We start from the raw sequence: 228169 nt of genomic DNA, 5'->3' as shown, positions 1-228169 counted from the left end.
GGCAAAACAAAGTGCAAAATCCCAACAAAGCACAAACAGCACAAATTACAAGGATGGGTTAGTAATACATATTACTTTTTGTAAAGGGATTGGTATATTCCTTATTCCACCTGAAAACCAAAAAGTTGGGTCACCCATCTCCCTCCCTCCCCATCTGATATTTGAGAATTGGACCCAAGAGACTCTGTAGCCTGTAGCTAGGGCTAGGGTCGGTACCACACTAAGGTGCTTTTAATTTCTTCATGCTGAGAACCAGCAGCAGAAAAAGCACATGAGCTTTACAGCCATTCATGCTTCCAAGTTTTCTCAGGCACTGAGGAACCCGAGGAGTTACTGATTCCTGAATGAATGAGACGGCTCTTTCACCCATTCGGCTCTTGGAGTACAGTGTGCATAGCAGTAGAGCACCGCTCAGACCAGAGAGGACAGACTACATATGACAGACAACAGTGCCCAGAATCAATTACCTACTTTGCAGGTCTATTCCTAATAAATCATTCATTTGTGCTCCTTTTTGGGTATTCATGGGGCCTTAGTGTGTTGAGGACTAGAGGGTTGAACTGCAGTTCTTGTTATGGTTCATTTATAGATTATTCTGGAATCAGATTAGTGTAAATAGACCAACCACTTAATTGATCCTTGCCAATCTGAAGCAAACAATTGAGTGTTGGGCTCATAGGATTCAGGATGATTTTTGCACAGATTTCCTCTGAATCAAAATTAGAATTGGGGAAGCACCATACTATCATTTTGTATTTCAACATAATTGAACCTTGGACCCAAACCCCCAAGAATTGTTCTAAGAGGATGAGATAATTTTGTCTTGCAGAAGGAGACATGGAAGAAACAAGGGACATCCTGATTGCAGGATTCCTGGGTGATTAGTAGGTAATAACTCAAAATCCTAACAATAAAACAAGTCCAGGAGTGCACGGCACTTAGATTGCAGTGAATTAAGGGGACGCTATCATCAAAAGTTTAGTCAAACAAGGTGATGCAGTCAGGAAAAAAAATGAATTTACTATTTTTAAGCTTCAATCTTTCCCTCCTCTGAATGCCCAAAAAGTCCCAACCTCCCCCAACCCTCGATGAAAATTATCCATATCTGGTTTCTCATCAAAGACACGCAATACTGACGTGTTGCTTCTATCTGCTTCCTTCAAGCGCTATGTCACGAAAAGGACAATTTCCCTTTCTTAATCATAGACTTCAAAACGATTGGACTCGAAGAACCCCAATAATAGCTGCAACACCAATAATTTTCATGAATACCTAAGCTTGGTATTTTAAGGTTTTTCTTCTTTGGTTGGGGTATTAATCAAATTATCTTCAACATTATACAAAAATCACCATAATTTCCCAACCATACAATGCCTGCATATCTAGAAGCTTTATAAACTGCAGAAGAAAAAATTGGAATCCAGCTAGAAGCAATTACATAGCCTTCTGATTTCTCTACATCTTGTTTCCTCGGAACTCAGTTCTCTTTACAAGGGCTGAAACAGATCAGCAAAAAGTGGGGGAAAATGGTGTAAAGCTGCTAAAGCTAAAGCTTAAATTAACCAAATTTGACACTTGGCAATGAACTGGAAAGATTCATTCTCTAATGACAATTTCCACTGCCTCCTTTCACTCCACAGTCCAACCTAGTACTCTTTTCGGGCTTACTGCTACCAACTGAAATACAATCAAAGCACAATCCCGTTATCAAATTCCCAATTCAAAACCTCAAACCTACCGAAAAGAATGTAAGCATGGACTTAACATTGAGTTACAACTTACGCTGTAATGTGGGGAGCTCAGAGCTCTTCAGCACACGAAGCCTCTTCACTGTTGATACGAACATGCTGCAACAAAATGTAACCCCAGCAAATTATCAATTTCTGTAATTGCCACTAGAATTTTGGATCTACCACATATAGAAAGTTAAGACTTAAAAGAAATTGGTTTTGAAATTGTGGTAGAGTGAGTTTTAATTATTTTGGCTTAGCATGCGTAGATAAAACTATAATGATGATCCCCACAGAACTAACAGATTCAGGGTGAGAAACCTACTGCCATGGTACATCCCCCACAAGCATCCTGTCTCCCTCATTATCCTCATAGACAAGAGTGTATTCTCCTTTTCCATCTAATAAACCCGTAATTGGCTTATGATCTGCGTTGTTGTTCTGATCTCCCGCAGCTGACAAATCTCCTTGGCTTTGAGCTGCAAAAAGAAAGATCACACACAAAGCAAATTCAGAAAACCCATCATGAAAGCCTTAAGCAAAAAGAAAAAGTTTGCCTGAACATTTCAAGTATTGAATTGAAATAACCTGCAAGAAGGCCTCTGAAGAGTTCATCCACTGCAGAGGAGAGTTTTTCATAGCTGTCGTAAGCCTTGAGATCCACTTTCCTTCCAATAGGAACTCCATCCATGTTAATCTTTACGAACAAACCCTTCTTACAAGATTCAGTTTTCTCCCCATTCACCTCAGCCGGAGGTGCATCACGTATCTCTGATGCCGGCTTGGATGAGCTACCGCTTGCAAGATTCTTCCTGAATGAGCGAACCGGAGGCCAACCCACTACAGGAGCAGGAGAAGTTCTGATTTTTCCGCAACAAAAAACCAAAAAATCCCAAGTCACAAGGCGAACTTCTAAATTTTGTTTAGCAGACTTGACATTTCATAACATAAAGCAGGAATCCATCAACAGTGAAAAGCTGAGATTTTCAGAAATATAAAATCAGAGAAACAAAAGAATCCAAAATCTCGCACAAAAACTTATTCTAGTCTCTCAGACTATTGCATAGTGAACTCATTTATTTTCGAACAATCACAATTTTCTATCAAATAAACAAAGGAAGGGTGGAAATGGAAGAAAAGCTGAAGTACCTTTTGTGGGAGTTATTGAGCACAGATGTATTTGCAGGAACTGAACCATAGGCTGGAGAACATGCCTTCTTTTCAGGGTTCTGCAACTCAGCTAGTTTTGTGTCATTACATGTCTGTGGTGGTTCCTTCGACATAACAGATAGCTTCTGGGGAATCGAAGGGAACTGAAGAAACTGAGGCTTTGACTGTTGTTGCTGCTGATGTGTCTTCACATGGAAAGGTGAAGGAGATGGAGATGTTGAAGAACACCATGGAGAAGAGAGAATAGTTGCACCTGGTTTTTCTGAAAATGAGAGTTTCTGGTGCTGGTTTGCGTTGGTGGTCAACAACCATGTCTGCTCTCCCGCTTTGGCTTCAACCGTATCAGAGAATCCTCTCTTTGCTCCGGCAGAAATACTATTGTTGTGATTGTTATTGGATTTAGAAGCCGAAGAAGAGAAGCACCCAAGAGATAGAAGAGATGACTCATCTCTTTCTCTGCCATCCTTTTCTCTGTTCTCTTTGTCAACCCAATCCTCTCCCGGCGGTCCCAACCTTAACTCCAACTTTTTATCCTCTGAAACTCCGAATCTGGCTTCATCTCTTCTCGCAAGCCACTCCCTTTCGTTAGGAATTAAGTCAAACAATTGTGAATACAATTCTCGGTCCCTAGAAGAACCCTCCATTTCTAAGGAAAAAGTAAACAACTTGGAAGAAACCCAGATAGGAAAAAGCTTATTTCACTTCCAAAATTTAACCCAGAGAAATTGAGTGATGACACTGAAAAAGAAAAAAGAAATCAAAATCACCAATTAGCTATAATCGTTCAGAGAGCAACACATCTATAACCAAATGAAAGCAGAAGAAGATGGGTATCACGCCATCAGCCATCACCAAATACTTTCTTCCCCAAACCTCTTGAACATCAGAACCCACCTCCTCTTGTTCTGACCTCTAAAACGAAGACAGAGAAACAAAAAACCCAAGACAAAACTAATCCAGACAAAAGAAACAGGAAGCAACAAGCCACGAACAGATAAAGCAGGATGTATTTATAAATACATAATTAAAGACAATTGTTGGGCTCTATAATTTCTTTCTTGCTTTCCAAAACTTGGACTATAGAATGAATTTTTTCCCCACTTTTTAGTCCCTGTTTTCTAGGCTTGGTAGAAGACTTAAAAGTAGAGAAGGTGAGGCAGCCATGATAGAGAGAGGCCAAGAAAAGGAAATTAGGAGAAACACAAAGATTCCTTCACCCAAGACCAAACAACAAACCCGAATTAGAGGATTGCTCACGTAACTAAGTCCATGACAAGCACAGAACCAAAACTACCATCCATTGTTGTCTGTTGATGTCGATGTGGTGTTGTAATTTTGTTTCTGCTGCTGTTGCTGAATTTGGATTCGCAGGTTCACACTATTCAGGACGCAAAGCATGCTCATATCCCCATGGTACTATCCCAGAACCAACCTTGCAGTTGCTACCACACAGATGACAGGCCTAAGGTCCTGAACACTCTTTCTTTCTCTGTATTTATATCGTTTTACAGATTATACTCTGTGGTTTCAAGGGTCTTGATCAAAACAGTAAAACTAACTCCAGTTTTAAAACTTTTCACCAAAAGTGACTGAGTTGAAGCTAACTAAGATTATAGAAACCCGACTCACATGTCTTAATCCCTAATCAAATGGTATCTTTCTGAAAAAGGAAGAAACGATGTGACACACAGTGCCGGAATGAGTTTGCATCATGGGCCAGGGGGTTCTGGTCTACTTCTACTCCACACTCATGCTCAAGATATTCCCTATTTATTTTCTTTTCATTCTTGTGGGAAAAGATAAGAGATAAATCAAAAGGGTGATTTACATGATCCATATTGCTGAACTGGACTGGTTTGTTGCGTCCTGAATTGAGTGTCTTTCAGATTCTTCAGAGACCCCATGCCCCCCTGCCCAGTTAGGTTGACATGTTAGTACATTGAACACAGCCTTGTTTTTGACCCAAAAAAAAAGAACACAGCCTTGTTACTGGCATTTGCAGAATATGATGATGAATATCTGCCAAGGAGATTTTCTATAGTTTTTAACCAAAAAAAAAAAAAAAAAAAAAAAAAGGAAGGAGATTTTATAGCTATTCTATCCAGTGTTCCACCTCGTTTCTTAGTCTCCGACAGACCCACCACTTCCTTCGATTACCCAACAGGAAAAAGAAAAAAACCCACTTCAATTTTTTTCTCCTCTCCCACAAAACCAACCCCTCAATTTGATCCCTTCTTTCTTTTTGCAGTATCTCACCATATCTGCCTTACTGCTGCTAGTCTTAACGTGGGAGTTGAACATCATTTTCGTAAGATACCCGAGTTATTGACTAATTAATCTTATAATAAAAATGGCATTTCTCAGACTCACTCCTGTTACTGTCTCAAAACAGTGAAGGTCTGCAAGGTTTTTAGGTACTCATAATTGGTACAAGATTGGTCTCTATCGATTCTGATCAGAATTGTTTTGGGGTTTGTCCGATTCAACCTGATTTACTCTGCCTTGGCCTAACTAAGTCATACTCACACGTTTAGATTCAGAATAAATCCAAGTCTATAACAATCAATTCTGAGTTGAATAAAATCAAGTCTATCAATTCTGGTCCAAAGGCTGAAATCCTGCTCCTGACAGTAATGAGACAAGGGGACTCTTTGCTTGCAGCTTTGTTCATCCCAAACATGTCAAAGACAAAATGCTAAGGTTTTACCCAAAAAAAAAAAAGATGGCTAATATGGTTCTGCAATGCCATAAGAAATTTTTACTGATTCGAATCTTATAATCTCTAGCAAAATCAATATGATTTAGTTTTTAATGTTTTCACATATAAAGAGGCTCCTCAGGTTTGATTCTTTTGGCTGAAAAAAAAAATTCTTATCTCAAACATTTAGTATATTAAAATTTACTTCCAACACCTCTAAATAGAAGGTTAAAGTTCGAATTTTCTTATGGTATGGGGCAAAGTCTTGCTTTATATTGTATAATACTCTCATTTTCAATATATAAAAAAACATTGTATTTTCATTAAAAAAATACCTCCTTCGCCTTTTAATTTGGGGTTTTCTAATACTAAATAGCAAGAGATCATAAAAAAAAGTCACCCCATGTAATTATATATAGTTATTGCCACCTTCAATTGCTTATTGTTCTCTATTATTTTTCATTTAATGGGAGTGTCTAGGTTTTCACATCTATTATACAGGGGTATTTAGGTTTTGACATCTTTATTTAATTACCATTGATTTCATTGTCAAATGATTTTAATGATCGACCATATAAAAGCAGTTTTCAAATAAATTTGAAGTTATAAATCATTTGTCCTTATTAAAATTATATTTATCATGCATATTTTCTCTCAATATATATATGAAATGACACCAAACTTTCAATAAATAATAAAAAAAGATTGCATATTTTTTTATTATGATCTTTTGAAAAATGCGTGTCATCAAAATAGCAAAAAAATAAAATAAAATTACATACTAGTTGACAGCTTTTAAGTGTTTTTTTTAATTTTTTATTCTTAATATTACTCTCTTTTTTTCTTTATGAATTCTTATTTTATGTGGCCGGCTTTCTTATATAAGAAATTTGTTATTTAGTAGGGGTATATGTAAGAATATCTTGTTCTCACTAATTTGTACCTCATGGTTTGACATTATTATAGATATATCAATCTTATGTGGATATTATTATTACTATTTTGTCTTACCAATGTGGGTGCATCTAGGGTTTTGAGCAATAACAATTTTAGTGATTGTAAGTTGTAACACAAAATCTGTCGGAGATGGAAGAAGGATGTAAGAAAAGATGAGGATGATAAAGAAAAAAGATATTAAACAACATTACTAGATGGGTTCCATTTGATGATTATGGTTTAGGAAGAATAGTATCTTCTGATGAAGGTTATTTTTATCTTTTAAAAATATAAGTGGGTGAGTTAGGGTGTTATCGCTAACAGTGGAATAATAAGGTGGATTTAACTGATATTAATAGTAACTCAGGGGATGACATTGATATTACAAGGTAACTTCCAACGACAAATTTTCGAAAATAAAATTTTCAATCTCTATGATTGGGGAAGAGAACTTGTTGCAACAAAAGGTGGCCAATGGGGTGGGTCACCCCATTTATTAATATAAAATTTAGAGAGTGGAAAGCCCATTGGCCTTTATGGCTTTATGAGGGTTTTGCACGCGCTCTTGTTCTACCATGATTTCCACCACCATTGATACTTATCTTCCTAATGGGCCACGTGGTCCAAAATCCAAACCACCGAAGCAGGTAGGACCAGGTTCCAGTTCAATATGGGCCCGGGCTTCCACAGAAAAAAACACCAATAAAAATCTTGGCTTTTGGACGACTTTAAGGCCCATTCCAGCATTGTAGACACCAACATGATTGGGGATACTAAGTTCTAAATTTCTGGCTTGGGTAATTATTGGGATTAATGAGGAATTAAGCACGCTTAGATCAAGAAAAATAACACTAGTAAATGATTAACTTGGGCCGGGCTTGATTTGAGGCTATAATGGAGCCCACCAGATAGAGAGAGAAGGGAGAAATGATTGATGTGATATGCTACAAGGATTCTTAGGTACTATAATTAAGGACAAAAGAATGTTACCTGGCTAAGTGGTCCTTAGGGCTTAGGTTAGTTGTTTGGTGGTCCTTAAGTTAGTTGTTTGGGGATAAGATCAAAGCAGATTGAGAACTGTGCTTCTTCTACATTCCTGCATCACATATTTAAGAAAAAATCATCTCTTAAATATACCAAAGGATGTAAAGAAAATACAATTTTCTACCTCACAAATAGAAAATCCTAACTTGAATATGACAATGATTTTATGATCACCATCATGTAAACACAAAAGCTATGCAATCAGATATTATTTTCTTTTTCTAATTAGAAGAATTCCTAAAATTTTTTCTTTCTTTGTTCCAAAAGGAATTCATGCATTACCTTTCAGTGAACAGTGAACAGTGAATTTCCCAGTAACAACAAAAACTCCCATCAGGAGAGTAACAAGAGGACCTGAAAGTTCCATTATTTCACTTTTTTTGCATTGTGGAGTCTCTTTAGTTTTAATTGGTTTGGGGTCTGGAGATCTTTATCTTTGGGTAGTGGAGGCAGAAATTTCCTTCCCCATCCAAATCATATGATTTCGGAGTTGATTTATTCACACACAAACACACAGATACACACCATCTTCCATATTATCTTCCACTTTTTCTAGTTCTCCTCACAATTTGTGCCACATGAAATGTATCTGTAAGAGATAAGACCCACCCATCTCTTGTCTTCTCAGCCCTTTTCATTTCTTTCTCTAGCCTTCTAAGCTGCTATTATTACAACCATGACTCTCCATGTCCTTCCCCTCATCTTTTCCCTTTGTGTCTTTGATAATCTTCCTTGCTATACTGATTGCTGCTTAGTGCTCTCTCTCTCTCTCTCTCTCTCTCTCTCTCTTACCCTGTTTTCTCTTTTCCTCATAAAAATCCGAAACAGCTTTATAACACAACAAAACATGTGATTCAACACATTCTTTGCATATAGACCACCTAATGACTTTTTTGGGCCTTCCTTACCCAGGCTACCAACCTCTCCACCCCCAAAGAAAAGGAATAAGAGAGAAGGGTCTGCAATCCCTATTCACTACTTTGGTTATGGATCCCTGTCTTCTGACCATGTCAATTTTTTAGTAGAAAGGGGTGTTTATGATAGTGATATCCATTTTTTTTAGCAGAAAAAATGGTCATTATGATAGTGATAAATCATTGAAGCATGGGATGTTTGTTGAAAAGTTACTTGATGACAATTTTAATCCATATTTAACTTAAGATTTCAGATAGTGAGGTTCCTTGTGGTTCGGCCAAGTGGAAAACTACATGAGTCAAAAGAAGAGAGAATATGTCAATGCAAGACTCAAAATTGTAATAATGTGAGAAGGCATAAAAGAGCATTCCCACCTTTTAAGCATAGAAAACTACTTTTACAAAATTTATTCAATAATTTCTTCCTTTTCATCTTTCACTCCAACACCTCTTGCTCTTTCTCTAATCAACTACTGATTTAAGCTCCAGGGCAACCTATTATTGATGCAAAACATTCTTTTTTCTTCTACTATATATTTTACCACAGATTGTTTTTTGGTAATTATATTTGTGCTTTGTGTGTGGGCCAGGTTGAAGTTGTTCCTATATTTGAACCCAAAAAAAATATTATGCCTTCAAGAAACAAGTGCTTTTGTCTATACTTTTATAATTATCTTAATTAATTAATTAAGCTCAAGATATCCCTAATCTATCTAGAGGTAGGGCCAATCTAAAGACTAACTTATTGTTTTGTTATTATCCAAAAATAAAGAAGTTGTTTTGTTGATTTAAAGGTAATTCTTTACCGTTTGTACTCTTCACTTTTAATTAGGGTTGGAAGTGTTCTAGCAACTTCACTTGATAATGATGATTATCTCTATTAAGGTTCTTGATTTTTTTAATATCTTTCAAACATTAGCTTAATAGGGAATGATTCACCAAATAGGACCATCCAATGAACCATATTGGTGAATCCCTACCAACTTTGATTACTGTTAATAAATCCTTTTTTTTTTAGGGGGGGGAGAAGAGTGTTTGTCTAGGGTTTTATGAGCTGATAGCTTCAATCTTGTTGTATCTCACAAGTCACAAGGTAGCGAGGCCTTAGCGTTCAGATTTTGAAGGGAAATATTTTGAGGCAAGTGTTTGTTTATTTATTTTTAGGGGGTTGGGTGAGGAAGTGTTGTCTTCTTGAATTGCAACAAGGTGTTTACTTAAAATGGGTCATTAGTTCTTACTGGAGTTGTTCTCTGTTTGGGAGCTGAACTTCTATTCAATGGCTGTTCATGACAGAACTAGTCTTGTTACTTAAACAAGTTCAACCATGATAGAAGCACAGACTATAAAGCATGAAAGCAACTGTTCCCAAACAAGCACCAAAACCTGTCAGTTCTTTGACCTTGCCACGATACCCACATATACCATACCTACCATTGAAATCCACGCCTTACCTACCCAAAAAAAAGAAAGAGATATTTCCATTGCTGTTTTTAGGGTTGTCCCCTAATATTAATGTCACCTCTAAAATTACTCAATTTATCGTTCAAATCCTCCTATTAGCAACAGTTTAGTTTTAAAAAATAAAACAGTTTAGTTTTAATTAATTTTTAATTATGTATTTATAATATTATCTTCACATCTTAAGTTTTAAAAGATTGTTTCATGAACCATATCTCCCAAATTTTGTGAAGATTTATGATTGTGAGAGGAAGAAGTCACAGATGATAAAGGAAGATGAAAAAATAAATCAAGTTTAAGGTTTTTCATTCAAGGTTATTCTTGTCTTTTTGAAAAGCTTAAATTGCTTACTGTAGCATTTAAGTGTGATTTTCTAACAACAAAGGTGTCATTGATATATTTTCATCTACTGAATGTGTGACTGATAAATGGAATAACTTAGGGGGGTGGCCTGGATAATTTTCGCAAAAAGGTCGATATCATATATGGCAAGCCAGACGTGATGGGTTTTACATTTAATGGGCCTAAGCCCATAATGCCCATACTATTCTAGCTCGCCCAAGTTTGATGGGTGCAGGAAAACTCTTGGTTCGAGCTGGTCCTTCTCTTTCTAACCTATGTATATCCAGATTGATCAGTTTTTTTTTTTGATCTGTTCTTACCGACTTCAAAATTGGTCCCAAAACCTTCAGAATTGATCCCACGGATTAACAGGAAAAAAACCCTTATCTGTCTCAGAAACCTAGAATCAGCCACTTTGTAACATCAAAATGAGATATAAAGAAAGGGGAAGCAGAACCTCTACCACTTCATTTCATTTAGAAATTTTTTATATTTTATTTTTAAAGAAAGAAATCCTGGGAACTAATGAGGATGAAGGCAGATTTAATTTGATCCTGAATCCTGAATACAAACACCAAGAAATTTTACCAGTTGAAGTAGCCAACGCCATAAATGTGAAATACTACAAAGTCAACAGTAAATCGATGTCTCGGACCGTCGTTAATCTCTGATAGTTTATAGAAAGAAAAAAATTGGAAGCAGAAATCAGTTTCACATAGCCATTTCAGCTTGCTCTCAAAATGGGTTATCAGTGCTAGTATTAGTATTGCCAAGATACAAAAGTCTGAGGCAAGCAAAAATAAGTTCTCGTATGAAAAATAAGGGATTCAAAAGTTCTGATTGAATGAGATAGGGTCTAGTTCTATTTCTTCAAACACTAATGGGCTTTTATATTTGGCACCCTGATCCTAAATACCAAACCTCATAACGGTCATTCTTCTCTTTCCTAACTGACCAACAAAATTAATTCCCAATCTTCAGTCAACTAGGTTGCTAGATTAAAGTTTATGGAACAATAACCCACATTTGTATCTCAGCCTGTTCCAAAACCTAGCGAGACTCCAAGAATCCACTGACAGAAACCTCAAAAAGCAAGCCCCAACTTTTTTTTTTTTTTTTGGGGGATTAAGAGCTTCTTATATACCGGGATGGGAATGAGAATATTAATGCCGTCGAATGGGTGCAAACCCAAGACTTCCCCGTGGGAGGTCATGCCTTTAACCGCTTTACTAACCCACCATTGGCAAGCAAGCCCCAACTTGGTATAATGCACATCACTGCTGCTACTACAAGAAAGTCAATTCAACTAATGGCAATGTCGATGATATCATTAACCTATTCAGGGAGATTTGTTAACCACAACCACATGGAAAGGGAAATATCCCTTGTACTCTTTCCTAACATTCAAAATGAGGTTGTATGCAGAATGCATTGAGTGATGATTCTGACTCGAATTATCAAGCTTGTTTCTTCAAATGCAATGGAGGAAAGAGCCAAAAGATCAAATTCAATATGAGATGCTCTCCAACTCTTTGTTAGATGGTCAAAATATCCTACTTACAGTTAACACAAAGAAAAGGGTAAAGCAAAAGGCAGGAAGCTTTTGCTAGTATAACCTAATGGATGAGCATCCCAAGAAAACAGACCTATGTGCTAAGTAAGGAGAAAATACCCACTCAGAGGAACCTGTCATCCAGATACAGATGGTAACCCATGAAATCTCATTAGAAATTCGTTGCTGGTTGAATATACTTCACCAAAAATCCCAGCAACTGCAACACCTAGCAAAATCTTCAACACCTGCGATCATTCAGAGTCAGAAGATTCTAAACTGGATATCTCAGTCAAGGACTATAATGTCTACAAGAAATGTATTTTAGCACAAGATGAAGCTCTATGGAAATTGTTGATTTCAAACTCCAAGCGACTCATATCTTGATATTCAGGATTTGCCATGCTCAAGATTCTTTCATCAGGGCAAATGACAACATTCTCCAAAACCACTGAATTCTTGAGCAGAAACTTCATCATATCCATCACGAATCTTGAACCAGAAAAGTCATGTATCTCAATCTTCTTGAGGCAATTGAAACTCCATACTTGTGATTCCCAGTAGAGCTGCTCATCAAAGTCATTCAGAACCTCAATGTCAATGTGATATTCCTGGAGAATCAAACATGAAAATTACTACCAATTCAGTTTTCACCACTAACAACTGTAAACTATTGTAATTGAGATGGAAAATATTATAGATCTTATACATTACCCAAATGGACTTGAATTTGCCCATGGTCAATGTCAAACTCTCCAAAATTGGCGAACTCCTTAATAAGCATGCTATTCCCAAAAACTCTAATGTGGCCAAGCCCACATTCAATTTTAAATGCTTTAGGTTACTGAGTGGAGTTTCCAAACTTTGTTGGTATACTTCTAGCGGCAGAACCTTTACAAAACAAGAGACAACCCACAAGATCAAGTAAATGGTTTCAACCTAAGACAAGGACAGTGACAAAAACCAAGGATACCTGAATGAACCAGCTACACAGGGTTAGAACCTGGGCATGGTCCAGCTCCTTCAGAAGTTTATGGAGAATCTGACTCTGACCTGGGACTACACTTTTCTGATCATTACTAATTTTAGCATCAACTAGACAAAACATTCTTTTAAGAGACATTTCCCAAATATGTTCACCACGGAATTTGAAAGATAGCAGGTTTGGCGCAGATATATGAATTGGTTTAATAGGTAACTCAGAAAAATCCTCAGTCCACCTTGCAGCTTCTGTCTGAGTGTCCATCTCCTCATTGGTTCTGCAATTTTCCATAGTCAGTGTCTTGAGTTTCAAATCCAGAGGATGATTCATGAATTGATCAGGAACGAAACAGCTTTTGAGATTCAAGTCTTGTAAGAGTGGACAATTAGTGATTAGAATTCCAATAGAGCCATCCAACACTTTCACAAATCTGAGAAACAAACTTCGAAGTGAGCTCAATGCCTCAAAACTAGACAAATTGAACTTGCAGAGATGCAGTTTCAACACTGTCAACCTGGTAGGTGCAATGAGATGATGAGGCATCTGATAGAGTGCGACTTTATGGAGGAATGACAGAAGATAACCCATAGAGAAATCTAAGGTGATCTCATGAGCTTTGCTTTTCATCCCGAATTGAACCCAGCTGTCAATCCTCTTGGTGTGCCTAATATGTCCACGGTAACAGAACGATAGCCTAAATTTGCTAATGGTTTGACCATCAAGAAATAAGAGCATCCGGTCTAAGAACTCCACGAACTTTGCCATATTAATTTCTTGGCATCGACATTGACTCCAATTACAATTCACAAACAGAGACTGATCAAAATCTAAATTCGGGGCTTGAGTCCAGAGGTACCTCCATCCCTTGGATATGATGCTCGTCCTGACCAAGTCTTTCATAGGCAACAAGGAAAATATTTTTAAGAGAAGGCATTCCGGTAGGTTGCTAATCATATCAGCATTGCCTTCATTGTTAACCCTTAAACGTTTTCTTGGTTCCAAGACTTCCTCGGGTGACATTTCTGACATCGTACAATTGTACAAATACAAATCCCTTCCTCTTTGCTTTAACTCTATCTGTAACTAGTTTATGCGCATTATATCAGAGAAGTTTCACATAGCATGAATTAAGCAATTCCAACTAAAACAATTGAAGCAGAAGTATCCTTGAGTATGCTCTTAGGTTTAATTTATCGAAATTCAAAAGAGATTTAAAATTTGATGAATAGCCAACAGGTTAAGCATTTCTCAAGCAGGTTAAAGAAAAGTGAAAATGAGTTTTACTTGTTTTTAGGTTTCAAGAACTCACCACTTTAAGGAGCCCAAATCACTCTAAGTTGCAGATTTGCATCATAATCGCTTCCAGTTATCGTAGCCCGTGAGACACACTCATGGATGATGAATGAGCTCTTTGACTGGTTCTCACCTCTAATGAGCTTCCGCATTTTCGTCTTCCTTGGCTGCCATTAAACCTCAGTTCACTGTTACCCGTAGCACTTACTAGCAGTAAACCCTTATTTTTATGGGACAAATAGGCAAATAGTCTTCCTTTACACGTTGCAGGTAAAAGACAAATAGACAAATAGACAATCAACTATTTATAGAATTACCAAAAAGGACAATTCACTGGTGAAGGATTATGACAGAACCCGAATGCTAAAATAAGCACAAATTACATGTATTACCCCATCTCTATAAAGTGTTACTGGTTTTTTTTTTCATTCTTTTAAACAAAAGAGGGGATGCAGTAGCAGCAACCTAGCGGCTAGCGCCCCCTGCTACGCAATGTTTGGAGTTTTTATCCAGTGCAATCTATGCAACATTAACCCTATTACACTACTAACGCAAGCACTGGCTCCGTCATCGGAGCCCTACTATAATCCACAGAAACTGGTAGTGTTCAGGCCCAAGATCAAAGAACACACAACTGTTCAATGCAAGAAACAAAGGAGTAGAGAGGATTTGAATATGGGACATGAGGTTTACCAAACGACTTGGGTGTTACGTTTTACCCCCACGTAATTCATTCTATTTATGTTCACACCTTCCATGTTTTTTTCGCTCTCTCAAATTATATATTTAATGCATCTGTTTTGTTGAAGTAATCAGGTTAAATGATGTTTAGACCCAAAAAATAATAATAATAATAAGATTAAATGATGATTCAGCATCTGTGATATTTAAAAAAAATTAAATTAAATTGCCTTCTTTTAAGTTTTAACCATGATTGATTTTTAAATATTGGCGGGGCTAGCTGGAGCTTTGCAATTGTCAATAGCCCATCCAATAAGAACCAGCAGTTGCGTCATCTAACAGGTCAGCCCATTTTGGAATGATAATGGTTTTCTCTATGGTCCAGTTTCAATTCTGTAAAGTGGGTTATGTTGCTAGAATGGCTAATTTTGTAGCGGGTAGTTTAGCTTGGAGGGTTTTGTCCATAAAGAATATGACAAAATGTCACCAATTTTACTCATGATTATCCGATCTTTGTAATCAGGTTTTCCAAGAGTTTCCTTTCATTAAATTTAGAGCAAATTGCATTGGCACCCCAAAATAGAGGTCTTAAGACATTGACACCCCGCTTTATGTTTAAAAATCACAGAGACCCCAAAATTGAATTTTCATTGAATATATTTGTCAAATTTATCATGAAAACAATTAAATCACTTGTTTATTTTAAAAAATATCTCTAATATAATAAACAGTGTCTGAAAAGGTTTTCAATGACAAATTGGACAAACATATCCAATGAAAATCTAATTTTAGGATTTTTGTGCTTTTTAAACATAAAGTGGGGTATCAGTGCTTTAAAGCCTCTATTTTGTAGTGCCAGTGCAAATTTACTCTTAAATTTATTGTTGAACATTATTTGGACTGACAAATAGTAAAAGCCTACCTAATGGTGTCGGACTATTAGGGAGTTCGAGGATTGTTATATCCCACTTATGCTACCAATATTTCTGGTGAATGAGGTGTTTGGGTAGCTTTAACGTGATGAAACCATAATTCATGCACTTGATTCACCCTCATCTGAACCAAGTTGGAAGTTTAGATTTTTCATTCGAGATATCCACCTTTCATTAGAACTCCCGGAATCTCCTTTAATCATATACTCAAAAAGAAGCTGACTTCACAGCAGATGCATTATGGAAAACAGCAGCAAAACAGAAATCCTAGTTTTTATGTGTTCATTCTCCTCCCTCTTTTATTCTCTTCGGTAGACTTTGATGTTAGACGGAGTAAGTTGCAAGTTCCCCATTCTTTTTAAGTTTATACAAAGATTTCAAAATTATAACAGAAAAAAAAAAAAAAAAAAAAAAAGGCAGCATTTACCTAATAGTAGGAACCAACATTTACCATCATTGGATAATATTCCAACGCTGATTGATTAACTTTACAACATTTCTGGTTGGTGGACATTTTTCAAGGGTAAACCTCTACACAATGATTAATTAGTTCTATTGTGATCTTTAGTGTTTGTGGGTTCAAATTAGGAAGAAAAAAAAAAAAAAAAAAACCCTCTCTACAAGACTTGTCCCTTTGCATTCCTTTGACGTGTCTTTTTTGTATTATATGCTTCTTTTCATGCTTCAAATCAATTAATCATGATGGTTATTGATTTAACTTTCTCTTTGTTGTACCCCATTTCACTAATTGACCTAGTTTGGTCTCAAGTCGTTGGAAAAATTTATTTTCATCCAACTCAACTCGACTTGTCACAACCTTAGCACATGAGACAGTGTTCTTCATGGTCCATTTGGTGAATGACAAATTTATATATAGATGTCAATGCAATTAAAACTCGGAATCAGAACTTGGTGAATGACAAATTAAACCTTAGCACATGAGCTCCCCTTGTACGATTGTCACAAATTTGAAGAGTCATCAGATCAATATGCTGATGCTGGGGTCAATGCCCATGTGATCGGCGGTGTTTTTTTTTAAATTAAATATTTCTTGGAAGTGTGAGAGGTTGGAAAAGAAAAAAAAAATTCTGATAAGTTGTAAAGTGTTTTATTTTTCTCTTTCTCTTTTTCTTTTTCTTTTTGTTAATTATAAGTTATAACTGGCCCCAAGGGGATTCCAGACAAGGTGTAAAATTCCAAGGATACGAACGACTTGATTAATAAGGGACGGTACCGGACCACTCAGTTCTCTTCTATGTATATTCGATCTGTTCCATCCATAATTATTCCTAGTCCAGTCCGGATAATTGATCAATGCACATTAAATAAAGAATAATCATCATATGATACTTTTGGAGATTTGGCGTTGCATTAATGGTAGTGATCTCCAAGCTGGATCCTCTTCATCCGGGCCTCCCAACTCCAAGTCCTTCATTACACAATTTAAAAGAGAAAGAAAAAAAGAAATTACGTTGTCAACCTGCTTTGGCAAACGTTCCTTGCAATAAATGTAAATTTCAGGAAACCATCCCTTATTAAGGTAAAATATAATGTTCTTATGGCATATGTTGGGTTCATAATTTTATGCTACTAATTAATTAAGAGGATCATATAACCAACTGTACGTGACGGTTGTTGCCATCCTTTGGTTGAGTAGGGCCAGTAGGCAAAGTGTGTGAGGGCGCCCAATGATGAAAATCCAACTAAGCTCGAGATTCTTTGAGTTGGTTGATGTCCTCCTGAATTCTCTTCATGTGTGTAGACCCAACATGAGGTTTTGAAGTTATGGTCATTGGTGGAGGTGTTTGGGAGGTCATCTGTTTCCAAACACCAATTTAAGGTCCAAGGTCAAACCCTCCAGACCTGTGATCATCTTTATGGCTTGGATATTTCCCAACTCCCAAGCTTGCCCATGGATTCAAGGTTGAACCCCTCAATCTACTTTACAAATTGTTGCGTCTAGAACTTCTTCGAGAGTCGGATATTGAGAAGACCACCTTAAGAGCTCTCCAACCAGTTGGAATAACCGATGCCCGCACACCAAACACGGTCCGCCTGTTTTGGCTGGGAGCCGCCTCCGCGCTCAATCGCCTGGTCTGTTCTTGAGAGGTTCTCACGTTGGTGTACTCGATGTTCTCTTACCTTTCTCCATGTTGGAGGTGGGTTTATTGGTTCTGGAGGCGGCGTTCCTTAGTTCGGATCGATAGTTGAGGGTGGTGGGTGTGATACGCTCCTTCTTTGTCCCGATCGCCGTTATTTGACTCACCTCCCCATTCTCGGAATAGATTCTGAGTGTTTATGCGTAACTACTCTTCTTGACTTAGTCAGAGAGTCTTCGAATGCTAGAGTTGGATATTTTTCCCAAGTGTGGCACTTCTCCCAACGAGCCTGCCCAGGGAGGTATCTCTCCCGAATGAGGCCCTCGGAACCTTCTCCACAACGAGCCGCCAGGGGGTTCTCTCGTGGGCCCTCGGGATCTTCTCCACGGCGGCCGCCGGTGAGGTTCTCTCCCGATGGGCCCTCGGACCTTCTTCAGGATGGTGCCCCGCCCGGGGTGCCTTTCTCTCCGGTGGACTCGCTCTGCTCCCCACCGCCCCCATTCCGTGCGTCGGTTTCTCGAGTGTTGGTGCTTTTCTCATACCTCTTTGGGTTTTTTTTTTGAGAATTCCAATGCGTCGTCTTGATGTGCCATCATTTCTCTAGTCTCGTCGAGTCGAGGCCCCCAACCTGGTTCTCCGGTGCCATTGCCTTTATTGGGTGACTCCCGAGTGGGTCCCGTGTGATGCCTTAGAAATTCCATCTCATGAGAGTCTCACTTGGATTTTCATGAGGTGGGAAACTCCCGGTGGCTCCCGCGAGGTCCGGTGTCGCCATTGAATATTCCATCTCATGAGAGTCTCACTTGGACTTTCTAGGGTGGGAACTCCAGTGGCTACCCGGCGGGTCCCGGTGTCGCCATTGAATAATTCCATCTCATGAGAGTCTCACTTGGACTTTCATAGAGGTGGGAAAACTCCGTGGCTCCCGGCGGGTCCCGGTGTCGCCATTGATATTCCATCTCTGAGGTCTCACTTGGACTTTCATGAGAGGTGGGAAACTCCCGGTGGCTCCCGGCGAGGTCCCGGTGTCGCCATTGATAATTCCATCTCATGAGAGTCTCCTTGGACTTTCATAAGAGGTGGGAAAACTCCCGTGGCTACCCGTGGGTCCCGGTGTCGCCATTGATTTTCATCTCATGAGAGTCTCACTTGGACTTTCATGAGAGGTGGGAAAACTCCCGTGTGGCTACCCGAGTGAGGTCCCGGTGTAACGCCATTGAATAATTCCATCTCATGAGAGTCTCACTTGGACTTTCATGAGAGGTGGGGAAAACTCCCTGTGGCTACCCGAGTGAGGTCCCGAGTGTAACGCCATTGAATAATTCCATCTCATGAGAGTCTCACTTGGACTTTCATGAGAGGTGGGGAAACTCCCGTGTGGCTACCCGTGAGGTCCCGAGTGTACGCCATTGAATAATTCCATCTCATGAGAGTCTCACTTGGACTTTCATGAGAGGTGGGAAAACTCCCGTGTGGCTACCCGAGTGAGGTCCCGAGTGTAACGCCATTGAATAATTCCATCTCATGAGAGTCTCACTTGGAATTTCATGAGAGGTGGGAAAACTCCCTGTGGCTACCCGGCGAGGTCCCGAGTGTACGCCATTGAATAATTCCATCTCATGAGAGTCTCACTTGGAATTTCATGAGAGGTGGGGAAAACTCCCTGTGGCTACCCGCGAGGTCCCAGTGTAATGCCATTGAATAATTCCATCTCATGAGAGTCTCACTTGGACTTTCATGAGAGGTGGGAAAACTCCGGTGGCTCCCGCGGGTCCCGTGTGCGCCATTATAATTCCATCTCATGAGAGTCTCACTTGGACTTTCTGAGAGGTGGAAACTCCCGTGGCTACCCGCGGTCCCAGTGTCGCCATTGAATAATTCCATCTCATGAGAGTCTCACTTGACTTTCATGAGAGGTGGGAAAACTCCTGTGGCTACCCGTGAGGTCCCGAGTGTAACGCCATTGATAATTCCATCTCATGAGAGTCTCCTTGAATTTCATGAGAGGTGGGGAAACTCCCTGTGGCTACCCGCAGGTCCCGAGTGTAACGCCATTGAATAATTCCATCTCATGAGAGTCTCACTTGGACTTTCATGAGAGGTGGGAACTCCCGTGGCTCCCGCGGGTCCAGTGTAGCGCCATTGATAATTCCATCTCTGAGAGTCTCACTTGGACTTTCATGAGGGTGGAACTCCGTGGCTACCCCGGTCCCGTGTCGCCATCGAATAATTCCATCTCTGAGAGTCTCACTTGGACTTTCATAAGAGGTGGGGAAAACTCCCTGTGCTCCCGTGGTCCCGTGTCGCCATTATAATTCCATCTCATAATCTCCTTGGACTTTCATGAGGTGGGAAACTCCTGCTCCGCTCCCTTCCCTTTGAACTCTCTTGGTTCTTCGTTGTTTGCCTCCTGGTTCTTGCTTGTTAGAACTCTCCCGCTCTTCTTCGCTCTTGGTTCTTGAACTTGTCAAACTCTCTTTTCTTCTTTTTCGCTCCTTCTTACTTTTAACTCTCCCCTCTTTGTAGATCTTTTCTTCTTCCTTCTTTCTTTTCAAGGATGTCATGGAGCGTACTTTATTGAAATCAAGTGGTCTTTCCTTCTTCTTTTCCATTCCCCATCTTTCTAGTCCCATGGCCTTGCGTATTATTTTGTCTGCCGACCTCCCATTGCGCTCCCATTTCCTTCGTTCTTCCTCTTTCTTCCCCCTTTAACTTCCATCTTTTATAAATTGTTCTTCTATGTACTTCCTCTTGTTTTCTGCCTTCCTCCTTGACGTCTTCCGGGGATTCGTTCTTCTATTATTTTGTTCATCCAACTGCTCTTCTTCATATCCATCCCTCGCCTCCCGATGCTAGATTTCTACTTTCAATTGCGCTCCTTCATTTTGGATGCCAACTTGGATAACTCTCTCTACTTCATTTTCCTTTCTCAATTTGCTTTATCTCAGATATCATAATGCCATCATCTTTTGCTAGTATTTCCATTCTTTTTCCTTTCCTCTCCCCCCTTATTCCATCCTCAGTCCTCACTTCCTTCTCACTCTTGGGCTCCTCTTTCCCTGGGCTTCTCTCCCTCTTTTGCTTTAAGTTAATCTTAGCATAATATAGTGATCCATCCCTGATAAGCATTAGTCCCGCTCCACTCCCAGTTCTCCCTCCTGTTCCATACTCCCTGTTTTGTACTCCCAACTGGCATGCTATTCTCAGATAGTCCCTAACTTTCCCTTTTGGCTGGACGTTCTATACTCTTTGATACTCGCTCAACTCATGCCCTGTGACCTTCTTCCCTTCTTTCTGTTCTTCTTCCGTTGGTCGACTCTTGTGGCTTTTTCTTTCCTCTTCGTGCTAGGCTTGTTTATCCCTCCTATCTGTCTCCATCTATTCTGACTTTGTGTGGTTTTTGTACCTTCTTCTTTTACTGCCCCTTTCCTGTGGCTTTGTATAATCGTTCTCCCTTAGGTCCTTGAGTCCCGCTTCTCCTTCTTTCTCCCTTCCTTCTCGTCCATGGTATCCTTTGCCTTCCCGCTCTTTAGAGCTTTGCCTTTCTCCCCTCTATTCCTTTCTCTCTCTTCCTTCTTGGATGTCTCCCTCCTTCCTCCATCTCCCTTTTTTTCTCCTTTGCCTCTTCCTCTTCGGATACCTCCCAATTTTCCAACTCCCCTTTCTCCTTTCCTCTCTTTTCTCGTTCAACTTCTTCAGATCTTCCTGCTTCTTCCTACTCTTTATAGCATATCATCCACTTCTTCCATATTTCTTCCTATTTGTCTTTACTTTGTTTCCATTCTCCTTCCCCTTCTTCCCCTGGCATTACTTTATAAAGTAACTTTCTCTCCTCTGTCTTCCTTCTCGTCCTTGGGATTCATCATAATTTGATTATATCCCAATCTCCATGAGCTCAATACTTCTGTCCCCTGTCTCTCGTCTCCGGTGGTAGCATCCTTTGGCATGCTTTATTCAAGTCCGTTATCTGTCACATTCTCCATTTCCTTGGCTTTCTTCCCTGACTCTTCCCACCGTTGGGCATTCTATGGGTTTTATAAAACCCTTGCTCTAGTTTCTCCACTTTGTCCTCCTGTTTCTCCTTCCTTCTTTTTGGATCTTGTTCATCTCCCTTATCCTGCTTTTCTCTTCTTCATCTTTCCCTGTCTTCGCCTCTCTCTTTGTTTTGAGCTCTAGCTTTTCCTTTTCCTCTTTCCCCTCTTCCCTCTTTCAGTCCTGTTTTCCTCCTTTTCCTTTCCTCTCTCTTCTTCTCCCTCTCCCTTTCTCTCTTTTTCCCTCTCTCCTTTTTGCTTTCTTGTATTCCTACTTTCCGTCCTTCCCCTCCCCTCCCCTTTCTTCCTTCTTTTGGCCCCCCCCTGCTTGTTCCTCCTCTTTCTTCCCCCCCTTTTCTTCCCTCCCGGGGAGGTCCCTCCTTGTCCTTGGTAGTCCCTTCTTGGCCCCCCCCCTTTTCCCCTGTCTCTCTCTCCTCCTTTTTTCTTATGCTTCTAGATGTTCCGTCCCTGTCCCCTCTCTTCTCTTTCCTTTCCTTTGTACTTGCTCTCTGGTCCCCTTGTCTTCTCTTTTTTCCTTCTTTCTTCTTTTCTTCTTCTCTCCCCCTCCTTTTCTTCCCTTCTTTGGATTCTTCCTCTTTCCCTTTGGAACTCCCTTCTTTCTTCTCTTCTTTCCCCTCTCCTTTTTTTTCTTTTTTTCTTGGCTTCTCTCATCTTGTCCTTCTTCGGTCTTTTCTGCCCTCCTTGTGGTTTCTTCTCTCTTTTTTCTCCTCTCCTTTCCTTCTTTTCCTCTTTTCTTTCCTATCTTCGGGTCGGGCTCTTATCTTGCCCGGCCACTTCAAATTTTCGTTATCTCCGATCGTAATAGAATTTCTGACCTCTTAGTATTAAGAGGTGTAAAGTCTCCATTGGCAGTCTTTCTTTCCAAACTCCCTTTTTGTCATCTCTTGCCCGAGCATTTGAATTCTAACCTCTTTCTCCATAATTCTTCTTTTCCTTTACGCCTCTCGTAGACTCTTCTCGGGCTCGATAACTTCGCAACCGTTGCTTGCTTTTGGCATTTCTTAAGAAGTGCTCCATAAGTCCTCGGCTTATCTTGAAGCAATACCTCGAGCAAACGTCTTTGGGTTATTCCGCTCCATAGTGCATTGTACGCCACCGTGTCATCCAACTCTTCTACCTCAATAGCCACTTTATCGAATCTTAGAAGGTAGTCCCGAACGGACTCATTTGGTTTCTGCCTAATGGCAAAAAGGCTATCTGCTGTCTTCTTACTCCCGATGCAACTTCGGAATCGGGCAATAAATTTTCTCCCGAGTTCTCGAAAGTTTTGGATGGATCTTGGCGGTAGGCTAGAAAACCATTTTATCGCCGGGCCTTTGAGAGATGCCGGAAAGTTCGGCATAATAGCTCATCTTCTCGGCCAATAACTCGCCATGACCGATTTAAAATAACTAATATGTTCTCGAGGATTGGACTTACCTTCATAGGGTGTGAATGTCGGCATGATAAAGTTCGGTGGAAGAGGTGCTCTCATGACTTCTTCTAAGAAGGGTTCTCTATCAACCACATCATAGTCGTCATCGAGGTCCCGATCATCAGCCGTCTCTCCATGGCATCTAATCTTCTCCCGAGACCATGCGCCTCTTGACGCTCTTGCGGAGACCGAACACTTCCGAGATCGGATATTGGGAAGTTGGTCCATGAGAAGATCCATATTGACTAACCGACCCTCTCGGGTTATTAGATCTAGAATGGCCTCTTCCGTGACTTTCTCCTTCTTGCTCCCGAACTCCTTCCTTTCTCGCGCCCTTTTCTAGGTAAATCTTGAGTTTGTCTAAGCCTAGCCAACGGTGGAATACACTTCCCCTCGACCGATCCTCTCGGGGACGTGGCTCTTCAATATGCACTCCTTGAGATCTTTCTCCAACTCGTTCGGCTGGCCTTCTTGGTATTCCGGGATTTCTCCTTTCTTCATTCACCGGACGTTGCCTATCCCGGAGTCCGACGGCGGCTTCCGCCTTCGTCCCTCTTGGGAATTTCCGGGGTCCGGATGGTACCCCGATCCGAAGGACTAAGCCTCGAACAACTCCTTGGAGTTCCAACATTTGTTGTTGGACTTCTCTTTGCATATTCTCGCAAATCGGCCACCGTCGCTGGAATAGGAGGTTGACTCGAACCGCCTTCTCCAAATGGAGTTGGAATAGTTACGGGGATTCTCCGAACTCCTTCTTGACCTTCCTCCGGAATAGGAATTTGTCGATCTAGAGAAGGGAGAGTTTGTTCTTCAACCGTCCGTTTCTGTCTCCCTTTCTCTCGCTCGAGTGAGAATTTGAGAACTTGTCACCCGAGGTGTGGTCGTCTCGTCATGACTTTTCGTGATGTTTCCCACGCGGCGCCATTGTTGCGTCTGAACTTCTTCGAGAGTCGGATATTGAGAGCCACCTTAAGAGCTCTCCAACCAGTTGGAATACCGAGATGCCCGCACACACAAGAAAGCAAGACGGTCCAGCCTGTTTTGGCGGGACCGCCTCCCGCTCAAATCGCCTGGTAACAATAGGTTCTTGAGAGAGTTCTCGCGTAATGGTGTACTCGGATGAAAGTTCTCGTTCCTTTCTCCTGTTGGAGGTGGGTTTATATAGAGTTACCCGGAGGCGGCGATTCCTTAGATTCCGGATCGATAGTTGAGGAGTGGTGGAGTAGTGGAATAACGGCTCCTTCTTTGTCGCCCCGATACGCCGTTATGCCGACTCACCTCCCCAATTCTCGGAATAGATATCTGAGTGTTTATGCGTACTACTCTTCTTGACTTAGTCAAGAGAGTCTTCCGGAAATGCTGGTTGGATATTTTCCCAGTGTGGCACTTCTCCACGAGACGAGCCTGCCCAGAGGGAGGTATCTCTCCCGAATGAGGCCCTCGGCCTTCTCCACGAAGACGAGCCTGCCCGAGGGAGGTATCTCTCCCGTGAGGCCCTCGGATCTTCTCCCGAGACGGCCCCAGGTGAGGTATCTCTCCCGTGAGGCCCTCGGGCCTTCTTCAGGATGGTGCCCCCCCCGGGGGTGCCTTTCTCTCCCGGATGGGGACTCGGGACTCTAGCTCCCCACAACACAAAGGGATAGTCGAATGAGGCTTGCTTGATCTGCCCACCAATTAAGACTTAGCTTGGGGACTTGGCACAAGGGACTTGGCACAACGCCATAACAAATACAACAAATAATTAATTTGGATGGACAAAACATATCCGACATATCCAAAGATAGGATTGAAAACCATTAGCTACGCACTAAATGACCCCAAAAGTCGATGTCAAATCAATCCATTGTTGTTTTCTGAGGATGGGATTGATGAATAATGACTTCCCTGTAATCAAATTTTAAGTGAGCGAGCATACACCTACTCTCGTCAAGATAAAGGATCCAAACTCCGAAAGAGAGTGGTTTCGTGAATGCCAGCTGGTCAGTTTTTCTTAGTTGCTCAATGAATCCTAAAACCAATTCCAGACTGTCAAGTAGGTGCCCAATGGTATAACATTTAAGAGTGAAACGAGAGAAGAAAAACAGAAAAGTATTTTCCTTTTAAGCAGTAGAAACCATTACCAAAGGGGGACAGGGCAATCAATAAGCTTTGGCCGTTATTGCTGGGCTGGTGAGATACTGACTCCGTGTTTGCTCCAGGTTCTGATCTGGCCCTCCGGCTTTATTTATAGTTTATATATTCTTTTTTATTTTTCCTTTATTAATTTACAAATTATTTTGAGATGGGTGTTGACAGTTGTTTCCATCTCACGTGCGGGCCTACCTTTGTCTTCGGTCAAACCAAATCTAGGATCGTCTACTCAAAGTCGCCGATTAATCGAAAACGTTACATACATGTAGCGTAATTAGATTAACCATTAATTTTGTCAGAAAATATAAATAACTCGATTTCCTAATAGAAATCGAAGATCAGAAACCCAAAAAAAAAAAAAAGAAGAGAAAATCAACAATGGAATCATTTATCACATATTTAATAAAATAATGGATTTGAATAGGCAATTAGAATTGAATAATTTATCACATATTTTATAGAGTTCTGGATTCGAATTTAGTATTTTCCGTGAATTTTAGCTGAATATCAAAGCGAATTTGGAGAACGATTTTGTTTATCGGATACAGAAAAATGGTATATCCCAGCCAAATCCTAGCCGTTTACGGGTCCAACGACTCAAGGCCATCTAAGGGTATCTCGTTGTCTGCACGTGAGATCGTTGCCTTCAAATCAGTGTTATGAGTTATGACTCTCTGTCTCTTTGTCTCTTTGGTTGGGAAGTGGGAAGTACAATTTAATGGGGTCCTCCGTGAACCGGGGCCCACCCTGATCCGTTGAATCTGGTATTTGGTAATAATGTTGGGTTGTGGACTTGTGGTAGTGATGGTAGGGACCAAACGTAGTTGTAGTCTGTACTCTGTAGTGCTGTAATATTCGAGTTGTGGTAGTGATGGTAATTAACGGTGATAAGGAAGGCCTTTATAAAATGACTTAGACCGACACCCCGAAAAATCTCCCGAGTTTCTTGTTCTTGGGTTTTCTGCTCGTCGCTTTCAATTTTACTGTTTTCCAGTTTGGTGTTATCGTTTCAGAGAAGAACAGAGTTAAGAGGTGGGGCTAAAGCAAAAACCGCAAAAACCAAAAATGGAGAATTTACAGTTCTCTTTCCTCTCTCCTGTCCCTCAATCCTCCTTAGTTGTTATTTGTTTTCATTTAATGTTTTTCTTTACCTTCTTGTTTCTACTCAAATCTCCGCCTAGTGCAGCGGAGCTCTCTTCTTCTCTTCCCCTTCTCCGACCTTCTTCATCTCTTTCCAGCTCCACAAATCAATTAACTTGTCTCCTCTAATTTTCCTTTGTTTTCGTTTTCGCTAATTCTTGCTTTGCGAAGCAATTGCGTTACTTGTTTCTTCTTATTTCTCTGCAATTAGTTGAAGTTGTTAAATTTTCATTGAAAGCCATTAAAGCGCTTACCGTCCAGTTTGAGTGAGCTCCATATCTGGACTTCAACCCCAATTCTCCATCAGTAGTTCTATTTCGTTTTTAGTCATATTTCGTCTTCTTTGGTGGTTTCATCCTGATTGAACCTTCAATGAAGGTGGTACAGATCTGTCTGTTGGTTACTATCTTGGTGGTTAACCTGCAAAGCTCGTTTTCGGATAATACACTCATGAATTGCTCTGATAGCACTCGCCTCTGTACGTCTTTTATGGCCTTCAAGCCAAACCCAGACCAGACCTTTGCTGTAATTCAGAGCATGTTCGATGTTTTGCCACAAGATATAACGGTCGAAGGAAATCATTTTGGCTATTTATTCATCAGGAAAAACTGTTCGTGTAGTGCTTCGAACAACAAGTACTTGAGCAACACAACTTTTACGGTCAGGCAAAATGATGGGTTGGTTTCTGAAATGGTGGTGAAGGCGTACGGCGGTCTCGCCCTCACGCCTAATTCAACACGAGAAGTGCATTATGGTACCGTGATCTCCTTGCGTCTCTTGTGTGGATGTTCAAACAGGTTGTGGAATTACTTGATGAGCTATGTGATGCAAGATGGGGACTCGATAGAATCATTGGCCAGCAGGTTTGGCGTGAGCATGGACAACATCGAGTCTGTAAATGGAATCGCGAATCCAGATAATGTCTCTGTTGGGGCCGTTTATTACATTCCACTGAATTCAGGTTAGTTTGTTCTTCGTCTATTGATTTTGTTGTCCTGTTATGGGATTTCTACTGAATTGGCTCTACTTGAGAAGTAACCATTATTAGAATGCTAGGCAATGTCATACTGCGTTAGTATTACTGGAGCAGTTCTGCAAAGTTCTGCAAGTTGGGATCGATTTGAACTAAGCTGTTTTCGTTCCTTTTCATTTCAACGTTACGGTTGCGAACGGAATTCGATTGCCCTAGAGCACACAATTTTTGCATACAAATAAACTTTACAAGAAACATGCTAACGCTATTTCTTAATCGTGGACCACTTTTGGAGGATTCATATTTGATCAAAGTGAAGTCCACTAAGTTGAATGGTGCAAACGTCAAATAAGGCCCTGTCTTGTACGCATGATGCAAAATTCGTTTGGAAAAAATTGACTTCCTTACTCCTTAGGATTCTCCAAAACTGTGGTACCAAACATCCTGATCTTCACCATAATTCATTCATTCTTTGTTCCCGTTAACCCTGTCAATAGGGTGTTTTTTTTTTCTTTCAAAAGAAGAAGAAAACTGTCATCAGAGATTTGTTCAATTTCATTTGGGTACCATCACTTGGTTATTTTCAGTTGGAAAGTGCAAAATGTACAGAAAAACTCCATGATTTTCGGGTGGATTTTGTTCTGCGTGACTTCAGTCCCTTGGATTGATAGAGTTGTTGGCAATCATGTAAAATTCTTGTGGGATGTCAGGGAATCAAAATTTCTTTGAGGCTTCTTAAATACTGTTTAGGTGGGACTTGCCTTCATCTTTTGTTGACCTAGTCTTGAATACCCTAAATCACCTGCTGATATATGGTTACCATGACTTTAGTATGCCTGCTTTCTTGTTCTTTTCTGTGTGACACCAATAAAAATGCTGTGGAAATTGAAATTAAGGTAAATTTGCAAGAGCATATTGACTGATTACAAAATGAAAACAACAAAATGGAGCATTTTCTGTATGAAGGTCATTGGGTTTGATGGTGGATGCAGAAGAGTATCTGGTCTCAAAAATGTTCAGTCGACCTAGTCTTCCGGTCAACCAACCCAAAAGAAAAAGGAAAAAAAAAAGATACTCACTTGATGAAAGATGTCTTACCAAAGTAGATGTCTCAGTGAAAACTTGAAAACCTCCTCATCAGAGGGAAGCCAGGGTTGGTTGCAGAAAATATATCTGCGGAGTCACTTAGGAATGATGTATCAAAAAGGATATGAAGCCCTTCCTGTCTATTAGATGTTAATCCATTTGTAACTCCTAGATTGTCTTGGTATAGCGTTATAAAGAAGAGTCTGTAAAAAGACAAAATTAGGTTAAGTTTTAATACCTAGGACCTTGTTCTAGGATCCTACCTGTCTTTTACCCATATACCTTTGGCTATTTAAAAGAAAAAAAGAAGGGTCTAGCTGAAACCATCATCTCTTGTGGCTCTCCAGTATGTACTCTTACAGCTAATTCTGCTGGATGATGAGAAAGTGAGCCTAAATTTAATTTCAAGGGATGAAAATAAATTCACTTGTGGGCCTTTGGCAGGTTTGAGTGCCTTCTTTTGCCTTTCCCGAGCATTACGTTAAAATGAGGGGATGCGTTTTTTTCTTTCTTTCTTCCAGATAACGTACTTTTCTTTGATCTTTGAGTGCTTATAAGAGCCTCTTCCCAGCATGAAATGATTCACAATCCTTCCCAATTTGGCTGCCTCTTTTCACAATGCCAAATGCAATGCTAATTTGTAATCTTTGTATCTTCTTAAGTTGCTTCAAGTTACATTTTTCCGATCCCACTTCAACCAGATCAACAGATTTTATTCAATCTGGTATGATTTCTCTTTAATTTTTGAATGTTTACCCTTATTATGTGTCAGAAAAGGAAAATTCGAACTCTGGTACCTGAAAGTTCATGAGAAACTTACTGGATATATGGCATAGTTTCATATTTCCAAATTGTGTATTATATGGGAATTTTTCATTCAGTTGTTTCCCTTTTCTAAAATTGCTTTCACATTTTTTAAGCCAAAGGTATGACGCTGGAGAGGAGGGGCTTTGCTTTCACAAAATCTTGTGCTCATGCTGTAATCTTTTTCTGCTAAACAGCCATTCGTCGCTTTAGGAGCAACTGTGAAAAGCTTTTCACTTGATCAGTTGTAGGTGTTGGTGTTGGTTTAGTAGGTGGTGATAGCTGGTACCTTGGAAGGCAGAAATGACTGACAATAATGATTCTATGACTGTATCTCTATGTATACTGATGAAAATATACACAGATCATGTACCTTCCACAATTTAGTTTGCTTTGCTTTGTGTAATTCTTTTGACTTGTGAATTGTAAGTTGTCGGGGTATCCCCTTTGGCTGTCCTTTTTTTTTTGCTTCCCCTGAATACTGTAATAATGTTATCCTTTGCAGTTCCTGGTGAGCCTTATCCTCTAGACAAGGTTATTTCTCCTGCTCCAGTTCCACCGCCTTCTGTCTACACTGTCTCAGGTATTTTATGATAATATATATATATATATTTTTTTTGGGTGGAAAATGTACCTATCTTGATTGTATGTGATGCATTCTGAGATATGTTACCAGAAAAGGAAAGAATATCAAGAAGACATTGACATATTGAGAAAGAAAAGCATAGAATAGAGCTGCTTGGGTAATCTATAAAATGGTCAGAAGGAACACACTACCCCTACCAATGTCACGGCACAAGGGGAAATGTGATAAATCCATTGGTTTTCCTAGGTTGCATCTTTGATATTATTTATGCTCAATATTTATTTTACAAATCATTATTTTTCATGGCCTAACTTGATTGCAGTCTGAATCTCTCTAATTAATCTGCAGTCCAGTTAGATGTGTTGCATGAGAAGTGAATGAAGAACTTAGAGAAAAAGGGGGTAAAACGGGGAATAAATACCACAATCTAACAGCAGGGGTGACAATATGATAAGCCTTAAAACATGCAATCGCTGCCCCTCTCCCTCCCCAAAAGTAAGGAAGAGCCTCCACTTCCCTGCCCTTGACAACCTAAAAAGAAGCTTATAAATCAGCAAAATACAACAACTGAGAAAAAAGCAAAATGAGGACCCAAAACTGAGACATAACCCCCTTTTGGAAATAAATTTTGTCCCCCTTCTCTCCACATTATAATTGCTAGTCAGCTGCTTGTCCATCATAGGAGATTGTTATAGGTTCTCTAGTGGTAAAATTCGTCAAGAGGTTGTACCCACATCATCCGAAGAGCTGGTGATCCGTGTCATAAAAGATATTCATGACAGCATGCTCATAAGCTTTTTATCCTACTTTAATTTTCTGTTGTAGTTTTCTTTTTACTCATTTTGGTGCTAATTGGAAATGTAATAACTTAGATGCTACTTTTTTTGCAGCTAATGAAGCAAATCACAAAACTCGTCTGCCATATGCATGGATCATAGGGATCCTGGGAGTTGGTCTTGTTTTGATTCTTGCAACCATACTTATCTGTGTCTCATACAAGTCATCCATCTGCCCGGCTTTCACCCCAGGAACTCGTGCGAAAGATCCTGATGGAAATGCCTCACATAAATTTCAAATCCTGCGGACAACAAGTTTCTGTTGCGCTTCAGGACAGTCTACCAGCTGCGCGTCAGAGAACTTGAAGCCCACTGATGGAGAATCTAACAATCGCCAGATAAATATTCCTAAAGGTCTAACTAGCTAATAACAGTACTATATATTGTTAGGTTGCATGTGTGCTTTCTATAATGTTCTTGGAGTCTTCAGCTTAAACTTTATTCATTTCATCTCAAATCTAGTTTTTTTTCTTTCTAAAAGGGTAAGGCTGTGTACATCATGACTCTCCCCAGACACTGAGATGGTGATAGCCTTGAACACTCTGCATGCCCTTTTTTGATTGTGTTTCTATGACCCTCATTTGTTTTACAATAATTAATGAACACTCTGCATGCCCCTTTTTGAATTGTATTTCTATAACCCTCATTTATTTTCACACAAAGTAATAAATAATTTTTGGAGTATGGGACTGGGGATGAAATGTGTATATATATATATATATATATAAATGTATGTTTGGATGAACACTACAATATTTGGTTTCATCTATGCTCCCAAAGTAGAACAGGTCTGCTGGATTCACACATTTGAACTTTGGGTCTCTGCTTGCTCCTTCTTTGAAGGAGTTCCATTTTTTCCTTGCTACTTACAAGTGCTTTTGGCTTAGGATTGATCTCATTTTACAGTTCTATTTTGATTCTTAAAACCCCTCTAAATAATTGAACCATACATATCCTGAACCTAATGTTCTCTTCTAATTTCTTGCAGAAATGGAGACAGATGTGTTTGACATGGAGAAACCTATTGTTTTCACATATGAAGAAATTCATTCTTCAACTGCTGGTTTCTCTGATTCAAACTTACTTGGGCATGGGACATATGGTTCTGTCTACTATGGAGTTCTTCAGGACCAAGTATACATCCTTTTGCTCTTAGATCTTGCTATTATGATAGTCACAATTATGTATAGAGATGTCCCTCATCAGGAAAATTACCAATAGAGACTCTGAAATCTTTTCAGACGGTTGCAATCAAACGAATGACAGCCACTAAGACTAAAGAATTCATGGCAGAGATGAAAATTTTATGCAAAGTGCATCATGCAAATTTGGTAATGCTTCTTGTGCTGATCAGACTTTCTTAATTCTTTTTGGATTTTTGCAAATATTTTTGTCAGTGGCATCTCAATAAACTTTGACTCTGAGATTTACTTGATTTTGTCAAGGTAGAGTTGATTGGATTTGCAGCTACTAAGGACGAGCTCTTCCTCGTTCATGAATATGCGCAAAAGGGTTCTCTTAGAAGCCATCTACATGATCCTCAGAACAAGGGTAATATTTACTTTTACACATTGGTGCTAAATGGTTCATTAATTAGATTAAGAATTCAATTATCCTCAATTCTTTTTAGTTTGAAAACTCTTTGTAGTATAATATCTGATTTCTCTTTGCTTTCGAAATGTGAAGCAAGGTTTATTAGTTGTTATACCTGATTGCATCTCTCTTGTAGCCCTTAAACTTCTTTTCAGGGAGATAAAATCTACTAGACTGCATCCCCTTCAAAAATAGATGTCCTGAATGCGTCAATTATATCCTCTAGGAATCCCACAAAAGATAAGTACAGAGATCTGGTTATGTTGATGATCCTGCTCTTATAGTCATTGGAATTTAGTATTTGTCCTTGGAAGCCTTATTATGGTGCTTCCTTGCAAGTTCATGTGATTGTTAAAGTGTAGCTTTTAAACTTCCCTTCAAATATAGATGTGCTGAATGTTTCACGAAAGTCCTCCAGGAATTTCAGGACTGATAACTAACAAATCAATACTCTTGGGGCCACACTAATTTTGAACCCCTAAATTCAGGGGTGCTTGTGGGATTGGGATTATTATAAATGCCTTGACCTTATGGTATAAGTTAGTTATAAGCTTAAGTTGATATGAGTTTATGTTTGTGAAGAGCGTGATTGAGCAGTACCATCTTTGATTGTATCTGTTCTTTTCAATGTGGTTGCTACACCTAGATGATATTTTCTGGGATAAATGAATACTATATTAAAACAAACAAGAAACAATGTACAAGGCAAGAGGGAGGGGAGCAGGGGAACACAATATCTCAGGTCGCTGTGGGAACTACCAAATTATAAATGTCAATGCTTCATGTATCAATAATGAAGTTGTTCCTTGGGGTATCAACAAGGGGTTTGGGGGAAGGGAGATCCTGTAGCTAACATCCCTATAGATTGCTTTCCAAATCTGATCATTAAAGCAGGATTTGGGGGACCACTTATGAAGATTACGCTCAAACCAAGTATGAGATATAGTGGCACTGTACACCAAATGATCTATAGTGACACAAACAGTGGAGCCTCCAAAGGTGTCTAAGAGCCAATGGCATTCTTTCTCTAGGGAAGAGTGCATCTGCAATGAGGCCAGGTGGAGGCAAAGGCGCAGGACCAAATGGGCTTGGAGAAGGGTAGGAGAAGAAGAAAGGGAGGGTATTTCCTCAGGGTGGCTGCAAAAGGTACAAAGGGTGTTAACAGGGATATGATGGCTACGAAAGAAGATGAGGGTAGGGGGCAGTGGGAAAGGATTCTCCAGACAGTAAGGGAGTGTCTAGGGATGCAAGCCTTGAACCAAATGAGATTGAACTGAGGGATGGAGGAGGAGGGCTTTTGATGGAATGCCAATCTGAAGTAGTGGAGAAGATATGGTTGGAGGAGGGAAGCTAGATTGAATTTATCAAGAGTGGGGGGGGGGGAAGAGAGGACCAAAAAGGTGAAAGAATAGGAAGGACAGTGGAGGGGCTAATCCAAGAGCCATTGGAGATCAAATGAAATAGGGCGGTGTTCTTGGGGATATCAGCAGAATAGACTGCTCTATTCCCTAACAGTGGTATAGGATACTATGGGGGTTTCAGGGGGGTTCTAAGCAGAAGGAAATGGAGGAACTAGACCCATATGCTAGTGGAGATGGACCTGAAGGAAATAGGGCGAAGCTCAAGAAGCTTTCTTCAGACCTAAGAGGGGTTGGAAGGGAGAGGAGCAATCTTGAAGTCAGATTTAAGAATATAAGAGTAGACCTAGTCGACCGAAATGGAATTATGCTTGGAGGAGGTCTTCCAAATCAACTTTAGGTGACCGGCTTTGTTAAAATCGTCAATCCAGTGTGGACTTAGGCCGCCTTCCTTCTTGGGCTTGTATATAGCATCCAATGAAGGGGGCTAAGGAGCTGCGTGAGTGCATGGAATCATTCCCTTTCCAGAGAAATGGGGGTAGTTTTTTAGAGTTTAAAGTGGCGAGTTGAGGTTGACTGGAGCATCAATCTCATCTGCGCACAAGTATTTAGCTTCACCCCATGGTCGAAATGGTAAACACGACAGACTCCATAAGGTTGATCCTCCCTAAAAAGGAAGGAAGTGTACCTTTCCACAATTGGAGGCGCTTCCTGATAAGCTCCAGCATGGAGGTACAGTGGTAGCTTGAGAGGCCAGCAGGAATGAGGGGAAGACCAATATGTATGACTGCAAGGGAACCAAAGGAGAAGCCAGTGGCAATGAGAAGAGAGTTGATGAGGGGAGCAGGAGAGCCAGAAAGGAAGAGCTTGGACTTGAGAAGATTGACTCTTAACCAGAGATAGCTTCAAAGAGACGGAGGGACTCCATGATGGCAGAGATGGAGGGGAGGTTGGCTTTGCAGAAGATTCATATGGTACTCGTAACCCATTGTTTCCTTCTTTTTTTTTTTTTTTTTTTGAAAAGAAGGGGTGGGGGTGGGGGTGGCGGAAGGGGTCGTAAATTCATGTTTTTAATGCATGCTTGGTTGCACAGCAGTTAATAATGTGTATTTGGTTCTAACATGAGCCATTACTTTGTTCTTTAGGTCAGACATCCCTTTCATGGATCTTGCGTGTTCAAATTGCACTTGATGCTGCTAGAGGTCTGGAATATATTCATGAACACACTAAAACTCATTATGTCCATCGCGACATCAAGACAAGCAACATCTTACTTGATGGTGGCTTCAGGGCAAAGGTGTCAACCTATTTGGGATCCATTGCTTCCATGCTGATATTCATTAGTGCATCTCATTTACTTTGATTTCACATGTAGATTTCAGATTTTGGACTAGCAAAACTTGTTGGAAGAGCTGGTGAAGGAGAAGCTTCTGCAACGAGAGTTGTAGGAACCTTTGGTTACTTAGCTCCAGAGTAAGCAAATCTTATCTTTTTGGGTATAAGTAATGGAAATTGGCAACAGGTCTTGGAACTGATCTTCCATTCACTACTTCACTGTTGTGTTTCTTCATCAGATACTTGAGCGATGGCCTTGCTACAACCAAAAGTGATGTTTATGCATTTGGTATTGTTCTTTTTGAGTTAATTTCTGGAAAAGCTGCAGTTACACGAACTGAAGGCTTGTTGGTGACAAAAAATGCTGAAAGACGTCCATTGGTGTCCATTGTAAGCTTCTGATGTTGCACCACTAATGCCCACAACTGTATATTCAAATGATATAGATAGTTTCGTTGGTATTTGTTGGCTAAAAACTTAAATCAATTTGTTTACTTCAATTAGATTTATAATTTTCTGGAAACATTCTTTAGGTGAAAGCAGGGGTAAGGCTGTGTACATTGCAGGGGCGGAGCTACCACAGGGCCCGGGGGGCATCTCCCCTCCTTCCCCAAATTTTTTGAAATTTGCCAGAAGATACCCCTTTGGCCTTCTTTCAATGCATGTTATACCAGTACTTGCCCCCCCCTGCTGCCCTTTTTTTTTGAAATTTCCCTAGAGATCCATCTGACCCTCTATCCACGTGTGAATTTCCATGCGGTTTCATTTTATGGTCGTCCCCCATCCCCCGATGTTATATCCTGGCTCCCACCCCAGGGACATTTTGTCGTCCCAAGACCACGGTGGCGGGAGTCTTGTGCACTGGATACACCATTTTTGTTAGATTTATAATTTTGTGAAGGGGTTGTCTGAATGATACCTTTATTGGTGTCTTTGTGACTCGTCGACCTTCTCTTCATTGCCCTTTGTTTTGTATACCAAAACTTTTGTTTGTGTCTAGAGTAAGAAAGGGGTATTCAAAATTATTTTATAGTAAGGTACCATTATGTTATTGTTTAGCCCACATACGTGTGTAATAGGTGTTAAATTACAGGTTTTATTTTCACCAAAAGAAAAAAAAAAGTGTCTTGCTAAAAGAAGAAGAAGAAAGGTTTTGGGGATGGGTGGGGGGGGGGTTGAAGGTTACCAATTTCTTTTAGGGAAAATATCAGACATACCCTAATGTCTTTCCCATAATGAACAGACAGCCCAGAAATACACAAAGGCAAAGATGCCCCAAGTGTTACCAATGAATTTGTTCACTCCGTGCCTTCGTCGTAATCCCCAAAATACCCTTGTTCTCATTTAAGTTTACCTTCTTGCCCATAGTAATGATTAAAAAGAAAAATAAAAAAATCTGGGCCAACGTCATTGCCAGAGGACTAGAAGTTTGCTGTGATCTCTTCTGTTCCTTCCTATTACAGCTTTGACCATGCAAATCATCCCTTTGCCATCTCACTCTCGTTTATTGAATTCTCTCTTCAGCATTTGATTAGCTTCCCATTTTTTGTTTTTTATTTATTTCTTCACTGAAATCCAGGTAGAGATTCTCATGGAGTTTGAACAATCTTACACGTTCCACTTTTTTCTTCTGCTTCCTGCAATCAGCTTCTTATCCAAGTTTTTTCTTCCTTTGTTTTTATTCCCTTTTGGGATTTTTTTTTTGGGGGGGGGGGTGTTCTGAGTGAACTTTAGAAAAGATAACAAAGGCATTGGGTTTTACTTGCTATCAACTTGCTCTTTGTTTCTTAGCTATATTTAGCCGTGGTTTCCTATAGGCTGTCACCTGTTTTTGTTCCATCTAGTTTGGTTAATATGATGCCTTTAGTGAGAAGAAGTTGGGAGCATTCTACAGATTCTATTTGGTCTAGTTTTTGCAACTCGTAGCTGCATTTAGTTGGGGAAGTTAAAGTTCATCGCAATTCTAGATTCTGCTTATATAGGTACAGCAGGTAAGTAGTTTTAGTATTGAAACATCTAGTTTCTTTCCCAATGTTGATCTCAGGTGCTCTTTTACATCTGAAGATCTACCCATATCAACTTTCCCTGTGAGATTGAGTGTCTATTTTTTGTTGTTGTTGTCTTCTTTTCAGCTTTTATTCTCCTTTACTTTTCTATTGCTGTCAAGATTCATGTTTCAGCTTCTGCTCAATTTGGCTATGAACTGGTTTCTGTCCTCTTATCTTACTTTACTACTTATTTGAAGATAATTGCTTGCATCTGGTTTTACACTCAAGTTCTTCCTGGTTCTGGTCTATTGGATTCCTGAAGCTTTTGTTATGTTTTTACCGGTTTCCTGCTTTGGAAAACTATGAGCATTTAGAGCTTTGCTAGAGAAGATGCAGCCTGAACAGAGACAAAGGTAATATATATGAGTTACTGATTTGTTTTCTTAGATTTCTGGAAGCATCAGAGTCTTGTTTGGGGATTCGGAAGAAAAGACAGTGGTGGGGGGGATTGATTGATGGAGTAAAGATTGCGATGATGAGGACGACGACAGACGGGACTGTTTATGTTGGTTTTTGGGTTGGGTTAGATGACAAAAGGAGTGGAGGAGAGTGTGTGATGGATCGATGGAGTAGAGATTGCGATGATGAGGAGAGGAGAATGGAAGGGACTGTTTATGTTGGTTTTCGGTTTGGGGAAGATAACGGAAGGAGTGGGGAGTGTGTGATGAAAAGGCTATAATGTTCTTTGACTGTGTCCAACTCACGGTTTTAACAGAAAGGGGGAGTTTGCCTTTGGCTTTTACGCCCCCCCCCCCACACACACCAAAAAAAAAAAAAAAAAAATTCAACTGTGGCTCAGAGATTATAGTCTGCTAGTTACTAAAAACCATCTAGTGAACAAGGAAGATTAGGGAATGGAAAGAAATATCAAAGGTCCACATAAGAGCATAAAGCAAATTAAGACAAACCTAAAACATGAAGACGCCCTGATTTAATTGCAATTCAGAAATCAATCAGACGAACAAATTAGGACAGACCAGAGAACATGAAGAGGCCCTAATTTAATTGCAATGTGAAAATCATCCGAGCAAACAAATTAAACAAACCCAAAAACAAGAAAAACCCCAAATTTAATTGCAATCCAAAATTCAATGAAACAAATTAAGCAATAATTTAAAAGAAACGGTAAGGGTGGTAAATGTATGGATACCTTTCTGTTAGTAGGTGGGGTTATTCTGACATCATCAGAGTCAATTATGATGAGCTTCCCGAGAAGTGCTTGCACAAATTGACTTCCTTTTCTTCAAGCCTTTCTTTGGCTTTTCCCTAAGGAAGCCTTCTGTAGATTGTTGGACTCAGAGACCATGAGGCTTTGGAAGAGTATTGTAAAATCAAGGGGAATTGAGTTTTTTTAGCCCCTGATCCAAGTTGGAAGAGGTTGAAGGTTATGAGACCCCTTTTCTTTTTTCCTGACTTTAAAATGTAAGAGTAATTACCAAATTAGGTCATCTAGAATGCAACCTTTTCATAACAATTAGGAGTTGCTTCCCCCCCCCCCCCCCCCCCCCTAAATGAAGAAGTCCAAATTGAATTAGAAGAGTTCCAAAGTAGAAGCTAGTTTCCAGGAAAGTTGATTGGCACTTGTACCAACCAATCTCCTGTTCAGGTGAAGCGAATGACATTTCACATGTGAGTTTGATATCTTAATCATACATGTGGTATTCATACTTAATTGAAAGTGATCTCCAAGGCACTACAAGTTGTAGGCTTAATTTCCAAGAGGAGTACTGTGAGAAACATAATTAAAAATCTGACTTCAGCTTGAGTAATTGAAAAATGGGTTTATGCAAAATATGGGAATTTTTATAAAGATAAAATGAAGTATTTACTGATATCTAAGGCCTTGAAAAGGTCAATCACAGTATCACTACTATCATACTCTAATGCTGTTTGGAACATGATTAATGCCAGTATTTGAAGTGTAGCTAGCCTAAATCGGTTGATTTATCAGGTTAGAGGGGGTGTCTATGAATTAATTGGAGATTTTTTTTTTGGTTTTCTCAATAAACTATTCCTAGAATCGGTGATATGACAATTCCTATTTTGCTCTTCGGTCCATCAAGGTAGTTCAGAACATTTGTATGCTTTCAAGTTTTAACTATATAATTCTAGGAACAGTCATATCTTTTTGTTCTTTTGTGTGCTTCGAGTTTTAATATCGCTGATCCTTCCAAAGATTCTGGTTTTCTGAAGGCAGTATTGTTCAACTTCAAAACTTTCTTACAGACAACCTGGTTTGATTCTGATTTCTGCAACTAATTTTTCAGTAGTGAGCAACTGATCTATTATTAATTCTTTCTTTTCTAACTTAAGCAAGTTTTCAGATGCTGGCAGCTCTTAGAAACTCCCCCAACTCAATGAGCATGTCAAGCTTGAAGGACTGCGTTGACCCTAATTTGATGGATTTGTATCCCCATGATTGTGTATACAAGGTAACTGTCACCCTCAACAAATCCAAATTGACTTGGAACCAGGTTTACTGATTGCATTCAACTGGTCTGGTAATGATGCATAAATTGTTTTCAAGGTTAAGCTTTCAGTTCATTTTACGAAATAGAACTAGTGTAAAAGGAAGCACTTAAACTTCTGCAAAACAACCAGAACTGCATGATAGTGATCCATAGCTGATGGGAGTCAAAACCTGTCTTTTGAGAATGGTTTAAGAGTTTGGTTACCATGATTATTAGGTAGTGGGAGGAACATAATCCATGACAAAAAAGGAAAATAAATTACAAACTATGGATTAGTCTGTCTTTAACCAGATAGCATCAACTGTAGATACTACAGAAAATCATAATGTCTCTCGATTCTACATGCTAAAGGATGCTAACTCTCTGGTTCTCGAGCTTAGAAGGCTCAAGTCAAGGCTGACCTGCATGCATGAGAAACAATGTTCTGCTACTATTGCTGTTCCTACTTTCAGAATAAGCAATGAAGTGTTTGTTTCTGTTCAATAGTTCATGAACTAACCTTTTATCTCATGATGTGGCGTGTCCGTTTGCCTAGTTGGCCATGCTGGCAAGGCAATGTGTGGATGACGATCCCATTTTAAGGCCAGACATGAAGCAGGTGGTGATTTCTCTGTCACAGATACTTCTATCCTCTGTTGAGTGGGAAGCAACTCTTGCTGGGGAGAGCCAAGTTTTCAGTGGCCTTGTGCAAGGGAGATGATGGGGTTGGTTCCTTCCCACACGCCACTATGTAGAGACAAGTTTTGTCATCCCCATGTGAACTTTTATAATCTTTTTCATGTGTGTATATTCGCAGAGATGATCCTGTTGAGAGCAATAGAATTCAACCTGTCACTTGTTTTCTTCACCTTTCTGTCTATTGAAATTGAAAATGCTGGTTAGTCTTTTGATGTTTCACCTCCTGGGAAAATTTTGTAGTATGATACTTGATAAAGGAAGAATTTGGTTACCCATCCAAAATAAACCATGTAAATAGCTTGTTTCTGCAATTACTGTTCAATTTTTTTCAATACTTTACCAATATTTTGACGGGACTTGCAGGCAGATTAGCTTTCAGGAGTATAGGTTTAACTAAAGGCTTAAGCCAGATATAACAGAATGTCACCGTGAACGACGGAAATTGGCAGAATACGTAGCATTACATGGCTTTAGTTAAAAAATATCAAACTTGATCAAGGTTCAGTGATACTACAGTAGGCATTAGAGAGTGTTGCAATACCCAAATCTACCTGATACGATGATCATGATTGTAGGCTGTGCTTTGGATCTTTATGCATTAATTCGGTGTTACTTGGATTTGCATTCTCTCTTCTCGGTTTTCTGGGTGTGGATTTGCTTTTATCGTTATAAATCTGTAGAGTCAGGCACACCCATATCAAGAGCTCTTAAGTCCAGGAGTGCCTACTTTCCCGCAATTACTGGCAACTTTCATTCAGTATGCGTGAGTGCTATTTTCCCTTTTGTTGATTCGTTCTTGTGAACTTTCTTTGTCTGATACTTTAATAAACTAGACCCACAAGTGCAAGCAAAGTCCATTATTTCGGTGCAATAATGGTTAGTACTAGAGGCAATTTCAACATGAATTTGACGCGATCAATCATAGTAGTTTGTATGGGACTCATTGCCAATTTGCCACCACCTTCTGTTCTTACATTTTTCTACTTCATCAGATATCTCATTTGTTATTTAGTGAGTGTTCAATGTAAGGTCAAGAAAGAGTTTAGGGTTGGTATCAAAAGTCAAAAAGAGAAAGCAAACGCTTTGCTACTCCAAATCATGGAGTCCTTTTGAGCTTGAAATGTGGTTCTACGGCTAACAAATGTGGTTCTAGCTGGACGCGCACTGAGTAGTTAAATGGAAGAGGAAAGAAGAAACAGATAATCTGAATGTGACGCAAACTTTCTGGGCAAGGGCGCCTTGGGGACTTTAGATCCTGATTTCAACTTTACCAATTCAAAGTCATGAACAATGCAAGCAGTGGGGCTCGCTACACCATTTGCTCATCCCCAGATACTAACCAAATTCTATTTCACCGAAAGCACCTGACCCCTTTTGGGTGGAATTGTCCTCAAGGATGGAATAAAGTAACTAAGTAATCAATTCATTATGGTAAAACTTTCTGCTGCTCTTACATACTTTACACCCATTTCCTGTATTTTTCCATCTCATAACAGCCTCCTCCTACACGTTCAGCTTTGCAACACTTGCTCCTCTGCAAGACACAAACACAGAAACATAACAGTGTAGGAAATGAATTGCTTTAGATCCCGTGGTTCCAAATACAGCTCCCCTACCCATGATGACAACTCTTCTGACATTGCCTTTCCATCAAACCCAGAAACCAGAAAACCCAGAGAAGAAGTGCTATTGCATGTCTCAGGATGCACAGTTCATCTCATGGATGAAGGAGAGACAGCTGAAATTGCAAAAGGAGATTTCATTCTTGTCAGGCTTATTGAAGAGAACATTTCCCTTGCCACAATTGTCAAAGTTGGTGATGATCTACTGTGGCCTCTCACAAAAGATGAGCCGGTTGTGAAGCTTGATACTCTTCAGTATCTCTTCTCATTGCCCATCAAAGATGGTGATCCCTTGAGCTATGGCGTGTCTTTCTCTGAAAAATCTCATGCTGAATTGGTTTCATTAGATACATTTCTGAAGGAGCATTCATGCTTTTCTTGCTCTGCTACTACTCAGAATGGGCATGTTGACTGGAGGGATTTCGCCCCAAAGGTTGAAGATTACAATGGAATCTTAGCAAAGGCAATTGCAGGAGGGACTGGTGGAATCGTTAAGGGAATTTTCAAATGTAGCAATGCTTACACTAAAAAGGTTCAACTGCAACTTTGTCTTTTTCCATAGATATGGCATTTTTGCATACAAGCAGCATTTCAAGTGTCTGCAACATAAAAATAGGTTCTACCATGAGGGTCTGTGTACAAATAACAGCATTACAAACGCAGGTCCAAAAGGGTGGAGAGATGATTCTGAGTCAAGTTGAGGAGAAAAGAAGTGTACCTGCAATGGAAAACAAGAGCACCAAAAAAACTCGAAGGACAAAAAATGGTGGAGTGAAGAAGAGTCTTAAACGGTATTAAAGAATACGACCTGCGAAGTTATATAACTGCTTCTTGGTGTCATGTTGCAACTGATTAAGATGTCTGCAATTCTGCATCATCATGTTCCTTTTCCTTTTGGCCGATAAAATGGGATCACCAGTAAATTCAGCTGCTGCATATTCTTTTTCCTATCACCACATTACAACTAGGCCAATTCCCAAATATAATTATTGATGAACATTGTTTTTGTCTTCTTTACAGGGCAAGGAAGATATCAAAGATGACTGAAAAGATGAGTAAATCTCTGCTAGATGGGATCGGGGTTGCCACCGGATCCATCATGAAGCCTTTGGCTAAGTCCCAGGCTGGAAAGGCATTCCTAGCTATGGTTCCTGGAGAGGTCCTCTTGGCTTCACTTGATGCTCTCAGTAAGTGAAGACCAAATGGTATATGGTTTCAGAAATGCATAGGATGTTTGCCTCATGCATGTACGATTGTTTTGACAATTCTGAATATATTTCTGGTAACTTCATTGGTTCTATCATACAAGAAAGACAGAGTAACCAGTTTTAATCTTTGACCTACAGACAAGGTTTTGGATGCAGTCGAAGTTGCTGAAAGGCAAGCTTGCTCTGCCACATCTGGTGCAGCAACCAGAATGGTCACCCAGAGGTAAAGAACTGAAGAACTTCTCCTACCACTGAACCTTGAAAATGCAGAAGCATGTGATACTTATATAACCACTGTATTCCTCTGAATCAGTCACAGATGGGAGCAATCCCAGAAGAGCTGTAGCTGTCAGCCTTGGAATTACTCTCACAAAGGAGATTCTAAATCTCAACCTAGACCAAATTAATAAAATGTCTCAGCAAACCTTGCCTTACCCATTCCAAATTTGTGTAGTATCTTAAATTTAGATATCATTTGAGAATTGTCTATTAACTGATCTTTGAGACAGAACTTTTTTCTTTGTTACTTGACTTGCCTCACCATGACTATTGTTTCTGCTGTAACTTGGTTACTTCTGGGGTTACAGGTTTGGGGAAGGTGCAGGAGAGGTGACTGGAGATGTCTTTGCAACTGCGGGGCACTGTGCTTGTACGGCTTGGAATATCTTTAGGATACGAAAGGCTATCGATCCTACCTCCTCTATCCCTTCAGCAGTACTGAAAAATTCAGTGAAAAAGAGAAAGAAGTGATATTCATGCTGTTCGACTTGAACAGACCCATCTGATCAGACAGACTGAGAATCCGGAATCACCAAACAAGTGATTCATGACTGAAAATGCTATATAATCAGAATTTTGTATGACATCAATCTTAAGTCTACTGTATGTCATGGATCTTAAATTCTGGGTGTTTCACTGGTTTGACATATGTTGATCCTGATAATAGAGGGTAATGTTCTTTGAATTGTGCACTGACTTTTAAATAATAATGATAAATCCTTAACAAATCATATTTATTTATTTTTTCAACTGAGGTGTTTGAGCCAGCTCGCGTGCCTCACAACTAGTCTTCAAGGGGTGCATAATTTATATATATATGTAGGGAAGAAACCTTGGTCCCCAGATTCAAAATCTTGACCTCTCACTTTATGAGGTGTTGATCTTAACAAACTATATTCATTTTAAACTGAAAATCTTCAATGAGTTGAAGAACATGAATAAAAATGAATTCGAATCATGAAAATGACTTTGGTTTCAAATCAATTTCAAAAGAATTTTTCAACAAATGACCAGTGGGATATCTTCTAGGATATTTTCAGTGCCATCCCTTGAGTTACCACTTACCCCTAAGATTTATGTCACCCTTGAATTTATCCATTATATGAAATCAATCTCTAGAGGATGAAATATATCAAAAGCATTCCCTGCTATAGAAAATCACAATTAAGTGCTGATGTAAGTAAATTATATATTTTTAATTGAAAAGAATAACATTGAACGAAAAACTCTATGCTCGACTCTACTGTTTATGATTTTTTCCTCTCCTCCCTCACAAAATTTTGGTGATATATAACTCATGGATAGTGTTTTTAAACTTAGAATGTGAGGGTAATATTGTAAATAGATAAATAAAAACTAACCAAGACTACCCCACTGATGAGTCCAGATCTTCACCCCGTCGGGGGAGCACAGACTGCTCCCCGACGGCTTCTCAACCACACAAACACGTGGGACCCACAGGTGAAAATTTGAATTTTTTTTTATTTTAAAAAAAAAAGTGTTTTTCACCTGTGGGCCCCACGTATTTATGTGGTTGGAAAGTCATATAAGAGATGACATTAATATTAGGGGCTAACTTTGGGTGAGATCGAAAAGTTTCACTTCTGTTTTTTTCCGTCTTTGTTAGTAGAAATCACCAGATGGGATGGTTCACTGGGTTGAGTGACCTGACCTGGGGTCACGAGCCAAGACCAATTGGTCCGACCCGCCGTGGATGCGCAACGTAGTCACCGAATTTATACTCCACGAATCAGCGGTACCGGACCGAATCATTTTGTGGAGAACAAAGGAAAAACAAACTTTTGACCGTATCGGGGAACTGTTCCGCTACTGACCTCTATTTCAAATTCTGTGGCTTCTGGGGGGAAGATCTGATTTATTGTTGGTTTCCAGTAAGCTCCATTTGCTCTGGGTCCTCTTCAGCCTTCAACGTTCCACATCGCTTCAGTGTCTTCTTAGTTTCTGGTTCTATTGGAAAGAACGATTGGTGTGAGAAGGAAGAGAAACCTACAAAGAAATGCCAAAGAACAATAGCAAGGTGAAATCGTCAAGGAAGCCATTGGCCGAGATATCAAATGGGAGAAAATTATCAAGAGCAGTCAAGAAGATCTCCTCTGATCACCAAGTTCAAGTAGTCGAAGATAACCCTCTTGATCGCCTCCATTTCGTTTACTCCCGTCTTTCGAATCTCATAAAGGAGGTAACATTTTCTTACTTGTATAGACTTTAGTTCGGAAGAAACAACTTATCCGTATCTGGTTTAGAAACCCTTGATTTTCCTGCCTCTCAAACACATTGCAAATAGATGTCCTGATGTCCTGCTACTTTTCCAAATTATATGGGGGGAGAGATTCTATAGTCCTTGCATTTCTCGTTATGTACAAAATATGATTGCTTGGAGTAGACTTCTGAACCCGTTATACATTAGGAGCAAAAGAGCTTCTTCTATTTCCAGGTTTTTTCTTTTCTCTATATTGTGAAATGTGATTCAATGGAACATTTCTCGATCGTGAAAATTGGTGGCTTTTATGATTTTTACTTCTGGATTTTAGGGTTTAGTGTTTATGTGTATAGGAAATGAACATCTATGGTAAATCATTGCATGTGTTTCTCAATCGAGGAAACATGGGATTGTTTGGCCTTTTAAATTCCTATAAATTGACAATGTTGGTACTCTGTTAGAATTATCGATGGGCTTTATAAGTGTACTTCAGTAGCCACATGGATGTAATTATTTTCATGCTGCAGCACATAACTTGGTTGGTGAAAATGGTATCATCTGGATTCTGGGGTCACTGGAAGAATACTTATTCAATATAGAAATAATTCCATATTACTATTTCTTGAAATTAATGCATTTTTCCCTTATTGTTCTATCTACGTTACTTCATTTTGAGAATCATTGTTGTGAAAATGTCTTAGCAGTGATAGGTGATCGGCTTTCTTATTAGTTTTTTTTTTTTTTTTTTTTTTGGGGGGGGGGGGGGGAAGGAAATTAAGGTTATGGCAACAATACACAGCGGTGATGCCTTGGTTGTCTAGAAAAGGGCGCTTGAATGCCTCAGTAATGTCCTCAACAAATACAACAAATATTTCACAATACTCACCAAAACTCAAATAGATTGTGATTCTATCATGATGTGGTTCACAGTAAATTTTGTATGGATGAAATGAACAAATTGATCTTGTATTACCTTGCTTCAATTTTATGCTTCTCTATATGCATGGATTATACATAATATATTTTGATAAGCAGGCATTCATTGTCTGACTATATTGTACCTAAGAGATCAGCACCCTTATTCAATAGTTGTTGCTTTTCTCATTATTCACAAAATTCCAATTGCATAAATTAAGTAGGCTTCTGATTCCCTTTTACAAACTAGTAACAGAAAGGCTTTGTTTTCTCCCAAGTATTTTACCTTTCTGTGTCTTGAATAATGTGAAATCAACTTTTTAGTGGGGGATTCATGATCATATAGTCTGGCAGCTTTTATGATTCTTATTACTGGATTTTAGAGTTTGGGGCTTCACAGACTTTTGTTTTTAAATCATGGAAACATGGGATTGATCAACAAAAACAGCTCAGTCCCAGGTTGGCTGCTATGATCCTTCAAAGACAAATTATTAGTAAATAAAAATTAACATGCCAAATAAAAATCAGTCTTTGTACAAATTAATCGGGGTTGGCTGCACAGATCCTTCCCCTCTAATCAGCTCTATTTGACGTCATACTTTGAATCAAGACCTAAACTATGCATAGTCTTTCCTCATCCTTTGACTAGGATCATTTTTGGCATGCCTCTAGCTCTTTGAGTATTAAAAAGGGCGAACCTGGTGACTAAGGTTTCCGGACAAGCAAAGCCCTTGGGGGGAGGGGTGTAATTTTCCTATGCAACCTACCTCAACAGTTTTTGTGGATAGGCTGTTTTGATCTAAATCAAGTCATTCCCACGAACTTAAGCATTGGAAGGCCTTTCTTGAACATGGCCATGCTGCCTGGTGACTTTCTTGTAGCCTATGTTGAACCAAGGTTACTCCCAACTCAACTCTAAAATGGTCATTCTTTATTTGATCTTTCTTGTTTTTACACTTATCCATCTCAGCATCCTCATCCCACTGTACTTATCTATATTAGATTCTTATCTGCCAATATTCTGTAACATACATTATGGCCGGTCTTAAGATTGCACCATAGAATATTTCTTTAGGAATCTGTGGATCATATATCTCTCCGAATGCATTCTCCATGTCTTCCATCCTACTGGACAACTTTGTGAGGTGGACGTTGGAGTATTCCATTGACCGATCATGTCATATAGGCCCCAGTCCAATGTCCAACTGCTTTGATTTGAAATATGCGGAGGATGCCTTATTAAACACACCCCTGCTTCTGAGCTCATGTTACCCCTCCCAAGAGACATGCCAGATTCTGGGCTCCCCACACCCTAATAGGGGTTATGCCCATTGGCTCCTAATAAAGGGTTATTATGTATGGAGCCTTACCCTGCTTTGTGGAGTGGCTGTTTCCTAACTCAAACGCATGACCACTAGGTCACACTAGAGCACCCTTACTGTTGTCTGTAGGTCCTGCCGTAGGTCAACACCCTAATACTTGGTAGAATATATGATTGCAAAATCTTGTCTGTCTGAAGTTCTACAATGTGATCAATATACTTTTCTTTTTTGCAGCTTGATCCACTGGTTGTGCAGGCATTCGAATGTAAAGTTGGAAGCAAGAAGGAAAGGGAAGAAATTGAATCTTTCACCGAAGTCCTATCTGATATGAATTCATCTATAGAGGTTCACAAACTAGTTAGCTTTGTTCAATAATGTGGTAGTCATATGTGTATGGTACACTAAAAATTCTTTTCTCTTCTTTTTGTCCTCTCTAGTTATGGATTCCACGATTCCAGAAGGTTATCTCCAGCCTGTCCATGGAGTTAGACAACCAGTTGGGACAATCAAGAGAAGCTTCTCTAGACAATCAGTTGGGACAATCAAGTGAATCTTCTCCAACTTCAAATGCAGAATTGGGCAATGTTGTTAAACAAGATGAACTTGATTTCCATGTCTCTCCTTCACCGCTTGTTTCTTGGCGTGCTGACTGTACCATTGAGAATGGCAGGCAACTGTTTTTGCTCACACCATTGCCAAGATCTAAAGCACAACCATCCAAAAATCGAGGCCCTTCTAAGTTGGCACATGAAAGAAATCTTGGTGCAGATTCCCTTTCTGATGCTAATCTTACATTGTCTACATCATTAATTACTCTTGGAGATACTAATGCTGACTTGATGGAAGGAATTGAGTTCAAGCCAAAGCCAAATGAAGTTTCCAATTCAACTTTTGCTCAAATAGAAAATACTCCTGTTTCTGGTTTTCTTTCTCCGCCGAGGTTTTCATACAGAGACCGACCTGTATTTCTTATGACCCCATGTTTAAAAATGTCACCTCCCAAGTCTTGTGTGTTGTTAGAACCAATATCTGAGTCATTGCACCCAGAGAATAATGCAATCCATAAGGTGACTCCATTTGTGGTTGGAAATGAAGATGATACTTCTGACTCCTCAAGTGGTGAAATTACTCATAGTTTGGCAATGAAGTACCCAGAGCTGTTTGGGACAAAGTTGACTCATAAGCAAGAAATTGGAAGGCAAGTGGAAGCATCTCCAGGTTGGTTTGTATCACCTCCCAAAACATGTGTATTGATGGAGCCACCAGATAAGAGGCTCTCAATCAATTCAGCTACTAAAGGGGACCTATCCAAAAGTATGTTTGAATACAATACACAGCAGATATCTGAGAACGACCAAGATGTGCAATGGGAGCATCAAATAACCCAAACATCAGGTTATAAAGGTATAAAAGATTTGCACCAAATAGCTGAAAGTTCTTTTTCCTGATTGCACTTCTGACTATAACTTCTCACAGGACTTAAATGCACCAACATTGGGCTTCTGGAAAGCACCCCCGTGTGGCAATCAGAATGCAAAAAACAAACTGGTAACCGTCCGGGTGAGAACACACTGAAGAGGGAGTTGTGGACAAGATTTGAAGCAGCATCATCAAGTCAACTACATTTTGATGTATCCAGATTCCAAAACACAACTCGAAAAGGATTTCTTGATATGCTTGAAGAAGTCTCTGGTGGGAGTGCAAGTTCATTGGCCAATGGTTTGTAACAACTAGAAAGGGCATAATGTTCGCATTTCTATCTGTAACAAAGCTGTTTTACAAATTTCTGTGTTAGCAATTGACAAGTTATTCTACACTGTACTGCTTGTTCTTCAGGCATCTTCAAATGTAATTTGTTCCTAAGAAGGAAGATATCTTGCGTAAGTTTCAGTAGGAAAGATAGTTGATACCATTATGCTACACAATCTCGTGCAGCATGAAGAGTGTATGATGATGATCAAGAAGCAAGTTTGACTTTGAAGAAGGGAAGAATAAAAATCCGTTGAGAGTGGATATGGTTCCAGTAAGGCTAAATTCCATCAGAATACTCCGAGCATTTATGCCATGTGGAACGTGAGATGGGATCAAATTTGGTGACATTTAGGAGACCCTGCAAGGAAAAATGTGTAAATGATGATCCGTATGAATTAAAGTTATCAATTTTGACATTTATCGAACACGAACACATGATGTCCTCATTCCTTCCAATAGTCTGAATTCACCTACTCAAGATGTTCTGTGGCAGAATCAAGGTGTGGGAGCTATTTCTCCATCTAAAATTTCTGAAAGGCTGATTTGCTAACCAAATTTGTGGAGGAATGTAAATGTATGTGCAAATATAATGACTTATTGTAACCAAATAATGTGATGTAAATTTTATGGTGCCAGCTTGTGCTTTCAGACCTTACTAGAGGAATGAATTCATAATCTCTTCCAATGGAGAGGAAAATTTTCAACTCATATAGTTGGATTCTTGATAAGTGACCGTAGCGGTTGTAAAGGACCTGGCTATGAAGTCGCACATCAGGCGTGCGGTTATGAACAAGTAAATGTTTCATACCTAGTGTTAAATGTTAAATTGTTAATTTGTTGTTTTCGTAATTACATTTTTACCCTTCCGCGGTGTGAAGGATCAAAAGCTGAAGACTAGTTTGAGGATCGAGTTCCAAGTTCCAACACTGAGACGAAACCCTGCAAACTGAAGCTGCTGCAGCCATGGCAGCAGACGAGAGGTTAAGCATCTATAAAGCGTCGAGATGTATAAAAAGGAAAGATAACTCACTGTTCAATGCTCTTCGATCTATCTACGAGGATTCAATCTTCGTCGGAGAGATCAAACAACTCTGGCCTGACCTTCCTGTCTTAGCCAACCTTCGCTGTGGTCTCTGGTACTCTTCCCATTTCGACTCCACTTGTTATTTCAAATCCACCGATGGACACTGCAATAACTGGTCTTTCAACACCTCTCGCCTCAATCTTCATGTCGTTCGCCTCGCTGGTACCATTAATTTCCCTCACTAGATGGAAATTTCGTACTATTTTTTATTTTTTCCCATTGATATCTTCCTCTGATAGTGATATTAGATTGAGAATTGAGCGAATTGTCACATGTTTTTTATGGGTAGGTCAGAACGGAGGGTGCATTATAGTTGATTCTACGCGCAAAGGTAAACGGTTTCCGGACAGTATGTCAAAGACTATACCTATATGGACTTGTGTCCTGAATCGGGCTATAGGCAACTATATTAGGGAAACAAGGGGAAAAGATGAAAATTCTCAGAGGCAGGAGATGACAGTAAGTATTGAGAATGTTTTTGCAATCATGCATTTGTTATCATATATTATGTGCAAATTATGTGTGTTTATGATGCTGTATAGCTGCAATAATTATGCTGAATTCAGAAATTCTATTACGAGTATGCTTTTATGATTGTACAGCATCAAGATGCCCCCCCCCCCTCTCTCCTTTGCGTTTCGTGCTTGTTGTTCAAATATTCTAAAATATCCCTGTTTCATTCCTATCCATTGGTTATAAAAGTGCCATAAGTACTAAGAAGATGACACTGTAGGTTGCTTTTTGATCAAAGGATGATTCAGATTATAGGGCAATCCGAGCAGGTTTTAGGAGATTAGTGTTTAGATAATAATTAATAAATCAGAATTGGAGAACAGAAGAATGATATGAAGTAATGAATAAAGCAGGTTTCATATCAGTATATCAATGAAGGAAACTAAGCAGCGACCTATAGATAAAATAATAATTTGCAATGTTGAAACCGAATAATATTACTTGATACTTAATTCTGTATATGATGGGTTCAGAAACAACTAACATGTATATGGTGAACATAGAAACTCAATAATGCTTAAAGGGATGGGGACAGAATAAATATCTATATTTATTCAGAATCAGCAGGTCAGAATTTGCTGAAATTCAAACTGAACTTACAATTAGGGTTTACGAACATATGGTGAAACCTTAACTTAATCAAAATGGCTGAGTTAATTAATCTCAAAAAACATGTAACATGTATTTTTCCAGCTTAATTAGTGTTGATTGAAAGAGAATCAAGGCAAATGAAGGGGCAATAATAAGGAATGCCAGAAAACAGAGAACAGAAAGGTGCCTTGATACATAGGTGATGCCTTGACAATTATGATTAATACAACCGATTGAATGTCCCCAGCACAAGGACAGAACCAACCAATAGATTGATCCACCTGGGCTCCTCACCAAAATATGTCAATTGGATCAAACACCTATACTTTCCTTAACACACAAGAAGTCTCCAGTGAAGAAGAAGAGCAGAAAAGCAATAAACTTGTTAACCAAATTCTTGTACAATGCTAATCTTCCTTTCAAACTTATTTACAAGCCTCACAATTAGACTCTATCACCAAAAAGGAAAGGTCTTATCTAATCCCTAACTAAAAGTAACCTAAAGGACTAGGAAAGGGAAATAATGAAGGAAAGAGACTCAAAAGAGGACTGAATCCTGCCCAACTAAGACACTTGGTAGCAATTAATGAACCACATAAAACTGGTTTAATTGAATTAACTCAAAACAACTGGTCATTGTACAGGCTTATTCCTTGTATCCTTCTTGTACAATCTTTTTCAATAGAACTGATCATTTACCGGCAAAAAGAATTAACCCAAAACAAATTAAAAATAAACCAGGTATAAAAATCTTAATCCTAGTTAATAACAGCCTGTAATGTGGCTGCCCATGGTTTAGTCCATTAAGGTGGCCTATTACATTAAAAAACCAGTAGACCTAAGGCTCACCACGTATAGAACCCAACCATAGAATTATTTCTAAGGACAGTTCACCCACCACCATCCTGGGGTTCACAAATCCCAATGTGGCTTTAGTATCATCTCAAAACACCCTTGTGCCCCTTTCCCCCCATCTGACACCTCAGTGAATGAATTCCTGTTTACCTCCAATGGAGGAAAACTTCATTCCTCTTCCTAATAAAAGAAGCCCATTTTGGTAATGAATCTGCATCACCTTCTTAGTATTCTGCTATGCAACTTTGCTTAGGTTCACAGAAGTACTTCTATTTTCTTCACTTATCTGTGTGTCTGGCAACCTTTTGTTTTAACAGTTGAGAGTTAGTGAGGCTGGAAGTATAGAACACGTTCCCTCTGATTGGGATTGCTCTTTGCATCTTCCGCTTTGGGTTTCTGGTACTGAGAAAGCGGCTATTGAGGGTCGCTTAGAGGATTGGACGAGGCAGTTGGAATCTAGTGGTGCCGATGTTGGTTCTCTTGCATCGTTGTTGAGAAAGCCCTTACGCCCTCTATGGATTTCACAAAAAACTGTCATCTGGTTAAATGAAGTACCTGATTATGATTCCTGGAATTTTACACCTATCATTCTTGTCTCAGCATCCACTTCAAGCGGTGTCATTCAGCGGAGTATGTCAGAATACAGTTGGCAGTATATACCAGGTGCTGGGGATGATGAGGAAAGCTGGGCTAGAGGTTTATCACCTAGTCTTTTCTGGAAGCATGTGTATGATCTCCTAAACTCAGGGCCTGATTTGTGTAATCAAAAGGTGGCTGATATTGTTGAACGTGACCGAGTTTATCGTGCTCAAAGGGGAGAGATCGCTCCTCAGGTCACAATCAGGTCTCAGAAGTCGCGACCAAGTAATGGTCATATCTCTGATGAAGATCCATCATTGAACTCTGGGATTTCAAACGATCAAATTTATATAAGGTCCGATGAGAATTCTTCTATTTATTGGGTGGGTTCAACTAATCTTGCAGTTGCTGCTACACAGTTTGGTATGTCACTGTGCAGATTCCGAGAAGTTGTGTTAATTTTTTTATTTTTTTTGGTCAAAAAGAAGTTATATTAGTTACCTGTCAAAGCGGGTCAACTGCCAAGTTTTTTTTTAAGGACTTTTCATTTGTTTGATTACTTATTCACCTGTTCCGTATTTGAAATGTTACTTTCAAATATTACTGTATAATTTTTTTTTTTTCATATTTCAAAATATTTAACCTCTTAGTGGCATTTCTCTCTTTATCCATTTGGCTTATCCTCCTTTCATCTCTGCTGCAGCTGCTAGTGTTTCCAATGTTGATTGCATATTGAATTGTGATGATGAGCTGCTTCCTCTCAGTCTAAATGGAGATATGTATCTACATCTACCCATTGTGGTGCGTCTCATAATTACTATTTGGGGATTCAATTGTTGTTTTTCCACAGTTTTTTCTTATTTTAGATGTATTCTCACTTTCTTTGGCTGTTTTGCACAGGGCTGGAAATTTGAACGGTTTTCCTTGCTGAGAAATCTTCCTTCTGCACTTGAGTTTGCAAAGTCAAACTTAAGCAAAGGAAGGACACTTCTGGTTTGCTGTTCTAATGGTAAGAAACATGTTCTCAATTTTTCTATGACTACTTCATATGGTAAATTGATGTCGAGTTGCCAATATTTATGCTGATGTTCATTGGTATCTCTGGTGTTTTCTGTTTGCAGGGGAAGATATTAGTATGTGTGTGTGCTTGGCAATCCTGATCTCCTTATTTGATGATAAAGGTGAGTTTCTGTATCAGGCATACAATAAAATGCTTTATTTGAGACTTGAATGATTTCCATTTGGCTGAACGAGTTGGTAGATTCATTTAAAGCATTAATTGATGCAGTTAGGTGTAGGAATAACTAGTATCATGTATTTTGTTTTCTTCTTTTCTGTATCTTCTATTTTAGTTTTAGAGTGGTTAGGACACCACAGTTTCTTTACATAATTGCATGTACCCAATAATGAGACAGATCACAATGAATAAAGTTTCTATTGGGATTTAACGCCGTTGGAGGCTGCTCCAGTGAACCACTACCTTTGTTATTTCTTGACTACTCTTCCTGGTGTGTACTTTCCAGACTCTGCATCCCATATTTTTTCTTCTCTTATCCTCTCATCTCTTTTTCACTGCTATAGGCAGTACCATGCTTTTGCAACTAATTTCCATACTCTGGTTTTGTTCTTAACTCCATCATTGCTTGTTGATTAGCACTGAAATTTGATATTTAAGCTGTTGCCATCATTCTTTTTTAACTGTCATTATATGGAATGAGGTGATCGAGATTCCAAGACATCTCGGTTTTTGAAGAGTCTGAGATGAGACACATCAACTCAAGATCTCGTAGTATCTTTGGTATAATGTTGGTATTATGCGTCAATTGTATGATTCCCAACAAAACAAGGCTTTGACTTTTTATAAAAAAAATGCACCTACGCATCAAGATCTCAGCCCAAATTAGTTCTCTTCCTTGCCAAAATTGAATCTGAAACCAATGCCCTGATCCAGTTTATAGGCTGTTGCTGCAACCTACTCTGTAATCCTAAATTTCTGCTACTTTTCCCTTGCAGCATGATAGCATCATAAACCCTGTTATGTTTTCTGGATGGTAACTGGTCACTAAGGCATGTGATTCTAATAATCTCAACAGAGAACATAATATTTGGATCAGTCCTTTTTTCACCTCCCCCCACCCCTCTTTTTCATTAGTTCACTGCTGGACTGTTCTAATGCAAGATTGAAGAATTCTTTTTCCTATTACTATTAAGGTCTTGACTTATGTTTAATTGTTTATTACATATTTATTATAAGTAAGTCCATCTATTCTCATTAAGTTAAACGTGAAAATGGTGCCTACGACTGTAGGAACTCACCCTACACATCGCTATTCTTTGCTACCTAGACAGTTGGTGTGCCTATCCTGACCGTTGGGTAGAGGATTTATGGTCTAGATTAGCTACATGTCAAATTTCAAGTTTTAACTCAATCAAAAACCTTCTTATGTATTGGCATGCCTCCCATTTATGCCTATAATAATCTGACCACTAACATAGCACTAGATTTTTGAAGCTTTGTGTTGTCATGTTGCTTACATAGCTTAAATTGGAGGGTAACTGGAGTTCTACTTTCTAATCAAACACTGTCCTGTGCATTGAAATGTTACCCATCTTTGCCTATGCTAATCTGACCACCAGAATGCTCTCCCACAGCACTAGATTTTCGAAGGTGTAGGGTACTTCTGATAGGTTAAATTTGACATGTGACGAGGGTGGGTTCTACATTTCCACATATTTGGCCCACCTATCTGCCACATGGCAGTTATTGGAATTTTGATGGGAGTGTAAGAGAAGAACCCCTATTGTGGGAATGTAAAAACTGGGTTCCCTTAATTTATTAGTTAAAAACTTCTAGTCTGAATTATTGTATGTTTATTGAGAAGTGAGAAACATATTTTGATTTATTGAGAGAGATTTTTGAATAAAACTATAGCTTCTTGGGCATAAACATAAATTAGCATACTGGAAGTGATTATAGATTGTGCTAATGAGCATATTCAAGGGAAAAAGAATGGAAATTTGTGAAGATTTTTCCCCAGTTTCAGAATGTATTGAGAACTATATTGCTGACTGGTCAAATATTTAATATTAAATTGGAAGTTCCATCATTTTATTCAGGCTTGTAGAAGAATTTCTAAAGACTGCACGGTCTGCCAGTTTAACTTGCTCATTTTTGTGTAATACCTTCATATTTCCAGCTAATGTTTCTTATTCAGTTGTACTTATTTCTAGATGTGTCCTGACTCCCACTCTCAATGCTGAATAGGAAACTAATAAAATATACAATTTGTCTAATAACATATAAAGTTGTTGTTGGTTTCTGTTTCTTTTCTTTCTTTCTTTCTTCTTCTTCTTCTTCTTTTTTATTTTTATTTTTTATTCTTTAAATCCCTTAATACCTATGTATATCTGAGTATTTGCCTTTTCAGGGTCTTTTGATGGTGGAAAGTTCTTCAATGAGACATGCATTACGAAGCCATATATGAAGCGACGACTAGTATTTATGTGTAAATTTGCAATTACAGCGCGGCCATCTCGAGGAAACTTGAGGCAGGTTTTCAACTTTCTTTTGAGAGATGGAATAGGCTTGGTTTCATGACACCGTTCTTATTCTGCTGCACAAGAAAACCAAGTGTGCAGAACATTATTTAGAACACTATTGGTACATCTCTAGATCATGTCTTCTTTTTGGTACATCTCCAGATCATATCAAGGCTGCATCATTGTAAAATCAGCATGGAAGGGCTAATGATACATATGTATTCATTTCTCTAGCCGATGTGGATCTTCACTACAAAGAATTCAGTGGATGTGTGTACGTTGTACACTAGGTCAATGACCCCAGGTAGGACTGAGGTGAACACTGTGCAAGATGGTTTCCTCTTCTATGCACATTGTCACAGATTAGACATTTTTGTAGGGATCTTACAATTTTTGTAGATAACTGATGTTGTATCTTTTTTAGTCCTCATGAAAATGTAAAGACATATGTCAACATTACATTGTATATTTATTTTGGTAATATATTGGCTCGCTTAATTTTATTAGTAAGGCACGAAGATTTGAAAGCATCATTAGGACCAAAAGAAACCAAAATACTGAAATATTACAAGTGACATAGTAACGTATATAATAGGGAACTAAGACTCAAGAAAGAACTCTGTGAAGCCCTTCTAAATCTGATACAAGTTGCAGCAGTACACATAAGAAGAAAAATGTCGCCATAGTGAAGTCATAAGCTTGATTTGTCATCCCTGCTCGTTAGTTCCTAGTCGAGCAACATGCTGTCTCCGCTGGTCCAGCTTGCCTAGCTAGCTGAAATATTGAGACCACAAAAGGAATAAATCAACAATGGTGTCCTTGTCAGAATGGTTCTTAAAATCTAATGAAGCACCATGTTCTATAGTTTCTGTGGTTAGGATTGGGTTCACCGGAAAAGGGGAAAAAAAAGAAAAGAACAGAAAGTGGTTGGGAATGAGATATTTAGTCCCAGATGGGTTGGGTAGTGGCTTCTACGAATCTGAATCTCTGACTTTTCGTTTGGATAGATACCTGAAAATAACGCTCAAGCTTCTTTCTCAAAGCTGCATATTCTTTCTTCACTTGTTGGAATGACATCAAGCATCTGCAAACAATAACATGCATACCCTTGAATTAGAAGAATGTAACTGCCAAGACCACTTATCTTCCTCTTCGATGGATAGAGGAGTAAGGGGGATGGTACTCTGTTTGAGAGAGTCTTGAGTAGTCTGGACCAGAAAACAAAACAACCCAGAAGTGTTTTCTCAAAAAGAAGCAAGAATTTTAGAATGAGGGAAAACACACCCCTCTGCATTTCCTGCAGTGCAGTATTCCATGAACTGTGTGCACTCATTCTTCACCCTTGCAGCTCCGATGCTGCAACAAAAGTACCATGTTTTAATTGTAATGTTGCACATATCATCTTCAATTTGTGAATATCAAACTGCAATGATTGATCAGCATCTTTAGTGTGTCAAGTATTTACTTGATTATCCATAAGAGAAATCACCAAGGTAGAAAACATTTTCCCACCTCGGGAATAGTAAGTTAGCACCTTTTACGTCTCTCCTCTTCACATGAAATGATCATGTTGTTTCCCTTCATGTAAGGTATCATTTTTATTTTTTCACTTCTCTTTGGCTTGTTCAAGAACCCTCTTCCAATATAAATTTTAACGCATGGAGAATCTTCACAACTAACACCATAGATAAAGCCATGAAGAGAGATGAATGATATATGTATCATCAACTTCTTTTCTACCCCCATATCATCATTACTCTTATAGACTATGGTATTGATTCCTTTCTCAAATAATAGACGCATTCTTTTCATGCTTGTCTAGTTCTCATCCAACCATGAACATTCGATGATAGGTCCCAAACTCTTTTCATGCTTGTCCAGTTCTCATCCAACCAGGAATCATTCCATGACTTGGATTCATGTATGATTTGTTAGGGTTTTACGTGAAAGCTAGCAATGAATTCACATCGAATGTGAATAAGGTCAATTCAATCTGAAGACTATTAAGAACCTGGGCACCTTCTCCTTAATAATTAGTTCTTAAGAACGAGTTCTACCTAAGTGTCAACATGATTTGTGTATCATGTGTGTGTGTGGAAATCCTTATATACCTTGAGCTACTACCCTTGAATTGGTGCATGTAATTGTCGAGCCCATTGAAGTCGAGGTTACTATATTCCCTGCATAAACCATACTGATATTAAATTTTCATATATAGTATTATTCCAAGAATTTAATAGAGTAGAAGGAATTTTTTATTTTTTATTTTGAGCTAGCTAAAGTGACTTACAATGCCTGCTCTATGTTAACAAGCAGCCTAGCAGAATCTCTGAAAAACAATGTAACAACTTCCTCCACGAAATTAGGGTTATCCCTATCTTGTAATTCCTCTAACTGGGTAAATTGTTCATCAAGATATCCCTGAAACATTCCATTTATAATTGTTCAAAGATCAACCTAAGTCAGTCATATCACTTAGCAAATTCATAAAAACATTAACATATCAGGATCAATGTGCATGCATGACCTTTGACAACTAGTACTATTGGACAAGGAGGGTTTTACTTCTTCTAGATAGACCTGACAAGAAAATGATGAAACCCACTTCTTCTATAAGCAACTGGAGAGGAAATTAAGGTGAAGGAAGTGAATTGAACCTGATCAAACAGAGATTGCCTCATAACAGAAACCTGGCGCCTTAGCTGATTCCTTTCCATGGAAGAGGATTAATGGTGGTATGGTGGTGGTAGATAGGAAGGGGGAAGAGTGCTGAAGATAAAATAGTGAGTCGGAGCAGAACTGAAAGCAGGGGAAGACTAGTGGGCTTCAAGCCTTAGGTGGGAGAGAAGCAGGTAACCAGAATACCATACCAACCCTCTGTCTGAGAATGGGTATATATAGTGGGTAGAAAGAGGAGAGGGAGAGATTTGCATGCATGTATATTTGCAGGCATAGTCCATGATACAGAAGAACGAAGATTCAATGTGAACATCATGAATGTGGTCCCAGTATCAGAAAAGCTGAAATTAATGTTTGAGGAAGAATCTCTGTTGAGTCTTTTAGTGGTTCCATACAAAGAAAGAAACGTTTCTACAGGTAGAATAGTAGCTGTCCTACTCAAACGCCTCCACCGGTCCAGCCTACCACTGCTCTCTCCCTCCCCCACCAAGTCCTGTTTCCAGTTTCTACAGACTTTTACAAGCTTTGTATTTGACATGGATTTTCAGTTTTCATCTATGACTCAAAAAGATATTTTACGTGTGTATTAAATAATTTTTGGGTATAAGACAAGGAGAATATATCCCTTGATTCTCTACAGTGAAATGATTAATCTCTTCAAAAGTTAATTGGATAGAATTCCCTCTTCTAATTCTCATTGTTATCATGATGTAAGTGTGAGGCAAATAGGCTTGCAAAATATGCTGCAACTATAGCGATTTGTTTCACTTTGGAATTAGAATCATCAGCCTCCACTTTAGAAAACATCAGTTGGGATGTTTATATGAGACCTAGATTAGCTAACATTTTTTATTTATTGTCAAGGTGCTAACGGCTATGCTGGCAATGTTGAAGGTGAATAGGCGGTAGCCTAGTTGCCAGTGGGAAATTTTTTTTTTGGCCCAGTCTCTATGTTCTTTCTCTCTTTTTATGAAAATAGTTCTTCATTGATTCCAGGCGGGGAGCAATCTTCTGGAGTAAGAGTAGAATCTGAAAGGTCATTATTACAGATAAAGATCAGATCCAACCTGTCTTAAGGTCAGTGTTTCAAATTCAAATTGTTGAAAGAAACGAAAGCAGTGGGATCAGAATATGATTGTGTTTTTCTTGAACAGATTATGATTCTTTCTTTCAATCACAATCGCTCATATAGATAAGAATACCTTCCCCAGACATGACAAACCCTAATAATGGTCCATCTGTTTGTCTCATCAAAGAAAAAGAAAATGGATGCAATGCATTAGACTGTTTGGAGTTCTTTTCTCTCCTTTTGTCTTGACAAGCAATAATCTTACTCATGCAGAGTTACGTTCTGTTATTCGCATGTTGAGTTCATGGAATTTGAATGAATTTTTGTTAGTTCAAGTCTGATGTATTAGACAGTGCATGCACCTTCAAATGTTTTTGTTCAAAACCCCCAAATTATATGCGCATTGCCTTCTGGAACTGAATATATGTGGCACTGTTCAATGCACTGCACGCCAAAATTGGGAGGATAAAGGTCCATATCGCTTTAAATCATGGATGGTGGAAATACTTTTTTCCTGATGAAAAGATAAATAATTGAACTTTCTATCAATTATGAGCAATCAAAGCTGATAATTGGACTAGAAAGTTGAGAGAATAAGCTACTAGAATCAATCAAAGAATATAGGAACAAATAATGCATCTGTAAGCGTGTTGAGATTGCCATACGCCAAAGAATTAGCTCCCTTGGGGACCTTGAAAGTGATCTTTGTCATCCCAATAGTGTCTTCGGGCGAAGAAATTTGTAGGGACCTGTGGATAATCCATGGGATTCTTCAAAAGCTAAATCAAAGCTTGCATTCTAGCTGATCTTACAGAGAAATTCTTCCTGCAGTATTGGTTCTTCTCATCTCAGCGAGAATCCCATTGTTTAATTGATAGCTATTATTGGAAGAAGCATCTGCTAATAACGGCATGCTTTTGCGGCACCCTGTGCCAAAACTCTATCATGATAAGCTGAAAACAGACATGATTCCTCGTAGCGAACCTCTAAAAGTTTGAGAGGAAAAATAAAGAAGAATGGTGATAGAGACACTAAAACTTGTGATGATATACAACAGCAAAGAATGATCTCCAAGTGTTTTGGGTGACCACGTATCGCACATTTGATATATGAGTTGTAGAAGCGAAAAAGAATTATTCAAACATGGAAAATCCCATTTCGTTTGGAAGTAGTATCAAAGAGAGAACTTATGAGCTTGGACCTCTCATGTTTTTCCACCACTGATCTCAACCGCCAATGACTGAATATTGTCTGCCAGTACATGAGCTACTGAAATATGGAAGACGGCCTCACTTCTTTATTCTGGAGCTCACTCTTTAACTTCATAGCTCTGGTAAAGATAAGCTTTGAATGCATATAGATGAGAAGAGAATTTCTTAATTTGATTGTAAGTTTTATTTTACATTCAATAAAAAAATAATCAGAGACCAGCAGGTCTTCCATCTTTCCTGGGATCACTTACTGCAGTAAGAATTCCATGGAAAACTTGGCCACTGTTAAGCTGTGCCCCCAACTTTCTTGGGGTATCAATGAGGGGGTTTGTGAGGGTATGCACAACAAGCTGGCATATGGCTCCACTAGCTTGAGCCTTCAATTCATGTCTCCTCTCCTTTAAGAAGAGCTTCTTTTCATTGGAGAGCTCAATATGTTCACCGTCGAGCACAGTCCAATTCTCGTACAAGACCTCATTAGGTACTAGCTGCAACAGAGATCGATGCTATCAGACATCAAGTGTGAAATTTATTGTGAACTTAATTACACAAATAAACAAGTGAATCAAACCCTAAGCTTGAAGCCAGAAAAAGAACCTCGTGATAGACTCTTGGGTACTGAACGGCAGACAGAGGTTCCATTCCCAACACAAAATGGTTGAGAAACACCTGAATCACTGCTGGAATGATGAAGAGACCACCGCTCCCACCTATGACCCCAGCCAGTTGATTATCCTGCAAGTAAATAGACTTAGTTCCACTGATGAGCTTGGTCTGTATTCTTGAGCATCAACTAATATTAAAATACAAAAGCAATTTCTCAAAGCAAACAGATGAAAGCAAGTATTCGCATTCAATACTACCTTGAGAATGATGATGGGTGTCATGGATGATAAAGGTCTCTTTCCTGGTGCAACAAAATTTGCAGGAGCTGGAGGGAGTTTATCTACAGAAATCTCTGTTGGTGCAGAGAAGTCACCCATTTCATTGTTTAGTACAATACCAGTTGAAGGAGAGAGTACCCCTGCCCCGAAATAATAATTCACAGTTGTCGTCATTGATACTGCATTCCTATCTGAGTCAACAATGCAGAAGTGGCTGGTTCCATGGTCTCTAAGCTGACTATATCTGAAAATTTTAATGCCAAACAGTCAAACTCAAAACTTATCACCAACAACAGAAGCAGCATCAGGAAAAGCAAAGCAGAAAGAAATATTTGCAGCGGACATGTCTCAATTGGTGTTTGTTGAGAAATGCTTTTCAACTAATTACTACCTCAGCTGTACTAACTAGCTGACACAACATTGTATTCCCTTTGTGTAGTTCACACAATTTTCATTAGTTAACTTGTACCTGGTCATATAGTATTCAGGAGGAAATGTTGTGTTGTCAAATATCTTCTGCTGAAGACTCTTGGCAAGGGATGGAGACAACATTTCAGTCATCCAATTAGTTACATTGACAAAATCAGGGTCACCCAAGTTCATTCGGAGGGCAAACATGTGCTTCATTGCCTCAATCAACCGATGCAGTCCCAATGGTCCCTTTACAGCATCTGATGATACATAGCTATCTAAAATGTCCAGAACCTGGTCCAAAAAATCACAAAATAAGAAGAGAATAAATGCCCACATCTACTGAAAATCATACAGGGTTCGTTAAATGGTAACGATTGAGTTAGAACCAGGATTTACAGCACTAAACCTCGTAGACTTGCCAACTAAGAAGAGGCTACCATCTTGACAAGATATATCTATTTTTTCTTTTTTTAAAAAGCATCTTGACTAGCAAACAGATGCATAGATAAGACATTTGGGAGTTGAGACCATAAAGCAAGGTAAATCTAGCCATTAGATCTCTTGTAGAGCACCAATGAACCATCCGTGTGAATGCAGATAATCATGGTTTCTTCAGAGAACAAAAACCCTAGGCTGTAAATCAAATATGCACCCAGTCTGATGCTGCTACCCATGGGCCAAAAGCTCAGCTGGGGGAGGAATTTGTATCTAGTAAGCAGTTGATATAGATGGAAGTTGATTCATGTTTGATAATACAAGCAGGAATCCAGAATGAGGGCACAGCCATTGATTTTTGCTACTAAAAGTGATTTAATTTGCTAGAATTTGCTCCCTAAGATTGGCGTGGCCATGACTTTAAGAAAGAGGGCACATTTTTATTGCAACAAACAATGGAACAAGAAAGAAAATGAGGAGAAAGAAATACCCACAAGAGCCAGCCCAACAGTTCCGCTTGAAGGAGGAGGCATCCCCAGTATTGTATAACCCATCGCATTGACAGTCATTGCATCTGTTTTCTTCACCTTGTAATGCTTCAAGTCTTCCATTGTCAAAATCCCCCCAACTTGTCTCACATCCCTCACAAAATTCTCCCCAATTGTCCCATTGTAGAATACTTGCGGCCCATGTTCTGCAACAGCCTCTAAAGTGTTGCCAAGCTCAATGTTATAGCAAGTATCCCCAGGTTTCAACAATTTCCCATTTGGAGCAAACACTTGTCGTAAGCCAGGGTCAGCCATGATCAACTCCTCAGACTTTTCAATAGCTAAACCAAGATAGGGAGCAACTACAAACCCATCTCTGGCAAGCCGTATGGCAGGTTGGAAAAGAGCCTTCCAGGCCAGCCGTCCATATTTTGACCATGATTCATAGAGACCCGCAATCTCCCCTGGCACGCCCATGGAAAGTGGACCAACGTACTTCGATACAATATCATTTTCATACATGTCCTGTGCAAAGTGAGTGATGCAAAATTCATTATTCTTTCAAAATGTTGGAAAAAAACTTGATTTTAGTAATTGGAAACCGGAGAAATACATACCTTTGAAGCCGCTGAAGGAGCTGTCTCTCTCATATCAAAAGCTTCAGCTTGCGAGGTTGATGAAGATCGAACAACCATGAAAGCACCACCTCCAATCCCACTGGACATTGGATTGACAACGCCCAAACATAAAGCTGTTGCCACTGCAGCATCAACCGCATGCCCTCCGATTCCAAGCACTGAAACACCAATGTCGGAACAACGGCCGTCGTCTGCAGCAACGACGCCATGCTCGGATTCAGCAACGTCGTTGGCTTCTCTCCTCTGTTCGAACTTACCCCTCTGGCCCCAATTGTCTGAACCATAGTAAACCACGAGGAGGCCCAAACCTACAAATGCACCACCCAAGCCTGGCCGGATCAATTATCAATCAAACAACCACAATCTAAACAATCGAACAGAACCCGGTCCATTCATCAGGGTACGTATCCATATTGGATTGCATATAGATACATCTCTCTATTGAATTGTACTAAAATATATCTGTATAGATCTATATTGTGAGGCATTGGTCTTTTTATCAACTGAACAATCCCTTGAGGTTAAGTGTACAAACAACGAGACATACACCACCAAACCTAGCTAGGTCAATTATCAATCAAAGAAAGACAATCTAAACAATTTTGTTTTTACCCCAATCAATCAAGATTCGAACTCATTTAAATACGGGACCTTACCTTTCGGTGAATAAAACCATGTGTCCTTTCCTACAGGTGTGGATGTTCATTTCAACGTGATGTTGGAGGTTGAGGAATTTGGATTAGGATAGAGGATATAGATCCTCTACCCCCACTATCCCCTTGCCCTCAGAATTTCTTCTCACAATCCACCTAATACAAATCACTCTGGCCCACCTATGTCAAGTGAGTTGTGAAAAAGAAATATTAGAGGCATAGAAATAGTGGGAGTAAAGGATCTGAATACTAGAATATAGGTTTTGTGCTTTTCTTACACACTTTTTCATTATCATCGAAACTAATTTTTTTATCAAAATTTAAAAGCCTCAAGGCCCTCAACTAACAAATCTTTTTTTTTTTTTTGGGAAGGAAAGGAGAGGGGGCGCCGGCGAGACGGGGGGGGGGGGGGGCGCGCGGCGCGGCGGGGGGGGGGGGGGGCGGGCCGCGGCCGGGGGGGGGGGGCGGGCCCCCCCCCCCGGGCGCCCCCCCCGCGGCCCGCCCCGACCACACAGGGAGGGGGCGGGGGGGGGGGGGGGCCCCCCCCCCCCCGGCCCCCTCAATCATATCATGAAAAAGAGGAATACAGCTCTCCAACGAGTCCCACTTCGTCACGGACCTACATATAACCTACTAAAGTGTATAAAATTTGTTGTTTTGCTATTAGTCTATCCTTCATAAACATTTCGAAAAGTAACACCCATTAGTCACATGAGCTATTCCATTTCCATATTTAAGTAATTTGGTATCTTATTGGACGATATCAACACGTGTGGTAAATAAGCCTCAGAAGTCAGAACCAATGAGGTCAGGGAGCGAGGCATAAAAAGAAGGAAAATAAAAAAGGGTGAAGAAGGGTAATGGCGTCCTTTCACTATAGGGGGAATAAAATTATAAAAAGACAGAAAGGCGCCGATTGGGTGAAAGCTTCGAGGTGAGACTTCCACAGCGAATTACTGTTGTAATTTTTCCTTTCTGTTTTTTTTTTTTGGGTTGAATTACACACCTACTGTTGTTGTTGTTGTTTCTGTTTTAGGAGGTTGAAACTTGAAACTGAAACAAAAGCTTTCAAGGAGAGGAAGAGAGGGAGTTGAAAAGGAAATAAAATTTTCAACGAAAAGGGAGGTTTGATGGATCCATGAACTGTTGATCCTCAAGGACTAGTTGAAAATTAAGAAAATTATTCAAAAACAAGTGAAACAGTGGCAATCAAAAGAATGTCTTCATAAATCATGAATAAATTGGGAATATAGAGTTCCTGGCAGCTAGAATTTATAGATAATCAGAGCAACACAACCAAAGGAAAAGCTAATTCATTAACACAGAGAGAGAGAGAGAGAGAGAGAGAGAGAGAGAGAGGGAAATTAATCAGCAATTCCATTAAGAAAATAAAGGAAAACCAGGAAGCAAAAATAGAAACAAAACAAACTTACAAATAAATAAGAGAAATGAAATAAAGACCCAAGCTGTTCTTCTCAAACTCTTCTTATTCGCCGTAGAATGATCGCCCAGAAGCGGTTCTTCCGTTCTCTGCTGCTGCCCCATCATCAGACTATCTATCAGAGGTTCAGAGCATGCAACCCAGAGAGAGAGAGAGAGAAAGAAAGAGATATGGGGGGAGAGATTCCAATTTCCAAGCTCTCTGGGCTCGGATAAACCAATAGGAATTATTAAAATAACGGGTGGTTTTGGACGGCTGAAGAATCAACCTGGATTCTGGAGCAGAAGAATCTATACCTACACTACACCGGCAGTGTGGTTTTCCACCAACAACTATTTTTTTATCTTTTCAGGAGGTAGGGAGGAGGACATGCATGATGCATCACAAGTTAATATATAATAAGAGAGTCCCAGCTTTTCACGCAACCTGAAACATTAGGAAATCAATGACGGAATTGCCTTAGAATTTGGGTTTTATCATAATATTGTGATTCACCCAAATTCTAACTCTTTCAAATGCAATATATATATATATATAATGCATTGTAATTTCAAACCCAAGAAAAAATATAGTGCATTGTCATTCCGTTCCGGTTGTAAATATCAATATTGTATGTATTGATTATATACTTTCCTATCGATGTTAACATTTCATAAATTGTATGGCATTAACGAAAAATAATAGAATTTAGAAGTCATTTTCTTCATCTTCTTTCTTCCTTTCTAAAGTGGATACCAATTCGATTAGATTAGAGTATCGTTTTTTCAAATTGACCAACATCCTTTCCAATACCATGGGCATTGTTGAAACTTTAGAGAGTTGTACAATTGACAAACATGAAAATAGATTTACTGAGTTTGATTGGTATATTCTATTTTCGTTTTTTCCTTCTTCATGAATTCTAATCCCCAATGGGACCTACAAGGAGGAAAAATCCATGCTAGCATTCTGTTGCGTACACGAACTAATGGCTGAAATTATTATTAGACTTTTTAAGGGGATTGTTGTCAAAAATGTTCTTCTCCATCTCTGGCGGTACAGATTCCACATATTCAATGTGGATGAAAAGGTTGACAAAATGATTAAGTGATATGAGTTATTATTAATTTTTGAGTTTTTGAGTTTTTGGCATGGCATCCTTTAAGTGGGGCAAATTCGTTACTGCTCCCTTAAGGAGGAGGATATATTTTATGGTATTCTTTCTAAAAAAAGTTTAAAATTTCAAGTTGTCCCCTTAATGGTCATCCGTTAAATTGGAGTTGTAAAATGATCATTATACCCTACTTTTATGTAAGAATATTAAAATATGATTTTTGTGGTAAGGAGTTGAACTTAGGTGGCATTAGCAGGTTTAAGGCTCACATCATTTTCCGTTCAAAGGATGTGGCCACATGCACTAAGGTGCATGTTGTTATAGCGAAGGCAGTAAGAGAGTTGAAGAAAGAAAAGGGGAAGAAGACACAAGAGGATGAGGGTGAATGTTGCATTGGACGAAGTGGTGCGAACACTGTCATCTTATAGAATTGATTTAGATTTTGATCGAGATATTGATCTCACTGATATCAAAGAGCATGAGGATAGGGATATCATATGGCCGATGGCTGAAAACATGGAAATGCAATACCATGAGCAGGAGAGGGCTAGATTTACAGGAGCTTATCAAAAACATCAATTTATGTGAGGTTTTACACAAAACCAACAATTCCTTTGTGTTTACCGGCATTAATTAGGGTATACACCAATTTGGCCCAAAATAACCACATATACCCCTTGAAATGGGGGGTCAAAATATGACCATATATTGCTGAAATTTTGCACCTTGAGAGAGAAAAAAAATTTGTTTTTTTGGTATTAAAAGAGAAATAGATTCACTAGATTTTTGAGTGGCACTTCCACAAACATTTTGTTAAAACTTTAATTAATAAATAAAAAACACGCATGCCTTAGGAGAGTGCATCAATATGAGTTAGATCCAAAATAGTTTATGGTGTTTTTTGTTTCGAAAAGCAGAAAAATATACTAAAAACCATTTGATAAAATCATTTTGTTTTGCATAGTTTTTGTAACATAAATTGAAATTTATGAAAAATTTTGTTCGAGAAACACTTTCAAGTTTCAACACAACCAACTATCTGTTGTTGCATCATTTTCATGAAGCAAATTGAGTGCTGATTGGGTTATAAGCAAGACAATTTTAAAAGGGATATTTTTAGAGTGGCTTTAATTTAATAATGACAAATTTTATAAATTTTATTACAATTTTTAAATTTTCTATTTTCCAAAAGCAAGTTTTATTAAATACTTGAAAAGTGTTTCTAAACATTCATAACATTTTCTGTCTTGGTGAGTTATCAAACAAGTCCTTTTTAGTATTCTCAAAAATGAAATGATTCACTTTCCTTCCATGGATGGTTAAAAAAAATCTCCTAAAATTGAATATAAATGAATTTTATTGAAAAATGCATCAAGAGAAAATTTACCTCCTAGACAACACAAATAAAACGTGGTGGATTTAATCACCAATTCTTGAAATAACATTAAACTTCAAGAGTCAAATTCTAATAAGTAGGGAGATTAGAATATATCTTTATGTGCCTAACCCGAATCATGGAGGATGATGAAGAGAGTTTGAGAATCTCTTTGATCACAATTGATATAGCCGAATCTCTGATTGAATGTTAAGATGATGTCCATAATAGCATAAATCTTATTTTAGTAAAGAGAACTAGAAGTTTAGAACTAAATAATGACACTAAAAGCCTAAAACGTCCTCTCCACTATTAATGATGATGAAAGCTTCATCTTAAAATAAAAATAAATTAAATTAAAAATTAAAAAAAAAAAAAAACCACCACTATAGAAGAATATATAAAAGATATACATAATTTTATGGTTACTTTCCATTACATGCCATTTAATACATATATATTTTTGTTAGAATGTATATATGAATTTTAAATAATCATTTATCTGTGCTAGTTTATATTTACAATATATTATTGATATTATTTATAACAAAAACATCACCTTGACAGTATGAATGACACAGAAATATTAACATACTTAGTGTGATTAGCTTAAATAATCAATCTTAATTTGTCTAAGATGTTCTTAAAACTTAAAGCAAAAAGTTACGTTTGTTTTTGTATATCCACAAACAAATGAGAGCGACCTTACTTGGATCCTGCGCAATAAATACACAAGACCATCAAGCCATATACTTTTGGTGGTGGGATCAAAATTTCAGATCCTACGACCGAAATTTCGACTTGATGATCCTGCGCATTTATTGTGCAGGATCCAAGCATTTAAAATGAGAATGGGCCTTTTGGGGGGTGACATCAACTTTAAATTCTGGAATACTAAGGAATGGAACTCCTTGGAAATCCTTTTAAAACCATAGAAATGAAAAAGGATTAAATGAAGGAGACAAAATCTTAAAACCTGTTCATAAGCTTTTTTTAGATTCGTAGATGGAAAAATGGAAGGTGTGCATCACCCAGTGTGTCATGCCGCCTGAAAAAATAAGATAAAAACAAGCAATAGAGTTTTCAACATATTCGTGGTGGATCCCACTTTATTCTTTAATTTGCAACTACCATTGAAATTTAGACGGTTGATAATACAAATTTGACCAAATAAAAAGATACTCCATGGTGCTTTGCCCTAATTGCCAAATATACTAAATTAATGCTTCTCATCCAAAAATACATGAAGGGTATTTGCAAAACTTCACAAATTTTCTCTTTTGGCTTGATTTGAGGTTCATTCGGATCAGCTTTTCTACACCTGACTACATATTCAAGAGAATTTTAATAATTAATATAAACAAGACTTTGCACTTAGTCCCAAAGGATTTGAACTCTGATTTCCTATGTGACAAGGAAGGAAATGGAATTGATATAGATATATTTTTTGGTGACAAATGGGATTGACATATGGTGGAATATGAAAACTTGACCATCGCTTAGGTCATTGATGTATTATGAGTGTACGAGAATCGTGTATTCCTTTCCAACAGGTTAATTGTAAACTTTGTCATACTAAGAGGGATGATGAATGAAATATTTGTGGCTCACTTAAGAATGATCAATACATTCTTACCAAATAAAAAAAGAAAGATCAATACCCCATTATTAAGAGGTCAATAGTTTGAATCTCCTGAGGATTAGTCGAGATACATACAAAATAGTTTCAATATTTTAATACCAAGAAGAGGGTGGGGGGGGATTATGATGATTGAAAGCTATATTTTACCAACACATTACTACAATTCTAATACATGACCACCTTCAATTCTCATACAAACTTCCAACCAAGACATTGTGGAATAAGACTATAAGACAACACTTATGTAGAGGGTAGACTTGTGAGAATCTAAAAAAATTTGAAATTTTAATTGAATGCAATTTCATTATTCTTTTTAATGCTAGAGTTAGTCAAGGTTAATGTGGTTAATCACGATTAATTAGAGCTAACCTGGCCCAGCCCAACCTAATCAATGTCAATCAAGGCAGGCTTTTGACTGTGCTGACAAAATAAGGAATGCAAACAAAAGATCAAAACTCAGAGAGTATGGTAGAGCTAGTTAGAGAGAGCCGATTTAAATGGGAACAAACAAACCCATTGTCCATATAATCCATTAATGGAAACATAAACACAAGCAGGTAATGGTAATGAACAATATGGAACTAACCTTTCTCATTTATTATACTAATTTCATTTCCACTCTTTTAATTTTGTTTCTTTACTCGTAACAATATTCTCTTCAATCTCTCCAGTTATTTTCTTCTTTTTATGGTTCGAGATTTGTTATAAGTTAAAACCATTAATTAGGCATTTTTAAATATTCCTTCTTCATCGTTACCTACTTCTCACGCAACAGTATCTTCTGGTTCTTCGGCACTTGCATGGGACACCAGAAGCGAACTGAGTCTGAGAGAGATACAAACAGAAACCTCTTTAAGAGAATAGAAAAGAAAGAGATTCTATAAATGGGTTGGAACGTCTACTCGCATATTCGTTTTTTCATCTCTGTGATACCATTCCATCCTTCTCACAGTTACGGGAATTGAGAAACTTGTTAATGGATGAATGTGGCGATCATGGTGATGATAATGGAAGAAAATAGAGATTTGAGATCTCAGCTATTGAAAATTGGGGTTGCTCTGGGTCTTTCCTTTGCAGGGTTTCTCTATTCACAATTTCTAACTAGAAGAATCCGCTCCACCATTTCTCCTCCGCCCTTGCCCCAACCACCGTCTCCATCTTCTCCTACTTCGGTTGATTTCAATAACCACAATATGGATGGAAGAGCACACCTCAGCGACGAACTGTGTTATACAGAGGGGCCCTCTGTTTCCTGCAACGATGCTTTCTTCACCACCCATACGTCTGTAAGCTTGTTCATCGCTCATGTCGATTAATTTATTTATTTTTACTCTTACAGGTATAAAGTTCTAATTGGGTTTCTGTTTTCCTCTGTTTTTATTGAGTTCTTTGTTGGTTCTACTCTAAGATTGTTCATTTTCCTGTTAAATTCCAATTGGGTTTGCAGGAGGCATCATCATCATCCCATCACAGGTTCAACGATGATGGTAACGTTGGACTTCTCCTGATCAGTAAAGATTCTGGGGAAGAAGTGGAGTTGCTGTTACCAGAATTTAACCAACTCGTTGTCAAGGATTTCGAATTGAATTCCAACAACGCCCGAATTAGGAAAGAAGAAGATATGGAGGTGGCAATAAAAATAGCTGTAGAGAGACACAAGACAGAGCAGGAGATCATAAACCTGAGGAACAAGGTCAAAGTAATGCAAGAGAGGGAGCAGAATCTTCAGATTAAATTGCTCGAGTATTATGGTCTTAAGGAGCAAGAGGCTGCAATGATGGAGCTCCAGAATCGACTCAAAATTAACAACATGGAGGCTAAGGTTTTCACTCTAAAGATTGATACTTTGCAGGCTGAAAACCAGAGACTGGAAGCACAAGTGGCTGATCATGCAATAGTCCTCCAAGAGCTTGAAACTGCTAGGGCAAAGATAAAGATGTTGAAGAAAGTCTTGAATTCCGCTGAAGAGAGGATTATGGAACTGGAGTCTGCCCTTAAGCATAGCCTTGCCAGGATACAAGAACAGGAACAGATGGCCATTTTGAATGATGCTGATGTCCAAAATAAGCTGCAGAGGATGAAGGAATTGATGGATGAATCCGCAGAACTCAAAAAGGCTAATTCAGTATTGCAGCAAGAGAACTCTGAATTAGCTAGGAGATTAGAATCCACCCAGATTCTTGCCTGTTCCATTTTGGAAGATACAAAGGTAATAATTCGCATTCATCACTTATGCCTATCATTAATTTTTTCTTATGATCATTTCTTCATTGCTTCTCGAGCAGACTGAAGCGCTCCAGGAAGCTAACAACCAATTCAGACGAGAAAATGAAGAATTAATGAAGGAACTCGATAGTGTTCGATCCTATTGTTGTGCTAATATTGAGGAGCTAGTCTACCTCAGGTGGGTCAATGCCTGCTTACGATATGAACTAAGGAACTACCAGCCTCCACCCGGTAAAACAGTGGCAAGGGACATTGGTAAGACCCTGAGCCCCAAATCAGAGGAGAAAGTCAAGCAGCTCATACTTGAGTATGCAAATTCAGAAGGATTCAGCAACAAGGGTGTCGGTATTTTGGATTTTGATTCTGATCAGTGGTCACCATCCCAAGTTTCCAACCTCACTGATTCAGGTGAATATGATGATGCTTTGTCTGATCTTTCATCTGCCTCAAAAACGCACACTTCATCCAAATCAAAATTTTTCAGCAAGCTTAAAAGACTTGTACTAGGGAAGGTTAACCATAACAAGACTTCGTCGGTCGACACAAACAATACAAGTCTATCTGGGTTAGAGAGGAATGGATCTCCTTCCACCAATTCATCTGAGGATGTGGAGGGAAATTCAGCTGATAACCTTTTTCCCCACAACAATTCAAGTCTCATGGCAACACCTCTAGGGGGGACTGGAACCAGCACTGGTGGACAATCAACTCAGACAACTCCTTATGGGGTTTCCTCTAGGCGTTCATTGGATATCCAAGGACTACGGAGCCTGCACTTAGAAGAGATCAGATATGAGGAAAACAATAGGAGAAACAGTGACGTGGGATCATCAATTGGGTACAAGCAAATGATTTTGGGTAAGAATGGTGATTCGTCCGCTGACAGTCAGCTTGATCAGGATAATCCTGCTACCCATGACAAGTTAGAGTTGATAAATTTTGCAGAGGTTTTGAGGAGCTCTCACGAAACTACAAAGTCCAAGAAGTCAACACTCTAATTCTCAAGTCTGCAGTAGCAGCTCTTAGGCCTTCCCATTTCTGCATCATGGGCTGACTGGAAAGCTTTCAGATATACATACTTTGGACGAAATACTACTGTAAATACTACTTTTTCCATATATAATACAGTGTCAGACACCAACCAAAAAGAAGTTAGCAGCACATAGCAGCTTGTACAACCAGTGATGATATGGCTAAAAGGACAAATCAGATGCTAAACATTCCTTTGACTTTTTGTTTTTTTCCAAACTGAAAGTGAAGATGTCAGAACAGATGGTAATACTGACCCTTGCATGACTCTCAGTTTTACTTGTAAGAATCAAAGTGTCTTATCATCTAACATTTCTCATAGTTGAAGCTTCCCGTGTAATGAAGCTGAAGATGAAGATGAAGATACCATTATGTATGCCCAAAGCACCATATCCAAGGCCTAGTTTTGGAAACCAACATCCACTGCTTGATCTGAAAACCAGGGGGACGAGGTTCTCACTGATACCTGTGGCCTGCTTGTTAGTATGGATGTGGAGAAGCACTCTCTAACTGTATTAGATTTAGAAGCTCACTCGTGGCTCCAACTAATACTCATGAATCATTACTTAACTCTGAATCTGTGATTCTCATGTCCTCAGTTTCCCCTTTCTTTATTTGTTTTAGGTTTAAAGTAATACAGGATGGAGACTGAAGTAGATTAGTATCCAGCATATCTGTTATAAGTAGACAGGTTCACACACACACACACACACACACACACACACACACACACACACACAGAGAGACCATCAAATATTTGAATCTGTTACCACTAGACAGGTGATCAGAACTTATTTCAGAGAGATACACATTAAACTAGTCGACAATAGCATATATTTCTGATCCGTGATACGAATAAGCTAGAGAGGTATCAACATAAAATCATGGTATATGAATAGTTAAGTTTTCCACCAGTAGAAGTGATCAGCCGATGAGGGCGATGCCTTGGGTGATGACGGCATCAGCAATAACCTGATTTGCAGCTTGAGATGGGTGAACGCTGTCCCAGAATACATATTGGCTGGCATTGCTACATGTCCCTGGCGATTTCGGATTACACAAGAATATTGTTGTTTCCACTGTCCCAGTCCCACAGCAACCCCTGTTTGCCTCAGTGAAACCTAATTCAGAACCAGACCACTTCCTCATTAGTGTGGTTGCATATAAGCCAATCATCCTGATTAACATAGAGTTTCCATCTGAATGCCAATATAAATTTGGGCATGTGAAGCCCCTGGGGATAAAGTGGTGAGCCAAGGGAAGGTGCAGGGGCAATTACATGAACAGGCCATGTTCATGTTTGGCTAATTGGGATTTGAATAACTTAATTGGGACAATAAGTTAATGAAATGAAGTTGTTCTACCACATACCATATTTAGAAGGAGATTTGATGGCATCCAATAAAGGTGTGTAGATATCCAAAACGGCAATTTTAAGGTCAGGGAGTTGCTTCTGGAGGGTTGAAGCAGCTGAGTTTATCTTCTTGTTGAACCCTTGTGCGTCTGCGTTAATCCTTGACACACATCCACTTTTGTGATGTCCAAACAAAGTCTTTGCTGCTGGCAGGCAACCCAATGGTGGCAGCGATGTTGCCCCAATTCTTCTAGCTCCTAAACCGTACAATTCCTGTTCAACAATTCATCAACTTAATTAGCAACTTTTTCATTTCTTGCTTGCAGTTTCAAATTCTCGAAATGGGTTCTGATCTAAAACGCATCCTGAAGCAAATGACAGAGAAGAACAGAAATTCGTTCTAGACCCAGAATCTATTCCTAGAATGCTTGTTAAACATGGCCTTCTCTGGCTATTGACAGAAAATCAAGAAGCTAAGAAGAAAGAAATTTACTAAACAAAGTAGAAGAAAATTTAGACCTTAACAAAGCTTGAGAAGATGCCAACGATGAAGGTAGAGTACTGTTCAGGAGTATAGACTTTGTAGAGCAGAGGATTAACATAATAGTTCTGTAGAAAATCACTATTACCAGCACCCACTAGGTAGAGGGCATCTTTCAAGATGGATTCTGCTTTCTTACTCCCTGCTACCTTTGTTAGCTTTCCTTGGTATTCTTTGAAATTCTCCAACTGCTGTGACAATGAAATTGTGTGCTGCATACACGTGTATACAAAGTACTTAGTTAAAACAAACTCATGTCATCGTTATGAGATGGATTTCTTATTTAAATTTATCCTTACACTTAAAGCTGCTGTTTTTTCATAGTACCCAGATCCAGCAGAAGCAAAGTTGGCTCCAATTAGAAGGTTCTTCCCTGATGCTTGAGGGCTAAGATAAGCTGGTGGGTAAGTTGTGAAGCCCAGGGTTTCAGCTGCAGATGAATCAAAATGGTTTATGAATTAATGAGTTGATCAAATGGAGAAATGGAAAGAAAGCATATAAATGGTGAGCCAAGTAATTACCAGTAATATCAGTGGCTAGTTTTCCATTGCAGAACCTTCCAGTAGGTTTATGGTTGACGAAATCCCTGCCATAAGGTGGGAAATCAGCCTTGAAGAAGGTGATCAGATAGTCATTGTTTCCAACATCCACAGAGGAGTCACCAAAGGTTATGATAGCCGGAACAAGAGCACTGGATTCTTGTGCAAACCCATTGATTACAAATGAAGACAGCAGCAAGATCAGCAAGCCTGTAGTTGAAGAAAATCGAGCCCATCTTCGGGTATGGTCGAAGAAGAAACAGTACTCACAGACCATCTTCTAAGCTGAAGAGTGAAAATGCTGCTTATGGGCTTTGAGGGCTTGAGCTTAGATTTCAGATCTTATAAGAGAAGAAGTCATCAATGGAGTTGTCAGTGAAGCAATGTGGAAGATGAGCTTGGCCATCATTAAGTTGGGCCTGGGAAGTTGTTAAGGAGCATTAATACATCTTTAATTGGAATAGATGTAGATCTTTTCCTTTTACCTTCTCCTTTTTCCTGTGTCCCAGTATACAAAAGAGATGGTTTCATGTTAAGATTGACTCGCTTAGGGTAGTCGTTAGATTGGAATGAACAGTTGCTGATTGCACCGAAATGCTAACAAGGAGAGAATCCCTAGTATGAGTTTTCCAACACTTGGGTCTATTTCGAAGCATTAGGTATTGCATTATTAAGTACAGTATACAGAAGAGCTTAGAAGTGGTAGTTGGGAAGGTGTTGGATGGTTTAATGGAGTTGATGGCTTTAAATGGTTGAAGCCCGCGAGAAGCTGCATGTGATCTTGCATGCCTCTCACTCTCACTCTCACTCTTTCACTGACACCGTTTCCCCCCACCATTGCTGATGTTTTAAGTGTGCTTTAACACACACAGAGAGACACCGTGTGGACCCAAAGCCAACGCCAAACCTTTGAAGTAGGAAATTGTTCAAAGAAAAATTAATGAAGATCATCAATGACACTACCTAGCATCTGTAATCTGGGAAACCGTTCGCCAAACATTTGAAGTAGGAAACTGTTCAAATCCAAATTAATGAAGATCATCAATGACACTACCTAGCATCTGTAAACTGGGAAACCGTTTTAGAGAAAATTAATGAAAATCTCATGAATGATTCTACTCAGCATGTTAATAAGCAGCAAGATCATATCTACAGAGTCAACACCGTTCTGAGAAAATGCAAAGGTAGGTATTACAACTTTTTTTTTTTTTTTTGGGTAAAGGTGTTACAACTTACTACTTGTATATTTTGGCTTTGACTATCAAGGCAAAATGTTTTTCTAAGAATCCCTCTGTTTGAGGGAATGATTCAAAGATTTGTTGGAGATGGAGATGATACATCATTTTGATTTGATCCCTGGCTTAATGATGATGCATCTATAGTGAACAAATATAAGGATGTCCATCGGAAACTACGGTTGCACAAACGATGAGGAACTTGGAGCTCAACAAGGAGTATCTCTCAACTCTTAATTTTCCTTCTTCTGTCTTGTCTAATTTTTCACTAACTTCATCCAATGATAGGTGGATATCAAAAGTCTCTTCCAATGGCAAGTTCTCTGCTAAGTTGCCGGATGAGCATTGCAGAGACACAAATACCCAATTAGTTGCAATTCCTTCACTCATTGGTGGAAATCTGGAAGCTACCCCTTCACCTGATGTTTAAATCTTTTTTTTGCGTCTATTATGTAGGATTTTCAGTTAAGTCTATTCTTGTCCGATAGTCAGAAATTGACCCTGTGTGTGAACTGTGTGGAGATAAGGCAAAGACTATGGCATTTGTTCCTATCTTGCAAATGAACCAAGAGGATTTGGGCGACATGACCCTTGGGACTCAGAACTCAACACTTAACCAACAGTGATTCGATATTACACCTCTGTGTTTCTTTTCTAGCTAACACACTGCTAGACAAAGAAACCTCTCATTGGTTCTTTTATTAATTTAGTATTACTAGTTATTATTTATGGGTAGAAAAGAATAATGTGATGTTTAAAAAATAAAAACGCAATCTAATTTGACTTTTGAATAATATTTGTTTTTGGATAACGAAGTTTTAATCAGAATCTTCAACTATGCACCCACCTGAAAAACTGCACCACCCTTTATTGATAATATTATTTTGGACCAACAATTACATTATGTTTCTCATGAATTATCTATGTCTCACTCACTAGTGTTATTTTGCGCAGGGGTACCTCATGCATCTTTAAGAAAGCAAGACGGAGTGCAAGTATAGGTCCAAATGGCAAGCTTATGATAGTGGAGGCAGGTGATGTGAATGAGACTAATAAGATTGGTGTTATCCTTTTTGCAATCACTATGGGACTAGACCTAGAAAAAAAGGAAAATATTCCAATCACTCATATTTGGTGCATTAGGGGTGCTAGTTTGTCCCTGACGGCCTTGACCCTCCCTAAGCCTACCCTAAGCTTGAATAGTGCTTGGGCTCAAGATTTTGGCCCTGAGGATGGGTTAGGGCCAAATCTAGGGCCAAGGGCAGGTCTGGGATTACTCTTTGGCCCGTCGGGGCCTGTCTCGACTCATCGTTGATTTTTTGCCCTGACCCTAGTCCTGATTTTGGCCCTGATCCTGACCTTAATTTTGACTTTGATGTTTGATCTCAATGAATTAGGAACAGGGAACAAGGATAGCGCCAGGGCTAGAGATAAGGCCAAGTATAGGGCCAATCAGGGCTAGGGCCAAGTATAGGGCCAATTAGGGCCAGAGACAGTGCCAATTAGGGCGGAAATGGACTTGGCCTTGTAGGACTTAAGGTCAAGGACAATAATCCTTGGCTCTGAATTAGGGTCAAGGCAGAATGGGCTTAGATTAGAATACATAGGGCTGGCTTGGGATTGCAAAAGCCCGGCCTAGCCCGACCCTGTTGCAGCCCTATGGTGCAATGATGATAGAATCAAATCTCTACAACCAAAGTCTCCAAAGACACTGTGACTACTACAACATTTGACAAGTCTTCTTGATATAGTGGTTAAAACGAAAACCTAGAAGTGACTCCTTACTTTTACTCTTCAATCCCCCACTCTTTTCAAATTTTTTGTTAAACCAAGGAAGTAACTAGAGCTAATGGACATGCTAGGACTAATCTAGGACGTATGATAGATATGATGTCTCGACCAGGTTCAACACGATGTAATCCTCATCATGCTTAATATAATTTTTTTCCTCAAATAAAAAAAAAACACTTACTACTTGTATATATATCTTTCGTCTACTTATCTCTTAAAGGAAAATAAACGACAATCCTACACCTGCGTAGCCCCAAGAGTGAACCCAAGTCAAATACAAGATTCATAGGTGATTAAGAATCGTAATACTTTTTTTTTGGTAAAAGAAGAATCGTAATATTAGTGTCAAAAGAAAATTATCATTTTCAACTTATGCATGGACCATGGAGGGCATGCTACTAACTTTGGTCATAAACACTTCCCAAGTAATACACGACGAGTCCGAGTCCGAGTCCGGTTCCGGTTCAAAGGATAACTTTATGCCGAACCGTTACCATCATACATTTAAAGGAGTCTGCCTAATCACTCTTTAGAGGTCTGGCCCTCTTCATGAATGTGTGTGATGGAGAATATCGATCCCAATTAAATCAAGTTCAAATTTCATGGATTCAAGATTCTTCAAATTTCATGACAAGTAGCTGCCTTATTAATCTCCACATTAACCAACTACCAAACACTATAAACCTAATATGATGTCAAGCATCAAACTTGTGTAACTGAAGACTTCTAAAGTCAAGGGGACTATTACAAAGACTTCTCTATTTTTAATTTCCATTTTCAGAACTAACATAATATACCAACCTTATAAACAAAATGCCAAATTAACTTATAAGTATTTTCAGATCGTATCTCTGGACATACATTTACCAGAATAAAATTAAAGATAAATTAACAATGGAATTAGCAAGAAAGCATATAATTGGACCTGATTGATTGATGGTTATCAACAAGGACAAGGAGAAAACCACACGATTATTCAATTCAAATTTTGGAGAACCGTTTTTCCTCTTGCAGAGCTTCTGAATTAAAGAGAGGGAGGGCCAAAGAAACAAACATGACTTTTGCATCGACTTTGCAATTTGTGGTCGTCAGGCTCAAGATCTCTATCGATATTTTGATTTCAACCGAGATCTCAATCTGAGGACTGCACTTTCGAACAGAACGGCCCAGTGCATAAACTGAAGCAAAGTCCATTCATGCGTATATATAAACAAAACGCAGGTATTTATACCATTTACAGGGTTTCAGTTTAGGCGGGTGACACTTCACTTCCAACTCAACTTCTTTATGGCACTGAAATGGTCCTTCCTTTCTTATTACCCAAAAAAGTACAAAAAACAGGAATGGCCTGTACAAGTTTTCCTTCATAAATGCATTTTCCGTTTCTGTAAATAAAATATTGTGTGAAATTGCATCTCATGCAGCAAGGTGTGGCTAAAGAGATTGATGTTTCCACTTCAGGAAATATCTATAATATTCAATGGCTAGAGCCTAGAGGGCAAAAAAAAAGAAACGGAAACTAATTCCGAAAGATGATAATTATGTAAGTGCCTTTTGTAGCACGTCACTGATTTAGTTGGGAAATGCTCCTGCATAACATTTATCATCAAAGATTCCAAAGTCATCTAGAAGGTTAGGTAATTCATGTGAGAGGATCATAGGACAACAAATCTTAAAAAATGGGGCAGACGCATTTTATATTTACATTAAAAATTGTTGGTTGCACATAATTCACAAGGATTACAGTTATCTCTCTCCTGTGTGTCTCTCTGTATGTGTGTGTGTGTATCACTCACCTACTCTGACAATATAAAGAATAAGGCACGTTAAAAAGGCCCAAAAAATGGATTTGATCCAAGTGATACCTGTTTGATGAGTGTCATGATCATGACTGCCAGAAAATATTTGGGTCATTACTATAAAGTGAGCGGTCCTGAATCTCTAGATTAGATATATGCCAATCAATGAGCTGTGCCTGGAGAACTTTACAAAGCAGCAGGGCAGTAGGAAACATCCACCATCCACTTTCATCCCTGCACTCAACAAACAACCAATAAGAGGGGGACCATTGCAGCTATTGCAATTATCAATTCTTTAAGGGTAGGAATACTCTCACATGCTAAAATTCCAATGTTGAAAGTATGCATGTCTTCTGCTCGATGATGAGTGGGTTTTGTATCGAATAAATCCACAAGTGAAGGCAACCACCTGTTGTAAGAATAGATCGGCTTAGAAAAGCTAAAGCTATGTAATAGTTTAGTATTGAAATTGCAGGACGGTTACAGGAAACTGGCAATAGGAAATCCTCATGATTGAGAAAATTTTAGAGAAACTGGCATTCAAGAGAAGAAATATGAACATAGTAAAAAAGGAGATTCTTCACACCATTTCACGGGATACAAGTATGTATTTTATTTCTCTGAAGAGAAAAAGGGGAAAGGAGGGAGGGGGGGTTATTAAAGATCTCAGAAAATCTTAAATTGAGAATTAAACATTCTACAGGAATATGCAGAAGATTTACTAGCTAAATGCCTGAAGTGCTATTTTTCTTTCTTCTAGTTCCTCCTTTTTCTTCCCATGTTTTTGCAACAATATGAGCCTTGTGCATTTTTGGCATGATACGTGGTGTTCTAGTAGAGTATTTCTCAGCTACAGAAAAAAGGGAGGACATGACATGATACAAAATACATAAAAGGCATGGGTTGAGTGCAACTTACAGCATTAACTAAGGACGTCATGTTCCACAAAGCATATGCACGCGAAAGACTTGCTGACCGCCTAGGCCCATGGCTAAATAGTGCATTAATTCCAGCAGGGAATGGGCATAGTATCCCAAGAGGGAGAACAAACAAAACCAGAAAGAACTCCGCCAATGAAATAGAATACAACTGGAGCAGCATAAGCAACACTAAGCTAATATCTCCTAGAAGTAGAATTGAAATAACCAAACCAACAAGATCCTGCAAAGAAATAAAGCATGTTAGGGCATAAAATGCATAAGGGTGGAAGAATAAATGTTTCAGGAGATTGGAAAATGATTTTGATTAAAGATGATAAATTGGTCAACAAAAAGAAAGAAATACCTGATGGCCAACAGGCTTACTATTACGCACTATAAATGAGAAGGGATAAGATATATCTTTCTTCTCTTTAAACATCTGCAGACTACGAGTGTCCAAAATCCCACCGCATATCTTTCCTTTAATCATTATATCCTCAGTGTTTCTCAAATATCCAGGTACAATGTCTTTATGAAGCAAACTGCATCATTCAGTTAAAAGGAAGTTGAGAAAATTGCTACAACTGGACCCACATAAATTTATGGTTAAAAGATCCAGATGACACCATTTACCATGACTGTTGTTCAGCTCGCATTCCATCTACACCTTCAATAGATGCATGCTCACATTCTTCAACAGAATATACTATAAGCCCAAATTGGCAATAGTCAGAAGATGTAGCCGGAAACCAGGCTAGATCAACACGCACCCTGTGAATGCTCAAAGCAGGATTTGCATGTGTTTCAAGCCAATTGATGATAGGTTGGAATTTCACTTTCAGACGCCCGCGACGAACTAAACGCAATTGTGCATTAAGGCCAGCCACAAGTCGATACCAGATGGTTGGTGGCACAGACTGCAGGATAAGTCCAAAACATAATCAGCACGAAATTTAGTGATAGATAACATCCCAAGAGGATGAAAACACAATATCAGCAGGGAGACAGTCACACAATTGGACGTCAACAGGAAATTCCACAGCCAGGATTGGGTAGCAAACCTGACTCATTAGACTAGTGAGAACATTATCACTTTGAAGAGAAAAAGGAGCCATGTAACTTCCATCACCCCCAAACAGCAAAGTCATGGGAAATCTTTGATGCAGACGAGGAGGAAGATCAGTTCTCTTCTCATCTCCACCAAGAAAAAAGTCTACATAAGCTAGCATTAAATCATTTGTTGCAGCCACCTATAATAATACACACCCAAAAAGGTTAATTTTAGGTGGAAGGCAAATTGATATACATTTGAACCAACCAGGTGAACCCATAAACAAGCCGGACAGAAAAGAGAACTGATAGTAGTATGTAAATGAACACAAAAACTTGGTACATTAAGAGTTTCTGAAAATGATGAGGTACCAATGCAAGAAAATCTAATGAGTCATACTTCTGATGTTGGTTTCAACTCTTGTGTAGTTAGATGCAGTAATGAGAACGTTCATGTCCCTCTCCAGTTTCATCTTAGCATAGGTTTTCTGTGTGGAAAACATGACCAGTCTTCCAAGCATTTCTTGCTATGTGATTGCGATAAAAAACTTAAAAACATTCATACCCAAGAAAAGAAAACATGATTCACCATCTTGACTCACTGTGCACAATCCAGGGGATGAAATTAAGGGTGGAAAGAATTGTAGAATATTCAACTCAAAGGTTTTAAGTACTCTCATGTCTCTTCAAGAAGCAATTTGAAGGATTATTTCGACAGAAAATATAAGCCATTATGGACAGTAGAAACAGTCGGTATAAGCTCATTAATTACAATAAGGATTCTAGGGCATCAAAAACTATCAAATCTTCTTCATAGAATGAAAATCATCTTAAATTGGATCAGCCAAAGTGCCATTTGGAAAGTCAATTAACATCAAGAACATAGGACACCTCATTTCATCACACCCATCTCTCAATGTTGTTTGGGATATTGGACTATTAGATAAACCAGCAATGGCTCTAACTGTATCGTGGACAGCTCCTTGGTCCATCAATTTGACATGTGGCCTATCCAAGGGTTCCCCATATCCAAAATTCAATGGCCAAAAAACCAAAACTACCAGTGACTGTTTATGTCAAAATGTTTTCTCAAACTTGTTGTATAGGAAACTAATTCTGTTTCTGTCAAAATGTTTTCTCAAACTTGTTATATAGGAAACTAATTGCAAATGGGGGGGGGAGGCCCTCCAGCCCTCAAGGCCAGTTCTCATCTTGGTCATGCAAAGAATCCTGGAACAACTTAAGAAAAACATAAGAGTGAAATGAGCAAGAAAAAAGATAAAAGAGTTAAACATCATGCACACAGCAAAATCAAGGTAACAATGAAGGCTAAGAGGACAAAAGCCACGGGACAGCTCAAAATATGCTTCTAAATTATTTGATGATGCAAATATGAAACAAGATCCAGATCTGGAGTGTCACTACAGCCCATCAGTGCAGGACCATGAGTTTTACATCACATCTGGCCCACAAAAAACAGCGGCGACAAGAAATTTTGAGAAACCACTTAAAATCCGGTACCACATAACCGTTTAATACTAGAACAAAGGCACCAGATATGTGTGCCCTAAAGAAGTAAAAGAGCATTCAACAAAGTTCTGTAACAAAAAATAGCTCTTTTTGAAGTGCACTAGAACGCCGTGACTCATTTCTCTCCCTGGTTAGCACTCTGTTTTCACTTTGTTCTATTTGGATTCATGTAGCTGACCCCATTTAAGTTAGGATAATGCTGACTTTGTTGCCGCTGCACACCGTGACAGCCAAAGAATAATTTCTTAATTAGATTTCACAAAATTGTGCGTCCACTTCAGAGTAAAATGACTCCTAGAAGATGAAAGAAGTAGACAAGATTAAAGAACAGAAGAATGGAATTAAACTCTGTATAAAGCCATAAAATACAACGACTAATGATCTTTCCTCCACTTGCATCAGATTTCAGCTTGCATGAACTAAAATAATTTGAAGAAAATAGGCATTTCAAACCTATAGCTGGTTGTACATTCTAATTAAAAAAAAAAAAAAAGGTGTTTGCTATATCATATGCATAGTAAATCTGTGTCCCATACAAATTTCCTATCAAATTTCAATCAATTAAACCACACAAAGACATTCATCTACTATTGTAGATCAACCATATTGAAATCCATGCTAATAGCCTAGTAGAAGAACAAAGCTAAACTTCAGCGTGTAATATAAGATCAAATTTAAGAAGGGGAAAAAGAAAAAAAGGTTCAAGCCCAGGGACAAATTTCCTTTAGTGCAAAGTCAAGAGGGAAGTACGTGATCACATTCTTAATAAAATATAAGCTTTAGCATGATATTTGTATTTTGAAATTTTAAAGTCGTTTATTTCAAACCTTATGAAATCACAAAGATAGTGTGGTAAGGTATTGTAAGAAAAAGTGATACACTGCAGAGGTTCTACAAAAGTGTTCACTTCTTTATCCTCCTTAATAGGTCAATAAGGCAAAGCTATTTCATGGATATCAATTGCTAAAGCTATCAATTACTCTACATATATCTTTACAAAACTGACATACAATGGAGTCAACTTTTACTCTTTTGTGTCTATGACAATTCTGACAATATAGCAACTAATAAACTAGAGATTAGATGCAAAGATGAGGTAGAGAGAGAAAAAGAAACTAGATGCAGCAGTGTTGTGAGAGCTCGAAGTCACCCCCAGGTTCCAATATATAATAAGGTGATCACAAAATACCAAAAAAAGAAGTACCCTAAATGATTAATAAGAAAATGAAACTAAATAATAACGGTATTAGAAACACCTAGTAGAAAAGGAAATATAACATTACTGTTCACAGAAGAAGAAGAAGAGAGAGAAACTGCTTAAAGTAACAGTGCCGTGAGAGCTCAAAGTCATAACAAAAAGAACAAATACTAGAATTGCCTAACAATAGAAAAGGAAAAATAACACTCATAATAAACTATTGTTTACGAGTTATTATTCACATAAACAACATTTGTGAACACTGTTTACATTAATAGTGTTGTGTATAGATATCAAAAGTCTCCCAACTTGGAATAGCAAGAACATATATTAAAAGATTCACCAATCTTGAACCACAAGTAGCAATAGCAGAAGTCGGAAGACATCGACAAAACTTCATCCAAGAGATAATCAACAGCAACTTCAACAAATAATCTTCATGTTGAGTGAACCATCCAACAATGAGAAAAACAGGCCGAAGTTAACATAAACCACATCCACAAGCATGGCATCAACAATAATATCAAAGGCACTATCCAAATAATGTAAGTAGTAGTAAGTAGCCATTGTCCCAAAAATGTAGCATCTTCAATACAAACGTCATGAGGCCGTAATAAGTAGGAATCTCCAAAAGAGAAGATGAAAGTGCAGCTCAAATGTCCACACAAGCTCTTCACAAGGTATATAGGTATCATATAGTAATTTCTACAAGGAAAGATACAAGTGGAGCTCCAATGTCCACACATAAGGTCTTCGCAAGGAAGACAAGTAATAGGTAGTAATTCTCCCCAATCATAGGTGAAGATAGAGCCTCAAACAAAAGTCCCTAACGATGAATAGGCAGTATAGGTTATTACAAACCAAATAGACAGCATGGGTTACTGAAGCCAAGCAGATAGTTGTTGTTGTAGCCAAATAGATAGTATAGGTTACTACGGAGGATGAGCATCTCAAAAGATCCGATAATCTGGGGTAGTGCTGCAACACAATCCCATACTCATAAGACCTTCTGAGATGGACCATAAAACAGCAATAATATAGTATGCCAAACAAGGGCTGAAGCAATAAATAATCCATAGAGAAGACAGCACAACAGAATGTGCAGCAGGCGGCAACAAAGCCCAAAAAAACTAGTACACCAAGATCCAGATCAAAAGACCTTGAAATTTCAATATATAACAACCCAAGGGTTAGATTGCTCCCTAATGAAGATTAAATGGATACTACAACTTGCCCCCAAAATTAGAAACTGTTTCAATCACATCATGTCTAGGTCAGAAAACAGTCAACATAACACCAACAGCAGGTGCTGTGTACAACAATTAGGCCCTTAAAAAAACTAGGTCAAATTTGACGTCCTAAACTAAAACAGTAGACCAAAATTCAAAATAGGTAATAAAGATCATAAATGTGCCCCAAAGTTCCCACCAATCAGAGGATTTACGGTACTCAATACCACTTCAGAACCCAGTAACATAAAGCCGTAAATAAAAGGTAAGGGTCCTAAGTATAATGTTCAAGTTCCAATAAAATCAGTATAAAACATCAGGCATTAAATCATATTAGAATCAAGTTTAGAAAATAGAAGGATGATTGTAGCCAAACCAGACTGTAGAACTCGCTCAAGTTGGAAGTGAAAGCTGATAGGCTGTAGTCAAAACACTGAAAGCTTCTCAACATCTGGTGGTGCAATCAAAAGACATGGAAGTAGTTCCCAAAATAGAAACTAAGATTCTGCAGGCCTAACCAGCCATCTGTTGGAATTAAAACTTGGATCAGATGGAGGTCTAACAGAAGTGACAACAGGTTGGAAATGTGGTGTAATTCTGATGGGTGAATGGAAGATACGCTGGTGGAATGGAATTAAAAAGTAGGGTCCAGAAATAGAAGGCAATGTTTGTAAAGCAATCTAGCCAATGAAACAAGCTAGGATTGGGATAAAGTTTCCCTTTAATATGCACATGCATCCTTCAAAAAAGCAGCAACAACAAATGGTGAAGTGGTAGATAATTTGGTTTTCAAGAAAAAAACAAAAACTTTCCAGCAACGGCAACCGTAGGCATATTCTTCATAATACAGGGTAGTAAAACTTCAATCTAACTCTCCCCTTCTCGGGGTTTTGCCAATGATAATTTATTCATTCCCCCCCCCCCCCCCCAAAAGAATATAATTCAATATTTCATAAGCCTTCTACGTTTGATAAGAGAAAGGTCTAATTCACAGTTTGAATAGCAAGTAGTAATAGTAACAGTTTGCTATAGGCAGAATCAAAATCTCCTAGACTTTCAGAACAGAAAGTTTGATCGGTATTTGGTTTTAATCACTCTGATACCATGCCAAAAAAATATATATATAGCAACTAAATAAACCTGAGATTAGATGCAAAGAAGAAGAAGGACTAAGAGTGAAGAATATATGGTAAATCAGTTCACGAGAGCAGCAAAGTCATGGGAGCTCGAAGCCCCCACAGTTCCAATTCATAGGTGATTGATGAACACATTTATGTGTGAAATCTTAGGGCATAAAGCATGCATTTTACAGACTTAGAGCAAAGCTACCTTTGGTTTTATGTTGTTTTTGCAGATTTAAAATTTTTCAGGACTTCAACAAATATTTGGAGTTTTGAGTATGAAACATGCAATTTTACACGTCAAGAGGTCGAATTTAAATTCTCAAGAGCAAAAAGGGCCTGATTTAGAACATGATGGGCTAGAGACGCACTCCAAGAATATCTTAGAAATAAATAAGCCAATTTTGATCTATGGCTAAAATTAATTAGGATTTTTATTTTATTTTACTTTATTGTGATTGAAAAAGGCAAAAAAATATTGGTGTATGTATGGCCCCACAAGTAGTCAAAGATTAGGATTTTCAAATTTTTACATAGATTTTCTAGAATATTTTATTTTATTAGATTCTATTTATTTCCTTGATTATTTTTCTCTCTCCCCACTTTCTATTTCTTTTACTTAACTATTTTATTTTTCTTTAATTAACTCACATTGCTTTTCTTAAATATATATATATATATATATATATATATATCCCTCCTCTCTCTCTCCCTACTTATATTCTCAAATGAATAAGGTCTTTCTTTATTTGTTATTTTTTTTTCTTCTTTTCCTATTTCACTCTTTATTTAATTATTATCATTATTATTGTTATTTATTTTTTATTTCTTTATTTGTAAACCCTTCATCAACTCCTATAAATATCCTTCTCCTCTTAGACTTAGGCTACACTTCTTTTCTCTTTAGTTTGTTTAGGTTTTCTCTAGTTCTTTAATTGCTTTGTAGGATTCTAGTTTTTTTAGATTCAATGTTTAGGTTTAATTTTTCTATGTAATGCAATAAGTTACAAAAGTTATTTTAGTTTCTTTTATGCAAGTGTTTTTTTTTTTTTCTTTCAATCAATGCAATTTTAATTTCAATTTCAAGCTTAAGCTTCAAGTTTCAATTTCCAAGAGGATTCGTTTTTCATTAGATCTAGCAATTGCAAATTTAGATAATTCTAGATCTGGTTGTTAGGGTTGGTTGAGATTCAAATTGATTGTTCAAGGTTATTTTTGTTATTCAAGATTGAAGGATACAAAAAGCTTTCATCAGTAATCTTCTCTCCCCACTCCATTCCCGATTCTGTCTACCCCTCCATATTCTTAACTTAGGATTTACTTTTCAGCATTTATTTATTGTTTCCCTTTCCCCCTGGGTCCTTATCAAAGATGCCTACAGTCTTGCCTCCTTTTGGTTAAGGTTTCCCTTTTTCATTTATTCCTTTGTTATTTGTTTTGCTATTTACTTTATGCATTTTTTTCTTTAATATATGTTCCCCCAATCAGTGGACTGTAAGCTACGGCAAAGGGTCCATGATCAAAGTCATATTAGTTATACTCCCTTCCCTCGATCCAGAGCTAACATCGGATCACTTTCCTTTTATTTGTTTATTTTTTTATTATTCGCATCTTTTATTCTTGCCTTTATTTATTTATGCATTTTTGTTATTATATGATGAATGGTTAGGTTATGTCCATTTTATTTTTATTCTTAATTCAATCGCATTAGATGTATGTGTTAGGACCACTTATTTAGATCTGCTAATTTAGTTTAATTAATTAGTTAAAAAAATTTGAATCCTCGCACTCTCACCTTACCATTAAGAGGTTAAATTCTAAAGTTGTAAATCTCCCCGATATTGACCCGTTAACTACACGAAACCATGCGTTTGCGATTACTTTCATTTCATGAACAATGATCACTATATACCAAGGATGGAAGTACCCAATCTAATTAGATATGAAAAGAAAACTAATATTAGCAATATTAGAAAAACCTAAGAATAGAAAAGGAAATATAAAATTACTTTTCACGTGAATAGTGTCATGAAAACTAAGATGAAATATAACATTTATAATAATATTCTGGTTCATGAGTTACTGTTTAACTGAACAGCACTCATGAACATTGTTCATGATATTGTTCACGTGAAAAATCTGTGAAGAATTAATCATACTTCTAATAACACTCAATTGTCATTCCTCACACAATGAGATTAAAAATTGAACCATGGTTAGTTCCTTTGGCATACTTTTCATTTTCCTTTGTTATATACATTTCCATATAAGTTTAGAAGTACAATTAGTGGTGCAGATCAAGACAGGCCAAACAAGGGCATGTGGTTCCTTATGAGATAAGTTCTCTACTTCAAGGCATACAGTATTTCCTGGTTCACTAAAAACTAGAACACTGTTCATGACACTATTCACGCGGACAATCTCTGTGAACACTTAATCAATAATTCTAACACCATCCATTGTCATTCCCCATGCAACAAGATTAAAAATTAAACCATGGTTTGCTCCATTTACCTTTCGTTACATACATCTCCATATAAGTTTAGAAGTACAATTAGTGTGCAGATCCAGACAGGCCAAAAGAAGGGCATGTGGTTCCTTAACAGAAAAGTTTTCTGCTTCAAGGCAACCCTTGCTACAGTATTTTCCTGGTTCACTAAAAACTAGAATGATAGAACTGATTTACTCATTTTTATTTTCCCCCTTTGCTATCTCAGATTCTCAAGTAAGCTACTTGGAACTGTTTACGTGGTAGACATCCTTTCCATTTTAAACTCCTATTATGTCTTGAAGTTACTTGTCCAATTAGGATATGCCAACCTTGTCTATGATTTGGAGGTTTCAAGGACTTCTGCATGGTGGGAGATCTCACAAGATCTCAGCGAGATCTCACGAGATATCTCGCTATTTTGACATAGTGAGACGAGAGGAAAGGCGAGGCGAGATCTGCGAGATGGAAGATCTCACCACATCTCGCCAAGATCTCGCCATATCTCGCCGAGATCTCGCCATATCTCGCCGAGATCTCGCCTCTCTCTCGTTGCAACCATAAAAAATTGCCAGAAACTTGATTTTTTGTCGGAATTTGTTGGGGATTCAACTTCTAAACATCTTTAAGACATCTACAACATCAAATTATCATCATTCAAGCATATTTCAACTAGATACACAACAAAGGTAATATTTTCCCCCAAATTTGAATTTTTTATTTTTTCAAATAGAATATTCTACAATGGGTGTGTGAGTTTAGTGTAAACATATGTTGATCCACAAGCTTTGATCTAACTTTCATGGAAACCAATTTAATGTGACATTTAAACCTATATGTGACATACTATAGTGATGAGTTGACTTGGGAGTCATATGAGGCCACCGTTCAGAATCAGTTGATGCAGAATGTTGAGTGATACTTTTGCTGTCTTGTAGTCTTGTAATCTTATTACTCACATATTCTTGTGATTGTGATTGTAAACTTATGGATTATGATTTATGACTTACTAAAAGTCTAAAACTTCTTATGGTTGTAAAATTTGAAGCCATTTAAGTTCTTTGATAGTTTGATGTGTAATGTATTTAATACTTTATCGTTGATAACATGAATTACTTGATATCTCTACATTTCGGTTTTATACATAGGGTTGACTTAGAAGATGTAGTTAGGGTTACTTTCTCACAATTCTAAGGCCACCAATGTGTTCAAAAGGCCTTAAATAGACTAAATACCAAATTTCAGCCCAACCGGGGCCCTAAAACCCACCGAGATGGGTCACCGAGATTACGCCAAAATTTTGGTAGATCTCGACCGAGATCTCGCCATCTCAGTCAAGATCTCTCTATTTTGGAGTGGCGAGATCTCGCTCGAGAGCAAGATCTCCCACCATGGACTTCTGTTTTCGGCTTTGTACTTGGTACATGACAGGGTTACTGTTTATTTCCTGGTTTCTATACATTGATGTAAAAGCCTGTAGCCTATATATGTGAATGAAGTTTGCTTGTTACCTTCCAACTCCTATGGTTCTTCATTGCATTTCACTGCAGCAATTCAGAGCATCTAAATGGGACTGTTCAGTAACTTGAAATCTGGTCGTTCAATTGAACCCATCTTTTTATACTAAGGAGAATAGAATCGTCCATTTAATTCTGAAGCATATCTAATATTTACTTTTATTTTTTTGAACCTCAGTTATCAGAATTTTCTTTGGATCTGGAGTTTATTCCTTCAGTGTGATTATAGTTTTTCAAAGTAGCAGAGTTCATTTGCTATTTGCTAGACAAGAATTAGTAATTCCATCAAAACAATGATACATAATTCCAATTCAAAGAGAGATTCATCAGAAATGAACCTTTAACCCTTCATATAGGGCACGTGAACGGCATGATCGTAAACAGGCATGATCATATTCTGATCGAACAAATTCACGCAATAGTTGCAGTTTCTTCCCACGTCGCCATTGCTGCCAGGACCACGCAAGGGGGTATGCAAGAAGAGAGAGAATACTGAACACAGACCCCTCCCACCATTGATAAGCAGCCAAAGCATTGATATCATCAACGAATCTGTTGAAGGCATCTTCATATCTGCCATGAAGTTGAAGGGCATACAAACAAACAAGCACACAAGTCACTTCCGATACCCTAAATCAAAGAGATGAGAGAAAAGCAGATACATGACACAGGAAAAACAACACTCAATTAATCAGCCGGAAAAATACAATTCATTCACCAAAAAAGTACAGAAGACAGAACATGACAGAATACTGATTTCTTTATGAAATGACACACAAAAATTGCAAGACAGCAAACAATCTTTGGGCCAAATTACATCTACAAGCTTGGAGTAGCAACCAATGTATCTACTAGACCTTGAATCTTTTTATCACAAATATCCCCTTTGTGTTTCAAATTTTATACCAACTATACCCCTACCGTTTGACAGATGGGGCTAGCCTGCACTGTCCAGCTTAATTGGCAACATAAATCTGCACAGAAAATTGTAGATCCAGATACGCTGAGGTACAGTTGGTATAAAAATTTGTAACATCCAGTGGAAATTTGTAATTAAAAAAGTTAAGGGGTAGTAGACGTAATAGTTTGCAACTCCAGGGGGTCCATACGCAATTTTCTCTAAGCTTTATCCACCATCCACAAAAGAGGACTTACACAATATCTGTCACTTGTTCTGGAGGAGTGTGTGGTAGATGCCAGGGTTCACTGAAAGTGTTTGGCCCCATAAAGTACAATCTGTGCACATGACTCTGGGATTCCTCAGCTCTATTAGTTTCCATAACCTTAGGAAGAAACAAATGAAATGTATCACCTCCAAAGCAATAAATACAGCAATAGTCAAGGGGGATATGGGCATGATAAGTTGACTTCAAACTGTAAATCAAATCCCCCCACCACCCAACCAACAACAACAAAAATAAGGATAGATAATTAATTGTGCAAGGACATAAAACTGGAGTTAATGAAAACCTCATTCAGTGACTCCAGGAAAGGGAAGGAGTGATCTATTTGAGAACCCTGCTGAGTTGGAGCAGGACCTGGTAATTCATCAGCGCCAACAAATTTCATGCGAGCAACACTAAGCACTAGCGCTAAAATGATGAGGAGACCAAGAAGAAGAAGACCAAATAACCAGGGCCCACCAAAAGTATAAATCAACTCTTCAAGAGTCGTGTAACAGTGGGGCATGTGATATCTGTCGGAGATGCATTTGTATGGACAAGGAGTTTCAGCAACACCACCTGTCAAAAAAAAAGTCACAAGTCAATCAATAACCGCCAAAATGGGGGAAAACACCCACCATATAGTGAGACATGATGGAACCCATAAAAAATGTGGATACAAAATCAAAACAAAAACCTCAAACTAATACCTCGAACATTAATGTAGACAGCACGATGTGGAAGCTCAGAAGGTGGGCATTGACGGCATAGAGCTCTATCAGATCCACTTACATTCTTAAAAGTGCCAGCAGGGCATTCCTGCAGAAATGAAGTCCTCTAATTTGATTGAAAACAAAATTTCAACTATGGCAAGATCTTCCCTCGGCTAAATTCAAACATGGAAATTATGGAGGAGGAAAGAAATACAAACAAAACCCTAAGCCCAATTACAAATTCAAAATTTCCTGTATCTCAAAGCACAATCTAAAGGTAAGACTCTCGAGATTTAAGCAGCGTCGCCACATTCAATATCTGGAGTTAGACATTGATGCAGAACTGAAGATTTAACAACACGGAAGTTCAAAAAGAACCAAGCCTAAATGTGGCCCAGTTCTAATCTAAATATGCTTAATGCGACTGGAAAGGGGTTAGGATTTGTTTTGGGTAGTGGTTTTAGGGTATATTAGGGGAAAGAGGGTAGAATAGAAGGGGGGAATGAATTGAGTAGTGTTGAAGCAAGCTTGCTTGCAGGTAGACCTATAAATGGATAGCCGAAATCCGCCTCCGAATTCGCATTCGTATTCGTTTAAGGGTATCCGTATCCGAAAATTTTCTTACCGGAAAATATCCGTATCCATCTGTTAAGCAACCAGATTCGGATTCGGATAATTGCTTATCGGATCGGATAATATCCGGATAAATTTTTATCCGGATAGAGTAAAGTATTTAACATTTTTTCTTTAAAAGTAGATGATAATCGGATTCGGATACCGTTAATCGGATTCGGATAGTGGTATTCGGTAATCGGAAATTAGATATTTATAATAAAAAAATGTAAAAAAGTGACAATTATCAATCAATAATCGGATATTTTATCGGATCGGATTATTATCGGATATCCGATAAAGTTTCGGATTCGGATGCCTTCTCTAAATTTTTGCCAGATTCGGATTCGGATACTGGCGTATCCAAACCGAATCCGGTCCATTTACAGGCCTACTTGCAGGAACAGGAAGAGCCTCGGTTGCCACAATTAGAGTTGGGGTTCAGGCTGAGGGATATCTTATACTGCATTCATGTAATTCAATTTTAGTGTTGGATCAATGCAATGAATTCTTTCCAGTTGCTCCAGACTTTGATTTACCATTTGAATTGCAAAGTTTGTAACATGGTGAGAGATCTCACGAGATATCTCGTTTTCAGCTTGGCGAGACGAGATGGAGGGTGAGAGCAGCGAGTTGGGATATCTCGCTCGAGTTCTCGCCATATCTTGCCCTGAATCTCGCTGGAACTCTCAATTTTTACCTTTTTTTGTGGATTTTGGCTGAATTTTCACTATCAACTACTCTTAGGCCTTAGCACATCTACAACAAGGAAGATCAATCATTCTCTACTTGTCTTATGAATTTATGGTTTAATGACTTATATAGAACTTCTAATGGTTGTATAATTATTTTATTCTTGAAAATTGAGATTGTGATACTCATATGGATGGAATTTTGATAACATTTAAGTTAGTTGATGCATTTGATATACTTGCTTTTCATTTATATGCCTTAAAGGTTCTATATTACATGTTGTATAACATTGCATTCCCTAATCCTACTACATTTCGGTTTCACACTATGGATAGACTTAGAAATCATACATAGGGTTGTTTCTAACAAATCCAAGGCCACCAACGTGTTCAAAAGGCCTTAAATAAACTAAATACCAAGTTTCAACCCAATTGGGACCCTAAAACCCACCGAGATGGGCCACCGAGTTGACGCCAAAAAGTTGTATATCTCGACCGAGATCTCACCGAGATGGTCGAGATCTCTCTTTTTCAAGGTGGCGAGATCTCTCTCGAAAGCGAGATCTTCTACCATGGTTTGTAAGTGTGGTGTGTGGACTTTGTAGGTTGCTAACTGCAGAGGTTTCAACCATTTAATCTAGGGATTGGTTGGAGTTTCCTATTAACTGGTATCAGAGCCATTACAGTCTAAGGATTCGTGAGATGGCCAACAGATTGTCTCTATTCTTTGGAGAAGGGGGACTGGAGAGATGGCAGACAGAGGTCCTGCTTTTCTGTTGGGAACACCAGATTGAGCACGAGAAACTGTTGGGTGTGGCTCTCTGTCACTTGGAAGGAGAGGCCTTGGAGTGGCACTACAGGAAGAACTGGCGGGGCTTGACTGGGCGGGCTTCAAGAAGGCCCTACAAATCTATTTTGGTATTGGGAGGGAGACAAATCAGAGTTCAGGATCAGATACCCACCATATTGAAAGTAGAAACTGCGATCATCGTCAATGAGATGGATCACAAAACCAAGACTTAAAATCAATGGGAAGTGAAATGCACTAGGAGATGTCACCGAAGGTGAATGACTGGCTGCCAGGGATGTTTCCCACTGCCCCTTGGGAAGAAGATGAGAGCGAGACATCAAAGCTCACATCGGGAACCCTAAGATAGTATTTGAGTTAGGCCCAAGCTGTGGAACCTGTAGACCACAACATGCGGGCACAAGTAAGGCCCATTGGGGCTCAAACACCAAGCCCAAGTATGGCATGGCCTAGAAGGTTGCTGCTAGTGGACCATTTCAAGGACCCAATTCTAGCCACAGGCCTGGTCTAGATAACCCAAACCAGCTATTTGACTTTGGCCCGAACTCATACCAAGCCAATTTATTAGACCTTGCAACTAGGCTCTAAAGAGAGACACTAGGGCCAGCCCAGTGCATAGGCCAAGTATGACGCAAGCCAGGGTCCAGGAACCAAACAGTCAATCCATTAAGACCTGTGAATAGGGGCAATTTCAGAAATCCCCTATTCCTCCTTCCATGTGTCACTTAGTTCAGCAAACTAGGTCAAGTCTGACTGCAGTGGCATTGCTTTCCGCTATCGTCTCAGCGCCTGGTTCATGTTATCTGTTCCACATTGTTTGTGGTAGGGGTAAAACATGGGGGGAAAAGCTTTGGAAGTCTTGATACAAGGGTTCCAGAGTGCCAGAAGCTAGGGGGAATGAATTTATACCGGTTTCTTTATACTTAGGGGGCAGTTGGACTCACTATTTTGTACAGTGTGGCTGCTACATCCACTCGAAGGTCTTATTAAGAGGTTCAGTGAGGGTCGGGCAAGATCTAGAGTTGTTGCCTTACCCTGTAGGGTTGGAAAATCTATTGTTGGGGTTTTGACAGCCTGTCAAATCCTTACAATCCCCTGAAGTACGATTGCAGCGCGATGATCAGATTCTGAATTCCCATGACTCAGTACTCTACATATGCCCACCTGCATGATATGCCACTGTTTACAGGTACTCTGATGCAACTTTAGTTCTTGGAGCCATTGGTAATGTGGTAAAAGTGGAGCACTATGAATGTCTCCAAGTGATTGCAGCAGCTAAACATATCTGCTAAACATATCTGCATTGCCAACTGTCTCAAGTGTGCATTCCTTTTGCCACTTATTCTTGGGGATGATCATCGACTGCAGGTGGCTTCATATAACATTTTTTATTCACAATTGGAAGGGCACATGAATCATGTCCATGTTGATCCAATGACCAACAGCTGGGAATGAACCCTTGGTGCTAGAGATGGTTAACCCTCATAATTCATTACGTCATCCTGCCGAGGAAATTGTTTTTCTAATGTTACTGGAAGGTTTAATTTCACCTTAAGGGCAAGGTGAAACTGAAGGGGAAACTCTTTGTTAGGACACTAATGTGGAGGGGCACCATGGGGACAGGCGAGTTGTAGGGGCACCATAGGGACAGGCGAGTTGTAGGGGATCATTTGAACCCACCCATGTGAGGGACAGAATTGGAGGAAGGAGACATGGCAAAGATCCATAGGGTAGCATCTATTCAGAGGGTATAGCTAGAAGGTGATGCAGATCCAGCACTCAATGGCCTATTTTCCTTTGAAATCAACCTATGGTTGATAACTATAGTTGTTGGGCCTTCGTTTAACAGGTTTATGTGGTGATGGGCCTACTATATGGGCCTAAAAGTTTAGCACCTAGGCTAAGTACGAAAATATTTTGATTAATTGCTTTAGTTAATGTGAATTCTGCCTAACTTTAGGGCAGAATAGTCTTTTTATGATTTTTACTTCAGTTATAAGTTTCCGAGTCTACTTTAGTTAGTGTCTAATTTGAGTTAGTTTGTAATTTCAAGTTGGAGTCCAAATCAGATTAGAACTCCAACATACCATGTATAAATAGACCCCCTCCACTCGCTTCTTTCAAACACTTCTGTGAACAGTTCTGGCATTTTGGTACTTCCTAAAACCCCTAAAACAAGAACCTTAATATCTTCTAAATTTCATCCTTCAAACCCGGTCAAACTTGTGGTATCTTATCATTATATTATTACCTACATTCCCCCCAAGTTTCAACCCATTGACACCTATAGACCCGAGTTTGCCATATCAAGGAATTTACCCCACATTGTCCATAGGATGGGCTAAGTATCCTTTACCCTAAAGATAATTTAAGAATGTATGATCTCAAAACACAAAACCCTAGCTTAACCTTTTTCACTAAAATCATCCCATCACATCCATATCCCATAACCAAAATTTCAAGGAACCCTTTCTTGGTTCCATATGAGTTAGTTCTCTAAAAAGACCTTGAAAAAAGTGGCCCCCATTAAATTGGGGCTACATCAGAAGGTCTCAAGTTTCGAACATGTCTTGGACAGTGCTGGTTTTATAAATTAGAACTACCTCACTTGTGCATTTGGTCGTTGAGTACAAAGACTACAATGATTTTTTTCTCTTTTCAGGTGTTAATAAATACAAGAGTGAGATTCTTAAATTCACCTTGCAAAACACCCCATGAAGGCCCTTTGGGCAAGCTTTTCCAGTAACAGTTCCATTTTCTCCAGGTTGGCCTCGATGCCTCCCTAATCCTCCCCTGTCAAAAAACCATGCACCATGACTCCTAACTAATCAAAAAGACAATCAAATATGCTGAGAAAAAATCCAATGTGAAAAGATTTAGTTATGAAAGGCTAAAAAATAAGTCTAGTCAATCTAAAAGTATAACACTCCTCTGCTAAGCATGTTTAGGAATTGCAAGTGGACAAGAAGCAAAGAGGTACAAGATGGCAATCATGTAGGATGCAAGTTTTGTGGCATTGTCCTATATTAATGTTACTTTCAGCAGCTATCTGAGAGAAATGGCAAAATTTTACCCCGAAAAGAAACAAGGAGAAGGAGAGAAAACATGACCAAAATTGAATTCTATGCTTTGGCTTCCAATACCATGGCAAATATTGTGATACCAGTATTTTACAGTACAATGCTTGTGGCAACTTTCAAGTTATTCAAGAGTTCTTCCAAATAATGATAAGGCCAAACCACTGCAGCATTGGTTGCAGATCATCACTCTTGTTCTCTCTGTCTATAGAGGAAGAGTTCAAATGGAAATGGTGGTTTACAACCAACCAAACCACCTTGAACATGCTAGACCACAAAACATAGTCACATTATGGATTGTGAGGATGAGGTGGGTCACCAGAAGGTAAAATAGCAGGAAAAACTGAAAGCTGGGGAATAGTGGGTCGACCTTTTCATTGGGTTAAAACTCGCAACTTTCCTAGGATTTCAGGAGCAAGACTGAGAATTTTTACTCATCATGAAAAATGTAAAATATACCAGTAGGAAAAGCTATCTTAGACACTTTGGCGGCATTAACTAATCTTCCATGCTCAATCAAGAATCATATAATAGACACTTCAACCAACACCACTGGAGGGGTTGCTGAAGCTCTGAATAGAGCTTCCCCAAATCTGCCTGCAGGTGGAATAGGTACCCATGGCTCCACAGTTGGGGAGGGGAGGGATGAGACAGCATGGGTGAAAGCTTTGAAGAGTTCTCAACACTAGCTCCTCAAAGCTCACACCTAATCTTTCCCAGATGGATTAAATGTAACCCCTTGGGTTTGTTCTCTAGCTTTTTTTCCAGTTTGAAGATGCTTAGGACCTAAGGGAAGCTAGAAGTGGCAACATGGAGTAAGCTGTGTTGGAAGACGAAACACAGCTAAATGGCTAATATGTTCCATGGTGTAGCCAGTGGATAAAAGAGGTGTGAATAGATTGAAGGCATATTTATCGAGGCAACAAGGCGAGGCGATTGAGGACAACGAAATCCCAGGCGACACCAAGCAAGGTGACACCATGTCGCCTTGACCTAAAAAAGGGCCAGTACACCTATCGTCACCTAGGCGAAGCTTAGGTGATGCCTAAGCGACAACCATGATTGCAGGCGGAAAGGTCAGGAGAGAAAGCACATATTACAGACCATATATAATCAATAAATAACACCACCTGCTCCCTCTCCCCCCTCCATTCCCACTCTCCCCCCCCCCCCCCAAAAAACAAAAATTTTTAAAATAAAATAGAGTTTTCCAATCACAATGCTGTGGAAAAAGAATTCAAAAAGCACAAACACCTTCAAAAAACATCTTTTAGTAGATATATATGACATTAGATACAGACCTTGTATGAATGCTGCCTTTCACAGTTGCTAGGGGTTGATACTCGTCACCTGTGGGAAAATCGGACCAGTGGAAATGAATCCTTCCGCCACCACCACCACCACTGTCATTGTAAGCACTGTGTCCTCCAGCAGTTGAAAGAACAGCTGTATCACTAACAGTCAATGAAATCAAAAACAAAAGGACAGTTCCACCAGAACCACCCCCAGGGATTCCATTTGAACTATCTATGACCCCATCAAATTCCATTCCAATATTTTGTCCAAAATTTTTTCCATCTGCTCTAAGCGAACCATAAACAGTCAAACTTGACAATGAATGCTCCAATGAACCCATCACTGCACATTTTTGACAGGAAGAAACAGTAATTATCAATTTGAAATACAAACACCTGTTTTATATAAAGATACAACTTCACACAAAATAAAAAATAAAAAGAAAGAAAGCAACAAAAGAATCACCAAATCCTACTAAAATTACAGTGCCAATATAAGTAGCCAAAAATCTTTCTGCATCGTGCATGCAAAAAGAAGAATATTAATGCTCATGAAAATGCATTTTATCCATCCATTACCAACTACAGTTAGCCACATGGAATCAAAATATGGTTCAAAGTGTGAATGTGGCTGGATGTAGAAGATAAATCAGAATAAGGGGAAAGAAGAAGAAATACTTTTGCTAGATTAGAGAAACTATAAAAATCATCAATTCTGGTTTGGGGCTTTAGCTTATTTCCCCAGAGGAGATTTTCAGCCTTCTCAATAAGGCCCGCCCTTTGATCCTCAAAAGGGGAAATAAGCACGCACGCATCCGTTTTTCAGCTAGGGTAGGGGAGACAGAGTATAAGAGAGTTGTACAATTCAAAGGTAACACAATGGTGCAAAAAAGTGTGACCTAGAGAATATCATAAGAGTATACCCCATGAACTGGAGATGCTAACTCACAATATCTTCAAAAAAAGAAGGTCCACTCCAAATAATGCCTCCTCCTTTTCCCAGGAAAAAGGCAAAAGAACAAGTTACTGATAGAATCATGCCAGTCAAACTGAGGTTAACTTAAACTGAGCAATAGAAACAATGGAACATACACAGAGAATATCAGTTCAAGGATCACTGAAGTAAAAAATGAATGAATGCTCACATTTGTAGTAACTAATTAGTTATAAGCACAAGGCTTGGGATTCACGAATTTCCATTAGGGGGGGGGGGGGGGGGGAATGAGACGTTCCAGGTATAGCCACGGAATGGGGGAACAAATGTGATCTCACACAGTTGAACACATATGCAAGGGTATAAAATATCCCACTTGACACATCCTATAGCTTACCTATGATACCACCACCAGCCGTTGAACCACCAAGGCTATCATTTCCACTTCCACTACCCAGTTCACAAGGCAAATCAGCATTTCCATATGCAACACCACCATCAATATAACTACCTCCGTAATACCCATTGCCACCATTACCACCATGCCCACCACCACTGGCAATACCATTGCTTAGAACTTTACCTCTACCAATGCCACCTGAGCAGCCTGCATTATGCAGGATGTAAATATAGAAAATTAGTTTCCCAATAATATATTTTCAATTGTTTCCAAATTCAATGTATTTACAAACAACAACCTGCTTCCCTCAATAGTAAACACAAACAAATAATATATCAACATAATTGATGAATAAATTTTTGCATTATAAGTAATCAAAGAGCTACTATGTACCCAGCCCAGATGCACTTATTATTCCAGAAGACTGAACAACCACAGTTCTTGCCATATGGAAATGAACAACAGATCCTTGTATGATGCCTCCGACAGTAATGTCTTCCACTCGGCAGATCTGCATGTAAACTATGAATCCATTATTTAAAGTACACAAGGATATTAAAACAAACATGTGAACCTATTCAACCAATAGGATTAATTCTCAATTAAAGTTTCAGTCTTTTCAGCATTTAATCTAACAAAAGTTAACACCTGGAGAGTGAAAACTAGAGAAGAGTTCACATTGCAGTCCTCAGGAGGATGAAGAAGTTCCATCGGGCAACCTTGTGATTCACAGTAAAGCCTTGGTGTCCTAACCATATAGAAAAAAAGGGACAATAAATAAATAAGTAGCCAAGAAGTAAATCCATGAGCAAAAAATTCCATACATTTTTCCAAACTTACATGTCACTCGTAGTTGCATTTTCTAAAGGGCCCCGTAAAACAGATCCATGCGCAACCTTCACGAGAGTAGAACAAATTCACTGAGAATCATAAGCATGCATACACAGAAGAGAAACTGAAATGATGAATATAGACAAGTTAAAGCAGTATGATGTTCACAAATCTCAGCAACAGAGCAGGAGTAGGAAATTGAGAAAGCAAACAAGTGGGCAATATACTTCCCCACATTTTTTAAGAACAGATCCTGTTCGGTCAGCAAATTAACAGATGAACGCACAAGAAATCCATACAACGAGTACCATAAAGAATTTTTACACGTTGAATTAAAAATGGATATTTAAAAAATGTACTGAGATAATTCTTTCAGAAACAAGAATGATATTGCTTTTGGATGAATGGAAACTCAATATCAAAGGATACAAAAAGGTGGGAGAGAGAGAGAGAAGCTGGAGCAACAAATTAAAGACACTAGTTCTCAACTAAGATTTATGCCTTACCTTCTCCCATCCCAGCACATTTACCACCCAAGGCCAACTGATGCCATTTGTTGGTTACTTGGTAATTGTGATGTGGCAATTCATGTCACCTAGAGCTGACAACATGTTGCATGGCAATGTTCTCTATCTCTGCAATTTTAATCTCTACCCATTTATGCATGACAATGAACATGTGCTTACTAGATCTTTTATTTCTCTATGTTGGGCATTCAGGATAATCTTTTACTCGTTGAAAAGGAGCATCATAAAGTTGATGGGATGAACTGTGCTCTCCCTGATCTTTATTTTTCTTATCTACAATTGTTATTTGGATATAGAGATGGCAAGTAAACTTTCTGCATTCAATGCTTACAATCAGCTTTTGATACAGACCTCCAATTCCTTCAGGGATTATGGGAAATGCCTCATGATTGGATGTTACTTATTCATGGAGGCTGAGGATTGCTGGATGCAACCCCTGTTGGCGGTCGTTCACTTTTTCTTTTAACCGAACCTTCAAAGGTTATGTTTTTGATGGGCGAGAGGTTAGGGATGGAGACTTCCCCATCATTATGAATTTCAATTTACTACTGTCCCAGGATAGTTTGGCGATTTAGTGAAATCTAATCTGATGACATCATCACATAACAGGAATCAGCCAATGGAGTGGACTAAACTGATTGCATTGCACACACATGGGGATCGTCCATGTAGTGTTTCCAAATTGTGGGGTGACAGGATATTAGGTCACGTACCAGAAGGGGTACACGAAATTTACCCAAGGGCTTTTCATGTAACTCATATAACATGGACTTATTCTTATCATAAGAATAGCCATCTTTAAGATCATTCCACAAATGGTCACCAAAGGCTCCATACCATTCCACAAATACCAATTATAGTGAAATTTCCATCTCTAGGACTTTAGACTTGATCTGGGAAGCCAGTTGTTTTGAGGAAAGTAATGCGCATTCAGTTGTTACTCACCCCCACACCAACATCCCAAGGACCAGGCATACTGTTGTCACTTAGAGTATTAGTTAGGCTATTTTGACCCCACCCCCCTCTTTTCTTTTTCTCCCCCTCCTTGGGTTGGATTATTTATTAATCCAAAAAAAAAAAATGTACAGAGGAAATCTGACCAAAGACAACAATTAGCAGAAGTCTAGGAAACCTTTCACTTCTGGGCCCCGAAACCTAGTCGGATCTTAGTTAAATAACTGCACCAACTTCTTGACTTGGGTCATCTTTGGAGGTGACAGCAGGAGATAATTGGGATGCTGTTGGCTAGCACTAATTTGTCAAGAAATTTGGGGGATGTGATGATTTAAAGGGTGGGACATTTAGTTTTAGGATGGATTAGGAGATGAGTTATTGGAGAAGGGAAAAAACAAAAACCCTTGTATATATGTAGAAACTTGAATAGAATAAGAGTCAGTGCCAAAATGTTTACTCAGAACCAACTCAAATTGGATGAAAAATTAGGATTTGTTGAAATTTCAGATAGGGGGGGGTGTAGGGAAAAAAATGAGGCACAAATAGGGTCTCCGAGTTTTGGTTTTGGTTTCAGCTTTTGGGCTATGAAGGGTGAGGCCAAAGGGATGGGGAGTTAAGTTTGATTTTCAACTAACAATAACGAAAAAGGTTATCAGAATATGGGTGCTCTTTGGCCAAGTTGTCAAGGCGACACCTAGGCATCCTAGCCCTTCTTTGGGTTAAGGCGTCCTAGTGTCGCCTTGTCACCTTGCTTGGTGTCCCCTTGATTTTGGTTGCCCTCTATCGCCTCGCCTTGCCTTGTTGCCTTGAAAACTATGCTCTTTGGAGTTCTTGAGATGGGGTATCTCTTCTTTGGATCTAAAATGGCCAGATCACAATAATGAGATTTGTGCAAGAGATGCAATCAAGACTGTTTTCCACTTGAAACATATCGGATGGGCAAATGATGGTTTCTTGAACGCCATGCCATTTTCAGGTGTCAAGGGGTAGGGCAATTTGTTGGAGTGCACAAGAATCCACTCTACAGTGGTTAGATGTTGTATCAAGCAAGGGGTAAGTACAAGGTGTATGTAGTTCCAATCATGGAGGGTTCTAATCGTTGAATTGCACTAGATCAAAGTTAGATATTAGGATTTCTAGGGTAGTCTGGAAATTCAAGAAAGGGGATGGATCTAGGATTTTAATAAGCTGACATGGCTGGAAATTGGACCAATCACTAGGTTAATGACAGTGAAGATATGTTCCAAAGATAGAGGTGATATGATGGTCGGATTAGGCTGGGAAAACTCATGAAGAACACAAGTGTTTCTTCTAGATGCTTCGGTTGTGGAGTTGCAGTGCTTCAATGACAGCAGCTGTAGAGACGAATAAAGATCGACATTATCCACCTACCACACCTCTCTTCTTAGACTTCAAGCATCAAGAGCAGTACTTACTATTTAGACTTGAAGCACCAAACACAATCAGCTATACCAGCAGCTCAATAATCTGGACTCTGAACTCCAGAATACAATCTCTCACAGAGGAGGAAAGCAGCGCCGCAGCAGCAAAGTTTGCTGAATGCAGAACCTATTTTCTAAAGTCATATTTCTTTCTTCCATGATGGGGATATAACTATTAACTAGAGCTGTAATCAGCCAACTACAAAGTCTTAATCCAAAAAGGAAAACTAACTCTATTTAAAACAAAACACAACTCCAGCTATTTCGTGGGGGTGTGAACAGGGCCTAATTAGAATCTAAAAAGAGTCCTAAATTAAACTGACCCAATAACTTATTTGAACCAATACTGATTGGTTCACACTCTAAATTCATGTACCACTTATATACATTACCTTGGGCCCTTTAAAGAGGCCAATTACCACTAGAACACGTGAACCAAAGACCCACAATTAGTAAATCCCAACCCCAGCTCATTCCATGGAAAATAAGGTCAAATAGGTGCTGGATCAGTGGATCTGCATCAACCAGGAACTTTTCCACCTCAAAAGCCAATTGGTTCAACACGAATACCACAATTTGAACCTTCCAGGCTTTTTATCATCAAGGAGACCTATTAATGGGACACAATGCATTATGGACAAAAGATCATTACTCTTCAACCGGGTTATCTTATTCCACCTCTAAGAGAGAAAAGAACTGACATCAAAATACTTAATGACATGGCAATTACATCAATCCCACTTGCATTTAGATCACATACTTTCTGAGACCCAACCTTGAAGGGAAGTGCAAACAAATCACGAATAAGGTGATATCCATAATAACTCCTTCAGGTCATATAAAAAGTAGTGCCTCAATGGAACTAATGGTTTGCATATATCTTTAAGGAAGGTAACAAACCATGTAGGAAGAAAACAATCTTTGTGCTCAGGATGTAGTGAGAACTCATTAAAAGAGAGAGAGAGGGGGGGGAGAGGGGGAAGAGTTCAGCTTTTAAAGAATATCATAATTTGAATGGGAGAGATTTAAGAAAAAAACATCACTTAATTAACAGAATTGAAAACATAAACTTTTTTTTTTTTTTTTTTTTTTGGGGGGGGGGGGGGGGGGCTCCCAACTTCAACAACCCCCCCCCCCCCCCAAAAAAAAAAAAAGGGTAGCTAAACAGCCAGCAAAGCATGAGGCCTTCAGCTTACATGAATCTCATAAAATAGTGATAGGATGAGGCGTTGAGCTTCAATCAGATTTCCTTGTCCAGATAAATTCAGCAAGCCTTGCCCATGAACTCCCAGATTTGCATTAGAATGTATGACAGATGATTCCTGACAAGAAAATATGATATGGTATCTCATATTAATGACCATCAACCAAAGTTATGCAAGAAAATCCAAATAAACTGCCATTTAGATACCTTCAGAACAACTAAATTGCTAGCCTCAAGCATGGATGTTGCAACTATTGCATCAGTACCACCATCAATAAGCATTTGGGATTTCCACATCAGAAGCATTTTGACAGTCATACGAAGTGCCCCATAAACCTAAATTTGAATAGAAAATAGTGACAAAAAGTTAAAATAGGAGAACTAGAGCAATATACATAGACATTCAAACAGAGATTAAGGTGGAAATGCATTAGCATAGGGGAAAAGGCTATGAAGCTGAATAGAACAAGAGACAATAAATAGCACAACGGCATAAGCTTTGATCAGTACACACCTGTAAGAATAAAGAAATGAATCTGTCCACCCCCACCCCACAAAAGAGAAAGGGAAAAAAAAAAAAAAAAAAGGAGAAAGAAATGTCTGTACATGAACCCTTTTTAAAAATTTAAATAAAGCTTGGAATTATAGAAACTTTATTAGCAGAGATTAAACATCATTCTCAATCCATGAGAGGACAAGATTCATAATTGTACTTTGCTGGTGAAGATTAGCAGATATTTATCAGTATTCACATCACCATATCCTAAATTTTCAAACGTTTCGAAGTTTCAACTATTACTCTAGTTTCAGTCTTCTATTCTCATCTGTAGTTCTGCCAATTTTATTATAATGAACCAGTGCTCAGACTTAAAAAAATGTAGATTATAATCATGCAAAGTGTTGATTTGTTAGGTATGGCATACTTAGCCCATTCCTGCATATTTTAGCACACACAGTCCACCAATGAACACACGGCAAATAAACATGCGATAAGTGCACAATTAAATTAATTCAGACATAAGTCTATACATCATGTGAAATTCAAAGCAACAAAATCAACATCCCTGTCTTACCCTCAGTGTTGAGTCACTCATCAGGAGCTCTTCTGCCATGAGTTCAAACTCCGAGGATGAATAATGTAGAAGTCCAAAGGTCAAAATGCCACCACACAATACACTAAGTTGTCCTCGTACCTATATAATGCATGCCAATTTAGAAAGCACTCACACAATACAAATTGCAGAAAATTATACAATAATATAGTTAATTTAAAACCCCAAAAACAAACCTAGTGCAGAAACACCTAGGAAAGAAAATATGTTGAAAAAGAAAATACGAGGATGGAAGGTAGACAAAACACATCCATGGTAGAAAAAGAACATTTGAGCTCAGAAATATTCAAAGCCATTGTACAAAAAAACTCAATAGGATTCCCAAAATCCAATGTAAGCAAACTCCATTCTTAATCTTAACAAACAGTTCTATTAAAATTAATCTTTCCAGCCAATAGGTGAAAATTGTGCTCTAATACATACTTAATGTTGCACAGAAAAAATACTTATTTTGGTATTATATCAACTAGCAACCAAGAGATGGAGGACTGCAGAATGTAAAAAAAAGGTAAGGTGAAACAGGACATCAGTGAAATAACAACCTAGTCATCAATAAATATCCATAGTTCAAAATCTCAGTTGGAACCATTGGTACTTTTGAAAATATTCCAATTTTGACAAACATCAAAACAAGATTCAGTACGACTCAGTAGGAACACTGGGTTCCAAACAAAATTTTGTCACTTCAGCCAAGATTTCAGTTAATAACTTGGTTTTGCTACAAAATAGAGACTGTTTCTACTGAAATAGGACCCACATTTTCTGATTTTAGAGTTGCTTCAAACCCTAAAGAAAAAGACCCAGATATGGTAATTTTGGCCATATCACCTGTGTTTCTTGGTTTAACAAACTGTTGGCGACTACAAACCCGTTTACATTGATAATTTGCTGGATTTAAGCAAGTCGTGTAAGATTCCCACTTGAAGGTGTACTGATGTAATCATGATGAAGAACTTATTCCATGCACTCTTTCTGAAGCATTTTTAATGGCTACATTCCAACAGCTCTTTCCAAAAGCTACATTCTAATGGCTCTATTCCATTGCTATATTTCAATGGCTAGTTCTTGCTTTACCGGTATATATCGGTGTTGTGAAGTAAAGGAATAAAAATAATTAAAAAGACCAACCAAAAAAAAAAAAAATTTAGGTCCAACATAATCTCTTGCCATAAGCAGAGTGTGAAGGACCTCCTGTGATTTGAGTCCCAAAGTTGGGCTGAGCAAGTCTCTAGGTGATCACAACATTAAGTGGTCCTCTCTGACCCTCTATATTCATGAGTTTACTCATTGAACTGCATCATATACCCTTTTTCCTCAAAAGTTTACTAACCTTTGTGAAACTCCATCTAGCACTCTCATATAGTTTGAGGAACAGTCTTGTAAGGGAGTTTCTAACTCTAGTACTAGGCCACTTACAAAGTTGTAATGATTGTACAGTATACTTGATGAACCACTTTTTAACACTGCATGATATCAAATGCTTTTATTCATTCCTAATCCATATTATAGCTGTTTTTAATGATTTTTGAGTGTTCAGACCCTAAATCATGTGTAGGATAGAAAATTGTGCTGTACATGGCAGAATATGTCATAGTATACCAACCTATAATACGAAAAGGAACTACCAATTATACAGCAGAGTATGGTTGCACTACCAACTTAAGAGTACAAAACCAAAGTTCCAATTTGGGGGAACTTTAGTACAGAATAATGTTTATTATGTTTAGAAATGCTTGATTAGATTTTCCTTGAAGTTAGAGGCCAGATTATGGCCATTTTACCACCAAAATGGCCAGGCAAAACACGTAGAGTCTAGGTTGAAATTTGGTTGAAAACCAAAATCTTGAACCTTGCAAATAAGTAGTTTTCCTGTGAACACTCGTAACTGCCAAATTCAACTCCAAAAATTATAAACAACAGAAATCTATGCAAATAGATATGTTAGATGTTTGCTTAGTTCAATCATAGCTAAATTTTAGAGACGACAAACTATAACAACTTGTCGGTGATGTACCCTCAAGTGAATGAGGGCCAGTTCTTCCGAGATTTTTTAAAGAGAACCAACTCATATGAGACCAAGAAAGTGTTTCTTGAAATTTTGGTTATCGGATATGGGGTGGATTATGGGTATGACCTCAGTTGGATTTAAACTAGTGGCTATATTTCCCTGGCTGGATTAATTGGCATGGAAGAATATCAGGGGGACGTTTGCAATGGAATAAATTCAAAGGGATGTAAACATAATAGTTACAAACTCAGGGGATGCATATGTAATTTTCTTTTTGTTTTATGTTTCAAATTGAACCAGCTTGGCTAGCTTGAACCAATTAATCAACTAAGATTATTTTAGAACATTCTCTTTTTCAAGGGGGCTGGCCTTGACACAATGATCGGTGGACCACAATTATAGCCTGGCGTAAGACTATGTAGGAAAATTCCCACCCCCTAGGACTCTACTTGCTTATAAGCCTTCAGCACCAGGTTCAACTTTTCTTTAATACCATGGAATACTCTTTTCAAGTTGTAAATTAATCTGTTTTGAGTCTATGTTAGTGTGTTTGTCTGTTGAAGTTACCTATAAGGATTAATGTTAGACATTAGCTTTTTGGTATATGATTCTGTTGTTCCATTGGCTGAGATTGCATATGTTGTCATTGTTGGCAACTAAAATACAGTGTGTTCTAAGAGTACATGACTTGTACTGAAGTGAAGGTCTCTTTGTTATATTTTTTAGAGGGTGATTAACACTATTACAATAGTTTTGAGTGTTTGTCAGAAGATTTAAGTGTTTTGGGTGAAGCGAAGATTCCTTAGAATGGTGGATTTCACAGGTCACTGCACAAGGGTCACGTTGGATGAATATTTGAGTAGTCCTCCAGTTGTTTTCTGGCTTCGACTTAAACTAGAAAAACATAGTTCATGAAGTCTTCTTTCCAACGCACTTTTTGGATGGTGATTCCGACATCAAACAAGGAAGTTATGAGGTTTCTCATGAGAGTGTGCGGTATGGAAGCAAATCAGGGCATTGTAGAAAAAATATGAAATTTGACTACTATGATGTAATCTACTTTCAGGGGTTCGAAAATAATTTTTAAGATTTTGGGGTCTTTGTAAAAGTTTTATATCTCAAGGAGGAAAGTGTAATTTTGAAAAACTGAATGATACAATCTAATGGTCATTAGAAGAGCGTGGATGAAGATCCAATTTTGAGGGTCGAGATTGATGCGCTTGGTTTTCATGTGTCCAAGACGGAAAAGATTCCATTGCTTGCCTTTTGGTTGGTCAGGAGCATGAAAATGTGGTGCACTACAAAGTATAATGATCAACATGATCCTGTGTATCGCAGATTAAAGGTAAAATTAGAAAAGATTCCTTTTGAAATAATCTGGTAAAGGGTACTCTAATCTTACATCACCTAAAGGATCTAGGCCCAGATCTCACCCGTCTTTTTAAAGTGGATACCCAACGGTTGTATGATTAGATTCTCTTTGGGACGCATCTAAAATATGAAATCCAACAGTTCCTGTGCAGCGTGCATCAATGTTCATTCTCTTTAAAAGCTCGAATTTGAGCGAAACAAAATAGGGTTTTTTAGGTTTTTGGCTTGTGAAGACTAAGAAAAACAAGGAGGAGAAGCCAAGAAGCAAGATGGGTATGGAGAACAAGCTCGGATGTGTATTTTGGTGAAAACGTTGAGGAAGAAGGTGAGTAATCTATTGTAATCTCCCTCAATTTGAAAAGTTTCACCTTTCAAGTAGTTGCTTGTTAGGGTTGAGTTGTTTAAGGTTGTGGCCTTATACTTTTGTGGATGCAAGAGTTAATATTGGAGTGGGTGCTCCATGTTTTGAATTAATTGAGAGTGGGTGCTCTCTGATCATTGTAGTGATCAAAATTTTAATTGGAAAGTATTGAGTAAATACGAAGCTCTATTTAGGGCATTACTCCGTGGATGTAGGCAATTTGGCTGAACCACGTAAATTTGGTGTCTTGCTTTTCTAGTTTATTTTTCATTGCAGATATTGGAATGCTTTGATTGCAGAATGGTAGTGCATTGTCTGATAGACCCAGCCATATTGTGGTGTGTGGTGGACATGCCCTTGTGTAATTGATAACTACAGGATTATCTTGACCAACCTTGTCTTGAGCTTAAAGAAGCGTCACATAAAAGAGAATTTAGAAGACACTGATTCACCCCCACCCCTCAGTGTCAACCTGGGAATAACAGATTCTATTTTTGAAGCTTTTATATAAGGTTGTAACCTATAATAAGGCAGTATTCAAACTTCAGTGATGAATAGGTTTTTGAGTTTTGTTCATTGTTGGCAACATGGTTGTGTGAACAACTTCTTCTCTTTTGCTCTATTATTTCCTTTTCTTCCTCCCAAAAACATATTCAGCCATTCAAGTTGGTGCCTAAGAAACCTACACCATAGTAAGTTTGTATCCCATCAATACTCATTCTTCTCCTAATCATCCAACCCACCCAAAACTAATACCCTATTCCCTCCTCTGAAGAGATCCTCATAGTTGTCCGTTCCCACAAGCCTAATAGAGCCCCCGGTCCTGATGGATTCAATATGGGCTTCTTCTCCTCTGCTTGGGATCTTATTGAGGAGGATCTAGTCCCACCATTCGCAATTTCTTCCTTAACCCTTTCCAGCTCCCCTCTATCAACCAAACCTTCCTTTGCCTTATCCCAAAGAAGCCAGGAGCTTCCTCCCTCTCAAATTTCCGTCCAATCTCCGTCTATAACCTCCTCTACAAATTCATCTTGAAAATTCCTGCGAACCATCTTAAGAAAGTCATGCCCAGCCTGGTTAGCGTTAACCAAACTGCTTTCATTTCGGGTCGTAGTATTTCAGACAACATCCTCCTTTGTGCGGAGATTGTTCGTGGTTTTGACAAGACCGCCCATTCCCCGGTCACGCTCCTAAAAGTGGACCTCCACAAAGCCTTTGATTCTATTTGTTGGGATTTTATCAGTGACGTCCTCACTGATATGGGATTCCCTCCTTCCTTTATCCATTGGATCGAGATTTGTATTTCCTCCCCCTATTTCTCCATTATCACTAATGGATCCCCCGTTGGGTTCTTCCCTTCCCATGTTGGCATCCGCCAAGGCTGCCCTCCTTCTCCCTACCTCTTATCCTTAGCTTTAAAGGTCCTCTCCTGTATCCTCCAGTTCAAAACCGATAAGTTCTTGATCTCCCCCATCCTTAATTGTAAATCCCCGAAGTTCACCCATCTTGCTTTTGCCGATAAGCTGACCACTCTTCCATCTCCTCCATTCTTTCAGCTCTCACCCTTTTTGAGACCCTCTTTGGTCTCAAGGTCAATATCAACAAATCCACTATTTTCCTCTCCAGAGTCTCCGAGCCTCTTCGCTCAAATCTCTTGCATCTCTAGGACTTCAAACCTGGCTCCTTCCCTATAGTCTATCTAGGTCTCCCCCTCATCCCTGGTACGCTTTCCCACCACCATTGCTCCCCTATACTTGATCATATCTGTAAGAATCTCCATCTCTGGAAAAGCAAGCTTCAGTCTTTCGCGGGTAGAGTGGAGCTCATCCGTTTGGTTCTCCAATCCTCCTAACTCTACTGGTGTGACATCTTCCCTATCCTCAAGTCTATCACTTCGGCTATGGAATCCCTTTTTTGTGCCTCTCTCTGGAAAAGTCAGGAAACCTCGCGGTTCCTTCGCCCCATTAGTTGGTCCAATATCTGTCGACCAAAATCTGAAGGTGGTCTTGGTATTCGCCGCATCCAAGAGGTCAATTCTGCTTGCCTCCTTAAGCTCATATAGAAAATTGTTTCCAAACAATATTCTATTTGGGTTAATTGGGTGCAATCTTCTATCCTCAAGTCCGACTCCTTCTGGACGGACCCCACACCTTCCAACTCTTCCTAGACCTAGAGGAAGCTTCTCCTGTTGAGGCATGTGCTCTCCACGCCATTTCCACCCATATATCATCTGGATATTCTACCTCTTTCTAGTTTGACTCGTGGCATCCGATGGATATCCTCCTCTCTCCTTGGCCCCCATGCAGCCTATGAAACCTATATCCCCAAAGCTACCCCCCTGTCCACTTTTATCACCAATGGATCCTAGGCCCCCCTCCCTCATCACAGTCTCACACAAGTCTGGAATTCTCTCCCCCCTATTTTGTCTTCCCCCTGTGACCTTTTAGTTTGGCTCCCCTCCCCCACAAATTCCTTCACCACGTCCTCAACTTGGAACTTTCTCCAATCTCATTCCCCCCTGCCCCCTTACCCCCCCCCCTAGTTTGGTTTAAAGGTCATATCCCCCACCACTCCCTCACCCTCTAAAGAGCCCTTAACCTAGCCCTTCCCACCCAAGCTTTCCTTATTAGTCACCATATCCCAGCTAACCCCAATTGTACCCTTTGTTGGAACAGTTTGGAGGATCTTGAGCACCTATTCTTTACTTGCCCTCTCTACAGTTCTCTTTGGAGAAAAGCCCTTGCAACCATATGGCCCCGTTCTTGGGTTTTGAGGAATTTTTCGGGTACCACAGATAGTGGTCGCATCGGTAAGCTAGTTTTTTATGCCACGATTCACCATCTTTGGTGGGAGTGTAATCTTAGGCAATGGACTTCCAAATTCCGTTCTCTAGATACAATTTGGAATGCCATCCAGTTTGATGTTTCTGTTAGGCTCCTCTCTATTCCCCATCCTCCAGTTGCCAACACCCCAAGGAACAAGCTCATTGTTGTCTCCTAGGGTCTTAGCTCCGCTTTCCAGCCCCCTATTTAGGGGTTGTTTCTCCCCCCCTTCTCTTGTACCATTTGTTTCTTTCTTCGAGCTTTGCTTTAATATATTATTTAATCATCCAAAAAAAAAAACTAATATCTCACCCATCTCCAAATCAATACCCAACCATCTCTTGCTATCATCTCCAAATCAACATACAACCATCTACATCCAGGAGAACCCAATCAAGAAATGTGAAATTTCAAAACCTTTAGAAATCCATCCACCCATATCAATCTTATTTCCCAATTACCTCAAGGAAATGACCATAACCTCAGTTTTGACCTACTTAAATTTTGCTGGTTCATAGAAGACCCTGGTTAACTAGCTTCTAGTTGGTCTCGTATCAATTTAAATCTACATCACATTGACTCATCAACATGATCATACGCATTATTTTTAAAATGCACATCTTAAAAGAATGAAAAATGATAACCAAATTACTTTTACTAAACAAAGATTAAGATGGATGATAAAGAAAAAATAACTAGACTTTATTAAGCATACAGAAGTCAGGTCTTCTTGTTCACCTGGACACGACTCCAGAGCAAGGGAACAGCTGCCTTTGCATGATTTCGAACAAAGATGTTTGTCCAAAGCGGACGGTTGGGAAATTCTAGAAGAAGTGTATCTGTATCTGTTGACATGTTGTGATTACTGACGGTGAGGCTTCTGGGAACAGAATCAAAAAGAGTCCCAGCAGCACCAGAGTTCTGTGGACAGCCAAAGCTTCTTCCTCCTGAAACAACAAGGCAGAATTTCCAATTACATTGAAGATACAAAAATCAAGAAAGAGATTTCCTTCAGACCTTTTTTTTTTTTTTTTTTTTTTTTTGAGGGGGAGCAAGGGAAGGGGGAGGGAAGTGATGTGGACCACTCCAAACACATTTGTCAGTAATAAAGAACACAACATTTTAGATTGTGCAGCTGAAACAATTTATTCGCAGCCCTGATGGTCAGGGAGCTCCTCAGAATAATCCTTCTCAGGACTAAAAGGAGGAAATTGTGTAATTCCAGATTTCTCTGACTGGTCCAAAGTACCGGTTAATAGGTGTTTAAGTTAATGTCATCATTATAATAAAATAAAAAAAAAACTCTCTCATCAATATAAAATCATTTTCACATTGGTCCTAGTTAAGCTTGTTTCTCTGAAATTTTAGCAGTTCATCATTTTGGCATCAAGCATCTGAAACCCAGAATTACTTGGGAATGAACCCACTATCTTGTTTAAGCACATCAGCAACTCTGTACAGAACCTTTCATTACAAGACCAACAGCCATATGAAGTCAAGATATTGTCCAACACCAAAACTCGTTTCCCTGTGTTACAGCTTTGAGATACTAGAGAAGTTCCCTCATTTTTTGGTTTTTCTTTTGATAGTAAAGTTAGTGGTAACTGGTTAAGCATCAGATAGATCTCCTTGAACTTTTGGATTCAGAGAGTAATACCTTTATTCTTCTTATGGTCACCACAGCCCTCCCCCTCCACCCCACCCCCCAAAAGGGGGGGTTGGTGGAAAACCCGCTTCTTCACACAGACATGTTCACAAACTTTGGTTGTAGTTCCCAATTTTCCATACTTGAAAGAAGTCCAAGAAACCAAAGAAGGCAAATCAGATGACCCTTCAAGCACCAGTTTCTTCATTATATGAGGATATAAAGGCTCCCTGATTAGCAGTGACAACCAAAGATGAAAATTACAGCAATCAAGTTAATGAGGCAAACATCCTAGCGAAGAGCTCCTATGTCTTGATAAACCATTGATTCAGTCTTGTTTTTGTAGGAAACTGGATTATTTCTGCCATCAATCTCGGAAGATACTTTCGGAAGGTCAAAGCATCTTTGTTCAATATTTGTAGTGCTTAACAGATTATTGATTAACCTATCCAATTTGACCAAGATATTCCAATCTCAAGATGTATCAATAAGGTGATCAAGAATTTACTGGTAAAGTGATGACTTGAGATGGAATAGCTTCTTCCTGTAAGCCAAGGATGCTGGATTGTTATGTTAGTTTTTCACTTTTTTGTTCCTGGTCCCTAAGCATGAAAACTAGAGTTCGTATGTAATGAGAGTTAAGATAGGTTTGGTGTTTAGTTTACTTCTGTACAAGTTTGAAAGAAATAAGAAAGAAAACAAAATAACATAGAATAAAAATATCAATTATTGCTCAAGTAATCGCACCAACGGTGTATTCTTGTAATTCCTAGTTTCCAACAAGGTGGAGCTCAGTCAATGAATTTCCATTTTGCTCAAAGGGTTGAAGAGAGACGCATGAAGCTGTCTGCAAGGACCAACTTAATCCTTTTTCCCAGAGGTCCCAAATAACAAAAGGGAGAAATTGGAGAGCTGTGACTCCAACCACCACACATGTGACCCACTAGATCTGAGCAAACTGCCCATCCTACCTGCTCAACATTCTTGATGGCTCATCTTTTTCTCAATACAACATTATTCTTTCTGAAAGGGAAAGAAGGGGGAAGATATAGGTATAGAACCACTATACCCATCATTTATACCGATTATATTATCATATAACACGCATTACTTCAACATGGATAGCGGGGAACCAGTGTCTTCTCCTTAGCAAACAGAATTTTTACCATTTAAAGATAGTCCTTAGTATAGATTGCTCTGAATGGGTAAATCAATCATTTTTAATTAGGGATCAAACCTTCCATCCCTACTAATTTGTGCACTTGAGATCAATTTCCTCTAGCTCCCAAAAAGAGACATTATATGGACTGGAATAGAAGGCAAATTAGTGCTTCTGGTCGGTAGCACTAGTAAACAACACCTAGGAATACGATCCAAGAAGTATTCAGTACCTGAGCATGAACTCATGAACTTGGGAACTTCCTACTTTCCAATATAAATGTTGGCCAACTTCCACAACCAGGTATATAACAAGGAACAAAACATAATGTAAAATTTTCAACGCGATTCCACAGGTTATCCACCACATCACTATTTGTTGTACAGGATTCTTGAAAAAGTACAAGTGGGAAGAGGACACCAGACCAAAAGAGTAGGAACAAATTGTTAGAATAGTTCTATTTCAAGTTCATTTCTCTAAGTAGGAGCTTTATTTAATGAGGAAACGGATTGAACACTCATGGACATAGCTATAATGCAATTAGATCCTTTTATTAGGAGCCCTTTTTATCAAGGAATAGAGTATCCCATAGTTGTTTTAAGAATTAGCCTCAGGGTTTCAATTCAAACTTGTACCTGGACCTCGAAAACAAAATCATATGTGAAATAGAAGATACAATATTTGGTCGAAATACTTGAAATGTACATCATAAATCTTGTAGAAATGACCAAAGTGTATGTACCAAAAATAAATAAATAAATGACCAAAGTGTTAAACTACTGCAATAGATTTAAATTCTAGTCTTCACACTCCCTCACACACAACTCCACAGATAGAGAGGGAGGAGGACAGAGATATCTCACCATGAGCTAAAATTGTTTGCTCATCATGCCTGCTTCTGACATCAATAGAAATTCTACCGCCGCCACCTCCTGCCCAACCATCGCCCCCTGAAGCACTTATCCAACCATATCCAATCCTGCCCGACAAAAAGGAATACTTAGAGAAGAAAACACTGCTAGCAAGCTAAAGTTGAATATATGCAGATCTGTCTACATGAATGAGATATATTAACAGCAAGATGAAGTACTTCAAGGTGCTTATGAAATAAAACGACAGTAGTGATACTCAAAGCAGGCGTATCAACACCTACGTTTGCATCATGATACGGATAGCTATAACCTTTACTACTGGCTAACCACACAAGCACGTGTCAGGTAGGATCTCTGCCAAGCAGAATCCTGAAAAGCTCCAACATTTGCATGCTCAAGGGGGATGCAGACCTAAAAAATATCACATTTGTTCAAGAACAAAAGCATCTATAACTGATGAAAGCAAAGAAATGGGTAATAAGTCATTGTCTCTGTTACTCAAGTGCAAGCTTTCACTTTGGCTACATCAGGTAAAGGGGGATAGAAGTACAGGAGTTCATTTAAAAGGAAAATGAACACTTTACACATGCATGATTGTGTGACACAACTTTTTCTTTTCTTTTCTTTTTTCATTGGATAACCAATTTAGGAGTTTACAGAAACCTATAATTGAACACTTCAAATCGATTCATCATCTTCCAAAATCAACCATAGAATTAGGTTTCAGAGTAATAAAAAAATTATTAATAAATATAAAAAGTTTCAAGACTGTGCTTGGTAAAGTTTACATAAGTTCACGTTTCACTTTTCAATTTCCTTTCCCTTCCTAGTCATTTCATAATCCCAATCAAGGGTGATCAAAACTCCTTTTCTGCATCAGGAGACTCTTCATAACAATGACAAGTGGAAGAAGGAGAGGCATAAAAGATGGGAGCCTGAAACATTGTAGACAATAAAAAGATCTATTTCTTGCAGTTTATGGTAAACAGATCCAATCCAATAACAACAACAGAAGCCCTATCCCAACTAAATGGGGTTCATTACATGGATCTTTGCTTTCCAATCAGATCTATTTAAGGCCATACTGGATACGAGGCCTAAGTCACACATATTTTTTATCACCACTTCTTCTAAGGTTATGTTAAGTCTGCCCCTAGCTCTGTTAGTTCCTTCAATCTTGATTAAATCTCTCCTCCACATGGGGGCAATTTAAGGCCTCTATTGAAAATGGTCGTGCCACATCAGACGACCTTCTCATAGCATATAATTTTCGGAACAACTCCTAAACCAACTCTAATGTGATCATTCCTTACTATATCCTTCCTAGTTTTGCCATAGATGTTTCGCCATAGATGTTTCGCATTTTCCATTTCATTTACTTAAATTGTTATTAAATAAGCACATATCCCCCCGACTTGAATCCAATAAAAATAATTATAAATAAAATTCCAACAAGATAAAAAGTCAACTCCCTAAGTTCAAGAACAAAAGCTGGACTTTTTGGGATATGTGAAACTTTCAACTTTTGAACATTGGGTTTTGTCAAATCTTAATTTGGAAAACCATTACCACAAAATAAAATATGTGGTAAAGTATTCATCTATTTTTATATTTAAGAATGCATATTCATTCAGAGCAATTTTGACAACATTTATTTGCACATATAATAGATGAATTAGCCAAAGATATTCAAGATGAGGCTCCTTGGTGTATGCTTTTTTATAATGATAATATTCTATCATGTTAGATGAGACAAAAGTAGGGACTAACATCAAGTTAGAAACATGGAGAGCAACTAAGTAGAACGAAGACGAAATATCTAGTGTGTAACTTTGGTCATGATCGGGTGGATGATACAGTGGTAAAACTTGATGAGAAGGAGATCCCACAAAGCGATTATTTTAAATACCTTCATTCAATCATCATAAACAAAAGGGTTGATATAGAGGATGATGTTTCCTCAAAGAATTAGATAAGGTGGAAGAAGGGGAGAGGTGCATCCAGGGGTCTTGTGTGATCAACAAACTCCTTTAGCTCAAAGGAAAATTCTATAGGACCGTCGAACAACTAGCTATGATGTATGACGCAAAGTATTGGGTTGTTAAGAAGCATTATATAGATAAATTCTGTGTAGCATAAATGAAGATGCTATGATGAATGAATGGCAAAACTAAGAAGGATAAGATAAGGAATGATCATATTAAACCCTATATGGGAGTAGCTCAAATAAATGATCAGTTATAATAAAGTCATTCAAGGTGACACGGCCACGTTCAACGGATATTGAAAGTGCCCTTATATGAAGAAGCGATTTAATCCAAATTGAAGGAATTAATAAAAACTAGTTGCAAATCTAAGATAACCTTAAAAGAAGTGGAGAGAAAGGATATGAATAGCTTAGACCTTGTATCTAGTATGGCCTCAAAGAGAGCTGATTGGAAGGCAAGAATTCATGTAGCCGACCCCATTTAATTGGGAGAAGGCTTGTTGCTCTTGTTGTTGTTGTTTGCACACACCAAATAAAGTTGACTAGGATATAACTCCTTCAATCTAGATCAGATTTAAGGAATTTGGATTTGTTGGAAAAATGGTTTTATGCTCTACCTAACACAAACAGTTTCATGTAAAAATAATAATAATAACAATAATAATAATAATAAATTAATAACAAAAGAACACTTGGCCAGTCAAACTTCTAAGAAAACCAAAAAAATCTCTAAACTGAGAGCATTTCAATTATTGATAGATCATATCATCTAAGAATAGTATAAACAAAATGCATGATTAGATATTTAGATATATCATGACAATGACCAATTCCGAGATCAGTATAAACCAACTGTCAGTTTTAATCAGTTCAAAATCACAGACGGCTTACTTGTTCAGTTATGTTGTTTCCTATTTCAGGACATACTATAGATAGTCTAGGTAGCTCAGTCCATAATCTACATTTTATGGAACCCTTTGCTAATCCAAAGGAGTCAATCATGTTGATCAATGTCCATGTAGTGGGTTTATGATAACAATGGCGCAATTGTAAACAAAATGAACTTCTAAAGGTTGGCATAATCAGAATACAAAAATCAAATAGAATCAGCAAAGTAGTGATTAGTAGTACAGAAGGGGAGGGGCAAACTTGGTAACAAGTAGAAGGAAGGGAAAGAAAAGAAAAAGAAAAAAAAAAAAGGGGAACACGATTTAAATTGGGATAGATGAAGCAGAGAAAAACTTCAGGTAGGATTCCAGTAGCCACCAAACTTTCCAGCCACATGAAAGGAAAACTATAATTTAAGCTAACATTCCATCAAATGCTTTGTTAAGCAACACAATTAATAAAAAGAGGGAAGATGGTAGGAAAAATTGGAAGTAATATTCCCAGAGAAAGCACATTTGTTGATGAAGCCAAAGAAAATAATCTGAATCTATCCAGATAATTGAGGAGTAGAATTGAAGTTCTTCAATTATCATGTAATTCGTGTAGCAGCGTCCACAGCAACCATCAGAAGGATATGAAACACACGTAAAATAACCATACTAATTTCTACAACCAACTCGCAGCAGGCAAAAAAGATTAAGTTTAACCGGAAGAGGGATGCAAGAAGTTAGCATGGCTATAACAAGGGCTTTGCATGCACAAGTAATTTCGTGCTTGTAACGAAAGTATGCCACAAAAGAAGCATTACATTTTGGGAGAAATAATGTGGATGCTCCCGCCAGATCCTCCTCCACCCCTGAGACCACCATTACCTCCATCGGCCACAGCAGTTCCATTAACCTCAAGCAATTCTCTTATATCCAACTTAATCCGTCCACCACCACCACCACCAAAGTCCTCTTCATTGCTAGTTGTACCGCCCTTGCTGCCATAGCTCCAAGGCCTCGAAAGAGATGACCAAGAGTAGGCATCACCACCCCACACATCGTCAGGTAACTTAGACTTAGTAGTCAAACAGGCAGCACCTCTGCCCCCATGGCCGCCACCTGCACCATCGACGCCTTGCGGAGTACCACTGGTCTGAGACGGAGGAGAGCCAGCCAAAGCTGTAGTATTGACTATAGAACCATGAAGCAATCTCGCGTTGTTCGCTGCCAAAATAAATGTCCCTGCCAAGATCGATGCATTCTGACCCAAACTAAAGTCTCCAGAAATGTTGATAGCAATTGAACACCCAGCAACGGGACAACTCACAGAAACGCCAGGAAGGATAAATAAACTGCCTTTCCCCTTTATGAATACATCATCCTCGAGCGTCAAACTGGTATAAAGCTTACAAGAGGAATTCAGCGAACCGATTCCGTGGAGATCTTCCTCACAAGAAACGGACGGAAGGTTTGGAGGTGGAGGCGATGGAGGCGGTGACGAAGGGGGCGAATAATCATGGTCAAACAAATCTAAATCGGAACGAACAATTGAGAAATCCTCCTTCAAAGCCGAAATCAAGCGAAATTGGGAGAAAAAGCAAGTGCCAATGAAGAAGATGAATCCATTGACGACGAACAGATGAAGAAGCCAGAAAGAAGCGCTTGCCATTCACGAGGATGGAGAATCATTACAGACGACACCCTTAAATTTGAAATTGAACCACAAACCCTCCCAACCACCAAATCAGAGCCCTAAATTCACATAGGTTGAAACAAACGCTCTGGCGAATCTCTCTCTCTCCTCAGTTTCCCTCCATTTCTCACAGTTATTCTGACATCGCTTCTCGAACCAAAAAACCGTACTATCGAATTGGCATACACCTATAAACCCGCGAAACAAAGATTTTCTCCTGCGGCTGGTTTTTTCTCTCTCTCTCTCTCTCTCCCCTGTGCTTGTCTACATGGGATGGGTCAAAATAACGGTTTTGGTTGAGGCTGGGGCATGGGATCGGACGCAGGCATGACGCGCACAGTGGGCTAAACTAAAGAGCTGATTTTTGTGGAATCCGAATCACCTCCCGTTTGAAGTTTTTTTACGACATATTTTGTGTGGAGGACAAAATGTGAAACTCACTGAGGTCCTGTTTCACATTTATTTTATTTTTTATAACCGTTTTGAAATCATTTTATTGAGTATAAATATAAACCTCAGTACAAAATGTGTGTTAAAAACAGAGCACAAGCATCTTGGGTTGAAATATGAGATGGTCAATCTCTCCTCATTCATAGGAAAAACCTGAAATGATGGCTTGAATTTGGCTTTCATCTTCCGACAAACATTTTGTTTGGTATAACAAAGTCAAGAAAGGTGTGTTTTATTTGGAAGGTTGTACCTGTTGGGAGTAAGCATGTTTAATGGTTGTATCTATTGGAGGCAAGTAAGGATATTTTGTTTTGCTGGAGGAGCATACCAAAACAAGGCAACGAACTTTGGAAATGTATGATTTGTTTGGAAAGAAGTAGGTAACTCTTGCAAGATACCACTATGAAGGGTTGCGTTATGTGTGTGTCGGAGGTAAGAGTATTATAGTCTAGTGAAAAAACATACCATAATTGTTTTGTATTTCACTTTTATATGGTAGTATGATATGATATGATCTGATGATGATATGATTGGCCAACTAACTCTTATGAAGAGTTGGTTGTATGTTTTAACATTCAAAAACAACTAATAATTTCAATCTATCCGAAGACATCCAATAAATTTACAACGAACCTTTTGTAAGGATGATATGGACAAGTAAATAAATTATCCAAAAAAAAGTAAAGAGCAACAATTCTTCTTTTTTTTTCGTGTATTTTTCATGATGTCCCCTTAAGTGGGGGCTAAATTCCTGATTGCCCCCTTATATGCCAAATATCTCACAGCACATCTTCTCTAAACATATCCCAATATTCCGAGTTACTCTTTTTAGACCTTTGAGTATGAGTTGTAAATTGTCTAAAATGCCGTTGTTTTTGTCTAAATACCAAATTACACTCTAACTCACTTGAGTGATCCAAGCCTTTGGTGAACCTTTGAGTACTCACCCTTGTTCATTCCCTAAAATGCCCCCGGTTGTCCCACATCGCGGGCAACCACCACACCTTACCCGATCTAACTCACTTGACGGTTCTGACCCAACACTAGGGTGAAAAACACTTTTGGAAAAACCCAAAAAAAAATCATTCTAATCTTACCCGTGGGTCCCACGTATCGTGGCAGACAGTCGGGGAATATCTCTACCCCAACGGGGTGAGGATCCAAATTCCCCACCTTCCCCCTGCCGGCAATCAATCCATAAGTTTCTTCTCCAGTCTCTGTCTCTCTATGCCCCATGATGGGTTTAAAGCCGCAAGCAATGGTGGATTGCCAAAGCAGAGAGGGTGTGTCTGGATGGTGGGAGTCCCAAATTACTTGATACCCTAAGACCAACAAATCGTCCCATTTAATCTGAGAGTTTTGTTTTTTAATCTCAAATTTTACATCAGATTGAGCTGAGATTGGGATTGGGTTTGAGTTAGGGTTTTGAGAGGAAGCGAATAATCATATATGGAGCAATTTTTTCTATGGTTGAATTTTCAAAGGACAGACGAATAGAAACCCTAACAAATGATCGGAAACAACAGGCAGCGATGGATGAATTTTTCTTTTCTTATAGAGCTTCTTCATCTCTCCCCTATTCTGCTTCTTTGAAATTGAAACAAATTTACACTTTTTGATGAGGAACTGGCATTTCTAGCAAACTACCTCAACAACAAATTGGCAATCACATAAGAAGTAGAAGAGGAAGAAATATATCGCCTTCCTGACCCGGCTGACAAATCTATCTATGTAGCTGAAAGCTTCATTTTCAGGAAGGAAAAATAAGATTCTCAAGATTTAGCAGAAGTGACTTGAAGACATTGAAAACTTAATCTTCTTCCCAAGCTCGTTCAACTATACATGGATGATTCTTGCGAAACTACTCTTTGCCTTCAAATCCTCAATCCAAAGTAATAGGCTTCATTTATTTTCATAAACCATACAGCATCCATCATATCCATTATCCGATAACAAGATAAATTTTGAACTTTTCCAGTAGAAGACTCCTGTGAGTGAATCCAAAGCTTAGATAATATCCATAACTTTCCCGACTAAATACAAAATATCAAACTCATATTTCCATTTTCAAGTCTCTTTTTAATCGCTCTCAAAGCATCCCGGTTGAAGATCCCAAACACGCACAAGACATTTGTTTATGGGAGAGGACAGATTCGCGGTGAAGATCAATTTCAAGAAGGGGGTGAAGCTACTCAGGATTGATTAAACTGACTGATCACTCGGTGTGGTTCCCAGCAAGGGAAGGTGGGGGTGGTTGTCGGGTGATGTGGGTTTCCGGACGGGTATGGGAAAAAGATGGGTGAAGGGATTCTCCTTTCACCTACCTATGGTTGGGTACCTTAAATTAACTGAGAGTATTCTTGTTTTTACACACAAATGAGGGTATTTTAGACAATTTGCAATCCACATTTAAGGGTCAAAAGGCTTGATCATTAAGAGGGATAACCTGCAATATTCGTGTTTGACTAAAAGAGGCATTGTGCAATAAAATGCACATAAGGGGATAGTCACGAATTTAACCCTCACTTAAGGGGCCGCGGTGTAAAAAGCTCTTTATTTATTTATTTGTAAAGAAGGATGAACTGTTTTGAGTGCTTCATTTTTAGAGGAATGATCAGCAGAGGCAGAGGCTTAACATCTTGGAATGCAATGCTTAGTGGGCATGCGATCAATGTGTGTATGATTGAAGTAATCAATTTTGTTAATGAGATGATCGGAATGGGCTTCAAAACGGATGGGGTCACCTTCATTGCGTTGCTTTGGGATGTAGCCATGTTGGTCTCATGGTTAAGAGACGTAAGTTATTTGACAGAATGGGGAGAGATTGTGGAGGAGTTTCATCACCAATTGTACAACATTATGCTTGTTTGGTGGATCAGTCAAACAAAGAAGAGAGACACACTTGGTCAAACAAACCTCATATTGGAGAGATGGAGTGTAAATGGATTGGATAGTGGTAATATCATATCTGTATTCTATTATTTTAGGAAGGATTCGGATAATATCTTATTGGTTTTCAGACATATTCGAATGATAGTCAAACAATTGTTTTTTTTTAAGTAAGTTATTATAAATTGATATGAATATAAATTAAATACACTTGTTGACATTTTACTATTTTATTTGTGATGGTTAGATTTGAAATTTAAGAATTTAGTAAGTTAGGATTTTCTTGGTTACTTGAGTCTGGAGATTTCAAATCTATAGAGTGGTTCATAAAATTAACTGTTTAGTTAACTTGAATATGTGGAATGAAATCTATAAATTCATCTTAATTTTGTAAATAAGCAAATGTTTAGTGGTTTTATAGTAGGGGTGAAATCTATATATTCACATTTTTAGTGTAAAAATGTGAATCCCTAGATTTCGTGAATCCAAGGAATCACACAACCATATGGGTATAACTTCTCATTTATGAATATAGAAATTTGAAATCTTTGGATTCATGTAATCAAATAGGCCCTCAATTATTTTAGTAGAAAACTTAGAAAGACAGTCACATATCTCAAGTGAAAAACTTATAAAAATAAGTAAAACAAATCCAAGTAAGTAGTGAATTGGATAATTTTATCGGATGGATAATAATAGGTAGGAGAGGGGTATGCTATATCCACATCCTATTCGGACAGATTCGAATACCCCTTAAAGGACGTGGAAGAGAATTCAAAAACGGATTTTGGTTATCTATTTACACCCTTAGAGAGAGACTAAGTGAAGCAAAGAAGATTTGACAATTGGAAAGTAATTCAATTTGATTAATTGTTAATATCTTGATTAATAGAGATTTTTAAGTATCAATTTCCATTATCGTTTTCTAATAATTTTTCATTTTGATATACCAAATTTATTTTTCATTTTATAATTTATTATAGACAAAAGTCACCAAATTATTTTTTATTTTTGACCAAAAATAAATTGTTGTAACCATTTCTTTTGAATAAGTATAATAGAGAATGAGAATTGGTAAAAAAAAAACCCAAATAATGAGTTCTATTAATAAGAAGAAAGAGAAACGCTCCTAAATTTGAAGCCTAACATAACCCTGACCCTAATCCTTGAAGCTGATGGATGAGGAGCCTATATAGTTTCCCCAAAAATTTCCAGGTGAAGATTTCAGGTTGTCAATCTACTGGAGCGATTTCAGGTTGTCAATCTACTGAAGAAACTGTTTGAATTTGACAATCTGTTTTTCTTCTTGCATGACAAGATCTTCAGTTCTACCAAAAAAAAAAAAAGAGACAAGATCTTCAGTAGCTGGCTGGTTTTCAGATCAAATGCTTCCAATTTACCATAGTTAGCTACTTTTAGAGAAATTAGATCTGCTAGCAGTCTAGAATAGTTAGCTTTTGAGCAAATATATGAACTCATCTTTTGTTCACCAACTTCTTAGTCAGATCTAACTTACATGTCACATCAGCGTTATTTTATTTCTCCTTTTTTCAAGTTGAAATTTGGGATATTTGACAAAGTGCTTTTGCTTAAGCATCAAATCTTTGAAATTTAACATTCGTAGTTAATTAAAGATGAAAAAATGGAACAGTAAATAAATTACTTTTTTTAATTATTATTTAACTTTCATAGAGAAATACATTACCTTTTTTACAGAGAAAAACTATAGATATATAGGATAGCTTATTGAGAATACATTTCAGGGAGCAGGAAGGGGGCAGGAGAGATGACAACAACTCAAACTCTGCATCAAGGTCTGCTCAAGTTCTAGTAATTTCTCCTCCAATTTGCATGTATAGAGCTCACCATCTTAGCTTTGCGGGAAAATACTGCAACAAATTGATATAATTAGAAAAAACACAAAGCAAGAAAAATGGCAGAGAAAAGTCATTTCTACGAATAAAGGTTGCTTACCTTCTCAATGAGGGACATATAGTAAGGTTTGACCTTCTCAACATCAATTCTAACCTTACTTTTGCTGTAAAGATCATATTTGCTGTATATGTATATAATATAAAAGTGAGGTAAAGGGCTGTAAAAAATGCTCAATCGAAAATGGTCATTTTGGGTCTGGACTCCGGAGGAGAGGGGATCTTACTTGAAGATTTGAAGCCACTTCAAATTCTCAAAATCCTCTTCATTCATCAAGTGTGTATATGCTCCACATCTATGCAAAGCTGCAAAATTACAGTTTGAAGATTAGTTTTTAGATTATTAGAATACCAAAGAACATTAATGTATTATTAACACACTTAGAATCTTACGGTAAAAGGAATGGTATCGAATGATGAACAGTGCAGCTGAAGGTAGAGTTGTGTTGTTCTCCTTTGCCACCTGCATTGATAATCCATAGTTAGATTTAACTAATTACTTTTTTTTTTGAAAAAAGTAATTACTTTTCTTAATTGTAAACAAAAATCCAAATCTGGGTTCAAGAGGAATACCATGCACATGTAGTCATCATGGCCCCAAGACATCATGACATTGTTAAGGCCACATCCTTCCGAGTAAAGTCCAGACTTCGTATTGTATTTTGGATTGTAGTAATCGGAGTTTTCCTTGAAATACTGTAACAAAAACAACGAAATGATAAGAAATGAATTCAACCAAGTGATGTGCTTGTAAAAAAAGTTCAAATCGAGTTAACAAAATATGAAGTTTGTGAGATTTTAACCTTATAATGAACACATGATTCATCAAAAGCACATCCAACTGGGTGTGTATCACCTGTTGTAATAAGAAAACAGTGAGAAAATTAAAACAAAAAAAGCAGAAGAGTGCTTAAATTTCCTCATGAATAGGTTTGATTCTCACCCACTACAGCCCATTGAGGGAGTGCTCCAAAGCTCGGGTGAAGAAGGACCTTCCCAAGATCTGAAAGCCAATTAAGAATGATTCACATTAATTGTTGCTTAATTACATTATTAGTTCGTTAATTATGCATCATTAGAAAGAAAAAAAAAAGGGTTGGTATGTGTAAATACCATGGATAAGACCAGTGAGATGAAGCCAATCTTCATTAGGATAATCTTTCCTGATTGCTTCAGCTGTCTGAAGCAGGTGTTCAATTTGAGGCTCATCCAGATCAGGGTCGCTTTCATCGACGAACTCGTTAAGAAGCTCACAGCATTCCCAAATGCTCATCTCTACTCTGTTGAGTTTTCCATACTCCTCTCTCATTTTCTTGACCTGATGAATTAATGAAAATTAGCTCATGAGAATCTAACCTCAGCTTCAAATTTCAAAGTCAGTTTTCAATGTCTTACAAAATCAAATGTTTGGTTGATGTGATTCTGCTTGTAAAATTCCTCGACTGTCTTTTTTCTTTCACTCTCTGCATCGTAATCCCTGTTACAACAGATTTCAGTTAGCTTTTCTCAGCAGCTAAATTTTTTTGAAACAAACTCAAATTTAGTCACGTGTATGCATTTTTTAGGGCACAAAATCGGATATGTATCTGCCAACTCGGCGAATTACTAATTTACTAGAGGAATAGAGGATATGATATCAGCATGGGATCTACATCAATTATTCAATTACATTCAAAATAAAAAAAATGAGCACAGTTTTGGTGTCTGTATCGGCTGACGCAGTCAAACAATGAGCTTTTCTGAAATTTCCTGGCGTCCCCTCGGTAAGAGGAACTGAAGATCACTTGCAGAAGAAACGACGATTCCATGCAATCGGAGAAATGAAATCTGCTTATAAAATACAAAGTGCAGGCACACATTGGTCGGAAAATGGATCAAGTTAAAGAATTGAATAAAAATACCTGAATGTTTGGCCAAATGAGTTGGATTCAGGCACCACAAATCCACCATCAAGAACTAGCTCGTTGGTCTCTTCATGGACATTCTTATCCTGTTCTTGATTTTCTGCTAAAATATAACCAGTGTCACGATTAAAAGATTCAAACACAGAGAGAATTTGTTCTAATTTAAGAACGATCAGAAAAACTTACCAAGCACAGGCTGATCGACGATGACTGTCATTTTCACAGGAAAATGGATCGAAATGCAAACGAAAAGCAACAGGGAATACCCAAATCGAAAAGAAACAAGAGAAACGCCGAAAACTATATGGAACAACTTGAGTGGAAAGTGTTGAGGAGGGGTATTTATAGGTTGAACGATCCGTAGTCCTTCCTTGATATTTGGAAAGGTATGTGTCCTTCATGAGAAAATCGAAGCTTCCCTTTTAGATTTTTCATCTTATTACAAGTTACAACAAAAGGATATGGGCAGCGCGATATCAGGAAAGGATTTGGTAATAAACAGACTTGCATGTTAAAGGCTTCAAGGTTACCTCAAAAAGAAAAAATGTTAAAAGGCTTAAAGGTGGTAACAGATAATTTCCAGAATAGACAACCAATCATGATCCCGATTTCTATGTCTACGTTTCAACCGTTTCGAGCCGGACCTAGTCAGAATGACGTGGAATTCTCATCGTAATTCTAAACCCTTCGAACAGATCAAAACCGGTCGGACCAGTCAAAACCTATAAATAAAACCTGTCTGTTAGACAGCCTATTGAAAAGCAAAAGACAAGGTCAGCCTTATCGGTTCACTATGGCATGAACCGGCCCAGACCCGTAAAGAACCACGCATGGATTGGCTGCCTTCATTGTCACATGGCTTTCATGAGTTGGTAAGGTCAGCGGTCAGCTAGCAGCTACGATACGGTGAATGTGGGACCCGTATGACGTGGAATCCAGTCAATGCCGACGACTTGATCTGCAAAGTAAGTAAGTAACTTTTGTTTTATTTGGGGATAATAAATTAAATTTATTAATTCAATAAATTAATTAATTACAGCTGTGAGACCTGACATGGTACTTCTGTTATTCTGTAAGCCGTGAGTGTCACTGTCCTTTTACTTTTTGGTAAATGACCGTAAGTGTCCTTGAAAGTAAGAAGGGTTAAGAGCAGGTAGAATCATGGAAAATGTGGGAAAATATCGACGACGCGTATGTGGAAACGACAGAAAGGGATAGTGGAACGGTCATCCGCGTGCCACGTCTTTGATGACACATCCAAAAGACAACAGTGGGGTCCAGTCTTAATATCTTCTTCTGTTGGGCCAGGGCTGCTGACTGTGCAGGAGCGGAGAACTGGGGGAGGTCACTTGGTATGTGGCGGGCTTGATTTGGGATTGTACCAGTGGGAAATGTGATCTGATTACTTTATATTCTAATCCGGCAATTGTAGTTGGTGGGTTGCACATTCTTATTGTGAGTTGAAGAGTAGATGAATCGAGGTAGGTGGATCTGAACCGTACAAAAATAATATACGGGACCACCTAGTTGATTTGCATGCACGACATCTGGTCGATTGAGCGTTGCCACAAGAAGCAGCCAAACCCTACCAGCTGGCCTGGTCTGAACTGCATTGAACGAACTTGTCTGCCTGTATACCACGTTGACGGTGGAGTTCGGATCTTCTACTTGATAAGAATAATAGTAGATTGTGCTACTTCTCACCTTTATCTAACACACATTTAAAAAAAAAAACCCAATTCAGAGACCATCAAAGGTGTTGTAGAGGGAGTCTAGATTCTTTATTCTATCAAGGTTAGTTGTGTGTTCCTCATATACTTCTTTATTATATATTAGGACAGAGATACACTGTGGTCCACTTCTAATTCATTTTGTACACTAAAATGTAAGTTTTGCCTTTAATATATGGTGAAAAAGTATGAAAGTATTGGGTTTAGATGTCTTGTATTCTATGAGTTTATGTAATTATAGTTTTTGTTGTATTTATAATTGAAATTAAGTTAGTATTATTTAAAATTATAATTAGTCCCGAGATAACATAGGGAATAAAAGCAAGCGTAAGGTATCACCATGTAGATGTGAAATTTCTTGGAAATAATAGACTCTCTTTTTTATCTTGGTAGATATAAGCAATGTTTTGATGAACCGCATTAAATCATTTTTGTGTATTTTCCTTCTATTTCTTCTTCGTTTGTGTTTGTGCATGTGTATCCCAAAGAAAGAATAAAAATTCCTAAAGAATTCAGAGTTAAGTAAAGTAAGACCTCTTTTTCAATTTAGGTGCTGGAAAAACATAATAAAAGCACAATCTTCTAGAAAATAGAAAGATGAGGACGTAGGCAGCTCCACTTGTTTACTTCATTGAACAATATATTGTTCAGCTCTTGAAATCGGTACCTCTCTTCCTCCGTCATCAATTCCCTATCTAGGCGATAAAATCCTCCATTTGATCTCTCATCCCTCGATTCGAAGGCAGCCCTTGGGCTGTATTCTCTTATTCCCAAAGCCCTATTTAGTGCGTGAGTGGAGCCAGCCTCAACTCTCTCCCCCTATTGCACCTCATATCTCTTTCTCCTATGCCTATCTTCGTGGGCGAGCAAGATGTCCCAATCACGCGCTCGGCTCCCTTCTCGGCTGCTTTTTCGTATTTGAAAACATGGCTAAAGGATAAGGTTCGTGCTATTTGATTCATTAGTGCGAAATGGCCACTGAGCTTGCCGTTCTTACTACATTATTGGCTGGCCTATTTGATCTGGATCCTATTGACTCATATGGAGAAGGACTAGCACTTTCCGGAGAGCTTACCTAGGCCCCCTAGTTTTCTTCGCTGTCTCCGGCGTTCTTTTTCTCTCAAAACCCCCATCCACTCTCGCCGCCCCCGGTCTCGTGCATGTTGAGCCTATATTGGTACTAGCCCGGACCAACCTCACTCTCTCTTTCTGCGTGCACTGAGAAGGTTCTACAAAATAGGCGCAATGCATAGAAATTTCAAGACCTATCTAAGAAAGTCGGTAAACATAGGTCGCAAACTAATGTATAAGAAGGATGATCGGGCCAATATGCTTGTGAAGATGTACTTGTCATGGTTTTCGCTAAGTAAATGATCAATCCATACAAGAATTTTCTTTGAGTATATCTCGATTTAGATCAAAAGTCCGATCAGGAAAGGGAAGATATTTGGGGAGGAAGAATTAAGAAACTTATCAACTACGTTTTTCCCATTGACACTTGTGTCAAATAATTTGTGACTTTATTATTACTTTTCAATGATGATAATATTATCATTTTAGATGTGTATTTAAAAAAATATGATAATACCATGATGAGTCAAAGAAAAAAGTGTATTTTATAAATTTAGTTTAGAAAAGAATAATGTCACCATACGAGACAAAGATAATAGATGAATATAGAGACTAAAACATAAAAAAGGTATAAAGAAGTGCAATGATGAGCGTGTTTTGATATAGATTGATAAGCCAGATTGTGTTGTGTCACATTCAAAATGTTTAATATTGATATCTATTAAAAGTGCTCCCAATTGTAGGAGTTTAGTTGTTGCAGTTATGGGTTATCTTGTCTTGGCTATTAGGAATTTATAGTTGATCCAAATGGTTGTGAGTTTTGTGACATGTATTCCTTTTTATTGTGCTATCCTCATGCCCTCTAATAATCTGGCAATGATTCCCTTGGTTGCATCTTCCTCATAGATGAAGATTTCGATCGCCCCTTCTCAGTGCATATTTGTATTGATTAGGCCCCAACTGCACCTATTCTAGTTTGTCGCCGATGAAAAAAATCCTACACACATAAAAATTGTATCATGTTTGATTTTCAAGTTTTTAGCTATCTTACAAATACAATCCAAATGAGTATGATATTTACAGTCTAGACTCAAGATATCATTGGTGCTGTGAGGATGAAAATGTAAATCTTGCATCCATTTATTAATGTAGTTAAGGACTAACATAGGATTGAATTGCATTTTTCTAAAGACCACCTCGTTATTAACCAAATAGACATAAACTAGTTTATTTGAGGTTTATCAAGTTATAATTTGTAAATAAAAATAAATGCAAATATCAATCAAATTGTGATGGGATAGTCTATCCACTCGCAGGCCAAAATGTCTTGTGGCCCAAATTAGCCGAGCCCAATCACAATCAACAAATAAAAGCCAAACAGATTCATTGCGTCAGCCACATAGAATAGACAAAGAGTTAGCCCTGTCCAATGGGCCAATTTCTCCTTAACGGGAACCTTGCATGCACAAGACCCTTAAAATACATTTGAATTTTGAGGTGACAACTATATAAAAAGACAAGAGTAAATACTACAAATTTTGAACAAGTTGAAGCAAAATATTTTCTGGGGTATTCACTGCCAACTCATCATTGATTAAAAAACAAATTATATATGAAAAAACTATAATGATTGAACTAGATTGTCTTTCAAATTTTCACTCTAAAATGTTTTCAAATCAATTAGTTGAAGACAAATTTATTTTAAATTTTAATGAAATTGAAAAAAATAATTGAAAACAACAGGAAGAGAGAGACCATTCAATGGCCCTGATCGTAAATATCATTGCGTGTGATTCTTTTGGGTTATTCTGGTATCACTTCTCATTCTCTATTTTTCCTATTTAGTTGATTTGCATGCACAATAGTTGGTCAACAGAACGTTCCAGTTGTGGCATAAGAAGTAGCCAAACCTTACCAACCAGTTTAGCCTAGTCTAATCTTCATCGAACAAATTTATCTACCTGTATACAAAGGTGAGGGTGGAGTTTGGATCTTTTACTCAACAAGAATAATAGTGGATTTTGCTCTTCTCACCGGGTTCAACTTTAGTTAATGCGCAACACTATGCTACCAACGGCCAAGAGCCAAATCTCGATGCTCCATCTAACTTTTGACCACTTGTGAAATGGATGGTCGAGATCAAAATTCAACTTCAACCGTTTGCAGCAAATGCTGCGCATTAAATGCACAACATTCAGGTCACCCCTTCTCACCTCTCTCTAATACACATTTAAAAGAAGAACCCAATTCAAATAACCATCAAGGTGGAGTAGTGGGAGTTTGGATTCTTTATCTTATCAAGGTTTTGTGTTTCTTTTATACCTTTCTAGTCTATATTTAAAAGGAGACTCACGTGAAGCTCACTGGGAGGTCCATTTTTAATTCATTTTGTCAACATTCAGGGAGATAGGTTCTATCTCTAATATATGGTGGAGAAGTATGAAATAATATAAATCTTTATCTTGATGGATAAAAAAAACAAAAGAGTTAAAGTAAAAGTGAGACTTCTTTTTTAATATGGTGATAAAAAATATAACAAAAACACAATCTTTCACAGAATAGAAAGATGAAGATGAAGATGAAGATAGTAGAAATATGACCTCAGTGATGTCTCAATTGGCAGTAGTAAAACCTACAAATTTGTAATCAATGATCAATCCATACAACAATTTGCTCAAGTATATCTCGATATAGATCAGAAGTCCGACCAGGAAAAGAAAGATATTTGGGGAGGAAGAAAAATAAACATATAACTAGGTTTTTTTTCTATTGACACTTGTGTCAAATAATTTGTGGCTCTATTAGTTACTTTTCAATGATGATAACATCATAATTTTATATGTGTATTTAAAAAATGATGATAATAAGGTGATGAGTCAAAGAAAAAAAAAAGTATTTTATTAATATTGTTTGGTAAATAATAATGTCACTCTATATAGGGGACAAAGAAAATGGATGAATATAGAGACCAAATATAAAAAAATGCATAATTAATATACTTTGAAGGCAAGTTCAACCTCAATACCTTTCTTGGGACCCATAACCAACTCTCGGCAGTCTCTCCCTATCAAAAAAATAGTCTTTTGGAATACCATCTCTATCTTTATATTGAAAAACACATTTAAATTTTATTTATTTATTGAAACAAAGTAAATTAACAATTACATATGTTCGAACTAGTGAGATGCATTCAGTAGTATGTGCAATGATGAGCGTGTTTTGACATAGATTGCTAAGCCAGGATTGTGTTGAATGACATTCAAAAGGTTTAATATTGATATCTCCTAAGAGCTCTCCCAATTGTAGGAGTTCAATTGCTTCAGATATGGACCATCTTGTCTTGGCTATTGGGATCCAGTTCTCCCGTTATTGGCAGTTGCGCTAAATGGTTGTGACCTGTATTCCCTTTTACTGTGTTGTCCTCATACCCCCTAATAATCCGGCAATGATTCCTTTAGTTGCAGCCTCCTCATGGTTGAAGATTGCGATCACCCCTTCCCAGTGCATACTTGTATTGATTAAGCCCCAACCACACCTAGTCTGGATTTGTTGTCGATGAAAAGAATCCTACACACATAAGAATCGTATCATGCTTGATTCTCAAGTGTTTTGCTATCATGCAAATACAATCCAAACGAGTATGATGTTTATAGTCCAAACTCAAGATATCCTTGGTGCTATGAGGATGAATATATAAATCTTGCATCTATTTATTAACATAGTCAAAGACTAATATAGGATTGGGTTGCATTTTTCTTAAGACCACATTATTCCTAACCTTCCAAATACCATAACAAGTTATTAAACAAATGGACATAAACTAGTTTACAGAGGTTTTCAAGTTGTAAATGAAATTAAATGCAAATATCAATCAAATTGCAGGGTAATGCATCCACTCGTATGCCTAAATGTCATGTGGCCCAAACTCGCCGAATCCAATCACAATCAACAAGCAAATGCCAAACAATTCGCTGCCTTGGCCACATTGAGTACACAATGAGTCAGCCCGTGTCCAGTGGGCCAATTTCTCCTTAACAAGGACCCCTACATGCAATAGACACTAAAATACATTTGAATTTTGAAGTGATAACTATAGAAAAAAAAAATACTACAAATTTTGAACATGTTGAAGCAAATTATTTTTTGGGTATTCACTGCCAACTCATCAAAAAACAAATTATATATGAAAAAACTATAATGATTGAACTTAAGATCGTCATCCAAATTTTAGTCTGAAAGTTTTCAAATCAAATTAGTTGAAGATAAATTTATTTTAAATTTTAATGAGATTGAAAAAATTAGAAAACAACTGGAAGAGAGAGAGAGACCATTCAACGACCTTGATCGTGATTGTCATTGTGTGTAATACTTTTCGGTTATTTTGAAATCACTTCTCATTCTCTATTTTGTCTATTTAAAAGAAATGAAGACAAGAATTTATTTTTAGTCAAAATCAAAAAATAATTTGATAAATTTTATTCATAATAAATTAAATTTTATATGCCAAAATATATAACTGATAGAAGACTAAAAATTGAAAATAAATCATCAAGATTTGGGGGTGAGAGAAAGAAGAAAGAACAAGGTTTTCAGACAAAAAATGTATGTATACTATTATACCATCAAATTATAGTTAGATTTTAAATGGCTTGTAAAAAATGAATATAATAAAATTTTGATCTTTGAATTCATAATAAACAAAAAGTCTTATTATGGATTTTGGAAGTTTTTTTTCTTTTAAACAAAAATAAGATTTAAAATGAATATCAAACACAGCAATTAAAAATATTCAAAAAAAAAGTCAAAAACGAGAATGAGAATTAATACCAAAAAAGCCCTTTGTGTATATAACCCTTTTACACAAACCCTTGACTGTAAAAATGAAATCCTTAAAGCTAGAACAATTATCTTGTCAAAAGTCATGATTCTAATTACAAGAAAGTGAACCAAAAACAAAATTTCACAAAACTAACTCTTTAACTCTTGTAAAGAGGATTTGAACACTTCCATGGTTTCTGTCCGATAAAGAAAGAGGTTGACTGGAACTTCCCTAGTTTTGGGAAGCTACAAATCCAAATACTGGCTTAAACTATTCAGAACGTCCTCCTTCCTTAATTTTGTAAAGGCAGTTTTCTCTATCTTCCTAATCCACTCCTTGGTTACACGGAAAACTCTCCCTATCTCCTCAAGTGACTTGCATTGGCCATCCCAAAATCCATATCTTAACATGAGAACTTGTTTTTCTCTGGGATGCAAACCTTGAAGAAGCTCATGAATTTCTTGCCTCATGTGCTGCCTCATAAAAATTTCTCCAGGAGTCTTTGCTGAGGTATCTGCAGTAAATTCCTGCATTAAACAACAGAACACAGGTTACACCAGAAGGAACATTATATACATTTCCAGCATACAAGATCTAATACCAATGTAAGAAATGGCTAATGCCTTCAAAATAACATAAGCTGGTTTAAAAGCTTCTCATCTGAGATTGGATGTATAAGAAACTGATATTTGTAAACATTGTATGATCTTGAGAAATTGTAATGACAACTTATACTATATCTATATTAATATATAACTGGAGTATTTGAGGTTTATTTCTTTCAAAATTCCTTGCAATTACAACAACACAATTGTTGATCCACAAATTCATTTGGATTAATATATACATATTAATTCAAATTACATGAAGAAGCAAGACAGAAAATATAAATTATGTTGTATCCTATATTAGTCATATGTCTCTTTTATAATTCTTGAACCCACATGATATATTTACCAATCTTTGATTCTTTGGAACTTGATTAAATTCCTCTAGTTCATTTGATCAGAAATAGAAATGAAATAGAACCTGGTTTACCGTAAAGTTAGGATTCAAGCTATCTGCCACTTGCTTATTGATTGAACCAACATCTCTCAGGTATGTGCCAACCCGGATAATTTTAGCCACTGATAGACCAGTGATAGATGCAACTTCTTCATCACCTGGGTATCGTCCTCGGATTCTGTAAAGAGCCTTACGAGTTCTTTTTATCTGATTCATTTGCCTCTTTACTGATGTCTGTGAACACATAGGAAACAAAACACAGGCTAAATGCACACTGGTTTACATTGATGCTTAAGACAAAGAAGCCAATTTCTTAAAATTGAGAAGAATAGTATATACCGGCATTTGAATTCCTCCAGAACACTGTGAAACCAGGATTGACATTGATTTCCTGATCCAGTACTGAACATAGGTTGAAAATTTATATCCCCTTGCATGGTCAAACCTTTCTGCACCTTGAAGGACACCAATATTCCCTGCCTGTGAAATACACGTATACATACAAGGATATCTCAGTCAATAAGAAATAAATTCCTTGAGGAAGAAGTATGATATCCATCAACATTCCATAAACATCATCCCTCATGTTAACACCGATGGCACTTTGGTTCGTTAACAGGACTTTTCAATCAGTGGGCTATGCTTGAAAAGGATTACTCCCTTGAATGATGTTCAGCAAAGTCTTACTCCAAATACATGGAGTTGGCTAGATTACTCCTTTGCTACTATTCCATCCCAGCAAGGGATAAAACCTCCACCAAGTCATCAAACATTGAGAAGGGAATAGATTAGATATATAAACCAGTAGCTAGAAACACCATATGTATAAGCTTCTCTGCTGATTTTTTTCTTCTTCATCAGTTATCTGTTACACAATAAAGTGACAATCTTAAACTATCTTGGGGTCTCACTCCAAGATGACCATTGAGTTTTGAATACTCAGGATCTAGACATGGACTAAGCAGTAGCACTATTGCCCCTTGGGCTAGAAAACCTTCCATCAAACAAAAATGAAATCAAGACACATCTGACAAACCTGAATTAAATCTTTATAAGCCACCCCCATTCCTCGGTAGCTTCTAGCAATGTAGGAAACTAATGAGTGAGTACTCCTTATAAGCTTATCCCGGCAAAGCCAACCAAATTGTAAACGCTGCCGTAGCACTTTCTCATCAATCCCAAGGGCATCTGCCCAGCAGCTATAGCTGATAACTTGCCCTGTTTCCTTTTCCAAACTTGCTCTGACTCTTTCTAAGATGACTAACTCCTACAGAGATAGAATATGCTAATTAGGTTCTACAGCAACAAATACATTGATTAGCTTCTTTTTCAAGGCTGAAAAAAGAGAACACATGACATTGTACAAAAGCAGAATATTATACCTTAACACTCCTTGCCATTTCGGATTCATCCCTAGTGATTGATAGTTTTTTAACTCTTGAGCAATGAGGACGTTTTACGGTGGGAATAGAAGACTGTTGCTGACCATTCCAAATAGTTTTTGAGGATGATGATAGCATGGAATTCTTAGAGGCCAACTTCTCTCTACTCGAATTTCTTTCTTCCTTTTTTCTTGAGAGAACAACTGTATTACTCACAAAACCATCAATTTTTTCACCCACAAAATGGCCTTTGGAAATCTTTGTAGATGTATCAGGCACGTCAAGAACAATCGATGTCTTAATTGTCCTGGACAGACACATATGGAATACTTTTAGAGCTCCAAGCTTTTCTAGTAGCACCAGAATCTCTCTGTCCAGTCTTGCTAACTCTGAATTAACAAAGATATCTTCTATCTGCTCAATATTTTCCATTAATAGACTAAAACTTGATGTGCTACTCCCTTTTGAACTTGAAAGGTATGAATCTGCAGGCTCTGAGCATGGAATGCTGATATCTTCACTAGTATCAGAAAAGGTACTCTGAGCCTTGCCACCAACATTCATCTGAAACATAAAATGTCAGAATAAGAACTAAACGTTTCATTGTGTTTGTGTGTGTGTATGTGAGCAAGAAACGGATAGAGAGTGGACCTAACTGAGAAGCAACAAGTATATGCTTTCTGAGCATCTTTGTATGGTATCCCACTACCCTCAGGAGTGACAGACAGTGCAGGTACACTTGCTGATTCAAAAGAAGGATCTCTGCCCCCAACTGTGTTATTTAAAAGGTAGCAGTCAGTACGAAGAAAGATTAGAGGGATTTAAATAAATAATGCCTCTTGTAGCACACAGCAAGGCACTCCTGAGAATGCAATTTGGCAGTGATTTTAGACCAAAGGTTGCCACAAAAAAGAAGGTTGAGGTAGTGAAACATGTAGAGAGATCAAGCCAGACACTTCAACTCATAAAGCAACAATGCCCAATAAAGTAACATATGATGTATTTGAATCTTTGTTCATCATAAACATAAGGAATTAAGCTACTAGTGTGCAGACAAATCACATTGCACGAACTTACTCTAAATATAACTCAATTTGGAAAGGACTTATTCAATAATAATCTCTGTTCTTTTTTATAATGGTAATAAGTGTTTTCATGGGCAAATCAAAGTGGGAGGGTTGAAACTCCATTTAGAAAAACATTCATACATGTAGGAGAAAACAGTATGGCCAAAATCCAAGGCAATATATTTTGTGCAACTTGGATCCTCCACTGTACTTTTGCAGACTAAGGCTTTCAACTAGTAATTACTGTCCTTCAGAAGCTTGATCTTATTAGACTCTGAGCTTGAAATGACATGTACACTGATAAAACTTTACTAGCAAAGCTCAGCTATGTGCACCACCTGTCATATAAATGATCATGGCCCAATAAGGCACAGGAAAACGCACTATACATTGTTCACACATAGGCCATGGAGAAGAAGTGAGTAACTAATTGTCTAATTCTGTATCGGTTAAAGGAGTACTCTAGGATAAATAAAAGAAGTTTCAAAATGTGATTTGGAGGCATTCTAAGGAAGTGCCTTTCATCTCGCACCACCCAATGCAACTACTACCAATAAGTCTGACCACAGTAATTGTCCAATGAAAGCATAAATATAGAATCACCAATGTTATTCATTCTGCCTTAAGAATAAACCCACCCAAGACACCATTAACACAGATCAATGATCACTACAAGAAATGCCTCCTTATTTTCAGCCCCACAGGTATCCATTTCAGACATGCCGGACATGGTGACTTCTCTAACTAGTGTATAGTGTCTCCACTTCCAATGCAGTCTTCTCCTGCAGCGTGTAATTATAGGCGCCCAGGCCACAACTCCCATGGCAGTGACCACCACCCCAACTACTTCAGCACAGAAGGAAATTGTAAAATTAATAGTTAAGGTGCCAGACCCCTAATCAAGTAATCATCCTTAAACATGAGAATGTTTTGCCCAAAAAGGAAAAAACTATTCTTAATCACTGTCCAAACCCTGTTTGGCAGACCCTAATTCTATCTCTAATTCTACCTTCACCTCATTCTGATGCAGTTTATTCATTCTAAGTTTATATAATATGGAATGATAGATTGGTTAATGATTTTACTAATTCATCCAAAAATATATATGGAAAGCTACGTCTTAAGAAACCTATTTTACTTAATTCTTTGGCAGCATAGGGTAACATGAAACTCTGAGCTAAAAATGATCTAAATAAAGAATTTGCTGACACATTCATTGGGTATCTGAAATATATTCTCTGTTTTCTCGAGCAAACATTGACTATCCAAGGCATGACCATGATTCCGTGACAGAATTATAGAAGTCTGGAACGACAGAATGCTAGTACAATTTGCACAAACCCAAAGTTGTCAATTTATTTATTTATTGTTTATAGGAAGGGGTATCTGAGAGGAACTTACATGAACAAGAATGATTCCTAGTTGATCCACTGGTAAGGAGAGGAGACTTTGCTGGAAAAGCCCATTTCCAGTCCAGCCTGAAACCAATCCCCATCGTTTTTGCTTAAGCTGAGAAACGAAGCAATCATATCTAAGCAGGAAAAAGCTCAGCAGGAACAGAGCGTCTGGTAGTGGAAGAACCCAATTGGATATTTTGAGTCTCAACCTCCCATCTCCACCACCAATTTCCCATCTCAGAAGGTTGTTTTCGCCACCTGTATGGTATAACCATGGAACAATATATCGGCGAATTTCGCCGAGATTTCGGCGAAATTCGCCAAGTTCGCCAATGGGCGAAATAAAAAACACAACGAAACCGAGTTTCAAAATATCGCCGGAAAATCGTCGATTTTCCGGCGACTCGATTTTTTGCGAACATCAAAATTTCGTCGGAAATCGCTGATTTTCCGGCGAACTTCCGGCCCCCTTTATCTTCTGTCTACTCTGTGCTCTGGGTGGGTGGGAACTGAGAAACGACCAGAAGGCGGAGGAGGGAGTTGCAGGAGAGGAGTCTTCGGCTCCACCGAGATCCCGATCCGGCATGATAATATCTTCTACGTCTCTGTTGCCTTGTTCATGTGGTTTTGGCCTTGGGCTGGAGATCGGAAACCCAGAGTAGTTAAGCTATAGGAGTTCATCCCGGCTTCAGTGATTTCAAACCGGCGTCTCAGGTGCCAGGTAATCTTGAGATGGCAGGAGCTACTCTCTGGTCTCCATGGTCTTCATCTTCTCTTGTTTGAGAGTTTCTGAAGCTTCTGTGTATCAAAGTAACCAAGAATCACTGGTTCCAATGTTCTTCACCAAAGCATCTGATTTGCCGGGAAGAGACCAACTACACCATTTTGAGGGCAGACGGTGATGCTTCCATGGTTGTTGTCGTGGAAGCGAGTTGGACTTTGTTGGAGATCATTAAAGCTGCTGAAATCACCGCTTTGGCTAGGATCTTGCTGATGTTGATGCGGTTGCAGAGGCGGTGAAAAGGAAAAAACAGAGACAGATAAACGGGGAAGAGACTCTGGGTTTCATCGTTGTTTTCTTGATGGATGGGCTGGACGGTTATTACAAAAGGAGAGAGGAGCCAATGAAGAATGTCTGAGAAAGGTCAGATCAAGAGAGGAAGAAGCTGGGGCCACCCGCCGGAGCTTCTTCCATTGACGGTTTATTTACGGGGGCTTTCCGGCATCACATATCGGCGAAATCTCGTCGATATGTCGGCGAGATTTCACCATATCGGTCGGTTCGCTAGGTAGCGAACCGGCGATATTGGGCGAACTCTCGTTCCTTGGGTATAACCTTTATTATCTCACTTATCACCGTGTTTGGCTGCTGAGAAAATTAAATTTATTAGTAAAGAAATTGCTTGCTAGCGAGTGCCAGTTAGCCCCCAAGGCCCCAGGCCCCAATATTGGGGCGTGTAAATTGACCATTATATCCTTCAGAATTTTCTGTGTTTCCATTGAGGCCATAATGTTTATTTGATATTTCACCACTGCAGTCTGCTATAGACTATAGTGCTATGTGTCATTTTATTCTTTTTTTTGGTAAACACCACACAAGTTTCGATAAGATATAGTTTTTTCTTCTCAAATTAAAATAAAAATAAGCGGGAAAAATACGTGCTAGTCATAATGTCACTCATATGTTTAATATTATTGCTGCTTTTTTGTTTTGACCAAAAAATAAATCTCACCTATACTCATCAATTCTTTGGTTCCAACAGAAGTTTGAGATGATTTTGCTGCAGACTTATAATAGGAAACAAAACCTGAGATTCATGGGTATAGATATATTAAGAGCAAATTATTTAATAAATATTTCTTAGCAGCATACTTAATAATCGAAGTACTAGATATATTAATTAATTATATAAAAGATCCTTTGAGAATGTACTCCACGTGCAAGTGAGTTGGCCTCGATAAACTCAGATTCAAAAAAAATATTAATATTAATAATCAAGACAAATATTGAAATAATCTTTTCCTAAATACTCCAAATATTGACCAAGATTGACTTTGTTATTATAGTAAATTGATATAATAAATTTTCTGCAACTCTACCCAAAAAAAAAATTCTGCAACTTGCCATATTATCCACTTCCTTTCTATGCTTGAGCCTACTAGAGCAAGACAGAGCCATCTATGCCCTCCATTTCTCTTGATAGACACACTTGAACTCTCCAACTCAAAGCTCTCTACTGTCGAGTTATTCAAATGAATACGATATCTAAGCCCTTGTCACTCAAAAATAGGTTATTAACTATGAAATCTTCTGATGGTACTTGTGCATATCAGATGAGTTCTGGGACATCAATGTTGGTATTTCTTCATTGGAAGCCTCGCATCCCTTGGCCCAACCCATCCATCTCTTTCTTTTGGCCGATGTCCAACCCTCCTTTCCCACTCCTTCTTGCGGCAGTGATCTTTGCAACTCCAAGCCTAATGGGTCTTCCACTCCTAGAATTCTCTCTATATATGCCGCTTTGGGATTGTCAGAGAAGTAATTAATTGGTCTACTAGAGACAGTCACCATGACAAAAACTTCATTTTTGAGCTTTAATTTTCTTTACATATGGACAAACTTGGTCTACAACTGCCCGTGAAGCCAATTGGCAACAAAATTTCCTTCACGGAGGATATGTTGAAAATGTACAGCTGACTTTGCTAAATCCAAATGCCTTATCTTCCACGCAATGTTCTCCCCCCACCCCTCCTCCTTTCCTCTTTCCTATTTCCTATTGGTTAATAAGATTTTTATTCATCCAAAAAAACATAAAAGAAAGAGAATGGAAGACAACAACTGAATATAAAGGAGTGAATTGGATATCATAAGGGCAGGGGGCGTCTAAGTTACTCCTGCAATGTCAATGACTCAATGGTGGAATACAAATCCTTAATAAAAATCTCAGAGTTGGAGATCTGCAAGGCTTGCTTTTGCCTTCTGAAAAAAATTAATTAATTAATCGACCTTGAAACCACTAGCTACTGTTAGATTATGAAAAGAAAATCTCTAGGTACATTTTTTTCGTATCAGAAAATTTACAGTTTACCAACTAGAAGAATTCAAGGGGGGTCATTGAGCTTGGAGGTTCTGGTACTACTCGAAGAGCTCAAGAACACCATGAATACAAAAGTCTCTAAGAAAGAACTGATTTTTAAGTTATCTTTAATAATCTCTTCATGGTCTGTACTGATTTTTTCACTAGAAACCATGCCATTGTGAAGGCAAGTGCCATAGGTCGACCATGCACAAGGCCAGCAAGAACAATGGTAATAATTATTATATATCCATAATTATTTTCTCGTCTTCTTCCATTGCCTTCAACCAATCTCGATTCCGTGTCAGCTTGGGGAACATAATTGAAGCAATTCACTTCCTTCTCTTCCTCTTCTTCGATTTCTTCTAGTTGTTGTTGTTCTTTTGATCCTCCTTGTTCACACATGGCTTCTTCTCTCTGTTCTTGTTCTTCGCTTGTGACTACTTCTTCTTCATCCCATCCTACGAATAGTTCACGACCTGAATCAGGTTGGCTCTTCAGATCATCTGCTTTCTTCTTCGATCCACGGAACTTCTTCGGAACAAGCTTCTTTAGAAGCTTCTTCGTTTTTATTCTACCATTGCTTGTCTTACGATTCCTGAGCACTGCACCTTGAATAATTTGCTCGACTCTCTCAGGATTCTTCCCCGTTTTGGGTAAATCTGCAACACCTTGAATAATTTGCTCGACTCTCTCAGGATTCTTCCCCGTTTTGGGTAAATCTGCAAACCCACATCTTTTCTCATGAGTGAGCAAACCCACAAGGGGTTCCACGAATTCAATTTCTCTTCTTCGAGCTTGATCACCTTCACTGAAACGCCTTCCCTTTATCTTCTCAGCTTCTAAAAGTTGTCTAATGCTCTGAGCTTTACCCACACCCCTCGGATCACTTCCCCATCTTCTCTCACGAGTTGACAACCTAGATTCAGGCTTTGAAGGTTGAATTTCTTCGCATCGAGCTTGATCAATCCTACTCAAATCATGTCGCTCACGCAAATTAGTATCTGTTTCTGAACTCCATCTTCTACCAATCACAGCGAAATCAGGATCCCCAAGTTTGATTTCTTCGCCACGGGATCGATAATCGTCCGTCAAACCGATTCCCCATCTTCTCTCGCTACCAAGGGAATCAAAATCAATATCTACGAGTTCAATTTCTTCGATTGACGATTGGTACGTTTCACTCATACTAGATATATTCTCTGTGATCAACTCTGCTCTCGAGCGAAGCCTTTCTGAAAGTGGTATTCGATCCAAGAGGCAAAAAACTCGTAATACCAAAAATTCAAGAAACATAAGAAGAAAGGTCGATATTGTGATCCCAACAACGATCTTCTTAGTTGCTGCTAAAGCCAGAATCAACATGAAAAGCACCTTAACAGTAATCATAAAAGTTCCATTCCACCAAATCACTCCTTTAGACGTCACGCCTTTCTCCACATTAGCAACCGAAGGAAGAATTTCCTTACTAGTAGGTGTCGGTGGCCGCTTTGAGTTGTTAATCTCAGTAGATGAACCGACGAGACCAGCAGAAGGGTTCGAACTCACCAAACCGGAAGAGAAATTCGAAACGGTAGTGAGACTGGAAAGGGAAGTTACAGGCTCCACCTTCACCAATTCCTCCGAAGCTCCATCCTTCTTTTTCTTTATCGAAGGTTTCTTCTTTAACCGATCTCGATTTTTGACGATCAGATCTATGACGGAAGTTGGGAAACCAGTCTCGACAACGAGAGATCCTCCATGCCTTGGCGGCGACCGAAGGTCGGCGACCAAACGAAAAATCCGACCAAGCTTAGATTTTTTCCATGGAAGAGCCATAACTTGTGAATCTATCACTTGGATGGAGAAGACCAGACAAACCCAAACATTGATCAAGAAGTTACCATATAAAGCGAATTCGATTTCAACGAACCTTGGACTTCTTCCATGGAAGAGTCAAGTCAGCCTTGTCACTCTGAGACCAGAGCAGATCACCCATGGATTAACTAACAGTAACAGATCAATCGATCGAAGAAGACAGAGGTCAAATTGACGAGGAGGATATTGTTTGATCTGAATCTGATATAGGGTTTAGGGAAGGGTTTTAGGATCTGAAGAGATTGATTTCATCGAGTCGGAGATCATAGCTGGAACCATTAGGTTTGGCCGCGTGTAAGCTCTGAACTGCGAGTTGTTGATTTGGTACCGTGGGTTACTTCGCTGACTCAAATACGGCAGTTTCGGTTTCTTCAGTTGGATTTTATTTTCTATCAAATTTGAACGGAACTTTTCAAATGACCAAACTGCCCTTCGCCTCGTTGATTCTATTTTTTTTGTTTTCGAAGGTGAGGTTCATCCGAGCCAGCTTGCGTGCGTACTTTGATTGCATTTTGGGGAGGGAGAGACACTGCTGTTTGTAAAGATCGAACCACAACCTCTCCATTAAGAAACATAGATCTCCCCTACCAATCCACTACCTATGATCGACATTTTGTACAATTCTTTTTTGAAACTTCCTTTTAGGATTTAAAATAAAAAAGAATAACATCAGGAACTTTGAAAATACATTACATATCAATTTATCACTTCATTCTATTATTCATTCTAACAGGATTTACAATTAGTTATATAATATCAGAAACTTTGAAAATACATTACATGTCAATTTATCACTTCATTCTATTATTCATTCGTAACTGTTTGTAAACACAATGGATGTAAATATAATTTGGTGTGAAAATCTCTATAATCCTATATACTGAATTTTTTAATTAGTAAATATTTTTCTAGATTTTTTGAAAATTACAAAAATCTTAAATTTCAAATCTAATCCCAAATAATCCGATTGGAATCCGTTAAAAAATAATAAAATAAATTCAAATTCGGTCAGATATAATATAATATATTATTATTATTAATAAAGAGTCAAATATAAATATAATATCATCACTATCTAATTTTTTTTTTTAAGGATAAACATCACTATCCCATCCAAATCAATCTATTTATTCACCATCTATAAACCACTTTAGTTACTTTAAATGAGTCAAAAAGCAAATAAAGAAAATGACATCTAATTAAATTCATAATATTGACCTAAAACTAACTCCACCAATCAATTAATAGAGACGAAAAAATTTCTCCAATAATGTAGCTTGAACTGCACCCAAATTGACATACCACAGCATATTTAAATTTTAAAAATGATTTCAATTTGAAAACTTGAAATTCATTTTTAACAATCCTCCAAGATTGAAGGGCCCACCGTCATGCTTTCTTGAATTTACCGTTACTATATCTGATTTTCACCCAACCCCACTCCGTAATTTGTGTTATACTTATTATCCCTTATGTCTGAACATCTTTTCATCTTCACCAAAAATGAAAAAACCTATCTTTTTCATCCCCAACCACTTCATGGATGGTAAAATATTTTACCCTTTTTCGTTTTTTCGTTTTTTCCCTTTTTTAATAGAAAGATGAAATGCATAAATTGAGAAACAATGAAAAACATATAGTAGAGTTACATTAAACTCACAACCTATAAAGCGAAAATAAATCAAAGCATTAGACATTTTATTGGTGACAGATAAAGAACTCAAAGATACATCGTTTAACATAGCATAGATGAAATTATGTAATGTATTTTTCAAACTGCTAACAATGAGTGGCGGCCACGTTGGGACCGGATTTTTTGAAATTGTAAATATCCTTGTTTTTTCCTTATCTCTCTATCTTTAAATGTGAAATATCACTATTTGACCCCTCCAAAAATTAAAAATAAAAATTTAAGATAAAGATAATAGTACAAATGTCATTCATAATCTTTATCTAATGGTTATCATTAAATCCCTAATTTTAAAGAATAAAATGTTAAATTCTAATTAAAAACTAATTCACGATCCATGAATTTCTCCTTATATATTCTCTCCTATTTTCATTTCTATTTATTCTCTCATGAATCTCCTCTTTTATTCCTATTTTTTCTCTTTTTTTTCTCTCACACGTCTCACAAAATATTGAAGTAATTAGCAAATTTTGAAATTTTCCTAAATCTTCTCCACATCAGGTGTTCACTCTCTCTTTCTCAAATTATTCCTTTATCTCTCTCTCACACTCACGAATTTTCTATTAATTTACCTAATTTTTAATGTAAACTCTACATTAAAATATAATAATATATTATGATATGGCACCTACAGTGCGTCCCACATTGGCCCACATACATTTGGCCTCCCAATGTTCAATCTTGGCTTCGTGTGTTGGATTTTGATCAATGACTAAACCATAAGTAATTTTTCATCATAAACTTCTATGGTCAAACTTCGTGTGTTGGATCTCGATCAACTAAGATTATGGGCATTTTGTTGGCATTAGACCTTTAAAAAGTAATCTAAGCATATGATTCTAATGAAAGAATCACCATTCTTTGTAGCTTTCTTTGCCGTCTGGCATAGATGACCACCAAGAACTAGTTAGTAAAGATGGTCTGAGATCAGAACCAAAAAATGTGGTTTCGGATTTATGATAAGGAAAATGTGGTTCTCGTCTAATATGAACCAACTGAATGATAATAAAAAAAAAAAAAAAAAAAAATCTTTATGAAGAGGTCATGCCTACCACTATGGTACTTTTCCATGCAAAACAAGATGTCCAAAACCAAAGAAGCCAAATCTATATGGTTCAACCACCGCATAATAATTAAGAGAAATAGAAAAAAATCATAAGTGATTGAGATACTGTCGGATTACTGATCGAAAGAAGCCAACAGACATTGCGATTATTTAACACGTGGTTTAATATTTGCCGTATGCGTTGATATTCCAGCAACCTAACACCTTATCAATATTATTGTTGGACGATAGAAAACAGAAAATAAAATAAAATAAAATTTCGTTCATTTCTGGGTGAAGAACTTTACTACTCTCTTTATATCCTCTAATTATATAATTTACAAGAGAAATTTATCTCTAAGTATTAACAAGGTAGAGTAAAAATAAAATAAACCCCATTTAAATATGTGATGAAAGGTTCCAACTAGTAAAACAACACACTTATTATCCCTAGCTAAGATGGATTTCCCTGGAGTTGGACATGCATGCAGAATTGCAGAGCACATTAATCGATTGACATGAGCATTGAGCAAGTAGGGGGAATTCCAGGATCTTGTCTGGTTCTGTGTGTTACACAATGAATCTATTTCATGGCATGCGTATGTCCTTTTGCCCAAAGCATTTATGATTTATGGGAATGGAGTTGTGCAAGGAACACAAAAGATTCCCGTGATCGAGTAATTGATGAATCATCATCATCATCATCATCACCACCCACATATGAGATATGAATGCCTGAAATGAATAAATGAGTGGGACCTTCAACTAGGACTTTAGTTGTTTCTGTCTCTCCGAAGAAGAGTGAGTAACTGCATGGGCGTGTGTCGGCATGGGTTCATTGGTTCTTGACTCTCTCTCTCTCTCTCTCTGGTCTCAGACATTTAAGAAACTATGCAGCAAGTCCTAATAATTTGCAACTAGTGGATGAGCTTTCTATCTTTGATTTTTGGTGAACCTCTTTACGTGTTTCATTAAATGTTTTCATTAAAGCAGGTAAAGCATATATGGTTTTAGACTTTTAGTTCAGTACTCTTGGTGATGCATGCGGGTATCTCTTCACCGCTACACACAAAAAGAAGAAGAGAAGAAAAAGAAGAAGATATTATACTGGTTTGGTTCAGTTGGGATTATTTTAAAGACAAATATTAAAGCTAACTGCCTTCAATCCAAATCTGCTCAAAAGATCTAGATATGGATGACCATCTATTGAAGTTTCACTCCATCTAGACAACGGTGACGTGAACCAAAGACAAGATTCGCCACTACAATAGCTATAAATTGCATCCTCCAAAAGATGAGGTGAGCCAGTGGCAATCTCTGTATCTTGAAAGGATGAGGTTGTTTATATCAGGGCCAGGGCCATACAGAGGTAAGGGAGTGGATCCAAAAGGGTTTGGTAAATGGGCACTAGAAAAATAGGTGGTTTAGGCCTTTTAGCCCATTTCAAAAGATACACGAGGGAGAGGCCCGAATGGAGTAGCTAATGAGAAAAGATTAGGTGGGGAGACAATATGAAAGGGCTCTCTATAAAATGAAAGTTTGGCAGAAAATACGGCTTTTGAACTAGACAAAAAACCTTAGGTGAGGAAGGAGTGGGAGAGATTCTAGGCCAAGGCCAAGGGAGAAAAACCTTTTTCAAAGGGAAGCCAAAGGAGGGTACTGTATTTGCAAGGGAGAGGGGAGGAAATGATCTGATCACGCTTAGAGGGGTACGGGGAGAGGAAGTTCCAAACTCCATTACGAATACTCGAGGAGTAAACAGTTTCGCTCCAACAACATTGTAGACGATGCCAGGAATCTAGCCAGAACGAGATTTTAGAATCGTTGTCGACGGAGTAGGAGATGGGCCTGATGGCAGAGAAAGCTAGCGGGTGGAGGGAGAGAGTTAGGGGTGGTGGCGATCCAGATAGGATTCTATAACCCGAGTGATCAAAATTTCTCTAACAATTAATGCTGATCAAAATTAAATTAGAAAAGGAACCGAAAGGGAAAGTAGCCCATATTATTGTGATTGGATTTAGAGGCCCAATGAGCATGCGCCTGACCCACCTAAACTTTCCCTTATTATCGTGAACAAAACCTGTTAATGGGCTTGGGTAGCTAACCAAAAATAGATATCTAGGTGGACTGATCACAAGTGGGCCCCAAGCAAGGCACGCTAGTGTTTCGAAATCTGAAACAATTAAGAATCCAAATCATCATAAACTCGTCATACGATGTATCCCTCTACCCTTTTGATTATAAGGTTCTTTTTTTTCTTTCTCTCTTTTATTCAAAAATCCAACGGGCAAATCGCTTGACCCACCAACCCGAATTACGAAATATCCATAAAAGCACTGATCACTACTGATCACAGTCACTGTTCTCAGCGACAGTTTGGTCAAAGGGTTTAGAATTTTCCGGTGAAAATATCAAAGCACAGCCAATAATAGATGGGCTGATGGACCCAATCCAATTGCAAGAATAATTGAGTGGAAGGGCGAGGTGGGCCAAGCAAGAATTACCCACACCAGGTAAAAAGCTATGAGTTCCTTTTTATAAGTAAGATCCTAATCCACCACCCAATGGTGGTGGCCCACTTAAGAATCTGAAAGATAAAGCCAAAAACCAAGAAACCCTCCCAAGGTAGTTCAAGTTACAAAGTCAAGCCACTAATCTCTATTATTATTTGGTTTAAGGTTTAGTTTGCTACCAATTAAGGCGACATCACCCAGGCAAAAACCCGTGGTCCATGGGATGACCAAATTTGCACCAAAATTAAGTAATTTAATTTCTACTTATTGAACTAACTTGGTTGTGATTAGCACGTATTTCCCTAAAATAGTTTACTAATTCATTCCTTTTCTAGGGTTGGCCTGGAGGACCTAGGAGAGAAAATTTTAGTTTTAAGCAAAATATACCAACCAAATATCACACGAGGAGAGCAACAATGATAATGATATTTTAGCCATTCATCCTAATCCTTCTCTCTCTCTTTCTCTTTGTCTCTTAGTTGCTTTTTTAAATTTATATATAAGTTGGAATGGATAAACATGAGAAGACAGCAAGTGGGTCTTGATGGAAGCAATCTTTAAAAAGAATATATTTTAACTTTGGTTAACATAGATTACATTTGAAGGAATCAACATATAATAACCTTGGGTTGCCCTTGTAATCCTATTCTAAGCCTCTTTACCTACCGACATCAATTTCATCATCAAATATGAAGTTTGAATCATCTATCTATTCGGATATTTTATATTTTTTTATCACACTTATTTCTGAATACTGACAAAGTAGATTAGAAGTGGATCTCCTTCTTCAAAATATAGTTTAGACTTTAAGATTTAATCCTGAAATTTAAGACGTTTTATACCTAATCATTTTGAATAACACTTCTGCTCTATGCATTACGAAGGCACCCAAAAAGAAAATCCAGCAAATCATTTAAACAATAAATAATGCGAAAAAGAAAGAGACATAGACCCAATGAAGGATTATATTAATATACGAACATTGTCTAACTTTTGTCACGAGAACTGACTTAACTCTTTTATAGAAAGCAGATAAAGATGGATGGAAGAGAAGGCTGGTGTAGAAATGAAGCTGTAGACCAGACTCAAAGATTAACTGTGAAGGTTTGTGAAATGGATAACTCCAAAACCAGCCAGATTTCTATGGGTCAAAGATTAGACATAAGAGAGAGAGAGAATTAGTCTATTTGATTTCCTTGGTGGTCAAGTATTCCTCCATCATGTTCAAAGCTCACGTATAATTAATGAGTTTCTGTATATATCCCTAATAACGTGATGGCTGCTACACCTTTTTGCTCGTGAATTAGAACCAAGGCCTTAAAGTCAAGTTAACTCAACATGTGGCCAAAAAATTAAGCTTCTTTCAATTATTTCTTATACATCCATTTATCATGATTTGCTGATTTGACTATTCTTTTCCCAGTGTTTCGTTTAGTTGTGTTTTTCTTGAATTTTCAGATCCTCAAAGCCTGATAATAAACCTTAACTTGATTTTAGTCATTAAGTCATATCAAATATATATATATATATTCAAAATAATAAAGTTTTGGGTTTGAAATTCTAAATCTATCAAATAATTAACCTAATCTACAAGTGCATGCCTCCCATGAAAGCATATATATGCATGCTAACAACATCTACTAAGAGGTGACAAGTCTTTATTGGACCAAGAATTTTCAATGCCATTTGTGGGATTATAAGATTCTCTCTATTTCATGAACTCAATAAAGAAACTAAATCCTATTTTTTATGATGAAGAATTTCTTTATTATTCAAATGATTAGGTTATCGTGTCATCAGACTTATCATTAGCTATTACTTTTAAGAATTAAAAAATAAATTAGATTATTTCAGCAATGAGGAAAGAATATGCAAGTGATGGACCATACTAACATAAATAGGGATAGGGAGATTATAAATGAACTTGGGATTAAAAAATAAATAAAATGCTCAACAAATATTATCTTTTATCATATATTTGTTATTTGTTAAAAGAGTGAGAGTTAAGAAAATAAAACAAAGTCTCAGAAAGATCACTACCTACCTAGCGGCTGGGTGGCTACCTTATAATGACCAAGGAAGGAAGCAAGTAATAAAAACCATTAAATCCTTGATAATGGTGATCATGTTTAACGTTAAATAATAAAGCATATGTTATGATGAAATATATGTTGCACAAATTAGGGTTTCCCATATGGAGATGATTGACAAGGACTAGCCCCCAATCTCTTATTAGGTTTTGGAGGGTACAAAGAAAGTATAATAATTAAAGTTTATGAGATGATTGCGGGCAAGATGTCTACGAATAAGTTAGAAACCAACTCAAATCATATACCCAAGTTCCACAAACCATCAAATTAGCTGCTAGGATTTTCCTGTTTTTCTAGGTCTGGGATGCATTTGAGTTAGTCTAGATGAATCTTTTAAGGTTGGGGTTTCATCAAAGTAATTTTAATCAAGGCTTACATTTTATATTTATTGTGTCTCTTGTGATATATAACCAAATTACATCATCATTGAAGATATGAGTCATAAAACAGAACTTTCTAATTGAATGTACGTCTTACTAGTTCAAGAAAGGAGGCACAAATTTTACAAAAACATATTACTAGTCGAAGAAAAGAGATACAAAATTTATAAAATTATTTTGATAAAAAAATGACCATGTATCGTAAATTAGTTTTTTCACTTTTTGAGATAATTACTGTTGCACCATGTATTGTAGATTAATTATTATTTTATCTCTTATATTTTGGAAATTACTAATCCAACCTTAAAAACTTCATTCGTAATTATTATTGTCTCCTCCGGTTAATTTATGCTAGTTTTGTTATATGATGGGCAAATTTTTTTATTTAAAATTTTTAAAACAACCTTAATATTTTGTTCTACTTTTTTAAGTTTTTGGTAACAAATAAACGGAGTTTAACAACCTTGAAAAAGAAAACTACTCAAGAATGCAAATCTTATCCGCTAGTAGGATCTCTTCCAATTTTTGGGTGGATCCAGAAAGAATCGGTATCTTCGTGATCCAGTCAACAGCATAGTTGAAATTCTGGTACGCATATTGGAATTGAATTCCTTCATAGCTTCCCACTTCTTCCTTTATTGCATGCACCACTCTTGTTACTTTCCCTTGTATTCTTGCATTAGGCTTTAACAGATTAATAGTTTTAAGAGAATTTAATTCCACATATAAAGGCATGAAATTCTTTCTTGTTATTTTCCCTTGTATTCTTGCATTAGGCTTTAACAAATTAATAGTTTTGAGAGAGTTTGATTCCACATATAAAGGCATGAAATTCTTTTTGCGTGCAATGCTAATTCCTTCATAGATCGCCTGCAATTCATTTTCTAAAATATTCATCTTCGTATTTTATTCTATTTAATTATACTTTATACTAAATTACATTGTTACCTTATTAATTAAGAATAAATTAATCTGACTAGGTAGTTCCTTATTTTTTAGTTTTTTTTTATATGTATCTAATTTTCAATTTAGTGTTGTTTTTTAATTTTTATTATTCACTTTCTGATTTTATATTATCAATTTTAAAAAGTTTTCATTTTCATTAGATTTTCAGTTATTACTCTCAAATCTGGTGTTCATTTGTTTAACGAAAAAGATAATTTACAGGATTCCTTTTTTATATTAAAAATATAACTTAAAATTGCTATTTGATATGATTTTTTTTCTAAATGTGGATAATATTGTAATTTGACCTTAATTTTACAAAGACAAATTAGATATTAAACGTTTAAGTTGCTTAATAGAGTTTTGTTAACCCCGTTGGTTTTTTATAAAATTTTTTACCTCTGATATATGATTATTTTTCTAGAGTTTTTATTAAAATAGTTAATAAAGTTGTTAAATTATTAAATTTCAAACCAAGCTGTTACAAATAAAAAGGTAAAAATGTAAACAAGTAGTCGAAAACTTGTATTCAATATGTATTTATGTCCATTTAAGAAAATAACTATCAGATTATCATCTGAATTTGACAGAATCCTTCTGAATATAATAGAATGCGGATATGGTATTATTACCACTATCCGGTCCATTTACAAACCTAGGTATGTCTGAAGCGTATGATGGCATTAGGGATGTGGTTGATAAGTGATGACATGATGATCCCAATCTAACGGACATGGTGGATTTTGTAAGATGCAGCGGTTTGACACTGGATCGATATTATATTGATTTGATGAGTGAAGCTAGCCATCCATCATTGAGGAGTTAGAGGAGGAGAAGAAAAGAGACGTCAAATCATGCAGATCCCGAGAGGAAGAAGGAAGGAAGGAAGGAAGGAAGGGGACCAGGGGCGTCTAAACCCTAAAGGATGGAAACTAAACGCGTGGTCAGAAAGTGGCAACGCGTCGCCATCAAGATTGAAGACGAAGGACACCAGGTGATGACCCAGTGAGTGAGTGAGTCAATCAGAATCTAATAAATAAATAAATATCTTATTGAAGTGGATAACCCAAGTGGACGCGTGTACATTGAAAGAGGACAGCGTATGGTATGGTCTATGGTGTGGAGAGAGGGGCACGTGACCCGAGACACATGTCCTACTAAATACTAAACCCAAAATGTCTAGCACTCTAGCTTGGGTTGGATTCGGACATCAGCATCACCATTAAAGTCTTCGTCCAAATCTAAAAGATCCCATCCCTTATATATATATATATAAATATATCATCCCAAATCCAAGGGAAAAGCTTTAAATTAACGGTCGTACAACATCTCAGCTCATCTCATCTTCTTTGCATGTACGGCTATGACCATTACATGAGATTGCCATCTGTCCCTTAAGCTTCCAATAATTCTGCCTGCCTGCCTTACACGTGGATTATGATATCACCTGCTGATTCTTGGAGACTCCGCATCCCCTATCCATCTGTGTTCTCGTCACACTTTTTATTTATTTCTTTCTCTTTCTTTCCCGATTACAAGTTACAACAGGCTTTGTCTACTTTATCATTACAAAAGAATCTGCTGAAGATAATCTGGTGGATTGCTGAGGATAAGAAAACTTCTCGAGTTAAAGTTGAATATCTAGCTAAGGCATTTGCTGCAAAATTTGTTCATCTAGGTGATGAGTAGAAATAATAATAATAATAATAATAATAATAATAATAATAAATAATAATAATAATAATAATAATAATAATAAGCCAATTGAATCCAACTATGCTTAGTTGGTTTGTCCCAGTTTAGGGACACCAGAGTGAATAGCTAACCCCTAGATTACTTGAACATGAAAAAACTGCTAGGATTTTTATAAAATTTATATTAAGTTTAAATTTATTTTTTTTATTTTTTCATTTAATTATTTTGTTAGTGTGTGAGACCTATAAAGTAAGGGTGATAATGAAGGATCCATGAGTAAAGGAGGCCCTTCATTACATTGGTCATAAGTCTTAAAAGGTGGAATTTACTTAAATTTTAACTCTTGATTTTCAATTCTCATTTCAATTTCATGACAATTCATGGCCATTACCATGAGTGAGGTTAAGGTTATTGAACGGATTTAATCCAATTCATTGCTTTTAGTATCTCAAGGGCTGTAAGGTGAGGTTTGGACCTATATAAACCCAATCCTTTTTTGCATGTGATGCAATAGAGACACTCCTCACACTTGCATTACTTGTTACTTGTTTTTAAAGATTATTCCTTTGAGTTTGTCTAAATGTTGTGCTCTAGTTTTTACTCATTGAAGGGATTAGAATAACTATCTCATCTTCTAGTTGGAGATTGTTTTATCCAACGAACAACATTTCGCAGGAAGTCGCCAATTCGCTACAGTGCAACTGTTCACATCGCCACCACTTTGCAAGCAAGTCTGCAACCAGATTTCGCGCGACCGGCTGTTTTTCTTTCTTCTTCTTCTTCTCCTCCTTTCTGGCAAATTTAGCAGCGGCTGCTACAGTGCTACTTCTGTTTCTTTCTCTTTCTCTCTTTCTTTCTTCTTCTTCTTCTTCTCCTTTCCGGCAAAAGTAGCAACTGCTACTGCTTGTCTTCTACTTCAACGATCCGGCAGCGACGAAGATAAAACTTAAAAGGGTTTGATGCAGTAAAGTAAAGTAAAATAAAAAAATAAAAAAAAAATAAAAAAAAATCAAAATCTCGCCCGAAAATCAACAAATTTCGCCAGAAAATCATTGTTTCCTCGGAAAATCGTTGATTTTCCGGCGAAATCTTGAAATTTCGATTTCGATGCCTCTTTTATTTTGCCCACCGGCGAACTGGGCGAATTTCGCCGAAATATAGTTCATTGGTTTTATCTTGGAGGTGGTTGTGCAAAGAATCCTTGGTAGTAGGGTGCATCAATTATTTTAAACACAACACTCAAGGTGTGGCACAACCTCATCGATCGGTAGTTCTTTCAATTGCAAAAGCTCTTCGGATTAGCTAAGAATCTTCATCTTTCAATTTTATTTTTGTGTTTTGTAGATATTTTAATACAATTATCCAACAAAACTTAATCGTTATGGAAGACTCAACCGCTATAATAAAATATATGATCTCTTTAGAATTGGGATAGATAATCGTGGCTAAGAAGGAACATGGAATAACAAGGATTAGGGAAGTTAAACCCTATGATCATACGATTGCAAATAAGACTCATTGATTGAGTTGACGATCGGGATTAAAAGGTAAATTCTATATAAATTAGTGGCCAATGCAAAACATAAAGTAACTGAATTGTTCTCTCTTTCTATTATATCTTTCTATTAAGTTTTGCAACGATTCAGAGCTCTTTAATGGTGCAACTACTGATTTAGTTATCGGAGGCAGATTCCCGATTGACAAGTCGGCTCGCATCTAACTTTTATTTTGCAGACCTCATCGGTTGGACAATTTTCAAACGCATCAGTAGGAATATGGTTAAAAGTGATTTAAATAAAATGCCCAACAAGCCTGCAAATATATGATATATATGATATAAACGGAGCTACTTTCATTCACATATTTTCATCATATGTATAAAGGGAGTTTATATGAGGCCTACTTGGGGGGGGGGGGTGTTCCATCTTGATTATTTTGTCAATATTAAAAAGTGTGTAACATTCTATTATACTGGAAACAAGTGTGAGGGAATCATAAACTTCTACACTAACAGGTAAAGCATCTGTACTGCTTCATGGGAAATTCCTTACTAAGTTAGAGCCTTAGTTCATATACTTATACGAGGATGTCCTAAGCGAGTTTAGATTATATTATTTGCCAAAATGATAGATTATGCTCCTCACACAACTCTTCACCATACATGTAGGAGTAAGACATACTTCTAAACATTAAGAAACTAGATAAAATATAGCTCCCTCCTAAATGTGTAACAGAAGAAGGAGGGGGGTGTAAGGAGAGTATAGAGATAAAGATCCCAACTAATCAAAAGTATTGTGAAAACCAATCATGCAATATCGATCATAAAGTTCATCATTGCGTAAGATGGTTCGTGTTCTCTATATGTGTCATGTCATTACACTTTAAGAGTCAATTAAGAGAAATCAATGTCTTGTGCTGCATCAAAGGGTCGCTTAGATGGCAATAATCGACACCCTTTAGTGAAAAAGGCATGGATTCAATGCTTTTATGAAATATATAATAGTCTCCATCCACCAATATGAAGCCACCAATTCTTAAAATAAAATAAATAATAATGCCTTGTGATGTATGTATCCTATGATATAAATGGCTTCAAAGATGTTATGCATAGGCATAAACTCAAGTGGATTTTATTTCCAACAGACTATATTATATTCGATTAGTGTTATTTTTATTTATTTAAAAAAAAAATTGATTTGCTTTTAGATGTCTTGGATGTCCTACTACAAATAGGATGTAAAGTAAAGATATTGTTTTGAGTTTTGATTGATATGATATCCAATCCAAGTGGCTAAAATATATATAAAAGAATCTTACCAAACCAAGGGGCGAATAAGTGAAATTAACTGGTTTGGTGATAGCAACATGCACCATATATGCTAGAATCATTAACACCCCTAGCAAATCAACTTGGTCAATCCATAGATAGATATAACTTCCTCATTACAACTATTTTTTGATGGTTTTATTTCTTGTTTTGATTTCATCTAACTTGTATTGTAACTATAAATATACATTTTAAAATACAACTTGAATTAATAATAATTTCAATATCTATCATTTAGTGTCTGCGTCCATATATTATTCTATAGTTCATAGTCCATAGTAGTTGTTACTAACTTCATTTATTTTGAATTTTCCTTTTACTTTTTTGGCGGGGGGGGGGAGGGGGGGGGGGGTTTTTTTTTTTTTTTGTTTGGAGGGGGGGGGGGGGGGGGGGGGGGGGGGGGGGGGAAGAGGGGGGGGGGGGGGGGGGAGGAGGGGGGGGGGGGTTTAAGGGGGGAAAGGGGGGGGGGTTTTTTTTGTGGTTTTTTTTTTTTTTTTGCCAATTGATAAAAATTAGTATTTATGTTTTTTTTTCTTCTTTTTTTCTTTCTTTTTGAATTTTAATTAAAATATTAATCATTAAAGGTGCAATTTCAACTTGACGATGCTTGTAATATCCATCATAAAAAAACCTACACCCAAATATATTAATTACTACATGAGCATTATAAATTATTAGAATTATTCTTTTACAGTATCCCTTGATAGATGTTCGTCTTTACAGTCAATTAATTATATATTATTTTTTACTTTGTCTATTGCGGCTTAGTAGATAAAGTTGTTCTTCCTATGTTGTAATTAATAAAAATACTATTAAACATACAACTTGGATTAATTTACTTATAAACCCATTGAATTGAATATTTTTTATTCTTGGTTTGAATTGTATTTCGAGGGGCTAAAATTACCAGTCAGATATTAATATATAAATAATTGTTGAAAGAGCAACTTGGGTTTACTAATACTTCCTATTTCCATCATTGAATATATACATATATTTTAGAAATTATTTTATCATTAATTTGCATTAGAATTATTTAAATTGCAAATTGTTAGATACTGTATCAATAAATAATAAAAACACGCTTTGGTCAGATTCTGTAGGTGGATGCATGCATGCACATTAGTCCTTTGAGCAGCTCTGTTTTGTATGTCCTTTTGTTCATTCTTTTTTGTACTGAAAATGAAAACCTATCATCATTACGTGACAAATGTGAAGGATATCAACTAATATTAGGTCTTATTTTACTTTCCCAGTACCCTAAATAAGGCTTTTGGCTACCAAGTTAAGTTGTATAGTCATGTGGTTGATCCATGCAGAGAAAGATATTCTTAAGAATGTTATTCTGACTCATACGTACGTACTTATCTTCGTTTATGATCCAAATCCTCAATGCTCGGACAAGACTATATATTTATCCTCCCACACTTTGGATTTAAAGATAACATAGCATCGCGAGTAGGCCATTAGGGCATAAGGGGCTTGATGGACAGTCTATACAAGTAGAGAGGGTCTCTTTTTCTTCGCTTATGCACACATTTATTAGTGTTACTGTTCTTATCTTTTCTATTTTGTACTTAGGGATCTATGTAGCCAACCTTATGGAGTTGATCGTGTTGATATGATATTATAATTGTTTGTTTGTTTGTCTGTCATAGTTGTTGTGAATCATGTACTATAATAATGTCTGCGATGATTATTAAATTCGAAACGAAAGGAGATGCTACTAAAGTTTTATCTTCATGGTGATAAGAATGAGTCTAGATCCTATACCTAGAGAATTTGCTCCATTTACATTTATCCATCACATATTTATTAGGACCCTCATTTCAAATATAGACAAAGGATTGGGGGTGGGACTTGGGAGACCATTTAATGGGGTAGTTCGTACGATATCGAAAACCAACGTTACTGGAAAGGGTAAATGATATGCATCATCACATGGGGGTAGACTTGAAAGAAAAGAAAATCATTTGTGCACAACCCTTTTTTTTTTTTTTTGGTAAGTTGATTTTCAATTAGAAGAGGGGCAAGCAAAAGCCAAGACATCCTGAGTACAAACTTCAAGAAGCCAAGGAGTGGAAAACGGCCAAAAAGTCCTACTTGCCACGGACTTGGCCTCGTTGTTAGATTATCGGCTACAAAATTAGCCCATCAGCACTCTTTATACCAAATAAAAGTATGAAATTAAAAGCATAATTTTAAATTTAAAATATTTCTTTAGTGTCTTTAGTTTTTCAGTCTTTTTGTTTGGTATGTATATGCACAACAGAAAATGGTGCACAATAGAGGATGTTTACTGCATTAAATGCACAGTACTTACTGTCAACGGTTGAGATCAAAATTTCAATAAAGACTTTGATCTCGACCATCCGTTTTACGAGTAGTTAAAGCGGGACAAATGGTGGCAGCAGAGTTATCGTGCAGCACTAAGTTACATTTACAAACCCCCATCCCCGTCACCCTCGCCATGCCGCACGGGCAATGCCTCTTTTAGCTTTTTATCTTTCTACTAATCCTACACTAGACAGTTACATCGATGTCAAAGTGTCTACAGGTCTCCACTGTACATTTGAAGACTTTCAGTTTCAAGTTTCATTTTATATTTTCGTGCCTCTTTCTGTAAAATTACTCCTCAACCCATCCCAATATCCCATCCCGTTGCCTTTTGACTTTTCCGGATGCCATCCTGAAATGTTTCGGAAGGTCTTTTTTTCTAAAGGTCGAAGCGTCTGATTGAGAAGATGGGATTGTGAATCTCTATGACCTGCAATTTGTGGGGGATCTGTACCAATTAAACATCTTAAAATGGAATCTGACCGTAGGAGAGGAGTATCGTTCAATTCTTGAGTGAGTGTCGGTCGCCCACATGATAATCATATTAACTAACTAACAGAGACCGACATCATTAATTGATCCGGTTCAACAATCATGGATTTAACCGGTCCAATACCACCTATCAGACCTACCGATATGGGCCAACTTTAAACTCCTCTACGGCCAAACCTACACTCTGTCAGATGCCATTTCTAGAAATCAAACCACTCAGTGCTGTCAGGCTGTCCGGCCCCAAAAAAAGAACCGCCATCACTTGGCTCGACTTCTGATAAAATTAAAGCGTAAGCGTAACCGTATTGTATATTTGTATGATGGCCACCGCCATACCAAATTTCTAACATGGGTTTTCTGTCTGACACGTGTTGCCACATTTCTCGTTTTCGACTATTTCTAATTCTAAATTCTTGTCGCCGACCTCAATTTATCAAAATGCCCCCTCAAAGGCTATAGAGTCTAGACTATAATAATAGAGTGAGTGAGGAATAATTAACTTTGCAGAGCTTTTGGCGAGACGTGTCTCTGGGTTCAGGGCATGGCTGCCACTCGCTGTTCCCATTCTAGTATTCTACTTTCTACTTTCTACCCAAGTAATTTCAATTCCCATACTGTCCTTCTACCCACAATATATTTCACATCCGATGCATCATCATCTACTGCGCAAATTGGAAATTACGCGATTCATTCGCTCCAACATCTTTGCCTTTTACGCCATCCCATCCGTTTGGAGTCCGTCCGGATGAACCCAGACCTGAAACCGTACGGTACACCACTACAAGAAACCACTCATCTGGAATCTTTGTCAGTAACGACGATAAGGCTTGGCTTCACTTCATGAATACACCTTAGGGCCCACGCAAACCAAACCAAACCAAACCAAAACCCACCACCGCTTTCAGACTTCAGGCTTCAGAGTCCCATTTTATTACTCGTTATTATTACCAGGTCAAGGGAAACGAAGAAGGGTATTAAAGGGATTTGAAAAGCTTTTTAGTTTAACCAGAGTTAAGTTAGGGTGGTGACCCATGGTTAACTCTTCGTCCCTGGAGTTATTTAAATAGAACATCGCCAACGATGGTTAAACGTAATCTTGTCCTCAGACAAGAAGAAGAAGCTAGAAGAAAACTAATATGATGATGATCGGCGAAGGAAACCATCACAGGCCAACCGTCGACGTTCCTCCCTGGGGTCTCTTCGAAGATTTCTCCCCCGGAGCCGCCCAGAATTACTCTCTCCCGGTTAGCGGCGTCACCGTTAACGGCAATGGTGGCGGTGGCGCTGCTGCTTCCGAGGGAGACTATTCCTCATTTCTGTTTGGCGATTCGATAGCCGCTCTGCAGCGTTATCTTCCGTCGAATGACATTGACTCCGATTCTGATTTACCGGGTCGCGAGGCCGATTTGCCGGTTGGTCCTTTCTCCACGGACGAGTTCCGGATGTACGAGTTCAAGGTGCGGCGTTGCGCGCGCGGCCGCTCCCATGACTGGACCGAGTGTCCGTACGCTCATCCTGGTGAGAAAGCTCGCCGCAGGGATCCTCGTAAGTACCATTATTCTGGCAGTGCTTGTCCTGATTTCCGCAAAGGGAACTGCACTAAAGGAGACTCTTGTGAGTTCGCACACGGCGTATTTGAGTGTTGGCTTCACCCGGCGCGTTATCGTACGCAGCCCTGCAAGGACGGAACCAACTGTCGTCGTCGTGTCTGTTTTTTCGCTCACACTCCTGAACAGCTCCGTGTGCTTCCGCAGCAGAGCCCCAGAACTCCCGTTTCGTCTGATTCGTTCGATGGATCTCCACTTCGTCATTCTTTCGATTCATACCTCGCTAAGAATGCACTGTTGTCGTCTCCCACTTCGACTCTCATCTCTCCTCCTCTGTCTCCTCCTTCGGATTCTCCACCCGTTTCTCCGAGTTCTGCCTTAAGTCGATCATTTCCGTCCAACTCCATTAACGATGTTCTGGCGTCCCTGCGTCACCTGCAGCTGAACAAGATCAAGTCGTCGTCGTCTCCTTCTTCCTCTTGGGGTGTTCAAGTGGGTTGTGGGATGGGTTCGCCAAGGGTAGGTTCGACCCTTCGTCCTGGATTTTATAGTCTACCCACGACTCCAACTCAGGCACCGATTCGTGGCGGGTCGAGTTATCTGGACATTTGGGAGAGGGGTTGTCTCGAGGAAGAGCAACCGATGGAAAGGGTGGAATCTGGGAGGGATATACGCGCTAAGTTGTTTGAGAAGCTGAGTAAAGAAAACTCGCTGGAGCGAGCTGACTCGCCCTCTTCTGCTCCTGCTGCTCCAGACGTTGGGTGGGTGTCCGAGCTTGTCAAGTGAATAATAGGTGATTGCCGATTGCTGCTGGGTTATGAAATTCTTTACCCCTTTTTTTGTCGATCCATTTTGGGTTCAATATGTCGCCCTGATTTTGTGATTGTGAATATCCAAGAAAGAGGAGACGTTTTGTACTAGTCTTAAATGATGAATGTAAATAGCTGATGCTGGTTGCTTTGAAGGGCCTCTTTCCAGGGGGAAGATCAAGGAGAAAGAAAGATTACCAACTTGTATAGACGAAGCAAGATTTGCTGTTCCAAGGCTGGTTGAAGATCAGCTCGATGTGATAATTTGTTTTTCTATTTTTTTTTGCTGTTCTGCATTGTCTGATGTCTTGTCTATCGATCTTTTATTGTAAAATCCATCATGTGAGTCCTTATTTTCGGTCAATCAATGCAATATATATTTTCTTCTGCTTCCATCCATGTCTAGTATTTTCCAATTTTCAATTCGACTTCAATCCATGAATGGGAACTATTTCTGTCTTCCTTCTGGTGTTTCACCTTTCCTAGTCTCTTTCCAGTTCTTGAATGGTCGATTCATGCTGATGTTCTTGGTTCGAAACAGAGGTTGTGTAATCTTGAGCGATCTTCTGACGGCAGCAGCAGATGTTTTTCCAACCTGAGAAACAGATATAAGAGAACCCCTTCCATATACCATATTCAGTACTTGTTGTTGCTTGCTTCAAGTCTGAGCTGGTGATCTTGATAAGGAAGACCTAATCTGTGAATGGGTCCCCATTAAATTAATTGGAGAGAGTGACGGAATGGAAACGAGTGGGCCCATTAATTAGAGAAGACCTTATCAGAATGGATTCGGCCAATACCTACAGTTTCGTCATGCACCGTTAGATGTCTTCAGAAGGGTCAGATCATCTCCCATCAGCAGATCGAGTGGCCAGCAGACGTTTGGATGGATTGTGGTTCACGGTAGGTCTCTCACATGGGTCCCAACTCCTGAGTTCTCTCTGTATGGATAAGTTTGAGTCTGACAGCTTTCGTTCTTGCCCGAGTTCGAAGGGGGCACATAAAATATTAAGGATTAGTCGACATACATACATGATACATTAATTAATAATAATTAATCTAATGATTCATCAGTCATCCCATCAGGTGGTGGAGGCGTGTGCATGGTATCGTATGGGTCCGGATTAAGCGAAACGGCACCAATTGACACCATCATCAGCAGCAGGGGCCAGGGGAGATAAGGGTTTGAAAAGTTGCGGTGGAGTGAAATCATGGATTATGGAAAAGAAGGGAAGGGAACGAAGATCGATATATATAATAATTTCACCAAAAGAAAAAGAACATATATAATCAGTACTACTAGTCTCTTTCTTTCGCATTAAGTTGTCGTTATTACTTTAAATAAAATAAAAAATAAAAAATTTCTTAATAAGAGATATGGGTAGATGGACTTTTGAGGAGAGTTTGGTAGGGTTTAAAACTTTATTAACCGATAAGAAGAGTATGGCCCACCAGCATCACTATCTATGTGAGTGTTGAGATGTTGAGATGTTGAGGTATTTTTCTGGTAAGATGGTGTTCCCTTGGGTTTTAGCTTAGGATGGTGACATGGTGGAATAGATTATAGTTTTGTCACATAACATAGTGTGACTCATCATTCGATCTAAAATGCTATTCTCTTATTTCTTTAATCCCTCTATCACGTAAGTAATAAGATTTCAGGTTGGGCACATCAAAAATGACATTTGGAATATGTAAGTTATCAAAGACATCAACATAAAGATTCTTAGCTCTGTTTCCATGTTAAAGGGTTCAAGGTTTCAATTATGAAACGGTCATGTGTAAATGAACTTTTCAGAAATCATTTGGTTGTTGAGTCCTATTTTAAAGTAAAGTAGCATCTTCTACTATAAATTTTCTATTGTTATCAAATTAATGAAGAAACTAGTTCTTCCTCCCGAGAGAGTTAAAACTTGAAAGCATGCACATGTTTTGAAAATCATATATGTATATGCTTGATCATGGAGAAATTCTGACAGTGGAAAACAGAGGATACGTTTGGTTTCAAGGGAGAAGATTTCATACTTAAAATGGAAACTTGCGTAATCATTTGTATTTGTTACTACTTTATATGATCCTATGACTAATTTTAAAATACAAGGTCATCAACTTTCATCTTATTTCTACCTACTGTGCATATATATATATTTCCTTTGAATTTAATAACTAGCTGGATAAGGATTACACATAAAATATGTTATTACTAATATGGTATGAAATTTGTGTAGTCTATGCTGTGCTCTGGGGTCATGATTACAAGAATTTCTCTTCTCGCTTAATTTTTTTTTACTGCTCTTGTCTTGACTCCCCTTGGGCCAAACAAATCCAAAAGAAAATGAAACAAAATAAATAAAACGGGAAAGTCAGGGTGAGATAGAGATGATTACTAATACCAACTTCAAAGTTTGTTTGAGACAGAAGAAGAGCATCAAATGGTAAGTAATAACAGTATCCTGGGAATTGGAAGATGTCGAGACAGCCCTGTATGATTTTTAGAACATTTCTAAGTAGGAGGAATAGAGGTTATCTGCATTAAAACTCATTTGATACTCTGCATCACCACCAATCCAGTGAAAATGCTAGTTGGCTCTGTTCTCCAATCTGACTACTGAAATGCTCCACTCTATGGAAGAACATGCTCAGGGGTTTCACTTCTCACCGAATGGGTGAAACAAAACTCTGCTAAGATAGATAACATTATATATGCAGACACCCTGGAGAAGTGTTACAGCCTTGAACCAACTTCTTGTGACCCATCTCTGTGGATGTTATACTGAATTTAAAATTGTTTTATCACATGGAAATCTAGAATCTTGCAAAAGAGATTTCACAGTATTATATTTATTTGTTGTCGATCTTGTGGGTATCTTCAGTGCAATTTTATATCATAGTATACGATTATTATTTATTTCTAGTTCAACAATTATGGTCTTCTCCAGCCTAATTTACAATATCTTCTCTTCGATTTCTTCTGTTGTGTCTTTTTGCTCATTCTCTGTCTTGACCTCTCTCATCTCCTCAAGACAAAGACCATCATGGTTTCCTTTTATCGAAGATTTAATTTTTTACCCTTGTCCGAAAATTGATATGGCTGAGACAATGAAAGGGTATGGATGAATAAGAGGCTTGTGTGAGGGAAGACTAACTTGTTTGTTTCTGATAAACATCCATTTACCATTATTTATTTGATTTAATTTTTCTTACTTATTTAATTAAATTAAAGAGAGAGCTAATTGAGTATTTTTGTGTATTTTTCAAGAATAAGGTGATTTTGGATATTAGAGATAATATGGAGTAAAATTGGCAAATATAATAGATATTGGTGGATTTTAAATCATGGCATTCAATCTTGTTGTTCAAGAAATCATGAAAAGTGAGATCTTTGTCAAATTGGAAACAGGTGGAGGTCTAGGAACAAAATTGATAATAAATCTGAAAATTGGGTAAACAGATTACCTTCAGTATTTTGGGCATAACTCTCTCGTATGACCTTGGATTGCGGTGATTCAAGATTCTATGGAACGATATTGAAAATATCTACAACTTTTTAGTTTTGAGTTTTTCCAAAATCCGAACGAATAAATGTCAAATCTACGAGTAAAGAGAGGGGATTCATTGATAAAGGAAGCTAGCCACGGAGAGGGAGGACGGCGCCCCCATCCTCTCATTGCTGGGACCACATCTCTCTCTCTCTCTCTCTCTCTCTCTCTCTCTCCCCCCCTTGTTTTCTTTTTTTCTAACTTTGGTGTGCTGTCTTTTCTTTGGTGGGCGCTTTCTTATTTGTTGTTTCTTCGTTGTGGGGTGGAAACCCGCCGCGGCCGTGGCCTGGGCCCCTTTTGCTTTGGGTTTCTTGCTTGGGTTCCAATCCCGTCTTCTTTCTGTTTGTTTTCTGTTTGTTTGATTCAATCTTGTAACTTAGCCTTTTAGATTACCCGTATACCTAGATTAGTATAAGATTTTATTTTTAATTGGTTAGCAACACGATTAGTTTTTGGGTTGGTTAGATTTCTGTTTAGAGCTTGTTCAAGAATCTATAATTTCTTTGTAGATGAGCAATCACAAGTTTTGTTTTGTATAGGTTTTGATGGTTTTATTGTTTCGAAGACTAACATACTATAGTCATGGTCAGTTTAGTTCACCACAAGCAGTGGGTCATCCACAGGAAAGGCTGGCGTTCAGCTCTGTACAACACTGGTATTATGATACTGTTTGGATTATTAGGAAAAATAAATCCCACTAGTTTAGCTCCAAAAAAATAGCTGCATTCTGTCCTGATTTATGTTTTGAGAACAATTTTTATAACTATAGTTTCAGTTGGTGTGGTATATATATATAGTTTTTTTTTCTTCAGATGATCTCAGTCAATCTATTGAATGAATTATATTCGTTTTAAATTTTAGGGTTCGGTTATAAAGGCTTAAGGCATTTCTTTAACAACTACCTCAAAGAACGATGTGCTCTCAAAACTTGTTTTTAAAATTTTGAATTCTAAAATATGAAGTTTGGAGAGATACAAGGAGAAACTTGCAACTATTAAAGAAAACACTAATGTTCTTATCAAGTTATGTTTGAAGAAAGATGGAGACTGACATCAACTATTATATGTGTTTTTAATGATGAAAAATCACTTGCAAAATATTCGTGAAAGTAAAATGGCCATCATTTTGCTGCTATTTTATAATATAAATTATTTTATGATTATTTTTTAGTTAAGCATCTATGTAATACATATAAACACATCAGACTCAAAAGAGCCTAAGTTTCAAAAAATGTTTTTGCAGATTTTATTACTCGTGGGCTGGCTCATTTAATCTTTCTAGGGTTTGGGGGAATTGTCCCCATACCGTCCTATGTTAAACAACTCTTTTAGTCCCGGATTTTTGCTTGAAGAGCTTTATATAATTTTTTCTTTAGGATGAGAAAACATAAAAGAAAAAAAAAATGATGGTGTTATTATTATAAGAATTAATACTTGCTAAAAGTGAAGTCCTACCAAGAATAAATTTTCAAGAATGTGTTTATTGATCATGTTTTTGTTTTGAAAGTATTCAAAAAATATTTTCATAACGTGTCTATCAAACGCTTTCAAAATAGTTTAAAAAACACTTTCAAAAATAAAAACACAAAAAAAAAAATTTCAAAAAGAATTGTGCTCATCGCATAGAAATGTTATCAAATGCATACTTAGTGATCAATACCTATTAGTTTTGAATACATTCTAATACTCACAGATGTTGACATTAACTACCATTTTTCATTTCCATCTCAGCTTCAAGCATGTTCTATTCAAAGACAAAATTAACCGTTAATCAATTAAAATTCTTATTCGGTGTTGATTCATATTCAAATGTCTTTTTTAGAACTTCCAAGAGAATTAATACAAGAGTTATTGTAATAAGGATTACCCTCATTTATTTTGAGTGTATTACTTTTATATCAACTCCATACCTCTGATATTGTGAAGAAGTATCGTGACCGTCAAATCTTCTCCATCAAGATGAAAGGTTGAGATTGCTCACGGTGGATAACTTAATCACAAAGTTAAGAGCTCAGTCTTCCTGGAAAATAACGTAAGGGAACGAACGAATGAGAGGGTTCATGATGGGGGTTGAGCATTTAATACATCTTAGAGCATTTAATGTTTAATTTAATGCCTTGATTGATGTTTAGATAAAGATGAGCCAAATCCCTTCACAACGCTACTTTTTCTTAGAAGTGACATCCCAAGCACAATACAAGGTGTTATTCCCCAAAGAAGTCCCAAATGCCACATGGCATTCATTGAGAGATGTTCTTACAAGCCAGCATTCATCCGAGAAGTGGCATATTGAAAAGTACTAAGCGACCCATTTGAACCGGATTTAGCGAAATATTCTCAAATGGAAGGACGCACACCGGTTTAATGGTCTTAACCACAATATACATAACATAAACGAAAGAGAAAAACGGCATTGATAACAACAAATCGAACAATTAAAACGGTTCCAATAGAAGTGACATACTGAAAAGTAATAGGTGATCCCTTCGAATTGGGTTTAACAAAATGTTAACGACTCACACTGGTTTAATAGTCTAAACCACAATGTACATAACATAAACAAAAGAAAAAACGACTTTGATCACGATCAATCGAACAATTGAAACGGTTCCAATTGACATTATGAATCGACATAAGGGATCGAAAAGTTGGACTCTAGTGAAATCATAGATGTGGAAAAAAAAAAGGGAACAAAATTGAATTTATACATAATTTCACCGAAAGATAAAGATTAAAGATAAGCAGTCTCTTTCTCATTAAGTTGTCGTTATTACTTTAAATAAAATAAAATTTTCTAAGGGATGATATGGGGGTATATGGACTTTTAGGAGCGTTTGGTAAGGCTTTCAGCTGATAAGTATGGCCCACCAGCATCACTATCTATAATCTATGTATCATCATCTATGTGAGTGTTTGATATATTAATTCCCCCCTTGTTATTGTTTTCTTGGTAAGATAATGTTCCCCTGGTTTCAGCTTAGATGGTGACATATCGACTAGAACATGACATAATATAAAGAGTTCAATTTGGAATCCGAATCCATTTATTTCTAGATGATTTTTTCAGAGAAAAAGATGTATGTTTATAATTTAGGAATTTGAAAGTTGAGTCATATTTTAAAACAGCATTTTTTATTGTTATCACTCAATAAAAAAGTTATCTTCCCAAAATGTAAAAGCCCAAAGTAACCCACAATGTCTTAAAAAGTAGAGAATAACAGTTCGTCATGATCGGTGATTTCAAATCTCAAGTTTGTAGCAAAAGAAAAGCATCAAGTGATATAATTAATGGGAATTTTCAGATGTAGATAGCTGTGCATGATTAGAAACTAGCTCTTTATTTAATGTGATTAGATCTTTTCTCATGCCTGTTTATGACATAATTTTATGAGAATGGTCATCTTTGAAAATATTTCACGAGAAACGGAGAATCCTTCGGCAAACTCCTTTGATACTTTTGATATTTGATGACATCATATAGTGTGCAATCTTTTTTAAGATTCAACTATTGTGATTTTTTTCACACTTGTAACTACGGTCATCAACAAGCCATTCTTGATATGAAGCTAAGTGTCAATTTGAGAGAAGATAGAAGAGTGTGGGGGCCAGCAAGGAATGGGATCTACTCCACCAAATCGGCATATCATCTTTTAATGAATAAAAGAGATAGTCAGGTTGCGAAATCTCCCTCTTCATCGAGACTTCATAAGTGCCCAAAAAGGTTTGGAATCTCATTTGGAACGTGGCAACGGTCCCTAAACTTAAATCATTTCTATGGAGATTAGTTGCGGAAGGCATGGTAACTGGAGAAAATCTCAAGAGAAGACAAGTGAAGATTGATCCAGCGTGTAGGGATTGTGGAGCTGAAGTGGAAACGATAGATCATATCATTTTGGGGTGTAGATTTGCTAAGGCTGTGTGGTTTGGAAGCCCTCTCTCCTATTCGGTTCCTTCAACTCAACCCCCCACAGTGGTGGATTGGTTGGAATCATTGTGTAGCATGGATACTATGTCAAAGAAAGAAAAGAAGGAAATGGTGAGCTTATGCATCTACTTATGCTGGTACATCTGGATAGCTAGAAATGATAGAATTTTTGGGAGGTGTATTTGACAACCGGAAGAGGTTATTGAAAATGCTAAGCGAGCGTGGGCAGAATTTTGGAATGCGTGTAAGCCCAATGGCCAAAATGATACCACACCCTCTCACTCGAAGCCCATCGTCTCACATCACCCACTCACTAATGGTTTTGTAGTGTATTGTGATGCAGCACTTCCTTGTGATTACCATAAGGGGGGGTGTGGGCTTTGCTATCCTTAATCACCTGAAGCAACCATGCCTTCTTATTTCGGAGCCTATGGATTTTAATGAGGCCTTAATAGGTGAAGCTTGTGCAATCCGTGCGGCCTTAATCGAATGCCATCATCAAGAAATTCAGGAGATTCACATCATTTCAGATTGTGAAGAATTGATCAACATTCTTAATGACCACAATCCTAATCCCCCATTTACTTTGGCTGGCATTCTATTTGATATTGGGCTCCTAATTGAGGAATTCCAAAGATGTAACTTTTCTTTTCTTTCTAGGGATTGTAATGGGCTTGCCCACTCTCTAGCCAGGAAGGCTCTCACCGTGTCATCTCGGATTGAGTGGCCACTCTCCTCCCCATGGTTGCATGAGGTGTTGTTTTCTTTCTCTGGGTCTTCTCCCAGCTATGAATGAAAATCTCTACTACAAAAAAAAAAAAAAAAAAAAACTACGGTCATCAGATCCCAAAAACTTCACGTGTCATGATGCACCCACATGACTGGATGCGAAGCTCTTTCTCTAGTTGAGGACGTCTTTTTCACGTGGTTAAAGTGGAAGTTAAGGATTATTTAGTTGTGCCATAAATAGGTGGAGGGTATGATTACACCTTTAATTTAATTAAAGTTGAACGTGGGGTTGATTAGTAAAGACTTAATCACATTTTTTTAATGTTAATTTTCTGATGCGTTTAGGTTTGGTTGGTAATCGAATCCCCCTTGCCCCATTTGTCTTCTCCCAAATCCCTAAATCTGATATGATTATGATTAGTAGGATTAGATGGACAGAGAGGAAGAGAGAAAAAGAAGTGATGGATTCCAACACTGTCCACTGCTCTCACCATACGTGTGTATTGTTTATATTAAATTAAATCTTTTTTAATTTCATCATCAATTATAATTTTGTTTTTTTTTTTTTTTTTTTTTGTTTCAACCCTGGTTTTCAAGGCTTTGCCTTGTCTAATTTGGTGTTCGATCCGTTTCGCACACTTGGCTGTGCTGGGTGAGTCTCTCAGCGAGAATTTTTTACATTCACGAGATTTTGATACTGCAACTTTGCTTAAGGTGACAAGCTACTTACCACTCAAACCTTTATTTGCTTCTCCTTGAATTGCTTTCTAATACTCTGCCTTTCGATAATATTTGGTACTTTGGGTGATCGTGATTGTGGTGATGGAAACAAGATTAGGTTTAGTAAATAATATGTTGGTGTGTGTAATCTCGGGTGATTAGTCACTAAAAGCCACTGAGAATAATATTTCAAACCAAATTGTGAAGTTCAAGGTAAAAATTGATCGTCTCTCCTTAAAACTTGTGACATCATTTTGGATTTTTAACGAGATAAAATCTTCTTTTGATTTTGATTTTTTTTTACTTTTGTCTCTTTTGATGATTTGGTATCACTTTTGCTATCGTCTCTTCATCTTTTTCAATCCCTAGTTTGAAGGGAAGCACTCAAAATATCAATATCACCTTTAGTGGTTAAGATTTTCTATCCAAATGCTTCTTAGGCCCTAGATTTCTAAATCTTAAATTAGATTTGAATCTACCCAAAAGAAAAAAGGGGATTTGAATTGGGATCTGAATCAGCCAAGGCTGTTTTCCATTAATCCCTTGTTTCTGGATTTAATTGAAGATCAACCATGGGCTGAATAGGTCAAAAACAGAGTATGCCACAGCTTACTGTGGAACCCAAAAAGGGAAATTAAAAGAAAAAGAAGAAAAAAAAAAAAGGACAAGAAGAGAAGGGTTCACACCATTGTATTAAAAAAGAAAACCACAATTTAAGGATAGTCAGTGATGATTTCAACACTTGAAGGTAAAATTGTTGACTCATAGTGTCACATTCTTTTCTAACATAGTTAACTAAATTAAATACAGCAGCAATTGTAAGAAATGAAAAGGGTATGTTCATCTAATTCTCTCAGATAAGCCAGGAAATGTACAGAACTCCATTCATATCAATGGTGAACTGGAGTCCAATCGTTGGAAACCCACCTATTGATGGAGATTTACCAGCATACGTGATGGTGCCCAGAAAATTGGCATATATGGTGCTGAAATCTTGGCTTCAGCAACTCAACTGCCTCAATCACGTACCACTTGGTCAAATTTTTGCTTCTCTTTCACAACCTAGTTTCTCCATCTTCCCCATCAGTAACTTTGTCCTTCAGTTCATTTGTTAACTTGAGAAGCTTATTCTTCAAAAGTACCTTTCTCTTTTTCACTTATTCATCTTCAAGTGCAAACCTCTTGACTCGCTTTTTGATCAATTGTCTCAATCTCAGTCGCATCATACCCATGCAACCTTGAAACACATTATTGTTTTCTTATCTCCATAATTCTTATCTTCAGCAGATGCTTCCAAAACTCCATTCATATCAATGTTGAAGTGGAGTCCTATCATTGGAAACATGTACACCTACTGATGGAGAATTACCAGCAGACGTGACAGTGCCCAGCAAATTGTTTGATTCCAAAACTTCCGTGTCTTCTCTTCTCCTATATAGATATCAAATGAAATTTAATTTCTATCCACAAATTCCACATTTACAGCATGTGGGTATGCTGTGTTCCTATGAATTACAGGACTCATTCTTCCCCCCTTCATCAACTCCAATGGTTATATGAGTGGCACAAAATGGCAGGATTGCAGCACCATATGCCACAGCATTATTTGGGTCGATGAGGGTGGACATTTTCATCTCTGGGTACTTTTTCCTGTAGAAGATTTTGGAGCTTTGGGATCTTAGTTGATCCACCAACAGGCAACAACTACGTACCTAATGCTGGAACTTTGGTCTTTTGCATGTATTCCAGAGTTTGTAAAACAGTGATCCACAATCTCTGTACATTTTGTAAAGAAGTCACCGTTCAAATCTCCAAATCGAGATCTAAGAATGGAACACTTGAAAGTTCCATTGTATTACCTAAATCAATGCCTATAGGCTATTGTGGTGTGCCCAGCTGGTTCAAGCCTTCCATTGTTACAGAAATTAATTGGGTAGAGACTACATGCAGGAAAGAAAAATGCATCAAAGCAGGTTTTGGAAACTAGAAAGACCACGGGGAAGAATGGAGATCAGGGGCTGAACTGTTGAACATCGTGATAATGTCAGCGTGCTTTGAAGAGTGCAGGCTGTTTTTGACCAGCCCGTCAAAAGATGATATCCTATCCGTACAGAGTTGTGTGCAGGCTAAGAACAATCAATAAAAATGTGGAAAAACTTCTCTTTAACCAGTGAGGGACCACCAGTCAATGCCATACCACAACAGCTAACTCACTTCAACACTTGTCAGCTATGCAACTTTCAAGCGAATAGTGCCTCATTCTCCCTTTCACCAACCCCAGTTAGCCTGCAACTCCACCTAGCATCTTCATTTCCAGAGTTGGTTCAACACTTCCATGTCACGCAAACCAACACTTGTCACCAAGCAAGTGAACCATTTAGCCAAAATGGACCAGTCCATTCAATTCCTTAAGAGGAAGCACTATTTTTATTTTCATTATGCCAATTCACAATTAGTTTAAAAATTCTATTGAGTTGTTGATAGAGTTTCATTTTGTTTATTGAGTTCCAGTTCACAAGTTAAGTTTGGTAGTAGGCTTCACATTTTTTTTGGGTGGAAAGTGGACTGTACTTTTGTATCTCTTTGATGTATTATTGAGACATGTTTTTGTTTTTGATAATAATCAAACAAGTTCAAGTTCAAATTGTTTTGCGAAAAACATTTTCAGAGATGAAAATTCGACCAAATTGTTTCCTGAAAATAAAAGAAAAATCCATTTTACCCAGCACTTTTTAACTCTTTTTTTGGCGTTCTCAAGACGAAAGAATGCCAAAAATTTTCCTCTGTGCATCATCGTTAAAACTTTTGTCATCATTTCGGATTTTGAGCCAGATTAAATATTCTTTTGATTTAGGTCTTTATTTTTGTCTTTTTTGATTTGGTATTGCTATCTTCTCTCCATAGTGAGAAATGTTTTGGTGTTTTCATAAGTAGCAACACGAAACCTTCTGGCAAAAATGAAATTATAAAATGTCATAATGATATCGCCAAAATATGATAATATTTCACCAAAATTGGACAATAATTGGTATTGAGATGATGGAATCACTATTTAATTACTTTCCTACATTTGTATACTTGTACTATTGACTATTGTACATGATATGTTATATATACTTGATCACTTGTATGGTGTTGAGATGATGGGATCAATTTTTTTTTCTCACAATTTAATGAGAATCTTTGTATTCTCTTATATTATTTCATGTTTACATTTGTTTAAATTCATGTCCAGACTTCCAGTCTTGCCCACATAGAAACATGCACGTGCCGGTAAGGAATACCCATTTACGTTAAGTTTTAGGTAAAAATAACATATCCAGTGTATTTATTGGTCTCAAATTAAGTTAGACACTAAAAAACCAAATCAAAATGATTCCAAATACCCCCCCTAAACTGCAGGGCACAATTTCACCAATACATTCCTATATTTTGACGACATAACATAGAAACATCGAAGTTTCGTGAATGGCGAAATGGGGGCATGGAGCGAAATTTCGTACTCTACTTTCTCTGCCAAACTGTTGCAGCCCCAAGTGTGGAGGAAAGCACCCAAAATATCAATTCCACCTTGAGTGGTTAAGATTTTCTATCTTAATACTCCTTATGCCATAGAATTTTAAATCTTGAATTGGATTTGAATCGGGATCTGAATCAGCCAGCTTTTAATCTCTTGATCTGGGACTTAGTTTGGGTTTTTGGCGCAGCAAGATGAAGCCCCAAATTGAAGGATCATCTGAGCCAGTTTTAGGCCCAGCTCGACTGTAATCTTCTGGGTTTTTCTTGGGAATGTGGGATTGAATCAGATGTGTCCAATCAAAAGAAAAATAATGGAAATGAAGATGTATGCAAATTCAAGTTGGTGGATACATATTCTCTTGGTCAAGAATAATTTTGAGCACTGATTTTCTTTATTTTCTTGTTTAATTTAGAACAAATTTTGAATCTAAAATCCATATTTGGACTTATTACTTATATGAAATTTAATATTTATTTTTCTATTCATGTTCTATGAGTCTTAAGATTGAACATTGAATCTTGACAAAAAAAAAAAGAATATTGAAGATTTTCCACACAATGAAATACCATCTTCCCCTCCTTTAATTGCATTGAGAAAAAAGTGAATACTTTGATAGAAAATTAGTCGTTGGAAGGAAGCTTGTAAGGAGATAAAACATCAGTGTTGTACTCTTATAATTCTTTAGACATCTTTTTGCATTGCCTGAAAAAACAGTTTTCAAAGGTTAACCATGACTCAAACACCCATTGTGGACCTCAAAGTTATGACGACAAGATTAAGACCCATGCTGACTACTACCTAAAGCTAAATGGGATTTATTTTTTCCTACCAGGTTCGAACTAAATGATAGGGTTATAGGTTCAATTGTGGACGTTTGGTTTGCTCCAACCTCTCAGTTTTCAATCTTGTATCAATATATTAAAAATTGGAAATTCATATCATATTCATCTCCGTATCCACAAGAAATCCACAAGAAGATAGAAAAAAATAAAGAGAAACTCCCAACTAAGATTGAGGGGTTTTCCCAATTATTCTTCCTTGTGTTTATATGGCTATTGGAAGCTTTGTTGGGAAGTGATGAGCATAGGCTTCTGTGGTGTTTGGAAGGTGGTAATGATAAGAGCAAAATACAAAGGTAAACCCGCAAAGTTATGAGGGGACCTCGAAGTAAATTTATGTTCTGAGCTGAAATTAACCAACAACACAGACGCTGGTGTATTTACTAATTTCATTGAAATTGAATTTTAAAATGCAATTTGCATGTAATAATATGTTGGGCAATATTCATGAATGGTAACCTAATAGATTAATATATATCACATGCATTGTTATACTAATTTATGAGCTTTTTTTACATGCATTTCTGCCACTAAACTCAAGACACATGTCTGTGTTCATTCGATTGGAATGATCCACATGTCTAAAATTTAACGGTCAACTAGAGGTAATGGGAGGGTGTCAGTGTAGGAGAGGATCCAATAAACACCCCACTCTTTTAATTTTCACCGTTGAATTTAATTGTGAATAAAATATACAAATCTTACAATAGAATAGAAGTGACATGGACCAAACTTCAAGGGGTTCAGAAGAAAATTACCCCTTATTTTGATTTATTACTTTTGTCTCTTTTGATCTGATATCGTTTCTGCTATCTTGCATGTTTCTCTTAATCTTTTCCAATACCAACTTTTGGAGGAAGCCACCCACAATATCAATTCCACGTCGAATGATTAATATGTTTTATCCAAAATTCCTAATACTACTCCTTATGCCGTAGAATTTTATTTTGGATTTTGATTTCAATTGGGATCTGAATCATCCAACGCTGTTGTCTTCCAATCTCTTATTTCTGGGCTTAATTTGGGTTCTTGGGCCCAGAAAGACGAAGCCCCCAAATTGAAAAACCATGTGGGCCGATTTTTGGCCCACCTTCGCTGTAATCTTCTGGGCTTCTCTTTGGAAGGTGGGATTGGACGACTTTTTATCTGGTCCATGTGTCAGAATCTATTTTCGTCTGAATGAAGGACATATGTCTACCCAGATTAAATTAAAATAAAATATTTTCTATTCTGTAAATCTTATCTCAACATTTGATGGACATGTGTCTTTCATTCAAAGAGAAATGGATGGTCCATTTCTTTATGATAAAATTCCGGACTAAATATATCTAGATGATTCCATCTAACTCTAAATCAAAAGAAGAATAACGGAAAGGGATTGGATGAATATTCCAGATGATTGATATGCATTCTCTTGGTATAGAATGTATTTTGAGAATACTAATGATTTTCTTTATTTCCTGGCTTAAAATAGATCTTAAATCCAAGGTTTAAAGTATCTCACGATACTATACGATACTAGTCGATACGTATCGATATTTGACCCAACTGATATTATACATCTCGATACGTCTCTCTATTGAATTACATTAAAATACATTAGTCAAAGCGATACAATACTTGATACAGAACGATATGACTCTTAAAATCACATGACCGATACGATACTCGATACCGATACTTTAAACCTTGCTTAAATCTAGAATACATTTTCAGATACGTGTATTAAGCATAATATTCAATTTTTTCTTCTACCATGTTCTAATTTTTCATTTTCTGTAATAGTCTAAACATTTACCAGATAAATATTCCATATGATTAAACATTAACTTATTGTTTCCTCAAAATAAAATAACAACCCATTTTGCCTAACACTTTTTAATTTTTTTTGGCATTCTCAGAACTAAAGAATGCCAAAAAAATTCCCTTTGTGCATCTTCTTAAAACTTTTGACATCATTTTGGATTTTGAGCCAGATAAAATCTTTTTGATTTTGGTTTTTACTTTTGTCTCTTTTGATCTGGTATTGTTTTTGCTATCTTCTCTCTATGGTGAGAAATGTTTTGGTGTTTGGATAAGTAGCAACATGAAACCATCTGGAGAAAATGAAATTATAAAATGTCATAAAAATATCGCTAAAATATGGTAATATTTCACTGAAACAGAACAATACTTGGTATTGAGATGATGGAATCACTATCTACTTTCCTACATTTGTATACGATTGACTGTTGTACATGATATGTTATATATACTTGACCACTTGTATGGTGTTGAGATGATGGGATCAATTATTTTTTTGTCACAATTTAATGAAAATCTTTGTATTCTCTTATATTTTTTTTATATTTACATTTGTTTAAATTCATGTCCTGACTTCCAGTTTCGCCCGCATAGAATCATGCATGTGCCAGTAAGGAATACCCATTTACGTTAAGTTTTAGGTAAAAATAACATATCCAGTGTATTTATCGGTCTTAAATTTAAGTTAGACGCTAAAAACCAAATCAAAACGACTCCAAATACCCCCTAACCTGCAGGGCAAAATTTTCCCGATACATTCCCATATTTGAGCGACATAACGCAAAAATATCGAGGTTTCGTGAGTGGTGAGATGGGGACATGGAGCAAAATTTTGCACCCTACTCTCTCCGCTAAATTTTTGCAGCCCTAAGTTTGGAGGAAAGCACCCAAAATACCAATTCCACCTTTGAGTGGTTAAGATTTTCTATCTTAATACTCCTTATGCCATTGAATTTTAAATCATGAATTGGAATGGAATTTGGATTTAAGTCAGCCAGCTTTTAATCTCTTGTTTCTGGGACTTATTTTGGGTTTTTGGCCCAGCAAAATGAAGCCTCAAATTGAAGGATCATCTGAGCCAGTTTTAGGCCCAGCTCGACTGTAATCTTCTGGGTTTCTCCTGGGGAAGGTGGGATTGAATCAGATATGTTTAATCAAAAGAAAAATAATGGAAATGGAGATGTTTGCATATTCAGGTTGGTGGCGGATACGTATTCTCTTGGTCTAGAATGAATTTTAAACACTCATTTTCTTTATTTTCTTGCTTAATTTATAACACATTTTTTAATCTAAATTCCATATTTGTACTTATTATTTATATTCATTTTTCTCTTAGGATAATATTTCACTATTCGTGTTCTTTGAGTCTTAAAATTGAATAGATACATATTGTGTAAAAAAGATTTTCCACGCAATGGAATACCATCTTCTTAGATCTCCTTTAATTCCATTGAGAAAAAAGTGGATGACCTACCAACTAAGCTAAATGGGTTTTGTTGTATTGTGCTTCCTCCAAAGTTCGAACTAAGGGATTTGGCTATAGCATCAATCGTAGATGTTTGGTTTGCTCCAACCTCTCAGTTTTCAATCTTATATCCATATATTGAAAATTGAATGTTCATATCATACTCATATCCGTATCCACAAGGAAGATAGGAAAAACAAAAAAGGAAAATGAGAAAGAAACTCTCAACTAAGATTGAGGGGTTTTTCCTATTATTTTTTCTTGTTTTATATGGTAGCTGGAAGCTCTTGTTGGGATGTGATGAGCACAGGCTTCAGTGGTGTTTTTGGAAGGTGGTGATGATAAAATCAAATTACAAAGGTGAACCTGCAAAGTTAGGAGGGGACTTGAAGGAAATTGAAGGAAATTTATGTTCTAAGCTGAAATTAACCAACAATAGACGCCAGTGTATTTGCTAATTTCATTGAAATTGAATTTTAAATGCAAATTGCATGTAATTATGTGGAGAGCAATATTCATGAGTGGTATGAGTGGTATGCTAATAGACTAATACAACAAAGCCCATTTAGCTTAGTTGGTAGTCTGCATGACTCTTAATCTTGAAGTCAGGATTTCGAGGCCCACAATGGGTTGCTAAATCATCAATTGTAGACGTTTGGTTTGCTCCAACCTCTCAATTTTCAGTCTTATATCCATATATTGAAAATTGAATGTTCATATCATATTCATATCCGAATCCACTAGGAAGATAGAAGAAAAAAAAAAAAAAAAAAAAAACTCTCAAAGATTGGGGGTTTTCCTTATTTGTCTTTCTTGTATTTATATGGTTAATGGAAGCTCTTGTTGGAAGTGAAGAGCACATGCTTCGGTGGCGTTTGGAAGGTGGTGATGATAAGAGCAAAACACAAAGGTAAACCGGCAAAGTTAAGAGCGGACTTCAAGGAAATTTTTGTTCTGAGCTTAAATTATCCAACAACACAGACGCTAGTGTATTTGCAAATTTCATTGAAATTGAATTTTAAAATGCAATTTGCATGTAATAATGTGTTGAACAATATTCATGAATGGTACGCTAATAGACTAATATATATCACATGCAAATTTGTGAGTTTTTTTTTTTGTAAAATTTATGAGTTTTTACTTGCACTCTTTTGACGTTGCCACTAAACTCAAGACACACGCCTAAAATATTCAAAAATTATAAATAGGCTCACTCCATTAGTCACTTTTTAATATCTTTGGCAATTTACCGATATGTATTCTCTTGGTTTAGAGTGCATTTTGAATTCCAATTTTCTTTGCTTTAAAACACATTTTAAATTTAAGTTTTTTTTTTTAATTCTCATTATCTATTTTATCAATTTAAAAGAAATAAGTACAAAAATTCATTTTGGTCAAAAATTAAAAAAATAATTTAGTAATATTTGTCTGCAATAAATTATGGATTGAAAAAATAAATTTGTATGCCAAAATAAAAAATGGTAAAAAATGAGAATGAATAGTAGGATCTGGGAGTGAGCAAATGGAGTAAGTGAATAACATAGAATTTTCATAAGAAAAATGTATATTTACTCTTATACCCTCAATTTGCATTAGAATTTAAGTAACTTGTAAAAAAAATAATGGAATGAGTTTTGGACTCAAAATCCATAAGACTTTTAATAAAAAAAATAATAATAAAGATACCAAACACATTTAGAAAAATGCAAAATATAAAAAAATAAGAATGATTTTCGATTCTTTCAACTATATATATTATTTAGAATAAATACTAAACACATTAAAAAGAAAGAGTTTTTTACGTGTGGGTCATTTAAGTTGATCATAAACTAATGTTGGGTTTCCTTAATGCAATATATTACATGTGAATTCCAACTTCCAAATAGACTAATATTAGGTGCCGACTGCTGTTAAGTGTATTCAAATTTCAAATGTGAAGAGATCAAAGAGCCCCTCAGGTTACTTAATATATTGAGTTAATATATGATATATATATATATATATATATATACAAAAAAATAATAATAATACAATGTATTTAATAACTTAAGGGGCATTTCGGTCACTTCACGTTTGAAATTTAAATATATTTAACGGTGACTGATGATGTTAGTTTGGTTAGGACTTACACGTAATATATTGCACTAAAAGAATTCAACATTTGTTTGTGATCCATTAAGGAGACCCACATATAAAATTTTAAAGAGGATGAAAACGAAAAAATAAGAATGATTTAATACCAACAATGCCCTAAAACCGATTTTTAAATACATATGAAACACAATATTCGATGTTGTTCTCCTACGGCGTTTTAGAATTTAATATGTTGGGTTTGTGTAATCAAGAGCGATTAGTCACAAAAAGCCAATGAAAATAGTATTTCAAGCCAAATTGTGAAGTCCAAGTTAGATTGATCTAATCTCCTTAAAGTTTTTAACATCATTTTGAAATTTGAACCACATAAAATCTTCTTTTGATTTAGATTTATCATTCTTGTCTCTTTTGATCTGATATCGCCTGTTGTCTTCTAATCTCTTGTTTCTGGGCTTAATTTTGGTTCTTGGGCCCAGCAAGACGAAGCCCCAAATTGAAGGACCACGTGGGCGATTTTGGGCCCAGCTTCGCTTTAATTTTCTGGGTTTCTCCTTTGGAAGGTGGTACCGGACTAGTTTCTATTAGGTCCATGTGTCAGAAATGTACCATCTATTTTTTTCTGGATGAATGACATATGTGCATCAGTTACATTTAAAGGTTCAGATTAAATTAAAATAAAAATTTTATATTATTTAAATCTTATCTCAACTTTTGATGGACTTTTGTTCTTCATTCATTTCTTATTCAAAGAGAAATGAATGATCCATTTTTTATGATCAAATTTCAAGACTAAATGTATCTAAATGATTCCATCTACCTCTAAATCAAAAGAGTAATAACAGAAAAGTAGCTGAATGAATACTCTAGATGACCGATATGCATTCTCTTGGCCTAGAATGCATTTTTAATACTATGGTTTTCTTCTTTATTTCCTGGCTTAAAATAGATCTTAAATCTAGGATACATTTTCAATAATGTTCAATTTTCTTCTTTCACCTATTTTACTTTTTTGTTTTTTTAATAGTCTAAACATTGACCATATAAAATTCCAGATTAACTTATTTTTTCTTAATTGCATTGAAAAAATTGGACTCATTCGAAGAAAGTTTGTAATGAAATACCCAAAAAAGTCAATGACATTTTCTTTCTTTTACATAAAAAAAAGTACAAATGATTTCCAAACAAAGACTAGGATCAATAAATAAGATATGAATCAAATCACAATTTTACTTATACATGTAATCACAAACTTGAGAGCCTTGCACCCTACTGAGTTTTTTTTTTTTGTCAACAATATGAAAATTTCATTAAGAAAACAAGTCAAAGTGACAAAGGACACGAAGACATAAGGGAGGGGGACATAACAAAACAAGGTGGGATACCCCACCACTGCTGAAAAAGTTTAAACTGATTTGCTCCTCTAACCAAGCATTCAGCTAAAAGGTTACAAGACCTAGAAATGTAAGAGATCTTACCAGAATGAAAGTCTAAAACAAGATGAGAAATCTCAGAGATGAGACTTAAACACATCCAATCAAGCGAGTTTATAATTCCATGTAGGGCCAAAACAGCAGGCAAGAAATCTGAGTGAACATGGATTTTGGAGATCCCCAAAGACTTTGCTAGAAAGAGGCCGTCCCGAAAAGCTTCCAATTCCATAAGCGTAGTTGAAGCACCTTCACTACCCACACACTGGCAAGCCACAAAAAAACCCTGTGAGTCCCAAATGATACATCCTCTCCCGCCATAATCTGTTCTAGTATCCCAAGAACCATCTACAAATAAATAAATAAAAAAACAATTTCATTATCAGTTATCTCCACTCGAATAGAGGGCCTCTCATCCCTGGAAGAAGTAGTGCCACAATATCCTTGAATCTCTGCACATAAAGCATTAAAAGTAGTGAGAGTATGCACTATGGAATGATTAGTCCTGTTAAAGATAAATGAGTTCCTATTCTTCCAGATACACCACATGAGGGAACTCCAAATCTGATCAAAATGTTTCAGATTTCCATAAGCTTTAAACCTAATAGATATAAAATTGATCCAATCATGAAGTGAGCTACCATGAAAATCAGAAACATCCAATCTAAGAGGGGATAATCTCTAACATTCTTTAGCATGAGAACAATGAAACAAGGCATGCTTAACATGCTCAACATCCCTACCACAAATGAGACACAAAGGAGTATGGGAGCTTTGCCTATGAAATAGAGAGTTTCCAATTGCTAATGCTTCATGGGAGGGTTAATTAGTTAATATCATGTTGTGCTTTTTTCCTCCCAAATTTTGGCAATGAGGTATGGCTATAGATGTTTGGTTTGCTCCAAATTCTGAGTGTGCAATGGTAAATATCATATATTGAATATTGAATGTTCATTCTGTATTTATATCCATATCCACAATAAAAAGAATATTTGCTTCTGCTAATTATTGGTTGAACTCTCAATCAACATTGGCGGATTTTTCCCTATCATTGTTAGTTGTGCTTCAATGACTATTGGTAGCTCTTGTTACGAAGTGATAAGCATAAGCTTTGGTGGTGTTTGAAAAACTTAGACAGTGGACTTTGAAGGATATTTATGTTTTGAGATGAAATTAACTAACAACATAAAAGCTGGCATACTTGCTAATTTCAATGAAATTGAATACTAAAATGCTCATTGCATGTAATTAGGTGGAAAGCAATGTTCATGAATGATAAATGGATGTTCTAAGTCTCTTTTTTAATCAATTCTCATTCTCTATTATGCCTATTTAAAAGAAATAAACACAACCAACGGTGGATGCAAAAAATTCCCGCTGGGAGATTCACCCACCACAACCAGGTGTGCAACCCGGGTCAAACACCGGATTAATCATTTCAGGACAAAGCCTTGGAAACCGGGGTTGGCAACCCCAAAAAAAATAAAAATAAATAAACACAAGAATTTTTTATGAAAAATGGTTTGGTGAATTTTGTCAAAAATAAATTATGGAATAAAAAAAAATTTTGGTGTAAAAATTAAAAAAAAAATTGATAAAAAATAATAGTAAACAAGTGAAAAAAGAAGAAAAATATAAAGAATTTTTTTTATAAAAGAATGTGTATTGACTATTTTACCATCATCTTAACTATAAAACTTAGAGATTCAACCATTTATCTTAAATGGACCGGTCCATTCAATTCCTTAAGAGGAAGCACTACTTTTATTTTTAATATGCCAATTAGTTTAAAAATTCTATTGGGTTATTGATAGAGTTTCATTTTGTTTATTGAGTTCCAATTGTCACAAGTTTACGATGAACCTCATATCCAAAAAAAAATAAAATTGTCACAAGTTTGATGGTAGGCTCTACTTCTTTTTTTGGTTGAAGGGTAGACTGTGCTTCTGCCCTTCTTTGATGTATTGTTGAGACATACTTTTTGTTTTTGATAATACCAAAACAAGTTCAAATTATTTTGCAAAGACATTCTTAGAGATGAAAATTCGACTTCTTTTTTTGGTGGAAGGGTAGATTGTGCTTCTGTCCCTCTTTGATGTATTGTTGAGACATACTTTTTGTTTTTGATAATACCAAAATAAGTTCAAAATATTTTGCAAAAAACATTCTTAGAGATGAAAATTCGACCGAATTGTTTCCTCAAAATAAAAGAACAACCCATTTTGCACTTTTTAACTTTTGTTGGCATTCTCAGAACGAAAGAATGTCAAAAAAATTTCCTTGGGGGCATCTCCTTAAAACTTTTGACATCATTTGGGATTTTGAGCCAGATTAAATCTTCTTTTGATTTTGGTTTTTACTTTTGTCTCTTTTAATCTAGTATTGCTTTTGCTATCTTCTCTCTGTGAGAAATGTTTCAATGTTTTGATAAGTAACAACACGAACCATCTGGCAAATATGAAATTATAAAATGCCATAAGATATCGCCAAAATATGGTAATATTTCACGGAAACAGGACAATACTTGGTATTGAGATGATGGAATCACTATTTACTTTCCTACATTTGTATAATTGTACTATTGACTATTGTACATGATATCTTATAGATACTTGATCACTTGTATGGTGTTGAGGTGATGGGATCCAAGCTCTATCTGCTATTATTCGAGAGTCTGAGCATACTGGTCAGATTGAGGGGATGAAAATCCGCAATAGAGGTATGGCCCTAACTCATCTACTATTTGCTGATGATTGCCTTCTGTTCTCCAAGTTGAATCTTGATGCAATATTCAATTTGAAAGACTGTTTGGAAAAATTCTGTGCGGCGAGTGGGCAGTCGGTGAATTTATCAAAATCATCTTTGATGTTTAGTGCCAATACCCATTCCCGTTTAAAGAGATGGTTTTCCCGTGTGCTCAAGATAAATTATAATTCTCCCCCTTCAAAATATTTGGGCCTTCCCATAGCATTGGGGTGACAAGCCGGTCCTTTCAGTTTATTCGGGATAATCTATCCCACAAGATTCAGGTGGAAGGGTAAGCTTTTAGTCAAGCTGGTAAGGAGGTGTTGTTAAAATCGTAGCATTTGCTCTTCCAAACTATGTTGGATCACACTTTCTATTACCTTCTTCATTTCATAAGAAAGCTCGCCAAAAGGCTACAAATTTTTTTGGGGAGAAAAGGAAGGAAAGAATAAACTTCATTGGGTAAGCTGGGAGAGACTTAGCAAATCCAAGGAGAAGGGGGTTTGGGATTCGAGCTCGATTCGAACATGGCATTTTTGATGACGGCTTGGAAACTTTTTCGGACTCCGGATTCTTCGGTCTAAGTTGATGAAAGGGATTTACTATCCAAACTCGGATTTTTTATCTGCACGGTTGGGGGACCCTTCATGGGCGTGGAGAGGGATTATCCAGCAGGATATCTGTTAAGGACTTAGATGGAGGTCGGAGATGGGGTCAATATGGTGTGGGAAGATCCATGGATTCCGGTGGGGGAGGAGGTTTCTTTGGAGATCAGCGGCCATCGGGGTGTTCATTGACGTGTCTCGAACCGATTGATCAAGATCATGTGTTGGAAGCTCGAACTACTCAACTCACTCTTTTCTCCGGGGGTACAACAATTCAAGGAATTCAGCTGAGCATATTCCATCGAGATGACCGTTGGTGTGGGGGCGGCAGTGGGCTTTTCTCTTGTAAATCCGCATATCATCTATTAAAATCTTGAGGAGGAGCTAGAAAACCAACCGAGCACATCTAGAAATCGAAGACAGTTGAAGATGTTGTATGGAAAAATATTTGGAGCTGCCGGACACTTCCAAAGATTCGAAATTTCCTATGGAGGCATGTGCACGGGGGTAGCACGGGTGAGGCTGGTTAGAAGGCGATTCAAATTGATCCTTCATGTTCATCTGTGGGTGCGTCTGAAACTATGGATCACTTATTTTTGAGTGTCCGGTTGCAAGCAAGTATGGTTTGGTAGCTCACTTACATACATTCCACTCGAGGACCACCATTACTACGGAATGGATCAGTTGGTCTGCGAAAGAGATTGGAGGAGGTAAGCAAATCGATACTCAACCTATGTTCCTTCATTGTTTGGCACCTTTGGATTGCAGAAATAACAGGATTTTTGGGAGAAAACAAACTACCCCAAAAGAAATTATTGAGGCGGCTCAGACATTCGAATTTGAGGTAATCAAGACAACGGGGTGAGGAAGTGCTAAATAATGCTCAACCTGATGAAAATCACGGATGGGAACCTCCGCCTCAAGGTAAATTAAAGTTGAATTCGGCGTGTCTTGGTGTAAGGAGTGACAAGGTGGTGTCGGTTTGCTCTGCGAATCATAGGAGAAATTTTCAGCGGTCTCGACCGGTACTATGCACTCGGTGTTGGAGGGAGCTATCGCCATGAGGCTGGTTGATATTTGCACTTTCGAAGTTGTAATCATCTTCTCGTAGAGTCGATTGTAAAATACTGGTCCAATACATAAACAATGCGTCCGGCTCCCCCCCTATGCTTGCTCCTCGGTGGGGATATTGGGAGTTATGCTCATCTTTCCTCTCGTGCTCATTCGTTTTGTTCCAGGCGATAACGCGTTGCGGATGCTCTTGCAGGAGGGCCCTGTCGATCCCGTGTCGCGGTTTGGCCTATTTCCGTTCCTTGGCTCGGGAGTTATGCTCTCCGGTTGCCTGGGTTTCGCGGGTTGCTTTTTCTTTCGGTGGATTTTTTTTACCAAAAAAAAGGGGGGGGGGGGGGGTTTATTTTTTTTTTTCTCCTTTTTTTTTTAATTTTTTTTTTTTTTTTTTTTTTTTTTTTTTTTTTTTTTTTTTTTTTTTTTTCCCCCCCCCCCCCCCCCCCCCCCCCGAAACACCCGGGTGGGGGGGGGGAATACTCATTTACGTTAAGTTTTAGGTAAAAATAACATATCTAGTGTATTTATTGGTCTCAAATTAAGCTAGACACTAAAAACTAAATCAAAATGACTCTAAATACCCCCTTAACTGCAGGGCAAAATTTTACCGATACATTCCCATATTTCGGCGACATAACGCATAAATATTCATGAGTGGCGAAATGGGGACATGGACTCTACTTTCTCTGCCAAACTTTTGTAGCCCTAAGTTTGGAGGAAAGCACCCAAAATATCAATTCCACCTTGGTTGGTTAAGATTCTCTATCTTAATACTCCTTATGCCATAGAATTTTAAATCTTGAATTGGATTGGTATTGGGATTTGAATCAGCCAGCTTTTAATCTCTTGTTTCTAGGACTTAGTTTGGGTTTTTGGCCCAGCAAGACGAAGCCTCAAATTGAAGGATCATCTGGGCCAGTTTTAGGCCCAGCTCGACTGTAATCTTCTGGGTTTCTCCCTGGGAAGGTGGGATTGAATCAGATGTGTCCAATCAAAAGAAAAATAATGGAAATGAAGATTTTTGCATATTCAGGTTGGTGGCGGGTCGTACTCTCTTGGTGTAGAATGAATTTTGAACACTTATTGTCTTAATTTCCTTGCTTAATTTAGAATACAGTTTAAATCTAAAATCCATATTTGGACTTATTACTTATGTGAAATGTAATATTCATTTTTCTCTTCCACAGTATTTAACATTCGTGTTCTATAAGTCTTAAGATTGAACAGATGAATATCGAAGATTTTCCACGCAATGGAATACTATCTTCCCCTCCTTTAATTGCATTGAAAAAAAGTGGATTCATTTATAGAAAAGTAGCCATTGGAAAAAAATTTGTAAGGAAAGTGTTGTAATTCTCACAATTCTTGAGTCATATTTCAGCATTGAAATAAAACAAGGGTAAGAGCCATGCAGGCTACCACCTTTTTTTCCAATGAGAGGAAATAAGGTTATGACTACCAAGTACCAGCTAAGCTAAAGGGGTTTTGTATTTGTTTTTCTTCCAAAGTTCGAACTAATGGATATGGCTATAGCATCAATTTTAGATGTTTGGTTTGCTCCAAGCTCTCAATTTTCAATCTTATATCCATATATTGAAAATTGAATGTTCATATCATACTCATATCCGTATCCACAAGAAGATAGAAAAAAGAAGAAGAAAATAGAGAAAGAAACTCTCAACTAAGATTGAGGGGTTTTTCCTATTATTCTTTCTTGTGTTTATATGGCAGCTGGAAGCTCTCTTGTTGGGATGTGATGAGCACAGGCTTCGGTGCTATTTTGGAAGGTGGTGATGATAAAATCAAATTACAAAAATAACTTGCAAAGTTAGTAGGGGATTGAAGGAAATTTATGTTCTGAGCTATCAACAACTCAGACTCTGGTGTATTTGGTAATTTCATTGAATTTTCAAATGCAATTTGCATGTAATTATGTGGAGAGCAATATTCATGAGTGGTGTGCTAATAGACTAATATATATCACATGCATTGTTATTTTAAATTTATGATTTTTTTTTTGTTTTTTATTTTTTTTTAAATTTTTTACAAAAGGGTTTTATTAAACCGGGGAATGAGGATATTAATATGCCTTAGCAAGAGTCGAACCGACCTCTTCACTAAGAGGTGTTGGTTTCAACCACTAGAACACTGATATGTATTCTCTTGGTTTAAAATGCATTTTGAACTCCTATTTTCTTTGTATTTTTTGTTTCAAAACACATTTTAAATTTAAGAGCTTTTCTGGTATTAATTCTCATTCTCTCATTCTTTATTTTGTCTATTTAACGTAAATGAGTACAATAATTCATTTGTAGTAAAAAAAAAAAAAGTTTGGTAATTTTTGTCTATAATAAATTATGGAATGAAAAAAATATATTTGTATTTTAAAATAAAAAATTCATAACAAAAGATAATGAAAAATTGAGAATGAACGGTAGGATTTGGGAATGACCAAACGGAGTAACCATAGGATTCTTATAAGAAGAATAATATTTACTACTATACCCTTAATTTGCATTTAGAATTTGGAATTTAAGTGAGTTGCAAAAAAATTAATAGAATGAGTTTTGGACCCACAATTCATAATAGATTTTAAAATAAATAAATTTAAATAGATACCAAACACATTAAAAAAATGTAGAATATATAAAAAATAGAATGACTTTCTATTCGTTTAAATGAAAATATAATTTAGAATAGATATACCAAACATTAGGAGTGTCAATTTATAGCCGAAACCGTTAAAACCAAACCAAGCCGGGCCGTTATAGCCCGAACTGATTCAAACAGAACCTTAAATAGCCCGCACCAATCCGAACCCAAACCGCAACCCATTATAATCCATTCTACAACCCGTTATATAGTTTAACATTAAATATTGTTTGAATCATCATATTACGACTAGGTAGTTGGTATAGAATATCAGAAAAATTGAGTATGAATTTAAAGATCAAATTAATCATTCTACTACTTATAAGAGACGATTAGAAAATAGACAATCAGAAGGATTAAGTATGAATGTCCAATTGAATGTGCAAAGTTTGTTTAAATTAAGTAAATATTTATGAAGTATAAGAATGTTGATTAAGTATGATTATATTTATTGAGAAATATTTCTTTTGCATATCAACTAAATACCAACCCAAAAAAAAGACGGATTTTATAGAAGTGGGAAAAAAAAAATCAACATTCTCATAAAATAAGAACCCAATTTCAAGATAATTAATCATAGGACAAGTTAAAATTTTAAAGGATTTTTGGCTTGAAGATTTGTTTTAGGATTATCCGGTGAAGTTTAAGGAATCAGCTTGCAGTTTCTATGTTACTACTTATTATTTGAGTTCTTGATTTCTATAAGGTGGATGAGATTTCTACAAATGAAATGACTTTTCATTTTTTTAATGAAAATTAATCAATATCAATTTTGTTTTCCATAGAATTTTGGCTTTTATTATAAGATGTACGACTATTTATTTATATTCTTTTTCTTGTATATCATAAATTATTAGTCCAAACCATTAGTCAACCCGGTATAGACCATTAGCCCAAACTGTTAGTTAACTCAAACCCAAACTGCACGAACCGAAATTGGTCCAAAACAGTTATTTTGCTAATGGGCCATTATTGGGCTGAGTGTTTTTGATACCAAAAATGCCCTAAAACCCATTTTAAAATACATGTATAGGACAAAATATTCGTTCTAAAATGTTTTAATATTTAATATGTTGAGTTTGTGTAATCACGGGTGATTAGTCACAAAAAGCCACTGAAATAGTATTTCAAACCAAATTGTGAAGTCCAAGTAAGATTCATTGAATCTCGTTAAAGTTTTTGACATCATTTTGAATTTTGAACCAGATGAAATCTTTTTTTGATTTTGTCTCTTTTGATCTGATATCGCTTCTGGTATCTTGTTTCTCTAATCTTTTTCCAATCCAACTTTTGGAGGAAGCCACCCAAAATATCAATTCCTTAATATGTTTCTATCCTAATACCCCTTATGCCGTAGAATTTTAAATTTGGAATTTGATTTCAATTGAGATCTGAATCATCCAACGCTGATGTCTTGTAATCTCTTGTTTCTGGGCTTAATTTGGGTTCTTCTGGGTTTCTCCTTCAGAAGGTGGAGTGGAACTGAATATATCCAGATGATTCCATCCAACTCTAAATCAAAAGAAGAATAACAGAGAAGGAAAGGGAACTGGATGCATATTAAAGATGATAGATATGCATTCTCTTGGTCTAGAGTGCATTTTGAATACTGGTGTTTTTTTTAATACTGGAAATGAAACATCGTAGGATGTGTGCAAACTCAAGACCTCCCCATGAGAGTCTGGGCTTTTAACCGCTCTGCTAACCCCACCATTGACAATTTTACTTGTACATATAATCGGATTTTGCTTTTACATATAATCGGTGTGAATAGTGCGAACCGAATCGAGTCTGTTTTCACTTGAAATCATTTTTTTGCACATGGTAAAATGTACGATGACGATTTAATCAAAAGTCCAATTTTTCATCCTGACCATTCGCTGCTTGGAGCAGTGCCACGTCGGCACGCAGCCAAGCAAAATCCACAAAATCCACAAAATCCAGGCGGAGCAGTGCGAGGCTCTTAACTTGGTGATTATATGGGATTTTGCTTGGCAGCAGTGCCGACGTGGCACTGCTCCAAGCAGCGAATGGTCAGGATGAAAAATTGGACTTTTGATTAAATCGTCATCGTACATTTTACCATGTGCAAAAAAATGATTTCAAGTGAAAACAGACTCGGTTCGGTTCGCACTATTCACAACGAACCATTACAAAACCAAAATCCTATTTAAAAAAAAAAAAAAAAAAAATCGTCGTCTTCTTCCTACGAAGTACGAACTATTCATCCCGTCACAAAGATCACAAGGATCATCGCGGATACAAGTGAGTAGAAGAAGAAAATGATGATGACTATTGGCACAACCAGCTCTAGAAATGGCTCTGCTCAGCCCAGGCAGAGAGTCAGGACCCTCTTCTCACCGCACCTTCTCTACGGGCAACCACCGCCCTTTCCCTCTCTCTCCCTCTTCTCTCTTCTCTATTTGAGTTCAGATTTGGAATGTAGAAGCGAAGTCATGTGGTGGGTTAGGAGAGAAATTAATGGAGCTGATGGCGGAAACAACGCCTGAGATTTGTTGGGTTTGAAAGATCTCCATTACTTGGATTATGGGGATGAGGAATGTTTCTTTGAAGTGGGTTTCAACCGAGATCCTAAGAAATATGAATAAGAGATTTGGCTTTTTTTCCCCTCAAATTTCAGTCACAAACCCTTATCTATTTTACCCAAAGAAGAAAAAGGAAAATCAATGCTCCTCTTTTCTTTGTCTCTGTGTCTATTTTCTCGTATGTTACAACCGATTGATATGGCGATAATGGGTAGTGTTCGGCATTTCCTATTTTCAAGCGATCGATTGATCTTCTACTTGCAGTTGCGAGGCAAATCGGATGATTGGGAGAAAGGTTTTATTTCGTACAACGCTCTCCATCTTTTCAAACCCAACTGAAACGCTCTTGTCCTCTTTCTATCCACTCTATGTTCTGCAACTCTGCTGAAAGCTTCCTGGTTGTTTGTTAATCGATCAATTTGGAGTGCAGAGAAGGAGAAGACGAAGAAGGAAGAGGTAATTCTGACTTTTGACAAAAACCTTCAAAGCGACCAGAGTGAAGATCATAACCGTTACAAGCATGAATACCTTCATCTTCATCGATTGCCTTCGCAGCCATATGGACAGCTTGCTTAACGGAGAGTTCCTTTTCCTTCCCATGCCTCAGGTCTCCTTTCCTTCTCCGTCTTCTCCTTCTCTGCACTCTAAATTGATCATTAACAAACAACCCAGGAAGCTTTCAGCAGAGTTGCAAAGCAGAGAGAGGGGATAGAAAGAGAGGACAAGGACGTTTCAGTTGGGTTTGAAAGATGGAGAGCCATTTTCGGTGTTGGTTGTGCCTGCTGCTCCGGCAGTTTGGTTCATCACAGTTGCCGGAGCAGTGAAGCTTTGGGCCGAAATAGGAGATTCGTTTTAACGTAATCAAAATTAAAGAAATTTGGTTTGAGTTGAACTCAAGATGGTTCGGTTCGCTTGAAACAAGAACGGTTTATTTTCACTTAAATTGGTCTTTAATGCACATATTCGTAATGGACGGTGAAGATTTAATCTAAGTATCAAACTTAAAATCCAACCGTTGGCTGCTTGGAACAGTGCCACGTAGGCACTGCTTCCAAGCAAAATCCGGATTTTGTACACCATAAGTGAACTACCGAGAGAGAGAGGCCATCACTGGAAAGAACAACCGGTTATGAATTTAGAAGGCAAGCTTAACTAAGGAAGATGGCCATCGGACTTCGAAGATGGAATAACCAGTAAGGTGTTTATCGAAGTACTCAGAAACCACCACCGCCCACCAAGTCCTTCATGCTCTGCACCATATGACAAGGTACAATCACCATACCTAAGAACTGCCTCATATCGCTTTGGAATATGTTCTTCTACAGTTCTACCCTTGAAGCTATGCCAGGCCTCATTAAATAGTGTTCGACTAAATCATGCGCAACCATCGATTCCATATTTCCTCCCACTACCAATGGCGCAAAACACCGAACGCCACACCTTGTAATTGGATTTCATTGTTTCAAACAACTTGTGTAGATCTTCTCTTTCGAGCCCTCCTTACTCCACATAACAGCAAGAAAGAAATTGAATTTTCTTTTGATTTACGTAACAGAAATAATTTAAAATTTAAATTTAAAACTAGATTCTATTACAATTTCATACCTGAAGAGGTGGAGATCATGATGATTTTGGAGAAGAAATCGGGATGAATAATGGAAGCTATGGCACCGATGATGGCGGAAACAGAAAGGCCAATGAAATGCAAGAGTCTATATGCAACTCCTCTAAGACGGCTAGAAGGTCGAAAGCATAGCCTTCTAAGGTGGAGTATCAATTGAAATCGAAATATTCCGGGTTAGTAGTGCCGGCGCTCATTTTGTTGTAGAGGATGACACAATGGTCGTTGACGAGGTGAGAACCAGGCGTTTTCCACACAAATTGATACCCAATCTAGGATTCAATTGAACCAATCACACTTCATTTCAAACCATGCTGAGTCTGCTCTCACTTAAAATTTGTTTTCTCGCACGTGCACAAAATCTATGGCGACAATTTAATCTAAAACTCAACTTCTATCTTGATAGTTCACTACTTCGAACAGTGACACGTAGGCACCGCTCCCAAGCAAAATCTGCCCTATTGAGTTATATGGGCTTTAATAATTAGTTAAAGTCATTTTGTGCTTTTTCCCACTCTGATTTTTAACAATGAGGTATGGCTATAGCATCAATTCGTAGATGTTTGGTGTGCTATAATCCCTCAGTGTCCAATGGTAAATATCATATATTGAAAGTTTAATATTCATAAAGTATTCATATTCATATCCACAATAAAATGAATATCTTCCTCCTGCTAATTATTGGATGAACTCTGAACTCTCAATCAATATTGGAGGATTTTTCCCTATTATTCTTTGTTGCGCTTCTATGACTATTGGTAGCTTTTGTTAGGAAGTGATAAGCATAAGCTTTGGTGGTGTTTGGAAAGTGATGATGATAAGAGCGAAGTCTCAGAGTTAAACTTGCAACGTTAGGCAGGGGACTTCAAAGGATATTTCTGTTTTGTGATGTAATTAACTAACTTAAAAGGCAGGCGTACTTGCTAATTTCATTGAAAATGAATACTAAAATGCACGTTGCATGTAATTAGGTGGAGAGCAATGTTCATATATAAATGGTATATGGATGTTCTAAATGTGCATCACATGCATTATTATATTAATTTATGAGTTTTTTACATGCACATCGGTCGCAATCACTAAACTTGTGATACATCTCTAAACGCCCAAAAATTACAAATAGGTCTATGCCATTGGTCGGTGTTGTTACTTAGGGTGTTAATGGGTTGGGTTGGGCCAGGCTAGCCTTGAATCTTAACTCTATCTTAAAAATAAAAATTAAAACCTACGGCCAACCCAATCCAGTTAGGGTGTAAAAATCCCCGACTCTGACCTTGACCCTAATTTTTAGTGGGAAACACAATAGAAAATAGTATTGCCATTGAATAAATCGAACCCAAGCCCTCTTTGTTACAAGTTGGTAGGTTTGCCAACTAAGCAAATTATTATGGTATTAAATAAATTTTAACTATAATTTTTATTTAAATTAAACAAACATAGGTTGGGTTGGCCTGAGGACTAAACTTGAATCCGACCCACCCTTGTGAAAGATCATTATTTTGTAACCCAAGTCTACCCCTTTTGGTCGAAAAAATCTGGTTGGATCCTGAATGGATAGGACAGGTTTGGGTTGGGCCGGGTCAAAAGGATTTTATTGACACCCCTAATTGTTACCAGTTAATGATTGTGATTCGAATATGACCAAAATATCCCTATGTAATAAAATGACTCAAATGCCCCTCAACTTGTCGGGATTCACTTAATGTAATTTTTAATTAGGTTCTAATTGTTATGGTTGATAATTAATTCCATGGGTCACAATCTTAAACACTAATAGCAGCTAGCCAACTGTTTATAAGAAACAAATTCCAACATTAAACTTGGTCTCTCCCCAACCGTTATCGCTGCCACATATTTCATTTTATTTATGGGCCAGTTTTGGTGTTACGTTTTTGGTGTAATGGTTGGTAGATTGCAATTGTATTGTAGTTTATCTTCAAGGCATTGAGATAACTTCTCAACAAAAAATTGTGGGATAAGGTTGCATTGGAAAATTGCACCAGCTCTATTTTTTGCGAAGCCTTTTTGTGGGATAAGCTTCTTTTTTTTTTTTTCTTCTTCATATTTCTTTTTATTTCATTTAAAAGGTTGAAGTAGAGATGTCGCTCCCTCTTACGGACCTTACTTCAATCTTGCGCATTAACTGTCCTGTGAGTTTTGGGGGACTGTTGGATGAAGATTTCGGTTAATGGTTGAGATTGAAATCTAGATAGAAATCTTGCATCCAACTGTCCCTAAACTTGCAGGATGGTCCTATGCATTTGTGTAGGACTGAAGCTCGTACCCTTTTACCCAAGGATTTTTATTTGCACCAGCTGCTGCTGGCTGCTATCAATGATGGTGATCGCGCCACATAATCAAAATAAGATCGAATGGTTGAGAATCAAATGGCGGGGTTACTTGCAAATTTTTTTTTTTTTTTTGGGGGGGGGGGGGGGGGGGGGGGGCCCCCCCCGCGGGGGGGGGGGGGGGGGGTCCCCCCCCCGGGCTTGTATAAATATCCTATAAATAAAAGCGCCTTGCATACTATTTTTATTTTTATATTTTAAGGGTTTAAAATTGATCAATTTATAAAATCAAGACCCCTCATTTACCCGACTCCTAAATCCCTATTTCATTTTACCTGCTTACCACAACAGGCCGAGAATCATCGTCATGACCACAACATAGGCAAAGCCTCAGCGAGCTCGGCAGAAAACTCGTCTGCAATCAAGCATTCACGTAAGAAATTAGATTGATATAGATTATTGACACGAAACCACACGAGACTCTGGAAATTTGGATTTGAAATTGGGGTAAACCAGCTACTGGGATGGTTTTGGGGGTGATCAAGGGTGCTTTCAGAATCGTTGAAGGACTGATGTTTTGGAAACGCTTACACAGAACACAAAGCTCTCACTCACTTTCAATTTCAGAGTGAAAAAAATTGAAAAAAAATTCAGTCTTGGTTGATTTACGAAGCCCACATCCACTCGTTAAGGGCTCATTTCCAAAAGGGTGTAATTTTGTAAACTAAGAAAATTTTACACCTTTAAAATAAAAAAATTAAATTTTTTTAGTAAATTTTTATCATTTGATTGTTAACCGTTCGATCTTATTTTAATTATATAGCATGATTACTACCGTTCACAGCGGCCCCTACTGCAAATAAAAATCCCTTACCCAGCAAGATAAAGAAAAGGTGAATGATTAGAAAAGTCTTTAAGTTATGAATCTTATAATGAAAGTTCTCCATTCCTTTTGAAAGCTGAACTTCCATTGGTTTCCTTCTCAACTCAAAGCAAAGTGCCAGCAAACACCTTTGCAATTAAGAAAGCCACCATCTTTCAAGACTCTGTTGCCTTCAATCCATTTTGTAGTTCTAGACATGGGAAGATCTCCCTGCTGTGACAAAACCAACGTGAAAAGAGGGCCATGGTCTCCTGAAGAAGACGCAGCTCTCAAGAACTATATTGAACGATATGGCACTAGTGGAAGCTGGATTGCTTTACCCAGCAAAGCAGGTCCTCATCTCTTTTTATGTTTCTTATTTCTCTTCTGGAAACTACATCCATGAGTTGTGTTTCATGCTCCAACATCTGGTTTAGATTGAGCGTGTTCTGTCATGAAAAAAACTAGAAAATCTGCGAGTCGTGTTATCCAATTGTGGGTAACCCACTTAATTAATTTTGGTTTTCATAAAATTAACTCTAAGTAGACTCCTTTTACTGTCTAGTTCTCATTCCTCAGTAATTAGATATTCACTTGTCATTTTCTCACATTTTAGGACTCAGACGATGTGGCAAGAGCTGCCGTTTGAGATGGCTCAATTATCTCAGACCAAACATCAAGCATGGAGGTTTTACTGAGGAAGAAAGCAACACCATCTGTAGTCTCTACAATAGCATAGGGAGCAGGTAAGTTTATTTTTCATTTCTCGTTAGTAACCCATCTCCTCTTCTGAATTTTTATTTTTATTGGCTGATCTATTTACCTGTTTTCTCAGGTGGTCGATCATTGCTTCTCATCTACCAGGAAGAACTGATAATGATGTGAAGAATTACTGGAATACCAAGCTCAAGAAGAAGCTAATGGCAGGAAAAACTGGTGTATATCTCAGTGACACTTCTGCACCCGTTTCAATCAAAGCCCAGAGTTACAAACATGGTCTTTTGGATAGTTTCAACTCAATAAGCTTTCCAACACTGCCATTATCTAGTGAAGTTGGGCTAGGGAAAATTTTGAATCCAAGCACAATGGTTTCAGACCCAATTCATTTCTCATCATCTCAAGAGGTTTCATCTAGCCTTTCAGTTGCTTCATGGTCTTCTATTACCATGAACGATGGTTATGTCTCACGGCCCAGCAATGGAGGTGGCGAAGATGCTTATGGGTTCTTCAAGGATTTAGCTTTTGAATCTCCATATGATATCTTCAATGGTTTTGGTTTTTAGGGGAAATCAACTACTGAAGTTGTTCCAAATATGGATGAACCTTCTTGCCCTTTACTGTTCAATGACACACACACTCCACAAGGATTCTTGTATCAGACTCAGAAAGCTACACTCTACTAGCATACAATTTTCCATCAGGAATTAGAGAATTGAGAGACAGTAACTTCCGTTCTATCTGAGTCATTGTTTCTTCAACTCTTGATCAAGTTGATGGATGCGGCAGGGAAATAAGTACAGATTCCATGTAAATGAAATTTTATCATGTAATGGAAAGAACAGTAGAAGATACTTTTAAACATTCTAATTTGGATTTTCAGAACTTGTCTTTGGTCCAGTTTGGCTTTTTCTGTTAGAAATGTTCATAAGCCATTTTTTCTTCATATGATGTGAAGGATAATGTTCCATAGAACGTGTCATCAGTACTGGGTCTTTGGTTCAGTCTCTGATTTTAAAGTAGAAAATTAGTTCAGATGTCATCAGCAAAGATTTTTTTGCCAAAATAAAATAAAGTCATCAGCAAAGATTGACCGTTTCTCTCTTGTTAGTGGTGATGAAATTTGCATGAAATGGCCAATTCAAGGACTCTCTGTCTCTTGTGGTCCTTATTTCTTTGTTAAATTTCTCTGAAGCTTCATGCACATGCTTGTTGGGACCGAAGGCAATTATCAGTACAGATTCCCATCTTAGACAAATAATTACATACAGAAATATATTAGTTTAACCCTAGAAGAAGTTAAAAGTTGACTCCCAATTCCCAAAATCTGAGCTTATCGTTCTCGATCTTATCTGTAGAGGCTAAAAGTGATGGGCATAAGATTTGTTTAATCCTTAAAACGTCATCTTTCTGAATTATTGTTTAAGATGAAGCTGATGCTAATGGAAGACATAATCTTATATGACATAAACAAATAACAAAAGTTTACTCATACGACTCACTCAGACATTGGAAATTATTTGTACAATTGAGACTCAGAATCGTGTCTGCGTGTGTTATTTGAGATCATTTGGTGATGTTTGATTAATTATCAATGGCTGATCATGAGTTTATCCTATGGTGAATGTAGGTTTTTAACCATATTTTGTTTAGAAGTTTCATACGTCTAATAAAATTTGTCTTAATTTAAATCACATGTAATAACTATCGTCTCTGAGAATGTAGTGAAGGTATGTGCAAGTTGGATCTAATGGATCTAATGAACCATGATAGGTTGGGGTTTGAATTTTGTCTTTTCCATTCTAATATTTTAGTTTAAATTTCTAATTTTATTGTGAATTTGATGAACTTCAAATTCAGGCACTTCGGGGGGTTTTTCTAACTTTTGCTGCATTGACTGTGATGAGCTCCATGGATGTACCAGTAGGTGGAGGCTTTATTTTGGTTTTGATTTTCCCATTTCTTGTACTCATGCATTAGGGTTTTTTAGAGATTTCTCCATTACTTGTACTCTCTTGGAATTTAATTTTCTTCGCTTGTTTGATGTTGGGTAGGTCTAATCCAGGGAACTTCTTGATTGTCAACAACTTGGGCAAATTTTCTCTGCTAAGTTCGAGAATGAGACTTAGTTTTTTGTAGAAATGATAACCCTTTTCTTGGACAAGGAGTTGAATCTTAACAATAAAGTTCTATGTCACTCCAAAATGAATGCAAGATATTCAGAGGATAGTGAGAAGATGTTGAATAAGGGTAAAATTGGAATTTCAAATCTTCGTTAAGTGATGACATCATTATTAAAAATCAATCTTAATAACATGAGCGTATTTATAATTTAATTCTTTTAGATGTAATTAGTTGCAAACTCAGATGGTTGATGTATTATTTATTCAAATAATTACTGCATGTGATTTATGAATTTCTTCTTCTTAAAACATTTTGTCCAAAACCATTCAAGCAGCACGGACTAGTGATGTTCTATTGAAACAACAAAACACCACGGGCTAGGTATATGACAAGAGCGCAAATGTCTGTTTTGCTCCAATATCTCAGTGTCCAATATTATAATTTCATATATTGAGAACTGAATGTTGATATCGTATTCAAATTCATATTCACACACACAGAATATCAACCAAGATTGAGGGATTTTCCCTTATTGTTTTTTCTTGTGCTCCAGTGGCTATTGGAAGCTCTTGCTAGAAAGTGATGGTCTTTGAAAATGGTGATCATAAAAGCGAAGAATTGGAGGTAAGTCTGCAAAGTTAGGTAGGGGACTTGATGGGTTTTATGTTTATGTTTAACTAACAACACAGTGGCTACTATATTTACTAATTTCAATGAAATTGAATTCTACAATGCAAAGTGCATGTAATTTATATGGAGAGCAATATTCATGATTGGTATGCTGGATGTTCTAAATAAACATTACATGCATTATTATATTAATTTATGATTTTTTTTTTCAACTCCTCTGCTACTAAATTCTGGACACATTTTTAAACGTCCAAAAATTAAAATGGGTCTACTCTGTTAGTCACCTTTTAAGACTTTTACTAGTTCATAATTAGGATTCAATCATGGCCAAAATACCCCTTAACTTTTAGGATTCATTAGACGTAGTTTTTAATATATTATTTCATGATAATTTCAATAATGATAAGATCAACCCATCTTAGTGAAGAGGTCATAAGTCTGCTTTTGTAATATTTTCATCTCTTATGTATTAAAAAACAGCAACACAGGTTGCTTGAAAGAACACCATTAGAAATTTTCATTAATAAACGTTGACGTCACTCCTTAACCGTGACCAGCAGGATCTTAAAAAAAGTCGTAACTAATGAAGCTTATAATGAAAGTTCTCTCCTCCTTTAAAGCTGGCCTTACATTGGTTTCCCTCTCAACTCAAAACACCGTACCAGCAAACATCTTAGCATTAAGAAAGCCTGAACACAACCGTCTTTCAAGACTCTGTTACCTTCAATCCATTTTGCAGTAATAGCCATGGGAAGATCTCCCTGCTGTGACAAAACTAAAGTGAAAAGAGGGTCATGGTCTCCTGAAGAAGATGCAGCTCTCAAGGGCTATATTGAACGATATGGCACTAGTGGAAGCTGGATTGCGTTACCCAGCAAAGCAGGTCCTTCTCTCTTTTTCTGCTTCTTCTTACTCTTCTGGAAACCACATCCATCAATCATGTTTCATGCCTCAACATTTGCTTAAGATCAAGCTTTTTACCAATACCCATTTCACAAATTTCCCTTATTCTGTGAGTTTGACCCAATTGTTGGCTACCCACTTAACTAATTTTATTTTATTTACTTCTTTCTTTTTCTTTTTTTTTTGGTCAAGACCAGAAAATTAAAACTCTAAAAGGGCTCCTTTTACTGTCTATCACCTAAGTTATTTTCTCACATTTTAGGACTCAAAAGATGTGGCAAGAGCTGCCGTTTGAGATGGCTTAATTATCTCAGACCAGACATCAAGCATGGAGATTTCACTGAGGAAGAAAGCAACACTATCTGTAGTCTATACAATAGCATAGGGAGCAGGTAAGTTTATTTTTCATCTCTTTAGTAACCTGTCTCTTCTTCTGAATTTTTATCTTTGTTGCTGATCTATTTACTTGTTTTCTCAGGTGGTCTATCATTGCTTCTCATCTACCAGGAAGAACTGATAATGATGTGAAGAATTACTGGAATACCAAGCTTAAGAAGAAGCTAATAGCAGGAAAGAATGGTGTATATCTCAGTAACACTTCTGCCCCCGCTTTAATCAAAGCCCAGAGTTACAAACATGGTCTTTTGGATAGTCTCAACTCAATAAACTTTCCAACACTGCCACTATCCAGTGAAGTTGGGCTACAGAAAATTTTGAATCCAAGCACAATGGTCTCAGACCCAACTTATTTCTCATCATCTCAAGAGGTTTCATCCAGCCTTTCAGTTGCTTCATCTTGTTTTGCCATGAACAATAGTTATGTCTCATGGCCCAGCAATGGAGGTGGCGAAGATGATTATGGGTTCTTCATGGATTTAGCTTTTGGATCTCCATATGATATCTTCAATGGCTTTGGTTTTCAGGGGAAGACCACTGAAGTTGTTCCAAATTTGGCTGAACCTTCTTACACTAATTTAATGGTCAACGACACATGCAGAGGGGTGGTTGTATCAGACCCAGAAAGCTACATTACTAGTCTAGAAAGTCCCATCAGGAATTAGAGAATTGAGAGACACTAACTTCCATTCTAGATTCTTTTTCACTGGTCCTTCAACTCTTGATCAACTTGATGGATGTGGCAGGGAAATTAGTACAGGTTCCATGTAAATGAAATTTATTATATGTAATGGAAACAACAGTAGAAGATATTTTTATACATTGTAATTTGGACTTAGCTTGTTTATAATGTTCACCATAACTTTGGTCCAGTTTGGTTTTTCAGGTTAGAAATGTTCGTATGAAAGATAATTTTCCATAGAACTTGTCATCAGTACCGGGTCTTTGGTTTTAACGGAAAAAAGTTCATACGATGTAAGGAGATGTCCTCAGCACAGATTGACTGATTCTCTCTTGTCAGTGTTCATGAAAGTTGCATGAAATGGCCAATTCATGGACTCTCCCTCTCTCCTCCTTAATTTCTTTGTCAAGTTTCTCAGAAGCTTCCTCCAGAAGCTTTGTTGGGGCAGCCCAGAGAAATTATCAGTATAGATTCTGTCTTAGACAAATAATTAAATACAGACATAATTAGTTTTGCCCGGAAAAAGTTAATAACTAACTTCCAAAACCAGAGCTGATCGTTCTAGATTTTATTTTGTAGAGGGTAAAAGTAATGGGCATAAGATTTGTTTAATCCTTGAAACGTCATCTTCCTCCAATTATTGTTTAAGATGAAGTTGATGCCAATGGAAGACCAATGATCTTATTTGACATAAGGAAATGACAAAAGTTTTCACATATGACTCACTCAGGCATGAAATTATTTGTACCATGGAGAATCAGAAGGGTGTTTATTTAAGATCATCTGCGATGTTTATTAATTATTTAGGGCTAATCATGAGTTTATTGTATGTTGAATTTAGTTTTCTACCGATTATTTTGTTTAGAAATTTTATATTTTTAATAAAAATTTTACTTTAATTTCAATTATATGTAACAACTATTCCTTGGTGATGTAGTCAAGGTGTGTAAGTTGCATTGTACGATTCCAAAAAATCAAAAGAATTCATCTTAATTATCCCAAAAAAATTTAATCCATCTGTTTGTAATCTAAAATGATTTATGACACCAAATAATTAACATCACCACATGTGATACATGAATCTTTTCTTCCCTAAAATACTTTGTCCAAATCCTTCCAAGTAACAAGTGCTAGTGGTGTTCTCTTTCGATGAAAAATGGAAAAGAAAAAACCCACGTGCTAGGCGGCAGTCTCTCTTACATTCTTTTATGGGCGGCGTCTCTTACTTAGGTCTTCTAAACCATTAAACAACCCATTCTTAACTAAAATTTTCATCAGTTTTATTTGGTACAATATTTTTTTTGGGTATAATATGGATTTAATTATCTAAACTTATTTCAACTCGGGTTTAAGAAATCAGATTATGTTGAAGGAAAGACATTATGGGGGTGCTAACCCATTAAGTGTGCCTTCGATGGCTCGAGGACCTCGAAATATGTGTTCAAAAGCCTTTGGCCGGTGGACATGATGCATTAGAAAAGAAAACCATGTTGACAATGTAGCCTTCACGGCTTTTTTGACTAATATTTATGTGAGGTTGTCTTTTACTTCTATTCTCTATCTTATACTCCAATTATTTATTCTTTTAACATTATTTAATATAAAAAATTCCCAAGACATGTTTACCTAAAAAATAATAATAATATAAAATAAAGTCCCCAAGACCTAATAGTTGTGGGTTAAGTTTTTACCCATTATTGGGTTATTTTAGGTTTGGTACCCTAACCTCGCCTAGGGCTCTTGACTATCTTGTGAGAGGGTTGTCTCTTTTCCTCAATTTCGGGTTGTTTGGTCCATTTAGGTCTTTGGATGACTTTGTTAATTGAATAAGGCATATAATTAATCTACCAGTACAAAAAAGCTCCCCACCAGACACATATAATATAAGAAACATTGTTAATGGCATCGCCTATTTGAATTTGAATTTTGATTATACTAGAATCAACTTAAACCCTAAACAATTAATATGAATCAACCACACTCATGAATTAGAATTTAATCACCATAGGTGGTCTAGCCTTTAGATCTTCACGAGAGAGTACCATTAGGATATATTATTGGTTCTCTTCTTTTCCTGAAGAAGTTCACTTTTCACTTTTTTCTTGGATGAAACCTTGAGAAGTTTACATCAGTTGTTCCATCTTTAGTTGAATGTCTATTGATGTAGTGGAAAAGTGACCTCAATGATATTGATTTGGAGCTTCCTTTGGTTCAGCCTATCTTTTTCTTTATTTATTTAGTATATCAATGCCAGTATTATGGGTTTTACAAGAGTGCAGGAAAAAAAAAATTTCTTGACTCTAACCAAGAGGAAGAAAATTCTCAATTCTCTACAGGTTTAGATTGACATAAACATAAGAAGATTTTAATTACTGGAGCTATCTTGGTGGTTGAATTCAAATCTAAAATTTGAAACATGTCAAATCTAGACCATTTCAAGGTTTAACCTCACGAAAAAAGATTTATTTAGTTGGATCTAGTCTTTCTACACCATAGGTGCCGACAGAATCTCCACACCCCTTGCTCATCATTCCAATGGAAGGGAGCCAAAAATCAAATGCTAGACTTTTCAGCTCGTGCATGAATGATTGAACGATTCCCAGGTGTAGCATTAAATGATGAATCTATGCTTCTTTTGACTTCCAAAAAGATGAATGTCTTTCTCCCTTTCCCTTTAAGTTGTTCAATTTTTCTTTTTTTCATTTCCTTGCCAACCATACGCACCACATACTTGCCAAAGAGGCAAAACAGTGATCAGAACTTGAGATTTATGTCTCAAATCAAAGGTAGGTGTGTTCTGAGACTTTTAGAAACCCATGTGTTTTCTAAGAGTCAATGCCTACTAAACCCTTTTAAGTGCGTTGTGGAAATAACATACACAGTTGATGTATCCTTCATTTCTCATCTATAAAAAGCCCCCCAAATAATTTAACTTGGCTTTAAAAGAGAGCCACACACTGAATGAACTCAAAGAAAGTAATCCAAATAAATTTGCAAATTTCTTAAGATTCACCCAAGTAGCAATACAGATTTTGAGGGTTAAGACATTTACTTTATGCCTCCTATACAATGTCGTCTTATCGGAGTATGCAAACTGACGACCGTTGTGCATGAATGGAAGCTCAGGCAAAACGTAACCAGACTCCTGCAAATCTTTACATCAATTGTGCACTCTCATTAATTGATACCTGCAACACCTAAAGTGGTTCAGCTAAAAAGACAAACTTCACTAGAACTTTCAAATTAAAGGTAGACCTAGGTTATACACAGGTAGCATTTAGTTTGTTGCCAGACTTAGTGGGCATATTGCCCACATCCCTACTCATATATGGCAAGGACTAAGACCAATCTTACATCTCCATATACTAGTGCAAAAGTTGGAACTTAAGAAATGAGCTCAATGAGAATTCTACTGGACAGCGAAAAAATCAGGATAGCAAATCCATACATCATTATGTGAACAGTTGAGGTTGGGCAACAAAGTTAACAAATGGAATCCCTTGGGACACCAACCTTTCTAATTCCATGTCAGAATCCTCTCTTTTTTAAATACAATAGTTTGATCATATAAGTTGGGTTTCCAATGGTCATCATTTCATTTGGACAGGTATCTCAGAACAATCAACAAATAAAGCACATTTCCTACAACATGCAAGTAGGAATGGTATTCAAGATGTTAGTATGATCAGTTGAAAGGGTGTGAAAAATACAGGCATGAAAGAACAAAGGGAAAATTGCTCATAAAACCGTTGTACTATGCCCGTATGATTCTCTCCCACCTTTGAAACAATTGCTCCTTTAAACCTGATGGTGTTAGTCTGCGGGTGGTGGTTGAATGCAAAAGTCCATTCACCCTCACCCCTAACCTCCAACAAATAGGAAAAACCTGAAACTGAAATACCCAAACCAGTCCTCAGTGTTGCACTTCAACTGGTCACTCAGGCAAACAACAACTTCCGAAACCAGTGAACCCACTGCAGTCCTCTGTAGGATGGTTGCAGAGTTTACCAAAAAAAGGGAGGGAAGGGTGGGGGTCCATTTAAGCCTTCCTCAATCTTGCTGTTCTAACAGCTACAATTGCTTGCTCTACAGTATTTCAAAGTATGAAGCATTGTCAACACTTTCAAAGGCATCAAATGAATCTCAACATCAAAGCCTCTATCAACTAAGCCCAGATTGTCAAACTCCTCAATGAGGGCAAGGCCCTACAACATCAAATGAGATGCCAGTGAAGTCTCAGATCCATTGCCAATGAAAGCAATAGGAACCAAAGATGTTTGGAATCTCCAGGGTAGTGGAGTTCTTGGCTTCCATCATATCCAACAAGATCCAAGCTTTTGGATGGTAGAGGACGATGAAGGCATGAGTTGTAGTCCCAGTGATGAAGCACTATACATTCTTCATTGTCTCCAGATCTCAGATGTTGGCCTTCACAAACTTATCAGCAAAAATGTTAGGGTCTCATATACGATTTGTGGAAGACAGTTGGGAGGTCTTTCATCACTGAAAATAGAAACACTTTCCTTGTCTCAGTCATATTAGGTTTTTCATTGCCTCTGGCATCAAATTGCCAATGCGAAGACAATGGAGGGGAAAGGAACAGGGAAAAGGAAATTGGTTTTGTCATGGCCAACGGTAATAAAGTCACTTCACTGCCCTTAACCGGTAGATTTTAGGTTCTTCTTCTCCTTTTTTTTTTTTTTTTTGGGGGGGGGGGGGGGACCGATGATGTCTTTACTAAACAGTGACTAACAGTAGTTAGCAATCCTAAAATGCAGGGAGTCTCCGCATGTAAAAGTAATTTTCCCTAGAAAAAAATAAATAAATTTGGTGTTTGACATCCAGTATGGCTTCGCCTATTGATGAAATTGAATGGCACAATAAAAGATTCATGAACTTGTACCCTTTTTATCAGGGTTAAGGTTTAGTTAGAGTTAATACCGAATAAAAGCACCCAACTGATCTGAGATTGGACATGTGTTTGAATCAACCAAGTACTCATCCAGTAAACAGACAGAACAATTTTTCAAATGCCTTTTTTTGATAAACAATTACTTTGATGCCACAAAAATTCAGCAAGGTAGCAAACTATTGAGAAAAAGAATTTGAAGCATGTAATAATAAGTGAAAAGGGAATACCAAATTGACTTGGAACCATTACATGTTCAAAGAGCCAGCTCTGCTTGCAATGCAGCAAGCTCGTCGTCCTCGGATGTATTCTTTTGAGCAGCTGGGCGAGCTGGTATCCTGCCGGCTGGAACTTGCACTGGAGCTGCAGGTGCAGTTGTTGCAGGCTGAAGAAGCTGTTCTTCCAACTCAGCTCCCTCCAATTCTTCAAGCTCTGCTTCAAGTTCATCCTGCAAAAAATGGAAGAGTGCATATCAGAACAAGGAGTGATTAAACGTAATGGGTTAAAGTTCCAAAAGGGATGGAAATGTAAGGGATAAAATTTTCAAGTGTGCATACCTCATCGAAATCAGCTGCTGAACCAATGGGAGCAGATAGTGCTTCCTGAATCTGCTTCATGTTCTCTGTCTGCTCATTTATCTCATCCATTGTCTTGTCAACATCATCAATATTCCTATCAAATAATACACCATTGTTAACATGGGACTGACAAAATGAAACTTCTATCAGGTTGGAGATTTACAAATTACCAACAAATGTAAATACACACAATCCATCTCAAGGATGTTGAAAAATGGAACAAAAGAAAATGCATGATTTTCCACTGAATTATACACTCTCCATCTCAAGCCATAACTTATTTATTAAACCAACCAAATACTCAACATGCAACAGTCTTTCCATCTGTCTTCAATAATATTTAGAGTAGAAAGAAAATGTCAGATGAATGGAGAATAAGTGTGGTGGTCTTAAAATACAACAATAATGGTGATACTCAGAGACACAATAATTATACAGAGGCATAAACTAATGAGTCCTTCAATGAAGTTATGGGAGAAGGTTATTGATACCCACCTAAAGAAAGGAAACTACTATTTTGGAAAACCAAGTTGGCTTTATGCCAGGTAGATCCATGATGGAAGTTATATTCTCACTTTTCAGGACTCATGGAAATATATAAAGAGGGAACAATAGATCTCTATATGGTCTTTATTGACCTAGAAACAAGCCTACTATATAGAGCTTCTGAGGGAGCTTATCCAGTGCATACTAGAGAAGAAAGAGTGCCATGCAAATCAGTTGGCATAATTAAAGGGTATATGATGACATGGTGACTAGCATACAAGTGGGGGATCAAGTCAGTGAATTTTCAAAAATTGCTTGCCGCTTGGACTATATCAAAGGTTGGCATTGAGCCTTTATTTGCAAGAGCTAATGGCTGGTTTAACTAGAGACATAGAAGATGAGATTCCATCGTGTATGCTTGTTCCTAATGATAATTGTGTTAACGGGTGAGACAAAAAGAGGGACTAACACCAACTTAAGAATGAAAAGGCCTTAAGAAAAGTTCAACAATGATACAGTATATGGTGTGCAGCTTTAGTCACACTACAAAAGTTAAGTAGGTGGTTAATATGGATGAAAAGGTGAAATCTCAAATTTATTATTTTAGAGATATGGGCTAATGTCATGAATAGAGGAGATGCATATGACAATGTTTCCCAATAATAATACCAAAAAAAATGCATTACTGCCTTATAGCCGGCTATGATGTGCATGTCGAATCTTGAGCAGTCAAGAAGTGACACACAGAAAAGCTAACTGTGGAGGAGAAGAGAAAGTTTGAGATGGATATGTAGAAAGACTATGGGAGGAATGAACATATAAGAGCTCAGTTGGGAGTAGCCGCTATATTTGAAAAGCTACAAGTTGTAGGAGGTGGCATGGTCCTGTTCAGCAAGGACACAGGATGCTGCAATTCAGAGTAATATGATTCAGGCTTAAGGAACTAAGAGTGCCAAGGGGAGGCCTAAAACAAATCAACTGAAGTTCTAAGGAAAGACACACATGAGATAGGCCTTGTATCTTGTATGACTTCAACCAGACCTGGTCGAAGAAAAGGCCCATGTAGCAATGCCCATTTAGTGGGGATAAAGCTATGTGGCGGTGATGGTGGCTGTTGTGAAGACAGAAAAACACATTTAGCTTTAAATGAAGGCCTTTCCACACCAAAAATAAATAAAATGCAATGAGATTCTAATTCCCTGGATGCAATAGAATTCAAAGAGATGGAAGATCCCAGAAGGCACAACTGCTTGCACAAACTCAAGAAAACAATCTGGGTACTTACGTTGCTTTTTGCATAGCTTTCATTGCGGCTGCACCAGTTCGCAATGCATCCACAGTTTCAGTTGTTGCTTTTGCACCTTCTAGCATTATCATCTGAAGTTTCAACACCAGGACACAGAATTGAAGTTCGATTATATCAGACCAAATCAACTAAAGCTATTTCAATTCTAATGATTTCAGATATTGAAATTGCAAATGCACCTGATCATGGATGCGCAATTGGAAATTTCCCAGCTGTTCAACCTGTTGTTCGTATAATCTCTTCCTTTTCAAGCATTGTATAGCCGCTAGATATCAACAATAGTGTAAAAAAGTCAATCAGGATCCAATAAAAAAAGAAGAAATCTTTATGAGCACATATTGAGTTTAATAACCAAAACAAGGTGAAAAATTAGAGCTAGAGACCTGTTACTTGCTTCTGGTTTATAGTAGTCATAAATGAAGACCTTTTGATGATACTTCTAATTCAACATCATGGGTTCATTTAAATTTTTTATTTTATTTTATTTTATTTTTGCAACTTATTGTAGTGACTAGAAATCAAATTTCACTGGGATTATGAAATAGCTAAGAAGTTATTTCAATTTTGAATTTGAAATTGCATTTCTCATGCTCTTTGGTGTGTCAGAGTGATTCCACGAGGACATCCAGAATACTATCAATCATATTGGATTCTATTCCTTTCTAACAATCATTTTCCAGCTGAATCAAATCCTCTTCCTCTCATTACACTGCTATGAGCCATACATGATTCGATAAAATCAATAAATGTCATCAGTAATGACGATGATGTTCATCAGACGTGCAGTAATCATAAATTATTGAACAAAATCATTCTAAGCATTAGGTATGTGACTGGTCTATTCTCAAGATGCTTCTGTTATGGACCCTTGGATCAAGCCCTAAACAGATTCACTCAAATGCATAAACTTAGAATTCAAATCGTATAAACAAGATCTGAAGGCAAAGTGTAAATAGCCAATGCATTACACTCAATAACTGAACTCCATTAAAAGACTCCCCAGACCTTAATAAACTCTTCAAAATGCCCCAAGTGTCTTCCACTTTCCGCATGCAAGTTTGCCCCCAAACAAAAGACTAATTCCTCCCCTTTCACAGTCCTTCTATTCCCCTCAATATAGCCCCCACAAAATCCCAACAACCACAATCGTAATAAACTATTTCCAATTATTGGAATTGATCCCCTAAAACTCCTTATATTTTACCTCTAAGGAGTGCACCCCTCAATATGGTGTCCTATCAGTTTGTCTACACTTAGTACTCCCAAATACAAGGGGCGGTAGCTGGGGCAGGTGGAAGTAATGCTCACAGACCTGAAACCCACACAAATGCACTTGTCATTGTGTATTTGATCGGTTTGTACTTTCTTGCAAAGCGAACAAAAGCGCCCTTTAGTTTTATTCTGTGTTTTGCTTTGTGAAAAGGTAGGAATGGGTTAAGGACGTATCGCTTCATCCACCTCTTAAGCACTGTAGGACTTGTGCCTTATATATTTAAAGCATAATCTGTTCTGTTTTTAAAAAGCCCATGTGGGTCCTTTTACACATAATAAGCTCAGACTAAGAAAGAAACTTTCACCCCAAAAAAAAGAAAAAATTCCAAATGGATAGCTTATTAACATTTGTGATGGAGGCAACCAGAATAATTTCCACTCTTGACCAAGTTTTGTTTGTTGACTATTTTCAATGCAATCCATCCAAAATTGTAACTGAAATCAGAGTCATACCAAATCAGCCCTAAGCCCAAATAAGTGGTAACAAACTAAAAGTACCATAAACATGATGCTCATGCATGCATCAACAAAATAAAAGGATTTGCATCAGTAGGATGGGCCTGGGTCAGCTGCAAATATAAACGGAGCAATATCAAACTACAACCTAAAATATATAAAAACTTAACTATGTCTTGGCTACAGAACTTTATGGTTGCTTACTTGCATTCTGGAACATAAATGTTTTGTATGCAACGCCCAGAAATGGAATAGATTTCTACCAACTAAAGCTGTAGGGAAGTTTTGCAAGCATACCCCTTTTATTCTTAGCTCTAGTGAATTCCTTTGCCTTTTCGACCTCGTTAGAAGCCTTCTTCAATAGGACTTTCTCCTTTTTCTCTAGCATTTCAAGTGTCTACACAGTACACAGAGTCACTATTACTATAAGCATCAGAAAATCAGGATATTTATGAAGCACAAGAAGTATTTCCAGAATAGAGATTCCAGTATGCCTGTAAGACAAAACTAAGCAATAGCAACAATGCTGGGAATAAGCTGTTGGATTTTCCAAGTTAGAATCAAATGCAATATGTGGTTGCATCCAAAGACAGAGTTTAGACTGCTGAGTTGTGATCTCCATATCCTCCACAAAATGATAAAGTAGAATAAAATGTTGATTCAATCAAAATTTTCATAACAAGGACTGAGTATCAAAATATGAGATATACATGCAACAGCAGACTGATGGACATTCATAAGAAATTAACAAGTACAAATGTCTGGCAAAGAGAACATTGACATGAAGCTCACACAAACAACTCTAATGACAACAACTTAATAATTTTTTAAGCTCACCAATATAATGGGCACAACAAGCTGTTCTTTATTTGATTTTATTTTTTGTGTAAAAAATGCAGAACAAGCAGTTCAAAGATGGGTAAAATAGGTGATTCTGACAGCGGGCTATAGTAAACTGTTCATCTATCAGAAAGGTAAAATCAAAGATTAATCATCTATAACTGCTTCATTTGAAGCAAAGAAGATGGAGCTGATTAATCACCCTTTTTTTTGCGTGGGCCCATTCATGTGTTGAAAGTAATGAAGCTAATTGAAGATTTTCTAGTAGTTTCTTATGGTCTTTCAGCAAGGCACGGCTGAAGAAATCTGGTGATGTAATTGGCGATGATTGTTTGAAACTTTAGAATGACAACAGTAAGAGGAACTAAGGTGTCATGAGCGCCACAAATTATGATTAGTAGCCAACCAGCATTTTCTACTGTAAAAGAAGGTTTATTATTTGAAGCTAAACAGCTAACTTTATCCGACCTCCAATCTACAGCAAGCTACTATGTGCCATGGGTTAATTGAGAATGCATGGGAACCTACTTTTTGCAAATTACATGTAGTCGCCTTAGAGAAATTTCTTTCCAAGTCAATCCATAATATTAGAATAACTGAGATTTCCGACGTGAAAAATTAATAAAACAATTACCACTCTCTTCCATAGAATCGAGTGAACTAAATTAGTTTAAAAGCCCAGACATGAAAATTTAATACAAACAATCGCCACCTCTTTCCCCCTCACACAGAGAAAACTAAAATTGGATAGACTACACAACCAGACGACCTTACATGGAGAAAAACGCTAAAGAACGATAAAAGAATTTCAGTAACAAAATAGAACGGTTACGACTAAAAACGTAATCAGAATATGATCGATCACCCTACCTCATTCAACTTATCTAATGTTGCTACAGCATTTGTTTCCTGTTTAGGCTTGCCAAAAATCCGCGTAAACATGATCGATATCCTGAGTGGAACTTCCTACGCTGCACCAAACCGAAGGGGAGAGAGAGGATGAATAAAAAAAGAGAACTTCGGCTTCGAATCAAAACTCTACGGCTTAGTCCATGATCTAACCACGACAAAATAACAAACAAGTAATAAGGAATAACTTTAATCAGAATTCAAAGGAGAAAAGGTGCAGACCTGTAAATCAAAAACTATGATTAACACAAAACGATGATCGTAACCCGGAATCGATTGATTGTTGTAGGCGAGACTCAAGTTTTGATGTCGAAATGAATAATTGATAATTGATGCCGGCCTCAATTAATTTCCACGAGAGCTGACTCCGCGTCGAAATTGGAATTGCAAATACAGCGAAGGCAGGAGGAGATAAGAGGGATCTCGGAGTCTTCCGCACTGCTTCGTTCGTCAAGAATTTTGTATGGGTTCCTTCGCCGAGTGGTAAACTATTCCAAGTCTTTCCTCTATTCATTGTTGGGACCCACGCTTATTCTGATCCTACGGTATCTGTTACAATCAGGCGACCGAATAATATATAAGTATTCCGAAATATATATAATATGAATGGGAGAAGTGATTCTTTGAACATAACACTTGGCAAGAGTAATGGGGATGTGCCACATCAGAAGATCGCTGATCGAATGGTTGTCGTCCACGTGTTGCACTCAAGCCTAATGGGGATTTGCCATTCTGGTCATGTCATTGACTCATTGGGTTATAAATAAAAGGGGGAAAAAAAGATCAGCTCACTTGAGAACCAGAAATGGACTCGTTTACATATTAGATCTTTTGGTCCAGTTTTGATTATACTTAGGACAATAGTTATTTATTTCGTATCCAAAATTATTCGGATGAAAAATATTTAAAATATATATTTTTTATTAAGAGCTTTTTATATACCGGAATGGGCGTGAACCCAAGACCTCTGTGGGAGATTGGGCTTTTAACCACTTTACTAACTCACTATTAAGGGGCGTTGGTTACAGAATCTTTTCAAACTCTCGGATTCAGGAATCGGAATTACCCGTTGGTTGTAAAAATCTCGATTTATGAAATCTAGAGTTCACTTTTACACTAAAAACATGAATATGTGATTTATGGGTAAGGGGTGATAGGATTTCAAAAAACAATATATTTGCACATTTACAAAAATCACGTCGATCAAATAGTTTTTTAGGATGAATCCCCAGATTTCATTCTACAACCAAACATCTAATTTTATAAATTATAATTCCATAGATTTGAAATCTCTAGATATTTGAAATTTTCGGACTCATGTAACCCAACAGGCCCTAAATAATTTAATGAGTTAATTTATCAATTCAGTCAAAAGAATGGTAAAAAAGACAAATCAAATTCCGATCGATAATTATTTGTATGCTTAGAAGAAAATTGGAGGAAAATTCAGATGTCTAACTTGAGCAGAAGTGGTATGTTAAACTAATGCCCAACAAAGTAGTTAATTATTATAATAAAAAAAATGGTTTTAGACTTGATGGGTTTAAAAAGTGATGAAGAAATAGAGAACTCAATCTCTCGACTTTGTTTGTAGTTCTCAAATTGAGAATCTCAATCAATCAATAGAAAGAGAGTTGCATCGTATTATATAGAAATCTTTTGTAGATGGAAGAATGAAGAAATGAAGAATCAAGTAAATGTTGGAGCTTTACTATTTGTAATGTCAAACAAATAAATCGCAGCCTAAACCATCAAGAGATCAAAGCCCAAGAGTGTGCAAAAATTGTTTGTAGAAAATATGTAGAAGAAATAAGAAGAAAAGATTAACCCTAACGTGTTTGTAGGGAAAAATCAATGATTTTTTCCTTTTCTTATATTGCTAACTTGGCCGAATTATTTGCATATAATTTGGTTTTGCCAAAATTAATTGTGAATTTTATGTGAAAGTCAAGAATTTGATTGAATCAATGAAAAAAAAAAGTGGATTCAAGAGAATAAATTGTATTATTCAGATTGGAAGCATAATTTACAAATAATTAAATAACTATGCTCAAGACTCACGAGGACTAAGGACTTGTTTGATAACCCATTGGAGAACACTTAATGATATTTCTTTTTTTTGGCCAAATTTAACTGTTTTCTTTTATGAGGTTCATCCGAGCTGGAACAACTGCCGACTTGCAACCACGCATTACATCCTGAAGGCGGTTAATGCGAACCCATGAACTAAAACTTGGAGCCCCGCTTCGGGAGGTAGAGCCTTTAACCCTTTACTAACCCATCATTGGCAATATTTCTTACCTCAAAACAGAAAAATCAGCAAAAAATCATTTGATGTAACCATTTTGTTTTAAAATTTATGAAAAACAGTATTTCTCAAAGCAAAAATTAGATGTTGGTTGAGTTTAATTGAAACATGTTTAAAAGAGATATTTATGAAATTTGGCATTCTAACTAACAATAGTAATTTTCATAAATTTTATTAAAATTTCTAAATTTGTTTCAAGAATAAGTTTTTATCAAGTTTTAACGAACACCTAAAAAAGCATTTATGCTTCTAGAAAAACTCAAAACCGTTTCTAATGTTTATTCAAGCATAAACATTTATGACCATTTGATAACCTACCGGAAACCAATTTCTAATGTTCCTTGCTTTGAGAAATGAAAAAATCTGTCGAAAATTGTTTGATAATACCATTTTGTTTCACTTGATTTTTACAACGTAAATTGAAATTTATGAAAATTTATACTTCGAGAAACACTTACGATTTGTTGTGTCTGTTTTTTTCAGAGTAAAAAATGGATGTAGCTTGCATTTAGGTGAAATAATTTTAAAAGTATTTATGAAATTTGACAATCTAAACATAAATACATGATAAAATCCTCTCATACATTAATAGAACTTCGTGGCAGGGGTTTGACGAGAATTGAAGTTGAAGTCGGATTTAGTAAAGTTGTAGAAATTCAAATGTCTATAAATGTCGTTTCAACTTTGAGAAGTAAGTTTTATCAAACGCGTAAAAAAGTATTTTTTATTTTTTATTTTTAGTGGGTCATCAATCAGGTCCTTAGGAGTTATCAAATGGGTTCTAAACTTCTAAATCGTTAAGGACCGAACCGATAACCCACAAACCATAACCGGATTCATTGACACCCCAGCTTCTATTAGTTCATGCCTTCCTGGTTTTAGCTAATTGGTTCCCGGTCCTCATTCCAAGTTCCCAACTGCCAAAATCGGAGGGGTTGTGGCGGTTGTCCCATTGGATTTACGAGCCTCTGCTCTCCCAACCCTTCCTCCTCTACCGGCCAAGATAAACTCATACAAACGCTGTTCGTTTTACGTTGCTATGATCAAAATCAAAATTATCGGATCTGAACTCTGAAATTTCAGCTTGTGCAAGAATTATTTTCCCGTACGAAATCCGCACAAAGTACATCTTGCTTTCTCTTGCATGCGTGTATTTTGTGTCGTTTCGTGTTTTAATTCTTTAAATTATCCAACATAATTTCCTCGCAGAATATCAGAATCAGCAGATCATAGCAGATCATCTGTCTTGGCTGAGGTTTCTTCGTCCTTCTTATTTGTTGATCGGCTCACCTTGCTAATTCGGACATGGATTTCATGAAAATTCTTGATCAAACCGTTCGAGAAATGTGAGTCACCGTAAACATATTTAATGCGTTTCGGTCGAAATTAATCGATGGATTATTAAAAAAAAATAAAAGCAATAAGACAGGTTATTTTTGTTCTTTTTGTTTTACCCTTTGGTTTCCAATTTTCTGCAGAAAGAGGGAGGTGAATATTAAAGTTCTTAAGGTTCCTGAAATCGAACAGAAGGTAAGCTGCCAAACATTGAATCAAATCGTTGTTTATTGCTCAATGCACGTTGCACCATGATTTATTGATGTGAACAATTTTTTTATTCTTAAAAAATTACAGAATGATATGCATGTGAACTGTAGGAACGAGTTATTGTAATTATGTACCCGTAGAGTTTTCATTGAGTTTAAGTTCGGAACATTGTATGCATGCTTTCCTCCCCTTCCCTCCTTTTTTTTTTTTTCGCAATGTTGATCTTCAAGAGATCGATGCAATCATAGCTGCTCTGGTCCGTTGTATCGGTAAATTGGGCTTGATCTTATTGGCTATGCACAATTCTTTGCGGGAAACAACTCTATCTGCTGCTCATTGGTGCTCTTCTTGCGGTCTATCACAGTCCCAGCATTAACTAATTAAGATACTAATACTGCTACTGTTTTTTATATTTAGATATTAAGGATTAATTTGATATGCATCTACTTAGCGACAAAAGAAAGGGGTTGGAGACTCAAATATGCCTCAATACATCTAACAGAAACCTGTCAAGGTAGACATGTACGACTCAACTGCACTCAATTAAGCCAATCCATCAGATATAATGTGTCTTTAAAAGTGAAAGTTTACTCTGTGCATCAATAATGGAATTAGTCTCTAGACAATTTTTTTGTAAGGAAGAAGATTGTCTTGTTCTATGAAATAGAGGAAAGGTGATACTGGGAAGAAAAGCTATGGAGTATTTTCTTCCAAATCGCTGTTATTTTCAAATGATTATCATTGGATATCCAAGATGAGTTGAGGAGGGAGTCTTTTTTCACACAAGGTAGGATCTGACAAAAGTCACCAGGAGCTTGCTTGGATAAGGTTATGATTAGTGATCCAGTTTTATTCACTTCTTCTCCTTTCTGCTGTTTTTCTTAGCTTCTTTGGCAATATTTTCTGATATTGTTCCCTACGGAATGGGAGAATAGTGAAGATGTCATTCATGGTAGTTGCTCATTTTCCCAGGTACTAGTGTTTGCAGAAAAATGTTGATAGCACTATTTTGGTGGTTTATTGGAGGGTCCTGTGCTTAATTATTCCAGAACAGATTTAAAAAGGTTCACTTAGTAATTTACAGTACTAGTACAAAGTTACTTTCAGGGTTGTTGTTCTGGATTAGCTTAGAAATGTTGATCTTTGTTTCTGATACTAGGATTGTCATTTCATCAAATATCAGATGCATTGACATGGATGCACCATTATCAGTATCAAAGTGGTATGGTTTAATCAGTCTGTGGATAAATATCTCTTAAGAGGGGCAAAGCTGTATCACATGTGGTTCTCATTAATTCACTTGATTTGGTTTTGTGAGTGACTGAGCCTCTTTTATTATGCCTCACAGGTTCTGGATGCAACTGATTGCGAACCTTGGGGTCCTCATGGAACTGCTTTAGCGGAGATAGCACAGGGCACCAAAAAATTGTATTACTCTAATCTAAGTGTGTCCTTGAATACTATCCTCTGCTTATTTGATTCTACTTTTTGCTGATATATATTTCTGGAATGGCAATTTGTTGTTGTTGCATTTGCATGATTATTATGGCACAATGCAGTACTGAATGCCAGATGATTATGAATGTACTCTGGACAAGATTGACTGATACTGGTCGAAACTGGCGCCATGTGTATAAGGTAGTCTACTGTTGCTATTATGTTGTGTGATTTTTATCTTTAGTGTTCAAATAAAACCAATTTGTCTTCTCTTCTGTCCATTTATCTATGGATCCTTTTCTGGGTATTTTTGCTTATGTCCATAAAAACACCTTCTTCTGTCAGGCACTGGCTGTTATAGAATATTTGGTCGCACATGGATCTGAGCGGGCACTAGAGGACATTATAGAACATACTTTTCAAATTTCAGTATGGATTCTTCTTTACTACTTCACAGTTTTTTGTTGTGTCATTTTATATTCTATGTAGTCATTGATATTCTTAAGATTTCCTATTAAATTCTGTCTCTCTAATTTGGAAACATCATATTGGTAAAGTCACTCTCAGGTTTTGAATATGTTGAACCTAATGGAAAAGATGTGGGAATCAACGTAAGAAAGAAGGCTGAAAACTTGTTAGCCCTTTTGAATAATAGGGATAGAATACAAGAAGCTAGGGAAAAAGCTTCTGCAAACCGTGATAAGTGAGTTCATCCCTCATATTCTGTGATTATTTATCTAACTTGAATTTCTTCACACTCATTCTTCTGATTTATACTTTCAAAGTCTGTAAATTAACTACACATGTTCATTTCTGTTCAGGTATTTTGGACTTTCATCAACTGGAATAACATATAAGTCAAGTGCAAGCTCATATGGTGACTATGGTAGCAGCAGCTTCTATAACACTGACCGATATGAGGGCATGGGCAGCGTGAAAGAGGGTGAGATGTTCAAGGGCATCTACAAAGACCGATATGGAGAAAAAGAGTTTAGCAAAGACAGCCGTGACACAACACAAAGGTGCATTGCCAGTGAGACTGAAGGGAACACTGTAAAGAAGGGGTATGCATGTTGAAACATATTAATGCAGTCTTCTTCTTTATCAATGAGCGTAGCCACTTAGTGGTCTAGAAACCATTCATTTTCTTTGTTTTATATTTGTAACCATCCTACGTCTAGCAATTTCTTGTCATTTGCAAGATTCATTGCATGTTTCTTTGGTATGAATTGGTTGCTCTTACATGTTTTTGTTGATTGGGGCTGTAGCTACCGAAAACCAAGAAAAGATAGTTCAGAACAAAGATAAAAATGCCATGAAGATTGGGGGATGCGTTTGATAGTTGCAAGTTGTCAGCAATTTATTTTGCCTGTTCTAATTGTGCATGTGAATTTCCGTGTCCCTCTTGTTTGTACCTGTGTTATACAACACTCTCATAGTAAATCTTCCTGGTTGTGATAATTTGGTGTTACTAATATCCAGAGTTGTAAGGATGATGCCTTGGTCACCTCGTAGGTGTTTCCTTGATTGCAGGGCCCTTCCAATGCCTTGGGTTGCATTGCATTTTTACAACCCACAACTATGTTATTATTAGTTTATTAAAAAAAATTTAAGAAAGGGTATACCATGTGCACGAGGCTCTTGCTAGTGTGGAGTCTGCGGAGGGCTATAATGTATGAAAGCTTTACCCTGTTTCATGGAGAGGCAGTATCTTACTGAATGTTTGCCTCATGCCTATGCATACTCCAAACAATGGATTCTCAGCAGTTGTCAGTTTGCCCTAATCAGATTTTTTTACTTTATGTGTGTCTGGGTGATCAGTTGCTGCACAACATTTAATATCTAATCACAGATGTTGATCTTTGTAGCAGGGCTCGCAAGGCTTTGTCATCAGGCACTTCTGGTGCACCATCAAAGTTAAATCATCATGATGACAAATACTCTGCACCTGCAAGTAATCTTGATGATGATTTTGATGATGATTTTGATCCCCGAGGAACCTCCACCAGTAATACCTCAGGTGAGCATTTTGAAGTGATTGTAATTATTGACTTGTTCTAGGTGAGTAGAAGCGAAAGCAGATGGAATAATTATGTGTTTCAGTTCATATTTTGTATTTGTTGTGTGCACAATCATGATCAGATGTCATCAAAAGGACTAAGCTATTAATATATTTCATCCATCCATTCTCTGTAACTGGGCAACCTTCCCATTTTCTTGGACTTAGTTTTTTCTTTGAGTGTGGGGAAGAGAAGTGAAAAAAGTGATGCTTTGATAAGCTTCAAGATCAACATTTTTCGATTACAGCAATAAATGGATGCCGCACTTAGGGTTTGTGATGGCACTCTGGTGCCTTCATGATCACACAACGTCCCTGTCATAGTTGCATTTTCTGCATCTTGTGTCTAAATTTGCACAATTATTTGGTGATTTGAGTAGTATCAACACTACTTTCATCAAATATCAGAAGGTCAAACTAGAATTCAATATGTGAACATTATCCTTTTATGTGACAGGATTAGCAGCTGCAAGTGTTAACCAGACGGATTTGTTTATTGACCTCATGGACACACCAACATCAGTGCCTCCTCCAATGAATTCAGTGAACACCAATGCTAAGGCAGAGGTTGATCTGTTTGCAGATGCAAGTTTTGTATCAGCCTCATTGAATGCAACAGCAGAGGCAGGATCTCAGTCTCAGGTCAGATTTTTGTCTTCCTGTCATGTCCTTGGAGGCAGAAAGAATTGAATGAAATTATCATTTACCCTTTGACTAGGAGACAATACATATTCCATTCATGCTGTTATCTCATGTTCTGATCTCCAATTCTCCAAATATTTTTGTAAGTCTTTTCTCTAACAGGAGAAAGCACTCTAAACGTTCTAAATAGGTTGAAATTTTGACCTATTAGGACCAAAACAGTGCTATTATATGTCCACTGTTTGTATTGAAACCAAGTTTGGCTGAATGCCAAAATTCTAGTGGCCGTATTATCAATTGAACTTGCATTCCTACTGGGTCAAACCCAGTTTTTTTTATTCTTCCCGCAACCTTCATTAAAATATTCTGCAAAATTTAGGTGGTTTGACCAGAATGCAGAGTGTTGACCAAGGTTTTGGACTCTGGTCGTGTATAGGAGAGCACTTAATTTATACTTCTTATATCTCTGAATCGAGGAACACTTTTTCTAGGGAATTTTAGATGATTTTTCCGAATTCCCATGTTATATCCTTTGTAATGTAGCTAAATTAGAATGCAGTTTCTGATCATTGATATTTGGATATATGGTTGGAGCTATTTTTTGAAACCTGTGACATACCTTTTGAAAAATCTTTAGTTTTCTTTTTTTAAACAAGATTTTCCTATTCGAAGGGTTTTGTGTCCATAAATTAAGATTCTTCAGGCATTGAAATACCAGTACCAGTTATACTACTTAAGGCCCATTTCCTTCTTGACCTGTGAATTCATTGTTCTTTTCATTATGATTTTGACCATGATCCCTTTGTACAGGGGAATGTTGATCTATTTGCCTCCCAGCCTGCCTTTCCTTCGACTCCTCCTACCACAACAGTGGATTTATTTTCTGCTCCAGATCCATTCTTACAAAATGAAAGCAAATCTCCACATGCTGACCTGATACAGCCAGAAAACTCCACTGTTGATCCCTTTGCGGCACTGCCATTGAATAGTCTTGATGGTACCAACATCATTAGTTCTTTAACTTCTGCTGGTCAAATGCCAACTGATTCCACCCAGAATGCTACCAATGATGGCAGTCTTGCCAACTTGAGCTCAGGACCAGCAACAGAATCTAAGCATCCACCGAAGAAGGATACGTTCCAGGTCAAGTCTGGAATTTGGGCAGATTCACTTAGTCGTGGACTGATCGATCTGAGTATCTCTGCTCGTAAGCTCTCATTCTTTAACTCTGATTTGATTTTCAGTTTCATATTAAGATGTGTTGCTTACATTTCATGCAACTTTTTCAGATTTAATTTTTCTCGCTTCTCATTGAATGGCTCAGATTATTGATTTTTAATTTATTGAGTTGATATTATTATAGCACCACTCCTTGTGTTCATTCTCACCATCCAATGGGGAAATGTTAGAGTTTATATAGTAAGGGTATTTTAGGAACTAGCTGTTGTCTGGTTACCATATATTGTATTTTTCACCTTCTACCATCCTAGGGGGAGGTGTATGTTAATTCCTTTTCTTTTCATTAGTGAAGTAATATAGGTGTTTGGAGAATCACTACACACAACAGCCCACCATCTTCTCTACTCAGCTCTTCTTCTTCCGATCATGCTAACTTCCAACTGTAACAGAGACTTTCCTGATCTCCTGGGCTATCATCCTCTTTCCTCTATTCTCCATTCCTCACTTGTCTTCTTTCATCGGCCCACTTTTTTTCCTTTCCCTTTATGAGGACCTCAGTTTTCCTACTTTGTTTTGAAAAAGATGGATATAGCTGACTCCATTTAGTTGGGACAAGACTGAATTCTTCCGTGGATACTATCATTTGCAGTCGGATTTGATTTGGTTTCAATGTTGCTTGTAGATGCTTCATAATTTAGTAGAGAATAAATGTGGCTTTTGGCTATGGAATCATAGTATGGATGTTTTATTGGGTGGTGATAATTGAGGCCTCCCAAAATATCACCCCACCCCAAAAAAATAAAATAAATAAAATAAAATAAAAAAGAAGAGAATATTGACATCAAATGTTATAAAAATGTAATCCTGATCTGGCTTGAGGCCTGATAGATCTTGTTTCAGATCCTGGAGCTCGTACTGAGCCCAAGTTTTAGCTGGTTCAGGCTGTGACCTTGGTGCATGCATATCTGTTCTGTCATCTAATTTATGTATACGGAATGGAGAGATTGGTCAAGCTTTGAATACTGTGGAGGACTTTGTCTGAGTAGTCTTAAATTTGGTTGTGCAAATGTAAGTCTACATGGACCATTTTATTAACTTGCTCCCTGTTTATTTCATCTTGGCATTTCAATCCAATCTATAGCCAATAAGGTATCTCTGGCGGATATTGGAATTGTTGGCACCATCGGTGATGGATCAGATGAGAAGGAAAAGACACTGCCATCCGCAGCTTACATGGGGAGAGCCATGGGCATGGGATCAAGTCTTGCTAGATCTAAATCGGGGTTCACATCTTCATCAGGTTTTCCAACCCTCAGCCAGCAACAGCAGTTTGGTAGTTTCAAGAAGTGAGGGATATTTCTTTCTCCCATTTTTTCTCTTTCTGTTTGGTAAAAGTTATCTAAGCCTTGTTCATGGTGTGCTTCATATGATATTAGCAAATAAAAATGGTATTTTGACTGATAATTGTGACCTGTTAACTGTTAAGTAGGGCATCAGCCCAGCATTTTGTCATTATGTCATTATGTCTTTATAATGCTTTTATACATGACTTGTCTATTAGTCTTTAGGATGTCTGGAAGTAACAATTTTGCACGACCATGCATTAATGAGGAATTTTCCAACCAACGTGGTTAAATTCATGACACCTATCCATTCTAAAAACTCTGAAAATGTAGGAATCCATAGTTTCTCTTTCCTCATTCAAAATAGGGTTTTGTTTTTAAATTGGACATGTATCATGATGTATTCCAACCCATGAATCTAACTATATGGGTTGGAATATTCCTCTCCTTGTGGGTAGAGGATCCAACCCTGCATTCAGCAATCATCAGAGTGGATATGGTCGTTCAAATTGGTGACTCTCGAGCAGCAGGCCTTGACTCCAAGCATGAACAGTTAGTATGAAAGAGTCCACATCACTAATGGTTGGTCTTTTGCGTATTTCGTTTTGCCGTGGGCTTCAATTAAAATCCCAAGTACAGCAGAAGGTGGGCTTGAGTACCATTCTTACCCAGGTGTTCCCTCAAGGCATAAGGCACCGCAAGTCCCTTCATGCCTCGTGGTTCCTCATGGCTTTTCTCTGGTGCTTCTATCGATTTGATGACTACATTGTTTGCCATACGGTTAGTCTTCCTAATACAAATTGCTAGTTTTAGCAAATAATCACTGAGACAAGTCCCTCTCATTCCATCAAACTTACCTATTCATCTCTAAAGACAAAACAGATACCGAACAAAGCAGCAAAAATCAGAACATTACCACCATCAACTAGGACAACAACAACAAACGGCAAAACAAGAGAAGATCACAGAGATCAGTATTCACCAAAGGTCAAAGTGAGCCAACAACAACAAATCCCCCAAAAGAAGGGGGGAATATTAAAAAAAAATTCTGGAAAAACACGTGCTAAGCACCAAAGTTGGGGGAGAATTTTAA

At 37.5% G+C, this 228169-nt stretch overlaps 19 protein-coding genes and 1 pseudogene across 29 annotated transcripts; 9 read left to right on the top strand and 11 right to left on the bottom strand.

The window, feature by feature from the left end:
* Positions 1–1182: 1182 nt before the first annotated feature.
* LOC149021744 (auxin-responsive protein IAA6-like) lies at positions 1183–4588 on the bottom strand. Of its 2 annotated transcripts, none has more exons than XM_089149940.1 (6): positions 3753–4588; positions 2880–3638; positions 2319–2590; positions 2056–2209; positions 1783–1847; positions 1183–1677 (listed from the first exon to the last, which is right to left on the bottom strand). In XM_089149940.1, exons 2-6 carry the CDS (start codon positions 3542–3544, stop codon positions 1604–1606), a joined length of 1230 nt encoding a protein of 409 aa, XP_089006066.1. In that variant the 5' UTR covers positions 3545–3638; positions 3753–4588; the 3' UTR covers positions 1183–1603. The 2 variants fall into 2 exon arrangements, with proteins under 2 accessions (XP_089006066.1, XP_089006067.1); XM_089149941.1 differs by having other exon boundaries at positions 4163–4588.
* A 7141-nt stretch (positions 4589–11729) lies between these two features.
* On the bottom strand, positions 11730–14335 carry LOC149021743 (putative F-box/LRR-repeat protein At5g54820). 2 transcript variants are annotated; one of them, XM_089147177.1, is made up of 4 exons: positions 14136–14335; positions 12818–13909; positions 12559–12735; positions 11730–12455 (listed from the first exon to the last, which is right to left on the bottom strand). In XM_089147177.1, exons 2-4 carry the CDS (start codon positions 13853–13855, stop codon positions 12153–12155), a joined length of 1518 nt encoding a protein of 505 aa, XP_089003303.1. In that variant the 5' UTR covers positions 13856–13909; positions 14136–14335; the 3' UTR covers positions 11730–12152. The 2 variants fall into 2 exon arrangements, with proteins under 2 accessions (XP_089003303.1, XP_089003304.1); XM_089147178.1 differs by having other exon boundaries at positions 12818–13903.
* Positions 14336–26392: 12057 nt separating this feature from the next.
* Positions 26393–40958, top strand: LOC149021742 (lysM domain receptor-like kinase 3). The gene is made up of 11 exons (XM_089149938.1): positions 26393–27528; positions 29936–30013; positions 30907–31206; positions 31841–31986; positions 32094–32183; positions 32298–32403; positions 34949–35100; positions 35179–35276; positions 35378–35528; positions 39511–39618; positions 40193–40958. The coding sequence occupies exons 1-11, from the start codon at positions 26940–26942 to the stop codon at positions 40355–40357; spliced, it is 1983 nt and encodes a 660-aa protein (XP_089006064.1). The 5' UTR covers positions 26393–26939; the 3' UTR covers positions 40358–40958.
* Positions 40959–41393: 435 nt separating this feature from the next.
* Positions 41394–44161, top strand: LOC149021741 (senescence/dehydration-associated protein At4g35985, chloroplastic-like). The gene is made up of 5 exons (XM_089149939.1): positions 41394–42489; positions 42621–42748; positions 42978–43144; positions 43304–43388; positions 43753–44161. Exons 1-5 carry the CDS (start codon positions 41908–41910, stop codon positions 43913–43915), a joined length of 1125 nt encoding a protein of 374 aa, XP_089006065.1. The 5' UTR covers positions 41394–41907; the 3' UTR covers positions 43916–44161.
* Positions 44162–45339: 1178 nt separating this feature from the next.
* LOC149021740 (uncharacterized) lies at positions 45340–50005 on the top strand. The gene is made up of 4 exons (XM_089147176.1): positions 45340–45644; positions 48137–48247; positions 48340–49306; positions 49379–50005. Exons 1-4 carry the CDS (start codon positions 45462–45464, stop codon positions 49627–49629), a joined length of 1512 nt encoding a protein of 503 aa, XP_089003302.1. The 5' UTR covers positions 45340–45461; the 3' UTR covers positions 49630–50005.
* A 561-nt stretch (positions 50006–50566) lies between these two features.
* On the top strand, positions 50567–57312 carry LOC149021739 (initiator tRNA phosphoribosyl transferase family protein). 2 transcript variants are annotated; one of them, XM_089149935.1, is made up of 7 exons: positions 50567–50900; positions 51028–51197; positions 53015–53699; positions 53980–54077; positions 54177–54285; positions 54398–54457; positions 56705–57312. In XM_089149935.1, exons 1-7 carry the CDS (start codon positions 50618–50620, stop codon positions 56872–56874), a joined length of 1575 nt encoding a protein of 524 aa, XP_089006061.1. In that variant the 5' UTR covers positions 50567–50617; the 3' UTR covers positions 56875–57312. The 2 variants fall into 2 exon arrangements, with proteins under 2 accessions (XP_089006061.1, XP_089006062.1); XM_089149936.1 differs by having other exon boundaries at positions 50739–50900; positions 51033–51197.
* Positions 57313–57509: 197 nt separating this feature from the next.
* On the bottom strand, positions 57510–59664 carry LOC149021738 (histidine-containing phosphotransfer protein 4-like). Its single transcript, XM_089149937.1, has 6 exons — positions 59474–59664; positions 59107–59237; positions 58928–58996; positions 58101–58172; positions 57828–57900; positions 57510–57590 (listed from the first exon to the last, which is right to left on the bottom strand). The coding sequence occupies exons 1-6, from the start codon at positions 59531–59533 to the stop codon at positions 57537–57539; spliced, it is 459 nt and encodes a 152-aa protein (XP_089006063.1). The 5' UTR covers positions 59534–59664; the 3' UTR covers positions 57510–57536.
* A 1782-nt stretch (positions 59665–61446) lies between these two features.
* Positions 61447–66955, bottom strand: LOC149021737 (glutathione hydrolase 3-like). Its single transcript, XM_089149934.1, has 7 exons — positions 66721–66955; positions 64614–64942; positions 64003–64521; positions 63129–63364; positions 62639–62903; positions 62373–62510; positions 61447–62263 (listed from the first exon to the last, which is right to left on the bottom strand). The coding sequence occupies exons 1-7, from the start codon at positions 66833–66835 to the stop codon at positions 61985–61987; spliced, it is 1881 nt and encodes a 626-aa protein (XP_089006060.1). The 5' UTR covers positions 66836–66955; the 3' UTR covers positions 61447–61984.
* A 4644-nt stretch (positions 66956–71599) lies between these two features.
* LOC149021736 (protein CHUP1, chloroplastic-like) lies at positions 71600–74079 on the top strand. The gene is made up of 3 exons (XM_089147485.1): positions 71600–72124; positions 72286–73047; positions 73124–74079. The coding sequence occupies exons 1-3, from the start codon at positions 71819–71821 to the stop codon at positions 74060–74062; spliced, it is 2007 nt and encodes a 668-aa protein (XP_089003611.1). The 5' UTR covers positions 71600–71818; the 3' UTR covers positions 74063–74079.
* LOC149021735 (GDSL esterase/lipase APG-like) lies at positions 74054–76950 on the bottom strand. Its single transcript, XM_089149932.1, has 5 exons — positions 76510–76950; positions 76288–76418; positions 75967–76200; positions 75465–75720; positions 74054–75214 (listed from the first exon to the last, which is right to left on the bottom strand). Exons 1-5 carry the CDS (start codon positions 76802–76804, stop codon positions 75018–75020), a joined length of 1113 nt encoding a protein of 370 aa, XP_089006058.1. The 5' UTR covers positions 76805–76950; the 3' UTR covers positions 74054–75017.
* Positions 76951–80374: 3424 nt separating this feature from the next.
* Positions 80375–123364, bottom strand: LOC149021734 (uncharacterized). The gene is made up of 22 exons (XM_089149931.1): positions 122091–123364; positions 118399–118514; positions 115470–115678; positions 108131–108250; positions 107265–107393; positions 107050–107175; positions 102940–102995; positions 102748–102847; positions 102493–102610; positions 102097–102306; positions 100772–101108; positions 99093–99186; positions 94279–94387; positions 93876–94147; positions 93561–93688; positions 92744–92978; positions 83334–83522; positions 82906–83189; positions 82637–82814; positions 82271–82513; positions 81670–81761; positions 80375–81586 (listed from the first exon to the last, which is right to left on the bottom strand). The coding sequence occupies exons 1-22, from the start codon at positions 122936–122938 to the stop codon at positions 81439–81441; spliced, it is 4341 nt and encodes a 1446-aa protein (XP_089006057.1). The 5' UTR covers positions 122939–123364; the 3' UTR covers positions 80375–81438.
* A 4566-nt stretch (positions 123365–127930) lies between these two features.
* On the bottom strand, positions 127931–130695 carry LOC149021733 (putative inositol oxygenase). Of its 2 annotated transcripts, none has more exons than XM_089149929.1 (11): positions 130323–130695; positions 130134–130239; positions 129628–129709; positions 129346–129550; positions 129176–129235; positions 129036–129088; positions 128806–128928; positions 128626–128695; positions 128460–128538; positions 128276–128357; positions 127931–128190 (listed from the first exon to the last, which is right to left on the bottom strand). In XM_089149929.1, exons 1-11 carry the CDS (start codon positions 130351–130353, stop codon positions 128164–128166), a joined length of 918 nt encoding a protein of 305 aa, XP_089006055.1. In that variant the 5' UTR covers positions 130354–130695; the 3' UTR covers positions 127931–128163. The 2 variants fall into 2 exon arrangements, with proteins under 2 accessions (XP_089006055.1, XP_089006056.1); XM_089149930.1 differs by having other exon boundaries at positions 127935–128190; positions 130134–130236; positions 130323–130693.
* A 7056-nt stretch (positions 130696–137751) lies between these two features.
* On the bottom strand, positions 137752–142847 carry SIGC (RNApolymerase sigma-subunit C). 3 transcript variants are annotated; one of them, XM_089149926.1, is made up of 7 exons: positions 142612–142847; positions 140800–140915; positions 140144–140707; positions 139798–140028; positions 139101–139241; positions 138786–138995; positions 137752–138283 (listed from the first exon to the last, which is right to left on the bottom strand). In XM_089149926.1, the coding sequence occupies exons 1-7, from the start codon at positions 142703–142705 to the stop codon at positions 138002–138004; spliced, it is 1638 nt and encodes a 545-aa protein (XP_089006052.1). In that variant the 5' UTR covers positions 142706–142847; the 3' UTR covers positions 137752–138001. The 3 variants fall into 3 exon arrangements, with proteins under 3 accessions (XP_089006052.1, XP_089006053.1, XP_089006054.1); XM_089149927.1 differs by having other exon boundaries at positions 138795–138995; XM_089149928.1 differs by lacking the exon at positions 142612–142847 and having other exon boundaries at positions 140795–140884.
* Positions 142848–145516: 2669 nt separating this feature from the next.
* LOC149021731 (uncharacterized) lies at positions 145517–147888 on the bottom strand. The gene has a single exon (XM_089149925.1). It carries the CDS (start codon positions 147500–147502, stop codon positions 145802–145804), a length of 1701 nt encoding a protein of 566 aa, XP_089006051.1. The 5' UTR covers positions 147503–147888; the 3' UTR covers positions 145517–145801.
* A 16788-nt stretch (positions 147889–164676) lies between these two features.
* Positions 164677–166694, top strand: LOC149021730 (zinc finger CCCH domain-containing protein 20-like). The gene has a single exon (XM_089149924.1). The coding sequence runs from the start codon at positions 164692–164694 to the stop codon at positions 165886–165888; it is 1197 nt and encodes a 398-aa protein (XP_089006050.1). The 5' UTR covers positions 164677–164691; the 3' UTR covers positions 165889–166694.
* Positions 166695–196719: 30025 nt separating this feature from the next.
* Positions 196720–200528, bottom strand: LOC149021729 (putative esterase D14L; annotated as a pseudogene).
* Positions 200441–202039, top strand: LOC149021728 (transcription factor RAX2-like). Its single transcript, XM_089147175.1, has 3 exons — positions 200441–200708; positions 200972–201101; positions 201191–202039. Exons 1-3 carry the CDS (start codon positions 200573–200575, stop codon positions 201636–201638), a joined length of 714 nt encoding a protein of 237 aa, XP_089003301.1. The 5' UTR covers positions 200441–200572; the 3' UTR covers positions 201639–202039.
* Positions 202040–204466: 2427 nt separating this feature from the next.
* LOC149021727 (transcription factor MYB15-like) lies at positions 204467–206017 on the top strand. The gene is made up of 3 exons (XM_089147174.1): positions 204467–204709; positions 204992–205121; positions 205208–206017. Exons 1-3 carry the CDS (start codon positions 204574–204576, stop codon positions 205788–205790), a joined length of 849 nt encoding a protein of 282 aa, XP_089003300.1. The 5' UTR covers positions 204467–204573; the 3' UTR covers positions 205791–206017.
* Positions 206018–208657: 2640 nt separating this feature from the next.
* Positions 208658–217040, bottom strand: LOC149021726 (vacuolar protein sorting-associated protein 32 homolog 1-like). 2 transcript variants are annotated; one of them, XM_089149922.1, is made up of 8 exons: positions 216786–217040; positions 216525–216625; positions 215112–215211; positions 213266–213351; positions 213066–213157; positions 211274–211388; positions 210947–211164; positions 208658–208995 (listed from the first exon to the last, which is right to left on the bottom strand). In XM_089149922.1, the coding sequence occupies exons 2-7, from the start codon at positions 216594–216596 to the stop codon at positions 210973–210975; spliced, it is 657 nt and encodes a 218-aa protein (XP_089006048.1). In that variant the 5' UTR covers positions 216597–216625; positions 216786–217040; the 3' UTR covers positions 208658–208995; positions 210947–210972. The 2 variants fall into 2 exon arrangements, with proteins under 2 accessions (XP_089006048.1, XP_089006049.1); XM_089149923.1 differs by having other exon boundaries at positions 208659–208995; positions 210969–211164.
* Positions 217041–219745: 2705 nt separating this feature from the next.
* On the top strand, positions 219746–227369 carry LOC149021725 (clathrin interactor EPSIN 1-like). Of its 4 annotated transcripts, none has more exons than XM_089147171.1 (12): positions 219746–219976; positions 220081–220217; positions 220350–220401; positions 221765–221844; positions 221976–222054; positions 222199–222282; positions 222411–222556; positions 222675–222917; positions 223722–223873; positions 224370–224554; positions 225365–225761; positions 226875–227369. In XM_089147171.1, the coding sequence occupies exons 2-12, from the start codon at positions 220177–220179 to the stop codon at positions 227081–227083; spliced, it is 1668 nt and encodes a 555-aa protein (XP_089003297.1). In that variant the 5' UTR covers positions 219746–219976; positions 220081–220176; the 3' UTR covers positions 227084–227369. The 4 variants fall into 4 exon arrangements, with proteins under 4 accessions (XP_089003297.1, XP_089003298.1, XP_089003299.1 ...); XM_089147172.1 differs by having other exon boundaries at positions 219746–219994; XM_089147173.1 differs by having other exon boundaries at positions 219746–220217; positions 223725–223873.
* The last annotated feature ends 800 nt before the right edge of the window (positions 227370–228169 follow it).

This window comes from Hakea prostrata, chromosome 3 (assembly GCF_041222555.1).
Source record: "Hakea prostrata isolate BN-2017 chromosome 3, UWA_Hpros_2, whole genome shotgun sequence".
Classification (NCBI taxonomy): Eukaryota; Viridiplantae; Streptophyta; class Magnoliopsida; order Proteales; family Proteaceae; genus Hakea; species Hakea prostrata.
Note: the sequence above shows the minus strand (reverse complement) of the source record. Positions and strands in the feature narration are given on the sequence as shown.

Bases quoted from the DNA above. Each gene is read 5' to 3' on its own strand.
- LOC149021744 (XM_089149940.1), bottom strand. From the start codon at position 3,544: ATGGAGGGTTCTTCTAGGGACCGAGAATTGTATTCACAATTGTTTGAC. The intron at 1,848-2,055 runs GTAGGTTTCTCA...ATTTTGTTGCAG, and splicing joins GTGGGGGATGTACCATGGCA to CATGTTCGTATCAACAGTGA. The intron at 1,678-1,782 runs GTAAGTTGTAAC...ATTGTATTTCAG, and splicing joins TGAGCTCCCCACATTACAGC to TTGGTAGCAGTAAGCCCGAA.
- LOC149021743 (XM_089147177.1), bottom strand. From the start codon at position 13,855: ATGTCAGAAATGTCACCCGAGGAAGTCTTGGAACCAAGAAAACGTTTA. The intron at 12,736-12,817 runs GTATCCTTGGTT...TGTTTTGTAAAG, and splicing joins TGTGTAGCTGGTTCATTCAG to GTTCTGCCGCTAGAAGTATA. The intron at 12,456-12,558 runs GTAATGTATAAG...TTGATTCTCCAG, and splicing joins GCAAATTCAAGTCCATTTGG to GAATATCACATTGACATTGA.
- LOC149021742 (XM_089149938.1), top strand. From the start codon at position 26,940: ATGAAGGTGGTACAGATCTGTCTGTTGGTTACTATCTTGGTGGTTAAC. The intron at 30,014-30,906 runs GTATTTTATGAT...CTTTTTTTGCAG, and splicing joins TTCTGTCTACACTGTCTCAG to CTAATGAAGCAAATCACAAA. The intron at 31,987-32,093 runs GTATACATCCTT...AAATCTTTTCAG, and splicing joins ATGGAGTTCTTCAGGACCAA to ACGGTTGCAATCAAACGAAT.
- LOC149021741 (XM_089149939.1), top strand. From the start codon at position 41,908: ATGAATTGCTTTAGATCCCGTGGTTCCAAATACAGCTCCCCTACCCAT. The intron at 42,749-42,977 runs GTATTAAAGAAT...TCTTCTTTACAG, and splicing joins GTGAAGAAGAGTCTTAAACG to GGCAAGGAAGATATCAAAGA. The intron at 43,389-43,752 runs GTAAAGAACTGA...CTGGGGTTACAG, and splicing joins ACCAGAATGGTCACCCAGAG to GTTTGGGGAAGGTGCAGGAG.
- LOC149021740 (XM_089147176.1), top strand. From the start codon at position 45,462: ATGCCAAAGAACAATAGCAAGGTGAAATCGTCAAGGAAGCCATTGGCC. The intron at 45,645-48,136 runs GTAACATTTTCT...TCTTTTTTGCAG, and splicing joins TTTCGAATCTCATAAAGGAG to CTTGATCCACTGGTTGTGCA. The intron at 49,307-49,378 runs GTATAAAAGATT...AACTTCTCACAG, and splicing joins CCAAACATCAGGTTATAAAG to GACTTAAATGCACCAACATT.
- LOC149021739 (XM_089149935.1), top strand. From the start codon at position 50,618: ATGGCAGCAGACGAGAGGTTAAGCATCTATAAAGCGTCGAGATGTATA. The intron at 51,198-53,014 runs GTAAGTATTGAG...TTGTTTTAACAG, and splicing joins CTCAGAGGCAGGAGATGACA to TTGAGAGTTAGTGAGGCTGG. The intron at 54,078-54,176 runs GTGCGTCTCATA...TGTTTTGCACAG, and splicing joins ATCTACATCTACCCATTGTG to GGCTGGAAATTTGAACGGTT.
- LOC149021738 (XM_089149937.1), bottom strand. From the start codon at position 59,533: ATGGAAAGGAATCAGCTAAGGCGCCAGGTTTCTGTTATGAGGCAATCT. The intron at 57,901-58,100 runs GTGTGTTTTCCC...TATTGTTTGCAG, and splicing joins ACTGCAGGAAATGCAGAGGG to ATGCTTGATGTCATTCCAAC. The intron at 57,591-57,827 runs GTATCTATCCAA...TCAATATTTCAG, and splicing joins AGCTTGAGCGTTATTTTCAG to CTAGCTAGGCAAGCTGGACC.
- LOC149021737 (XM_089149934.1), bottom strand. From the start codon at position 66,835: ATGATGGGGCAGCAGCAGAGAACGGAAGAACCGCTTCTGGGCGATCAT. The intron at 64,522-64,613 runs GTATGTATTTCT...CACTTTGCACAG, and splicing joins CTCCTTCAGCGGCTTCAAAG to GACATGTATGAAAATGATAT. The intron at 63,365-64,002 runs GTGGGTATTTCT...TTTTTGGACCAG, and splicing joins GAACTGTTGGGCTGGCTCTT to GTTCTGGACATTTTAGATAG.
- LOC149021736 (XM_089147485.1), top strand. From the start codon at position 71,819: ATGAATGTGGCGATCATGGTGATGATAATGGAAGAAAATAGAGATTTG. The intron at 72,125-72,285 runs GTAAGCTTGTTC...TTGGGTTTGCAG, and splicing joins TCTTCACCACCCATACGTCT to GAGGCATCATCATCATCCCA. The intron at 73,048-73,123 runs GTAATAATTCGC...CTTCTCGAGCAG, and splicing joins CCATTTTGGAAGATACAAAG to ACTGAAGCGCTCCAGGAAGC.
- LOC149021735 (XM_089149932.1), bottom strand. From the start codon at position 76,804: ATGGTCTGTGAGTACTGTTTCTTCTTCGACCATACCCGAAGATGGGCT. The intron at 76,201-76,287 runs GTAAGGATAAAT...ACGTGTATGCAG, and splicing joins AAAAAACAGCAGCTTTAAGT to CACACAATTTCATTGTCACA. The intron at 75,215-75,464 runs GTATGTGGTAGA...GTTCTGAATTAG, and splicing joins CAAATCTCCTTCTAAATATG to GTTTCACTGAGGCAAACAGG.
- LOC149021734 (XM_089149931.1), bottom strand. From the start codon at position 122,938: ATGGCAAGCGCTTCTTTCTGGCTTCTTCATCTGTTCGTCGTCAATGGA. The intron at 102,307-102,492 runs GTACATAGTAGC...TGCATAATGCAG, and splicing joins AATAAGTGCATCTGGGCTGG to GCTGCTCAGGTGGCATTGGT. The intron at 82,514-82,636 runs GTATTTCTTTCT...ATTTCTTTGCAG, and splicing joins GTAAGCCTGTTGGCCATCAG to GATCTTGTTGGTTTGGTTAT.
- LOC149021733 (XM_089149929.1), bottom strand. From the start codon at position 130,353: ATGACAGTCATCGTCGATCAGCCTGTGCTTG. The intron at 129,710-130,133 runs GTATTTTTATTC...CTGTTGTAACAG, and splicing joins TCATTTGGCCAAACATTCAG to GGATTACGATGCAGAGAGTG. The intron at 128,539-128,625 runs GTAAGATTCTAA...GTAATTTTGCAG, and splicing joins TCGATACCATTCCTTTTACC to CTTTGCATAGATGTGGAGCA.
- SIGC (XM_089149926.1), bottom strand. From the start codon at position 142,705: ATGGGGATTGGTTTCAGGCTGGACTGGAAATGGGCTTTTCCAGCAAAG. The intron at 140,916-142,611 runs GTAAGTTCCTCT...TAAATAACACAG, and splicing joins TAGGAATCATTCTTGTTCAT to TTGGGGGCAGAGATCCTTCT. The intron at 140,708-140,799 runs GTTAGGTCCACT...TTTATGTTTCAG, and splicing joins CATATACTTGTTGCTTCTCA to ATGAATGTTGGTGGCAAGGC.
- LOC149021731 (XM_089149925.1), bottom strand. From the start codon at position 147,502: ATGGCTCTTCCATGGAAAAAATCTAAGCTTGGTCGGATTTTTCGTTTG.
- LOC149021730 (XM_089149924.1), top strand. From the start codon at position 164,692: ATGATGATGATCGGCGAAGGAAACCATCACAGGCCAACCGTCGACGTT.
- LOC149021728 (XM_089147175.1), top strand. From the start codon at position 200,573: ATGGGAAGATCTCCCTGCTGTGACAAAACCAACGTGAAAAGAGGGCCA. The intron at 200,709-200,971 runs GTCCTCATCTCT...CTCACATTTTAG, and splicing joins TGCTTTACCCAGCAAAGCAG to GACTCAGACGATGTGGCAAG. The intron at 201,102-201,190 runs GTAAGTTTATTT...CTGTTTTCTCAG, and splicing joins TACAATAGCATAGGGAGCAG to GTGGTCGATCATTGCTTCTC.
- LOC149021727 (XM_089147174.1), top strand. From the start codon at position 204,574: ATGGGAAGATCTCCCTGCTGTGACAAAACTAAAGTGAAAAGAGGGTCA. The intron at 204,710-204,991 runs GTCCTTCTCTCT...CTCACATTTTAG, and splicing joins TGCGTTACCCAGCAAAGCAG to GACTCAAAAGATGTGGCAAG. The intron at 205,122-205,207 runs GTAAGTTTATTT...TTGTTTTCTCAG, and splicing joins TACAATAGCATAGGGAGCAG to GTGGTCTATCATTGCTTCTC.
- LOC149021726 (XM_089149922.1), bottom strand. From the start codon at position 216,596: ATGTTTACGCGGATTTTTGGCAAGCCTAAACAGGAAACAAATGCTGTA. The intron at 215,212-216,524 runs GTAGGGTGATCG...TGTACTGTGTAG, and splicing joins CATTAGATAAGTTGAATGAG to ACACTTGAAATGCTAGAGAA. The intron at 211,389-213,065 runs GTAAGTACCCAG...ATTATTTGATAG, and splicing joins AAAGCTATGCAAAAAGCAAC to GAATATTGATGATGTTGACA.
- LOC149021725 (XM_089147171.1), top strand. From the start codon at position 220,177: ATGGATTTCATGAAAATTCTTGATCAAACCGTTCGAGAAAT. The intron at 220,218-220,349 runs GTGAGTCACCGT...AATTTTCTGCAG, and splicing joins GATCAAACCGTTCGAGAAAT to AAAGAGGGAGGTGAATATTA. The intron at 222,557-222,674 runs GTGAGTTCATCC...ATTTCTGTTCAG, and splicing joins GCTTCTGCAAACCGTGATAA to GTATTTTGGACTTTCATCAA.